Genomic DNA, 248,627 nt, shown 5'->3' on the forward strand with positions numbered 1-248,627 from the left:
GAACATCAAACATTCAAATGGAATACACCTGAATACATCCAGTGGGAAAGCTGCAGTGTGTTTCCAGTACAAGGGGGGAGCTTGACAGACAGTAGTAGCACAGGCTACTTCTTAACATGACAGAAGGAAATGAAACAAAAATGAGAACTGGTGTCAATTTTTTAAGTGGATTTAAAGGGCAAGTAAATGCACTTTGTTCCATTTAGACATATTTATTCACTCATCATTTTCAGGCAGTTTATCATAGAAGTCATATTACACATGGGTTTTCAACTCATACCTCCTGATGGTCTTCAGAAGAAACTAACTGAATTGAAGCACTAGGAGACACACAACAGGAATGACCATAATTCCCTCCTTTATACAACTACATTAAAAAAAAGGAATGGACAATTAAGACATTTTACAAATTATAACATGGTTGTGTGAAGAACCTGTTTCTCTGATCCACTGTAAAAAAAATGGACCATTTTCATAAAGAGATTGCCAGGGCTAGGTTTCACCTTTCATTGAGCTGCTAGGTTGAAATATTTATCTCTAAAGCCAGCTACAGTTTTTCTTAGACCTTGGTTGTCTTAGGTCTTGACCATAGATTATGACCTAATTTGTTGCATTTTTTTAACAAGTGGAAAGAAAATGAATTAGAAACACAAAAACCTTAGTGAAATTTGGTGTTTGAACGGGGGCTGAGAACCTGTATCCCATAAGTCTTTGTTAAAATTTACTCTTGAACAGTATTTGGGCCCAGTCACTTAATCGCTCTGTTCCTCAGCTTACTTCTGCAAATAACAGATTTTAATATTCCATTGGCTCTAATGAGCTAGTAGGGTCTGTAGATTAAAAGCACCAGGTAATGCATGTTGTTATGGTAGCAAAAATACAGTAAACCTGTTCAATTTTCTCACGAGGTAGGGTTGCTAATCTGCTAATTGATGCCTTTGGAAATACATGCCTGAGCACCATCACTGCGAAGCTCCCCTCTCTCATACATATTGACATAATCTGGACCAGTGCTAAGTACTGGAAACAGTGTGATAACCAACTTCCTCACTTTTTCAATGAGCTTGAAAAGAAAAACAGAGAGAAATCTCCATAGTTATGCTACCACTGCAACTTTGCTATTGAGCTCATTGGCTTTGCTAGAAACTGTGCTGAATGTTTTGTGGAAACAAACAGCAGGGAATCCTGAACAGCTTATAGGCAACACAAGGAGTAACCAGGGCATTTAAAACCTTGCACTGGCCAGTGTTGACTGGATGATGTGACAGCAGAAATCAATTGAAAACTCTTATAAGGGCATTAGATACAAGGGAAGGAGAGCAGGTGAAAAAGATTATAACTGACATAGCACTGCTGTCTGAATACGTGATCAGAATGTAAGAAATAACAAGTGGTTTACAACAGTGTCAGTCCATTTTGGCTTTGCCAATACTAGAGCAGTATGCCCCTATATGGGATAGCCAGCACTTCAGAGAAAATAATTGGCCAGCCAAGACAGCCACAGCCTCCTACCTGCAAGGAGCTTGGAATCCAAAAAAGCATCAAGGCTTTAACTGGAAAAGCAACTGGTTGAAGAAGGGATAATTTTTGCAAAGAGCATGGCCATCACAATTGCCAGTCAATGCTTGCAGTGACTACAGCAGAAACACTAGTGACTGGGGGCAGCTGTCTGGGTGAGGTAGTTTGCTGCACCAAGAAAGGCAGTGGCGGGAGGCTGCAGCCCTGCTGCCCTCTCTGGACCCGTGCCATGGAGATGACCAGGCTGCTGCTCCGTTTCTGACATTTTGGACACCTAAATTTTGCTTAAATTCAAAAACAACTACCCAAGATAGCTAGTACACAAAGCTGAGTCAACCCTACTTACTCAGGCTGCATTTCAATTAAAGGACTAAAAGACTTAAAGACTCTGCTAACTATAGAAACCCTTCTGTGCTATCAGCTGTAACATACTTTCTCCTGTATTTCTTTGTTATTTGTGCTACAGAACTTTCCTGGTCATACAACACTACATGACGGAATAGTCTTTAATTTCACTAAAACATATTTTAGAAAAGACACAGAAAGTAAAATGGGGAAAAACATATATAACCTGCATACAAGCTGGGGAGACCAGGTAGTTATGAGGAAGACACTTTTTCCTCTTCACTGAACTCCTCTAACCCAGGTTTCATTATTCTATTTTTTAAATTTTATTTCAAGTATCAAAATGTGAGGCAACAAAATCTGAGAAAACCACAGGTAAGGGAAATGGGGCCCATATAACATAAGGAGTCGAATATTCAGCTCTATTTATCTCACAGTAGGGAGTGTTTTACCTTAAACACTTTTTTGGGCCCTAGCTACAGAAGTCTTAAAATGAGCTAAAGGCACTTTACAAAAAGCTTTCAAAGTCTCAGAGAAAAGAAATGCTTAGTATTATTATTGTCTCTCCTAGCAAAAATATCTCCACCCAAGGCAGGAGAAACTGAGAAGCACATTTTGCCTGAGTAATATTCCTTAAAGCATGGGGCATCCCAGAAGATAAGTAATCGATTTTGGATGTAATATAGGTCTCAGTGAATAAAAGGCCAAATTTCAATGGGGTCAGGATTTCCCACAGGAGGCATTCCATCCTATCTCTGTATGGTTTATTAGTCCTGCTTTCAAAGTACCAACTTTACACTCCTTTCTCAACAGGATCTTGGTGTCTCCACGTTTGCAGGTTTAGTCCAAATATTTCATAACTGACCACATCTGGTTATCAACAGCTGATCAAACTGAAATACTTGCCTTTTCTATGCTGTCTGTCCTCATGGAAGACACAGATATATCTGGCAAACTTGTACATTCTGGGGCCTATCTTATCAATCCACCAGTATTAAACCATCAGGAAAACTCAGAATGAAAACCATGCATCAGAAAAGATTGTGTCTTGTAGTTCCTCTGAGCTGCAGGAAAAGACCCTTCTGAAGGTGATTTCTGGTTTACATGGCACAGACCTTTGAAGTACACTCAATCTGGAATCAATTCAGGAATTTACAGATATGGGTTATCAGCCCTTGTTTATTCACAATGATGAGAAGAGTTTAATTAATACCACATATATTTGTCAATTCTTTGCTTTAAACCTTACCTTCTGCCCATCAGCCAATCAATACGTATTTTAATCTTCTTCCCTTTTCAGATGTGGTTTTAACATCTCACAGAACAGAGTAGCAGACTTCACAATCATTAATTGCTATTACCAGCTCTTTCATTTTTCTGAACATCAGCAGTTTCTATAAATTCCACTTTCATCCATGTGTTATATTATCCATTCTTATTTGCCAGTTGTTTCTGAAGTGTTCTTTTTACAAACTGCAGAGGTTCTATTACCATGATTACAATTATTATTTTATAAAATTTCTTTTCTATTCTCAGAATTTCTCACTTGACATGTAATAAACAGATAAGAGTAAACTTTAGTTGTAGATATAATTTTATATGTATCTACAAAACCTAAAATATAGATGAAGGAAACACAGTAATTCTCCCTGCTACAAATACAATTAAGCTGTTTGTTGTGGGATTTAGTCTAACTTTTTAACCCAAGGAGTTCTAGGTGACAATTAAGCTCATCAAAACAAAAATGTTTGAAGGTCTGTCAGTAATAGCCTACCAAAAAGCAGACATATTTCTGCAGATCTTTGGTCACATGTAGCACATAGTAGTAGTTAGTATGGCTTCATATTTGTCTCCCTTTCTGTTAATCAAAAAAATCAAGTTACAGGAAGACATGGAAGAACTACTCTCATTGATCTCTCATTTGCATTTTATTCATGCAATTGAACTCAAACATAAAACAAAAATGGACCACAGGTGAGAGCAGAGTCAAGTCACCCAGAGTCCAGAGGATTATGGTGTTGCTGTCCCTGGGGATGGGGTTAGGAAAGCCAAGGCCCATATGGAATTGGGCCAGATTTCCTTGGAAATATTCTACAAGGACTGAACAACAAAGGGAAAATGTGAGCCCACTGCTGAATGGAGCAGGGAAACTGGTGACAACTGACATAAAGAAAGATGAGGTTCTTGATGTTTTCTTTGCCTCAGTCCTTGCCAAGTAAAATCTGCTTTCAGGAATCCTAGATCCTGGAGACCAGAGAGGTCTGGAACAAAGAAGACTGACTTAGTGAACATGGACCAGTTCAGGGAGCAAATAATCAGTGTTTATATGTAAGTGTTGAGGGAGCTGCTGATGTCACTATGACACCTCTCTCAATTGTCTTTGAATGGTCATAGAGATCATTCAAAGGAAAGGTTCCTGAAGACTGGAACAGAGAATTATCACTCCAAGAGTGGAAAAAATCAAACCAAACCAAACCAACCAACCAAAAAACCCCCACCAGTGAATGGGTTTTACCTTTACTTTGGCAAAACTTTTGACACTTTCCTGTAGCATCACCACAGAGAGGTCAACAAAATACAGGTTACAAAAATGAACAGTGAAGTGAATTAAAAAGTGGTTGAACAATCAAGCCCTTTCCTGTACAAATCTTCATTAACGGCCTTGAGGATGGGATAAAGTGCATCCTCAGCAGGTTCACAGATGATATAAAACTGGGAGGTGTGACTGATACACCAGGACATTTTGCTGCCATGCAGAGGGACTTCCACAAGATCTCAATCCTGTATAGCTGCAGGAGTCACTGAACCAGCTGTGCCAGAGCTCTCCAGTCAGCCAGACCTGTTGAGGTAGATGCAGCCCTCCAAGGTCACAGGTGCCAGGAGTGCCTGATGCCTCCTTATGAGGCTGGGGCAGATAAATAGTTATTTTGCAGAAGGTGTGCTGTGGTTGAAGAGCCGTGTTGCCAGGAGAAGGAGCTACAGGAGGAAGTGAACAGGCTTCATAGTGTTTGGGCAAACAAGCAGGAGATTGACCAGTTATTTTCAGAGATGCTACAGCCTCAAGATTCTCAGGATTCTTGAACCTCCACTGTAGTGGAGAATCAGATGGACTTAGAAGCCTACAGAGTAATTAGTCAAGGGACTGTTGGTCAAGAGTCTGTTAAAGATGAAGGATGGAAGCTGGTCACTGCACATACCAGGTGGAAGGTTCCTCCTCCTCAGAATCTGACAAATGGGACTGGTGCCTTCTAGAACAGGTATGATGCTCTGGCACAAGAAGGCCAGATAGCTGATGAGGTGGGCAAAGGTCCTTCTGGGATAAAGGGGCCTCCTTAAGCAACACCACCTGCACCCCACATCACGACCTCCTCTGTTAAGAGGAAAAGAAAGGTAGTTGTAATAGCAGACTCCCTACTAAGGGGAACAGAGGGCCTGATATGCAGATCAGACCCAACTCACAGGGAAGTCTGCTGTCTCCCAGAGGCTCAGGTAAGGGACATTACTAGAAAACTCTCTAGTCCAATAAGGCCCTGTGATTACTGTCAGCTATTAATTGTTCAAACCGGCAGTGACGAGATAACAAAGAGAAGCCCAAGGGCAATCCAAAGAGACTTCAGGGTCCTGGGACAATTGGTAGAGGGATCAAGAGCATAGGCAGTGATTTCCTAGATCCTTCCAACAACAAGGAATAATATTGATAGGAATAGGCAGATCCATCAAGTCAATGAGCAGCTATGAGGTTGGTGTACTCAGAAAAATTTTGGGTTTGTTGCCCATGGGATGATCTACTCAACACCTGGTCTACTGACACCTGACAGGATGCACCTATCTCAGAGAGGAAACAGAGTTCTAGCACAGGAGCCAGCAAGGCTTGTTGACAGAGTTTTAAACTAAATTTGGAAGGGGAAAGGGACAAAACCGGCCTTGCCAGAGATGAGCGATGGGATGCTGTGCCAAAACTTCAGAAAACCAGCACTCATGGGATCCCTCAATCTGCCTCAGGAGGTGTTGGCTACAATGTACCACACTTGAAATGTTTCTACACTAACACACACAACATAACAAACAAACAAGAGGAGCTTGAAGCTTTGGCCCAGTCCCAGGGATTTGACATCACTGGCATAAGTGAACCCTGATGGGATGAGACTTGTGACTGGAGCTGGATTGTCCTGTTAGATGGGTTTCAAGCTCTTTAGGAGGGATAGGCAGGGCAGAAGAGGTGGAAGAGGGCAGAAGCATGAGACTGTATGTATGGAGCTCACAGTTGGGAATGGCACAGTTGAGAACCTCTGGGTAAGAATCAAAGGGCAAACAAATAATGCAGATGTCACTGTTGGAATCTGCTATAGACCTCCTGGCCAGGACAATGATGCCAAAAAATTATTCTTTGAGGAACTAAGGTTCTTGTCCTTATGAGGGAGTTCAGCTTGCCAGAAATTAACTGGGAGCATCACACAGCTGGTATAACCTGCTGCTCAGGGAATTAGTAAGTAAGGTCCCTTGGGAAAATGTTTTTGCAGGTGCTGGAGTCCATCAGTGCCGGTCACTTTTTAACCATCACCTCCTAAGGGCACAGGAGCAGCAGTCAGATGTGAAGCAGGCAAGGCAGAAGGCTGGCTTGGCTAAACAGGAATCTTCTCTTGGAAGTAGGACAAAAAAGGAAGATGTATACCCAGTGAAAGTAAGGTCAAGTGACATCAAAAGAATTCAGAGATGCTGCTTGCTGCTGTAGGGAGAAAATTCACATGGCCAAATCTCAACTGGAGTTGCAGCTGGCCAGATATGTGGGGGACAATAAAAAGAGTTTTTTTCAAATATATTAATGTCAATAGGCAGCATAGAAATATCATTGGCCCATTACAGGATGAGGATGGTCATCTCACAAACAGGGACAGAGACAAGGTAGAGATGTTTAATGCTTTCTTTGCCTCTGTCTTCAATATGGATGATGGACCAAGGGGATCTCAGTGCCCTGAACTGGAGGACCATGACTGTGAGAATGATCAACTCCAGTCAACCCCGAAATTGTGTGGGATATGCCGCTCAAGCTGGATCCTTGGAAACCTCTGGGGCCTGATGGGATTCATCCCAGAATCCTCAAAGAGCTAGCTGATATCATAGCAAAACCTTTCTTGATAATTTTGAGTGGTCTTGGGAATCCAGAGAGGTCCCAGCTGACTGGAAGCTGGTAAACGTCCCAATTTTCAAAAAAGGCAAAAAGAAGGACCTCAAAAACTACAGGCCTGTCAGTCTCATTTCAGTAACTGGTAAAGTTATGGAGAAGATCATTCTAGGAGGTAATGAAAAACACCGAAAAGACAAAAAAGCCATTGGTCAGCACAGCTTCACGAGAGGAAAGTCCTGCTTATCAAACCTGATTCTCCTTTTATGATACGGTAAACCACCTAGTAGATCAAAGGAAGCCAGTTTCAATCTCTTGGGATTTCAGTAAAGTTTTCTATCTGTCACAGGATCCTTCTGGACAAAATGTCCAGCACACAGCTGGATAAAAACATCATATGGTGGGTGAGCAATTGCCTCATGGGTCGAGCACAGAGGGTAACAGTGAATGGAGTGACATCAGACTGGTGACCTGTCACTAGTGGGGTTCCGCAGGGATCTTGGGCCCTGTGCTCTTCAACATCTTCATAAATGACTTGGATGCAGGACTGGAAGGGATACTAAGCAAGTCTGCAGATGATACAAAACTGGGAGGAGCTGCTGACTCCCTCGAAGGCAGGGAGGTCCTGCAGAGAGACTTTGACAAATCAGAGAAACAGGCAATCATCAGAAGCTTCACAAAGACAAGTGCCAGATTCTGCAGCTGGGATGGGGCAATCCTGGATGTACATAAAGACTGAGGGATGCGATGATGGAAAGCAGTGCCATGGAAAGGGACCTGGGGGTCCTGGTCGATGGCAAGTTGAACATGAGTCGTTAGTGCCCTGGCAGCCAGGAGGGCCAACCATGTCCTGGGGGGCATAGGCACAGCATCGCCAGCCGGTCGAGGGAGGGGATTGTCCTGCTCTGCTCTGCACTGGGGCGGCTTCATCTTGAATATTGTGTGCAGTTTTGGGCACCACAATACAAGAAAGATATCAAGCTCTTAGAGAGTGTCCAAAGGAGGGCAATGAAGATAGTGAAGGGCCTTGAGGGAAAGCCATATGAGGAGTGGCTGGGGTCACTTGGTCTGTTCAGACAGGAGTGGAGGAGACTGAGGAGAGACCTCACTGCAGTCACAACTTCCTTGTGAGGGAAAGAGGAGGGGCAGGCACTGATCTCTCCTCTATACTGACCAGTGACAGGGCCTGAGAGAATGGCCTGAAGTTGTGTTGGGGGAGATTTAGATTGGATGTTAGAAAAAGGTTCTTCACCCAGAGGGTGCTTGGGCACTGGAACAGGCTTCCCAGGGAAGTGCTCACAGCACCAAGCCTGACAGAGTTCAAGAAGTGTTTGGACAATGCTGTCAGCTATTTCTTCCTTCATTCATTCTCACAGAGTACTCCTTAATTCAGGAAGACTTTTGATTGTGCAAATAAACATACATATACGAACACAATAGAAGGAACAAAACAGGCATGCAGGAAATGAAGAATTGGAAACTGGATCAAAAAAAAAGCTTGTGGAAGCCATGCAGAAATTTCTATCACAACACTTTCTTAGGACTACAGTCCAGACTCCAGTCTAAAGTCAACCCAAGTGGCCCTCCACACTTCATCTTCATGTCCCTAACATTTAAATCTTCCTGAGATACTCAAACTTGTCTAGAAAAATTGTAATATCTAAATTGGATGTGCATTAGACAACCAGTTTAATGGAAAAGATGGCTAGTGGCTGCTCAAAGAAATAAGTTTGCATTTGACTAGCTCACATGGCGAACTGTAAGTCCTCTATGAACTTTCTAAGAGGTTCTTCTAGACTCAGACAGAGGTAGAAATCATTTCAATTATTAAAGGAAACCAAGTCTTTTTGTGCAGCAGAAGAAAAGAGGAAACTCCTCACTTTCGAATTATAAATCTTTATAGTGCAATTCTTTATGGCTAGGAAGAGCACTTCAGACACTTTTCAAATAACCCCAACTGTTTAATCCGTACCCTTTAGAAAGTCAAGCTGTGTGTGTACGTGAGACAGACGCATTTTTGCTGAAATAGGAAGAATGATATTGTTCTGCTCAACCCACTGTAAAACTACCTGCTTCTTACAGGGGAAGGAACCTACTTTTCCTTTGCAGAAAACAGTATTATATGGCTTGTGAATCTTTGTCTTTTGTAATCTGTTCAGAATCTGTGATCACAGGGGATCATGTAGGCAAGTTTCTCTCCAAAAGAAAATGGGCACTAGATCCATTAACAAAGGTATTTAGTTCTATTTATGTTTAAAAGCAGCAGCTTGTAAGTTTAGTTTGCAGGTAAGCAAGCCTGAGTCATTCATAAAAGGTCTTATTTATCACTTCCTTTTAACTTTACTATTACTACAGAGTCAGTTCAGTCAAGTTGTTTTCTGCTAGGTTTTAAGCAATTTGTTTGAAATTCTAGTGAATCCAATATCCCGGTAGTAACGTTTATTGATTTTCCTACCTCTCCTTATGCAGTGCTCAGCCAGTCATACAGTTACAAAAGTGCAACACAATCAAGTATTCCACAAATACTTAGCGAAGACTTTTGATGTAGTTACAGTTGTAAAGGTATTTCATACTGGAAGAAATTTGCATTTTCAGTAAATTCAGATACCTTCACAGGCTGCAGGACATTAATACAGTAGAGATAACAATGTAGAGACTCTGCAGACAAAAAACATTTTTCATCTGAGAATGAAAACATTTTTTAGAAGTACTGGAGCAAAATGGGTAGAAATTCTGTCCTAATAAGAATTTACAATCAGACTCCTAGACAAAGGGATTCCATCTCAAAGGGTAAGCTGCTTTTTTTTTATTTCTTTCTTTTTTGTTTGGTTGGGGCTTGTTGTTGTTATTGTTGGAGTTTTTTGGTTTGTTTGTTTTGTTTCATTTGCTTTGGTTTGATTGGCTGGTTTTGGTTTTACACGTGGCACTTGACATGAAAGATAAAGGGCTTTTTTCTCTTTTTCTTACAGGGAACCACAGCCAGCATTTGGTGTTCCAATCCTAATTTATTGATAAAATCACACAAACCTCTTCTTTAGAAATAATGAGAGCCTTTTGTGACTGAATAAGGTTACAAGTTACCTGATGTCCTCTGAACCTATTCAGAGATTCAGGGATCTTCCTATCTTTCTGGTCTTTCACAGTTAAAGCTGCTTCTAGCCCTTCTCCTATATATTATTTTCCTAAATTAGGGTGTCCATAAAGAAAATATTTACAGAATTTTTCTAATTGGTCAGTCTTACATGCCTTTCCTCTTTATTTTTGACCAAATGACTAGCACTGCTTTGTAGTTAGCCTAAAATTGTGAGATTTGGCTCAGCCCTTTAAAAAGGGGGTTATTTACAATGCCAAACAACAAATTCTTTACACTTTACTGTTAATAATTGAGTTTCCTCTTCTATTTTGCTAAAAATTTAACACACTATGCCTTAACAGAGGCTCAAGGGTTCACCAAGCAACAGCTGGTTCTACCTGACTGTTATGAGTGCTTCTGGGAAAAATAAGGAGTTCAGTGCAGTGTGCACAATATGTGCAACAGCATATTGGCACCACAGAGTGCCAAAAAATACATTAAATAAAATAAAGCATTAACATGTACAAAAAGCCAACACTCAACTCATATGTTCATATATGAATACATTGCATGGACAATTAGACTTTGAGCTACAGCAGATTCCCACAAGTCTCCTTATGGCTTCACACCTCTGTATTGCTCAGTCCTCTTTGCAGCATAGTTGTGAATTCCTGGAAGCTGGAAAGATCTATTTTTTTGCCCCTGAGCCAGTGGTAGAGTGAATTGAGTTCCCACAGGTCAGAGCTCTATAGGTGCTGCCTGCAGAACTATCCAGCTCTCCATAGTGTAAAAGAGACTCAGTGCAGTTCTTGGAAGAAGACGGATCTGGAAACGTCACCAGTCATTTTGTACTTAGATACTAAGAGAAAGCTAAATACATTTACTTAAAGGCAGGTCCTTAAGTGGGCTTAAATGCTGCATCTGTAATCTCTGACTTACTATGACTTCCACTAAGTCGCTGTCCTAGTTAGAACAGCTGGGACCAGTTCGTCACTGGATGGGTGTAACCCAAAACTGTGTATTCTATAACCTTCCATGCCATTTCCCAGAATTGTTGTCAATAGACTATTTGCACCCTCTGCCCAGAGCAGCCTGACTCCTCAGGCTATAAACTAGGTATTAAGAGGCCTGCAAGATAGAAGGGTGTTTTTGTCCTCACGCCCATTGAGGAACTCCCCGCTCTGAGGGAGGTACTGGGCATTCCTGCCTGAACTGGAGGATATATAATCTTGGAGTCTTGGGACTTTTTTTACCACTCGTGGGATCCAGAGGAAGACTGCAGATCACTGCTCTCAACCAGACTGCAACCACCACTCTCGACTGGACTGCAACCACCACTTTTCAACCAGACTGCAACCACCACTCTCGACCGGACTGGAATCACCACTCTTGACCAGACTGCAATCACCACTCTCACCAACAGATTTTCCCCTCACTTTTTTTTTCCTTTGGACTCAGGGGGCCCAAAGAACACCACTCTGTTCATGCCCCAGGGTGCTGGGTGATATATTTGGGTTTTGTGGGTTAAAACCAATTGTTTGTCTGTATAATCGTACTGATTGTATTATTTTATTAAATTGTTATTCTGACTTATAATCTCTCTATTGAGTTGAGTTCATTTCCCCTGCTGGTTTACCTTTAAACCAGCACAGTCGCTCTTAGTGATTTGCTACTCACACAAAGTTCAAACACTTAAGAATCCTAAGCATGGTGTCCCAATGCCACCTAGTAAGATAGTATAAGGACCAGGAAGTTCACAAAATGCATCAAAAGATGCATCAAAGATCCACTTGCAGTTGCAGGCTTCATCTAGGCTGGTTGACATAAACTCAGAAAATGACACTGTCTTGAAAAAATTTTTTTAAAAGTCGTAACTCATGAGCATTTGCAAACTCATTTCCAAGACACAGAATTCTAATGACTTCCAGAAACCACCCTGCAGTCATGAGAAAAATCCTGGAAAGCTCAGAGTCCAAAAGCATAACAAAGTCCTATGGGACTAGACAAACAGCATACAGACTACTCCAGCCAAAACAAGAAAGTATAAAACAGCTGTCCATATGAGGGCAATTACTTTGGAATAGAATAACTATTTTGTATTGTGTAAAAGCACAAATAGAAAATATATGCCACCACTATGCATACAAGCTCTTGTAAGCTTACTAGAGTTTGTGGCTTCCTCCTCTTCAAAAACTTTTGTGTCCATAATTTACACTATTTTCTACTTCTCACTTGCCAAGCAAGTGCCTATTTCCTCTTGGGGGTTTTAGACTGGCATGAAGACTTAACACTGAGAAGTATTCAGAGAAATAACATGAAGTTCCCTTTTCCAAACTTAGACAAAGACAAGATGAGAAACCATCAGTGTTACCTAACAGATTACAACGGCTATCAGAAGGCACTTCTACAATACATCTGCTTTCTGGAGTTGGCTTTGTACTTTTCAAGGTACATTTACTTACTTGTGTGACACACCCAAGAAAAAAAATCTTGAGATTAATTTATCTAAAGAATCAACAATTAAATCTCACCAGTTCTCTCAAGAGGCAGCCTGAAAACACATACAACAAAACCAAGCCTAGTTCACATTTCCTGTCAGTGTATAATGAATGTTGCCACCATTTAGACAGTACAGGATTCCTACTCCAGCAGAGTACTGTTTTTTCTATAGCAGCACAATATGTCAGTGTATACTTTGCTGAATAGAACTTTCTGTCAACAATCAGGGTTTCATTGGCATTAATGTGCAGTAAAAGACAACGAAGCATGACTCAATTAAACCACCAAATACTGCATTTAAATAACATTAACCCCTGACATTTTAAAAGAACAGTGCAGGATTTTAGCTGCATGACTCTTGTTAAGGTCAGTGCTTTAATATATACAGCTTCCCACCCCAAATGTCTGACATAAATTTGTATCAGTAAGCCAATCGAGAACGAAGCCTGAAACCAGGATTTATCTACTACTGCAAACATACTGCAACTAAGATTTCTCTCATTCTATTGTTTATGGGAACAAATTTTATTAACCTTCACATGGCATATGGGCAGGAAAGGACTTAATATTTAATTTATAATTTTCTTCCCTTTTTTTATGGACTTCATGGACCTTATGGACTGAGGTTTAGAAATTTTTATTCAGCAAAAATCTCAAATCCCATATGAATGTCACAGGATAGAGTGTAGCTTTGGGTTTCTCTCCATGTGTGCTAGCAGAATCCCATGCATTAGGAGGACTTCATGTATGAAGTCATGATGACAAATCAACACAGCATGCACTGAAAATTACTGAAACTCTTGCCTGATTCCTACAAAAGTTGCCACCATTTAGAATGGGATTGCTATGCCGAGGTGCCAGATTCCTACACCTAACAGCATTTCCCCTGGAGAGCATAAAAGGTGTATGCCTTACTTAACTGTACTACTCACAAGCACAGAGTCTCTGACACTTGTTGCCAGGACTTTCAGAACCACACCACTAGTGTGAATTAAACTGTACAGGCAGTTCAGTTAGTGGGGCTGATACATGGGTTAGCTGTGAATCACACAAAAAAAATTGTAACTTTTTTAACATAATTAGCATTGCTTTAATTTTGAACAATCTCCCTGCTACTGTTATGCAGTGGGAGATAAAAAAATTTGTTCATCAAGAAAAAAGAAAGGATATTTGCACAATAATGGTCACAATATCTGTGGTTAAAGTAAATCCAATGTTCTTCATTTTTAAAATAATGACTTATGTGGAATTAGTCAAAACAAAATCCAACAATTATGAAGATTTAATCAGGCACAGTAAAGCCATGAGAAGTCAATCTAATGTCAGTAATACTTATTAGTACTATTAGCTTATAAAAGGACAAGAAGTATGGTAAAGTAGAGGTGGCAAATAAAAAACTTAAGAAAAATTATTCAGTGCATCTCCCTACCTCCTGCTGAGCATTCCTTGGAAACAATTTAGTTTTCAAACACTTCCTCATATCTTTCTTTTTCCTTGTCCAATTTTATTCATCAGTCACTGGACACCAGAAACGGCAGAAAAGATTCAGTTTCACATGCATTGCTGAATGACTGGTTTGTAAAGCACTGATCTTCATCATGACTAGGCTTCGTGAAAGAAGATTTGGGAAGGACTCTACCTCCAATTACTACAAGTGCACTGTGGCTAAAGAGGCCAATGCGAGATGGACAAATCTGGTTGCAAAAGGCACAGCAGAAGGACTCCTCAGATGGTATCGGCAAGACACGATTCTTTCTGCGTTGTCTTTTCTCCTCGAGAGTGATCCTGTGTGTGTTCTCAAAAGAAGCAGCAGCGTTATAGATGGTGTGTCTCCAGGCCTTCTGATTGGAGGCCAGAGTAGACCAGTTATGTTGATCAATATGGCCAAGGCTGAGATGTTGTTTTAGGGAGTCCTTGTATCTTCTCTTCAGGGCTCCTCTCTTGTGGCAGCCAGTGGCAAGTTCACCATAAAGCATGATCTTAGGGAGGTGGCGGTCCTTCATCCTGGAGACGTGCCCTGCCCAACGCAGCTGTGTTCTCATTAACATGGCCTCAATGCTTGTAACTGCTGCTTGTTCTAGAAAAGATGTGTTAGTCACATAGTCTGACCCGTGGATGTTTAGGATTGTACGGAGACAGTGTTGATGGAAGCGTTCTAGGAGTCACAGGTGGTGGCAGTAGATGACCCATGAATCAGATCCATATAAAAGAGTAGACAGCACAATGACTCTGTAAACACTGATCTTTGTACTTTTCTTAAGGTGTTTATTTCACCAAACACTTTTATGGAGTTTTCCAAAAGCACTATATGCCTTTGCTAACCTGTTGTCTATCTCTCCATCGATCTACCATCCAAGGAGATGAGGCTACCTAGGTAATTAAACTGCTGGACTGATTTGAGCTCTGATTGGCCAATGGTGATAAGGGGATGATGGGGGACTTCCTGAGGTGCAGGTTGATAGAGAACTTCTGTCTTCTTTAAGCTGACTTCCAGCCCAAAGATCTCAGCAGTGTCTGCAAAGCAGGATGTTAAATATTGCAGAGCTGCTTCTGTGTGGACAACAAGGGTAGCAGCATCAGCGTAAAGTAGCTCCCGGACAAGATGATTTAAGGTCTTAGTGTGGGCCTTCAGTCGCCTTAGGTTGAAAAGGCTTCCATCGGTAAGATATTGAATGTAGATACCATCTTCTTCATCGAGGTCTGCCGTGGCCCTTTGGAGCATCATGCTGAAAAAGACTGTGAATAGGGTTGGTGTGAGAACGCAGCCTTGTTTCACACCATTGGTTATTAGAAAGGGCTCAGAAAGTGCATCGCCATATCTGACTTGGCCGTGCTGATCCTCATGGAGTGAGATGTTCATTTTAAGGAACTTGGGGGGACAACCTAAACGTTCCAAAATCTGCCACAGACCTTTTCTGCTCACAGTATCAAAAGCCTTGGTGAGATCAACAAAGGTTACATAGAGACCTTTGTTCTGTTCCCTACACTTCTCTTGCAGTTGTCTGAGAACAAATACCATGTCTGTGGTACTCCTGTTGTCTCTGAAACCACACTGGCTTTCAGGTATAAGTTCTTCTGCTATAGTGGGTATTAATCTGTTCAAAAGTATTCTTGCCAGGATTTTGCCAGCAATGGAGAGCAGAGTAATACCTTGGTAATTTGAACAGTCTGATTTAACTCCTTTCTTCTTATACAAAGTGATGATGACTGTGTCACGAAGGTCTGATGGTAGTTTGCCTAGTTCCCAACAGCGTACCACAAACTCATGAAATTTAGCATGGAGTGCAAGGCCCCCAGGTTTCCAGATTTCTGGTGGAATTCCATCAACCCCAGCTGCCTTGCGGATTTTCACCTGTTGAATGGCCTTACGAGTTTCTCCCATAGTAGGGGCAATATCCAATTCATTCTTCACCGGTTGCTGTGTAATGTACTGAATTGCTGAGTCTTGCACTACATGGCTAGTACTGAAGAGAGTCTGAAAGTGTTCAGACCATCGATTAAGAATGGAGGTTTTATCTGTGTGAAGCACCAGACCACCTGCGCTGAGTAGAAGGCTTTGGATCTGCTATGTAGGCCCGTATGCTGTTTTCAAGGCCTCAGAGAATCCTCTGTGATCACCCGTATCTGCACATAATTTAATTTTTTCTGCTAGATTGATCCACCACTTGTTCTGGATGTCACGAAGTTTCTGCTGGAGCTTGCTGCATGCAAGACGAAAGGCTGCTTTTCTTACATGACAAGATGGCTGTGCAAGGTGTGCTTGGTGAGCAGTTCTCTTCTTCCTCAACAATTCCTGGATCTCTTGACTGTTTTCATCAAAGAAAACAGTCTTCTTGAAGGAGAACCCTGTATCAAAAATAGCGTGGCCAGCAGGACCAGGGAAGTGATCCTTCCCCTGTACTCTGCGTTGGTGAGGCCACACCTTGAGTACTGTGTTCAGTTCTGGGCCCCTCAGTTCAGGAAGGATATTGAGGTGCTGGAGCAGGTCCAGAGAAGAGCAACAATGCTGGTGAAGGCACTGGAGCATAAGTCCTATGGGGAGAGGCTGAGGGAGCTGGGGTTGTTTAGCCTGAAGAAGAGAGGCTCAGAGGTGACCTCATCACCGTCTATAACTACCTGAAGGGAAGTTCTAGCCAGGTGGGGGTTGGTCTCTTCTCTCAGGCACTCAGCAACAGGACAAGGGGGCACGGGCTTAAGCTCCGCCAGGGGAAATTTAAGTTGGATATCAGGAGAAAATTCTTTACAGAGAGAGTGATCAGGCATTGGAATGGGCTGCCCAGAGAGGTGGTGGATTCACCATCCCTGGAGATTTTTAAACGCAGACTGGACGTGGCACTGAGTGCCATGATCTAGTAAATGGACTGGATTTGAACCAAGGGTTGGACTCAATGATCTCGGAGGTCTTTTCCAACCCAATCGATTCTATGATTCTATGATTCTTCAGAGGACTGCTGGATGCTATTTTTAATATGTTGCCAAAGTGTTTCAGAAGAAGGATCTGTGGAATGATCTTCGAGCCTAGTTTGAAGGTTTGCCTGGAATCTGTCTCTCCCTGTGGCTGAAGATTGTTAATTTGGACTCTCCTCCTTGGCATACTGCCCCTTTTGGGTTTGAACTTAAGGTTGAAGTTAAGTTTACAGGGCATAAGTCGATGGTCTGTTTGGCACTGAGCATCACATGGGTATGATGGACATCGCAAACATCTCTCTGTCGCACCAAGACATAATCAATGAGGTGCCAATGCTTGGATCTAGGATGCATCCAGGTTATTTTCAGACTATTTTTCTGCTGCAAGATAGTGTTGGTGATGGTGACCTGCTGCTCCATACAGAATTCTAGTAGAAGGTGTTCATTATCATTGCAGTTTCCAAGACCATGCTTGCCTAATACTCCTTTCCAAGCTTCAAAGTTCTTTCCTACTCTGGCATTGAAATCACCAAGGATAATGATCTTATTGTCTGCAGGAACCTTTTGGGTAAGGCGGTGCAGGTCAGTGTAAAATTTATCTTTTTCGGCAGGGTCAGCTTGGAGAGTTGGGGCATATATACTAAAGATGACAACATGTTGCTTGTTGTGTAGTGGAAGGCGTAGGAAGATAATGCGGTCAGAGTGACCTGTCGGCAGATTTTCAAGTTCGGGGACAACAGAGTTTTTAATCGTGAAGCCAACTCCTGAAAGATGCCTTTTGGTTCTGGGTTTACCTGACCAGAAGAGTGGGTAACTGGCACTGTGTTCTCTAAGGCTACCTTCCTCGTGGAGACGAACTTCACTGAGAGCAGCAATGTCAATGTTGAGACGTGACTGTTCATGGGATATTAGGGCAGAACGGTGCTCAGGATGTCCACTATCCACATAATCAAGCATGGTTCTGATGTTCCAGCATGTGAGAGTCAATTCGGGTACACTTTTGAAGGCAGGTGTATGCCTTTGTCTCTTAATCTTTGTTTGACTTCAATTAGAAGATGCCCGTTGGCCACGGTTAACCAACTGGGTGAAGGTGGAGATGAGCATTGTTTAGGCCACCTTTTCTAGGCCCCTCTCCGAGTGGAGCAAGCAGTGCCCTCCTTGAAAAGGCTGCTTGGTCGTTCAGGGTGCTGCCCCAAGAGACTGTCATCTCCAGTCAGTCTCAAATGACCGATATCCTGAACCGCCTGCATGTGGGGTTGGGTCTGTGGCTTCCAGTGCACCTTTCACCTGCCGTTTTGACCCTCACCCATCACTACAGGGCTTTACAGATGTGGGTATACATTCGAACCTGCGCAATGGATTTTTTAAGTGAGACACAGCATGCGCAGAACTGAACCCACCCTTTAATCCTAAGGTTCATCTGCCAGGGCCGAGTGAGCTTGGACGGTGGCAGTGAGATCCTCAGGACGTAGGTTTAATTAGAGTATCCTTCCCTTAGATGGATGGCCTTACAGGGCTAAGTGAGCTCCATCTGCCCTGCTTTGGAATTAGAGTTGTCCTTCTCCTAGGATGACTGCCGGAAGGCTAACGAGCTCATCCTGCCCATGGACACATTTTATCTGACCCTTCAGTTTTGACCTGTCTCGCATGGGAGACCCTGCTGAAGGCATGTACCATCACCAGCATAGCTCACAACCTCAGAGGGGCACACACGCTTCTTCCCCACTAAAATGGTTAGGGCAAGCCTTTCACTCCCTACTTTTCTGCCAGCCACCTATACTCAAGCCCAGGGATATTCCGAGGGAATTCCCTTGCCCTGATCACACTTTCAGGATGCTATAATTCCAAAACAAACCAATACTGGGCATCTCCCATGGCCCCAGCCCAGCCTAAACCCCTCAACTCCCCAGAAGAACTCTCTATCCACCCTGACCTTACACTCCCCTCATTGTGTTACCATAGATCTTCCATCACACTACCCACCCCCAACACCCCACGCAGGACTGTCTCGCCCACCCTCCCGCCGGTCCGGGGACCCCTTGGCCTGCCTGACCTCCCTCCCCTCCCCCAAATTGGACTGGCAAACCTCTGTGTGCTCCGATGTTCCTCCTCTCCGCTCCCACGAGAGCGCAACCTCCATCACCACTGCTAGGAGTGTGGTGCGGCCTGGTCACCATCCGAGCGTGGTGCGGCCTGGCCACCGTCGCTAAGCACTGATCTACAATACATAAATTACATAAATTGCCCAAAATTCCTACATGATGCTCCCCCTGACATCAATCAGATCCACGGTAGCATGACAAAGAACATGTCACCTTCCCTCTCCCAGTCATAGCGAAGGACAATTTGCAGAGACCTAATGGAAAGTCAAGTCTACATTTGTAAAACTGAAGTCACATTAGAGACAGAGAACCTATCAAACCAGTTCAAACATTGTACGTAAAGATGTTAAATAATTTATGTAGAAATCACTGTAGATTCCACTGGTTTAGGTGAATATTCAGTAAAGAGGAAAGAAGACATTTAAACACTTTCCAAATAAATACAGAGCTATATTTTTGGGCCATATGGAGAGTATGATGCAAAATGATTGTCCAAAACCAATGAGGTTATGAACACAAAAGTTAGACAAAATCTAGTAATTTCATACTGGCAAAATGACAAGATAGGAAAGAATGTCCTAATAGATTCATATTATTAGTTTGGATTTCAAGACCAACCAATAAAAGGATGGAGAGAGAAACGCTGAGTAAGCTTAGTGTTCATCACCAGCAATGGAAGAGAGGTGTTCTTTGACATATATTTGATCCAAACTGTGAAGCTGCCAAGGTTTTTTTGGGTTTTATTCACTGGAGAATAATCAAAGAACAATAAAAAACATCAGGAGAAAAATGCTACTAAAGTAATTTTGTATTTCAGGTGGGAGTTTAAATATTTTTAGGATCTAAGTTAAACCACTGAACACGTGGATTTATCTAAAATTTAAAGTTTTGGGAAATCTTCTAAGTATAGAATGACAGTGGCATGATCAGATGCTCTTATAAGTGATCAAATGATCAAACTGACCTAAATGACAAAGAGGTTATATAAAATATTGCATTTCACTTAATCCAAGGCTTTAGTAGTGTTTGGGAACTTGAAGAGCTCTTTACACAACGAAATGGTCCACTTGCTGAGTAAGGAAACATGGACTAGATACATGGATAGTAAGTCAGTTTCAAAAATGTCTGAACTGGTTAGCTCAAAGGATTGTTAGCAGTGGCACAAAGTCCAACTGGAGGCCAGTCACTAATGGATATCCCAGGAGTCAATACATGGCCAATATGGATTAATAACATTATTAATGGCCAGGACAATGAGACCCAGTGGACAATTCACAAGTTTGCAATGATACTAAGCTGGGACAAGTGGTTGCTAGATCAGAAGGGTTTGCTGACATCCAGAGGGACTTTTGACAGACTTGAGAAGGGCTGACAGGAACTTCACAAAGTTCAAGAAAGAAAAGAAAGTCCTCTACCTGGAGTGGAATAACCTCATGCACCAGGACAGCCTGGGGACCCAAGACTATCTAGGGAGCAACTGTCTGGGGAGCAACTTGACAGAAAAATACCTGGAGGTTCTCTGTCTCCATGTTGACCATGAGGTAGAAACGTACCTTGGTAGCAAAGTAGGCTAACAGCCTCTTTGGGAAGCATCAGGAAGAGATTTGCCAACAAGTCAAGGGAGGCAATCTTTTCCCTGCACTGGTGACTATATCTGGAGTAATGGCTCCAGTCCTGAACTCCCTAGTACAAGAGAGAGAAATTCAGGAGTGAGCCCAGTGAAGGACCAAAAAGATGACTGGTAAAATGAGTGGAGTACCTGTCACATGAGAAGAGGCTAAGAGAGCTGTGATTTTTTTAGCCTGTAAAAGAGAAGGCTCAGGGAGATATCACCAACCTGTGTAAAAACCTGCAAAGTAAAGAAGATGGAGCCTCTGTGGTGCCTAGTGACAGGACAAGAGGCAATGTGCACAAACTCAAACACATGAAATTCCATTTTAATATAGGAAAAAATGCCTTTACTTTGAGGGTGACTGAACACTCAGGAGCAGGTTGTTAAAAGAGACACCACCATTGCAGATATTCAAACCCAATTGGGCATGATGTTCAGCAACTTGTGGTAGCTGACTGTGCTCTGAGCAGGGGTGTTGGACTACTTGATCTCCTGAGGTGCCAGTCCAACCTCATCTGCCTTGGATTAACTTGGTAAAGGTATTCAAGACCTTTTCCAGTAATGGTGGACACTACCATAATTGTCTATCAAACATGACAGGCAGTAAAGCTTCTGCTGAATTTGCAAATAGGTATGGGAGATAGGGGGAGCCAAAAAGCCCCTCAGTACTACTGGTATTGCTTACAGTATGTGGAGTCATAATGCAGTCAGCCCAATAACCAAAATCTTTGCTGAGAAATATGCATACATGTGGCACACAGGCACACACACAGTTTGTACTATCTGCTATAAAACCTACTGCACAGAAGAAATAATACATTTCAGTCTCTTTTCAGAGATGAGTTGCTTCGTGGGTAAATAAATTAATATGAATTTTGAGATTGACCAGAAGGCAGATCTGTTGTTGGACCATATTTAAAAAAACACAGACAGTATTCTAGACCCACCAAACATGGGCTTTTTTCTAAGGAAACTCATTGTTCTCATGGAGTAGTGGAAGCAGTCCTCTTGAAATTCCCAGCCTGAACAATGAAAAGCTTTGAAAGTAAGGATCAAAGTCTCAAGCTCTGCAATTTTCAAAGCAAGGCAGAGAGAGCAGATGATATAAAACAGTCAGGATGCTCTTTAAAACAGTAAGGGTGCTCTTTTGACAGCTACTGTTACTGAACTGTGTTGCCACATTCTACACAATTTTTATTGTGTGCCCAAAAGATAGGGAAAGCTATGCTTTGGTAAACTACCAACAGGGGATCTTCTGATCTTCTATTCATTTGGAATTTATCACACATTTCAACTTATTAGATGCCTGGAAAAGCAATTCAGGAGTATTGCACTAACAATAATCCAGTTTACTACTCTACAACTTCTTCACAACATAAGAAATGAGGAGCTTTTCTTTACAAATGGGACATCTGATAGACAAACAAAAAATATTTCGAAGTCCCTTCAAAGTGGATAGCTTTAAGAAAAACAGTCTATAACTCACAGTTGGTCAATACTTAGAGTGAATGAGGTAACCGCTCTTTCAATGAAAACTTAGAAGCTAGTTCTTGCAAGAAATGACAGCTCACTAGACTGTTCCTATTAACTACAGTCAGTTTGCCATTGCTATGGTCCTGTGAAATCACACAAACCCATGCTTGGAGCTGTAACTGGAGTAAATGGACAAGATAGTCCTATTCTCAGTAAGACAGTGATTTCAGAAAGAAAAACAGATTTCAGAAAGAAATCCTTTTTCTGTCCCTACATGCACACTGCCACATATGCTTGCAGTGATGGGTAAGGGACAAATATGCTGCAAATCTTGCGTAGTTTGAGGTTGCTTAGCAAAAAATAGGCACTTTCTTTCTCAAACTATAGATTAACATTAGAATATATGTTAAAAATTAAGTGCATGCATACTTCTATACATAGTAGACAGTAAAATGTCAAGTAAAATATATTCTTTCATTCTTTGTACAAGTATAGCAGATCTTTGACACTATATTTGGAAGAGCACAATACAGTACTTGTGGTGTCTTTAAGAAGAACAGTCACTGTCAGAAAGAGTGGAGCCCAGGCACTTGGAGGGAAACAAAAACTTTCTTCATTATTCAAGATTAAATATACTACCATAAAGAAAAGGAATGTTATGCCTCTATTAGCCAACTCTCACACTTAAGAGTTCTACAGGATTTATTATCTGGTATTGCATGGCTCTGTATTAATATACATATATACAGGCACATCATGGTTGTGAGCAACGGATTTGCACAGTAAGAGAATATCTGAAAACTCTATTCTTTGAATAAAGTTCTTCTGTTGTACATTTGAAGCCATATTAGGAGCAGTTTGGTTTGTTCAGCCTGGAGAAGAGGAAACTGAGGAGCCCTCATTGCAGTCACAACTTCCTTCTGAGGGGAAGAGGAGAGGCAGGCACTGATCTCTTTTCTGTGGTGATCAGTGATAGGACCCCAGGGAATGGCCTGAAATTGTGTCAGGGGAGGTTTAGGTTGGATATTAGGAAAAGAGAGTGGTTGGGTGCTGGAACAGGCTCCCCAGGGAAGTGGTCACAGCACCAAGCCTGACAGAGTTCAAGCATTTGGACAATAGTCTCAGGCACATGGTGTGACTCCTGGGGATGGTCCTGGGCAGGGATAGGAGTTGGACCTGATGATCCTTGTGGGTCCCTTCCAACTCAGGATATTCTATGATTCTAGGGTACTTGAAAACAAGGGTAGTTAGAAGATTTGTTCATTTTAAGTGGTATATCATTTATGCAAATATTGTTTTCCATCCAAAATGGAATTTCAGTAGTAGTCCGGAGGCTTTAAAAATCAAATCGTACATTTGACATATTAGAAGAAATTATAGGTTCCATAATGCATAATATTATTTTTCTAATGTATCACTGGCCCATAATGAGAAACAATCTATTACATAGATTTTGCATTCAATCTTTTTGTCAAAAACTACATAGCACATCAAAAGTTAATAGCACCAGGGAGTTCTGTGATTAATACGAAAACAAATGGTATATTTCAAAATTTCTTTTGTTCTTCATTCACAATGATGAAACTGCTAGGATTTAACCTTTAAGGGTTAAAGAGTTTAATCAATGTCAATGTCTGATCTTCTGAAGGCGATAAAGAACAGTCTGTCTAGTGATACTCAACAGAACATCACTTTGTCAAGCCACAAAGCACCCAAAAGCTTGTCAAGTAAGTTACCAGAAACCTCTTTGTGGTTAGAACTCAGCTCCTTCCTGCTTGACCTATTATTTGATATTTGACCACTTGGTTGCAAGACACTTGCTCTTTCCAGCTGAAATGTCACTGGGGCATCTTGTCAGCTCCCCGACATCTCGGCCTGACATACAATTTTACTTTTGTGTGCTACAAGGCAGAAAATGCAGGGCAATGGCCTTGTTTTAAATTCTGTCAGCATCAAAGATGGGCGTCACTCTTGGGTCCTACCAACAACAACAAAAAAGGAGTCTATTTGAAGGTCAAAACAGCCATTACTTTAAAGTCTTTCAGTTTAAACTAAATATATTAACTGCAACACTGTTTTGGGAACTGTCCTTATAAAGTATATAAACATATCATCAGAAATCCTCCCTCCACAATTGTTCTTCTTTCTTATGAAATGCACACTTGATGAAAGGGTGAGTTTTCAGTGCCTGCAGGGACCAGATTCAGTGGTTAACTTAACTTGTTCAAATAGGCAAGTGGTATCATGTAGCTTTACAAGGAGCAACCTGACCTTCTCACATTGACCAGCAGTGACATTATTGTGCAGGAAGAGAAGCAGTCACATCATTTCTGTTTTGCACAACCTGCTTAAAGTTTGCAACTAAATGCTTGTCTTCAGTTGAGCTGACAAGAGAAAAGAGGGGGCTCAGTGAACCATGGCAGGGCTGCCATGAAATGACAGGAATCATTGGCATACATTTCAAATAGCTCTCTCAATCCTATTAAAGTATTGCAGTCCTGCTTTAAAATAGACAAGTATGAAACAACTTTGATAGATAGAGACTAAAATGGCTTATTGATTTATTTTTTTTTTTAAGTCTGAGGAAAATTACCCAAAATGTGTCATTCTTTAACATTTAAAAATATACTACATAAAAAATGAACAACTGCAATATATAAAAGTTTAAACAATAACTGCTCCAGTATGCAAAGAATGAAAAGTACAGAAATGTGAACATACAAGTGCACATTTTCATAGAAATGTAAAATTTATATTAAAAAATACATACAGTTAATTACAATTCAAAGGTAACAACAAAATTACACTTTAATTGCATGATTTTACATTAATACAGTTTTTTCCTTCTAAAAGACTACTGATACTAAGAATCTGAAAATCCATTTTCCATTGTTCTTCTGGGATTGGATGTGATTCCAGGCTTAAGAAACAGATTTAAGACAGAGAACTGTCTCTGTTCTGTGTAACACTGTAGGTTATGTCAGGTTCAGCTTGCAATGCCAAAAAATCTGGGACAGAACTCTGATCAGACTGAATTTCTCGCTTGGACCCACATTGAGGTCTGAACTCCCTCTTGTTTCCTGGAATAAAAAATGAAGAATAAAAAACAACAACAAAAAAAGGAGAATATACATTTACTGTTAAATACCTTTCACAAAAGTATGTATATGAAGTATCTGCAAGTGTTTGCTTCTTGTTTTAAACACTTATTTAAAATACATGGTACCTGACTACCTACAGTTATCTTTAATAAAAAGAAACAAAGGACATTATCTCAAGTATTCTGCACTAGTGTTAGAAGACAATAGCCTTCTTTATTTGAAGTGCTACAAATACTTACAGAGAACTTTTATACCCCTCCATTAAAATTTCCAGGTGTTTTTTTTAATCAAATAAACAAACTTATTCTACAGTCTCCCTGTCACTGTTATTAGAAACACACCATGCTAACCATGGAAGGTATTAAGTTACTTTTAAATATACTTTACCATCAATTGAAATCAAACACTTAATACTCCTCAAATGTTAGCCTGTTAGATGATGGCCAGAGAATATGCACTGACTGTAGGTTGATGGGAACATGATTCATATTTCAATGAGTCTCAACATTCAGTCAAACAGATATAAAGGTTAGACTAGTTAAAATTCAACACTGAAGAGCTTCCAGTACCAAAATATTAGGCATCCTACTTCGAAAGATTATGGATAATATCAGTATATCAGCATTAATAATTAAGAAAAAAAATTCTAAAGGAAGGCATTCTATATTCCCTTAACCAAACTTAAGAAAACACGATGCCATATTGCTCTTCTGCCCTTCACCAATGCACTGTATAGTTGTGAAAATAACAATCATTTCATCAGGTCATAAAACGTGAAAACATTGCAAAGAGTAATGATGGCGAAAAAAGTTAACATACTGAATGACAGTTATATTTGAGGTTTAAAACAGTCAGCATTTAAGGAAGGGTATAAATGCATATATAAACACAGATGCACATACACAGAGGCAGAAACACACATATACAGACACGGATTCCAATACACAAAGATATCCAGAGAGAGGCTGAAGGGTGTGTGTATATTCATATTTCACCAAATCCAGTCTCAATCATACATTTAAAGATTCCTCTTTCCTCTGTTACTACTGCTGGAGAAAAATCAGTTGTTGCCTCTAACACCTACCTCAACAGTTCTCTCTGATATGGACTCTTTTGATTTCCTGATTCACCACTAGCTATATTGCAGCTACTGTAAACAAATGGTTATGTTAGACCTTCATTAAGAACCCATACAGTAGCAAATGTAGATGACTGTTTCGAGTAGATAGTTAAAATGAGGTAGTGCCTTGGGTTTTTCTAAATGATAGAGGTGATGAGGATGAGATAACCAGCAGGATGAGCAACTGAGATCTGTAACACTCTTTTCAGTCCTTCTGGGCTTGACTCTCTGCAGCGTGAGAACCAAAGCACAAATGAGATTTACTGCATTTGTACCCGCAGACGTGAAATGAGATCTCAGTGAAGGCTATCACACCAATTAACAGTTTGTTATTTGTGCACTTTAATCAGCTGGTCACATGAACAAATCCTCTCTAAAGTAAGAATAATTAATTTTAAAAATTATTAGAATATTGAAATATGCAAGTAACTTGTGATGTTCTAAAAACATTTCTGCATGTAACAAAAAATGAAATTAAAAAGATATAAGCTGCAAACAGGTCTCACTCTGGATAACAAATATTGAAGACAAATTTAAACGTATTGGTTTGTATTGCTTTCAACACCTCAATTAAACAGCATGCCACAAAGAGTAAAAAAATCACATGTTTTGACTACATTCTCATATTATTCTTTTTCAAGCTGTAGTAAGGGGATTTTTTAAGAATATGGTATCAAAATCCCAATACGGAGATAAGAAATCAGATTTCCTTTGAGAGTTACAAAAAAACCGTATGAAACTTACTGATTGGCAGCAAGTCAATAGAGTATGTTATAGTAAAAGCTTCACTGTTAGGGAAAAAAAAGCTCTGGTTTAGTTATCCAGATCCTCTGCTGTACTTCTTACAAAGAGCAGAATGCTAGTCATGGAGTAGAAGCAAAATCAGATCTAATAGCAATGTGATTGATGTAAAAAAAAAATCTTGGCTGCTTCTCATAAGAACTATTTTGATCCAATCTCATTATATGCCCTCATGATGAATAAGAAAATACAATTTTATAGGTTAGAAGAAAAAATACTCAGAACTGTTATAACACTCATTGTTTGAACACATACCTTCACACAGGAATTTTAAAGGCAGTTATAGTCTCCCCAACAGACCTCTTTAAACATTATTGTACTTAGGCACCTTTGTAAAAAATGTATTAAATTGACAAACTCAAATGACTATGCCAGAGCTCTGATATTAATCCATCATATAACTATGCATTTACGTAATTTTTGAAAGAGGAATTATGTATCTTAAATAAAGTGTCTGTTCAGGCAAATCTTTAGCACAGCACTTTTATTTACCAGATAAGGTGTACATGATTCAATCTGAACTGTAACACTTCACTAGGTAAACAGATATTTAGGACATATATGTCTAGCAAAAATAAGCTTTCAAAATATTTATGTTTTGAAAGTAATTAGTCATGTCCTATGTGCATTTTTCAAAAGCCTGACTTTGTAAAACACATTTTCCCAAAGACCAAAATATGAAAAGTTAGTCTATATTATGGAATAGTTACTTTCTAAACCACAGTTTATTCTGATGCTTTTTAAATATATTGGCTAAAGTCCTATACAGTAAGTCTTTGTACCAGATATTTCATTGGAATATACAAGGAAGTCCCCCATTTTCAGATCAAATTCTCTGCACTGCACTAATAATAGCAAACTATTAGACAAACAATGTAGTGCTCTTTTTTACATGGTAAAATGATCAGTTTGTTTTGATTTCAATAAGAATTTCCGAATCTTTTGTACTTTTTGCCCACGCCACCTACCACTGTCTTTCCACTTGTCTAAGAATGGAAGCAAACTTTTATTTATTTTGAACCTGAGTAGATAACCCAAATGATTATTGCTTTATTTTGTGCTGCATGCTGCAAACAACATGGAAAGGTACACTGTACACTTACTATTGTGACAGCATTCCATGTTTTGCAGCAGTGTGTAAGATTGTTGCTATCTTTAACTGATGCTTCTCTTGCTTCCAAGAAAGGCTTTCCTATTATGTGAGTTTTCCCACAGCTTTTCATTGCCTCAGATGAGCCTCTCTCTCTCTCATGTTCCCTTTCAGCTCTTAGCTTCTTTCTAGCAGGAAGGGGAGAAGAGGAGTACAACCAGAGACTAAAAAACTCATGACACCATACTAAGGCACCAGCTCATGAAGTAGTCCCCCCCATTGCCCTTTATTTTGCCAGTGCTGGTGGGAAAACAGTCCCTATCCAACCAGTTAATGTGTCAAATTCATATTCTCTTGAGAAATGTATTCAGCCATCAGCCAAATTCCTAAACAGTGTGACTATCTGACGTAAGCCTTCAAAGTTTCATCTGAGTTGCAAGTATACTGCTGCTCTAGCAGAAAAAGGAAAAAAGTATATTTACATTCATTTTGCCAAACATTAGCATCTTCTGTCCAATCATTTGAATGCAGAAGTGTTAGGAGAAAACAGCTTAGAGAACAAGGGTTGACACATACACTGTGAAATCTTAAGGTGCTTGAATGCAATGAGGGAGAAAGTGAGACAGAACCACATTTCATCTCCCCAGCTGTGCTACAGTCCACATGAACTTTGTGACAGGTCTCTGTCTCTCAGCCACACTTCACTAGCTTCTGCTGCCATTCAGCTGTCAGACAGCAACCCTTTACCATGCCCCTAACATGCTCTACAGCTTCACCCAATTAACTCGCTTTCGCTTGACATTGCAGCAAAAAGCTTCATAATAGGTGGTCAAGGTGCACGGTGTCTGCTTTGCCCTCTAACAGCTCATGCACAGCAAAATGCTAAGCTACCTTGCTTTGTGTCTGTTTGCGATGAACTGCCGCACTACAATTTAGGCATTTTGCTGTTAAGTGGGACAAGGACAGCAGATCTTTGCCAGTGGCACGTTTACATACCTTTTACCAAGACTATTTTTAATGCCGAATCCTAGTACTAATAATCGTAAACATTTTGGCAAGAAATGAAATTACACTGATTCAGTGAAATACTTCAATCACTTTACAATTAACAAAAATATACTGTATCAGCAATTTGATTCAGGGGGAATGAGGGGAAAAAGTAATTTTTTCCAATAATTTAACAACATAAAGGGGGGAAGTCTAGAAACAACACAAGTGTCTTTATGATTCAGCTTTCTTGTATTAAAAAATCTTTACACATTCAGAAGATGAATTTTTGCCATGCATTTCTGCCAAATGTGCAATTTTTGAGGAATAATATTCAGAAATATGAATCTATGTAGCTAAAAAAACAAATGAACTATTAAAAAATGGAAATCAACATTTTAAGATTCTCCTGATAGTTTATATAGAAACAAGAACATGAAACTCTCTGTTACTTTGCAGATAAGTGCCTTGAGAATACTCCAATTTGCTCACTACTTCTCTCAAGTATATTTGTATTAAATCCATAGAGTCCATCAGAAAAGACCCTTAAAAATTCAGTATGTAGGTAATAAGTACTGATGAAGCTCAAGCAATCTTTGCTAAAGAGAGTGGAACAGTCTGAATTGAACACTGGTTTCTGGACACTGAAATTAGGAGAGCCACTATAGCAAATGCCTTCTGGTGGCCTTATGGGTTTCAACTACACAATTCCAACGAAGCAGGACACAAAAGACTATCCACAAAGCTCCTTCAGATTCTGTTTTGCTGCTCAGATAGGTTACGTAATCTATTTGCTTTCGCAGCGTATTTATCTATGGGGACAAGTCCCCTTGCAGTTCTCTTCAAAAATCTTTCAAAGGGCATTTCTTTCCACAGAAGAAATCTGATTTTCACAAAGAGAAGCAGACTTTCAGGCTGTAAAAAGTGGAAGCTCAAGAGAAGCCCAAAGCATGACGAAAGGAAAACAAAAAGGAAATACACTGATTGCAATGTAAAGCAGACACCTCTCTTGCCAGGAATTTATGGCAAGGACATAGAACCAACTTATCTTTATGAAAGGTGATGAAAAGCAGCATGCCACCTTGAGAGCTTGTACACCTCTGGAAGAGGCTGCTGATTCAAAAATGGTAGTTTTGCAGCAATGAAAAAAAAAATGTAGTGAACACTTCACTCAGATTCCACGCAGAAAAATGGTATTTCTCAGAATTAAAATGAAGTGAACATTATTGCAGGTCTCCCCAAAAACTTGCAGGTGAACAAAAAGTTATTTTGGTTCATTGGGTTGAGAGAATATAATCTAGTGCTGTCCATAATCAGGAAGTGACAAGGGAAACGCTGATTTCAAGAACTGACAGCTTTTTCCAGCCCCTAACAGAGAGTAGATTAATGCTAGCTCTTCAGAGACAATGGATTTAGGAGCATAAAATGGATATAGACATAGTTTATGCAACCTATCTGCACCTATTTGAAAAACAGACTGATTGGAATCTGTTATCAAAAATATAAACACTTGCATTTTGAGTAAAAACACCTGCACTTGCATTAACCTACAGGCTAATCTAAGTCTCAGTTAATCTAAATAACTGTATTAAACCAAGTAGTAGTAGTAGTAGTAGTAAAAAGGTCCTCTAATGATAGTACAAAAAATGTCTGACCTATTCCACACGTTTAGAAGTGAACTACTACTAATGAAAATTTAATTTTCTCAAAATGAAGTTTTATTATTAAAATCATCAAGGTATTAGGAGAACTAAGGGTTCCACCCTTTTAGCACTGGCCAAGGCATATACATTTTCTGGATAGCCCAGATTTGTAGATGTGCACACTGTAGATGTGTAGGCTGCTACCTCCCAGCCAAAATCCTGATAAGGGCTCCATCCCACTCCCCTGTAAATTAGATTATGGAAAGATTCAATAGGAAGAGGTATATCTGGCTCCCTATAGTTTAGGATAGTTTTCTAACTTTTCTTTGCTTATCTAAGGCAAGGACTTTAATCCCCAGCAAAACTTAGTTGAAGTAATTTCAGGAGGGAATTATTCCCTCTCCCACAGATTACATGCAACATCTGAAGCAGTTCTGTCTTCAAGAGAGTTCTAAAGGGTAATTTTGTAACAGTAATGGTCAGGGAAAACAGTTGGCTTTCCAGCAGTAGTGCTTGTAAGTATCAGTTGATATCTGAATAGCCTAGAAAAAATATTTTAGGCTAAATTTCAGTTGATGGCTAACATACAGGTCTTTCATAAATGCAAGATCCAAATTACACTAACTGGGCAAGGAATCAAGCTTATCAGTTATAAACAACTTGAGTGTGGGTGAGCTAGGTTTACTGTCTCTATTGGGTTTGGCTGAATTTATATATACAACTATACTTCAGACTAAAAATAAATTAAAAAATATAATAATTACTTCAACAGAACTTTTTATACTTCCTAGATTCCTGAGCACAGCCTCTAAGAACTGCTGTTAGCTCAGATCTAGATCATTACTTTCTGTGAGGCTGAATTTGCAGTTTGAGTGAGTCCACTAGACAAAGGAAACTAATACTTCCTGCATACCAATCATATATCATGTGAATAAACAGTAAAAAAAAATCCTAATTGAATTTCATCCTTTCATATATATATATGCCAAATGTGTGTTCTGAAAGCAGAGTTAAAAACAATAAAAACCCCCAACTAAACAAAAAAAGACACCATTACCACCATATATAACACTACAAACAAACAAATAAAAAACTGGCTCAAAATACCAAAACCACCAACACAAACAATACTCAAAACTTTCATCAGGCATGTAAAATTTTTATCAGAAGAGTCATGAAGAACATAGGAGAAGGTTTGGAGATAGATTTTTTAAGATTTTTGGTTTGCAAAACAAGAAAGGTGTAACACAACTTAAAAAAAATTGAGTTTTCTAAAAAAAGAAAAGAAAACAGGGATGTTTCAATAATTTGGCATGCCTTGTACATTCTAGAATTATTAATTAAATTCCTTCACTCGGAGCTCCTGATTAGATTTCATTCTTTTCAAAAAATCTCTTATTTAAAGTGTAGTAAACTTCACTAAGTTATTAAATTAAACTAGAAATACCTAAAGCAATAGGATGTTTTGACATACACAAATTAAAATTAAAATGGAGGACTTCAAGTGTCAAGAAGCTTTGCAAAGTCCTGGTTAAGTTACAGTACATCCTCAGACTCCCAAAAGAGTACAATAGATTTAACAGACCATGTGAAAGGAAACTTGATGTCACACAAGTCTTGAAAGTCCCTGACCGTAAGCATACAACCACCATACAAGCTTCTGTGATCAAAGGAGGCCCTCAGTACTCAACAAAAGCTGAAAAATTAGTGAACTATTTCATTATTGGGGTTCTGGCCTTCAGAGGCTGTATGTGTCAAATCACCTGCAACACCTAGATAGGGCAAAAGGCTTTCAAAGTACTGGTGAACATACAAATTTAAGAGAGGCCAGTCTTGCAACGGTCGCTTTATGGTGACATTTACTGAGTAAACTATGGGTTTATGGGCCAATTTCAACTGAGACTCAGATCCAAAAGTGTGGTGTCTTAGAGTAACATGACTTGAAAAGCTCTATAGCTGCCTCTCTAAAAAGAGGAATTCTTTTAGGAATTGAAGAAGTTACACCATCTGAAAAGAATGAAATGGAACCATTGCATCATCATAATGTCACTGCTTTCCTAATATCATCACATGTAGCAGGGAAACACTGCTGGTGATTAACCACACTATTCTTGCCCATATTTTCAGTGAATTTTATCATACTGTGCATTGTAAAGGTACCCTTCCTTCCATTACAAATACAAAAACAAGGGTGAATTGACTGTCAACAAATAAAAGGATCCTTCGTTTCCAAAAGCTGGCATTTCTGAAAAGAGTCAACAAAACCCCCAAATTCTTGTAAAAGGGAGAAAGTTTAAGGAACACATTTCTTTCTAAATCCCTTTCTTTAGCTGAACTATTACACAAACTGAAGAAAACAAGCGTTATTCGAATAATCAAGATTATTATCATAATAACATCCTTTAGGCTGACAGTGAAGCTCTTTATCCTACTGAGTATTCATTTCACATTTTTAAAATTTGTTCAATGACTAATTTATTCAACAGGCCAAGCTGCTTTGCAGAGCCCAGTCACTGCAGAAAATAGGTCCTTACTAAGATCAACTACAAAAACTATGCCTTCACTACATAATGTTGGTTTCGCAGAATTCCACGAAAAGTTCTTATACATAGTTTAGACACAAAACCAAATAAATAAATAAACAAATGCTGGGTAAGTATCAGTCTGTCTTAAATACGTAAAACCCAATAAAAAGACACAGTAAGATGCAACTTGCTGACTGTATCATGTCAACATTACAGGAATAATATTATGAGTTAAGAAATATTATGCTTCATGCACTAACTCTGAATTTCCTGTCTTTTTATCTCCACAAGTCATACTCTCTAGCATATTTAAAAGGTTTGGGGTTTTGTCATATCTCACACTAACTTTCATACTTAAATACAAAATGCAAGAAAATGGAAGCAGGTAGACACATGTATTTCGACAAAAAATACATTACTGCAAAAATGTCACAGAAACGAATGCAAAGGTTTTTCACAGTTGAAAAACTAGGAAATATGCACAATTATATGAGAAGGCAAGGGAAGAGAGCATGAGTAAACCACCGGAAAAACAATCTGATTTCATAAGTTCTAGAAAGGCACAAAATAAAGTAGACTGCTGTGGTCTGCAGCTACCCTTCTTTAATGTTCTCACTACCTCCCTTTGACCTCAGAAGGATCCACCCTCCTCCACGTGGACTAGTGAGGTTAGTTCTGAGTAGAGTACTTCTCAGCAGAGAAGTCTGCTGTGGACTTAGGATAGAGACAATACCCAGCCTTGTGCTGCCATGACCTTACCACAGTCTGTGCCCCAGAAACAGAGACTAAGAGGAGATGGAGCATCAGAGACAGTTGTCTCCTGTGGAGGGAAGTTTGCCAGCAAGCTGGCACCAAATGTTCTCGTGCTGGGGCTATGATTGTCTTTCTGCCATCCAGAGGAAAACATTAACTTTTAAACATGAGATTTTGCTTTACAAAATTAAAGCGTGGGCTTGTTGGTTTTTTTAATGGGTGCATGTAACATTATCCATCCTACATTATAAGTGGGGGCATATGCTGCACATAGATGCAGGCTAGGTGAGAAAGGGGTAGACTCCTGCAACACTGCCCTAGATCAAACTCTTGTCTTTTGTTACCCTGTGGTCTAGGCTGTGATATAAAGTAAACAAGAAACAACACAAAAGACAACAAAAATCTTTCCATCTGTCATCCTGAATCCACAGGTTGCATCTACATATCTTGCACTGTTTTTCAAAGTTAATGCCTAAAGATCAGCACTGAATTTTCTCCTTATAAAAAATGCTTTACATACTTAGTTTGAAACAAAACCAAACAGCTGTCAAAACAAGAAAATAATTATTCACAACAGTATACCTTGTAGGATCTAAATTTAAAATGTCAAGAAAATATCAGGAAGATGACAGACTGGATTGCATGGATTCACTCACCATTTAAGTATCTGAGCTAGACTCATTCAGGCACATGCTTTAATCCCCTCCAAAAATTTCTCAGCATATTCAGAGTCACAGAACAAACAGACGTTCCCTTTATGTTTAACCCACAGTTTAGCAGGGAATAATAGAAGCTTCCCAGCTCTCTTTCTTGAAATAACTTCTTCAAAAGGGAGAAGGAAGCACCTTCTGGCCTGAGTAAAAGTCCTTGAGTCTGGAAAGAAGTGAATTTGTCTGCCTTTGTAGAGAATATTCCTTTTCTTTTATAAAGCCAGTAAAATTGTGTCCTTGGCTCTGTTCTTTTGTAAAAACTTTTTCGCAGGGTTAAATGTCCTGGTCTATAATACCCAGTTCTCAAAATAACAGCCTGTCTAGCACTCCCAAAACTTTTATTTCTACTGCAGCATTAACAATATATGTAATAATATACAAAAATTTCTTTTAATTTGATGTGCTGGAAATGTCCCTTTGGCAGGTGTGGAAAGAAGGCAAAAGAAACAGGGGTGTGTGGCAAACAAAGCAAATGTATGCAGCAGGTGAAAAAACCTCATTGCATATTGCCACTGCAAAGGTGTCTTAATAAGGAAAATGGCATCACATGGCCGTCTCCCAACTCACAGTTGCCCTCCACGGCAACTGGGGCCTTTCTGAAACATTCACTTTCAGGAAACCCTACATACCATTTTGCAAAGAAAACAGAAAACTGGCTTGTTCCCGTATTTCTCCTTCAAAAACTGAATAAAATAAAGTGTAGGCATTCAACTGCCTTGCTCTCTGCTAATCTGCTGCAGGCAGAGAATGAATGCATGATGATTTGTTACAGGACAAACTTAAACCTATACTTTAGACTTGCCTCCTTATCCAAATCTTTAGTTTCTCTAAATCCATTTCCAATTAGTTTCTCCTGGAGGTATAATTGTTGCACTGGCCTGCATTTAGGATAAGAGGTGAATACAGCTTTAGGTTCCAAATGTCTTGTTTTCAGTCCTGGGAACTGAGGACCCTTGTTTGTGAGCTGGTAGTTCCAGTACCTTACTAGAAACATATTTTTAATGCCATAGAAATGCAAACCACAAAGGGGAAAAAAAAAGGAAAGGAGATTACCTTCCTGAAAAAATGACCCCTCTTTTTTTGGACTTAGCCAATGACTTGAAAGATTTGTTTTGCGCTTAACATTGGAACAAACCTGCAGTCATTTAGGAACTTCATGGTTTCCATTAAACCACACAGCATGGACGTTTGGAATTTCATGGCAGCTGTGAAGTGAGAAAGTGGATCTTGTTTTTCCAAAGTACCGACCTCTGCCCAGAGTTAACACCCACACACATTCACTCATATTCCTTAGCCAATTCATGTCATTAAGGAGACTCGAAGAACAGACCAAACAAAGAAAAAAAACAAACCAAAATAAAACAAAATCCAACAAAAAAACAAAACAACCTCACCTAACCGTCTTTCTTAAGCACTGAAAAGTAAAATAGTACAAGTGGAAATGTAATGTTTAAATGCAGCAAACTCATTGTGTCCATTTACAGTGTTTACAGCATTAACCCTGCAATTGAAAAACTGAATTATTGGAAACCACCTAATTACCCAAACATTTACCCCTCTGCAGGTGTAAATACATGGGCCTAATAAGCCTTCCCATTGTGAAAGCAGTTACTTAAATTATATTAAAATATTAAAAACTATTTAATGAGCTTTTTTCCCCCTAAAGTAAATTGACTGTGTGCCTTAACCTGCTTCAGGCAAAGGAAGTTTCAAACATATTGGTTTTGAAACTAGCCATTATTTCCCATGTTGCAAAAATGGCAATTTTATTTCCCAACAGCAAATGAAACTGTCAGGAAAATTTAGATGCAATAAAATTGGGTGGTTAAACCAACATGCTGGATTCGGAATAAAACTGAATTAAAGGAATTAAAATTAAGCATTATGTCAGTCAAACTTTATAAAAACTATTTGAAATGGTGGGGGAGAGATGTTGGGGTGGGGGTTTTTTTGCAAAAGTTAGGTTTTGGACTTGGTGAGGTCCACTCATAACAACCAATTTTATGTGCATCAACAGTGTCACATTTGAAATTTGTGCAACGAAAAATATTTTGCATAAAACGTGTTGCTTCTGGCAACATTTCTGCCTAAATAAAAAGTTGTCAGGCAGTGTGTGACTTTAGTGGTACAGAGTTTTAAAATGGTGGCTTCAGTCCAAGGCTAGCTAATAATGGCTGACATGCACTGGAATCTTGAGGCCTAAATCAACATTGTTTTCACAGCTGTAATTAAGCCACCTAATCAGAAGCACATTTTGACGGGACAGTTTCTGGAAGCCATACATTACAATTTCTTATGCCTGGAGCGCAGTGGATCATGAGAGGTCCTCATTTAATTTCAGGTTAGAAAAAAAAAGGCTGTAAAATGAAAAGAGTATAAAAAAAAGCAGTGTATGGCTGTTGAAATGAAGCAGGCCTATGTGTTCATGCCTTGACCAACTCTGCATCCCACCCTCCTTCGGCTCTCTGCCGAGTCCCCAGCTCTCAAGTGGCAGCTGCACACAGTGAGATTAAGGGCTTCTGCCAAAGTCAACAGATGAGCTGGTCTGAACTGGCTCTCTGTGTGTTCTGATTGTAAATTGTGCTGGTGATGATTAGAGAACTCTAACACAGGATGTCGAGTCTTAAACTGTCCAGAGAAAATATTTTTTTTTTTTTTTAAGTTCAGGAAATTTTTTTAAACTTCTTTTGTGGCTTGGTACATAGTGTTTTGTCTATAACTTTCAGATGATTCAAACATGAATTCACACAAATCAAGAAACTATATTATTAAAAAAATACACCATTACTTGCTCACAGCAAGATCCCCCATATGAGAATGTTTACTTAGCAGTGCTGCTGCAGAATGCAATTCTCTGACTAGTACACTCCAGCAGTCTTGTGCTTCTTCCACCTGTCAAGTGGAAGACACCCCTAAAATTCAGACTATCAACTACTTTTGTTGTGTGACTCTCACTTTGGGATATTGTCATACCTCTTACAACAGCTAAACTGTCTTGCTCTTTTTCTGAAGCATAGCTACATTAGTAACTTCAACATAAACTTTCAACCCCAGAGGCCACTGTAAAACTATCAATATGAAGGCACCAGTCACTGGGGTCTGATTACATTTGGTTCTGCACTTTAATTACATGTGGATTCTATTAACCGAACCTTTTGCCTTATAGGCAACATTTCAATCAAATTACTGTAATTTTCAAATATGTTACAACAGTCTGACAAGTTTAAAGTTCACATACCTAGAATATTGAGTATCAAGAAATTTTTGCATAGAGAAGGAAGTATTCTTTACAAAATAGCAAATGTGATGTTGGATTACTGTAACTGGTTTTGAACACCTTGCCTTAAGTTACATAATGTGATTTATAATATCGGTTTCATATTATTATTATTTTAAACTACATGATTTATACTCTTTGGTTACAACTATTACTTGTGTAAGCAACATCACATGACCAGGTGAGCATTTGCGTTGGGGTATCTGCATTCCTTGGCTATGCAGTAAGGCTGGCAAGTGATGCCCAACTGCTTAAAATCAGGTAAGAAATGCAAATATTTCAGTAAAAACATAATTTCTGGGAGATATTACTCTTTAGTGGATTCAATCTTATAGAGACTTCAAGCTTATTAACTCCTATGAATAGTGTTTTCTATTTTTGCCCATCTGATATCTCCATACTTTCCTGTCTGTGACCATCTCAATAATTGAGAAATTTTCCTTGTGGACCTGTCAGAATTTTCTTTACTTACTATCACTTTAGGAACATTTATATGTTTCACAGCACTTAAACCACACACTGGCATTTAACAGTACTGAGCAAAAGTTACTATTATTTGAGGTCCATATTTACTGAAGTCTGTCCTAGACTATTTCCAGGAAATCACATCAAGAAAGAGGGTAACAACAAAAATAACAAGTCCAATGACTTTTGCAAGGCAAGTTAAGAATAAGCATCTCCAAATCTTTCACAAAACAAGTTTAACTGTGCATAAGGCTAGCAAGAGGTAGTGAAAAAGCCAAGGAGAGTTTTCATCAAGGACCTATCTGCTTCTTGCAACATCTGGGAAGAATTCTTCCAGCTACATAAGAGATATGGCTCTGGCCCATGAAAGACACCCTCTGATATTTAACACACCACCGATGGAGTGAGTGCCTTTCTCCTATGCAGAAAGTGGAAAAGCAAATGTTTTCTTTCTCTCCAGTTCCATCCTCATAATTCTACCTTTAGGACAATGTACCCCTGTTAGATGCAGGTCTTAGCCTTAAAATACAGATGAATTGGTGACACAGAAACAAATTGCATGGGGAAAAAACAATGCCACTGCATCCACGCCCTGCAACACTGTGCTTGCAGCAACAAAGCCTTGGACAGCATGGATTCACATGCTTGCCATATGACTAAATATGATGACACATGTTGCCCCACAGCACCCCCAAAATAATTGCTTATGACTGTACTACTGCACAATAGAGCACTTAAAAGCTCTCCGTTCAAGGTCTACTTATTATTGCACCTCTGAATGAATGTACAAGTATAGTAATAAACTAATGTATTTGAAGAAGAATTAAAATGAATAAAAGCAGCAGAATTCAGTACTGGTAAGAATTCAGAACTGTCAAGTGTTCATTTAACAGGGAACCTTGAAGCATAGTCCATTCATAGTGTTCATATTACTGGATGCTGCTGAACAAGAAGTAGGCAGGAAGACCATTACAAAATGTTAATAGTTGTATAACAGAAAAAAAAAAGACATTTTAGAAATGTAAGGAAAATTTCAGAAGAACTTGGTAAAGAAAAAAAAACAAACAGAAGTTTAAAAAAAAAATGGCAACCAGGAAACCCCCCAATCAACAAAAGAGAGATACAGGAATAGGGAACAATAGAAAAGAAAATAGAGGGGAGGGGAGGGAGGGGAAGAGAGGGGAGGGAAGGGGACTGTCTAATTTTGAAACCAAACACATACTCAAGAAGTCATCACTCCCTTTCATTTAAAGTAAGAAAAAAAAATCTGTTCTATTTTAATACAGAAATTTAGTGCAGAACTTCTTCCCCAAAATCAGAACAGAACAGTACCAACTGAAATATTAAAATGTAAGTCACTCCACAAAGCTGTGATAGTTGAAGTTATTAAAAGTGTCATGCTTAATACAACTTTTACAAATATTAGGGAAAAGCTTTACAGAAACCCCAAATATACAAAATATAGCATAATCACTTATATTTTTTTTCATAGCAACCTGAGACTCTCATTCTGAGGTTTTTTTGCCTTTATATTAAAATTTTAAAACACTTCCTACTAATGCTTATGCTTACATTCAGATTAAATGGCATCTAAAGGAAGAACTATTGTTCTCCCAGAGGGCCAATATATCCCTTCAACACATATAGTATCATCTTTACATGGACACTGCAGGCAGACACAAATTACTTAAAAAGCACTGCCTTGAATCACAGGCTTTGGAGAGCTAGGGAAGGCAAGGCGTTTGTTTTCATTGTAACATAACAAGCAGCTGGATAGTCCTTCATAGACAGGACTAACAACATCTTTGCTAAAAGCTCTCTCAATCCAAACAAAAGCAAACCTTGCTGCAAGTTCTGCAGACTTCCCAATCTTAGTACACAAGTGGTCATCTTGATTTAACAACAAAAACAATCATAATAGGCAAAGGAGAAGCCCAAAATTACACTGGCCACAAGCTCAGCAGGACACATATAAACCTAATAGAAAACATCAAAAGAGTCCAAGTTTTCATTCAATAATTATCACCTCAAGATGTTAAAACTGAAACTCAGCACTGATTAATATAGTTTCTAATCACAATAATATCCCAGCTGCTAGAAGCAGGATAAGAAATTAATATAATTCTGTAGGAGACAACCAAAGCCACCACAGCCTCTGAATATACATTTTCCAGTGTGTTTATGACATTTGCTTTAGTGACAGCTCTCTTCCTACAGATCTTCTGTTTCAAAAACAAAGACAATCCTCATTTTCTTTATGGTCCTTTGCTACACAAGACTAAAAGAAGAAAAAAGAAGGACAACAACAGTAACCAAAAAAACTCCAAAACTTTCTCCTTTGTCCTCTGTAAAAAGTAAGAAAAAAATGGAGGACAAATACATCAAGTGTATGCCAGTTCCACATCCTACACAGTCTTATTCTAGAGATACTTGGCTACATGTTTATAACAGTTTACGGGTCTGGCCTCCTGCCTCTGTGAGACAAATAAATCTGTATTCAATAATTCCCCTAGAGAGAGATCTCAGATCTGAAGAATCACCTTATTAGCCTTAAACAAATCCAAGTACCTTTGTGGGCAACAATATTTTTAGACCAGAAATTATTTCTGAAATCGGATTTTAATTTTTGTAACTTTTGTGAGAAGCATTAAAATCCAAATCTCCTAATAAACATTTTGTTTATGTGAACAGCTAATAACATTCTGTTTTAACATGCTACATCCCTAAATGGTGAAATTCTTCAGATCCAAAGTTCAACTACTTACTGTACCGCCAAAACTAAAGAAATCACAATGTATACTTTTCCAGCAACAGCAGCAATGAACAGGTCCTTTTAGAAGATACAGTAGTAAAATTAATCCCTCTGTTAACTAGTATCATCCCTTTCTCCTCGGAAAAAAAATTCAGTTGACACTAATTTTATTGTTCTAATATGTTTATAGATAAATACTATTGCATTTCCCTACAGAAACTATACAGCATGAAGAGAAATGCTGGCTAAGAAACCATATCCAAATGACAAAATTTTCTTGAAAAGCAGACTTACCATTTGTAAGGTCTCTTTCATGAAGACATGCGTTTTGGAGCCTGAACTTTAGAGCTGCAATGTGAAGCTGTAGAGATTCTGTTTCTCTCACTAATGTTTCAACTCTGGAAACTGCAAGTTGGTAGAGTTCCATGAAACTTTGAATCACGGCCTTTAGAAAGTAAAATAAATCATCAGTGCCAGGCAAGTTATACTTAAATGCCAAAAGCATACATCCAAATTCATAGAGAAGACCTAATTTTTTTTAATTGGAGAAATGAAACAAAAGTTCTGAGCCCGGCAAAACTTCAGTCTCAGGAATTAAACAAAGGTCTAACATGGTATTCCTTCTAAAATCTGAAATATTAATAGCATTGAGGAAAAGCAAATGACTGTGTATCCCAATTAGAAGGTGCTTTGATAAACTGTTTTCAGTCATGCAGTCCTGCATTGAAGAGTTGATACTATTTTCCATTTCATTTAACTACAAGACTCAGTGTGTGTTCGATTTGTTTACAAAGAATCACTACCCAATTTCAGGTAAATTTTCATGCTTTCAGAATGAGTCCTTCCACTTCATGTTAAGAAAATTAATTTGGCAGAAACTAAAGAAACATGGTAAACCTACAGACCTCTGAAGGTAAATAATCTCATTACAGTACAGCTGGGAAAATGTATTGTTTTCATGTATATAGTGGAAAAATGTCCCAATCCTGTAATATTGATCAGAATGATAATACAGTTAGCAGCACAAGAGAGTACAAATGATTTGACACTACTGGTAACTTTATATCTACCCTAAATAGTCTAACACTGTTCAGATTATTGGACTTCTTTACAACTGGTTAATCACATTTCATAAGCTCAGTTTTCCCCTTTGAAATGACCTGTAGTGAGTTCTACTGTAAGAACATATTACAGATAATATGAAATAGACTTTTGGAATATAAGACTGTGGTATAGACAAGAATAAACTTAGTACCACAAACAGGCACTCACAAAGATTTTTACTGTTTTCCTTTCTTTATTCTCAAACACAACACTGCTTTTCAGAATAAAAGTTAACATAGCTGAAATCAATAAAGATATTTTATTGTGAAGTGTAGAAAACAGCAGTGGCAAATTAACAACATCATAATTTTTCTCATCAGAAATAATATCCAAAATGTTTTAAATACTATGGTGCTAGTCCTAAAAGTGTACTCACATAGCTCTGTAAGTCTGCCACTGTCAGCTCTGATCCTACTTTTAAAATTTTTCATTCCACATTCAACATGACTAAAATGTTGCAGCTCTTCAAAAACAATACCAAGGAAGAATGTGGATATATCTCACACTCTATATAAAAATATCTGAGAGTCTTCATATGGCAACTGCCCACATGTTAAAAATTAGACGCATGTTGAAATAGGTCTACGGACTGGGCCTGTAACTCATAAACAAGGTTTATACCATTGCATCATAACAAGCTGTGTCTCAAACCTCACAGAAAAAAAATCTTAGGTGTTCCTTTGATTACTTCACACATGATACTTAAAGGTGTCACTGAACTGGAATATATAGAGATGTTTCCTCACCTTCTTCCTTTTCCCAAAGCTAGTGAAGCCACTAACCTATACAGTGTCATCCTACAGCTCCACAGCCACTCTAAGTCCATGCAGATATTTGAAATAGTGTTTTCTAATTCCTTGCTGATCTACTCAGCTCTTTAATTTGTTTTCTTGTTAAATAAGTTTGAAAATTTTCAGTCTAGGAAAAATGTATTCCTGAGCTTTTATTTTCAGACACAGCAATTCTATTTTTCTAAGAGTTCTAGATTTCTTTTTAGTCCAGAAAGAAGCGACTTAGCAGCAGCTAATGATTCATTACCAATTACCTGTGTAGCATTCATACACCCACAGGTACACACTTGTTCCAGTATATCCCAACTATCCAGCAAAGAACCAGGGTCAGTTTAGATTTCTCTTGCTCAGGACCAGGTTAGAGCAATCAACATTTTTGAGTCTTCCAGTGGGTGGCATGGAATCCATGATAATGAGTGTGCAGAACATTTATTCTAAATGACATGGAGAAAGGTAAATACATTGGGTTTTCAGATGTGCCATTGGAAGGCACGAATGATTTTACAGAACTCATGTCGGTCACAAATTGAGTGACCTATCTGCTTTACGTCATACAAAAGTTCCACTTATTAGAAAGCTTGATACACGGGGAATGGGCAGAGAACCTGGCCACTTGCAAATTACAAGAGGTCACCTAATGACTAAATGCATCTCTAAAGGAGTTCAGAACTTTAATTTAGATCCCTATTTGAATATTACAGACACAAATATACTGCACCGCTGAAAACTGTTCCATGATCAAGAAAATCAGTTGACAGAATCTCCTGGAATGCAAACCTAGTTCTGTAGAAGTTTTTTCCTTTCCCGCTATGGAATGTTTTCTTTTGGTTTTAAGTATACGTACAAATAAGATATATGTATATCTTTTGAGTATACACAACAATAAGATGCTTCAGCAACCCTCCTGGTTAATTTTTATAACATAAAATTTGACATTCATACACATCTGCAAGATCTGCATTTTAGCGAGCACTTCTGCTTTTGAATGTGTTCACAATACTATGACATGCAAACAGGGAACAGAACATAAAACAATAAAAAATAGTCTTCAGTTACAAATGAAAATATTTCAAAAATAGACACCAGAAAATTAATTCTGTTCAGAAAGGCCAGAGGTAGTGATCCCCACACATTACAGGAACCAGTACTATTGCAACTCAGACTACTTCAAAAGTTAAACATTTTCAGACAGACAAGTATTATAGGAAAGTTAGTGGGGAGAAGACTTAACCAAGGAGGCCACAAAACCAGTGGAGTTGAAGAATACTAATTTTGAACATTACTGGTTTTAAGTGCCCCTGCTTGTGCAAGGGGCTGGGACCAGATGACCTCCAGAGGTTCCTTTCAATTTCAACATAATTCAGTGATTAAAAGTCATCCTAAGGATGGAACATGATGCAAGTTAATAGCTGAAATTTACATAGGACTGTCAACTTTAAGACCACAAATTGTAAGCAATTACTCCATGTTAATCAAAGACAAAAAGAGGAAAACAATCAGATGCTAAGTGATTTTTTCCTGTAACCTCTTTCCTTTCCTTTTACTCCACACAATGTTTTATTTTATAGAGAATATCACTAGTATTTAACATTCTACATCATGTGCTACTGATATGGCAGAAGCAAATGGTAGGAGTGTCTTCAATGCCAAAAGTGTTTTTAATGTGAGAGGAGACCCATGCTCCAACACTAAGACAAGGCACAGGCAACTTCATGAAAACAGATGCGTGACTTTACACATAACTGGTTGCAACTCACAGGCTAAAAATATATTCATAACATTGACATGGAAAAAGGATGCTTTTATGATGAAGATGCTGGACTAGACACAGAATTTGCAAGAATGCCCAAGTTCCATTTTCAAATCTTACTGTTAATAGACAAATTATTTTAAGTCTAAGTACTTCTAAGGATCATCTTTCTTTACAGCTATTTAAACATTGAAAACAGTATCTTCATCTAGAAAATCCCTAAAAGCACTCTAACCATCTTTAGAGCACAAAGTAAATCAGAAAATTTTGAAAAAATCAGTTAAGCGCTATTCATATCATAAAGGAAGAAAGTATTTTAAATTTTAGATCTTTATTCAATTAGAAAAAGGGTCTCTGAATATTCTGAGTGGAAAAAGACCCTTACAACCTGTTCAAAGATGTCTCATCTGTAATATGAGGACTGCATAAAAATTTTTTGGCTTAGGCTACATGTTGGTAAAGCTGAGAAACCAAAATTGGGAGTAAAAACAAAACAAAGTGGATGCTGTTTACAAACTACAGATCAACAAAGTAGCGATATTGAAGCTATGCTTTCTTCGTCCAGATTAATCTTTAAAAGGACTGAGAACACTTAAGCTTAGGACAGTTCTCCAGGGGACATTAAAACTAATTTTTTCTAACGTTCCTTCCATGTACTTTTGAATAACCAATCACTGCCTAGTCCTATACACCATTTCTAGAACCAGTAATTTTCAGGAGCACAGTGCTGTAGATGCTGTAAAACAGCTTTCGTGTGTATTACTGGCTCTAAATTTACAAGACTGAAAGACTCCAGTCTCCACAGGTATTTTATTTAAATGGAAAAATGGCTAATACTGACAAATTACATAACAATCTTAAAGAAATTGGAAACATGAAAAGAAGATAAATCTTTTTAAAAATTAATTTATGAAATTCAAAGGTTATTCAAACATCAGCTGTTCTCAATGAAGTTATAGTAAAAACATATGACAAGAAGTACATAGATTGGCATATGCAAATTAGCAAACCTCTCATCAATGTTTTAATGTATTTATTATACATTATAAAAATGGCCTTTTAAATTCCAAATTAAAAGAATGTAGATGTTGTCCTCCGTGTCTCACTATGGAGAACACAGTTAAAAATGAAATTATTTGGATTATGAGTTATAAGTGGTAGAGAATAAAAATTTCCATTTAAAGTTTTAGACTCCTCCAAAGTTACAAATAAAATACCAAGTTATTAAGAATCAGTTTCTTTATTTTTATGTCTATAACTTCAACTCAGGATCTTCTTGGGCCTGCTGTTATCACAGAACCACAGCTTGTCTTTGGAAGGAACAAAACTAGAGGAAGGAAACCCTATGTTGAAATGATGTTTATCAAGAGGTGTCAAAAAGACTTACATCCTGACAATATAAACATTGACTTTATAGCATCCGATGCAGCAGTCAGAATAACAAGACCATCTACTTTACAAAAAAAACCCAAAAAAGTACAAAAAAGTTGAAATTCACATTTGACTGTTTGGTTCTCCCTTTAGGAAATTCTTCAACTAAAAACAGTGTTAGCAGGTAGTAAAATACCCCAGGCCTGCATATACAAAAGATAAAAAAGAACGAGAGAAGGAATAATGAACGGACTTCAGACAAATAAAAGATTAACTCTAGCACAGCAAACTGCTTACATGAGAATCTGAAAAGACTGAGAATTTCATTTATGGTACAGAATTTGGCTGGAGTTCTGCATACCTGTCATTAATGCCTTGCTTCAAACTGACATAAATAAGGTTCGTTATAAAATGAGTCCAGAAAACAAAATATACATCAATGAGTTTTTGTTTTCAGAAATAAGATTTCAGGATACTTATAGATTTAAGAGAGGTATGTTTGCAGAAGAAAGGATAAAATTAATTTCCCCCATACATTTTAGCATTTGAAAATCCATCTTGGTTGCCTTGAGCCATAGTCCAAAATGTCTAGTGGCATCAGTGGAGGATACAAATACAGCAGCTTCTCAGGCATCAGGAAAAAACCTCAAGGGAAACAGCATTCAGCAAAATTGCACTTTTGCAGCTGTTTGGCTCTTCTTTAATGATCTATTCTCCTTGTATTTCATTTCAACACTAAACATTTTGTTCAATTCCATTCAAGTGTGGCATGAACAATTTAAATGTGCCAAAAAGCAGGTCAGTTTTCTTACAACATTTTTCCCCAACAAAAGCTGACTCAGTGCCACACACAGTGCCCAATTCTATCCCCTTCACTTCAATAACAATTACTTTACCCTGTAGGTCTCAGAGGACAGCCCAAGGGAGTGAAGCTCTAAATAAAAATCTAGATTCTCTGCAAGAGGTAATGACATGACTTCCTACAAGAAAACTGAAAAGGGAGCATTGAACTTGACAGCAATGGAAGGGAAAGTGCTTCTACTGGAAACCACAGCAGATGGGCATAACAATAATTGCCATGAAAATTGTTACAAAGCGTAAGATTTTCAAAAATCATATCAATCTTTCAGAAAATGATAAATTAAGACAAATGTATTTGTAGCTATGATGAGGTAGAAAAGCATCTTTAGAATTTCATAGCAAAGGACCTACCTGCAGCCTTGACTACTCAGAAATATCTGTGGACCATGCAAGAAAATTACCATGTAACAAAATTAGGTTTTTTAGGCCAATAATGTTTACATGCAAAGACCATTCTCCCTGTCATTTGCACTAAGTCAAGCAAAGTTATATATAAAATGTAAAGGAGAATCAATCACTGCCCTGAAGAACTTCTAGTTTAAGCTACCGCTACGGAGAAAATGTTACCACTACACTGTACCTCTTCCCATCTTCTTACACAATTTTGGTAGAAAAAGAACATTTCAGTTTGTCAGGGAGGGAATTTTTCAAGCAAATGATTTTAGTGAGAAAGAAGTTTCAGGCTGGTACCCTTCCTACAACTTCTGTTGCAGTGTACATTCTAGGCAGGGATGAAACAAAGAGAGACAGATAGTCACTGAAAATACTATAAAGTCCACATTAAAGTGCCTCAACTGTGAGCATGAAAATCTGCTTAGTGTGAGCATAATATATTACCACTGATGAGAGGAACCAAACAGCAGCAGTCACTACAGAAAAGTCAGGATGTACTTTTATTATAAAATATGACAGTGCCCCATCACACGTTCAGTCTTAAGGAGAAAGAAGAGAGTAAAACTTCTCATCAAAATTCAGATGAAATGTCAAGTGAAAGTACAAGTTGTCTGAATCTTGATGATGTTGCTTTTGGCCTACTGAAGCGACATCTTGGAACCAGAAAAGATGTACAAAAGTTAAAGTACAGGATTCTGTTTTCCACAACCAAATTCATGGAAGTAAAATAAATTTTAAAAAGCATACTCTTTCCTATTTTCAGGAACTCTTACATATGAATAAGATATCCTATATAAGCAAAACAATTTTTATAAATAAATGCTACCTAAACACTAAAATCTATTGACTAGTTATAGGTGCATGTGTAGGAGAACAATATAAGGAGGGGAGAGAAGCAGGCATTAATCTATCAAGTTACTAAGTAGAAAAATCTGAAGCAACTTCACGTGGAAGGTAAATGTGAAATCTGAAAAACTCTTCTGTTCTTTGAAATGCTGTCCACAAACTACCCAACCTAAGTAACTAACTCAACTATTTGCCAACATTGTAGCTTACTCAAAATTAAAACAGTTGTTTTTCATTGGTTTTAAAGAGTGCTCTGTTAACTAAGACCACTTTCAATTACTCTTAGCAAAGAAATAGGCTTTACTCATGAAAAAATACTTCGTTTTAACCACCATAGAAAAAGTCTGTTGCTGACTCCAAGAGAACATGATCAACCCACAAAATCTGGGCTCAGTATAGACATTTCCTTGAGTATTTTGACTAGAGCTATGAAGTGATATAGATTATTCCCTTATGGCCACAAGAAACAGCTTCTCAATTGTAAATTAAAACATTTTAAAATTGAAGTAGATAAAAGGTTTTGCATATGTGGAAATGTGTCCACTTTGTATTTTCCATGCAAAAAGCTGAGTGTAGTCTTTGCTCTAGTTGCCATTTACTAGGAGAGACAAAGACCCCTTCTGGTAGACTTAGTCAATATGACAACTGTGATTATGTAGCTCATACACAAACACTCATTACTGAGTCCTAATCTTTGTATCAGATTTTGGGCGAATGCTAAACTCCAATGAGGGCTAGGAAGTCCTAGGGGCTAGGAAACGGTGCAAAGTTTTGTGAAATAGCTACTTCATTAGTTTTGTGAAATAGCTACTTCATTTCCTTTGCTTTTCTTATGAATGCCTATGGCAGCACTGCATTTTAAGTCAGCATAGATATTTCATCCTACATAAAGCAACATTTTGTAGTTTTACAAGGAAATTCTAAGCTATGGATAGCAAATTAATTTTTTCATTTTGGCTTCTCACGAAGCTCCAGTTATATACATAGATTCATGATGCCAGCACAGGAAAAAGCACTAGTCTCTATCTCTGTAGAGAACATAATGATCAAGAAAAGCTGAATTGCATCCCTCGCACCTTTAATCTAATGTCCACTGCCACATATAGGATGGACAGGTGTCCTCACTTCATTCTGACTAAACTCAGATGTTAGTGATTAACTAGTTTGCTTCATACATGCTTAAACTTAATGAAATTTTTACTAAAAAATACCCCAACAACATGCAAACAGCTAGATTTTCAATCAGACTTGCTTTCAAGACCTAATTTATTATATAAAAAATGTTTTATTAGAAATTTCAGTAACAACAGCTCATGTTCCAAAATCTGAGGAGTCAAAGAAAATTTAAAGAACATGGTACACCTACTACTGATCCTCACAATGAGCATCTCTCTTTACAAAGCAAAAGCTGGAGAATATTGGTAATGCCTTACAAAATTGGCACCATCACTGAGCTTGACAACTTGCTATCCTTAAAGCTTAGTATTACATAAATAAAATATTTTCTTCTCAAAGTTTGCTTTTAACCATCATAATCTGAGGAATAAGATCAAATAAAATAATCCTCATCATCTCTGAATATCAAGTTCTAACAGTGGATGTACATCTGAATAAAACTCTCGTTGGGAAAACATGATTCTGTTTGTCTGCCTTTTTGGCATTTGTCATATAAAATGACAGATTAGCTCAACTCAGAAAGGTGTAAATCTCAACCAACATATGCTAAAAGTTGGTGGAAAAGTGAGACTGCACTATACTGAAGTCTGGCCTCTTCAGTGCAAGAGGTCAATAAGCTAAGTGAGAATGGTGTTCACTTGGAACAGCTTTAAAGTGTTGAGGAATACACCCAGCCCAAGTAGATCAGCTTGCAAACTGTAAATGGAGAGGCAGATGGAGCCCTGGGTAGGAGCCTGAGACAATAGGCCGTGAACTGCCAAACTTTGGGATAACAAAGGGCATGAGAATTGGTGACAGCCAGTCAGGTGAATGGACACTGAGAGAGACGGCAGGAGCTGGAAATTGCCAACCTTCTGAATAACAAAAGACATGAAGACTGACGGTCAGCGAGGTGGATGCACACAGAGAGGGGGCAGGAGCCAAGGACTTGGGAGAACGAGCAGGATTTGTGTGCAGGGAGACTGTGAGTGTATAAAAGCCTAGGGGTTCCTTCACTGGGGGTCCTCCTTGGAGGTACCCAGCTTGAGTTGTTTCTGTTACAGTGCCAGGAATAAATGACTTTAGGGAATGAGACATCTGAGACGCTGCTAAGGGAAACACAGGGCCAAACCTGTAAGGAAACCTGGTCTGACTGTGTGAGTGTGGTGTGTGGGGGTAGTCAAGTGCAGCACCCCACCCGTGGGCTCACTGAGCCACCCGCTGTGAAGGGGCTTCAGTCCCAACAGCGAAAGTATCTGGCATTGGGAGTGTGACTGCCAGAGAGTCGCATGAATGGTCAGACTGAGAAGTTTCCTTAACAAAAGAAGAACTAACTTTTCTGATGGCAGACCTCTGGTTGTCCTCATTCAGACTAAGAATTCAAAGATGTGTTGCTACCAGATGAGCTTTTTACATAATATTTTTGAAGACATTGATTTTTAGCTTTGTCTTCAGACAAGAGGGCACAGTCTTAAGCTGTGCCGGGGAGGTTTAGGTTGGATGCTAGGAAGAAATTTTTTAAGGGAGTAATAAGACATTGGAATGGGCTGCCCAGGGAAGTGGTGGATTCACCATCCCTGGAGGTTTTTAAGAAGAGACTGGACGTGGCACTTAGTGCCATGGTCTAGTAACCATGGCAGTGTTGGATTAAGGGTTGGACTTGATGATCTCAGAGGTCTTTTCCAACCCGGTTGATTCTATGATTCTATGAAATGCACCGTCTTTCCGTTAAATGGAAACTTAAAATGAGATTGCAGAATATGATTCAAATTATTAGGTTGGGAGCCTGGCAAGTAAGGAACAGGCTGTTATGGTCCATTTCCTTGGCCAGAGCCAAGAGTCAACAATTAGATCCAATTCCTTAGAAGCCTAAGATACAGAGTGACTTTCTGAATTTTAATGGAACTGGATGCTTATAGCAACAGTGAAAGGAGAAAACTTAGGAGGATAGGCACGGGTGAGATGAGTTTGCCTAGAAAGTATAAAGTATTTTTCATCAGTAAGATCAGATGTAAAACATCCCATATCATAGGCTATTGTAATGAGACTGAGAAAGCCCTTCCTAGTCTTTCTATTTTTACCAAATTTGGTAATGAATGCAAGCACTGCACTAGCATGTACTTGAGTGGTGTCCTTAATGGTGGATCAACAAAAGCAACTGGTTCTTATCCAAGAATCCCAGGCTACTCTAACTTACAAACACCCAAGAGGATAGCATTTTTTAAACAATTTCTTATGTTAATTGGTTAGTACTTCCTAATCCATTTTTCAGAGCTGGACTGCTACCTGCAGTTAGGTCATTTATGAGTAATTGTGCCTATGAATGTTTCTAACAGAGAAACCACTTCCACAACTTAAGAATTCTAGAAACTATAAATGATTTCTACTATTTCCATCTTCTTGTAGTTCAGAAATGAGGAAAGCAACCTGAAAAGAAACAATTTCTGATGGAGTATCCAAGAATGTGAGGTGACAATCGATGCTAACATATGACTAGTATAAATAAGGTAAACTGGGAATATTTATTACAATTAACAATATTAGTATTAAATGAAATAGTAGAAGCCATTTTCAAAATAAACATAGAAAATAGTTTTTCAGAAAGTGTGTAGTTAAGCTGCAAAAGTCATTTCTGCAAGTCATGTGAATATTTACCTTTACATGGGTTCAAAAAGCAACGGGACAATGAACGGGTGCTGAACACAAAAACACTACTTTTGTTTCAGAAGGTCCATGAACAAAAATGGTGGAGGCTGGGAGAAATTCTGGAGACATTTTAGCCCAGTTTCTTATAATATTTTTGTTTATTATTATTTCCCCTGTCCAACCTGTTTTAAAGCAGGGGCAACCCGATTTGCTGCTATTCTTCATGCCCTATAGGCATTAAATGTTTACTCAGTCCCACAGACTATTTCCCAAAGGACTAAAATTTGAAGCAAGTCTCACGTGCAATAAATGCAGAACAAATCAAGCATCTAAGATAGTGACATTTGCTGAGGTACAGACAAACATCACATTTTGACATGTAGGAGACTCTGCTCAAAACCCAGTCCTGTCGTCTTTGCAAGCATGTGTAAAAACTTTTGAATTTAAACTTCAACTTGTAATCTTTAGCTTGCACAATATTAATCTAAAAAAAATATTCATTTAAGATTGGGAAACTGGATGGAGAGAAAGTCTGGCACTGTACACTGTGGCAATAACATGATACTTTGCTCTCTAATCTCTCCCTGTAGTATTTGTCAATTATTATACAATCAGAAAGAGGGGGACCCACCAGTTGGGGGCTGGTACTGGAAAAGAACACAAAATCTGCCTCTGAACAGAGAGAAACTAAAATATAGTCTTCAGGTATTAAATGGACATTTTAAGTTTGCCCCCTAGGGGGAATCAGTTACCGTTCCCTCCTGATCTTTTCTTTAGAACTGTACTTCTATCAAAAAAGATCATTATGTTGAAGCAATCCAAAGTAATTTAAGTTCTAACAAGGTTCCAGGAGGATAAACAATGTTGGTCCTTCCATGAATATTATTTTTTCAAAAGCCATGAAACATTCAATCTTTTGCAGGTAAACTTGCCCACATGCAGGCTGGGTATCCCTATTATTCAGGTTTACAAAACAGTTCCACATTCATGAAATTTCTATTAGTTACAGTACCTTCCAGACCCTCCATTTTCTCCTCACCCCCTAATTTCTTACCACCTTTTTGCTTCTAACAGGAAGAGACCAAAATGAGGGAAAAGACCATGATGAAGGGAGACTTTAAAACACCATAACAGAATTGGGTATGGCAATGGACAAATACTAATTTGAGTGCCCTACTTAAAGCATATTAGTCTTGGAACATCTATAGGAATAGACCATATGAAACCTAAGAATTTGTGCTTTTCACAGTCCAATATAATGTTGGTATTTGTGATCTTGGGATACTAGCAACATGTGTCACTAGACCAATCAATCAATTCAGTTATTGAAAAATCAAGACAACAGCTTCAAAACAGTTTGTTATGATTTCTGCGAAATAACAATGTAAAAAATAAAATTTGCAGGTAACAACATATATGAATTACAAGCCACAATTTACACAACTCTTCCTGCCAGCCACACTCCCTTAAAAACAAAACAAAACAAAACAAAACAAAACAAAACAAAAAACCCACACCAAAATAAATAATAAGGCCAAATTGGTAGAATTTGGTAAAAAACCAGGTTAACTTTTAATCCTTTCAAAGTTTGTCCTCTTCAAATTTCACTTCAGCAGTACACCACTTGGGATGCTATCCCTGTCTATTTCTTCAATATAGGACAATGTGGAAATAACAGAACAGCCTGGGGTTTTATGCCTAGTTTTATATTCTGAAAGATTTAGTGTTTTTCTTAATTCATTGCTATATTTTCTTCTAACTGCTGTCACTTATATTGTCTTGCAGAAGGGCAAATCAGGGTCAGTTTATGTAAGTGGCATCAATCTGAAAAATCTTCATCAGTCTTTATTTCAAGGCACTATGCAAAGAAAGCTGACATTAAGAGAGCCTTAACTGACAGTAAATGAAATCAATCAGCAAATCACTAAGCCATAATAAACTCTCTCAAGTTGTAGATAACCCTTCCTTTCTCAGGTCTTTAACTACAAGGACCACCAAATGCAATATCTGGGCAGAAATTTCTCTCAATTCCATTACAAAATTCTTGTACTAATATAGTGCAATATTTAATAATTTTTTCTTACTCTGTAAGCTACTGATAAGAATAACAAAGAGATAGACATGTTTTATCATAACGGACTACTAAGCAGTTAAGCAGAAAAAAATAAATAGAAGCTTCAGCATTTGACAGTTGGTTTTTTATTTTATGTATAATTAAGAATAGAAAATAGTCTGATTCTGTTTCTGCTACTTAAATATTTATGTAATAAAGTCTATTGCCTTCTTAATTGCTATTGCTCAGTATTTCTTCTCAGTTTCTGAAATTAAAAGAACCAGTCCAAACAAAAAAAAGGACTCCAGATAATTCCTAATCTTTCACAGTATTCACTTCATGAATTCAATTTTTAACCCACATTATTATCAACAGTTAAACACCTATGCTTCTGAATGGACTTGTCTGTGTTACAAGACAAATACAGTCTTGACACAAATATTGTCTTGACACAAAAAATACAGTCACATCAGTTATCTGGTAAAATTACTCCTTTTCTGAAGATACTGTGCACAGGTAAACCTGTGCAGTTCTGAAAGAAACGATTTCTAAAATTAGAAAATCTGTCTAACAAACAAGGTGTTGTGAAAACTATATTTTATATCTTCTGTGATTGAACGATGTTTTATTTTTGTAATTATAGCATTTAGGAGTCTGTCCTTATTCATTGAGGCAGTGTTGGGTACATATTGAGATCACCATGACTCTGGAGTAATTTTTCTCATGAAAGAATAGTGAAGAGAAAACAAGAAAGATGCTTCCTGCTATAAGATGCAACAACTTGGTAACCAGCTGGGAAAAAATTAATTCCCAGGATTACAAGCAGAAGCAAAACTAAACAAATAAACTTAGTGAATTAAGATCGTATTTTACACAGTTCTTACAGAGCTTTCCTGCATATCAGCACAGATAATTCCTAAGAGATCACAAACACACAACAGACATAAATGTATGAAAAACTCTAAATGGACAAAGGCGGATAGCAACATGATTGCTTGACAGGGTCAAGAAAGAACATTTTCCATTAAGAAAGATTACAGGAAGGTTAAATGATTATATACTAACTTTGGCATTCAAGATAATCATCAGTACATCTTAGTGAAAAGTTTTTACAAAACTAATAGTGCTTACGAAAGGGGTTGGACAAGAGTTAGTAGTGTCACAGGCACAAAGAGACAGCTTTCAGTAATTGATTAGTTGGTGATTACAGATACTGACTTTGATATTTATGGTCCCGTAATGGGACCATTATCTGTACTAATTTATTAGAATGAAGAAAGACAAGGGAAGAAACAAGAAGTGGAAAGGTGGCTGAGAAAGTGAGGAAAAGAGGTTAATAACAAGAGGGGGGAAATGAGGAAAGGAGAGAGAGCAACAAAAATCCCATAGAGAAGAGGGAGATAAAAACTGCTAACACAAATGCTCTGAAAAGGAAAGAAGTCGGGAACACAGTTAAGGCTCAGAAAGGAGAGTGGTGTGAAATTCAAATTACAGAAGGCAAATTTCCAACATCACTGGCATTTAAAAGATGTCTCATTTTTTTATGTTTTAAATAGTATTTTGCTAGTATACACTAATAGTATGTTTTAAAGTATTTATAGTTTATTTATGCTAAAATGGCTTCTAAATATTTAGCATCATGATACAGCTGCTATCTGGAGACAAAAGACATTCAAGGTGACTAAATTAGAATTCTTCATGTTATATCTGTTCAATCTGGTTATTCAGATTTTACTTAGTTGTTAATTATTGTTTCTTAAGTCCTGTACAAACTTTATTTTTGACAAAGTGAAGTCTGCAAAAGGTCAGGGTCGCAAGAGATGTCGCCTCACTTTAGTGAGTTTGAAACATCTACTTATTTATGAGTATTTCAGCTCAAAGTGGAAGTGTAAAGCAGCATTAGAGTAATAAAGAATCACTTTTCTCTTTGAACAGTATATTGAAAGGCAGGCTCGTAGTCACTTTAGAAGTAGCACATTTTGACACTAGCTAAGAAATTAGTCTTATCTAATTAGGATAGGAGAAGAAAAGAGTGTGAGGGCAGCCCAGTTGCTGTTGAAAGCTGCTGTAGCACTCCTGGAAAATGAAGACCCAGTTTTACCTGAAAAGAAACAGCAACTAATTCCAGAGGAGGCAGCATTCCGGCATCTATAACACAATGGATAGTTCCTTCTCTGGTGAAACAGTTTAAGCAAAAAGAAAACACTAGAAGCGTGTGCATGCTGCACTATCTTCAAGACTCTAAAATAGGTTTCTTCTTCTTTAGTATTAAGAGAAAAAAAAACATTTTTTTCTTTTACAGTCATGCCATTAAAAAAAGCAAATGGCTCTAAAACAGTAGTACAAGATTTAAAATACTAATAATCCAATTTTTAAGCAGTTACTCCATGATTAATTTTTCTTATTAAGTCCTCATATCAGAACTGATTTATGTTTGAAAGACATGCCCTATGCAGAGGATAAAATCTGATGACAGAATGATAATGTTACCTTTGAAATCACTTGCTTCCTCAATTTGGTAAGAACTTTTTTACTGACAAGCAAACTCAGGAATGAGAAAGTATCTATTATTTTGAAGAAAATTATCAGCAAAATTATGCATATCTTTCACCTTCTAATCAATTAAGCATAAATCTAAAATTAATAAACAAGTTAAAATAAATACAAATTAGGACGCTCCTAAAACTATATTTATGTTTGTCAAATTATTTACAAAAAGTGGACCTACAACACAATTAGTTAATGCATGACTAAATCATGCATGAATGCATAAACAGTAAGAACCTACTTCTTTGTAAATTTGTAACGATTATATGCTAACACTGAAGATATGTTAGTACTTGACTATATTACTCTATGTTATCACTACACTTTTCATTCCAAATTACCTCAAAACACCTAAGAAAAGCAAAGAAGTGCATATAAATCCCATGTGGACTTTCTAAACCTGCATGAACAGATGGATACATGCTGAAGACAGTGACAGAGGAAGCAAGATGGGGCAGGTGGGAGGGAGGGACAATGAGGACAGAAAGACTGATGTAGATCAAGCAAGACAGAGCAGGAAAGATGGGCACAGGGAGCAGAAGAGAGGGGCAGAGACTGAGAGAGACCCAGGTAGAGCAGCAGGCAGAGATTGACAGAAGGAAAGCACAAACATGTGTAGGGCAGAGACAGCAGATATGCAGGGAGAGGGAGAGCAAGAGCTTGTGCATCAATGTGAGCACAGCAACAAGCAAGTACTCAACCAGGAGAGCACGTGTCATGGAGAATCTGCAGGAAGGACATGGGGACAGGCAGCAGAGCACAACAGCATGTGGTAGAGAGAGATAAAAACAGAGGACATTGTTTCTTGAACACTTTCAGGTATGGTGACTCCACCACCTCCCTAGACTGTCCATTCCAGTGCTTAACCACCCTCTCTGATGTCCAGCCTGAAACTCCTCTAGCGTAGCTTGAAGCTTAGTCCTCTTGTGCTAGTTGCCTGGGAGAAAAGACCAAGCTCTGTCTTGCTGCAACCTCCTTTCAGGTATTTGTAGAGAGCAATAACGTGTCCCATGAGCTACCTTTTCTTCACTAAACACCCCTCAGCTTCCTCAGCTGCTTCTCATAGGACTCGTTCTCCAGACCCTTCACCAGCTCCGCTGCCCTTCTCTGGACACACTCTAGCACCTCAATGTCTTTCTTGTCATCAGGGGCCCAAAACTGAACACAGAATTTGAGGCATTGCTTCACCGGTGCCGACTACAGGGGGACAATCCCCTTCCCTAGTCCTGCTGGCCACACTGTTGCTGATATAAGCCAGGATGCCACTGGCCTTCTTGGCCACCTGGGTACACTGCTGGCTCACGTTTAGCATGAGCCTGCACCTCCAAGTCCCTTTCCAGTTTCCTTTGTGTGTTCAACTAGTAACTTGGAGTTATGTCTTCAGATATGTCGTATCATGCTCATAAATATTTAGAAGCTGTTTTAGCATAATTCAACTATAATTGCTTTAAAACATAACATTAACATATGTGTCTGAGGTATCTAAATTAGCTTCAAGAAGTTTCTTTCACAGCTGTTCTTACCCTTCTGTGTCTATATCTCCAAACAGAAGAAACCCACAGTGAGAATATACTGATGCTTAATTATTTATACATGAACGTTTAAATCTTGTATGATTTATTTCGGAGCTTTATTCATTGTTTTCAGGTAAAAACTCTTGGCATAAGTGTCAATTACATACTTGATGTAAAAGTATTTGAGATAATTCAGAATTAATCTTCTGAACCACTTTTTCTGTGAGTCAATAAACTCTTTCAGAAGGGAGAGTTAATATTAGTAAGTAACCTTATTCTCTTCCAAAGATGTAACACAATTGAATTTTCTATTTTAGAAAGAGCTGATAACCTTTATTGGTTAATTTAAATAGTCATCTGCCAAGCAAGACTACTACAATTAGCAATGCCATGTCATTTTAGTTGCTTTTTTAACCCTATATCCTGTATTCACTGAAGACTTCATATATGGTTCCACTTTTTGTCTCTTTTTGTAGGAACATTCAGGCATGGCCAGAACAATCCTGTGTTCCTGTGTTTCAGTTGCTTGAAAACAATACTATAATTTTCCACTTTCAAACTTAAATGAGCAACAAACAGTATTACTTTGTGACATAACATTTTTCACAGCAATTACATACAGGGTGACATGCTGCAAAGCTATAGCAATGAAATTTTACTCTTTGAGATATTCCACTTATCCATTTGAAGTGACATTTTCAAACTATTATAGTAATTCTCTTGCAGTGCTCAAGAATTTTAAAAATGCCTACAAATTAAGTCACACTTTCACTACTTGCATGGGGCTTTAGAAGATACTCAGTGCAAGGATATTCTTGTTGAATAACTTAATATTTCAACCTACTGCATAATTTTGCGATTCAAGAGCCATTATGAAAGGTGCAAGCTTTGGAGAAGATACATAGAACTTTGTGCATGAAACATTTCATTTCATTACCTAAAGGTCCAGAGTGTAAACTAAACTATTCAAAAGATGCACACCTTCTACATGGTTATTTCATTTGGGAATGACAGGGACTTTATTCGTGTGTTTGTTTGATCAGCCCTGTAAGTCTTCATGTTATTTGGAATGTTGGATGCATTTGCTAAAAACCAAGATATTTAATTAAGCATGCCACAAAACAACCCCAAATCTCTGATAGCTTAGTTCACAGTCAGGCAACTTAGGTTCATCATGTCAACCTTCTTTGCACTTGTCTATTATAAAGAAAGTATATTTTTCACAAGAAACATTTACACGAAGACAACAACAATTTAAAAATTCTAAGACTTCCCATATTCCCAATGACAAAGAATATAGATCTCTAATGCTGCTGAGCCCATGAGGTAAATTAAGGATAGTGGATTTAATTCAAAACGTCCTTGAGAGCCACTTGCTTTCTGAAAAATCTGGAAGAAAGATAACCTATGAGGATGCATATGAACATACAAATGTTCTAACTGTTCTAACATATAAATGTACTAACCATTCACCTCATTCAGGATTAGACGATTGTCCATAATATAGTTTTACATACAGTGACATTAAAATCAATTATCTGATTCCCAGCTACAAAAGGCAAATTTCATAATAAAATCTCTATAATGTACTTAGAAACTTATCAAACAGGCACTGTGTAATCAGAGATAGGAAAGAAAGAGGGGGAGGAGGAGCAGGAGAGGGAGAGAGACAGGAGGAGGGACAGAAGAGGAAGGAAAAGAAGGAAAAGGGAAAAGGAGAAAGGGAAGGAGAAAAGGAACTTCACAGTGATATGGACTGAACATTCGGTATTGTTTGCGTAGGCACAGAGTAACCAAGTGTAACTGAAGCTGTCAGGCAAACAAAAAGTAGGTTTACAACACTGCACCACCAACGAGCTATCCAGCACATACACTGCTATGTGTTATCTATACCACAAGCACTCTGTACAAAGCGCAACTTTTTATATTTCTGTTTCTCTTCATCTTCTTAAGAAGAAAGAATAAATAGGCTGTCTTGCAAACACTTCTGTCATCATTGCAAGGTCAAAAAAGAATAGAAGTTGGGATGGGACAAAAAAAAAAAAAGCAACAGCTATCACTGAACAGCTATCACTGAATAGAAAAGTAGCATCTAAAAGCTGATGATTTCCATGACAGCTTCTTTGAAAAGACGCCACCTGTGGAACTTTTAGCACAGTTTTAAAAGTGATCATCACTACGCTGGGGAAGCATTTGCAACATACCCTTTGTTAGAGACATACAGCTGTGCCAACTAAAGTTCATGGGAATCTGAAGGTGTTACATATTATTGCTTCATTAGAGAAACACATAATTTAAATCTTTGTCATATTAAAATGCACGTATGCAAGAGGGCAACAATGAGAAATTTCCAAGTTAGAATCTGTCTTTCTTGAATGTTTAATTTTGTAAAGCTATTCCTGTCATTACATACTACATCTAGAATACAACACCTATAATAAATTCAAAGGGTTACTACAGAAAAGTACACACACAATGTAATACTTGCATTGTCTAATGTCCTTGCATTTCTCTTGACTGCCTTTCCTCTGTTTCAGACAGAAGAGCACAATGAAACAACTAGGAACTCACTCTGCCTTTTGTTCTCTCACTAGGAAAACAAAATATTCTGCCTTTAAAAACAATGTATTCTGTACAGCTATAAAGACTAAGGTATAGTTTGTATAGAAGAAGATATAACAAACTTAAAAACAATAAGGAGGCATTGCACAGCATCAATTTTCAGAGCTGAAAATATGTACATTTTCAATTGATTTCTCTTTTTCCCCCCACTGTTTCCACTAACAAAATTAATATTTTGAAACATAAACCTATAAACCTACATGAACCAATAGTTTCCATATTAAGGTATTCTAAGTAGCAGTTTCTTTTAAATTAGAACCGCTAAAAATCACTGTTAATTCTAAAACTATAATACAAAAAAATCTGATACAGTCAGATTGCTGATACAAGTAGCAGCATAAGAATCTTGGGCTTTTTTTAATTTGCCTTGCTTAAATTAAAGGGAGGAGGGGGGCACAGAGTGATATTACATTTCAAATATAACATTTGAATTTTTCCATGGTCATATTCCTGACAGTTATTTAACACTATTACTGCAGAATTAAAAGTTCACATCATCTCTGAAATACCATATACAACAGTAAAAATGGAAATTATTCCTCTTTCAACTGTTCACTGCAATAGTTTTGAAGATTTTTGTTCTCCACACATTCAGAGAAGTCTAGCTTCTTGTTCTATCTCAGTTGCCAAAAATGAAAACAAGAATCAGGATTATCTTAGACTCTAACCTGAAATGCTGCAGCCTCTGGCCTGCCCTTCAGCCCTTCCTCTGAAAAGGTCTCTAAGTGCAGTTTGGGTAGCTCCAGGGTGAAGTCATTCGTGGCTGCCGCAGCACATGGCAGCAAGGCCTGATCTCTGACCTAAAGGGAAAAAAACAGCATCAATGGTAATTCCCCTTCAGACACATTAACTGGGATGAACTGGGTCCCCTTGAGCCCACTGAGTGGACTTGCATTGATCGCTGGACCTGAAATCCATGAATAAATTTAGGACTAATTGATTTTTCGTTGCAAATAAATCTCTAATTCCGAGTGCTGGGAGAGAATGTTAAGAAGAAAAACCATCTTCCCCTGGTCTGAAACGAGAATAAGAGACACTAAAGGCTCACTAGTCCAGCTGGCATATACATTTCACAGATCTGTCCCCTGTAAAAACCTCCTAAGAAAACAATAGTAATTGTACTTCTAACTGAAACAAACATGAGCTATGAAATTAAAAAGTTCATGCGATCACACCAGCAAGAAGCTGGCAAGTGAGTTCTGTGTACTATAGGTAGATTGTATCAGTTCTCCAGAATAAGGTTCATTTAGTAGCAATTCAGTTAAAATCCAAAATAAAATGAATAATCCACAAACAAAGCAAAGTGAACTAACCTGTAGCTTTCCAATTAACAAGGGTAAAAAAAAAAAAAAAAGGAAAAAATGCTACTAGATCTCTTATTGCAGACTCACTGTAAGAAATAACGCACTAAGTGGTATTAATCGACTTTTGTACAGTTTCTGACCGTGCCAATTTGAAGTGGGAAATGCTACAATTTGCACAAAGCCCAGACAGATTGATGTCCGGTCCTTCCGAGGGCGGTCGGACTCGCGGAGCGCGGGCGGCCCCGCGCAGCCCCCGCGCCCTTGGTGTCGCACTGCCACCTGCCGGCCGCGCGCGGCAGCGCCGCCGCCGCTTTGTCCTCGGGCACGGACAAACACCGGACTCTGCCCAAAATCCAACACTGCCCCGCGTTTCGCAACGTGTCCAGAGTCTGTCAGCGTGGACGTGAAATTATATGTATTTAACACGTAACTTCCACAGGCGCATCAGCTATGTTCGTACACCATATGATGCCACACACCCATTTTTCATTCTATTTAATACAAAAATTACCATGTCCACCTCCAGGAGACCCCAGTAGTCACATTAGATTGTAATACAGATGGATAGTCACACATACAAATATATATTAGTACAAATGAATAGATGAAATCCATTCATTAGGCATAGACTGCATGTGTTGAGTAGCAATAGCAAGTGTTGCAAACATAGTCTTTAACTAAACAATATACAGTCTGATAATAAAACATAAACTGAATATATACTAAATACCCATAACTCAATAGATAAACCATTTACTAAATACTATTTAAATATATTTCAGTTTTTCTTAAAGGCTCTCTTGCCCACAAGAACACATCGAACATGAATTAAAACCTAGGTCTATTAATTTTAAATCCCAGATTACTTTTCTGTAACTACTTACAAAATTAGATTTTTGTAAAATGTTGATTATGAGTGAACATCTTTCAAATAATAGCAGAGCCTTTGAAATCTGCTCTGATTGAAAGAAGCTGTGCAAATCTACTGACACAAAGAAGAAAAGATTTTATGTTATTCATTCCTCTGTTCTGTGGGAATAAGGAGCCCTACATTTCCCAAGTTGACCTAAAGAATTCCTGTCAATACCTGTGGCTGCCAAACATATGCACTATGATGCAATTTTTATAACAGGAAAGGTCCTCTACACATTTTTTGCACACATAGTGCACTAGGTTCAGGATATACAGTCCTATGGAACAAATATACTCTCTAGAGTGTTCTGTCAGCATGTGTAATTCTGGTCAGATGTTAACCTTGCTGAATATAACAAAATGCATTGCTTTAAATACACACACACACACACACACACACGATCTACATTTTTATAGCTTATATATACCAACTTTTCAGTGTCTTTGCTGCCAGTATGCACACAGATAAAAGAAAACATTAATGTGGATTAAGGTACTAAGAATTTATCAACATCAAACCACCAGTGTTTTGCCTTCTACCCTTCTGAACCATAGTCAATAGATCTAAATATTTTACTGCACCCTGGCCAATTCATTGTTTGATGTTTAAAAACTCAAACAGAATCAAAGAAAATTTATTAAATTTCAGCCCCCAAATGAGATACTATTAGCTTTGAAAGTCAAGTTTAACCGCGATATTGATGATTCTCTTTTTTCTGTGACAAAATTCACAAGGGAAATCCCTATGTCAAAGTACAAAAGCAGATTGCTAATACTAGGGGGAAAAAAACAATGTATAAGCAATGTAGGTATAATACATACACAGTACAGACAGTAGAAGTCCTTTTAACCCTATTAGTTTCAAACTCTCCATTTCGGTATTGGGCCCTGACATTCACTGAACAATAAAAAATAACCCCCATTTTTTAAAATGGCTGAATTTTGATAAACATATGCCATTAATACCAGTGTTTCAGAAAAGTACATATTAGCTTCTTAAAGATTATGATATTTGACAGGAAGATCACAACCAAAAAAAACCAAACACAACATTTTCTGTTTGTAAATACTTAGATTGTAAAGAGTAAATCTCATTATCAATATGCATACTGAGAAATACCAAATTAAAGCAGACTTTTCCTTTGAAAAATACTCACAAGGATTCGGGTAAAAGAACAAAACACTGGGTGTATACTGTACAAATATCATTACATTGTTTCACTAGAAATTAAAATAGTCTTCAAGTTGGCTACCTGTTAAAAGACTGGAAAACTACAACGGCCATGCCTACACAGAATCATGCTGCATAGACTATACTTGTACAAAATCTTAATTAAAAACTAATTTAATAACTTCTGTCAATTGGCTTTTTGAGATCCAGAAATATAATGACAAGAGTTGGGAAACTGAGTTTATTTCCTCATTTTCCAATGGATCAAGCACAATACTCACAGACAGACTTACATTAGAGAAATATGATGCAAAGGTCAAACTGGTAATTTTATTATTTTAAAAAAAGAGGGGGGGTTTTTTGGAAGCTTGACAGCCAGGAAAACCATCCTATGTAGTTTAGCTTTAAGATGCAACTTTCAGAGCTTTTTTTGTCTTTAACGACTTTCTTTTTTTATATATATATGAACTCTAAAGCAAGGCTATTTTGTCTGAGGCGTCTCCTTAGGCTAGAGATATAATGTTAAAATCTAAAAAACCTAATCAGCTAATCAGGCTTACTGCAATGATTAAAAATGTCTAAAACCAGTTCCACTTCCCTATACTCTAAAATTAATATAGAGAAAAATTATATAAATGTATATTTATCCAATGTTAGTGAAGATTCTGGTTATTTCTGATTTTGGTAAACATAATTTTAGCTGCAATGGTGAAAAGTTGCTAGTGTGATTTTATACTGAGCATCGTTAAGTGCTGTGACAGTGCAAAGCTGAGTATGATCCTTAGATTTTTCAGTTTAGCCATACAGAAATACTATCCAAAACCAGGCAAAATCACAAATAGATCCACACAACTCTACTACAATACTCATAACATTTTAAAACAAAGGGGCTTAGTGACTTATGATGGTGTCTAACTTTTTAATTAATTAAGACAGCAACAAAGAAGACAAGACTATAGCCACTCAAATTAAAATCAATAAAGTATTCATTAATTCAGATCAAAGCTGAAACTGAATAATAAACTGAAGTTATGTTATTGACTGAACCAAGGTGTAGAATTTGATGGGCTAATTCTGCACGTCCAAAAATTGACTTCAAAATTTTCTGCTGATTCAAGATAACAATAGCTTTGTCCACAGACCACTTCTGGGCTCACTGTGTTTTTCCTCTGCACAGTTCGAGCTGGTATGTCCAGTTATGCCAATAGAGATATGGTACTAAACGCTAGCAAGTTGCAAATGGTATTAGAATGTGCCTAGGCCTTCCTAATGTCTGTGCCCAGATACTGTCTGACTGGTACAACAAACCTGAGATTTTAGTTTCTATTTTGTGCCTAATTCAATGGGTTTTTATTATGAAAATAAGATAATTTATGGATATAAATTTCACTATGTAATCTATATAGGAGAATATTTTATACGTTCAAAGTTCACCAATTCTACTTTAAAAAAATACTACTAGAGAGTAAAAAACTTTGGGCTTATTATACTTTCATTTCCTGATACTTTTTTAATAGCATATCATCTGCAATTTAAGCAGCAGCAGAACTACAATGATGCAGTGATATGGTGACAAGTGAATGGCAAACCCTGATTTAATCTATTGATTTGAGATGACCATATTACTGATATAACAGAAGCTACAAATACACAAATCATTCTTGAAGAGTGAAAACAAAATGGTTTCTACCATACTGCTATGTGTTCTGCATATGACATATAATGGACAAAAATGGTTCTAGAACTTTTTAGAACAGAATCATAGAATACATTGGGTTGGAAAAGACCTCCAAGATCATCAAGTCCAACCCCTGATCCAACTCCAATTACTATTTGTTATTAATGTATTTATAGAAGGACTTTTTGTTATCCCTAACAGAAGTGGCTAATTTAACTTCAAATTGCGCTTTTGTATCCCTGATTTTCTTTCTGCATGATCTAGCTGTCTTCCTGAATTCTTCGTAAGTAGCCAGCCCTTTCTTCCACAGTCGGTAAACTCTCTTTTTATCCCTGATTTCCTTCAGAATCTCCCTGTTTAACCAAGCTGGTTGTCTTCCAGAAGAAAGCAGTTTGAATGCAAACCACATCTTAGTCTTAACCACAGCCTTGTAAGTATGTGACTGATTTAGCCACATGATGTCCATACCTCCAGCACAGCATGTACAATGGAGGTCATATTACAAAAGTTAAGGACACACACGTCTACTGAACATGGTCCTTTGCCTTCTTCAATGAGAAGTGTTTTAACAGAAAAAATTATACAGTAACTGAATGGAATGGGTAAGTCTTTGTTATAGTGGTACAAATTATCATGGAACTAAAGAAAAAAATTTATATACATTGGTGGACAGAATTAAACCTTCATGAACACTTCTTATTTTTTTCATGTTTAGTTACGAATTATTGATATTTTCTTACTCTATACTAGAAAATATAAGTGAATATACAGGAAGGAAGTTGCACCAACAATAGTACTGAATAGTGCTGATAACAGTAGTTCTTCAACTAAATTGCCAATACAGGTTATTTTCTTAATGTTACATCCCGATACTATGGGCTCTCTGGAAAACAGTGATCACACTTGAAGTGTTAGCCCATTAAGGGAATAGAGACCCCAAAAGATTTGATAAGGGATTTGGCACATGCAATATCCAAAGAAGTACAAATCACGGCACCCTGCTAGATCAAAGAGTCAACCCGTTATTATCAGTTGCTCATAGACACCAGTCTGAGTCTGCTCCAAAAACAAGGAAATCACTTCAGAAAGTGTATATGCATATTGCTGAATGAAGGCCTATATTTTCCATCAGGATGTTTCAGCAATCAAGGATCACTCTAGAAGCAGAAAGACTGTCCGAGACAAGTTTGCACAGGTTAAACTGAAGGCATTTTAAATCAAACACCTGAAAACTGGAAAACTATTGCCACAATTAGAGAGCAAATGAGGTGAACAATGATGTTGGGAACTAAACTAGTCAAATGAACTGCAAAAACACCCCTCAAACTTCTTTTATTTTTCTCAAGAAGGATAAAAACTAAACTACACCAAATCACAACATATTTTGCTTCGACAAAATAGTGTCTAATAGGAGGGAAAGGGAAAAAGAGTTACATGGTATAGTTGAATGGACACTTGTTATATGGCCATCACAATTAGGTTTGAGTACTCATTAAAGGCCAGCAGATTATTGTACCATCTTTCATCAAAAGAAGGAATATATTCTCAAGCCCAAGGGTCTAACTTCTGCTGACAGTGGAAGTTTTAAGTTTTTAAACATACTTTGCTGTAGGAAGCCATACAGTAATGTAATTAGGTATATCAAATATTTCACTAAATTGAAAAACTACTGAAAATTTCTGTATTAGCATACAGATTTAGAGACTACCCTTTCTGATTACTGTCATATAAATCTGCATTTAATTACAAAACAAGCCATTTCGCAGGTGGTTTCTAAAAGAGTATTAATTCCTTCATAACACCATTTGTAGAAGGAGACATATATCATATGAGATACCTCATATCTCATTATGATTATCTTGAACATCATAAAACTGATGTTTTGGGTGTGCTTGGCTTTTTTTTTCCTTTTTCCCTCTTCCAGATTAGTCAAGATTATGGAAATTAATTTTCAAAGCAGAGTACCATCCCAGACTTACTCATAAGATAATTCAAGCTTTCTCACATTACTACACACATACACTACACACTTTGTTGAATAAGATGTTAATTTGACCCAGTGGTTTTTTTTTTTTGCAAATGATGACCACTGCACCTAGGCTTCACTGTGGTTGCCAAGATGTGCACTATAATACATTCCCTATGAATGGATTTCAGTGACCTTGGACTGAAAATGAAACTATGTCTGGAGAAAAGAACATTACAACATTTAATGTATTCAGTAGTTCCACAGTTCTCCAAACAAGGATTTTTCCTTACTGAAGGCAAACTACACCAAAGTATTCAGCCTTTAAAAAAAAAAAAAAAAAAAGTGCCCAACTCAACACAAACCAACCAACCAAAAGCAAATAACAAAACAAAAAAAAAAAAACCAACAAAAGGTGAAGAAATATGCACCCTGAAATTAGTTATTTAGATACGTCTAAACTGAAAACAGTTAAGTACACGGATATGACATTCGGCAATGTCTTGTCTTTACTTTGTCAAGGTTTCTAAATCCCTCTTGAGCTGGAGTACCATTTTTAGCTTGGCTAGGTCAGAATGACACTGAACAATATGAGTGATGACACACAAGACAGCTATATGGACAGAGTTGTCATCAGCAAGCCAGCTGTGCTAACACCTGTATGTCCTGCACAACTGATCTTTAGGAACACAGATCGAGAAAGTCAGATTACTAGGGGAGGAAAAAAAGTCATTCATCAAACCCTGAAATTAAGAGGTGCTAATTTGAGATGCGGGAGGAGAAAAAGTAATATTTTTACTGCATTTTTTTCTTAGCGCAGAGAAATAATAGCTTGTTTCCTACTATAAACTTCTTACAGGAATTATTTAGAATTTAAACAGTCTAATTCGGTTTTCTTTGTGATTTTTTGCATCAGTATGCTTCTGATAGAGCCAGTTTAGAACAACCCAGGGCCACAGTGATGGATAGACCTTGAGAACACAAGCAGGCTTCACTCTTAATGTTAGTTTGTCTAAACACATAGAAAAATCGGCTCTGGGTGTTTGATTAGGCTAGGAAAAATTTTAAGTTGAGATCTCTAAAACAAGAGCTTTTAAATTACTATTGAGATAACTAAATAATAACAATAAATAATAATAATAAATAAATAATATGATGGACTATAGATCCCAGTTAACTGAGAGAAATGTGGCTGATCACTATACCTACGTATATCAGGTCATGTCTACTGGAGTCCAACTGAGGCAGCTAACTTAAGACTTACAACTGTTCTGTTCTTCCAGGGCCTGGTCAACTTGTGATCTTCTTGCTGAAACCAATAACTATTAGCACTTATACTGTTTTTACTGATGTAGTCACCTGTATATAGACTTAAACCTTTTGTAAATTAATTCCTCGCAGGTTGTAAAACAGCCATTCTAAAGAAATGCACTTGATTGCTATGGAACCCATCAGTAACAACAATCTAATGTTACAACCTTACTAATTCTCAAGTATTCAATGGCCTCACCCTGTCTCCACTGTCTCTTCGTGCTGTATTAAAAAAAATAAATCATTAAATCAGATAAAGAAAGATGTCTTTGTATTTTCTACAAGTATGTAACAGGGTAGATGATACAGTATTCCTATTTTTTTCAATTGATAGAACCGTGGGGCTCAGAAATCATATACAGACAGTTTAGGGACATTTCAGACAAGACAACAGGAGTGGCAGCGAGGCAATGAAACACAACAGTGGAAGGATTTCAAGGCATGACTGCTGACAGGTCTGCATGGAAGCTGTTCTGCCAGCTGGCATAGGAATCTTTCAATCAGCAGAAATGAAGTGCACTACAGAAGTGAATGAAGAGTAATTTTTCTGACCAAGTGCCAAAAGGAAAGGAGCAAACTGGATAGATGCTTTGATCCCTGACCTGTTCTAAAATGTCAGAATGCATAGGTTGCTAACTGCTATGAGGAAAAATGGTGAGGACATGGTATTTTACCTGCTAAAATGGCCAAATCTTAAGCAGCCATGACAGGCTGAAAACTCTGACAGACTATAAAGCTTGTCAAGATTTTAATAGTTAAGAGCACAAGGAGAAACAGAAACAATTTTCTGCCTCTGTAAAGGTTGACTCGCTGGGATAACTTCCCATAATGGTGTGTAGCAGAGGCTGAGTGTAGAGTACAGGGATATAGGCAGGCTGAAGAGGAGGCAGTTACAACACTGTACCAGGTGCAGGGGCCCTGGTGCTGGCAACAGGGGCTGGAGGGAAGCCTCTGTAAGGTGGGACAAAGCCAGTTCCAGCCACCACCAATGGACCACTGCAGGACACGGCTGAGCCCCACAGCCCTGCTGGTGGCCTCGCTGTGAAAATGAATTTCAGACTGGAAAAAGCACACCACACAGGGAGAGCAGGAGGGAAGAAAAAGATTGAACATCAAAGTCAGAGAAGAAGTGGGGAGGAAATGCTTGAGCCACTGGATCAGGTATTTCCCTGTAGCCCCTAGACAGGTCCACACCATAGTCCATGAAGGATCCCACAACAGAGCAAGTGGATAGTTCCTGAAGGAACTGAAAGTCATGCAGAGCTCATACTGGAGCAGGTATCTTGAAGGTCTGCAGCCCACACTGGTTCAAGGAAACAGTATGAGGAGGAAGAAGCAACAGGAGAGTAGTTACTATGGACTGACTGCAAGGCCCTCTATCTCAGAGCACGAGCAAAGGAGTCACGAGCAAAGTTAAGCTTAAAAGGTAGGATAATGCTTATTTTTTAACTGTTGTTTCAAACTCTCCAAACCTATTTTAATAAATAAAATAATTTCCCTAAGTCAACTATTTTACCTGTGACAGTAACTAGTATGCAATCTAGATCTCAACATATGAGCTTTCTCATGCTATCTCTTCCCCCCGTCCTGTTGAGGGGGAGTGAAAGAGCATCTGAGTGGGCCTCTGGCTGGTGCCCAAGGCTAACCCACCACAAGCACTCAAATGAAGAAGTAATATAAAGGGAAAGTTGAAGATTTTAGTAGAGATAGTGTAAAATGATTTCTTCTGCTGATGGTATTACCATAACTAGTACATCATTAACTATGCATGTTAAAGAATCTAGTTATAGAAAGTGAACAGATCTAATGTCTCTTAATCTGTTTATACAAACATGATATTAAGAAGTAAGAAGAAATTAATAAAGAGATAGTTTATCAGCAAGTATAAGAAGGGTGTATTTATAACAAAAATAATAACCTCAACTTTGTGAGAGGAAAGCATTTCAAGAAATAATTTATTTTTCATACATTAAAAAAGGACTGCAGATGGATTCTAAAAAAAGACATTCACTTAAATGTTTTTTCTTTCTATTAGAAGACTTTTTAAGAAAACTCTTTATGTTTGAACTCTTTATAATCCTCTCGGAACTCTTTCATTAAAAATTATTTTATGTCTATTATCATTTTTCTATTACCTTTTGGTCATCTTCAATATTTTGAAAATAAAACTGAACCAAACCAATATCCTCTTGAGGTCTTTGTTTGCCCTTGGTGATATTCTGTTGAGGTTTTTTAATTTGTTAAAACATTCATTTTGCATTTAGATATTTATCCATACTATTTAGATGGTATAAGACAAAGAAAGATCTCTCATTTTAATGATATCAGGAACTTTTGTGCAAATAATTCAGCTCCAGGAGTAGGATAAATATAGCTAATGTGACGAGATCCAGGATAGACAAAAAATAACCTTTCAAAGAATATCTTGTAATTTATAAAGAACATGGAACTAGATGCTAAAAATATTTTCTCTCTTAGTGTATGCAGTGCTCAAATTCTTCAACATTTATGCTCCATAAATATTTGTGATGGTTATAAAAGGTGGTTCTCAAATGGTTTTGAAAGAATCATTCTGTGCACAAGAATGGCCAAGCACTTTTTGACTTAGTCAAATGTATGATACTAGAATTTCCATCCAGGCACAGCAGGGGGCAGAAAGTGGTGTAAATGATCCCTTGTCTAGAGATGCACTAGAAGTATGCACAGAGATTGTTTCCTTCTGCTCTGATTCTTCTTGCTTTGATTGTTGAATGCTACACCCAGGTATGCCCAAAGGCAGATTTATCTAGTACCTGTATTGCTGCCTTCTGGAATTCTTATAGGAATAGAGTTAGAAAAGAATGAGGCCACTTTAATGGATCAGAGAATACTGTCTTATCCTCAGTCCAACTAAGATTACTAAGGATGTCTATAAAATCCCTTTGAGGTCTATAGGTAAAAATTTAGCATTATGCATTAATAATACAGATTCTGCAAGTGATGCAGTGGAATTTTCTGGATATTTGTTCATGAATATATCAACGTAGAAATACTACAATCTTCAATTTCAAACTCTCGTATGTATAACTGCAGCTAATAGTAATACATATTCAACTCCAAATGATTCTGAACTTTATCCATTTTCTTTTCATTTCTTTTTTGAACATAAAAGCAGCTTCCAGAATTTCTAGAGGACAAAGAGAAGTTTGGGCTTCCTTTACTAGTATTTCATCCACTTCATTATGCTCTGATTTTTCACTGTTTGAGAAACCTTTTAAGAACAACAGTGTAAACTTGATAGTTTACACATAAGCCATGTTCATTAACGCTAGGTAATTAGCTACCATTATGATGTAGGATTTACATTTCAGATATTTCCCAAACAAAGATCAATATTTTTTCCCTTTGTTCTTCTAGGAGAAATGGTATGTCAAATTATGAATTATTTACAATCAATTTTTTTAGTTCCTGCTGAAAGGAGCATCCTGTCATATCTAATTCTTATGTTTTCCTCATTCTTTAGGTTGACAAACCAGAAAGGATAAATTATTCTGCTGCTCAATAATATGCTATTTGGGCTTAACAACTGTGTACATCAAAAACTAAGAAGCAGATGTGGTAACTAAAATTTTCACAAAAAGATGGCTGTTTCTTGATCAATTTACTGCATCAGGATAATCACTCCTAGGTATGTGACCTTATCTATAACCTTTCCCCAAAACACTTCAGTCCTTATGCATATAATAGCACAGCTTTCAAAATAAAAATGTAACTTTGCAATCCAGAACAATAAATTCTCAATGCCAAGAACTGCATTTGTTACTGCAAAAACACAGCACTTTTTGCATGGCATACATTTTAGGCTTAAAAGAAGCCACTACAAAAAAGGAGGGGGCACAAAGCAAGACAGTCTCTACCAGCACAGTTTGCTGCAGCTAAAACACAGTTTTAGGCTCTGTCATTTTCCGTGAACATTAAAGCAAAGAGAAACTCAAAAAAGGTATCTGAAAATTAAATTAGCAACACTTCTGGTGAACACAGAAACTAAAATAAGGAATAGATTGCCATATTGCTGAGAATTCAAGATGTTATAAGGGAAATTAACACTCCAAGGTAATAAAAACACTTATTCTGCTCTGTGTTGCTCTAGACTAAAAACAGTTATAAAAAACCTAACCTTTACAGCTACAGTTAAAAACAGTCATATCTCCCAAATAATTAATATATACAGCTTTGTTGGACTTTCAAAAATACTAAACCAGGGCAAAATAGTGCAAGTCACTTAAGATTATTACTCAATTTAAAACTGTTTTTAAAAATTATCATTAAAGTTTTTGACTACAGGTTACCACTTACTGTATCTTCCTTATTTTTTTAATCATATATCAAAGATTAAACCAGCAGGCACAAAGGCTTTATAGCCACCATGTATGAGACTGCAGCAAATGACCACTGCCTTACACAGTAGAGACTTAACTCCACAGCAATTGCCTTGGATATTCAATAGTCTTCACTTGGTAACCAGAAATTGTGCTCCCAGTGATTAAGGTTAGGAGAGTGGATTTTGTAATACGTTTTATATTAAAAACAATACGGTTTTGTAGCACAAAAATGCATTTTATTTCACTAAATCTGAATATTTTTTTAAGATAAAAGAAGTTGAAGGTAGAAACAAACTCTAAGGAAAGGAAGTTGCTTTACAACAATTTCTACTCTCCTCCTTCCCTGAGAATAAGCCGTTGTAAAACTTTGATACGTTTGGAAACACAAACCAGATTCTTACCTTATGAAGAGTGGCTTCCACAGCTTTCATATGATTAATGATCAATTCTTTGTCTCTATTACAAGGAAAAAAAAAAAAAGTAGCTTATAGAACTGAAGCTCTACTAACTTAGAAATTCATTTTCTGCTATTTTTTAACTATCACAGCTTTTCAACTAATTGTTGATAACTCAAACTGTTTGTTTTTCTCTCTCCTTTTTACATCTCCAATGTAAATCCTAAAAAATAGTTAATCCGCCACTATTTGGCATGGTGAATGTTCTGGATTACCAATTAAACCAGCTGTAATTATAGGTATATTAACAAACAACTATCATGCTCGTGGAGAAGAAATATGCAGTTTTAGATATAAGGGGCACATTGAAAGGAGGCCGGGCTTTAGCAGGAAGAGAATACATTCTCATATATTTCTAAAAGAAGTTCAGTCAAGGATCCTATCCTTACAAAAGGGAAGTTTGGAGAATGAAACAATACTCTTACACCTTTTTGTAGAATAGGCAAGAAAGACAGTTTTCATCAGTTATTTTGCCATAAAAAACCTTGGTCTCAAATGACAATTGACAGAAGTAGACTTGAAGTTGCATAATACCATATGACTACGGAGAAAGGACAGCATGACCACCAAACACCATAGGAATTCAAAAGGGATCCATGCCAGAAAAGCTGATATACCTTAACATTCCAGGACTGCCTTTTATTTTGCCAGCTATGTGAATATTTTGTTTGAGCTCTTAAAGCACCCAAACCAGAAGTCATAGAATCAGAATCATTTAGGTTGGAAAAAACTCTGAAGGTCATTGAGTCCAACCATTAACCCTGAACTGCCAAGTCCACCACTAAACCATGTCCCCTGGGGCCACATGTTCACGTCTTTTAAATACCTCCAGGGATGGGGACTCCACCACTTCCCTTGGCAGCCTGTTCCAGTAGTTGAGAACCCTTTCAGGGAAGAAATTTTTCCTAATATCCAATCTAAACTTCTTGGCACAACCTGAGGCTGTTTCCTCTTGGCCTATCACTTGCTACTTGGGAGAAGAGACTGACTCCCACCTCACTCCAACCTCCATTCAGGTAGCTGCAGAGAGGGATCAGGTCTTCCCCCAGACTCCTTTCTTCCACCCAAACCCATGGTATTTTTCTCCATGGAATGACTGCTGCTTTCTCATTTCTTGATTCATATCTTAACAGCAAATACAGAAAGGTGGTCAGAAAAGTAGGATTGGCTTTTGCACTCCTAATAAAGCTGTCACATAGACTTTTCTCTTCTTAGGATCCTGCTTTTCTTTGGACTAGATTGGCTGGGTACTTGGCTTCTGGCTGGGGTTAAACTACGACACAGACAAATTACCAAAAGGCTACTAAATTTCTGTCATGGTCACTGTTATCAGACACATTTATTAATATTGCTTCCTACTCTGGAAGAAAGTGGAAAGAACTGCTGGCCACCACTTCAAGAAAATCAAGATAGCCATTCTCAGAATGAGCTAGCCATCTTGCTGTCCTTAAAGCTCTGCAAAACTTTAGGAAAGAAGTTGAAAGACACCCATGCATTGCTCACAACCATTCAGGTTATGGAATAGGTATTAAAATAATATTTTCCAAATAAAAGCAAACTCTTTTTCACCTACTTTGCTTATGTTCCAATGGGGAAAAAAAAATTGTTATTAAGAGTTGTAAAACAATAAATGGTATTGGAGCTTTCTTAATCAATATTTAACCACTTTATACAGAAACAAAGTCAACTTTAAAACCACTTCACATTAAAATAACCCTTTCTGAACACAAGAATGACCACAGGGAATGATCCTTACTAGAGAACATAAAATAGACTGAGGTAGGGTGAAAAAGGGTAAGCTTTTCAGAACAAATCCTTCTTCAGGTCACATCTGCTTTGATACACTCATATCAAATAATATTTGTCATTTTAATTAGGTTGCTAAACATTTCACTTATAACTAGATTAATTACATTATTTCACTGCTGCATAAAACCCTTAAAGCTTCTAAGCTATTATTCTTCAGAGGTCAAATGAACCTCAGGTATAATGAGAAATTTTAATTTTAAATTGGATTTTTTTTTAAATCTTAGCCATGGACCAACAATATTCAAAGTGCATACTACAATAAAAGTAATAGGCAACAAAGTCTGAAAGGATTTATAATTTTATCTGACTATATAACTGTAAGAGGTTAGTAACAATCTCATTCAAGTCAAAGAACACCTTTCGACTATCAATCTTTTCAAGACTGGTCCCTGAACATTTCCTTCCACTCTTCAAGTTATGGTATAAAAAAGTATGGGGTTTATGTCTAAATCCAAAACTCTCTGAATTCAGTACAAATATCTGTCCTGTTCTACAGATAAGACTAGGTCCAAAACAGGTTTCAGCCCCTTTGGCAGCTAAGACCTGTCATCTAGCTGATGTTTCTGTATTTATTATAAATAAATTGTATCTATTTAAAAAATGACATGAAAATAGAGAGAACAAACAATCATTTCTTAAATAAACAGAATATTAAGGATCTGCCAAAGGCATGTTGTCAAGTCAGTAAGATAATCAGCAAACAAAATGCTCATGGTATTTCAGGACCAAGAATCTGGAGCACTGTTATGGGATAACTACAGAAAACATAATATCTAGTACCTTGAACTAAATCTAGTACCTTGAACTAACAGTTTTCTTTTTCAAAGACTATCCCTGAATTTCAAAGACAGATAGATGTACTTTTGTTTTCTAGCAATACATTAGCCAAGGCTAAAACCCTGTGCATGAAAGTAAGAATTGATCATTTGTCTGTTTTAAGTGATCTCCCCAAGGTCCCAGTGCTCACTTCGCTGCCGTGCAGAGGGCACTCTCTGCATCACGGATGCTCTTGCTCAGCCAACGCTTGTCCTGCTCCAGCTGGGTAAGAAGTCTATTTTGCTGACGCAGAAATCGATCTCTTCTTCTCAGCTCCATTGTTGCCTCCGAGAGGCTCTGCAAGCAGACAGAAAACAGAGTTACTTGTCAGCCCAAATAATTAACTTCAGCTTATGCCATAGGCTATTAAACAAAGTGGAAAACAGACTGACTGTGAAGTAGATTTGGACCATTGCATACTAAAGTCTTCTGAATTCTCTAGGTAAAACATTACTGACCCAGCAACTCCCCAGTTTGTAGTACATGGCCTATGTACAAATATGTTCATAAAATAAAGTGATTTTTTGATCAAGCAGGGACATATACTGTGCTACAGGTACTATATTTACAAATATCAGATCTAAACACAATAGAAATAATCAAGAGTACACCATTAAAGAGCACAAAATATTCTCAATACTTAATTTAAAATAAACATTAAAGAAAAGAATTCACAAAGAAAGGGAATAAACAAAGAAGCATTTTTTTAAATATTCTACACTATTCAGAAATTTCAGGATTAAAAAAAGTATCTAATATTCTCTGTTAGTGCATCAAGTAAAATTTGGCACAATTCCTGCTAAGAATAGATCACTATTTTTGGTGCTTTCGCTACTTCAACATTAGCTTTCCAGTATAGAAAATAGTATGTATATTTTTTAACATTTCTCTCTGACTTAGAATTAACACAACATGCTTTAATCAATTCCAATAAATGAAAAATAGCACACAGGACTAATTAATAAAGAACCTGTCTAGTTACTACTCCTTTCTGCTGGGATAAATCAATATATTTACAGACTGGAGTATTAATATTTGATTTCATAATTTGCTAAATGTTACATTTTACTTAAAGCTTTTAATTGCCTTTTTAGAGAGAAATTATAATAGGTGGTTATAAACGTTCTTTTACAAAAGGTGTATTTCCTGACATATTCTAAACGGATGTAGAAGAATAGAGAAGGCTGCATAATTGCAAGACTGAGCTCTTGCACCTTGTTTTCAAAATTTATGGATATGTTTTCTGCTCAAGTTCTGAGAATGCTCTGCATAATTTGTACTCAGGAGTACTTGCCCTGGACTGTGGAACATGGAGAAGATGTACTATGATGTGGATATGTATAAAGAACAGTATATACAAAAGGCTGGTAAAAATTTGGAGGATGCTGAGAACTCAACTAATCTGAAAAAATTAGAGACCTATCTAAGAGTCAAAGGTACTTCAAAAAACAACATGCTAGAGAAAATTTCTACACAGTAATGAAGTACAGCATGAGACTGCAAAATAAACTGAAATCTGCTGATTGGTGTAAGTTTTCTTCACACATTTCTAAAGTCAAAAAAGCATCCAGTTATTTCAACGTTGTATTTTGAAGGTACAGCACTGCTACCTAAACTGTCTGTTCAGCAATTTACAAAATCTAGGCTGAAATTAATCACAGCTGTAATGAAAAAAAAAAAAGCAATCAGAAGTTTATCTAAGAAACTCTAACCCCAGAAATGCTAATATTTTTCTTGCTCTAACGACCCCAGGTTCAATTACTCTATTCAGACTCTTAGGTCATTATTTTCAATGAACACTTGATATTTTTCACCTAAAAAAAGATAAATACACAGATATCATTCATCCACTCCACAAAGATACCCAAAACTGGTAGTGTTGCTTTCAGAAATTCCACCCTAATGCCACTGGCAGCTACTAAAGCCCTGTCTGAACAGCTGAATTAGTGAATTATCAGATTTTCAGAAACGTTTTTTCCGAGGAACAAGATGTTGATTAGCATGGATAATGGGAGCCATTTTTAATTTAAAAATAAAGAACATTATATTGTTCCATTTATTGTGTTTTGTGTTAACTGTTTGCTTGCTTAAGTTAGCATTGAGGATAACCTACTTTCCCACCTGATTGAAAAACCTGTTTTTAAGATGACAAGCCTGAGCTTTGATGATTTAGAATAAATAGTCCTGCTAATATTTTGATGCAAGAAATTTTTGATGTAGAGGCTGCTAGAACAGATTTTGGTTCCAAGATCCTAGTGGTCTAAGAGTGGAGAGAGACAGGATAATAGGAACATTATGCATATTTATTTCAAGCTAGTTATGCTTCTACAGGGGTTGAAGAGCTGTCTGCTCCCACGTAAAGCTTTCATCACTGACCACTAATGGTGAAGAGATCCACTAGGTGTCAAAATCTTCTGAGAGCTGCTAACTAATCTAGGTTACCCATTGCAAGCATGGGCCTATTAACGAGGCAATAGCAGGGATGAAAGTATGAAGCCTAACTCTGTTAAGGGGCATGACCAGCAATCCACACTAACTGGTGATGAAGCAATATAGAAATGGTTAAATTAAGTATCTCACTGAACAGCAGCTTTATTATATTCAAAAAGAACACCATTATTTACATAAATCTCCAAAGGATTAGGACTATCAGCAATACTTCAATATCTAACCAAAATGGAAACTGATTTCAGCACTCCGAAAGCAGTTTCAGCAACTACTTGAAGCTTCTTGCTACTGTGGGTTAAAGTCAAGCCTTGGAAACGCTCAAATACAGTGTGGAGTATTATAAAATAATAGCTGGTAAGCCTCTTTTTTTCCCCTTCTTCAGATTGATCTAATTAAAACCCTTGATAAACTTTATGGACTCTAATATTTCCAGCTGAGTGACTGAAACCAAGAGGGTGTGCCTCAAGGCAGCAAGGCAACAATGATAAGCAGCAGGTTAGCCACTAATTTCTCAGCCAGGGTAGATTGTGAAAGTGTGATGTTCTGATATCCAAGAAAGTGTTCAGGAGAGAATAGGATAAATCAAGTTTAATAACTCTGCTCCTAATTGTTCCCTCAATGCTCCACTCTAATTACTTGGAGAACTCTCCTGACTGTCACCTGATATTAAGTTGTTGGAGGCTGAGTGTGGAGCAGTGAGATAATCAATAAACATTTAGTGGGGAGAAGAATGAAGATCCCGTTAAGCAGTGGGAACCTGCAGCACCCAAAGCCCTTCTGCTCATGAGAAAACCTATGGGAGAGCCATAGTGATTGCAAAGCAATAATCCAAAGCACTGGTTTTAGGCCTTGAGGCCTTTAGGCAACAGTACATTTGAGGAAAAAAGGTTAACACGGTCACCCTAATTACAGCCCATTTTCACATTCTTCATATATAAGCAAAGACAAGCCAATTAGGTAGAAAGGAAGATAAGGGAAGTTTTATTTGTATACTAATTAAACCCCTGATGAAATTAAAGGAAAAACATACAGCTCTGTAATTGTGTCTGAGAAAGGTCACTTCAGGTTCAGTTATCAGAAAAGCACAGCCTTGAGATATTTCACTTAATCCACAATATAGCCCTTATTTTGCCCCCCAGGTCTTAGTATTTACAAAAATAAGAAAATTTCAAAACCTGATAATGCATTTATCTTGAAATGTTTTCTGTGGACAATTACAACTGTTAGAAAGTTGAGGCTAAATATGATAAGAAGAATGAAGGTTTTAAAATCCTACTATGTCTGCACATAGTTCTGTGAAGATGCTGAGCTTTCACTTTCAAGCATAAGTGATTCTGAACCAACTTAGAAGCCAAACTCCAATTTATTAGCATTCTATAAAATGCCAGTTATCTGCTTAATTCAGATGTTTATGCATTCAGGTGCTAATTCAGACATCACTGTACTCCTTCCTTTATCATCTACCAAAATCTCATAGATCAATTCAGCTTTCATCAGAACCCTTAGAAGGAGTTTCCTTTAGAGACATGTTAGATTTAGGCTTTTTTCCCTCCAAAAATCAAGCATGAAAAAACAGTTGTTGGAAAGAACATTAAGCAACTGATAGCACTGAAGAAAAATCTCACTGGATGTCTGTTCGTTTGGTCCTTCCACAAGCTCCCTTTAACAAGTTTAGGTTTTCCAGTGAGGAATCTTTTTATTCAAAACCAGTTACAAAAGTAAATCAAAGCTTAACATTGTTATTCTTTATACATAAAAAAGCACTCTGTTTGAAAGATAACAGATGGACAAGCACTCCAGATGAATGATGACAGCCATACAGTTTAAATTCATGCAAAGCATGTGTGACATATTTATACTGAGAGCGCGTTTTCCAAGATCACCTAAAGCTAGACTAAACTTCTCAGTAAATTAGATTTAAATTACATAAACACAACACAGAAGTATAAGATACGTAAATACACTGTAGTATGTGCATTATGAAATAATTTTGAAATTAAAGATTATCTCTTCCAGATGAAGTATGTATATTTTCTATTTAGAGGCAAAATATTACTTTTAAAAAAATACATTCTGAAAGCTGTCCTACATACACAGCTAATAAAATTTCACAATGAAAAAAAGGTATAGAAAGTTTAGTCTGCATCCAGTTTAAATAGACTTCCCATTATCCTTGTTGGCAAATATAATCTTCAGGATGGTCTCTGAGTGCCCCTCAAAAGACAGTCTGCAAGTAACCTAGAGAAGTTTGCATCTTCAAATGGTTCAAATTCAAAAGGTACAACAAGCTACATTAATATTTAATGTTAACCATGACTGCAATGCAAACCAAGTACAATAGCTCAAATTATTCAGCTAAATTTCCACAGAATGTTTTCTGAAAAGAATTCTTACTTGACAAGAACAAAAAAATGAAGCTTCTTCTATTAGGAGGGAATTAAAAATTTCAGGGGAAAAGTTCCATTGTAAAGAAAAAAATTCATAACTGAAATTTCTCATCAATACTTTAAAAAAAACCCATATCCAAGGCATACACTTAGCCCTGTGTCAGGATAAAGATGGATTTACACTTCTCAAATTGAAACTAAACTGCAATATCAACCGGACTCACTGTGTGTTTCACAGTGGCTGCAGTAGTGTCTTAAAACAGTTTGAAATTAACTCCATGTGGCCGATCTGCTCATGCAAGCACAGCTAACCTGAGGCTGACCGCCCATGATATTCCTTCAACAACAAAGGCTTTCATATGCCCTTTAAACTTCTCAAGAAAAAGAAATATGAGTGCTCAAAAGGACACTTGAATGAGCCGTATCTGCTTTGCAGAAAAAAACAGTGATTTTTTTAACCTTTTTGCAACTAGACCCCCATCCTGACAGCAGCAATCTTTTCATATGCTGGCATTGAGAGAAAGTACATACTCGATGACTCTTCTCTGAAGTATGTGAAGCATGGAAGCAGTTAAAAATAGCTTACAGTTACAGTGTATCTAACAAGGTGCAAAATGGCTCTTCGTGTCTTTGAAAGTGTCTTGTGTTAGGAGGTCACACAGCACTGAGGGGACTATTAAGCAAAACAAATACCAACCAGCACAATCATTTTAATAAATAACCACCAACAAAATACTGGTGAATGAAGGGATACTTGCAGACATATTTTCACGTTTCTAATAAAATGTCAAATACAATCATTCGTGACTGTTTCATACAAGAAACCCTCATAATATGGGAGCACAAATTATGGTTTAGCCAAATCAGTATCAGAAAAATGTCAAGCAATCAACCAAGGACAATTATGACTTAAATGACAGTACAGGTAGCTTTAAAAGCAGTTGTGATATGCAGCTACTGTACAAGATCCAGAGTCCAAGTATAAAGAAACATTTCAATAAAAATTTATTTCAGAATGACTCAATGGATGGGATGGAGAAAATGCACACATTTTCATTTTGCAAGAGATTTTACTTACAAAAGGCACTTGAAATTTGAGGCACGCACATTGTGAAAGAAAATGGTATTACCTATGTATGCCTAGACAACAGTTCATTTATTGACTGAAACATAGCTCTCAGACATCCAAGTAAGTTTAGGTACCACGAGCATTTTACCTGCAGTGGTTGAGGATGGATTACAGTGCCTCCAAGACTTATAGCTAGGTTTAATATCTCTTTGCTACCATCAAACACTTCTCAAGAGAAAATCTATTCTGATCAACAAGAAAGGAATATATTTTTCAACTGTATTAGCTCAAGATGTTTAGCAAAGTATGACCGAAAGTGCTTTATGAAGTCATTGAGCTGTATATGTTTTAAAGTTATTGTGAATTAAACCAGCTTACTAATTTAACCACAGTAGTTCTTCCTGAATAATTCCACATAATAACACCTCTTCCAGAAGAGACATCCTGTGTTCACTCAGCTTCAAAGTACAACTAAACAAAACTTTAAAAGTTTTTATGGGAAGTAATCACAAAATATAAACCACCCACACATAGGTTAGACCCTCATGGACTGTTGAGACACACCCTTTTGAATACCAAGATGCACTGGGCCCTTCAGACATACAGTAATCTAAACAGAGATAATAAATAAGATCTACTTTTAAACTACATTTTGGAAAATGTTGAAGTACATGATAAAACTTATGCACATGATAATTTAGAAATTTTTATCAGCTTCTAAGCTAAGTAAATTACATTAGAATGATGCCTTTGATCTTTCTAGATTTTTTGCTTTTTGTAGATTTTAGAAGTAACTGTGTAGTAAATGTAAATTTTAATGTAGCTGTATAGTCTGTCATACTTTAGAACACTTCAGGACAGTAGGTTACATTCACTAAACCCTTTTTCCCCATTTCATGTCAAATTCTCTAAATTCTTAAGGCACGTTTAGACTTCTTTTCAAGGTTGATTTGTAGAAAAAATCTCTGTTTAAGATAGGCCTGAACAACAAGATACCATGGTAGTCAAAGCAACCTTCAAGCCCAGAACCTTGGAGAGGCTCCAAAGGACAATACATGCTGTGAAGAAGAGGAAAATGATGCCGAAAGGGATCTTAGGACTCCCAATTCAAATTCCAAAGAGGCATGCCAGGGGAGGAACTAGGGGCGGATAGTTCTGGGATTGGATAGACAATACTATAAAATTGTAGAACCACTGCCTGGGGCGCACATGTCTTGTCTGTACTCTGCAGGCCAGGAGGCCGTCATTAAAGACCTGCTCTCTTCATCTTATCTCTATACTAAATTTGCTTGGAGTATTTTTTGGTTTCTGATCTTAAAGTAACAGTATCACTGGAAAGCTGCAGAGAGGGATTATACCACCTTAATAGAACAAAAACAATTCTAGAAAAACTCAGGTTTTATCACTGTGAGTTTTAAGAATAACCCTTGAAGTTAAATGGAATAAAATTTTGGAATCACATGCATGTTGGCATGAGTACATGATCATTCACTACTCGTTCAATTTCTGACACACTACCTCAGGACTGATGTTTCTTTTTTCTCCCTAGAAATGTAAATTCCTCCCCCTTCGCACTACTTAACTCTCTACAACCACAGGCTAGAAAAGACCCAGCCCTGCAGAAGCAGCATATTTTCTGTGCTTTGGCAGTATCACGCCTTTAAATCAGATACTTAAGTGCCATGGAAAAGGATAATCTTACTTTTTTTTCATTGTTACACTTCTTTTTTTACACCCTGGTGGACAATCAGCCTTACAGTTGTTACAATTCCAAGATTTCAAAAAGATGGTTTACACCTGCTACTGCAAAAGATGACTTTTCATAACAATCATGTACCTGTGAGGCACTAACTTTACAAGCAAACTCTGATGCTGCTTTGTAACGCTGCTCTCTGCAATACTGTTGCTTAATATTGCTATACATTATCAAATTGTGCACATTAGCACACAGTATACAAGACAAAAACACAAACAGCACTTAAGATTTTATCTTCACTTTACAACTGCTGCTATATCACATGTACATACACAAAAGTATTTAGCTGGATTTCTATGAGGATACCATATATTGCACCAATTTCTTGCATTTCATTATAGCGTCTGTCGTCTGTCACAGCCTCAAACCATCTGTCTCCCATCATGTCCTACTGGTCTTAATGATCTTGCATTACCAGGGACATTTCTAAGCCCTGGAAGAGACTTTTTAAGCTCTCCAGAAATACCCTTGCATTAGATCTGTATCGCTCAATTTCTTTGGAACATTTCTAAACATTAACAGTCAGTTAAAATAATTCAGGAAGAAGAAGAAACAACAGAAAAAGAATATTAACAATGACAACAAAATGGTACCTACAAACTAAATAATCACAATTTCATTCCCACTGTTTATTTTTAAAGGCATACAATCTGAAGTTAGGGAGCATCTGGACACAGAGAAAAAGTCATCAGGGTCAGGCTGACTGACACACAGCTTCAGAAGCATATTTAAGAAACAAATATTACAGTACCCTAGCTATATGTCTTCTCTTCAGAACAGTTTCAAGAAATTTTCTAAATAGAACTTAAGGTTCAGTTAGTTCTGAGTAAGAAAATATACTGCCTGTGACCTCAATACACTGGTGGTCCCAGTTAAGCTTTTCTTACTGTTGTAGGTTATTCTGTAGCCATTTCTTGGAAGAGGTTGCTGCACAATTCCACCAGACATTAGTGCAATAATGTGAGCCATCACATTAAGGAGTTAGGGACAATGCCAAGAATGTCAGTTTGTGCCACAAAAAGTTTTAATCTTGCTTCATCAAGATTTTTTATCTTCTTTCATTGATTAATTAGACAAATCTTTTTTTAACATGGCATTAACATTAACGTGAGCTTCACAAGATTTAACACTTTACACAGTTTACACTCAAATACTGCATTCCCCTTCAGAAAAGTTCTGACCACACTGTACATTCAGGTATGTGTTTCCATGTTTTGTTTTAATATCAGGCCAGCCACATCCTGCTGCATGAATTATCTGCAGGGAGAAAACAAACATACTTGATTCTCCTTATCTCTTTTATATTTTAAACCTCAATAAAATAAGAAAGAATTGGTAAATAAGTAATTTTATACCAAAAGATTTACTCTTTTATACCGGTCACTCTCTTCTTTCATCCATTAAAAGCTGGAGAGTAGTCTTCTTAGCAGAAAGAACAGATAAAGTAAAACAAAATTTAACTTATAAAAAAGACAATTTCTAAATCATTCTATTGAAAAAACATGGAAGATATATTATATCCCAATATTCAGCAAGGAGATCAAAGTGCTATAAAGACGTATTGATTGGATACCACACTTCCCTCTGGGTATGCTTTGAGTCATACCAAGTGCCAACTGAGAACACAAAGCTTAAACAAGGAATAAGTTTCCCTGAGCTTGGCACACACAGATCCTGAAGGAGGCATGTTAAACAGTGACAGTGATAAATCACTGCAACTCTTAAATTGAATTATTATTTATATTTTTCTCTTTTGGTATGTTCCCTAACTGTAAAATAAAATGGCACCATGATGGTACAAAACTTGGAAAGTTGTCTGCTTCACTCACCTACAGAAGCAAGAGTAATAAACATGCAGTATCATCAAACACATTGGGTGATACCACACAACCATTTATTTTAGTAAATTATTGTTAACTTTTTTTAAGAACACTTATTTCTTCATTCTCTCATCTCAGAAATTTTCTTGTAGGACAATGAAGTACTATCTATAAGTAAAATCTTGGGACTGCTACTTAAAATTTAGAATCCTAAATTCATAATTTTAAAATCACTTAATTACATATTGCAAAGTCCACAGACAAAAAATACAAACAAACCAAAAAACAAACAAAGGAAAGCCCCCCAAACCAACAATTAAGGTGGGTTTACTTAAACTAGAAAGATTTTAAAACATTTTTAGAAGTCTTTTTAACTGAGACAGTAAAAAGATGTAGCAACAAGAACCTCACTGGATTTTTCATAAATACATACTGTAAAATTCAACATAAAAAATTAGGCAACATAAAAGAGTAATTTCTGTTTTGAGTTTGTTGCCCTGCTACTATCTCAAAGAGCTTCCATGCTCTTCTTAATTCAAAGCAGATAGCACAGTTACAGATTTTAGAAGATGAAAACGGTATAAATTTTGAAAAATCTTCCCCTTGAAAATCAGTGAATAACTAATGGAGTGTCAAATTAAATTAAAAGATCAAATTACATGAAAGATAGGCATGGCTGCTGTCATTTTATGTAGCCAAACAGACCAAAGTGCAAAAGAGTGCGTCTCTTGTTTCAGCCTTATGTCAGTCAGATACATACTTAATTATATTCCAATAGTTTAATTATATTCCAATAGGTATTTGAAAGATTGTTACTTACAGTTTCATAAGAAGATATAAAGATCTTTCCAAGTTAACTTCACACAAACAGAAAGGGAGATCATGGGAAAACTTGACTAAGGTGAAAAAATGATGAAGCCCTGGAGAGATCCTTGATAAACAACAGCAAGAAGCAAATCTATGTATAAAGGACTTGTATATCAAGTACATGTACAGTAGAAAGTCCTACACATTGTTATCTATACTACTAGGAAAAATAGGGTTTAGAACGTTTCCTTTAAAAAATCACATGCTGTTTTAAAGATCTATTGATCCCCTCCGCACATCTCAAGGTAACAAAGTTACTTTGTAGTTGACCCAATAATATAACAAAGATCTCTCAGGCACTGGATTTACCAAGAAGCCTGTCAGTATTTCTGAGTGAAAATTGAAACATTGTTGAAGGTCTTGAAATAACAGGGATAAATGTTAGGTAAATACATACGCTTAATAACCACACACTGTAATTACACAATAATCTCATTTTTCTTCCAAATTACTTGTCAATAAATCTTTCTCACTGCACTATAAATTCCAAGGTCATGGACAGAGGTATTTATTAGTATAATTACAGTGCAGCAATAAAACCATTAAGCTTTTACATCCCAATATTGTTCCATTTATTCTCCCCTTCCCCCAAGGGAGGAAAATAGTTCCTACAAATGGAATACCCAGAAAATCTTGAAAGTTACTTTTAAAAGACTATTAAAATGCTCTGCTTCATGCAATTACTTTATATAAGTTTCCTTTTTCTCCATTAATAGAATGTCAGATTTAACTTTTTTTTTTTAATAGCACAGTGCAGCAAACAGACTCAGGATAAAAAGTATTCTCTGAAATAGGCAATGTTACTATACTGTAAAGTCTAAAGTGTTCTAGATTTCACTGCGTGCCAGTCAGTAATATAGGGGACCCAAAAACCCTAGGTCTTAACCATCTGTGGAGAAGTAACTTGTAGACCAAACTATTAACACTTGTTTCCACATAGTTTCATTATTCCCAGGCACAGTTCTGCCTGTCTTGGCTACTTGCCATCTTCCACGAAACAACTGAAGTGCATGACTCTAAAACGACTATCAAAATCAGACTAGCACGTCTACTGAATCAGACTACTGATCAGCATGATGAAGCTTATCAAACTTATCCCACAATCTCCTACAGAAGGGTAAACCTATCCTTACTTGGAAACTAACTCCTGGTCATTACTAGTTTTCAAAGATTAACCAAAGTGATGTTATGAAATCACGACTTGTTCCAGGGTTCTATCTCAGTGTCTAAATTACACCAAAATTGCTTTAATGGTGAGAGCACTTTCCTCAGTTATCTTAAACTCTTCAGCATGTTCAAAATAAAATCACAGAATCTTCTAAGTTGGAAGGGACCCATAAGGATCATCGAGTTCAGCCCTTAGCTGTGCGAAGGACCATCTCCAAGAGTCACACCATGCACCTGAAAATATCATCCAAACATTTCCTGAACTCTGTCAGGCTTGGTGCTGTGACTACGTCCCTGGGGAACCTGTTTGTTGCCCTCCTTTGGACGTGCTCTAACAGCTTAATGTCTTTCCTGTATTGTGGTGCCCAGAACTGCACACAATGTTCAAGGTGAGGCCGCACCAGAGCAGAGCAGAGCGGGACAATCACCTCCCTTGGCCATTTGGATGATACTCTCAGGCACATGGTGTGACTCTTGGGGATGGTCTTGCGCAGGGCTAAGGGTTGGATCCCTTCCAACTCGGCATTCTGTGATATTTACATCTGAACTAGATTCCACATAAATGCAATAAACTCCCAATTCCTTTCATTCTTCTTCCAATGTAAAGTAGAAGCTATTTGGATACTATTTTATTATTTTCTTGCTATAAAAAGATAACAAATAATTTGCCTGAATAATATTCCTTCTAACAGCCAATAAAATATTGTATAGTAGTATAATTTTTAAAAAAACAATGGTATGAATACATGTTCTAATTCCAAGGTAAAACCTTAACATTGCTCAAATTAAAATGAACTATTACCAATATTCAACTTGCAAAACTGGACAAAAGAAGAAACGTAGAGGAATGAAACAATAACACAACAGTAATGTCAATACCCTTTCAAAATAAGAGCTTCCCATAGATTATGTTTGTGTGCCATATACTACAACATTTTGAACTGTTGTATTGACCTTCATGTTAATGCAAACTCATAAAGAGCTCATAACCACAATTTTAACTTTATTCTTTCTCCCATTCTGCTTATTACTATGGCACAAATACAATTCTAAAGGCCATGTACTGACTTCACACACTCCAGACTACTCATGCTCATACTGATGAATGTTCTAGATACAGAACAAAGAAAATACACAGACCTAAAACCTGCCTAGAAATAAGTTAGTTCAGGGAGGAAATACAGGGATCAATATTGCTAATGAGGTGATCTCTAAAGCAGAAAAAGAATAAGGCAATCCCTGGACCCTGAATCTTAGAAGCTAACTAGAGAAGCAAAACTAGTAGAGCTGTGCATAACATAAAGATCTGCTTTCAAAGTGCTAAACAGAAAAGAGTACAAATATTTATTTCCAAGAGAAGATTTAATGCAGTAAGATAATAACACAGACAGTAAGACAATAAATCAAACTAACCAATGGTGAAGGGCCTTGAGGGGAAGCCATATGAGGAGTAGTTGAGGTCACTTAGGCTATTCAGCCTGGAGAAGAGGAAACTGAGGGGAGACCTCATTGCAGTCACAACTTCCTTGTGAGGGGAAGAGGAGGGGTAGACAATGATCTCTTCTCTATGGTGACCAGTGACAGGGCCCAAGGGAATGGCCTGAAGTTGTGTCAGGGGAGGTTTAGGTTGGATATTAGAAAAGGTTCTTCACCCAGAGGGGTGGTTGGGTGCTGGAACAGGCTCCCTAGGGAAGTGGTCACAGCACCAAGCCTGCCAGAGTTCAAGGACCATTTGGAGAACACTCTCAGGCACATGGTATAACTCTTGGGATTGTCCTGTGCAGTGTTAGGAGCTGGACTTGATGATCCTAGTGGGTACCTTCCAACTCAGGATATTCTAACTCCACGGACAAACCATAGAAGAGCAAAATTTAACATGAAGTTTAAGTTTAGACATCTGAAATACAGATTAAGTAATACAAAGCAGACTTTACCACAATTGTCTTCTTTTTCCCTTTGTGAAGAAAAGTTCTCAGGTCCAGTCCACAATGTATGCTATCTCACTAGCCGCTCCTTCTAGCAGCTGCTAGAAGGAAGCCTAGGAAGCTCAACTCTTGGAAGACTAGGAAGTTAGTAGTAGTGAAAGTAATGTAACAGAGAAGGAGAACGAACAGGCCTACTTACTTTACAAATAGCATTAATGCAAACTGAAATACCTGACAATCCTCTTTAAACTGTAATTTATTGTAATAAGAAAACACATTACCTCTTTTGACTAAGAATAGGGCAGATGACAATACTTATCCATTCTTACCTACTTTATAAATTATTTAGGTGTTTAGAACATAGAAATACAGAAACTAAAAATAAAATAAAAAAAAAAAAAAGAAAACAAACAAACAAAAAAAACCAAACCAGAACTATAAAAAAAAAACCCTCCCACATTTCATTAATTAATTACAAATTTTAGTTTCTAACCTATTCAGAGGGGAGCTTGCTTCTCTTTAACATGCTAAACTTCATTAATAAAATTTCTCTCTTAAATTAGATGTAATGGTAATCAGCTATACAGCTTTCTTTAAAGAACAGCCTTATACTTAACCAGGCAATGCACAGAAATGCAGTTTCTTGGCAAAGTGATAAGTTTTCAGAATCAACAGTATCCCTCAGTGCATCCAAGTCCTAACAATCTTTCCAACCGAGGATATCAGATTTAAAAAAGAAAAAATCTTCTTTCTGTTTTTAGTTTTTCCTACAGTCTTAGAGTGTTCTTGCAGTCTTTGCTCTTCTACTTGAGAAACATGAAAATCACTCAGTCTTCCTCATATAAGTGAAGGCTTTTAGCCTTTCCATAGGTTAGAATTTTCAGAAATAGTTAACTATAAAACTAACTTACAAAGTGTGTGTGTGTAATGGTATTAATAAAGGAAATTGTATATATACTTGAAATGGTTTTTCAGGAAAAATATGTGGCCATAAATGTATGAAGAGGAAAAGTAATGAAAAGCAGAAAATTGTGTACCACCTTCACCTGAAATCCACCCAAGAACTGAGAGCCTGCTCAGGGAAAACATCCACTTCTGACAAATGTAGAAATCCCAATCGTGATCTGAATCTAATGAATTCAGATATGCCTGTTTAGTGAAGCATACTACATTTTCTGAAGAGAGAGTACGTATATAATGATTTGAACGACATAGCTATTGAAAATAAACACTCCAAATCTTCCCATCAGAAAACATTTTTCTATAACTGTTATCGAAGGACTTGGTTGAGATTTTTTTCTCACTTTTGCTGTCATAAATAAATGGCAGCTTCACTAAACTCAGCAAATTAAACAAACCCAATATTTAGGGCACCGTTTTCTAAAACATGTATTGAAGACTATTTTGAAGCATATCAGTAGCAAGTTACATGATTTAACATATATTGCACTTGAGCGATTACCAATTTGTAGGACTTGATCCATAAATAGAACCTTAAAAATATATTATTTTTATTACAGGTACTAACATACCTAAAAGGAAGCAAATATAGACACAGCGTCTGTCAAAAGGAAATAAAAAATAACTCTACCGGATTAAGACCAGTTTGTATGAGGAATAAAAATTATGTCTGTTACTGATACCCGTTTAGCATTCATGTAAAAGTTTCTCTTCAAAGACTGAGGAATCAGAACTACTGATTCACCTCATCTAAAAAAAAAAAAAGTGGTATAAAAGAGTTGCTAGTTCCAACTGACCTTGAATGTAATTGGCTCCTTTGGATGTCTCTGTGGTATATGCCATTAAGAAGATAAAAATATACAGGATTAAAATCTGAACTGATAAAGCTAAGAAATTAAGTATTACTCCTTTAATAAGCCTATTTTATGAAAGTACATGAATACCAAAATATCTCCTTACTGATTGCTGTTAAGTGTGAACAAGTTTAAAAATAAGCTATCAAAACTTAAAGTATCTAATATTTTAATTTTCCCTTTCTTACCTGTTAAGAATTATGAATAAAGAATTCAAAGCAAATTATTCTTACTCTACTCCACCTGACCTCACTTGTATACCACCACATTCACCAAATTTTTATATACACTTAGTCTAGACTGATAGATTATTTTGCATTTTAAGACAAAGATGGAGGCATATTTTTTCTATTTTACTTTTTTTCAGTGCAACAGTTCTTTTTTTTCATACTTCTGTATTATTTAAGAGCTTGAAAACCTCTACAATTGTAAGAGCACTGTCTTACAAGGTCAAGGTTGATTATTACAAAGATGTGATTGTTTCACTGTACTGCAGCTAAAAACGCTCACACAAAAAAACCAAACATCTTAAGTCACAAAACCCAAGTAGCTAGGAGAAAAGGGTGTGTCAGTTAAAATGCCAAGGCAAAGATAGAGACCATTACTGCCTGTCATGAATAAGGACATGATTAAAGTTGGATTGTGGTATACTGTGAGAGAGAAAATAAAGACTTTTTTTTTTTTAAATTTTAAAAACCTTAACTTATAGAGCTCAAAATAAAAAAATAGTTCTTTTACCCCTTGGTATCAAAGTAGTTTATGTTAGACTGCTATTTGAATTTCAAAAGTACTTATTCAGCACAGATTTGAAACTGTAAAAAGCAACGATAAAAAATGAAGGTGAGATCACGATTTAGGATGTATACATTACAAAATCATATACACACGATTAAAAAAAAAATCAAGAACCACTAGATTATGAACCTCTGTTGCCACGCTACCACGAGTGATATTGTCTCCCTTCTTGTTACAGTCACAGATACAGGCTGCTACAACCACAATGCAATTTTGTGCTAACTATTGAAGTAAACCTCATGAAGAAATTAAGAGCTCTCTTAACCGAGGGACAGCACTCAAGTTTACAACCCGAATTTGGTTTAGAATTCCTCCATGGAAAGGATGAAGAATTATAAAGTAATGAACCAAATCGGTGTACTTGTAAGTTGTAAATTTCAAATTTAAGGTTTATTTTGTCAAGTGTCTTAGCCTCCATCCTATCACAACAGCTATTTTATTCCATTGCATTGTATCTTTAAAGTTCCAGAAATAATCAAGCATTTTATACTAAACCAAGTTATTCCAGCAGCAAACAACTGCTAAAGGATTGCAGAATTAGGATGCATTTTAGGATCACGATTGTTTCAAAAAAGTTTATAACTAGCCTTTAATTAATAAGAAACAGAATCTGCAAAATCTAATTCAATATCCAATAATCTATATAACATAGTTGTTTAAAACTTCATATTATATTTTAATTGCCTATAATTGACTTCTTTTTCATTTACTCTGAACAAATGAAAATATGTGTTTTACATGAAGTAAAACATGGTGAAATACCACGTATTAATGTATAAAGTAGACTGCAATAAAGATTTCAAATAGTATCTGTCTTCTATTCCTTCCTTTCTGTACAATACTAGTATCTACTTAAAAAATCTTACATCAGTGTTTGATTTCTTTGAGAAATACAAGACTAATGGCTTATATATACTGCAGCTATATCAGAAACAAATAGCAACAGTATCAAAAAGCAACCTGAAGTAAAACATTAAACAACTTTATTCTTCCATTGAAATGAAACACCTAAAGTAAGACAATTATAAGAGAGAAAAAAGCCACAAAACCCAACTGGTAAATAGGAAATGTCACTGTCTTTCATGAGGTAAGGCATTTTTAATAAATAATACCACTAATGAAAACCCTCCTTAATAAATTTAACATCCTTCAGCATCTTCCACTGTGTATTATTTCAAATCTCAACTCTGCTGCAAGTCACCCTCCTTTACACCCATTTTCATTGCTATATTCTCAACAATGGTTTATGAGATTTCTGCTAGTGTCATAGCTTGAATTTTTTTTTTCTCCTGCTTCTTGACATTTCTTATTACTTCCTCCCTAAATCTTCCTCAGAATCACAAGTTCTTCTATTTCTCAAAATATGGATGAAGAAGTGTTATTTGCTCAGTTGTCAAGTCACAGAAGAACACTGGGGAATGGAAAGACAGTAGTAAGGATGAAGAGCAGATGCAAGCAGCAAAGTTTACTTTAAATAAAAAATAAATAAAGCTGCAGAGTTTAGGTCACCAGATATTGACTTGATATCACAAAGTTTCTTCTCTTCCTGTGTTACATCTCCAGCTGGTTTCAAACATCTAATACTCTCTCTGTTCCTTCATTTGCTATCAGAGATTCTGATAACAACATCTTTTCCCTCATTACTCATTATGTCTGCAGAAAATTCTAAATCCTGATGAAAAATGATTTCTCTTTATTGTCACCTAGCATATTCCAAACTGACAAATGCGAAAATTGGCGATTTTAGGTTTTAGTTCGATTAGCGGTGTTATTCCTAGAACATGACATGTTATGTCCTTGTGTGGGAATGTGCCTAGATCTGTTGATGACAAGTTTTGGGTTGTATGGGAGATAGTATGAAATATTTGGATGGACTTGCAATAATAGTATGTCAGATTTTCCTACATGCATGTTATGTCTAATGTGGTGGAGGATGAGGTGAGGTTGAGTTTGTCTCCAAGGTCGCCCCAACCAAAAAATGCACACCAGCAAAATCCCGGGGAGTGGGCCCTGTGGGTGAGTATTGTTAATGGGAGTGGTAGCAGATTTTAAAGTTCCACAGGGTCTTCTTGTCTTATGGGGATATTCCTGCTTTTGCACAGGGAGATCAATTTCACTGATTATCTGCAGGAGACAGCTAAGACCTCGCTAAGCCATTCATACAAGTCCCGATTTATGGGACAATTGATTGCGCTACCTTTGCACGGTTAGGATACCGCGGCCGTTGAACGTATTGTCACTGGGCAGGCTTCACCTTTAATACTTGGTTTGCTAAAGGCTATGTTTTTGGTAAACAGTCGGGCCTTGGATTTGCCTAGTTCCTTTTACAGATTTTAATCGTCTTTGGGGGTGCTCCATGGGTGGGTTAACAGAGTTTTGGGTATAAGGTCTTGTTAAGGTTAAAAAATATCCTGAGGAAACAGCTAATTCAGGTTTTAAAATACTATTATGATCTCTATCAAAAATCAAGGTAACCCTGTATTTCTTCATTAATTTTTCCTATGAACTGCAAACACCTCATGATGGCTAGAACTGCTGTCTCTTATGTCTCCTGTAAATTTCAGACACTTCAGAGACTAGATATATTGGTGTACACCACCCAGTCCCAAAAGCAGAAAAGTGATATTATACCTTTAAATATCATTTTGAAAGTATTTTCTGAGTACCCTGGAATTCCAATGGACTAAGTAGTATGTGTGCATTTACTCCTTTAATTTTATTTCCACAAGAATTGCAGCATTTGGCTTATTTACCAAAAGGTAAATTTCAGGTGTCTAATTCAGATGAATATTCATCTTACCTTTACAGATTCACTTAATACTTGGGTTTTGTCTGCTTCTTCACTGGAGTGCAATTCTAGTTTACTATTTAACTCCTGTAGCTGTTGTGCCTGTTCATTCAAAAGCAATTGCGCCTGATGCTCCCGATGCAATGCATTATTTAATTCTTCACATACACTTTCAAACTTCTCATGGGTGATCAATTTCTGTTAAGAGAAATAAATTGTGTTTGATTGTGTAACTATGTTCACTTGTTTACACACTTGACTTTCCAAGTTCCACTTGTAAACATATCAAATTCTAAAACAAAAGCATGCTAAAGATTATTATTATTTAGGTTAGGTTTTTTAACTCAAAGACAGACCATGGGGCAATAAGAGGGCAGACAACTATATTCGCTGTATTTTTTCAAAATAGCATTCAGGCTACTGTAAACAGTATGCATTCATGATTCCATTCAAATTAGCACTGTAGAAACAATATTTCAAAGGAAATATGCAGATCAACATCCCACATTTTAGTGCATATTTTGTTAACCCTTGCAAATATCTTCCTGGACTCTTTCTTCCCTTCCAGAAATGTTCCAGAAAGATGAAATAATTCTCTAAAGAAAATTGTTGTCCACACTTAAATGAAAACCTAAACTGTGACAATTTTCTCTAACTGTGCCAGAACCGTAAGAAATAAAACCCATTACGAGTAAAACTGAAGATGACTGGATATAATCTTGTTTGTTTGAAAAAAAACCAACAACACTTTTCCAGCTAGGAGCAGGAAAGAGAATGGATGTGACATGAATTGTTAAATATTCTCTGCTTGGAAGTGTTTGATTAGGATACACTGACAGTTCTACCAACTAGACTTCAGTATCAATGTTGGGCACAGCTACAGAAAATGCTGACTATTCTGGGATACAACTCTTTCAGTTATACTGTGCACCTGTAGAGCATGTATAAGAATCCTTATCCATTCACCTTCTCAAATAGCTCCAACGGGAGTTCAGTTTTGAACACAATCTACAGGAAATACACTTAGTAGGAAAGGTGCTTCATGAACCTCCAGCATGCTAAAGCAAGACAAGTTTCTTTCTCTCCATGGATTGAAGGTACAGTTCCAAAAGTATGACAGGGATCAAACTGACAACCCAATGGCATCAGTCCCTCCACCAAATGGCATCAGTCCCTCAATCACCACATCCATTTCTCACTACACTGTGATTTCAAGCAGTTAAGGAACCTTTTTGTTGTGTCTTCTCACTCCTGTCATCAGTGCTATTTAGAGGTTAGTGAATCCATAAGTAAAGTCATTAGTGATAGCAAAGAGTCAGAGGAATTCGGCACACTAAAATTTGTATTGACTAGCTTAGGATATAAACCAGAGTCAAAGATACAGCAAAATGTCTATCATAACATTCAGCAATATCCATGCAAAGTTTATAAACTGCTCATGAACGTACTTATTGAATACCCTCATTCCAGCTGACTTTACTCTGTTGAAGTGAAATCTAAAAATCTTTTTCAGGTATATAAATCACATCAACATTTCAAACATACGGAAGAAAACCTGGGTTGCTGAAAACCAAACATGCAATTTACACAGAATAATTCATTGTACAAATCAAAAAGAAAATCTTGTGGAGGGCAGATATTTCTGAATACATCTGACTTCTAGTTCAGTGACATTTATTAGGAAAGTTTTCTGGAAAATTCTTTTATTAGGAGAATGATTTTATATTTGTTTTTCAAAAGAACACATACTCCCCCCCAAAAAGTGTAAAAAGAAGGATTTCTTACAAGCAGTCTCCTCTAAATCAAATATACCTACTTGTTTAAGCATATTTAATTGCTCTTGCAGGCCCTGGGCTTTGTCAGCTTCTTTCTTCATCTCACTGAAATCCCATTTGAATTCTGCAAGTTGTAGACGCAGTGAGCGGCGTTCCACCTCTGCTGTATGAAGCCTTTGAGTAAATTCAAATATTTGCTCCTGCAGGGATTCTATGTTTTTCTGTGAGTAGTCAGAAGTAAATTAATGTACCATGTACCATGTATTTTAGGAATAAGATAAATCACATATAATACCCAAGCAAAGTAGACAAAGCTCTCATCTTGTCCTCCATCTCTAAAAGACACACCTGAGTGTAAAAATGTGAATCTGTATCACCTACTCTTGGGGGTTACTGAAAATTCTGTTTTCAAGGAAGTATCATTTTCATAAACAGCCCACAATAAAAGACTGATTATTTGAGAAAGTTTATCCTTTCATTTTGGTTAAAAGGAAGAAGGTTATCTTTACTGAAAGATAGAACACCAAGCAGTAGAAAACAGAACAGACAAAAAAAAAGAACCTTAACATTCACTGAAAGCCACAAGCAAGTTTGTTCTTATAAAGCAAATATAGTTTTGATAGAATTTTAAAAAAAAATTTCTTGTATACATCAAATCTTTTTTTTAAATTCTTTGACAATGAAATAAAAGAACTATCCATGCCCTAATGCTTCTAGCTGTTACGAATCAGCTTCTAATGTCTACATAGTTGACTTCAGTGTAACAGACTCATAAACAATCTGAAACAAAATTAATGGTACTATCAAGGGAGCTTCATCATAAGACTTTTTATGAATCTACTGCTTACATGAAGTAGCACAATAAATATGCATACCATACTGGATAATCTGTCCCACAGTCCAGCTTCCAGGGCCCGAGTATTTATTTTGTGAAGTCCACGAGCCAGACTGTGTACCAAAGAGTCTTTCTCCAGATAAATAATGCACTTGCTGTGGTCTAATGGAACCGTCTCCATTATTACATTCAGCCTGCCCATAAGTTTTGAAAAGGAGTTCCTGGCTGCACTTACAAGTAACTTTCCAGAAAGCCAGGACTTTGTATCTTAAAAAAAAAAAAAAAAAAAAAAATCAAGTAGGTTATTAATTTCAGTTTCTTTCAGCGAAAAAAAAAAGCAACAACAAATAGCATCTTTAAAATATTCAGTAGGAAATTTCTATTAAAGATTGGAAGACTGAGTTCACAGGAATACCTCAGAGAGACACAGGACAAATTGTGTATTTAGCAATGAAAATTCTACTCTTATCACTTTTTGAATGGAAGGGTAGGATAGGATTCTAAAGAATAGGATTCATTTGCCAAAGACTATTTTTCCAGTTGTTACCATGTTCTTCCCCAATACTATACTTTCTTAAGACTTTCTTTGGTGTTCTAATTTTGTAATTCAGAAAACATGCAAGATGAATGCATGCAAATGCAAGTCAGGTGAAGTAAGTCAGATGTGATAGCACATGGTAAATCACTTTATCGCAATATTTACAATGCAAATTTCTGAGGGTTTCCGGGCTCCTCTTCCCTCCCCTCTACAGATGTCTAAGTCATTTGCTGTTCAAAATTAGTGAGGCTTGGTACCTTAACATAGTACTATTTATATTCTGAGACAAGAGAATATAATTTACCTTATTCCAAGGCAATTAAAATTTTACAGCTACAATTACTTATTTTCCCATAGGATTTTGGTAATCATCCTTCTCATATAATGGACTTAAGGCCCCAGCACACCCAACATGTCCTGCTTACTGCTAGATTCGTCAGGTCTGTAATTAATAATTGTGTTTAATGTTGATAAATAAAATTGTCAGTGCTCCTTCCACTAATTGGTATTCCAGATAACAGTTAATAGGTTTATTTATGCCTTAATAAAAGTCTTGTAATTTAGTTTTCCCTCAGCTAGGCAGGTCTTAATCTGTCATTACTTGTCTTATGATACTATCAGTGTAAGATGACAAGCATGGAAGAGCTTATTTACATTCAGTAGTACAGCAGATCTCCTGTTGCTGCAGTGAACTAAAGTATTTACTTAAGACTATAAGCAGAAAAAAATAACCACAGCTTAAGTTAAAAAAGTCTTTTTTAAAGATTGTGAAGAAAAAAAGCCAAAGGTTAAAAGCACAAAAACATGCTTATTAATATTTTTATATTACAATTTTCACCATAAAGATCATTTACACAAGGTGAAATTTATCTATAAGCAAATAACAAAAAGAAAAGTACTTGATAAAGTCAAATATTCCATTTTTAGAGTTATTCTCCTGCTTGGTTTTGAAATACCACCATTCCAATGATTCCAGTGCTCAAATGGAGTATCATTTTTGAATACACATTTTCTATAATCCCAGTTACTAGTAGATCTGTCTTTTCTTCATGACTATGATAGCATTCTTTCTATTCATCTTTAAAGTTAAAAATCTTATGAGGCATTTTTATCTTGCACTTCAACTAACAATACATCCTTTGAAATAAAAAAAAAAAACCACATTTTTTTCATACCCAGAAAAAAACCTCCTATTGTAATGCTCTGTCTACCTTGGCCAGGAGTCCTCTCTTTTCCTTATGCTGGTTCTCTATTACTGATCACAAAAAAAGAAAAAGCTACCTTCCTCAATTCACCTCTTATCACAGATTATCCTGTAAGAGTTGTCAGTCACCTTCAAAGACCCTCTCGTTACTCCAGTCATGATACATTCATCAGTTTGAATGTTTAATGAAACTAACCTAAAATTAAAACTGGAACATTTATATGGCTTTCCATGTAAAAAACTCTGCCATGATTTCTGATAAATATCAAAACAAGGACACCACCAGTGAGCTACTGTTCCATCATTTTTCCTAGTATTTCCACTTGCTATTCCCAGTTTATAAGATTGTCTGCCTGTCAGAAAACACAGTATTTCTCCATATGTGCAGCACCTAGCATGGCAGCCCCTTTCCCTATGTCTAGAATCTCACCTTTAACTTAAATTTAAAATAACAGTTCATACAGATGTGTAGTAGCAATTTGAAATTATTTTCTACTTCACAATCAGGACTCCCACTATTCAGTATAGTTCAGCATCCACAACTTAAGGCACTTTCTTGGGATAGGGACTAATAGTTATCTCCTCTATTTTTTTAATGAAGAATAGCTTGGAGTAAATACACAGAAATATGCTGAAGTAAGTTACTGACTGCTTTGAAAGACAAAATGAGAATTTAATACAATTCCACAAGGAACTGTATCCATAATAATTGGGAAGAGAATACACTGTTTAAATATATACATTTTACATACTTGTCATGAAGGAAAAAGGAATTACAATAAAACCATTAAATTATTTACATTATGATGAGTATCAGAATTAATTAACACAAATAAATGTATATCACAAAAAGCAATTAAGTCACATAAAATAAATGAAGAAAAAGACAATGAAAAGTGTCAAATCTTACTTCACTGACATAAAAAAACAATTCTTGTTTACTCTGTTTTGGTGAAATTGAACAGTCAGCAGGATTAACTTAGTACTACGAAAGACTAGAATGTTCATGTCAAGCTTCAAAAGTTTTGCATATGTAACAGTTGATGATACATATTGAAAATCTTGGCCTTTACTTTCTCTGGTTTATCACAGTACAGATGCTGTTCTAACAAACCTAGAAAATTAACCTTACAAAAAACCAAAGAAAAACCAAAAAACTCCAACACTGTAATGAAGTTGTATCGAAACTGAAGCTATGAGATCATTCCAAGACCTGTTAGAATGAGAACCAAACTAACAAACACTATGCAGGGAAGTGAACATCAATATCAAACCAAAACCACATATTTAAAAGTTAAAAGATCAAGAAATGTGACTCGAATCACCAGGGCACACAAGCCTAAATGTTCCAGTATTATCTGAGTGATCTGGATTTGGTTTCTTTCAACTGCCTCAAATGTCTCTTCAAAATCTAGGCATTTTTAAACATAATTTTTAAGACACTGAACCATTCCATCTTGTTGATATAGATAGCACCTTCTTGTACCTACTTTCTCCTGTGATGTGCAGTCTAATCTGGAACTGTCATTATTTAAAGATCTGAAGAGACCAGATGCCTCTCCGATTGCCTATTTACAGTTTTAAAAAATTCCAAATTCTTTTATGTCAGTTTGAAGGTTTAAGTCCTACTTAAAATATTAGTTACAGAACATAAAATAATTTTCTAAGTGTGGAAGCTTTCGTTCTAATATATTCCTTCAGAGCCTAATTACTCCAATACTTCTGGAAATTTCATGTCAAACTTTAAATTATTTATTACTATTTTTTGAACCAAAGATTCCTAGGAGACTTTTGATCTCATGAGGAACAGAATTCCAAGTAACATACAGACAGTTAGACCTTGAGGTTCTGTGCAAATAACTTTAAATAGAGATAAGATATGAAAGAATCACCAAACTGACTGTGGCCATAACATTCTGAGCTTGGCTTTTCCTAATTCTCAAAAATCAAGCCTCTGTTGAATGCAGAGATATCTAATAAATTGAGCCCACCAGAATTCTCATATACTTCCAATTGGCAAAATATCATGATGTTTACAGTATTCTAACTAGTCACTTCAGCACATCTGTGCTGCTGATGAGTTTGTCTTCATTCTTTTTCAATTTGCTGTTCCTGCACAACACTATATACACAGGCACACTTGCATGATAAACCCTGTAAATATTCTGAAACAGGGTTCAAATTTTGCTTTGTAAGGATGTAAATTTAAGTTACTGAGAACAGGATGATCTAAGAGAGTACCTGAAATTGAACCAAAACACTTTTGATTCAATGGCAGTCTTCTAGTAACAGTTTACTGTCTAGGCTTCTGGGAAATGAATCACCTTCCCTCTGTTCTACTGTTTCCCTTTATTCATATAAATTACCCCTCCTTTAATATCCTTTATTCTGTGACAGTAATGTTGGTACTTTAAAACTACAAGTTACCAGAGAACTAAGTATGGCAGCAATGCAGATGAACCAAGTAAAACCTTACATCAGTTCTCACTGCAAATAAATTAAGAAAAATAGTCAACAGATGGGAATAACGAGGTGACATTTCCAGAAACTGACACTACAATTTTCCATAGGCAGAGCAGAATTCTATACAAAGACAGACTGAGAAAATTAGGGAATATAGACATAAATCTAATTAAAAATAAACTTAGAGAGGGAACACAATAGAGACATAAAATAAGGACTGTTATCAACTGTGTCAATTGAGACTGTTTACATACTTCTAAAAGCACTCTTCAACCTTCTGTTCCCATGACTCTATATACCAAAAGGATAAAGTATGATATCACCAATTAAAGAAAATTAATTTGTTCCAACACTATAAGTCTCAGGAGATTTGATCCAGAATAGTTTAGGTAAAATCCTAAAGATGCAAACGATGTTTTTTAATCTTCTACTACAAGAATATACTTTTAAAATTACCTGGTTTGTTAATAACATCCTGCAACTCAGTGACGGAACCAATTATCGCAGCAAGGAGGTTAGAACTAGTAAACCAGCTGAGTTCTTCAACACAGTTAAGCTCTTCCTCTTCACAACCTATGAAACAGAATTGTACCTAGCAACATTATAACTGAATAACTTAGATAAGGCACTACTATCCCCAGCTTTTTCAGACATTGACTAAGTACATAAAGGAAAGACTAATTCTTCTTTCGGAACAATTTAGACTGTATTAAATATGCTTCCAGAACTACTAGAACAGAAAAGTAGATCAATCTTCTAGTTTGGAAAACATTTTTTATGCCATTTTTCCTTGTAGGGGGAAACATGAGCTTGTTTGGCAACAGAAAGTGACAAAAAGACTACATAATCTCTAAAGAAAATTTAGAAATCCTACACTAGTACTTTACCTGAATCAGTAAGCAATTTTTTTGTATTTTTCAGTAAGAAATAAACATTACAAGTTATTAATAAGAGGATATACCTTTTCAAAAAATATGCTGATGATTAATAATGTAGGAACATTTCAAGATATTTACCACATAGAGGAGATGTACCTAGTTCTGAAATCCATAACACAAATATCAAGGATATCAAACAGTGTGACTTCACATCTGTAGTTGCAACTTTATTTGCAATGTTTAACAGCCTAAGCATTTCCTTTTAGGGGAAATTACATTTGTCAAGTACTCTAAAAATCACAAATCCAGAAATAACATTTGTCAAAATGTCATTAAATTTGTCTTTACACTCCATTAATAGTAATATTATTATATGTTATTCTCTAACCATGAATACTTGATAGATTATGCTTGCCTTTAGATTCTCCTACATAAACTCGAATTCCAATGCCTTCTTTTAAGCCATTTGTCCAGGTGAAGAGGGAACTAGAAGGTTGGGCTAAAACTTTAAGTCTCTTAGCTGCCAAAACTGCAATTACAGCTCTTCGGAATACATAAATCAGGCCTTGAAATTTTCTTTTCTTTATTTTTACTTCATTTTGACTGTTTTCTTCACCATCAGATAGAGCATGAACTAGGGTCCTAATCTTCTGGTTCACTAATTCATAAATGTTGACCTGATCCTGGAGAAGGTCTCTTTGGGAAGACATAGCACACAATTGGCCATAGAGAGGATACAGGGCACCTGCCAATAGCGCACAGGCTGCCAAGAGAGATGAATGCTCCTTCTGAAACTGTGTTAACGTATTTTTCACAGAAACACTTTCGAGGGCCAATTTCTCCTGACTTTTTTCAAGGACACGCACTTTTTCCTTATTTTTCTCTGCTGTTCCGTGGAATTCCTGGGATAAAACGGAAAAAACAAACAAACAAAGCCAGAAAAAATATTAACAATAAGATTTTTTTTTTAAGCAACAAAATCATTTTTACTAACACAAAAGCTAAAAAAGAAGAAAATTAATTTTTTCACATTCAAATAACACACATTAAAGGACAAAAATTATTACTAATGATGATGACAGTATCTCTTCTAGTAAACAGTTAGAGATGAAAACAAATCAATAGTACAAGGAAAGTTTTCACAATCTTCAGCTACAAACAGATTCCTGGTTTCTGATGATAATCCACTTCTACTGCAGTACACAAGGTCCAAAAGCACCTGGTTGTCCACAATACAGTTTTATGAGTTGACTTAACAGTTAGCAATTATGCCCTCCAATTTCAGAAAGAACATTGCTCAACAAAGGAGAAAGAAAGTTAGCGTAAGGGAAAGAAAAAAAAATAAGGAAGACTCTGGAACATAAACCTTGACAGATTGGCAGCAGCTGGAAAAGGGGAAGTAAAGGTGATCTCTTAATTACTTTGTAATCAACCCCCTACTTATATATTCACAGATTAATTACATCTCATAAAGAACTGGGTTTTCAAAGGAACAATGTAATACAGATATTTTTATTTTGACTAGTGCCATTACAGTTTTTCCAAGTTACAGAACATTTTTTATTTTCCTCTATATGCACTGAAACAGGGAAAGAGGGAGACTTATAATATCAAACTGGTGTAGCAAAATGAAGATGCTAACAAGTCATGGAATGCCAGGACTAAGGTTAGATTATGCAGACTGCAGTTCCTGTAAAGGAATCAAGACACTATGCTGAGAGCTCTAAGTCACCTCAGAGACTTGACACATGAGAGCCCTTTGTGACTGGGGAGATGACTACAGTTAAACAGGATCCACTGGTACTAGGAGGTAATAAACTTTAGGCATTGTTCACAAAGAACTCACAAGATCAAGTTTAATGCATATGCTCCATTTACAGTCCATGGTCACAAAAAGGAAAACACGGATGGAATGACAAGCCCATATGATGAAGAAAATTGAGGATTATGCTAAGTTTCAGATATCTCTCTTAGAGCTACAGATATTTTTGTTAAAATGGTGTGATATTATTCCTTCTAGCAGTGGTCAAAAGAGAAGTAAAACGATATCATCCAGCCACATTCTCATGTGTTTTACTTGGTACATGTTCCAAGCAAGTGATGAGGGCAGTACCCTAGTTTTTTTCCCTCCTCCATTCTGCAAGCACAACAGAATTAAAAAAATATACAGTTATCTCTAGAATGCAAATGGAAGCCTCTACACTATATCTTAGTCAAAATGTCAGTTCAAAATGTCTTTGACCAAATAAATATTTTAGCAGTTTTTTAGGAGTGAAACGATTTGTAATTCTATTAAAATACTTAAAGTGATACAAAAATAGAGTAGGCCACTAAAAGATCTACTAATTTCAAAATGCAATTTACAGGCCACATATGTCACTTAATGCTAAAATTAAGTATGAACATGTACAATACTTTCAGTGCTACTGCATTATTTACAGTGTTTGATTTTTATAGATAAAAACCCTGATAGCATGACTGGAAGGAACAGAAGAAGCAAGCCGAATTTAGAAAATATCTTAGGTTTCTGGCCATCACAGGTGAAAAGCCAATATCCAAGTAAACAAACTGTGATCCCTGCAAGGCTCTTCGGCAGCAATACCAACATTCAGTGCTCTGGCTAATTAACGCTTGTTTTTGTGCTTACGGTCATATGGTAACATGCAAAAGTAAATAAGACAATCTCTGACTTCAGAAATGTAAAAGTTTTGTAAGAAAAGATACCTTCTTGCTTTTATTGGCTAATAATTTCTTTTGTCTTACAACACACTGTTTCTAGTGTTTTCTTTAAAGCTTAAAAGCACAGTTTTTGAAAAGGACACATACTTCTCTTCCTAAACATTGGCAAGCTGTTTTCCTTTGGTGTTTGAGCTTTGACAGGCACCTCACTGGGTTGCAGAGCTTCACTGACTCCAAGAAATCTTAACAAAAATCAGGTGCCACTAGCAAAACTACTTTATCTTACTTTGTATTGTGCCCTTACTCTTTATTCTGGCATGGAAACAGAACTGGAAACTAGAAATGTGATGACACAGAGACATAAAAAGGTTATCCTTTTGCAGCTCTGACTCAGCATGGGTGGCAGCACAAAGACAGTGCCTACCCCACATGTACTAAAGCTGTCCCCCAGGGAGGCCAAGCAACCAGAAGAACGATGAACAGAGCAGGCAAACAGGGCATGGGATATCAGCCAGGGCACCATGATGCCATTTGCACAGGCAGGGCAAGCAGGAAGGGCACTGAGGTGCTGCCAACTCAAGCACTTAGCTCAGTTGGTGATCATCACTCTCCCTGAGAGAGCTCAGGTGCACTGTCCACTTGGACAAAAGTTGCTTCCTGTGCACACCACAAAGGACAGTGTGACCCAGACAGAGCACTCACGAAACCATGCAGGGGCCCAGGTCAGAGGCTGCAGAAGTGCCACAGCCTGGTGCTGCTCTCAGAGGACAGCAGAGAGAACAGTTATGTGAAATGCGATCAGGTCAATGATCCGCTTGGCCTAATGGCAGAGCTGAAAGATGGAGTAGAAAGAATAAGAAGTATTAGGGACTCTGTGGAAGAGATGGAGTGGTGGAGCCACACTCTACCATGCCTTAGACAAATGCACCAACTGTCCACTTCAAATGAAGCAATGGATCCCCACCCTCTCAACACCAGGTAGAAGGAGGGGACCTTAGAGACCGAGGTGAGTGGAAACAGGTTTCTGCTTGGGGTGGCAGGTGAATCCCCTCCCAAACTACCTCACCTTCCCAGGTGCCCTTACACAATAGGCATGAGACTCTGGAATCTCAGAACCAGGGAAATGAGAACGTGAATGAGAGTCCATCTGGACTGGACAGATCATCTAGGGCAGGGCAGCCTACCTCCCCCATCATGACCTCCTGAATTAGAAAAAAAGAAAGGTAGTAGCAATTGTTTTGAGAGGAATGGAGGGTCCAGTATGCCAGCCAGACCCAACCCACTGGGAGGTGTGTTCCCTCCCTGTGGCCTGGGTAAGAGACATCACAACAAACTTCCCAGCCTGGTACAGCCCACTCATTATTACCAATTACTGGTTTTCCAAGTGGGTAGCAACAAAGTCCCAATAAAAAGGCTGCAGATGATCAAGAGGGATCTCAGGGCCTTGGGACAACTGGTCAATGGATCTGGACCACATGTTGTGTTCTCTTCTGTCACACCAGTTTCAGGGAATGATGGGGCAAGAAATAGGAAAATCACACAGAATTCACAGGTGTGATTCAAGACTGGAGTTACCAGCAGAAGTTGGGGGTTTTTTGGACATGGGTCAGTTTATATGACACCGAGTCTGCTGACAACAAAGGAGATCCTCCTGTCTCAAAGCGGAAAAAGGATCTTAGCCGGCAGGGTTCTTTGAGAGAACTTTAAACGAGGTTTGAAGAGGGATGGAGATAGAGCCAGGCTCAACAGACATAAGATGTGGGAAGATAAAAACTACAGTGACCACCCAAGAAGCAAAAGGAGGCTTAAGAGGGGATACCTCCAGTGAGTACAAGCACCCAAAGATGTAACCACAAGACAGGACTTAGGGGTGTCCCTCTGCACACCCACTGGGATATCGACACAATCAAATACTTCTATAAAGTGCTTATACACCAATGCACACAGTATGGGGATCAAACAGGAGGAACAAGAGATCTTTGTGCAGCCACAGGGCTTTGAGTCTCATTGCAATTACAGAGATGTGCTGGTGCGCATGAGGAAGAGTGTGACCAGCAGGCTGAGGGAAGTGATCCTCCTCCTCTACTCAGCCCTGGAGTGCTGTGTCCAGTTCTGGGGTCCTCAGTACAAGAGAGACGTGGGGCTACTGGAGAGGGTTCAGCAGAGGGTCACAACAATGATCAGGGGTCTGGAGCATCTCTCTTACGAGGAGAGACTGCAGGAGCTGGGCCTGTTTAGAGAAAAGAAGGCTGAGAGGGGATCTCATTAATGCAGATAAATATCTCAAAGGTGGATGTTAAGACAATGGAGCCAGACTCTTCTCAGTGGTGCCCCACAACAGGATGAGGAGCAATGGCCATAAACTAAAACACAAGAAGCTCCACTGGAACGTGAGGAGGAACTTCTTTACGTTGAGGGTGGCAGAGCACTGGAACAGGCTGCCCATGAAGGTAGAGTGTCCCTCTCTGGAGACGTTCAAAACCCACCTGGGCTTCCTGGGTAACTTGCTGTAGGTGATCCTGCCTTGGCAGGAAGGTTGGACTAGATGAGGTCCAGAGGTCCCTTCTAACCCTGAGTGTTCTGAGATCCTGTGTCCTCATCAGTGTCTATAAGTATCTGAAGAGAAGGTGTCAAGGGCGTGGAGCCAGACTCTTCCCAGTGGTGCCAATCAACAGAACAAGAGACAATGGGCAGAAACTGATGCACGTGACACCTACCCAAACATGAGGAAGAAATTCTTTACTGTGAGGGTGACCATATACTGGAACAGATTGTCCAGAGAGGTTGTGGAGTCTCCCTCACTGAAGATATTTAAGAACCATGTGGTCACAGTCCTGTGTGATGTGCTCTGGGATGACCCTGCTTGAGCAGGGAGGTCAGATCAGATGACCCACTGTGGTCCCTTCCAACCTGACCCATTCTGACATTCTATGAGTTTCTGATTCCTGTATTTCAGCTCTTGTATTTTTCCAAATATAGACACCTATACATATAAATAAACAACATCAAGGGCCCTGTCCTCCCTTTGCTGTGGTTTAAGTACAAGGGTCAGACATGTCTACCAAAGACACCTAGTGGGTCAGGACCTGTATAGTTACACATACTCCTCCTCCTCCTTTTGCACTGACTTTTGACACAACTGCAATATATTATATCCTTTATCTAATTTACCTGCCTTGCTGTAAAAGCAAGGCCTCCAAACAAAGCAAAAAAAAAAAATAAACCCTTTTTTTTCTCTCTAGGGGACTTTTTCTCTTTCTTATTCAGCAAACCTTTTATTTTTCTGTCGGAATTAACATTTTTAAAGTAGTTACAGAATTTTTCTCTCACAACATGTTTTTGCATATCAGAACAAAACCCTTCTATTTTAAGTGGTTGCCACAAAAAATTGGGGACAGATTAATAAATATCTAAACAATAAGCAAATAACAACTGGTAGTTAAAATTCAGAGGATATTTCCTATGAGACTGTGAACAGCCTGAATAAATAATTTGTGTGAGTATAAGGAACAGGCACAGTAACATTTTCAAAATGGAACACTATCAAATCAAGAGGACTGGACTCCTGCTACAAAAGGCAAGGAAAAAGGATGTGCACTTTAAGCTCCATTGACTCTCCAAACATGGAGACCACTGACAGAGAGTGATATCTATAGAGTGCCTTGGTTATTGCTGATCTGTGATAAGGCTATACTCTGGGAATTTCTGCCCTACAGAAAAACAGTGAAATTGCCTTGAGATTATAATCCATTTGATCTACAGTACCAGCTGTGAAGTAGTACCTATTAACATTCATAGATCCTACCTTGGAACCAGGGACCCTGAACAGTACTGGCTGGGTACTGTTTAGTAGCAGGTGTCACTGCTACTAAAACCTCCAGATTTTGGAGTGTTACATTTTAATTATAAGATAATTCTGAAAAGGCCTAACTCTCTACTGGAGTTTTAATAAACCAAAACAATAATTTTCAAGATACATTACTGATACTGTTGCACAGTTAGAGCTCTGTGTTAACTCTTGAGAGTATGAATTAACACACTTCAGTTTGCTTTCACACATGTAGCAACGATTCAAAAAACTAACAAAGTCTTGACACAGGATTTCTGAGGAGAAAATACCTAGAAGTAGTCATGGAACACTGGTTGAAGACAAAGCAACAATATCATTAGCTTGGTGCAGGACAGCAAAAATCACTCATCTTTCCTTTTTAGAAAGGAATTAAACCCTACAAGGTTTACACTCAGATCTTTGGATGGAAAATGCAGCAAACTGGTACAGTTTCCTTGTAGTGCTAGAATAAGTGTCCTAGAGTGAGGAGAGCCCCAGTTGCACAATGAAATACTGACAAATTATATTCCACTTGCACAGATTATAAAATTTAATTAATAAAGTCTGTTAAAATCATTAAATTTAAATATTGCATTCTGTACCTTTATGTAAACACTGGCAAGTCAGCAAATCTAAAAGATCTTTTGAAAACATTCTGTAACTTGTGGCACATTTTTCCTTGTTTCCTTTGGTAATAAGGCTATGACAGTCTGTCTGCACATCTCTGATCAAACAGAGCAGAGACCTTGCAGACAAATATGGCTAGCAGGTTCAAAATACAACAGCTCAAATACAGTTTGGAAAAACAGGCAATCAGGATTAGGGCAGCTCTAATAACAGACGTCCATGGATCCCTGGGAGGGAAAGTCTTAAGTCAGTATTTGCAAATCCAAAGTCAGTCATAAATTAGAATTCCAGAAGAAATTAGACTGTCTTCTTGATAGTTTAACACTGAATGGTAAAGAAGACAAACTGGAACATTGGATGGAAAAGAGATTGTTGAATCACCTAAGTGTATACAGACATTGCACTACCTAGATTACACACTACCAGTTTGCACTACTCCAGCTGTGTTAGAAAACATGCCCAGACTTTCCAAGGGAAAACAATTCCCTTTTAGAAACTCAGTAGTCCTGTACAGTAAGTTGATAGGTAAAGGTTTTTTCCAAAAGACATGCCTAATTTGTGCTCCACAAAAGAGAGACACATTTTCAGTACATGCTCTCCATGCTCCTAGACAATTCAGCTGGGAAGACTGGCAGGTTCAGCACCATGCCAAGGAATGGCACACTAAACTGCACTGATTTTTCACAAAACACTAGAGTTCTGAAAGAGATGACTCAGACCCTATCTTTATTGCGTAAATCCACTTTTTCTTTAGGAAGGAAATCTCATTTTTAAAATTAAAATTAAGCTTCCTTCATTCACTATTCTTTTTTTTGGTAATAATTTCATAAAAGGAAACTACAGGTGAAGTTTAATATAAATCTGGATGCCACTTATTCTACTCACAGGGACATTTTTACAATTGCAATCTCTGATGTAACATGTAAATATCAAGCAAATAGTATCTACAAGATTAAAACTCATTCCTAATAAATTACCATTGAAAGACTTCCAAGCCTAAAATCTGAGTCAAATAAAGTATTATTCTGATGAAGTAAGTTTCAGATGGCAGTCACAAATAACAAGGCATATCTTATTTCTTCTATTTCACAACACTTTTAATTGAAACACAGGTAAAAGAATGTGATTGAAAATATAGTGATCAGTGGTTGTAGAATAACAGCGAACATTCTAGAGTGCAATTAACCTTTCTAACAATCAGTGGCAACAGTTTTACACTTTTTACACTTTTTCACCTTTTTTTTCCTTTTGTAACAGAGTCCTTCAACAGCATTGAAATCTACCACTGTAACTGCTAATTGCTTCTTAGGGTCAGAATGTATATACCTAAATTTATCCCCCAATGATACGACATTACTGTTACTCTACACAGTCTTTGCAAAGCATGACATTGAAAAAATAACTGTTGCCCTATATAATTCTTAAAGTTCAATCTTGCAGCCTTAATATCCTCAAAAGAAAAAGAGTCCCTAGCAACTGTAGGTCAAATTAAGCAGTTCACCTCTGGAATGTTTTAACAAAGTTATTTATTTCTTATTATAAATTCAGTTAATACACAGGGGTTTGGGTTTTGTTTGGTTGGGTTTTTTTAATTTTAAACAACCTTAAACTGCTGAAATAATCCACTAAATATTTACAAGAAAAAAAAATCAGAAGATCACAGCACCATACCTGTGCCCTTGCATGAACTCCCCCAAGGAGACCTGAGCACTGCTGTTCCAGATACCTTTTTTCTTTCTGCCAGCAGCTTGCCTGTGTTTTCATCTGTTCAGCCATTTCGTTAAAAGCATCTTCCTGGCTCTGCCAAAGATCCTTCAAAGTATTGGACTTGTTCTTACAAATATATTCTAGGTGAGATATCTGTATGACAAGCATTTAAAAAGAAATTCTCTTACCTCTCTAAACACCTTTTTACTTTATTGTACATATTAATTTAACCACAGACTATTCCAGCAGAAAACATAATCTGTAATTTCTTCAACATATTCATTAAATGACAGATTATTTATCTGAATTGTGCAACAAATGAACAAAAATTTGGTTTCAGTTTTGCCATCCTTATACAACGTTGCAGATATTTGGTGCTTTTTTTGTTGAAAACTTGAACCGGACACTTCCTGTATTTTTTTTAAATAAGTGCATTAAATCTTGTGCTGCTAAAGTAGTAATCTGAGTATACCAGTCCTTTAGCAGTTTGCAAGAATTGCAAATAATAAGTAAAAAACCAGCCCTTAATTTAATTTTTGTTTTAGTGGAAAGCTAAAACAAGATGCTATTAAGTATTGAAAGAATTTCAGGAAATTTTAGTGTACAGAATGTTTTTCTCACAAATAGCTCCCTAGTTTATGATGTGTTTTCAACAAGTGTGAAGGGATTCACTCTGTGGATAACTTTGCAGTTCCCATGCAAACTAAATGGAGAAATTAATCAAGTTAACAATGATCTTTAAATACACACATCTACACACTTTTACTACTAGGGAATGTCAGAAAGATACCTTGAAAATAGGTCACACAGAAATGCAAGAGAAAAATTTTGTTCTCAAGAAAGCAGGTACAACACAGGTAACAATACTGTTCAAAATCCCTGAAAAGCTAGTAAGTACATGAAAAGAGCCCTAGAGACCTCACAGTCAATATCAATAACCATACTAAATTAAAAAGCAAGAAACAATACGACACAACACCCCCAAACACTCTCAACAATGTTTACTCCCTTCTCCTCTATTCCCTTTCCTCTTTTACTTCAAAAGGAAAATAGAAATGCGCATCAAATCTGAATAATCCAGATTTTATCCTATCCCTCTTTAGTAATTTCAATTGACTGCTGGGGTATTTATTAAATGATGGGCAGAGTTAAAACAATTCACCGTAACCATCCCTACACTTTACTTGAGCCAAAAGAGTGGTAACAATTCCAGAAGATGATAGTTGTTCAAAAGAGCTTTTCCCTTTCTATGACTCAAAACCAAAATGTCAAGGCAGCCAAGTTCTGGAGTCACTCTACTACATTTAGGACTGGCCTGATCAATGGAGCCAGAAAACAAACTGAAATTCTGAAGGCTGGCATATGTTAGCCTGTGAAGTCAGTTTAACTTATTTAAAAACTTATTTTCTTTCCTAAAAATGCAGGGATTTCTGTGGAGAAAGGCCATGAAAACTTGCTTACATCAAAATAATTCAGAAAAGTACAGCTTCTCCCTATAACAAATATTGACATGTTTTATAAAAATAGGTATTTTCTATTTGTGTTTCTGAATACAAATTTTATAACACATAAATTACAATTAAATGAAAAAAATACATTGGCACAGCACCTCTGAATCACAGACATATAATTTAAAGATGATATTCCTAGAGTAAGTGCATTTTGTTTCTGTTTTACGGTAAAATAAAGACTTGTTTTATTAGCGTAAATGACTAAGTTCTTTGAATTGCTTCATCAGTAAGATTAATTTATTTTCTTTTAATTAGGTCCCTGTGGCTAATATTGGCTAGTACTATTAGCATGTCCTGCACTGAAAGTGGAGCTTAGAGACTTCATACCGACTTCAGTCACATTTACATGCCCACAGCAATGGCATCAAACTGAGTTGTAGACAAGCCATAATTAATGGTATTGAATTATTAACGTCCAAATCTTTTTTGAAACAAGATGAATGTCAGTCCTTTTTAATGATACTGTGATGAGGACAAATGTCACTGAATTTAATAGAGGTAGATGGTGCCTAAGGACACTTACCTTCTCATTAGCCCTGCTGAGGTCTAAGATCAGGGCATCAACATTTTCCTGCAAGACTACACAAAGCTCAGACCAAGAGAATCTATCTAGGATGCCTTCTGGTTGTTTTATAAGTACACGGCCTGCTACCAAACACTGGTATAAGCTATGGAGGAAGATTAGTTTTTCCTGAAACAAAAAGAAAAATTTACTGTTGTACCCAAACAGTGTTAGAATCTAAATATATGCATCATATGGAAAGTAAGACAAGCAGGTGAAAAAAATCCCACAAAGCTCATTCTCAAACCTTTTATAAAATTCCTCAATTGCTAATATTTGCAGTCATACATATCAAAACAAGTGTAAGAAAACAGTTTTTACAAAATTTGTCTAATTATTTTTTATACTTTATGTCTAATTAGACATAGAGTATATAAAGAAAGACCAGTCCTGCAGTGGCCACAACCAGGAGCTGACACAGATAAAAAATTCCATGCTATTAGTACAAGCAATTTATTTATTCATGTTAACACTTCCAGTTACATTCAAACTGTACCCACTTCTAACATTTGCACAGCATGCAGAAAATTGTCTGATTGGCTTGGCAGCACAACACACCGTTTATACAGCTATCACTCTAAAGTCTTTTTAAAACTGTTTTTGTATGGATCATGAATGAGACTAAATGGCCAGATAAAACAGGCTTATAGCTTCATCAGTTACATTCCACAAGCCATGTCTAATTTAGTTACACTGATTTTAGCCAGTAGTATAATAAATTGATGCAAGTTATAAATAAACTTTAGCAACAATAGCATGCAACAGAAATTAAAGCCTTCATGCTTTTAGTACATATATGCAACTTAACAACTTTGATTAAGACAACAATAGACAACAACCTCAACAGTCAAATTATTGTAAATGTTCCCATTGTTTTTCAGGGGCCTTGGATGAGGTTTTACACTAAGAAATTGTGGATAATGGAGATGGGGAACTAGGGTTTTTCTGAGCCCTTTCCATCACACCTAGGTGCAGTTGCTCACAATTATTTCATGGCATTTTATGCAATTAAAAAGAAATTGTAATTAAACCTTTTTTCTAACAGATCTGCAAATTCCCCAAGGAAAATCCAGTGTGCCACCTTCATTACATTTTTGCTTGGCTGTGATAAACCAAGGATGATAATTATCCATTTGGGGTAAAAAAGGGGATTCCAAGACCCTAAATCAATTCACACATGTTGAATGCAACCACAGTGTTGTAGACATGCAGACTTTACAACAGTGCCAGACTTCTAGTTTCCTTCACTTTAATCATTATCTGATGTGTGTAACAATTTCAGCTGTTTCATGTGGACCCTATTTAAATACCAGACTGTAAGAGTGATGGAAAGAATGTTTCCTTTTTACTCAGTTGGCATCCATATCCAAATCTGTGGAAGTAATGAGCTCAATATGCACGACTAAAAGTACATCATTGCCAATGCTAGTACAGAACCACTTTACTGAGGGGAAAAAGCAACAAAATTAAGACCTCTTAATATATATAAGGAGAGAGATAATAGTTCTGAAATAAGATGTTGTGAACTCGTTCCTTCATATAGCACACCACAATGACCTAATAGATAACAAATAAGAATTTCTAGGTTTTGTGGCCTGCATGTAAAACTACCTCAACGATATGTGAATCAGTAATAATGATAATGACACTACTCTATGTTCCAATTGTAAAACATTTTTGTTAACTTTTAGTTTGAAAGAAAGAAAGAATTGTTCGTCAGGTGTAGCTCTTAAATATACTCAGTTGTTCAAAAATTCAAAATGCTGGAATGATTAAGCTACTAGTTCAGATACAGAAGAAAGGAGAACTGATATGTCCTGAGATCTCATAGATATTAAATACATATTTCAAAATATGTATCTTAAAATCATATTTTAGAGATAAATCTGTTAAGACTAAGAATAACCATCTGATGTATGTAAATGTATAAAGCTGAGATTAAATAAAGACTCTTTGACAGTCATCTTGTCTCTAGTAATACCTCCATATCCTTCTGGTAAGCCCTGGTAAGCTTCTGGATTTCATTTTCTGATTCTGTGGCACGTACTTTCTCCTTCTCCCAGCATTGTTGTACATCCTGTAGTTTCGTTCTTAAAGTTTCTATTAAAGTCTCTCTGTCTGCACACTTAGTGTGCAGATGATTTAACTCTTTACTGGCATCAGCCAGGGTATCCTGAGCTTCCTGTAAGACAGAAGCATGGAACAGAAAGGCTGGTAAGAATTTTAGTCTGTGAAATGTTACCTTAGTCTAGCAGTCATCATCTGAGGAAGTAAAGCCATATAGCCACATGTATTCATAAGATTCCAGGCTAATTCAATATCTGAATTTCAAAATTGACAACAGGCCTCTTCTACAGCTTGTAACTAGACAACATGGGCATCCCCGACTGGTAAAAGCTCCACGATGCAGTGACCTTCAGAATACCCTCTACCCCCACAAATGAGACACAGAATGCAGGGACACAACTTATCCTCTGCAGAGTGCAAAGCTCTCAGAGCTAGTGAAAACATACATTATTTTCTTAAGTAAATCTCTGATCTGTTGCAGCTGAGTCTGTAAGCAACACAGCTCTTGTTCCTCACTGTATTTTTATTGCCATGAAAAAAAAATGGGAGGACCCTCTTTGGAGGTTTGACCATGGGAAGTAACTGAATAATCAGAAATGGTCATAAATACAATCATTATGTTGCCAGCACCAAATTTCACCAGGTAAACAAAGAAATTAATAAACTACCCCTTTACAGTCAAAATATTTGTGAGACAGAGTGGACAGATACACATGCTTTGCTCTCCTATAAGCACTGGATTTCCAGCACTGCTAAAGTTTGCAAAAGGTCAAACTGAAAGCATTGTTCATTTTTCACAAAATCGTAGCTTCTTATATGGAAAATATAATAGAAAAGATACTCCCAATTCTTTAGACAATGACTTTTATTCTTCTTCATGAAAACATTAAAATATTAAAACAATGTTAAATTTCAAACGCAAATGTTTTCAGACTGGATCTAGCTTTTGCTTATCTCTACAGTTTTATTACTAAAAATTTAAAGAGATTTGAAACTGGCATACTGCATAAAAACCAGCACTCTCTGTGTGTAGCAAACTCATTTTTTTCAGGAAGAATACAAATATCACTTGCAATGGGTTGCAAAAATCTTAGGTGTCTTACAAAGGTGCTGGAACAGAAGCAGAAGTCTTAAGTCTTCCAAACATAAATTAGTAAAGAAAGTTCAGATCAGATGACAAGACATCATCTGCAAGTAGCCCTTAATATGAAGATTCAATGAATGTTGCAGAAAAACACTGTATAAAAACATAATGCAGCATATTCTCAGCAAAAGAGACTGAAAAACACCAGGTTTAGAGACACACTATTTTGGCAATAATACAATACACTGCCAGTCAGGAGATTAAGTTTAACCATGACCTCAGGACTTCCTCACTCCCTTGGCCGTTGATGTAACCAGACAGGACATCACAGAAGTGCTGTCAGCCAAAAACAGAGGCGAAAAAAAATTCTTGTTCAGAAAGTAAAGAAAAGAATTCTCAAGTGTTTTTATCAGTTCTCAGGTAGATTTTACTCCAAGAAATTTTAGGCTGCATATTGTATAGGTGTTAAAGACAACCTTATGGATTACATGCATTAACCTGATAAACACAAACAAAAAAAAATTAATAAAGGAATGGATATGTTTAAGAAAACATACCTTCATATGAACAGAGGTAATTAAATTCCCCTTTTCTTGAGAAAAATATTAAAAGAAAAAAATACTGATGCCAATTTCAATACAAAACAGTATTTTGCAAATTGATAAATGTATTTCAAGTTATTTCAGAAGTACAATCATTGAAATGACCAGTTGTGTAGTCTACAGTGGTAACCAGAATAAAGCAGCATGGTTTAACAAGCTTGCAAGGTAAACTAGTCTGTTCAACAGAACAGAATGATATGGAGACTTATTCTCATAAGAAAGATACCTTAAATCCAGAAAGATAATTTTTTGAGAACTTTAAAATTCTATGCTAAATTCATTAAACATACCTTAAGGTCTTGTCTTAAAGTACACACTTTCTCCTTGGATATCTCAAGGTCTTTTGTCATCTTTTTACACAGAGCCTTCATTTTCTCAAACTGTAAAATATATGGAGGTCAAACTGGCTTTTACAGAAAGGTTGCATGACCCCTTCAATATAAAGGAAGAACTTTGTATATAAAAGTAAAACAACAAAATTGATTTCAATTCCTTTGACAGTTTTTGTACTCCATACAATCTAATTAATGTGCCATTACAAAAGCACTAAATAACTCTTTTATAACGATTTAAGATACAGAGTAGTGGCAGAATCCCAAACTCAGTCCACTATTAACTATCTTATTAACTCTCAAAATATCTGACAAGAACATAGAAATGCACTGAAATGCACTTGAAAGTGTAATAAATTTAGATTATGATCTGAGGAGTGGTTTAAGAAAACAAGTTTTCCATTCGGTGGCCATTCGCAGAAATTGTCCAGCTATAAGCATGGGTCTTTACTGAACACTCACATACTGTAAAAGCAGCAAAGCAGCAATGTTCCTGAGAGGCACAGTGACTACTGAGTCTTCATAGGATTACAAGCAACTATCTTAGAGGTAGCTCATGACCATAATGTGTACTTTGCACTTTCAGAAAAGATAACATATCAAAATAATATGTCTTTGTTTACGGGATTATGAGGCTAGCAATACAAATGCCTGAAAGAAAGCATGGATTAGAAATGTATTCTAGTACAGGTTACTGAAAGCACCTGAGATTTAATGAACAACTCAGAAGCAAAATACTCCATTGATAAAATTTACAAATTACTTTGGAAATTATATTCTTGTTTATTTTTATATTTTGATGTCAGTAGACCTGGCAGAACCCTTAGAAATAATTACAGTAAATTACAGAATGCTACTGGAATATTTCCAGTCTTTTTGTTGGTTTACTATTCTTTTTGCTCTCCCTAAACATTCTAGTGGTCTGCACTATACAAAAAGTTAGAAGCTAGTTGTCTGCAAAAACCAAAACATTTATACACCTTTCAGTCACACGAATGAACTAGATCATTTAATCTAATGTTTAGTACAGCAAGTTAGAGATGACACATGACAAGTTTACCAGCATATTTCAAGTATACATCCAAGTGTACACATATATTAACAAATTCATCAATATGTGGAGTCTTGTTGAAAATCTCTCTATAAAGAGAACATCTAATAATTGCTCAAAACTACACCCTTACTGTTGTGTATTAAAATATCCTGGTTTTATTGCACAGTGCCCTTCATAGTCCCCTTGTGCATTATTGTATTATTAAAAAGTTTTATTATTAAACATATCTAACATAAAAACCCAAAAGCAGCATTCTCTGTGGGGGCGAGGGTAATCAAGAAGGACAGAGCATTGCCCTTTCTATGCACCATAAAGGTGCTCAGTGATCTCTGGCTCCATATGACAACTTCAGGGTCAGTCACACGCAGTCCTACTGGGAAGTCTTGTGGCAGGTTATCTGTCGGTCCTGCTCTGCTTGCGATTTATTTTCCTTGACAGTTCATTCTTCTTTCTGTCAGAACACTGTCTTTGCTTTCTTAGAAGCCACCCCCTTGGTCTCCCCACTGCTGTCTCTGGCACAGTTTCACAACAAAGCACATCACTAAGCCAAAGCCTGCTGAGTCGACTTTTCAACTGTGCTGCCTATCACGTGACATTCCTCCTCCCAAATAACAATTCGCTGTGGGTAATATGTTCCTAGTTACTCTTCAGCTTCCAGACTTGGGTCTCAGAAGAGTTTCATAATGACTATACACATCAGTTTTCTTATCTCACCGGGAGAGACTTAACAGAGCTTGCTGTTTAAAAAGTATAATTGTTTCCATGGTCACTTATTTTTGTGTCCATTAAACACATTCAAAGGTCTTGTGGGAGACTGTTCTTTTCACAATAAAAGGGGCAAAGCTGATATACTTCTCCTTTTTTTTTCTTTTCTTTTTTTTTTCTTTTTAAATGTTGTGAGTGACTACCTAGACTATGCATTTGTCAAAACAAAAGACAAAACCTAGAAATGAAATATAGTACTGACATTTTTACAATCTTATCACACCTTGCCTTTCTGTATTTGCCAATTTTATTCAAACATAAGCTAATTACAAGTTTGTACAAAAAGTTTTAATGGTGTAGTTAACTTCTCTCTACAGCCTTTAAAGCCACAAGTTTATAAAATATTTACACACAAGAGGAGTAATTTAGTCACCTTACCTATACAAATAACAAAATAAATGCAAGACAGACTTCTCAGCCAGTGAAATAAAAGGACAGTAGGACTCAAGGAAAACATCTGGTTTTTTTCAACCGTAAGAATCCCAAAATTGAAATATTTCCATTATCCTCTCAGACAACTTAAATAAAGTATTGTAGTGGTCCTATTTTAAGTGAAAGGACAGCAAAATACCTCCAGAAGAGATTCCAGGGAAAACACACTCTTTTCAAAAAATTACACTGGTTTTTAAAAGTACAGAGGGCATGATCATTTGTATAACTGATAGCAATGACTACTGAGGCTCACGCGCTGTGTATTTAGGAATATTGCGGTATATGCTGCCACACTCTTAAATCATCATCTTTTAGCTAAAATCTTAGATATGAATAGTTTCTTATCCTAAATATTTATTGAAAAATAATCCCAAAAAGGTTTAACAAGAAAACAAAACTAAATTAAACTAGAAAGACAAAAAACTCTACTCCCTGTCTCCACAAATATAAGTAAAACTTCACTGTAGGGCAAGCTTAGAGAAATAGCAGTGACAGAGATTATTTCTTTAGGTATACTTGAAGCTGTCAACTCAACATTCCCACTCTTCTGCCCTTTTTTACAAGCAAAGCATATGTACTGCTGCAGGCCAAATGCGATACATATAGAGCCAAACATTGCAAGTGTTACCTCATTAGAGGTATCTTCCAGCTTGTTCTGGTAAGCTGTCAAGATACACCTCAAAGTCTCAAGGACAGAGCAACTTGGCGGTTTATCTTTGTCGTTGCAAGTGCCTGAAGGAAAACACAGAATGAAAATTAAGCCTTAAAGCCACAGAGAGAAAATTACTCACCCTGGATGAGAAGTATTAAAACTAGTCAGGGCTTCAGTGACAACACAAAATGCTGAACAGCAGCCTTGTTTGCCACAAGAGACACAGCTGAATAGCCACACTCTCACAGCAAATGTAGCTGAAAGACTATAAAAGCCTTAATTCAAGATATAGACCTGTAAATTCTGGATTACATTAACACTTTATGTATTTGGTATGCAGTCTCACATATAATTCCTACCATGGTCAAGTCTGTGTTGTTCAGTCAGACAAGCCAACTTCAAAACCACATAATTAAACATTTTGAAAAGCATGTAGTCTGAAAGTCAAGTATGTTATACTTTTTCTGACATTATTTTGCTGTTGTGACTAAGCATGCCAATGCAGTACTTCATTCACTTAAAGCTTTACTGAGCCAAAGATCAAATCATTATGTTATGCTTGGAGAAACATAACTTAAAAACATTTTAAATTATCTTGAATTTCATTCCAAAGGAAATAATTTTTTAAAACTATTATCTGCCTACACAGTTCTACATAACTTTTCAATTATAAATCTGATATATCCATTATATACACACTACATTTATTTATTAAACATTTATACAGAGACTTCTGATCTCGTTGCCTTAATTAAGGACATATGAACAAGTCTGAGCATTCCACAGACCGTACCACAATGCACTAAGAGAGCAAAACAACACTATATTGATCAAGAGGTCACAACATGTCAGCTAATATTCAGTTTCCAAGAACAAACTTTTCTTTTTTTTCTGGTGTTACATATCAATACCAGATTATTGACAGATCATTGTTAGCATTGTTTATACTACTATGCAGCATCCATAAACTTATTTTTACAGAGTCAGGGAAAAGCAAAATTTAATAAGGGGACACCAGAGCCCTCTGAATCCTAAAGATGTCCCAAATAGCAATGTTACACTTAGAATCAATGTAAGAATTCATAAAATCGGACCTTTTATGAGAAGTTTAGATTTCACCTTGAAGAAAGTGACAAGGGACACGTTACTATAATTTTTATCACTTAACCACAGCTACAGCTATGCACAGGGTTCTAGTCCAGTCTCCTCAGTTACAAGACCACCTTCTCAATGTTACCCATTGTAAGAACATTTTGCAGTGATCCTGTTGCACAGAAAAGATTAACTACTATTCTTCCATACTTGTAGCTCTGGAGAAGCAGTAACTCACAATTCTCATTCAGTTTCAAATAATACCTATTAAGTCAATAAAAGCGTTTTCTTCCATCCACTAGTTTTTATCAAGGTGTCTAAATAATGGGTCTTCATTTCTTATGAAGTCCCAACCTGCAATGCTGTCAAAGAAACATTAATTTACTTCATGTTTGCCAAAACTAGACTTTTGCCAGTAAATTCTCCATGCTGTCATTTCTTGCCTTTGCTGCAAGATATACTTCCAGATAGCTCAGTCTGCCAACAGAAATACTAGATTCAACCTTTCTGCACTAGCTGAAAACAAGTCTATGGTTAAATGTTGTCCATCTTCATACAACTATTCAGGAGACATGCAACATAATCCAAATGGCACTCTGCTGCTGCAGAGGCACTCTGTTAGCAATATAAAAAAAAAAAAAATCTGGAAGCATATGCCCAGTATTGTCTAAGAGTTTGAGGGTAGAATTTTGAGAAAATGCCAAGTTCAATAGAAGACTATTAGGAAGTATACAAGTGAGTAAACTCTTAACCCTGCTGCTCTGTAGTACTGGGCCTGGCTAGGATAGAGTTAATTTCCTTCACAGAGGCTCATATGGTGCTGCGTTTTACATTTTTGGCTAAAACAGTACTGGTGGCCTGCAGTAAATGCTGAGGCTAACTCAAAGCAGCTAACACTCTTAGAACTTTATACCCATTTCACTTTTTTTTAATATTACTACAACCACAATTACTTTTTTCCTGAAATGGAGACAAATTTACCTGAGAACAAATTCTGTTGCTGAATAACTGCAAAATATGATAAACTGAACAGATACAAAAGGAAAGCATGCAAATGGTCCAATAACAATGCTGTGGAAAATTTATAAAGGTCATTGAAAAAGGAGAAAACATGGATTTATGCTTGTTATTTTGGTATGTATAAAGAAAAATAGCTTTCTAAAATTCTTTAATCTCAAAAATATAAAGTCTCATCTTCTCTTTCCTGTATAGCCCAGTAATCACAGTCCAATCAGCACTTAAGGGGCTGGATCTTTAGTATTGACAGATTTTTAAGTAGATCTCTCAACCCCTTGAGTTCAAAGTTGAAAACGAGAACAAGAAAGACTGCCAGGTCAGGTGTGGCTCATGTAGCCCCTCACCTGCTAATCAGATTACAAAGATTTATTTAAGATTTTTACTTTTACTGGCACCTGGACATTCTCATTTCAAATATAATTACAATAAATATTTTTTTAAAATTTGAAGAAATATTGCTACATAATACATTCATAAGTACCCCAGAGTAATAATATAATAATGAAAAAGCATTAAAAACTAGATTTCACACTTAGAAGCATAGTAAATATGTAGAACAAATGTCTTAGTCAATATCTATTTTAATATTAGCTGTAAAGACTCAATCCACAGCACAGCTAAATTTTACTATCTGCCTCAACAAAGCCTCTGCAGAGATGCTAAAGCTTAAAAAAAAGATCTCTTTAAATAAGATTTTTCAAAGTTTACCTCAAACAAAGCAAATTAATACTGAAGTTACTGTTACAGAAACAGGTCAAAGCTGTTCTCTGCAAAGTTTACCACCAGGGAGAAAGAAAACCTACCTGAAAGACAATTACTGCTTTGGAAACTGCACTCTGGCAGCAGCATCCAGCTCCCACCAGAATTGCTTAAGTCCCTCTGAGCATGTGGAACTTGGCAAGAATGTGGAAAACATACAGTCTTAAAGAGCTTTTCAGACTGATGTATCTACGGTAAATCTATAGGTATTGCCCACAGGAATTACATGTATAATTACAGAATAAAACTGATACCAGTTCCCAAACAAAAAAAATCATATAGCCCATCTGAGGAAACAAATGCATCACAGATTCAAAGACTTTTAAGGACAACAGAAATCTCAGGAAGTTGTTCCTTTACTGAAATTTAACAGTACCAGGTTGTAAAAAAAAAAAAATCATTCTGTGAAGACAGAAAAAAAATGCATCTTCATTTAATGATGTTATACAATCTATTTATGTCTACTGCTCCTAAAAAGTGCAAAAACAAATCATCATGATTTATATAAAAGAAACCTGTTTGCTCTTTAAGCCACATTCTGCCTGTTTTCTTCCAATTTACTTTCACTCTAAGTTGGAAGCATTTCATGTCTAGTATGTGTTATTCTAATAGGAATTACATAGAAATATCTTTTATACATTGTTTTAAATGAAGATTTTAAAAAGTGTACAACTTTTACCTGTAAAAAACTACTAGTTTGATGTTAAAGTTCAGTTTGGTTTTGTTAGCCACTAATTCAAATGTCTAACCAGGCAGAAGTTTGTTAAGTTTGATACATTACATATAAAGCCAAGGAGCAGTGACAACCACTGACCTACAATTAATTTTAATGAAAACAGAGAAATATTTGTTCTGTACTAGATCAAATGAAAGCAATACAGTACTGGTCCACAATCAACTGTAAAAGTATTGTGTTATATCAAGTGTCCTACACAACCTTTTTGAATTTATGACCTTTAAGTTGCTGAAGGTTGCCTGAGAATTTGGCTCAGTTCAAGCAAAACATCTGTTCCCTTTGCAGGTATACTGTAAGGACTTTTTTCTCAGTTGGATTTAGAGCACAGCAAGTAAGCCCTTTTCTGACCGGCATATACACTCCAGCATTTGTATATCGAGTTCTGGGCTGACAACAGCAGGTCCACATTCCGTCACCCTCTCTCAGCTAGCAAGGCCATTTGACTGCTGTGAGAACTGCTCTTATCATGTCATCAAATCAAAGCATGGTGAGAAGAGGGAATGCAAGAGGCATCTGCAGAATTCCCACAATGTAGTGACTTTGGAACATTGACAGATGCATCTGTCATTTTATACCTTCAACTAACCTGCTGTCCGCTGGCCTGACATAGCAAAGCTGTCCAAGAGTAACTCCAGCTCTCTCATGTTGTTTTCATACGTCTCTGTTAGAAAGACCTGGTGTTTCTTGGCCTTTATTTGACAGGAGATACAGACAAGACAAGGGGGGGCAGGGAATGAAACACATTAAAACAGTAAACAGAAAAAATACATCTCACAATGGTATATTTGTTCCCCTTTAAATCTAAATTCCTGCTATACTTATAACACCTCTTCTTGACCAAGATACTTAATATGACATAACAAATAAGTAACAAAGAACCCTGAAATACACTTAAAATAAAACTAAAGACTTTAGATACCCAAAAGAAAAACAAAAGATGTTTGCAGAAAAACTTAGTCTTGATCACCTTCTGCTTCAAAAATATCTTAATGAATATTAAATTGTCCCCATCTATGCAAGCAATGAAATCTATTGTTACACCCTACAAGGACATCCAGAAAGACACCAAACTACTGGCAGACAGGCTAGAAATCCATGATTTGGCACTCAGTCAAATCCCACACCTACCCTCACTGCAAACCTGCCTACTTCAATTGTTAATATCTTCCATGCTAGACAGTGGTTTCTTCAATACCAAAAACTCACCCTTATGCACGGAATATAAAGCAGCAGAGTTCTTCAACACCTACTACTGTATTTTCTGAAAGAAAGCAGTCCACTAAGTGCAGCCTAATGTTCAAATCAAGACACTGACTTTATTCTGAGGGCAGAAAGGTACTACAGCAAATTTTTTAATTGCTACAATAGAAAGACTGTATCAAATCATTCCTTCAACCTATAACCAAGACTATAACTTGCAGTTTTCAAAGACATGCATCCGTCATTCCAGACAAGACCAAGGTCCTTTTGGGTATATGCAGTTTTAACTTCTCAAAGAAATGTACAACTTTAGCTGTTAACTGACAAAAAGTAATACATTTCAATAATTTAAAAAACAACCCCAAAAAACAGCAACAACAAATGAAAACCAACCACCTCTCCCCCCAATTCCAGAGGAAATCAGATTTAAATAATTTCACTATTTTCTTATGACAAAGGTTATGCTCAAAGATGTCTCATAACTTTTAACTGCTCAATTTATTTACATTCTAAATTCTAAAACCTATTTGAGTAATTTCTACTTGGTAATGGAAGACTAATCTTTTTTTATTGAGAAAAATCCTACTGTTTCCTAGTATATCTATAAACTATTGCTTTAGTTATGCTTCACTGCATGTCAAAGGATGCAGGCATTTTCTCATGTGTGGGAAACATCCTCCCCATGAAAATTGTTACATACTGCTAGCATATAACTGTCGGGATAAAAACCCAAGAAATGCATTTAATTCTCTGCAGTGTTCTTCACTATTGAGCTAAATATTTTATAAATTTGCCTTACTCTTTCAATTTTAATTATATGTACTGTATATCAACTAATATATTATTCATATGTGTATTTCAGTGTTAGGTCCCCTGTAGCATTTACATGCCTTTCCTTGTGTGAGAGTCTGTACTACAGTTCATAAAGATTTTCCAAACCATTTCTATATATTGAAAAATAACTAGGTTTAATTCTTACTCCATAAAATTACTTATATGAATAGAGCTTGTAAATGCTAAGATCCAGTAAAAATATTTTATGGGATGCAAGTACATTAAAGTAATTTGCTCTCATATACTGATATCATCCTAAAGACCTCACACACTAAACCCAATAAAATATAACAATATATAACATCACGATAAAAGAAATACTTTTTACGTAAACCACGTCAGCACAGAGGTTAGAGTAAATCTTCCCAGAAAACATCTTCCCATGGAAAAGTCAAATGTGAGAATTTCTTTCAATCTCCACATCCAATTTTTCTTTTTGTTTAGTTAATTTACCATAATTCGGTCAGTGTATTCCAGTCTTTTCAGCCTTCACCACTTCTCCGTGCTTTATCTGCTAACTGCTCCTACACTTCCTAAGCCAATTTCAGTCTCTTTCTCAACAGCAATAAAGATCAAAAGGAAACTCCTTATACTAGCCAGTTTCTCTTCATTTTAGCTGCAAAATATTTGGCATCTTTCCATTTTGACTTCCATTTTCAATCACCGTCCCCATTATCAGAAATTGAAGAAAAAACACTGTAAACTACAGTGCTGAAAATCCAGGCACAGGTTAAGAGTCCAAAGGGTCTAATATTGATCTGATTTCTTATGTCTCATTGATAGGTATCTAATAAGAATGTACAGAGTCATAAAATCATGGAACAATTTAAGCTGACAGGATCTACGGAGATCATCTGGTCCTGCTCCCCACTCAGAGCAGGGTGTTCTCCAAGTCAGCTTAGGTTGCTCTGAGCCTCGTCCAGTCAAGTTTTGAGTATCCTCAAAGATGGGCCTCCAGGAAACCTGCTCCAATATCTCACAGTCCTCATTGTAAAGTTTTTTTCCCCTCTTACAGGCAATTAGAATTTCCCTGTTTTCTCTCATACTTCCACTGCATACATCTAAGGAGAGTTCAGCTCCACCTTCTCCATAAGAACCCACTTGACAGTTCATAGCAGTAGCTGTTATCCCTTAGTCTTCTTCAGTCTGAACAAACACAGGGAGTATGCATAATGCTTCACGCTGAAAAGGAAAATTGAGTCCACAACTGTTGAGTCAAACATAATCTATGTCCAGATTCAACTATTCCAGGAGATGCAGTTACATCCTTCTCAACAACTTCATCCATCAACATGTTTGTGGGGATGCTATTCCTATAGAATTACTGGAAAAGTAGTGTGTTTCCTAGATTACTCCAAAAGGGAAATCACGTAACAAAATTGCTAAAGCTTTTACTTAAAGAGAGTTTGCTTCACAGACCACATTAATAGAAAGAGATGAAAGAATATTTGTGAAGTAAGGCTTCTGCTGACTTTGCTCGACTTCCTGCAGAATGGACCATTCTTGACCTTGGAAGCGATCCCCGAAAATGACCTTGGAAATCAAAGGCAAGAGGTCTGTACGGATACACAGGGAGCTCCTGACTAAATTAAAATATTAATAGGAAGCATAAAGAGGGCTGATCAGACATAGTGACCTGGGAAAAATACCTAGAGGGATAGCCTAGGGATATGCTTAGGAATGCCAAAATCCACCTAAAGTTGAATCTGGCATGGGATGTGAAGAGTAAGAGGAAAAGCTTCCTGAAGTGTATCACTAGCAAAAGCAAGCCTAGGCAAAATGTGGGCCCACTGCTAATGAGGCAGCAATCTGATGACTACGATGCAGAAAAATCCTTTTCAATGTCTTTTTCATCTCAGCCTTTACTGGTAGAACCTGCCTTTAGGAATCCCAGGTCCCTGAGACCAGCGGTAAATTATTCTTGTGAAGTTTACATGGACACTTGAGAATTTAAAATTCTCAAAATATACTAGGAGTGTTTCCTATACTCCCCAAAGACAATTCCCTCCTTCACAAAATATTCCACACTGGAGGACAGAAACCAAACATCATGTGAGCAAAATCATACTTTCTGAACGCAGAATATATGCTGAATTTTAGTATATATAATGCTTCCCTTCATATCCTTAAGACGGCTCCTATTATGACAAAACAGCATGGAGGATAAAATACTTCTGGTAGAAAATGTACTTGGTAACATATTTATTTAACCATCAATTTCAAAACATAACTGCACTTCTAAAGAAATTAAATAGAAGCCAAGCATTTTTCATGAAATGTACTGTATGCCCCCATCAGGAGAAAATCTTTTTTCCAAATACTTTGTATCCTTATCTATAAGGATAACCAGAAAATTATTCCACTCACTGCCAGAATTGAGTTAGTCTTCCACAAGAAGGGTATTTATATTTATCTGGGCAATTTCGTACTACCTTGGTTGTAGACATATTTTCCTTAACAACCAGTATTTGACTTTGGTATCTTTCTATAACCTATTCCAATACAGAAATGATGTTCCATTGTTTTTTTCAGTATTTTACAAAAGCCACGGTAGACTAAAATAAATGCAAACTCTATGCATACTTCTAGGACAGGCCACAGAACATGATGCTGCAAATGTGCGTATGTGCGTCAAGTTAACAATTTTTAAAAATAAACATGTGGGCAAGATTTTGAGGTCTTACCTTAATAAAACTCCAGCAGTAGTACACAGGGAATTAGGGTCCAGTCCTACAATGAACCGCCATTACTCCTGAGGAACTTTCTCTCCTTTGTTTACAGGTACAAGGTGCTCTAAGGGGCTCTCTTGCACATGGATTAATACACCCACTCACTTTGCAGTATAAATCCCATGTGGTGATGGCAGAGTAAATGCCAAAGCCAGAACTATCCACACAGCCACCAAGGAACAGTATGTTCAGATACCTCTTGAAAAGCACTTACGTCAATTCTTTACAAAAGTATCAGAATGTTTACCAGGTCTAACCTTAGGGGCAGCAAATCAAAGCATTTACAGAAATAGGTTCCAAATGACTGTTCCACAGTTCACAAAAAACAGGTTTTACTCAAGTGATGTTCAGTATAACAGAATAGTGGCACAAATTTTAAAGAACCAGGCATAAATTGTAGTATAAAAACCAAAACAAAACAAAAGAAAACCCTTACTGACCATCTCCCTCCTTCAGCTACTGTTTATTTTTGCTCAAGTTATCTAACTACTGAATCCTTAATAGAGTTTAATTTTTTATATTAGCTAGAATATTCAAAATTCTATAGAGGAGTCTATCCATGTGTAGACTAAATACAATCTCTCAAAAAATTAAACATCTCTGAAATAAAATTAATCAAAATGCCCAAGTTTTATTAGAACTATTCTTGTCTCCTAAATAGAGATTTGCAACAACCTTTGGTGGAAGAGAATGTTATGAAGTATCTCTCCAGGGTTTTGGGTTTGTTTTTTTTCCAAGGCAGAAAAAATTTTTTGAAAACTGCAACTTTAAAAGCATTTTTAGATGTCTGTCGTACAACACTGGGACATCACAACTTGAATGACCTCTTCCAGAATAAACTACAAAATTACTTTCTTTGTAGATCATTTATGCTTCAGATTGACTAGTCTTCTTAAATTAGGACAATAACAGAAATAGCATCTAGGAATACTCTACCTCTGCACTAAGGCAAGAAAAACAGGAATCAAGGTAACACAACATTTAATGGTCATTAGTGAAAAATTAATGAGGATTGTGTACTGGGGGGATTTTTTTTAGTTTGGAAAAAAAATGCTCTGTCCACAATAAATTGTCCTTTATATAATTATTTACAATAATTGACATTTACATCTTTGCCATCGTGTACCAGTTTCTACTCCACAGAATTTGCAGAAAAGAATCACAATCTTCAGGGTGATTCATTGTCTCTTCAATCAAGACTTAAGACACTTCTGTTAAAGAACATTGGTTAATGTGCATGTCCAGGAAACAGATTTTCAAACTTCTGTTCTGACATTCAGTTTATGATAACCTACAAGGCTTTTACAGACAGCTCAGACATAAACAGTGTATGACTGCAGGCATGGCTGTAAGAGAAAGATTTATATGCCACAGGGAAAAAGACAGGCCGTGTGTAATCTATTATATCACTTTGTAATCTATTATACCACTTATACACAAATCATGCTGGTTCTGATAGAATCTATGCAAAAGGGAGGAAATGAATATACACTTCTTCCAAGTTAAAGGAACTTATACTAAACTACAATATTTTAATTCTTTCACTTTCCTAATATGTATTCTGGTGTACTTGCAAGTTCTCCAAATTTCAATATGTGTTTCTCTTAAAATAAAGGTTTCACATCTCCTGCTTGGCCGCTACTAAGAGCATTCGCTATTAGGTTCTAGAAATGTAAATATCCAGAGTAATTTAAAACTACTAAAGACACCTTTTATTCTTTTCTACGGGACAGGAATACAGCTGAGGCTGTTTCAGTTTAAAGCAAGTCCTGAATCACAATGGTTACCCTTCTAAATTCCTATTCTTAAAGCTAAAAATTTCTAAAAACCCTAGCTAGAAATGATTACAAGCTTGAGACCAATTCCCTCAGAAAAACATAATGGAAATCTTGAGAGCCTGTTCATGCTGAACATTCATAAGTGATTTTGTTTGATAGCAACAGATCCTATAACATTTGATCCATGCAAATTTCTGGCAAACTTCTGTTGCATGCTGATATTTAAAATTACAAGCATCATAACTACTTTACTATACATTCAACTGATCCATTAAGGAAAAGAAAAGTACTTTTTCATATAAAGCTTCAAAAGAATTTTTTTGGTATATCTTCAAATTATTTTACAAACAAAAACACTAACTTGTGTGGTAACAGTACTGTGAGAAACCAATTTAAGATTATCAGCCTGAAGTGGAAAGGACATATTCAGGATGTCTAATAACAGTACAAAATATAAAAAAGTAATTAAGAGATGAAGAAACCAGGAGGGGGGAATTAAGGCAAGAGAACACACTGACATTTTCACACAATTTTAATGTGGGTATAGGGAAGCCTAATAACAGTATACTGAATTAATTTTTGCTATAGCCTTCTGCTTTTCGATTTTGGGAAGCAAAACAACAAAAAAGCTGTCCAGACTGAGTAAACAGGACCACACACAGGCACTCCTGCTTCCCAAATAAATACAAAAGTCTTCAGGAAATATATAAAGCTGCCCAAGGTGATAAAAATCTAATCCCACATGGACCACTAATAGAACTCCTCAGAAAATAAGTATTTTTATTACCTGTTCAAGACAGTCTTGTGGTTTAAAATCATTCCAGTAAAACAATTAAAACAACAGGCTCTATGAACATGGCATTTCTTTCAAGTGGGACAATCTGTTTTGCTTTTACCTTTCAATAACATAATGTCCATTTTGAATATACCACTTAATACTGTTGCCATTACCAGAAACCTTGAACATGAACAGAATTCTGTCCTGAATTCTTGTCAGGTTTAACATACTTTACTAAGAAATTCTTCTTTTTATTCCTTTTTTGCCTGATAAAATGATTTTTCCCAGTTGACTTAGGGTAGCAAATGTCTTTAACACTTTAATGCTTGCACTGAAGAAGCTTTGTTCTCCCAAAAGAAAAAGGGTTCTTACATTTTATTTTTCTTCAATTTATTTATTACCAATCTACCTGGAAAGTGGCAAACACTAAGACAATGTATGGAATAAGTCCATCAACTGAAGAGAAGACACCAACAAATCTGAAGACTCTCTGTGAGACGCTGGTTTACTATATTAATTATTGGCTCAAACCAACTCAACTGTGTGTGGGGGGAAGAAGGGGTAAGACTGAATTTCATGAAGGTGAGGTGATGCCCTGTCCCACACCCCAGCCCCTTGAAGCCTCCTTGGGCAGCCCCAGAGCAGCTGTCAGTCACTGGACACCAGGAGCACTTCCCACATCACACTCCAGAGCCTTTGACCCAGCTCCACATGGGCTGGAACAGCAGGAGTCCCACTTGGCGGGGGAAGTGGCCACGGGGACCAAAGGAAATACAGGCAGCAACGTGCACTGGCCATATTTGTTCAGACCCTGCCACCTGGACACATGGGAGCTGAACTTTCACAGGACCCTGGTGGTAGCTATAAATTTTCCTCTTTTTCTCTCTCTTTCTTTACTACTACTTCTCTTAATCTCCTTTCTTGATATTTTAGGTAACTTGAGAGCAAATGGGTTGGATTTGGCTAAGTTATATGTATTAGCATGTGCTAAGTCAATGCTTTGTGGAATGCTTTAATTTGGTTGTATGTTACCCTCTAAACTTTTGCCAAGATCTCTTATTTCCTAAAGTTTACCAGCAAAGTACCTCCTGAGAAAACGTGTGGCTTTTCTCCTTTGCACTCTCTCTTAAAGTGTTAAAAGAACCAAGGGTTCTTCCAATATTCCAGAGGGTGGATATTGTTGGAGCATTGCATATTTTTAAAGTAAAACCCCTTGGTGAGCTCACAGCTCGGGGCCTGGAGTCTTACACTCTCTGATGCAGGTCTCTGCTTCTACTCACTGATTAGCACAATGCCTGTCAGTAGCAGGGAACAGACCATGATTACCTTCTATACTCACAGCTCCAAGGGAAAGGAAGAGGAGAAATTTGCAAGTTTACATTGGCTATGTATAGAAATACTGCAAATGATACTACACAATGAAAAGAGAAAAGGTTTCCTAGCTCATACAATCATAGAATCATAGAATGGCCTGAGTTGGAAGGAACCTTAAAGATCATCTAGTTCTAATATCCCTGCTGTGAACAGCAACACCTTCCACTAAACTCAGAGCCCCATCCAACTTGGCCTTGAACACTTTCAGGAATGGGACATCCACAACTTCTCTGTTGTGAAAACAACCTGCTCCAGTGCCTCACCACGCTCACAGTAAAGAATGTTTTCCTAATATCTCATCTAAACCTTCTTTCAGTTTGGAATAATTCCCCCATGTCCTATCACTACATGACTTGTAAAAAGTCTCTTTCCATCTTCTCTTCTTCCTTTCAGGTACTGGAAGGCTGCAATTAGGTCACCCTGAAGCCTTCTCCAGGCTAAATAATCCCAATTCTCTCAGCCTTTCCTCATAGCAGAAGTGCTCCATCTCTCTAATCATCTTAGTGGCCTCCTCTGGACTTGCTCCAACAGATCAGTGTCCTTCCTGTGCTGAGGACCCCAGAGCTGGATGCAGCACTCCAGGCAGGGTCTCACCAGACCAGAGCAGAGGGACAGAATCACCTCCCTCGACTTGCTGGCCATGCTACTTTTGATGCAGCCCAGGATACAACTGGCTTTCTAGGCTGGGAGCTCACATTGCTGGCTCATGTTCAGCCTCTCATCCAACAGCACCCCCAAAGCCTTCTCGGTAGGGCTGTCCTCAATCAGTCCATCCCCCAACCTGTATATACTGGGGGTTGCCCTGACCCAGGTGCAGCACCTCGCACTTGATCTTGTTGAACCTCATGAGATTCCCATGGGCCCACTTCTTGAGCTTGTCCAGGTACCTCTGGATGGTATCCCGTCCTTCAGGTGTGTCAACTGCACCTTTCAGCTTGGTGTCATCTGCAAATTTGCTGAAGGTGCACTCAGTCCCTTCATTTACATCATTAATGAAGATATCGTAAAATTTTTCCTTTTATCCTACTGCTATAAAACAGGATGGTAAAACTTGTAATACAAAGTTGAGGTGGATAGAGACCATGGAAAGGACCCAGCTGGTCATATAAAAGGAAGAAGATTTCAGAAAATAAACCTGTAAGATACATCCAAAATGCCAAATGCACACCAAACCAAACCAAAAAAGAGCTAAACAAAAAAATCCCTCTGTTTTGTCACCTTCAAACAAGCCGTTTTCAAACAATTTTTGCAGTCAAATGCTTGCACTAAAACTGTGTGAAATAAAAGTAAACAAGTCTACAATGGTAGCTAATCAAGCTTCAGAGAAAAAAGCCTGCGTAGAAAGATGGAATATTCTTTGCACGAAATCATAATCCATACCTACAAACTGCCTTCTTCATTAGGTATGCAAACACAAGTTACACTCATAGCCATACTTTCATAATAATTGTTTTCCGCAAATAACTGTTCAGTTAAGTACACAGTGTATCACTTAACGTGCATTTTTGAGTTGGCTTCTCCAGTGTATTAGCTATATTTACTCATGTTTTACAAAACAAAGTAACATAAATGAAATCAGAGTAACACAAAGGCAGATTTATTCCACAGCTCAGCACAGCAAATGCAGATTATGTTCACAGTATGTTTAAAAAAACCCAAACAAGGAGTGCCACAGGCCTTTTGTCTTACCGTTGCAAGCTCCTCCTCTAACTCTCTGCAGGTTTTTTCAGTATTCCCTAGTCTCTCAGAGAGGTCCTTAATTACCACCTTCTTTTCCTCAATGATTTCTTTCATTTCATTGTTTGAGGCGAAACACTCTCTTTCTAATCTGAAAAGTTTGAACATTAGAACATTTTTATCAAAAATATTTTTGTCAAGTATACTGTATACTTTTAAAAGGTAATCTACGAGTATCACACTTATCAGGTTATCACCTGATTTATGCATCATATGGCTTCTGAAGCTGTTTGCCTTATTTTTTCTTTAACTGAAGAAACTTACATATTCCTTCTAAGAAAGACTTTTCGGTTATGGTTACATTCTTTTCCAGTATCAAGGCTTGTGTTAGACTTCCAGTCATTAATTAATTTGATCATTTGGATATAGCTTCCAAATTACACATAATAAACAGAAGTCATCATATTTCAATTAACGCTCTAGTTCTCTTCAGAAAGACCATATCACATCTTGCATCTTCAACCCTGATTTCAAGTACAAAGCTTGCTTCTAAAGTTCCCATGTACTTCACTATATTCTTGCCCTGGTTCTGGCCACAACAGGGTTAATTTTTGCAGTAGCCAGGAGGGGGCATGGCTAGGACCTGAAGGCTATCCTATATCACCTTACCTCATCTTCCAGAAACAGGGAAGGGCTCCCTTCCCTGGCAGAGCGAATGGTAAGGTATGGTCATGGGCTTCCACAGTGAGCAATTCCATATGAATCATTCACTTTTTTTTTTTCCTGTACACTCTGTCATTAGTACTTGCTGCTGTTACAGTTTGTTGTCTTATTTCATTGCTGTTTCCAGTAAATTGTTCTTATCTCAACCTGTGATCTTTATGTTTTGTGCCTCCAATTCTTCTCTTCAGCCCGCTGGGGGTGGGCAGGGGGGGAAGATCAAGTGGCATGTGGTTTGGAGTGTTTCAGTGGGAACACTAAATTGGGAAATACCATTCCTAAACCGTGACAATTCCACTCAGAATGGCATGACTTCAAAAGCAGCGTATCCAAATTTTCGAACAGCTCTTGTTTGTATCAGTCCTCCTGGTACTCAGGAAAACAAATAATACAGAAAGCCTGGCATGGATAAAAAAGGCAACTCATGAGAAAAATACAAGGCCATACAACATTGTATAGAGCACACAGCCAGGGACAGGAATCAAAGGAAAAATTTAGAAGGACTGCCTGAGTATGTAGGGCTGGTATCAGCCTTAATTTTTGCAAAAGATGACAAAGACAACTAGAAGAGATTTTACCACTCTGTTAAGGTAGGAAAGAAAACATGGACAGGCTTCTAGGCAAACAGCTAATTAATCAACAGCAGAGAGAGAAGGTTACTACACTCAATGCCTTTCTTGCCTCAGTCTTCCCTGACAAGGTCTCCTCCCAAGCCTCTACAATCAGTAAAAGGGCTCAAAAAGGATAATAATTGCTAGCAGTAGGTGAGGATTGAGTTTGGGATAACTTGTGAGAACCCAACCCATAGAAATTGAAAAGGCCAGTTCACCTACACTCAAAGGTTCTGACAAAGGTGGCCAATGTCACAATGAGATTGCTCAGTATCGCTGTGAAAGGTCAAAAATTGGGGGAGGTCCATGGCAAATGGAGAAAGGCAAATGTCACACAGACATTCGGCAAAGGGCAAAAGAAGAAGCCAAGGAACTATAAACCAGTCTGCTTCATTTCAGTCCCTGGAAGGTTATGAAGCAAGTCCTTTTGTAACAATTCTCTGGGCTCATGAAAGAAACAAAGATGACTGGGAACACAAGGAGGATTTACAAAGGTTTAATCATGTCTGGCCAACCCAGTTATATTCCATGATAAAATGACCAGATCTGTAGACAAAAGGAGAGCAAGCAGATTCCTATAGCAAGGATTTTAGCACTTTCTCACAGAGTATTTTTATAGCGAAGTTAGAACTTCAGTGTAGATATGTGAACTACAACACTGATAAAAAAAGATTTGATGATAAAGCTCAGATGGTAGTAGCTGGTAAGAGGTGCCATACTGTAGGAGTCTGTATTACAATCTGTTTAACAGCTTCATTCATCACCTGAATTAGGCCTAGAGGGCAATCTCACAGAGCCTGCGGGTAACAGTGAACTGGGTGTGAGTAGATCATGACACAATACAATTGATACACTCAACAGAAGAGCTGCTGTTCTCTAGACACTGAGAAAGAACAGTACAGCATGAACCTTCTGAGATTCAGCAATGACAAGTGCAAAGACCTGAATTTAGGAAGCAAGAGCCCCCTAAAGTGATGTGGTTGGTAACTGGCTGGGGAGCAGCTATGCTCAAAAAGGGCATGGTAACCATGGTACACAGCCACAAATCAGCAGCATGGCGTACAAGTAGAGAGAGTAACAGCAACCTAGGCTGTATTAATAGTAGCGTAGCCAGATCAAGGGAAGTGAGTAATCACCTTTTATTTGGCACTCATTATAACATGTCTAGGCCAATGACCAGTTTTAACTACACATATACCCCCTAACACAGGAGAAAAGCTGGAGCGGGCTAAGGAGATGTCCATCACCATACTCGGGCGCTGAAATACATGTAAGAACTGAGGGAACTTGGTATGTTCGACCCAGAGAGGAGATAACTTTGGGGTTTGTAACAGGCCCCCCAATATCTAAAAGGAGATTATCAAGAGGATGCAGCCAGTCACTTCACAGCAATGTTTGGCTACAGAACAAGAACAGAATCCAAAGTGGTTCGGCCAAGGAGAAACATTTTCCAACATAATGACAATTAAACAGTGGAACAGGTTCCCAGAGAGGTTGTGTCACCTCCATTCTCCAGGTTTTCAAGACCTAACTGGATGAAACCCTGAGCAGTCTGATCTCATAACTAATCCTAGTTTGAGCAGCAAGTTGGACTACAGATCTTCTACAATTCCTTTCAACCTCAACTAATCCTTGATGTAACTCTCAGCAGTAGAAACATCCAGGTCTCACTCATTCCTTTTCTCTTTTCCTATCACTCCTGTCTCACTAGAACTGAAAGTAACACAACAGGCTCAAGGTTCTTCCAACTTAAAAGCTTTTGAATCAGTATTGTCACTTTCTGACTCTGATTTATTCCTTATAGATCAATGTGTCTTTTTAGCTGAAGGACTGTTTCATATAGTCCTCCAAATACCTATGTGTTTCTGCATCAGCCTGGTTGATTTTTGGAATTAGCTGTAGATGGTTACTTCTTGTTCTTCTAGAACTTGCCTGTTTCAGCCTCCCAAAATAGCTTCTACTCTCACAGCTTTTGGAAAAACAGCAAAAGCAGTTCCAAATTATTCTATGTCATGCTCTCACTTTTCTTGAAAAGTTAATTCACACAGCAACCCAAATCCCATGTTGTTTCCAATTTAAATAGTGCTACTGGGTTCAGAGCTAATTAATAAATTATGCAACCCAGAAAAGCCTGTTAGTCTGGTTTTAGTTACTACGATTATCTTTTTTTGTGAGAAAAGAAAAAATTATGCAACCCAGAAAAGCCCGTTTGCTTGGTTTCAGTTATCACAACTAACTTTTTTTCTGAGAAAATAAATTCTCATAGCATTACAAAGCTTCCAACTTTGGTATTATTTACGTACATCAAGTCCAGCTAAAGAGATACACAAGTGTTCTAGACAACAAAGTTTATAATACTTTTATTTGGCTAAGGCTTAAAGACAAATTCATGCAACTCCTCTAGAAAAAGAGAAAATATGTTTGGATGCCAAACTATGGCTTAAAAGAAAAAGCCAAGATCCTGACATTGTCTGAAGTCCAAGGACCAGAGCCTTCAAAGGTAAGTAGATCAAAGGCTCTTGTATTCTCTCTGAAGGTGTCTGGTGAAAGCAATCACTGATATTCACCAGCGTTACTGAGACTTGTATGCTTCAAAGAATAATAAGGGCACAGGAAACTGATGAGTCAGTACATGCCCACCCCACATAATTACCTCAAGAGAACTGAGTAGATTAATGTCCACCTCAGAGAAAGCTTGACCTTCACTACCTATCTTTAAAGAGGTCTGGAAATCTAGGTGCCTGGACTAACAAAATTTTAAGGATAGACTGTTCATGCTTCTTCAAGTTCTGTTAACAAAACCACTAACTGTTTTAATTGTGTTTTAGTTGTGTTTGCATTCTCTGAAATTACAAAGGACGATTTGCTCTCAAAAACTCAGCTGGCAAAAGTCACTGGGAATAATTGCCTGAATCAACACATGATTGCAAGTAGTGAAAAGTACTGTTTGGATATTAGGCAACATTTGTTCTCATATCCAGTGAACACAGAACAGTTGCTCCAAGCAGGCATAAATTCTGTTTTATACCAAAAACCCCCCTAAGATAGGGCAAAGAAACATTGAACATAATCGTCCTTTTTAGAGGAAGAAGGCAAGGTTTTTTAAGGTTCATGCTGTATTTTAGAAACACAAGTACTTACTTCTCTGTAAGCAGTAATATTGACACTTCTATGGCAAATGCTATCATAATTGTAAAAACTGTATTTCATAGTCTTAGCCACAAACACATATTCAAGTATTTTGTGCAGGAATTCCAAACAATGAAATACAGTGCTGTGGTAGTTTGGTCTAGGCCTTCCTTGGTGACCAGTTTGTAACCAAGGAAGGGTCCAGATTTACTCAGTATTCCCTACGATTTTTACGTAAGCCAGGCTATAAGAAGAAAGGAGGAGAGGCCTTCACTCTCTTTCCTTCCGGTGGCTTGGAGGTGCAGGTTCCCTGCTGTTGAGTCTGTCATGTTGGGGAGCGAGGCCTGATTAGGCCTTGTCGACCTTGGGAGACGGAGGTTGCCGGCGATCGTTCCAGAGTGACTCTCCGTTGTCCCAAGGAGAGTAGTGAGATATTTCTCTGCTAATTCTTCTAGTTGCTAGATATTGGGCTACTAATCAGGAGATATATATATATATATATATATATTATTTTGGTTCTGTTCCTTTTTCCTTCCCCCTTCCCTTTCCCTTGTGAAATTGTATATATATTTCAATTGTATATAACTGTAACATAAGTGTAAATATATTTTTATATATATATATATATATATATATGTTGTTTTAGCTCTCTCTCTCGTTTCGGTTTTTCTTGGCTGTTCTCCCTCTTCTCCCTGAGGTTTGGGCGGGGGGGGGACTTCTTGTGGTAAGGTTTGGAGACTTGGCAGGGAGCCAGCTTCAAACCATATCAAGTGCCTAAAAAAACCCTCTTTTTTTCTTTTTTGAGGGTAAGGTTTTTGTTTAAGATTTCTTCGCATTTTTCAAAAGTATAACTTCTGTGCATCAAAAATATCCTAGAAATAAATCCCTTCAGTTCTCAAAGAAATAGCTTTATACATGTAGATAAAATATTCTCACAAGGAACAAAACATTATTGAATGCACAATGCAATTCAATATCTAACCATTATCCTTACATCGGTCTGAATAATCTAATACAGAAAAATATCTTTAAGAGTTTCTCAAAGACTTAATTGGAAACTTACTACTTATGGATGTTCACAGTTTTTAACTAAAAAAGTTAAAAAACAGATTTTAAAATTTAAAAAACACATCTTGTTTTTGGAAATGGTTTGGAAAATTCCTCAACAGATGTTAAAGTTACCATTAAAAATGCTGCTAATTAGCTTATACTTTATCTCTGTAATCATCTCTTGATTTTCAGAACATATTCACACTAACAGCTTCCTGATTCACTACAGAAAGTGATGCTATGGCAGCCATGTTGAAAAGACGACAATTTTTTTTCTAGACTGAAAACTACTCCAGTTTAACAAGCATTAGACAAAAAAAAACCTAAAGAAGCTCCATGTTTTACTTGAGGATGATGAAGTTGGCTAATCTAACCTCAAATACATAGATGAACCTTGGAACATTAGACCTTGGGAGAAGTGAAGAAGTGGTTCAAGAACAAACACAGGAAGAATGTAGTCCAAGAAAACTTTTGTAACATCAATTTTTTCATATTTTCTGTACCATGTAAATATGGAAACCTACCAGAAAAAGAAAAAACCCACAAGACCAGACTAAAAACTAAAAAAAAACTATAACAAAAAGAAAAAAAGAACAATAGTCCATATTCTTTGAAAGAATAGGAAGTTAGCTACCAGAAAAACTCAGACAGTGGAAAGCAGCCTGTAAAAGTAGCCAGTAAAACTAGTGATGCAACAGCCATTCCTCTGAAAATGGCTGTTTTGAACACAAAGGAGCTTTTTTAAAACCAAGCAACCAAAAAGGAATAAAATGTCAAGTCAATGGTATAGGCCTTCTCCAGTTCAAGAAACAGCAAAGAATTTGGTATCAGTTTAGTGTCATATATTTGCTGACAGAGAACTCATGCTCAAAGCAAAAACAACCAGGCAGGATAAGATTACAGTTTAATTAACTGCCATTATTTCAGGACAATAGAGAATCTTGAAATACGCATACTCAGTTTCCCACCTGTGAAGACTGCAGTCTTCCTGAAGCATCACTTTAGATTACTATCATAATGCATTTCATACATTTTCCCAAATTTTTATCATAAAAACTATTTCTTTTTCTTTGAGAAAAAAGTTTTCACTTTCACTCTGGTTTACCTAAATGCTCAATCTTACATTCAGACCTCTTTTGATCTTATTTTAATGAAGAGCTTTAAGGTGTTTATAATACAGCACGTTTCAACTATGTAACTAAAAACATCTCTGTAAGCATGAGTATAGAAAGACTCTCTCAGGCCACAAACTTCCTTTTTTGTAGGGAAACCAGTTTCTTTTTTCTCCACTACTGTTCTTATGAATAAGTCACCATAAATACCATTGTGTACAGACCTGCATAATCCTAGATTGAAAGAGATGCCAACTCTGTCATTTCCAACCCATTCTACTAGCTTCAGTCTCTTCCCACACCCCTACTGTATTCCACCCACTTTATGTCTTCTTAAACTCCCTCTTTCCCTAAATTTAACCAATTGCTATCCTTTATTTCACCAACTCCTCAGTTCTGCGTCTTCCAGCACCATTCTTCTTCCTGTCATTTTCTCACCCCAATATAAACTTGGTTCAGCCAAGGAACAAGACTCAGTACAGTGCATCCTATATCTGCCAGGGGAATATAGCAAAGCTGTTCTTCTAGAAACCATCTACTACCACAGACACAGCAGATTGTGCTGAGTAGAAAAGGAATCCCATGTAATTTCATCTGCTCTCATACACTTAATTCCTTTTTCTAGTTTTGTTACCTAGTTAAAACTTCCCATCATCATTCAAAAGCTGAAGATGAAGATAATCCACTATAAATTACACACAACTTCCAGGCAGGACTCTGAAAGATTCATCTAGCTCACTGAAAAATAGTATTTTCACAATAATGTAAGTTTATACAGAAGAAAAAAGATCTGTTCCAACCCTGTCGAGTGTGCTTTCCCACACTCCTACCAAACATACAGGAGACAGGACCCTATTATAACTATCATTTTCAACATTTTTGCTTTGGCAAATAATCAGTAACAGATCAGTTACTTTATTTACCAATCTATACCATGTATGCTTACTGATATGGACCTATTCTTATTGGAACATCAGGTTCTGAACCTTGGTTTGGTTTGGGAAATTACATCAGATTCTGTTGTTTTATACTGACTGAACACTACACAAAATGTAAACTATAATTGGTAATCAAGCTGCCTACTGCTATTTTACAAAGAATTTAAAAGGAAACTTACTCATTGAGTTTTTCCAAGTTCTCCTGGGCATTGTGTTTTTCTCTCTCATATGCATTTTCTAACTCTTTGAATTCTTTCCTGATCATTTCTAAATCTGAAAGAGCTTCAGCTCGTCTGTATTTTTCCACATGCACAGCTTCTTCAAGTTCTTGAATTCTTAACTACCAAGTGATAAGAAAGCAATTAAAGCAAGTTAGGAAAGATTCCGATCTTTAATGCTGGACTGTTTTGCTTTACAGAAGACTATATTCTATTAATTCTACATAGAAGCCTATACACACATAAAAACTTTGAACATGTGTAAAAATGTAGGAATACATAAAGTTCAAAACCGAGACAAATAGATATGCTGACCAAAAGTACCTTCTGTTCTCATTTGGAGGTGTCTGGCTTTTCCCATTTTCCTGAATTTTTCCAGTAGAATTCTGTTTTTTAAATAGACATGAAAGTGTGGGACTAACAGTAAGGGCTACACTTCCTCTCAGAATAAAGCACACTTTGAGCTTGTTCATGTATACAAACAAGGAAGAAAAATTCATCAGTTATTCACCCATAAATGACAGGTCTCTCATTTTAAGAATGTTATCCTCCCAGTTCCTTTATATGTTGCAAAAATGGAGAGGAAATTAAAGAAACTAAATCTTTTCTACTAGTTGAATCATCACTTTTAAAATTTAAGTGCCTATAAATACAGAAGATCATGAAAATGAGAAAATAACTGACAGAATAATGGCAATACCTATTTTTGTTACTCAGAAAATAGGAAGAAAAATATACCAAAATTCCTTTTTTTTTTTGCTTAATTTTTCAAAAGTCTAGTGTGAAGGGCTTGTTAGTACTAAGCAATCACCATTTATCTTTCTCAAAAATTTTTTTTAAATAAACCATAATTGCTTTATTGGGTTAGACACTGTGTGATACAGTTTAATACAAGAACTTAATATGTAGTATATATACTACATTTATTCATTTAATCCATCTTTACTGGTAAGTCTAGATATCATAACTTTGAGGCTCAAATGTACTCTGAGTAATTATATAACTCACACTCCTAAAGAAGCTGGATGTACACACTGTATGTCCAAATTGCTCTAAGTGCCCATTCAAACGATACGGGGCAGGATATTTAAACAGTAGTATAGTGCTTAACTATTGTGAAACATTGCCTTCTCCCTCACTGTTTAAATGCTAGTAGGAATTCTCAAACTTACAAATCTGACGTATTTTATTATTTATTCTAATAACTTTAAAGTTCCCTGAAAAGCAGATATTCTTCTATTCTCTCCTTTTATATATTAGCTTTTACAATTCTGACAGTTATTGCAAAAAATCTATTCAGTGTTTTCACTGGAGTAAGTAAATGGTCTTAACATTTTTGGAGCACTGTACCTTCAGAACTTCAACTGTTTTACTGTAAACTTGTACAAAATATTTACCAAAAAGTTTACCTGGATGATCTTTGAAGTGAAATTGGATTCTAAATGTGCTGCTCTCTCTGCTTCAATGCTTTCTTCCAGTTCCTTTGTTCTCACTGCAGCTGCCTAAAAGTACCATTTTGAGGATATTTAAGTCCAGAGAGATGATAACATGACAAAGTCTGCTCAATTCTGCTCATTCATACAGCAACCTGATACATTTGAACTGCTTGCACTTTGGCACTGTGAAAACCCATACCAAAAATACATATATAAATAATTTTTACATATATAGAATATTAAAGTAATATTTTCTATTTAGGTAAATAAATTGATGTAGCATTATGTTATTGCTGTATTTTTTATACTCAAGAAAACTGCAGCCAGGGTCAGAAAGTGGAAAGATCAAGTTAAATATTCTACCTATTCCCTTACTATTTGCTCACCTCAAGCAACATAACCACACTTTGTATGTTCCAAAATACAATGATGCATCAATCAAGCATTTAAAATTTCATAAATGAGATATGAAGCACAGAGAAGATTCTTCAAAAATATGTTGGATCTGGCACCTGATTTCCAATTAAGGTGCCCAGAACAGAGTGCTTTGCAGCTCTAGACTAGTCACAGTTTCCCTACAACAAAAATTTCTGAACTCTGTAATGTTTTAAAGCACTAAGTCATTGATTTTGGAAAAGTAAAACAAATTAGTAAGTATGTGAGACTTGAACATTTAAAAGAAGAGAAACATTAGCAGATCTTAAAATAAAAGCTCCTGGCAATAAATTAAACTTTATATAATCACATACACAAAAAAAGGAAATACTTTTGAAACTGATATCCATGGAAGACCTATTAAAGAGAAGATCAGCAACAGCGTAAGAGCTTACCAAACCTACTCCATAGTAAGGTCTGTCAAAAGGCTTAAACTTTGTCTCCTGCCATGAATTTTACCTGCTTAACACAATAAAAAAATGCACAAATCCTGCACAAATACTCCCATTGTACTTTCATAACGCTAAGATTATTCTCATAAATAAGAATGTCACCCCAGTCTTCAAAAAGAGGAAGAAGGAGGGCCCAGGGAACTACCTGTCAGTCAGCCTCACCTCAATCCCTGGAATGATGATTGAGTGCTTCATTCTAGAGGCCATGTCTGTCCACACGGAGGACAAGAAAGTGACCGGAGTAGTCAGCATGGATTTATGAAAGGGAAATCATGCTTAAGCAACCTGAATGCCTTCTACAATGGTGCAACTGGCTGGATGGATGAGGGAAAAGCACTGAATGCCATTCACCTGGACTTCAGCAAGGCTTCTGACAGTCTCCCATGACATCATCATAATGCAAACTCTGGAAGAGTGGGCTGGATGACTGGACAGTGAGGTGGACTAAGAACCATCAGAATGGCAGATCCCAGAGGGTTTTGACCAGAGGCTCAAGGCCTGTAACCAACACTGTCCCTCATGGTTCAATGCTGGGCCCATTATTGTTTAACTTCTCCATCAGTGTCTTGGACGAAGGGGCAGATGCCTCCTCAGCAAGTTCACTGATGACACAAAGCCCAGAGGGCTGTGATGCCCTTCAGAAGGACCTCAACAGGTTGGAGAGACGGGTAGAGAACTGCCTGAAAATCAACAAGGGCAAGTGCAGGGTCCGGCACCTGGGACAGAATAACCTCAGGCACCAACACAGTCTGGGGGCTGACCTGCTGGGGAACAGCTCTGCAGAGAAGGACCTGGGGGTCCTGGTGGACAACAATCTGTCCATGAGCCAGCAGTGTGCCCTGGTGGCTAAGACCAACGGGATCCTTAGGAAGAGCACTGCCAGCAGGTCACCAGAGGTGATCCTGCCCCTCTACTCAGCCCTGGTGAGGCCACATCTGCAGTGCTGTGTCCAGTTCTGGGCTCCTCGGTACAAGAGACATGGAGCTCCTGGAGCAGGTCCAGCAGAGGGCCACAAAGATGTTTAAGAGATTGAAGCATCTCTCTTATGAGGAAAGGCTGAGGGAGCTGGGCCTGTTCAGCCTTGAGAAGAGACGACTGAGAGAGGACCTCATCAATGTGTACAAGTATCTGAATGGAGGGTGTCAAGAGGATGGAGCCAGGCTCTTCTCAGCAGTGCTGAGCAACAGGACAAGAAGTAATGGGCAAAAACTGATGCACAGGAAGTTCCACCTGAACACAAGGAAGAAGTTCTTTCCTGTGAGGGTGACCATGCACTGGAACAGATTGCCCAGAGAGGCTGTGGTGTCTCCCTCACTGGAGATATTCAAGAACTGTCTGATCCCTTCCAACCTTACTCATTCTGTGACTCTTTCAAAAATAAATTGCTTAAGACTCTCAATATTGTCTAGGCTCTATTCCTTCTAAACATCCTAATCTGCTTTGACCCTAGTGAAGAATCAGCAAACTACCTCCTGCTTTAGTTTAGAAAGACTCCTTAGCATCCTCCAACAGGTGAACATCTGCCAACAGGATGTTTTTACTCAAAAATAATGCCAGCCTATTAAAAGTGGTCAGTCAACAATAAATATATGTGGATTTCATTTCTTTTTTAAAACATTTAACAACTCCATCTAAAAGTAATTCTATCTAAAGCTTGATGAGAAGATAAAGGAAACAGTGAGGAAGGTACCTATCACAACATTTAGAGTGGGAAATATAATTTTTTAAAAAATTAAACTAAGAAATGGAAACTTCACTGAAAATATTTCACTGCATACTCTAAAGAGCAAAAACATTTTTTTGTCTTTGTCTGGTTTGTTCAAGTGTCTGTTCTTAAAGCAAACACTGAAATGAAAAAAAGTGATTCTACATGTAAAGTTTTCAGGAACAACATACTAATTCAGAAGCTTTGTACCGAATTTGACTTCTAAATATTATTTTATTTCCTGAGCACCTCTCCAAAGTACAACTGTGCCTTCATCTCAGCCTCTCTTCAGCTGAAACCAGAGCTGGAAAACACCATCAAAATGGTTTACTGTCCCCTCAAATGGAACGCCCTAGACTTGTCAGATTTTATCAGTCCAAAGATGAAAAATAAAAAAAGAAATAAGAAATAATAGCTTGAATGAGGGCATATGCAAGAATTAGAAACTGGAGTAATCAGATTCTCTCTAACAGAATGTGTTGGTTTAAAGGTAAACCAGCAGGGGAAATGAACTCAACTCAAAAGAGAGATTATAAGTCAGAATAACAATTTAATAAAATAATACAATAAGTACAATTATACAGACAAACAATTAGTTTTAACCCACAAAGCTCAAATGTATAACCCAGCACCCTGGGGCATGAACAGAGTGGTGTTCTTTGGCCCTCCCCTGAGTCCAAAGTAAAAGGAGAGGGAAAAACCTGTTGGTGAGAGTGCTGTTGCAGTCTGGTTGAAAAGCGGTGGTTGCAGTCTGGTTGAAAAGTGGTGACTGCAGTCCAGTCGAGAGCGGTGATCTGCAGTCTGGTTGAGAGTGGTGATCTGCAGTCTTCCTCTGGATCCCACGAGTGGTTAAAAAGGTCCCAAGACTCCAAGATTATATATTCTCCAGTTCAGGTAGGAATGCTCAGTACTTCCGGGGGGGGGGGGGGGGGCGTTCCTCAAAGGGCGTGAGGACAAAAACACCCTTCTATCTCGCAGGCCTCTTAGCACCTAGTTTGTAGCCTGATGAGTCAGGCTGCTCTGGGCAGAGGGTGCGAATAGTCTATTGACAACAGTTTCTGGGAAATGGCATGGAAGGCTATAGAATACACAGTTTGGCTTACACCCACCCAGTGATGAACTGGGCCCAGCTGTTCTAACTAGGACACAGAACACATAAGGATCAGTTCTTGGTATAGCTTTTTAAAAGTAGTATCTATCTCTTTGAGCTGACATGATGGACACTGAATGCAAGAACAAGCAATGTGGTCCAAAGGAAACACAAACTCTCAAAAATACAGAAACCTCAGTCCTAAGAAAATCCTGAGACAATAAAGGAAGAGAAGCAGGATCAGGCAGACACCTGTAAGAAGTGCCAACACATCACTCCTTTGCTGACTGAAGTATGCAGATCTTTGGTTTGCTTGAGTTGTCACAAGTCACTGAAGAATTAACTTGTAGAATTAGCAGGCGTACAAAAAGAGAAGCACTGGGAAAATTAATGTTTCAGCTACAGACATTCCTGATGATCCCTGGAATAGGAGAAACAGCTCCTATTTGCCAGCAGGACAGTGTGTCTAGCCTACTGTCAAAGAGTTATGACATTAGACACCAACCAAAGAAGAGCCAGGTGCACTTGATAGGTGTCCAATGGAAAGTATTCAAATAGATTCAAGACAATATACACAGAAAAATTATACTAGAAACCAGAAATCAAACTATCTGTTTGACAGGTAAGTATCATTTTACAGATCACACCCCCATACAAAGGCATGAGAAAACTGACTTTTTCAAAACTGAAGTTTCTTCACAAAGCTAGGAATATCAATGCCCAATTCTTGATTTTGAAGTTCCTCTTCTTCTGGAAATTGATTCTTTAAAGTTTTGCCTCACTTTGTTACAATTTTGATTTTTAAAATCTTGTTTAAGTTAGTTCACTGGATCTTCAAAAAACAAAGACCCAGGGAAAGAAATAAAATGTCTTTTCATTCAAGACAAGTCACTGTCAAGGCTCTGACAGAATCTGCCACTAGTTTCTTATATTGTTAGAAGCCAAAGATGAAGAGTAAACTGTATTCTTCCCAAAAGTCTCAGAAGATTACTCATGCAAACCTTAGTTTTATCTTACCAGTATATATACTATACCCCAAAGACTCACATGCTTAAAAGAACTTGCAGAAAAATTACATATGTGAATTAAGGAAGTCATGTAAATGCTGTGTCTGGTGAAGCAATGAATACTCTTTTTCATCTGCTCTATGATTTTTTGCTGAAGCTTATGGTTCACCATACATCTAGCAAATACAAAAACCAAATCAGATATCAGCAAATCAGTGAGAAATTAGTCAGAAAACAAAAACTTCATGAGAGATATTGAACTAGCCATTAGCACATAAGCATTTCTAAGCAATACAGAGTTATTAAATATAAAGAAATTCAGATTTGCTTAGGTTGTTCTAAGGAAAAGATTCTTGGCATTTCTATCCATCAAAGTGCACATCAGCCATAGAACTTAAAACCTGGATTCCAAGCTGTCTGAAGATTCAGCTGGGAAGAACACAGCTGCAACAAAATACTATACAGAAAATCCATTCTACTTTGCTAGTAAGGGTTCAAAAAGGCTCTATTTACATGCACTTCCCTTCACAGTGAGAAGCTACATGCTCCACCAGTGAGAACAATCTATTACACATTCTGTGAGTGAAAGAAAAGTGTCAGGGATGAGACTAGCCTGTAAAGCCATGCTAAAAAATCCAAAAAGAGAAATAGGCAGGAGAGGAGTTCTGTGTTCCTGTCTGACAAACAGAAAGACGGTGGTACCAGAGTCAAACCTCTTTGAATCAAATGAAAGGTAAGAATCAGTATCCTTACTGAATCATGTGTATGAAAAGTTTACACAATGCCTGTCTACAAAAAAGAAGCTGTGAAAAAATAGAGAGCAAGCTTGCAGGTCACAGATATCCAGACCATAAGGTCTCATCTGGGAGTCAAATGAGAATACATTCTGCTTCAATACTGAGAGCTCCCTGTCAGGTCCAAATCCATCTCAATGATGGACCAGAAAGTGAGTTCTCCAATGATTACAAAGCGCTTCCTTATCCAACATCAAAAACATTGGTTATTCAACAAGATTCAGTCATTTGTTACCTTCATGTTCACCTAACAGGATATATGAAAGCAGACATCCTACTTTAGATGTCAGATGCAAACTCATGGAATTTCTAAAGTTTCCTTAGATATTCAAGCTGAGTTGATTTCAGTCTTTATTTTAAGAACAAAGATATCTGGGATCAGTTTCCATAACAGCAGAGACAGAATTGTGACTTTTGAGAAACTGTAAATATATGTGACTAAGAAAAATTCAACGCCAGCCTTAAAACTTGTGGGCAACCATGCTATATGTTTAATCTAATCTCTTAGCTTCAGTTGCTTTTTCCAGTGTCCTGTTGTATATCAATGCTAATGTGGTTTCTAGGAGACATTTTCTGCATGTTAACAGTTTGCAAACTATCCTTTGTGGCTTCCACTTTTCTCAGCCCCTAGCACTTGCTCCAAGTATGCAATATTTGTGAATACTGGTGTACTCCATACTGAAAGTGTAATTCAGTATCCTATATTTGTGCAATACCACATTTGCTCTTTGATGTTTGCATTTACATAAAAATATGCTTTATCAGATAAGCAACAAAGAAAACAATGGGGAGGAAAAGTACATTTACAGCATGTTTGGATACAATAATCAAAGTAATTTTTCTCTTCTCTGCTTCTATTTAGACCACTTCTGCAAGATGTTTCAGTTTCATTTCACTAAAAAGTTATCAGGATACTTACACTTTCCCAAAGCTGAGGTCCAACATCTATGCGAAATACTCAGCCAAGATAAAGTTTTAAGTTAAGAAGACACACATGTACTTATATCTGGATCATCATCCACCCACTCTATGCTTCCATATTCAGAATAAGATATTCCTACTTAAGAGCATTTCACTATACTCATAACTCAAACCAGGGGGTCTAAACACATCTCTGGGAGATGTGCCAACCACTTCTACCTAGTGTTAGAAATGCTGATGCCTCTTGATTGTGGTAAGGTGGAGCCATCTCCTGTTTGGAAAATAAACAACCTTAACTATAAGTTACTTGAATGCAAACAATTCTTAACTACTGAAGTAAATGTTCTTTCAGCCTGACCTAGTGTGGCTAACCCTCACTATACACATTTCCTGTACCTGAAGTCTAGAGAAACATGTCTCAGTGACAGAGTAGCCATGCTTGACCTGCACAACACTGGATAAATAAGTATGCTGGTCTGGAAGCTTCAAGTTAAGCCATATGCCTGACTTTAGGTTAAGGAGTAAAACCAATTAGGACTGCTAAATTGATACAGTTCGGTTGCCTTTGGATAAAATACAAGTTCATTCCAATCTGCTACTGAGCTGCAGTTGGAGAAGCCATCTGAACTGCTCTCCCTTTCTACAGTACAGTACCTTTCTACAGCCCAGGATGTTGGGTCTCTGGGCTGCAAGTGCACATTGCTGGGTCATGCTGAGCTTCCCCCTGAGTCTTTCTCCACAAGGCAGTTCTCGGTGCATTCTCTTCCCAGCCTGTATTTGTACTCAGGGTTTCCCTGACCTAGGTGCAGGACCTTGCACTTGGCCTTGTTGAACTTCGTGAGTTTTACACAGGCCCGCTTCTCAGGCCTGTCAAGGTCTCTCTGGATGGCATCCCTTCCCTCACGTGTGTTGACCTCACCACAGAGCTTGGTCTCATTGGCAAACTTGCTGAGGGTGCACTCAATCTCACTGTCCATGTCGCCAGCAAAGAAGTTAAACAGCACTAGTCCCAACCCCTGGTCAACAATTGGTCTCCACTTGGACATTAAGCTGTTGACCATAACCCTTTGAGGGCAACCATCCAGCCAATTCCTTATCTACCAAGTGTTCCATCAAAGCGATATTTCTCCATTTTAGACACAAGGATGTTGTGTGGGACAGTGTCAAATGCTTTGCACAAGTCATTATGTCAGTGAGCTTGTTGCTGGAGAAATACAAACTTTGGAGCCACCACAGAGATACCACTACGAAAGCTGCAGTGCTTAGAATCCTCCAAGTATGCAGTATTATATATTTATAAATATATATAGAAAGAGAGAGAGTATAGTTTTATATATATATGTATTATAAGTAAACTACATACTAAGTGTGTAGTAACTAATATAGTCATACTATATACAGTCACAGTAGCTAGAATTTCTAGATGCCAGTTGTGCATTGAGGAGACACTAGAATGCAGAAGATTAAGGATAGGGGTAAGCCACCAAGAAGTGTGTAGAAGACAACAAACGCTAGTTTAAAGTTTAACCAGCAGTACTGTCAACTGACTAAGGAATGTGTCCTCTCTTGCACTGCTTAGAGCTTTTGCAAGTTGTTCTGATGAAAACCATAACATACTTGAGCGTGCAGTTCATGGTGGAATTATAGCAACAAGGAGAAAAAAGAAAAAGCAGGTCTGCAGGTTTTGGGGGTTTTAGTTTTGTTTTCAGCTGAGACCTAAATTTCTTGTTTCATTGACTTAGATACAGTAAGAAATAAACCCACAGCCTCAAAGTATTGCTTGTACATACACCTCATGCAAATATGGACCATCACCCAAGTCTTTGTTGCAGTCATCTCTCCATCATACCAGCATTACCAAGATAATACAAGAACACATATTTCAGCAGGACATGAAAAGCTCAATATATAACAGAAGGTGGGGGGGGAGCAGAAAAGGAATGTGAAAGCTAAGGGAATGGTCTTTAACTGGTAACTAAGAGTCACAGAAATATGACAATGTACTCAGTCTCAGATATTAAATGGACCAAGTTATGGGACATTTTTCAGGCTTCATGAGAAAGACTTAAAAACTTTGGGACCTTGAGTTCAGCTTACTGCGAGTTGGTAGCCTCAAACACATAAAACAAACAATAGGAAGTCATTACATTTTTCTGAACAAGGCAAAGAGTTTGAAATTTATTAACTAATAATTCTGTTTCTCATGGTAAAATCCACATTCTCATTGCAAAACTACTTTCCCACCCAGCTTTTTGTCTGGACACATCACAAGAAAAACTATTTTTATATAAAAATTACTCTATATTTCCCAAGAATCATCATTAGGTATGGAGCTAAAGGCTAAAATAAAAGACACTGGTGCTGGGAAATTGATTATAATAGATAGTAGTATCTTGATGAGTTCAATAGAATTAGATCAATAATTTCTCTGGCTACTGAATCTTAGCCTAAAGAGGCAGAATGATATTAAGGTTCACATTCTCAATTTTTCTAGCACAGTATGTTTTCTATTTCAGAAGGACTCCATGTCCATGCAATGGCATGGCATGTTGGTATCACAAACTGGCAAACTGGAAAGCTAGCAGGTTAGGCAACAGGTGCATCAACAGCTGTCTTTCAACTGAAGAGTCCACTAAAACTTTCTATTACTCTTTCTCTTCATTTCTGACTTCAGAAACTAGACATTTCCTCTTTTAGATCACAATCAGAATAATGCTTGAAGGGTAAAATCAGAACAATATTTTGAAAGAAGAAAAAAATAAACAAGAAAAAACCCAACAGGGCGCAGGCAGATTTTTTTCACATTCCCATCTTTATAATAGCCTATTGGATATAACTCTTCACAAGAGTGCCATCGTACAAAAGGAAAGAGTTTTAAATTTAACATTTCCTTTAATTACCGAAAAAGAAGTATTCTCCCCTTGATTTCTCCCTTATATCCAGCAGAGGGTAGTAAAAGAACAGTTTTGTGAACTCCAAAGAGTTCATTACTTATCAAGTAGCATATAACAAAAGATTTTAAGATTGGCTTTTAAGTAGAATTACACCGCTCATCACACAATCACTTTGAGACGTTTGCTGCTATCATCAAGAAATTAAGCACAAATTTGCTAACCAAATCACCATTAACACAAGGTACTCTGCGTGGAAATTGAAGATGTCTCCTATATCTATCAATTTCAATCCACAAGCTAAAAATTCTATGAAGAGAGAGAAAGAAATACAGGGCTACTTCATGAAAAAACTTATACCATTCTGTCCGGGGTGTACTACTTCAAGGCTTCTGTATCTGAATGGAAATCCAGCTCAGATACAGATATCATGACCCGCTTAATGGATGAAGGCAAGGTCATGGATGTTATCTATTAAAACTTCAGCAAAGCCTTTGACCTCATTTTCCAAGCATTCTGCTGGAGAAACTTGCTGCTTGTGGTGTAGACAGGTGCAGTCTTCACTGGGTAAAGAACTAGCTGGATGGTTGGGCCCAGAGGGTGGTGGAGGATTGAGTTATATCCAGTTGACATCCAGTCACCAGTGTGACTGGTCCCCAGAGCTCAGTACTGGGGCCAGTTCTGTTTAGTGTCTTATCGATGTTCTGAATGAGGGGATTGAGTGCACCCTAATTCAGTGTGCAGATGAAAACAAGTTCAGCAGGCGTGTTGATCTGCTGGAGAGTAGGAAGACTCTGCAGAGGGGTCTGGACAGGCTGGATTGATAGACTGAGGCCAGTGGTATGAGGTTTAACAAGGTAAAGTGCTGGGTCCTGCTCCTGGGTCACAAGAACCCCATGCAGTGCTACAGGTTGGGGAAGAGTGCTGGAAAAAAAGCCTGGCAAAAAAGGACTTATGGTGCTGGTCAACTGCAACTGAACATGAGTGTCCAGGTGGCCAAAAAGGCCAGTGGTATCATGGCTTTTAGAAAAAACAGTGTGGTCAGAAGGACTAAGGGAGTGATCATCCCCCCGCAGTCAGCACTGGTGAGGCTGCACCTTGAATCCTGTGTTCAGTTTTGGACCCCTCACTACAAGAAGGACACTGAGGTGCTGGAATGAGTCCAGAGAAGGGCAATAAAGCTGGCGAAGGGTCTGGAGCACAAGTCCTATTAGGAGCAGCTGAGGAAGCTGGGAGATCCTCTCATGCTTCCATGTGAATGGAAGCTGGAGAAAAGAAGGTCCAAAGAAGACCTTATCGCTCTCTACAACTACTTGAAATGTGGGTGTAGTGAGGTGGGGGTCGGTCTCTTCTCCCAGGTAATAATTGACAGGATGAGATGACATGGTTTCAAGTTGTTCCAGGGGAGGTTTAGATTAGATATTAGGAAAAAATTCTTCACAGACGGGGTTGTAAAGCATTAGAACAGGTTGCCCAGCGAAGTGGTAGAGTCACCATCTACAAAGTTATTATTGTAGGCCCTTTCAGACAGTTACACACATGCAATTTCCTTTTGAGATGGTAAAGTGAGATGCAATCTGACAAAAGCATATGTATTGAAGTCTCACATAGTCTTCTTTATTTGATTCAGAAATTTGTGATAATTTGCTAAAACTTTCAAATGCAAGACGCTTCTTCACATACTTTTCCTTAATCACTGCTTAAATAGCTATACTTACAGTAAGTACCACAAGACTCATTTTTCTGTAGACTGAATATGTTATTTTCTCATGGCATTATTAAGAGATTCAGAAAGTTAAAATAATTTAACAAAAATAAAGAAGCAAAGAAAATATTTTATCAGATTATGGGTTAATAGGTAACATTCCCTGATATGACCATCTCTGGGGTATAGCAGTTGTACATTTTCAAAAAACTGAGTGCTGTCTTTTCAAATTTACAGATGGTGGGTACATTCAATCAAAATATTTAGAAAGATAAATAATTTGCTGCCTTGCTCCTCCTCCTTTCAGCTTATGATTCCTATGTTAGTATACTAAAAGCCACGAAGTCACAAGAAGAGCCCTTATTCGAGTATTTGGAAGTAAAACTCTTTGTTTTTTAAAAGGGTCATTGGAACCCGCCAGCACGCAGCACTTTCCAGCTGAAGGCAATTCCACCTAGGCCAATATGTATAGATCACAATATATGACAGTAGATTTCCAGTAGAACTCTTTGAGGGCACAAAGGTCTACCTTAATGGTCAATAAGTCAGTGGTTTTAGCTGATGAGCTTTGATCTTCCCTGTAGGAATTTTCTTTTGTACTTCAGCTTCAAAGCAGGACTCTACCTACCTAGAAATCAATGCTTTAAACACTTCTTTTGCCTTTAAGAGAAAAACAACAGAAAACAAACACTGCTGAAAACTATGTCACTTGTTACTTTAAGGGTTCCTAAAATTCTGCAAGTGATAGTTCCTTAAAATTCATTGCAGAAAATATTTAAATATGTCTTAGTAGAAAACATACATAAGGATAAAGAATCATCCAGTCACTATACTTTTCTGCAATGACAAATGTTCTACCAAGAAAGTCTTGATCCAGACTGTACATACAGATAACATAGACATTACAAAGCCTCTAAGTGGACAAACAAAATGTTGAAACCTAGGAGAAAACTAGCAGTTTATTATAAGGAGCACGCTTACAAGATATTATTCTCAAAGACTTGAGACTTCTCAGCAATAGATGTCACTCAACAGACAGGAAAACTAAAACTACCTGTAGCAGTTAACTCTAGATAAGAAGAGGCTAATGTAACACCACTGTGATCTTCCAGTATGCTATTCCCTCACCTAGCACATCATCTAGTAATTTTCTCAGCTTCAGCAGATTCTCCACTGCAAATCCAATAAACCAAAAAGACAAGATAGACAAATTAAGAGGTCAGGGGAAATGTACAGACTTCCTGAAGTAAAGTTAGCCTTGTTTTCATGTTTACATAAAACTTTTCCCATCTGCTGTTCAAACACCAGTCTCAAGTCAGGTTCACAGTATAAGTGGCATTCACCTCTTCAGCCTTTTCTGCAAAACCAATGTTCAACATTTTCTTCATCAAGTAGACAGAATTCATAGCCTAACTGGAAGGTTCCATCCCTCAAAAATCAAATTGTTCAGTGTCAATGCCTGTTGAGCCTAATAGCAATAGTGAAAAAGCCTTACTTCGAGTTCCTTTTTAAGTTGCTTCTCTCGTTCAGTGCTGCATTTAAGTTCACGGGCCTGGCATCTCAGCACCTCCCTACAGCCACTGTGTTCCACCTCCACATCTCTCAATTTCTTGCGTATATTTTGCAGTTCATTATTCAGCTCCTAGGAAAAAAATAAAGCATTCTGAGATACCTTTTCCAACATAAAGTATTATAGCAGAAGGGTCAAAAGAGGAAAGCCAACTGCCTCAGAACAAGTTATTAAAATAATACACCAGCACAAGCCAGCAGAACCACTTGCCCAACAGCAGATGTGCTCACAGGTAATGTGTTGGCTCAAAACTCACTATGAACATGACCTTCTGCGGTAATACTAAAATCAGAGCCAATTCTCCATAGGAAATTTTTCTCTAACAGAGTACAAGGCTGCTGTTCCAATCTCTTCTCTCTCCCAGTTCAATAGTAATGATGGAGAGGGAAACAGTTAAGTGCATTTGATGACATGAAACTTAGGGACAGAAGCTCTATTTTGTTCTTATTTTAACTGTTAGAACTTCAAATCAAATCATTTATTGAAAGTTACTTCCATAAACAAATTTCTGCTATTCTGTGAAGGACTTTTCTGCCTACAAACTGAATTACTTAAAAAATGACATACATGAACTACAAAGTTCTCAAAAGAATAAAATAACTAAGCTGTTCCCCACCACAATTTCTGCTTTTGGAAGCTGAACCAAGCTACAAGTTGGTGTAAGTACCAACACTATTGCACTCAGTAGCACTGCTACAAAATCCTCATTCACACCACAACACATGCGGAGGAAAGTAGCCAAATAGTGAACCTCAGTAGTCTGGTATATATTTCAGTTGGAGGTCCCAGAAGTCTCAAAAAGAATAGCTTTGTTCTAGTGGACAGGAGTAAGTTTTTCCATAACTAGCATTAGAAACAAGCTATAAATCTAATGACTCAGCTGAAGGACCTCTGGAGAGCCAATTTGTTAAAATTACTTTCTGCGCAAAACACAGGAAGATTACCATAAGTCCTCCTGTTCATTTACTCCTACCATTTATCATGGCAAGAGAAATTTTGTGAAAATAAACCAGTTGGTCTGTAAATTCTGCTATTACTCTTACATCACATAATTTTGTCCCTGGAAATTACTAATCATAAGGTATCTGCAGAGTGGGGAGGAGAAAGAGAAGAAAATGAATTATTCATAAAGAATGATTCTTTGGAAGATTGAAGTTTGACAGAACCATGTTTATATATGAAGATCAAAGAAATATAAGTCTTTTCCAAAGTTTGGAAAACGAATTTTGGAAGTTCTTTCCGACTGAAGGTAGAATGTTTTGGCCACTCAAACACGACAAAAAGAGAATCATAACTCCCTTATTAACACAGTGCTAAGTGTTACTAACTACTAAGTGAAGAAAATAAGTTTGTGAGGGTTTTTTTCATGTGCAGGTACTATGTCACAATTTTTCTGGCATTCTCTGGAAAGGTAACAAGGAGCATGCATGTGGATTAAAAAATGTAAACCTCGGTAAATCAAAATATTGCAAAAATAGTCTATCTGCATATGGATTAAATTTAAGCTAATCCTCTAACTTTGCCTGTAATATCAAGAAATGAAGAGGCTTCTTCCCAGCAGCATGCTAAAAAAATTACTTTCACTGAAATATACAACTACTCCCACTTTTACCACATTGGAAAGATACAGAAATAGTAATCTCTTTAGATTTATCTTCCACATACTAAAAAAAGTGAGCTGAGAAAAGTGCACATGAAATAAGTAATACATAGCTTGCTGGAAAATACTACATCAAGACTTTAAAACATTTTATACTGGAAATGTATTTAACACTAGCAGCCTAAAACTGACAAAAATACTGCACCAAGTTTTTTGAACAAGTCAACATGACTTGTAGAATTTCAGAATTGTAAAGTCTATGAACTTTCCAGATGTGGTATGACTGTGTCAGACTATTCCAGCAGTCACCTGCACTTAGGAAGTTCAAAGAGAAACATACTTCACCATGTAAAAAAAACCCCGTTATACATACATGTATATCTGCACGTCACATACTTTCTAGACACATCTGCTTATGAAAAACATGCCTTTTTGTTTGCTTTTTTTTAAAGTGTGTATGAACAACACAACCGCACAAATAGGCTAAGGAAAAACTGAGCGCTTCTGGGAAGGAGTATTATATCCTGATTAACCACAAGATGATGCTATTGCACTTACTATTGAACCCCAACACTTTTTATCATGTACTGGACAGCACGTTAAGCACGCTCAACAGAGCACAATACAAACCTGCCGGAGAGCAGAGACGATTACTTTTCCTCCATATCATAGAGACAAATTTTAGTAGGTTAAGCTGACTTCATTTCCACGCCTACCTGAGCATTTTCATAGCCAAGTTCAGATTCACAGTTCATAAAGTGCATCTTTGCCAACCAGGATTTGTCATACATACTTAGAATCTCACTTCTAAGTACATAGTAAGACCACAATTAAATCTACTTTTATCTAGCTTTCATTTCTTAACTCAAAATAACTATAAATGATTTTAAACAGGACTGTAAATACACAACACATTTGAAGTCATAATTTATAAACCCCTCCTTTCAGATCTTGCCTTAAAACAGTTGAGGAATCAGCACACAGTACTTTTGAAATACACATAATTAAGGGATTCTCTCTGCCCTGTCTGTCGTAAGAGCTGCTTCTACAGGTGCCAGATAGAATCTGACCAACAGCACCATAACATAATACAACAGGTAAGTCTGATGTCAGAAACTGGCTATCAAGCTGCCAGGTAAGGGTGGTTTAGTGTCATTTGGGAAGACTATTTGGTACTATCCCCAGCTTGGAGCTGACTGGGCAGGAAGAAAGCAATCAGAAAATTTTCTACTGCTTGACCAGTGCCCAGACCAACTGGCACAAGTTTGTCACATTTTAAAAGGTGCTGTAAAAGAAAAGAATTTATAAAATTGATCTTTTAGAAGCAATCTGTTCTCTGCATCCATTATGTAATATAAATGTCTGTCAGCCTTAACAGAGCCTTTGCACTAAACTTCTTTTTATGAAGGATACCTACAGCTGAATACATTCTAGCTTTCCCTCAGAGGGTATTATTACATAGCTAATATACCATGTATTTCACTTGTCATTTAAACAGACAAAAATTATTAAAGTACATTGGTATCATTGTTTGTGTCCCTGTGGAGGAGGTAAAAGTTAGGTATGTTAAGTCAGCACTTCCATACTACAATACTACTTGATTTCTTGGAAACATATTTCAGTTTCGAATAGCTTGACTGTATTAAAAAAAAAGTTTATACCTTTATTACTTTTTACACATTTAACATCTGATTTATACATATCAGTGCAATACAATTTTGAAAATTACTTTTTTCAGGAAATACGATGAAATTAACTATGTGAAGAACAAAAACCGACAGTCTAAAATAGATCTCTTAGTATTAGGTAATTTTTATCTAACCAAATGGCAGGGTTTCCAACAATGGTTATTTTTCATACGTGGTATGGAGCGAATAATGTACAATGCTCAGCTGGAAATCCTGTCACCATTGTTCAGGTTCTCTGAAAGTATGTAGTCTTCGTATTATACAAATGATTTTCATATTCATAGGCTATTGGATATCAGACTCGGGGAAGTAACAGGGAAATTGAGTCAGTGGGTGTTGGGTGTCCCTGATGTTACTAACTCAGCATTACATGACAGTGCAAATGGACCCTGCACTGGTACCTTCGTTTAGGGGTTTACCATCAAAATCAGCCACAACACTTTTCATCAAAGCAAGAAAGACTGTGACACACTAAGTATAACTTTCTAAGGCTACATACTTCAGAAATATTCTGCAGTATTTAGCTATTTGGGGGATTTTTTCCTAAATCAGAAAGACCTCAACCCACTACAAACCTCACATCAACAAAGTTCCAGCCATCATCTCATGCAACTTTCCAACAATTAATATCATACCAGCAAAATCCTTTCTACTTCATTTCTTTCCTTAAGAAGGAATATGTATTCATTGTTGTAAATTCTGCTGATATCATCCTTTGCCCTTGAAAGTCTTTGTTGTTCTTCTTCCCACTTCTGCTGAGCATTATGAAATATTTTCTCAGTCTCCATCGCTTTCTGCTGAAGGTTTTCATTGAGTACTATTGTTTACAGAAAAAGAGAAACAAAAAGTACAAGTAGCTCTGCAAAGCATGTCCAGAAAAAAAAGTATGATGATCATCAGTTCTTCAGTGTACTGTGATATCCTGTGATATACTGGAATATTAACACTTCCAGCACTGGAGAGCACCACCTTCATTACAAACAAACTATCAAATTTTGTGTTCCTATAGCATCTTTCACACAAGGAGATAGGAATATTTTAGAGATTTTTACAAATTAAAACTCTTCTCCTCTTGGAAAGGAATAAAAACTTGAGATAACTCTTTCAAGTGACCTCTCTATAGCATGGAGGATTTATTTTCAGATGTCTACATTTGGCCAGCTTATTTCCAAATGTAATGTTTGATGCAGATGTTAGTCTGTATCAGTTAAATTTGAGCTCAATTTAAGTGACAGTAAAGACAGGCACCTGCTCCATGCAAGGGAGGTAAACCCAAGACATGTTGGGCTAGCAAGCAAAGGTTTAGCTTTTCCAGTGAAACTTATAGCTGTGCAAGAGATCTGAATCTTCAGCCCAGCTTCTGTGAAAGCTCAAATGCCAGGGGAAGCTTCATTACCTGCAGGAAGTTTTATAGGAGCTTTGCTTAATTTTACTAACTGGCTTTCAGATGAAAATACTTTGTATTGGCCTTTCATTTTACTGAACACAACTAACTACACTGGCAATTAAGTGATCACCACTTTCTAACAGATTTTTATCTCAAATTCATCCCAGCTTTCTGAAATTTCTTCCTAGTCAGAGAAGAATGAAAAGAACAGAAGAGGTACGTTAAGACAACACAGAGAGTCAGTGGACACAACAATAGGAAAAGACTGTCGTATTCAATGAGAATGGCAGAAAAACAATTTGGAGAAATACTGAAGAGGACAAGGCATAAATGAGGCATTCTGTCTAAGAAGCTTTGTTGGGGTCACATCAAAGCACCACATGAGGTGAGAAAGGTTCCAAGTGACCAAGGAAAAGAAACTAAAGGATTAAGCACAATGATGATTTGAGGTTTTTTGCACTTGTCACAGAAACAAAAAGTTTGAGAAATTTTGACCAATGGAATTTACTGTCAGTTGACAGATTATAATTCTTGGCTATGGTACTGAAAGAAACTAACACACTGTAGTGGTTTGGATCTTGTTTTCCCCCAGAGGCTAAGAAAAGTGGTAGACCCCAAGGGGTGGAAACCCCTGGAAGTTTTGAAGTTCGGTCCAATGGGTGCTCCTGCAAAAAATGTAAACATATCACAAGCACGGGAAGAGATGAGTTGTAGTTTGGTTGTTGAGGAATGGTAGTCATGTTGTAGAGCCACGAGGAAGGGGCTCTGAGCCCCTTGGGGCCTCTGGGGCCCCCCAGCTCCGGTTGGGGGCTACAGGGACATGGAACAGTGTTAGTAGCTATGAACTGGGGGATGGTTCTTCACTGTGAGCAGAGCAGCAGCAGCGGCAGCAGAAGCAACACTGGCCAGAGAAGGTGGCAGAGAGCCAGGAGAGATAAGATGTGGCAGAGGCATTACAGCCAAGCAGGAGACACACAGTGTTGTTCCAAGAAAGAGAGCTAGCAGCAGAGAGACAGAGTTTGGGGTAAGAACTGTACCACACCCCCCAAAACTCCTTTGAGACCTCCTGGAAGGAAGAAGATGATGGACTCTTGCTTGAAAGAGCCTCGAAGTGCGACACGCACTGCAGAAAGGAGCTAGAGAGCTCCGAGAGGAATGCAGAGGGGGTGACCTTGGCTCCCCCCTCGCACTGCTGCCAAGGTGGCAGCCTGGAGGCAGGGCACAGAAGCCCTGCAAGGAGCTTGAATCTCCTGGAGATACCAGACCGTCACGAAGCCCCCTGTGCTCGTGATATGACCGTGGTGGAACGACCTTGTCTGGGGTTACGTAGCCCACGGAAGACCCCTTTGCCTGCGTCAAGGGGCCGAGGGAGCTTGGATACCTCCCTCGTGAGTGCTGGCAGAAATCCAGCTGTCAGCTGCTGCATGTGGAGACGACAGACAGAGCGCTGCCTTAGAAGATTCTCCTGCTTTTGAGACTGGAAGGGATCTGTCCTTCTTTCCCTCCTGGACTTTTATTTGGAGGGGAGAAGAGATCTGATCCATTGTAAATACTATATGTCATGGTAGAGATAGTTGTTGATCGTGTGTATAATGTGTTATAATATTTATTTGTACAGTCATTGTAATATATTCCCTTTCCCCCATTCTGAGTCAGGCATGTTTTGTCTGGAAAAAAACATCTCACATTAGGTTAAGATGTGGAAGGGGGCTAGGACTAGGGGATTGGATTTTGGGGCTATCTCAAACCATGACACACACACACATATACACACATCCATTCAAGAAAACATCCCTTGTCTCTGCAAAACCCCTCCTACACCCTTTTTGTTCACCAGTCCCCTCACCACATGTTAGCCCAGTCCCTTCATGAAGGTGACAGGCAACATAGCAGACTGGGGTCACTGTGCTGTGGTTCCTCCATCAGCATCAGTCCCTTTTGAGTCCTGCCTCTTGGTGCTGGCATGGCACTACTCACTTCTAAATTGGTAAGGAAATTATCAGTAGAGTGAGCATGCACAGAAAGAAAGAGCTTTTCTCTAGGTGAGAAACTAGCAGTTCAAGTCTTCAGCTTGCAATCACAGAGAAATTTCCAAAGGAAAAAAAATTCTTCCAGTTTGCAATCCATTAGATTTGTATATATCATGTGTTTCTCCAAAGGAGTGAAAGTTCAGCCTTCCAATTATTTTAAAAACAATTGGTACTTTTACTACTTGTAAGATTCAGAATCTGCTTCCATTCTTGGAAGGTTAAAATCTTCAAGAGTAGCGCTCCAAACTCCTCATTGAATATCAAAGGTTCATCAAACTCACAAATTCACCTCTTGTACTAGATTAAAAAGATACTATACCAGTTTAGGTAACTAAAAATGCACCTCACTTACTTGTAAGAATGAGAAATCTCTCTCTGTTTGAGGAGTATGAAGGAAATCTGAGTTTCTGAATATGAAAGTGCTAGGAAAAAAAAAGCCTAGATAAAATCATTCCTTTCCACATACTACTGTCACCACATGTATTACCTTTAAAAAGAGAAACAAAGATGACAAGAAGAAAATAAACCAGATAAGAACAATGAAAAGCGTGAAACATTTGAAAAGATGAAAGAAAATAGCAGTATGAGGAGAACTTCTGGAAGTAAAGCTGCTGCAAATATGCAAACAAATTAAGAGGAATGGATTTTTTTCTTTCTTTCTTTCTTTTTTTTCCCCTGAAATGGAAAAGGAAGGACTACTGGGCATGGAGATAACCATGATGTGGAGATAGTCAAATCAATCATGATTAAAGCTCTGCATATAGACACACAGGAAGGAATAACAGAAGGTAAGGAGCAAGAGGTAAAAAAAGGTCTGGCACGTTAGTTTTAATCCACATATGAGACAGGAATTTTGTAAACTCTTATGAGTTTTCAAAAGCAGATGGATAAAAGATAGGAAGGGTAAGAGAGATCCAAGAAAAAGAGCAGTAACTAGAAAATTTAATTAAGTCCCTGATTCTCACTTATCTTACTGACTTGGAACTGATTTAGCCTTTATCCCATCTTTGCTTCTTTGAAACTTACCTTGCAGTTCCACAAGTTTGTTTTTCGCATCACTTAACTCTTCTTCTGCAGTACACATTTTCAGATGGGCATCTTTTCTTGCAACTGCCAATTCATACTCCAGACTTTGTCGAATGGCCTCTCCTCTCTCAAATTCCGACCGTAATTTGATTATCTGGCTTTCATACTTGGACACCTAGAAAATAAATTTCTTTCAGAAAACTGGCAAAAATGTTCCTGTGAAAAACTGCGAAATGTTACAGAAATACACCTACAGAATATTTTTAAAAGATATTTTGAATCCCATTCACAACTGCCATCTATTTCCACTTGAATTTGAAATATACTCATGCAACTGCATATTTATGCCCATTTTGATACTTCTATTGGTTTCATGCAAACTGATCCTATTCCTGGATGAATTTCATGTATATTCAGCATACTCCTGTTTTTCAAAAAACACACTGCCTTAAGAAAATTAACATTCTAATACTGTCATCTTCCTGCAACTCAGAGGAAAAAATGCAACAACAGAAACACTATATTTCACAGACAATTTTCTGTGAAACTTTCCTTAACACTCACAAAAACAGTTACATTGGGACAGTAGACCGTCAGACATCTAATAGCTCACAAGTATATGCACAAGCATAACATTCAGTCCAGTAATGTCCAGAAATCAAACCAGAATGCTATTAATGTTAACAGAACAAACTAAGAATGAAAAATATTTTAAAAAGGGATATTATACAGACTAAGAAACATAGTGTAATCTTTGCTGCCAAAAACTGGATCCAGAAAATCAAATTTCAACACAAGAAGGTGGAAAGTAAATTACGTATTTCTTCAGAACATGTACAAAGTAGCATGTTCAAATGAAGTAAAAGAAAATACTTACTTAATCTTTTCTTTAGTTCGAATGTCAGCTTTCTCATTAGCAAACACACGAAAAGGTGGCCACTGAGTGTGGCACTGCTGTAACCGGTTTCAATTTATTGCTACGAGGTACACCTCCCACTCTTGCTAATGCCAATCTCGCAGCTGATAACCTGGTTTAAACTGTGCTGCTGAAGAAGGACTATTACTACTACAGGCAACAAATCTACTCTTAGCTGTCTGCTAGGTGCAGTTGATGTGGGTGTTCATTCATCTGTTTTTGGCGAAATCCAGCCAATAAACCAAGTTTGCTGTTTCATATCCATTTATTATCCGAGTATGTACCCAAACTAAGAGACGCCTGCTTCTCCCACAATGATTTGCTCTTGTGCTTCAGTTAAGTCATTATTTTCCCACTGCCCCATCAACTGTGGGGTGATTCTATAAAATGGATCCCTGGAATTATCTTGATTAAAAGTAACAAACAAACAAACAACCTCTTACATTGAGCTCGGGGTGCACAAAATTCTTCTGCAACACTTTGCTGTTCTGAAGTGCTCAGGTTACCTACATCCACCTTTAACTAACTATGACAGTAGAGGTGCTAGCAGTTCCTATGAGCAGGTATGAGGTCTCTACAGTGACACCTTCCTTGTTATTTTTCAGTTAGTGACTGTGCTTTTGATCCGCCACATGAGAGTATTATTTTAATGAAAAAAGAAAACATTTATTCAAGAGTAGTAAAGTGAATAAAAGTCTTTACCTCTTGATTGTGTTGAATAGTTAAGTCTAAATTTTCTGCTTTAGCTTGAAGAAGTTTCCATTTCAGATCTAAAACAGCATCCAAATCTGATTCACTGCTATTCTGGAGTAACTCACACTCCACATTATGTAAGCTGCAAAATAAGAATGTTATAAAAAAAACTGAGTATTCCTTTCAAGTTTAAATGCTCCATTATTTTAATTATTAGATTTTGAGTCCTAAGTTCTAAACATTCATCTAAGTAAAATTATGTCACGCAGTTGGAATCATACTATTCCTCTTTTGAAAAAAGGGTTATATATATTGCTTATTATGCAAGATATGACAGATGTAGCAGCAGGAGCTTAAAACAGATATGCACTTTGTATTTCCCAAAGTTGATTTCAGTATTTTTTTTATTATTTTTCATTATTTTCCTTATTGATTCAATAAACTTCCAGAATGCTTAAAAAACACCACTCCAATCACATACATTAAAATGACCAGCAAGGTTTTGGTTGCCTCCACAGTAAAGTTCATTTTTTAACATGGTTTACCATCTCAAAAACATCTCTGTCATAAAACAAATGCATATATGGGGTGCAAACCTCACTCTTCCAGATTTTTTTTTCAAAGATACATACATTTAAACTACAGAGAAGCAACTGATCACAAACAAAATACAAATTAAAGGTCTAGTTCTCTAAAAAAATCTCTATCTTCATTTCCACTGTTATTTCAGTTAAAAAAAAAACAACTATTTGGCAGGTAGCTGGACCCACGTTTGAGCACCGCAAGCTGCACCTGAGTCAGGACAATGTCTGGTATGAATACAGGCTGAGGGACAAACATATCGAGAGTAGTCCTGCCACAAAGGACTTGGGGGTGCTGATGGATGAGAGGTTAGACATGAGCCAGCAGTGTGCACCTGCAGCCCAGAAAGCCAATTGTATCCTGGGCTGCATCCAAAGCAGCGAGGCCAGCAGGTCGAGGGAGGGGGCTCTATCCCTCTACTCTGTTCTGGTGAGACCCCACCTGGAGTGCTGCATCCAGCTCTGGGGTCCCCAACAAAAGAAGCACATGGACCTGTTGGAGCAAGTCCTCACGAGGCCACCAAGTTGATTAGAGGGATGGAGCATCCCTCCTACAAGGAAAGGTTGGAAGAATTGAGCTTGCTCAGCTTAGAAAAGAGAAGGTTTCAGGGCGACCTAATTGCGGCCTTCCAATATCTGAAGGGAGCCTATAAAAAAGACGGAAAGAGACTTTCTACAAGAGTATGTAGTGACAGGATGAGGAGGAATGGCTTCAAACTGAAAGAGAGTAGATTCAGACTAGATATTAGAAGAAATTCTTTACTGTGAGGGTGGTGAGGCACTGAACAGGTTGCCCAGAGAAGTTGTGGATGTCCTATCCTTGGCAGTGTTCAAGGCCAGGTTGGATGGGGCTCTGAGTAACCTGGTCTCATGGAAGGTGTCCAATCCCCCCACAGCAGGAGGATTGGAACTAGATTATCTTTGAGGTTCGTTCCAACTGAGGTCATTCTACGATTCTGTGATTTAATGACTGTATTGACACTGCATAGCTTGCATGTACCACACCATCTTCTTCAGTCTGAATTATGTACTTTCAGGGATCTAGAAAATAAACCACAAAAACAATAACTGTACTACTAGACTTAAAAATACAGAAGTGGAGCTCACCTTTTAGTTTCTGTGACAGAGCAGTTGACTTGAGAGGATGAACTCATGATGCCCAGTAGGCAGCTTTTAAGTCTATAAACTCTGGAAAATTAAACCTTGACTTTTACTTCATAAGTTTCAAAGATTATTCTTCCATATCATAAAAGCATTAAAACCTGTAACAGAGACATGCTTTAGTTTATTTGGCAACATAATAAAAGAATCTTTGGTTAACACTCATGATCAGTTATGAAACAGTGTTACTACGTCATGTGAATAATTACCACCAACTGTAATTTTACATCAGTTTTAGTCAACAATGAGAACTGTACTTCTAAGCTTAAATATTGTAGGTTAATATATATATAGTAATAGAGTAGAATATCCACTGTCAAGGTTTTCAGAATGTTGATAAAAATTATGTTTGCTTACATTGATCCTCTGAGTTCTCTATTCTCCTAAGAAGATTACAAACTCCATTTCTCTTCAAAATAAATCTATGGGAGACAAATGCATACACCATGATTGCATGATGTCTGACATCAGCTTTTAATATAGCAAGTCTTCCAAATGTTTCATAAAAAATTTTTGACTTGGACATATCTTTACTCTATATATATCAGCAATATTTAGGAGTATAAAGAAGAAATACTAAATTGAACATAACTCCATTCTAACCCAGTTAGAAAAAAATCACTAATTTAGTGTTACTAATAAAAAAGCAAACAATACAGATAACATATTTATAACATAGACTTTAAAAAATTCCATTATTTATTTCAAGTTGAACAGCAAACTCATAAATGAGCTCTTTCCATTAATTAAAGCAAGGTAACATGAAGAACAAGTTGTATTCAACACTTGAGATTGACAAGACATTAAGGTTTGTTTTTGGATGCTGCCGCACATGGACATCCATATTACAGTCCAAACAAGAAACTAGCCGGTACTCCATCTCTGGCTGAGTTGGAAGGGACCCATCGGATCAGGCCATCCTGGCCCTGCACAGGACCATCCCTAAGAGTCACACCATGTGCCCAGGAGTATTGTCCAAATGCTTTTTGAACTCTGTCAGGCTTGGTGCTGTGATCACTTCCTTGGTGCTGTGACCACTTCCAAAACCTTTTCCTGATGTCCAGCCTAAACTTACCCTGACTCAGCTTCACGCCATTTCCCCAAGTTCTGTCACTGGTTGGGAGAATGAAGAGATCTGTACCTGTCCCACCTCTTCCCCTCACGAGGAAGCTGTAGACTGCAATATGGTCTCCCTTCAGTCTCCTCGAGGCTGAACAGATCAAGTGACCTCAGCCGCTCCTCATACAGCTTCCCCTCCAGACCCTTCACCATCCTTGTGGCCCTTCGTTGGATGCTAAGAGCTTAATGTCTTTCTTATACTCTCCAACAGCAGCACTTGCTATAATATATTAACTATAAACTGATTTTATTCATTCCCGTTGCTAATAACCTGCACTAGAAATATGAAGAGGAAAAAACACATTTCAGCTTCAATGTATAATTTTAACAGAAAATGCTGCAAAACCAGACTTATTATTTCTAAAAATCCTGAGTTTATGGGTTTGGGTTTTGTTTTGCTCTGTTCTTACAGAAAAGCAGTATATTTATAAAGAATAGCTAGATATATTTGTGATTTTTATATATATAAATATAAACATAAATTCTATATAAATTTGTGATTTTTAACATCCACCCATCAGAATTCACCTTGGTACATGTGTTCATAAAACCCCAAACACTTAATTACCATACAACAGTCATTCACACTCCTAGAGAAAATGACGCAGCTTTCTTTTCATCTCAACTGAGAAAACAGTTAAGTCTTCATTTTTAAAGTACAGGTTGTGGTATAATTGTCTAAGTACCTCTTAAGGCCCACTGAATTACTGGTGACTTACACACTAAAAACTGTAACTTTATATAAGAGAAGAACGTCTTGACAGAGTATTTTGAGTATTCTACTCAACAAAAATCAATTGCTTGGATATAAAAAAAATGTGGTATCATGGTATGGGAAACTATACCTCTATTAAATGTGTCAAATTTTCACATTAAGATGTAGCTCTGAACACCATGAAACTAGTTTTTCATACCATACTTTGTTCATGCTTTATTGAAACTTATAGCAAAATCTGATAATGAACAGTAGAAAAATTAAAAAAAATTGGTACAACTAAAATTTTCTCAGAAATCTGTTTTTTCACCTCCAAAATAAAATTCGCTATCTCTATCCAACAAACAATAGCTGCAGCAAAAATAAAATCTGTCTCAAAACATAATCCAAATGTCCTCTGTCAACCCACATAATTCTAAATTATATGATTTATAATACTAATTCATAATTTCTGAAATTACTCTGAAGTCACCTGGGGGCAGGGGAAAATATCTAACTACTGTTTTCTGGGAATGCTAATGATTTTGAAAATGCAACATTCCTTTGTTAAGATACATATCCAAAGTTTATTAGGACACAAATGGATACACTCTGAAAACATGCTAATTCATTACAAAAAAAATATCCAAGTGGCATGGAGTGGCTCGTAAGACCTAAACAAAACAGTATAAGAAGTTTTTGCTTGAGGAGATAATACGTTCGAGGGGTGTTACCTACAAAACTTGCGTCATATTCTCCTCACAAACTTCTGCGTACACTTAACTAACTTTATCAACGTCATTATTTAGACCGGATATGAGGAAGAGAGTCTTTACTGTGAGGATGGTGAGGCCCTGGAACGGGTTGCCCAGAGAAGTTGTGGATGCCCCATCCCTGTACGTGTTCGAGACCAGGCTGGATGGAACTCTGAGCAACGTGGTCTAGTGGAAGGTGTCCCTGCCCAGCAGGGAGGGGTATGGAACTGAATAATCTCTCAGGTCGCCTCCAACCCAAACCATTCCGTGATTGAGATCACTCAAATTAAATCTAACCAGATTTATTTAATTTAAAACAGGCGTAACTAGCACACCTGAGCTGCAAAGTATAAAAACTTAACAGCACTTATTTCGGCTGAACGAACCACTAGGTTTTCATTAAAGCGAACCAAAAAAATTAAAGCAAGCTAAAAACCAGAGCAGCAGCATCCCCTCGCTCCGCTAGCCCCCGAGCGGCGCTGGCTGAAGCGGTGCCGGGGCAGAGCGCCGTGCTGGCAGCTCTGGAGCTTTACCTGGCACGAAGGGTTGCGGGAACAGCGGCAGGACAGAGCTCCAGCAGCAGCGCCCCGGGGCCGCTCCGGGAAACGCCGCGCAAACTGCTGGTCCCGCCGGGAAGGACGCGGCGCCTTCCCAACGGCAACTTCCGGCTGCGGCGGAACGTCATCATGGGGCCGTCATTGCCGGCGTCCCCGGCGGCAGCGGGGCTGCACCCTCATTGCCGGCATCCCCGGCGGCAGCGGGGCTGCACCCGCCTTCCCAAAGCTGCCGCCGTCCGAGCGTGTTTACAGCGGGGTAAGCAATCACAAACACGTTTTAGGGATTCTGAATTCAAAAAATATAATCTGCGTAAAGGAAATTAAAATGACGTGACTAACGTGAGAGCCAGATTGAGGTGTGGATGTCCTCCAATTCGGGACAGCGCATTTTTCACCCAAATTATTGAGAGAAACAAACAGGTGAATTATTTGGAAAGACCATGGGACAAAAACCACAGCAGGGTGGATGAGGGAGATGGATAATGAGGTTACCACTCCCCTTCTTACACTGATTCACAAAAATTACTTTAGACATAAAAGTATTGCTGCGTGCATATAGCTAAACAAACACCTTTCCTTATTTCCACACAGAAAAATACAACTGATATAGAGAACCATAGAATTATTTAGGTCGGAAAAGATCTCTGAGGTCAAGTCCAACCGTTAGCACAGCACTACCAAGTACACCACTGCACCATGTCCCTGAGTGTCACATCTACACAACTTTTAAATACTTTCAGGGATGGGAACTCAACCACTTCCCTGGGCACCCTGTTCCAGAGTTGGTAACTCTTTCAGTGAAGAAATTTCTCCTCATGTCCGACCGAAACCTCACTGGAGCAACTTGAAATTGTGTCCTCTTTTTACCTCTGAGAAGAGACCAACAACCCCCACAACCCCCTCGCTATAACTTCCTGTCAAGTAGTTGTAGAGAGCAATAAGGTCTCCCCTCAGCTCCCTTTTCTCAAGGTGGAAACAAATCAGAGTGATATGATACATGGAATTCAACAGTAACTTATTTTTCAGAAAGAGCTGTTGATGATGTGTTTAGAAAGAGTGCTTGATGTTCAGGGAAAAAAAGAGAGGAGAACATGGTGCTTAAGTGTGGGTCTGGCCTTGGTAGAGAAAGAAGCAACTGCTTCACTTGCAGACACGACACCAACAGTTGGAATGACTGTTTCAAAGTGAGAAGCTCCAGATGTACAACTCCTCACAGGAAGAACTGTTTTTCACCTCTGAAGCTCATTCCTGGCTTGTAACAACTTAATGTGTATCAGGCTACTGACCTCTTACTCAAGCACCAGGTGGCAGGTCTGGCTGAAGCCTTAGAGATTCTGTCATTCAAAATAAAACCATTTGCTAAAAAATGCTGATGTGGTCCTTGAAGTTTGTAAGAGCATCGGTGTGACATCTTACTCTCTTGCATGTACAAGGTCTGGATTACAAAATACACTTTTCCTTCTGTGCTTCAGTATTTTGTCTTCAGTCTTACAGTTACTTAACATGCACAAATGCACCCAATTACATACAAAACATAACTTGTTTGAACAATTTTTTTCCTCTCTTTAAAAAAACCAAATTATACTTTGGTTTCTTTACCTTTAAAAATGCTTTAGTCACATTATTGTCTTTTGAATAACACCCTACCCTACTTTTTCATGTCATCAAGTCACCTTGAGTTGCTTCCTTAATTAAGAAAAAAAGAAATATTTTCAGCTGCTCTTCACAGATTTTAATACGAGGTGCAAAGCTTCTGATTCCTGAAAAATGTCAGACTCAAAGGAGTGTTCCAAAGGCTGAGGAAATTATAATATCCTCGAGAGATTCCAAAAGCATTGTTTTAAAACTAAGTTGTGAAGTTATTTAATCTGATGCTCAAGAGAAATCTAACTGTATGATTAAACAGAGTAGTGACTTAACTAAGGGAATTCCTGCAGATTGTCAATTCCTGTGTAGCAAAATATTAATATACACCGTTTTTGCAGTACTCAACACTTTCTCATTTAGGAAAAAGTATAAAACTTTATGTATTGCTGAAATAAGAATGATTCAGTACAGCAAAGTAAAGACGTACATATCTGCAAGTGTCTGCAAATGCAGATATGCGCCACTGTCAAACTTTTATCTTCCTCTAAACAATTCTAGATGTACAGTCCACCTTAGTCTTATTTTTTAACTAACTTTTGTCACAAGAGGTCATTCTTTTGTGCATAGGAAGAAAGGTTTTCATATGTCTAATATATTGATGATTTTCTATTTTTTTGTGAGATCTTGTCTAACTCTCTAGGAAACTGATGTCAGGAATATAAGCTTTCCCACCTCAAAGAAAGTCATACAGATGGTGTGGAGTTTTGCAGTTAACATATATAAGTGAACATTTTGCATTTAAGGACAAGAGAGCCTAGAAAAAGCACAACTTGCTCTGTGGCAACTGCAGTGGGTGTTTTGGACCTAACTTGATTTTCAGTATCAAAGCTGAAAGTGGTAAGATGATTCTTCTCACAAGGTCTTATCTTTGTGTGTAAGTAGCACAGAGAGCAGCTGGCAGAAAATTGGCCTCTGAAAGTTGTGCATCAGGCCACACACTGAGGATGAGAACTCAAGCACAAAATGGGTAGGTCTGCCCCTGTGAAACAGTATAAGGGGTAATCTTTTGTGCTACAACTCTTACAGCTTTTGACAGGTTTTGGCACCTAGTATATGGCACAAACATACAGTACAATGACTTGCAGGGGGCACTGTGTGGCACCATCGCTTTGAGTTAAAGCCACAAAGAGCTGAAAGGCTGGCTAATTTTTGATGCAGAAGAACTAGAACTAGACATAACAGAACAGGCAGGCTGTGTGAAAGAAGCGATTGAATCTAAATTTGGATCTGAGGTCTTCTGTTTGAAGAAAGGAGCAAAAGTGTCAGTGGAGCAAAGCATCAGATGTTGGAGGTGGCTGATGTGCTCAGCAAGGAACCATCTGACAGAAACGGGAGAGGAGTGTGCAGTGGCTGAAATGCTGGGTGAGAAGGGAGCTTAATATGGATGGGTAAGCTAGCGAGGAGAGAGTAGGTAGGGAGAGGACAAGGGGAGTAACAAAAAGTCTGAATTTATAGCAAGCTAGTTAAACAAAACCAAACCAAAACATAAAACTCAACATTGAACTCACTCTAGCCACTTTTATTGGGGATAACAAGAAGTGCCTCTACAAATACATCAATAGTAAAAGGAGGGGCAAGGAAAACCTCCATTCTTTGTTGGACATGGGGAGGAACATAGTCACCAAAGATGAGGAAAAGGCTGAGGTACTTAACACCTTCTTTGCCTCAGTTTTCAACAGTAAGACAGGTTGTCCTCAGGACAACTGGACTCTGGAGCTGGTAGACAGAGACAGGAAGCCAAATTCCCCCTATAATCGATAAGAAAACAGTTAGCAACCTCCTAAGCTACTTGGATCCTCGCAAGTCTATGGGACCAGATGAGATCCATCCTAGGGTGATGAGGGAGCTGGTGGAAGAGCTCGCCAAGCCACTCTCCATCATTTACCAGCAGTCCTGGCTCACTGGGGAGGTCCCAGATGATTGGAAGTTGGCGAATGTCACACCGATCCACAAAAAGGGTCGGAAGGAGGACCCAGGAAACTACAGGCCTGTCAGCCTGACCTCAGTGCCTGGCAAGGTTATGTAGCAGATCATCCTAAGTGCAATCAGACAGCACCAGCCAGCACAGGCTTAGGAAGGGCAGGTCCTGTCTGACCAACCTGATCTCCTTTTATGACCAGGTGACCCACCTGGTGGATGGGGGGAAGGCTGTGGATGTGGTCTATCTGGACTTCAGCAAAGCCTTTGACACCATCTCCCATAGCACACTCCTGGAAAAGCTGGCAGCCCACGGCTTGGACAGGGACACTCTGTGCTGGGTTAGGAAGGGCTGGAGGGCCGGGCCCAGAGAGTGGTGGTGAATGGGGCTGCATCCAGTCAGTGGCTGATCACTAGTGGTGTCCCCCAGGGATCAGCGATGGGCCCAGTCCTGTTTAATATCTTCATTGATGATCTGGATGAGGGGATCGAGTGTACCATTACCAGATTTGCAGATGACACCAAGCTGGGGGGAGTGTTGATCTGCTGGAAGGCAGGAGGGCTCTGCAGAGGGACCTGGAGAGATGGTCCAATTCCAATCGGATGAGGTTCACCAAGGCCAAATGCTGGGTCCTGCACTTTGGCCACAACAACCCCCTGCAGCGCTACAGGCTGGGCACAGAGTGGCTGGAGAGGAGCCAGGCAGAAAGGGACCTGGGAGTTTGGATGGACAAGAAGCTGAACATGAGCCAGCAGTGTGCCCAGGGGGGCAAGAAGGCCAATGGCATCCTGGCTTGGATCAGGAACAGTGTGGCCAGCAGAATCAGGGAAGTGATTCTTCCCCTGTACTCAGTGCTGGTGAGGCCACACCTGGAGTATTGTGTCCAGTTCTGAGCCCCTCAGTTCAGGAAGGACATTGAGGTGCTGGAGCAGGTCCAGAGAAGAGCAATGAGGCTGGTGAAGGGACTCAAGCACAAGTCATTTGAGAGGCTGAGGGAGCTGGAGTTGTTCAGCCTGGAGAAGAGGAGGCTCAGGGGAGATCTCATCACTCTCTACAACTCCCTGAAAGGAGGTTGTAGCCAGGTGGGTGTTGGTCTCTGGCATGTTGGTCTCTTCTCCCAGGCAGATGAGACTGGATGTGGCACTTAGTGCCATGGTCTAGTAATCATGGCAGTGTTGGATCAAGGGTTGGACTTGATGATCTCAGAGGTCTTTTCCAACCCAGCTGATTTATGATTCTATAAAAAACCAAACCAATCAACCAACCAAAGAAACAAAAAAAGCAACGAAAAAACCCCGCCAGACCCAGGAGCTAGTGCTGACTGAGTAGCAGGTGAGAACTCGGTAGACTTAAGAAACTGAGACCACGGCTTGTTGAATGCTAGGGAAGTCAAGGCATAAAGAGAAGTAGCTTCGGGGCTGGCAGCAACATGGGATGAGAAGCCCAGGAACGGGAGGGCTCAGTAAAAGAGCTCGTGCAGAGGGAGACAGGCCAAGGAACCCGCGGGGACAGTGGCACCCGCCCCCTTTGCAGATAAGCGTGACAATCCTCAGCCACTCCAGTCTGTGAGCGGCTGGGCAGATCCCGCTCGCCCGTGCCCGTGGTCCCGCTGGATGCCTGCCCGGACAGCCCTCCCCCTCCGCCGCGGCCCAAGGCAGCCGCGCGACTGCGCCACACGGCTCCTCCTGCTCCTCTTCCTCGCCCCCTGCCCCGCCCCCCTGGGGTGGAACGAACCACTTCTATGGCTGAAGGGAGATGGAGTCTCGCTCCATTCCTTCCCCCAGCCCTGCCTCGAAGCCGGCGGACGGCTGCCCTTCCTGGCTGCCTGCGTTTTTCTCAGGCGCGGAGGTGGGAGCTGAGCCGTCTGTTTTGCGGCGGGGCCCGCGCCGGGTTCCTCCCGCCGTCGCGGAGCTCCCCCGCCGCCGCGTTGCAGTGTGCCGGGCGGTGCCGCCCTCAGGCGGGAGGAGGGGCGTGACCGTGTTTCCCGCGGCGGGCGGCGGGCGGCGGGCCGGGAGCCAGGGCGGTGGATAGCGGGAGCGACCTGGTGAGGCGGCGGGAGAGAGGGAAGGAAGAAAGGAAGGTTGGAGGGAGAGATGGATGGCTTGATGGAGAGAGGGAGGGAGGGCAGGCGGACGGTCAGAGTTCCTCATACGCCCCCCGCGCTTCGCTCCCGCGCCATCGTGCCCGTGGGGGCGGGTGGCCGGTCGGGCCTGGGGGGGGATGCGGAGGGCGGGCGCTGCGGGCGGCTGGGCCTTGCCCGCGTGGCGCCTCGGGGGTCTCCCGGCGGGGGCGAGGGGCGGGCTCGGCGCGGTAGCTCCGGCCGGGGCCGCTCGGCCTTGCAGACGTGCCCTCGCGTGTTGCCCTTGTGCCCGCCCCACCGCTCCTGTGTGTTTATCCCGGCAGCGAGGGGCACCTCGGGCGGCCGGCAGAGCCTCGACGGGTGCTCTAGGCGCAGAGCTCTTCCTTGGCCCGCTCGCCTGGCGGTGACAGGGCGGCACGTCGGTGAGAAAACATGAGTCGAGATTTCAAACCTGGAGACCTGATCTTTGCCAAGATGAAAGGTTATCCGCATTGGCCGGCCCGGGTAAGACTCCCCCTCGTCACCCTCCTCTGTTCTGTGCGGGATGCGCTCACACACCTGTGCGGGACAGGGCCTCCGGCCTCCAGCCTCCCTCCTCTGAGTGAGGGCACGGCCGTACTCCCGAGAGTGGAAGCGGCTTCTCAGTCACACTGCAGGCCCCTAACAAGTACTACTGCGAACAAGTAGCCCTGTTCAGTAGTGATTAGTTGTCCTAATTTGTGTAACTCGGCTTTCAGGAATGAAGACCTCTCTATGGTAGTGTGATGCTGGAGCCGTGCAGGCCCCTAACTGTGCAAAAATACTGTTCCCAGATAACTACTCTTCTTTGGCTAAAGGAAAATACGAAGTTCTGACAGTGTTACTCCTAAGTCAGCTATTTTTACCATGCTTCCTGTTAAATAGGCTAAGTTTATGTAGTAGCTTGTCCAGTCCTTTAATAGGCTCTCCTTGCACCCATGGAAGAGGCATGCCAGGTTCTGGGACTGCTGTGGGTCATTTGATGGCTGTGGAAATGTAGCTAAAACAGTATTTAGCTAAGATGCTGACTTAGGAGTTGTTTGGGGGTTTTTTAAAGTTTATTACGCTTTTGGTAGTACTTGAACTTCAGCAAGTTATCAAGTCAGCATAAGGGTGGGAAGTCTTTCTGTTGCTTTTGCTTAAGGAAGGGAGGTACATGTATGGAATTGAGTTGTGCTTTTTACCTGTAGCACATCATATCTCTCCCTTCAAAAGAAGTAGTCATATGAAGAGTGTTGCTGTAAATTAGAAGTGTTGTCATTTTCAATTGTTGCTAATACTGTTTTTGATTCTACTGTATTTTTTAACATACATCTAAAAAGAGCTCTCAAGACCTACTTTACTTCTCTGTAAAGAAGCTTTTTTATTCCTGTTTAATGCTTAATGCTTTTACTTATTTCCCCCAGACAGTTCTTAACTGTTATTTGACTTGAATTATGGTCTGTGTTTTCCTTAGGTGGATGAAGTTCCTGATGGAGCAGTAAAACCTCCTATGAATAAAATGCCTATTTTCTTTTTTGGCACCCATGAGACGTAAGTCCTTTATATTTAGGGGCATATTTTTTTCATTCTAAAATGTAGTGACAAGAAGTTATCATCTTCTCTGAATGTAATGTATTTTTAACTGTTGTATTAATTAACAGACCAGCTCTTCCTAAATTAATCTCTTTTGTCAAGACATGCTTCTCTAACATTTACTTAAACTGTTCAAGTGAACAGTAGACCATAAGCATACCGTGTACACTTTGTTAATCAGAAGGAAAAAAATCATACGCACAGTAGTATGACTGATGGGTTTTTTCCTTTTTCAGTAATGAGTTTTAATTATAGTCCTATATATCCTCAAAATGCTCAATAATATATTCTCAAAGAAAGTGAAATAAGGCTGAGAACGGCGAAGTAGTCAAAATTTGAGAAACACACAGATGATCATATATTGGGGTTGGTTTTGTTGTGTTTTTTTTTTTCTAGAGAGGTTTTGGATTGTGGGTGTTGTTATTTTTTATGAGATCTATAGAGAAAAATGAGGAAGTGCAGTTAGCTTTACACCTGTCAGCCAGCAAAATACTGATCTCTGGGGACTCTCAGCATTTGCTTTGAGGGACTGTATGTCTTCCACTGCTGAATTTGATTGTTAATATGCTGGGATTTATGCAGTTCTGTCTTTTTGAAAGGTATTGTGTTACTTTGTAGCATGACTGGTTGTGTTAGTGTAGATCTATAACGTCAGGTTCAGTGCTCCATTTGTTGAGTTATTTTAAAAAAATCCTAAACTAAAACCTGTACTGGTGTGCTTTTAATTCTTCTGTTTTTCTTAATAAAATGGCAGGTCAGAGATAAAAGTTGTGTATACAAGTATTCCCATTTCTTCCGTTTTGTGGCAAGACCTTGCTTTTTTCTCTTCATTTTATTAAATTTATTGAAATTGCCTTAATCTAGTAGTTTGCATCTATCTTTTAGTAAGTCACGCTTAGACAAGAAGTTGAATTAAAGAATAATCATCCCTTACTCTCTTGACATCACTTATTACTTTGTTCTTTTTTTTTAAGAAGTGATTTTTCTGATGAAAAATATTTCTATATGCTTGGCCCGTATGGTTTTGTTTTTTAAGTGGTCTCATCTTTCAGTAGATCTTTTGATGACTTTAATGTTTTTAGTTTGGTTGTGGTTTGTGTGTATGTGTGGTTTTGTGAGTAAAGAGGGGTTCCTGGAATTTGATTCAACGTAGCGAGGTTTGTCTTGTCCATTTTTTTAATTACCATTTTAAACAATGTGGCAGGTTACCTTTTTTTCTTAGGTTTTTTTTTTTTGCCACTGAAACGTGATACTGCTTTGATTCTGTTCCTGATAATATGTGTGTCATTCTGTATTGCACTGAGGCTTTGTGCAGTTGTAAGTTTAGGAATACAGGTTGAATATAAGGGAGACAGAACTCCTTATCTAAAGCTTTAAAAATATCTTTGCAAATTTTGTGAGGCATCATGGCCAACTTCAGATTTAGCTTAGGCTCCTGAGAGATGTGCGGGTTTGGAAGGTTTGGTGACTGGGGTTTTTTTTGTACTTTACGTGAGTAAATTTGAAATGTCTAGTCCTCACTCATTGATATGGTTACAAAATAAAGTTTTACTGCGATTGTTTTTTGTTAGGCTGTGGGTTCCAGTTTGCTGCATTTCAGAGATCCTTAGAATAAAGAGAAACTTCTTGCCTTCATTTCATACATATAGTAATGTACAGGGTGTTCCATGACCCAGCTGTCTCCTGATGTTTGTTAAGCATGTTTGTTTACCTAGTGCTCTGTAAAGTGGTAGCAGGTGAAGCTCTTATACTTCTTTTTTTCACTTACTGCTTACAGCAGGTACCTGTAAGTAACAATAGGAAGGAACAGATCAGGTAAAATTGGAGAATGATATTCCATGTTTTGTTTAGGTTTGTAGTTGTAAATAGTGACTTAGTGATCCATCAGGAATTACATCGAGTTAACAATTTTCTGTACTTTTTCTGAGAAATAAAGTAAATTTGGTAAACTTGTTCTCTGCTGTGCTTCTCACAGTTAATTCGTACACACCTGTGCAAAGTTAGACACTCTGTACCTCCAGCATGTTAGTAGGCTGTACATATACAGTTCGGCTTACTGTAAGTAGTGGCAACTCTGAAAATCCACAAAATTAGTTTGATTATGCTAAAAAGTGAATAGCTACAACACAAAAACGGAACTGTGGGGAAAAAGGAAAACAAGACTGGTTTGGGGGTAATTCTTACTTGACTTTTAGGAATAATATTAATTCAGTTTTGCAGATTACTGCAAACAAGTATAATCTTGTACTTTTTTCTTTGTTTTCTCATAATTTTTTCAAAAAAACCCAACTGTTGTGCTGCTTTGGGAGAGTAATAAAATAAACAGTATTTTAATAAAAGCTTCATTTGAATATGTTGTGCCAGGAAACACATCAGTGCAAATTTTATTTGGTCACAGAGAGAAGGTCACACTGAACTCTAGTTTCTGGAGCCTGTGTATTAGGATAATCTCTCTTCATTCAATTTTCTTGTTTCTTTTTCTTTTTTGGTATATGGGGATTTAACTACAGCAACCCAGTCAGCACCATGACATTTTCACAGCAGCTGGTTTCAGATGTTTTTCAATGTCTGATCAATATGGGTAGAGGCTTACAGACTTTGGAAAAAGGACAGGGAAGAAGGGAGGCAGTGTTTTTCCAGTTTTTTGCCCTTCCGGTTTCTCTTTGTCTTCCTCCCCATCTTTTTTGGTCTGGGTAAATAGGCTTTGCAGGTGCACATTTCCCACACTGGCTGAATTGTCTCTGTCTCTTACCAAGAGGTAGGTGATTTGCAGTCTGTTCTGACAGTGGCTTACTTAATATCTTGTGCACATAGGTGAGTGTTTACTGTCGGAGTGAAAATGTTTAAGCTTTCTATGAGATGTTCTTTTTTTTTCTCCTTTGTTTAGTAGGGTGTAAGTCTCAAGTAGCTCTTTTTTTTAAGGATGATGAAGGAAATAGTGGAGTGGAGCTTAAAAGTACTTAATTAACTCTTCCAATACTTTAGAAAGCAAATACCTGCAACTTTTCAAATAGTTGGATCTCATATATTTGCAATCGGACAAAGCTATATCTAGGCAAAGAGTGAAATTCAGAAGGTACCACCAAAGGGTGGTCTTTTTCTGGTAGCAGCATATGGATTGCTATGGTGAAATCCTTACTTCGAAAGGTCGTGAAGGGAGAGCAGGAATTAAATAGTCTTTGTTCTTCAGCTTGAACCAGAAAATTGGTTCTCAGTAACATGGTACCTTGTTTTCTGAAGTCTGACTCTGGGAAGCTAGTAGTGGATACTGTGACTTTATCATATGAGAAAAGCTAATAGGTAAAATCATTCGTTAGCTTACAATAGGGATAGCGCTGTGCAGGAGTCTGTCTTTGTCTGAAAGATACCCAGGGAGCATCAAGACCTCTACTACAAGAGTATATTACGTAAAATCGTTTTCATGTTTACTTCATGAAGAAAATGGCGTGTGGAGAAGCTTAAAATAAGAAACACCTTAAAGTTTTTATTATTTAACTTTCATGAATCAAGTTATGAGGTCCTGTTACCCTCTAGAAAACTACTGAATTAATGCTGAATTGCATAGCATTCTTGAAAAGATGTGGGCAGTCAGTGTATTCAGGTGGTGTTTTTTCACGCCCCAAACCATATTCTTAAGCTTTAAATTTTAACTTATTTTTAATTTAATAATTTTGAAATGTTGAAACCATTTCATCTCCTTTAGCTTGTGCTCTTGCTTTTTGTTGTCCAGATTCAAGGATTCTTTATTCCTCACACTTAAGCCTGATTTTTTTTTTCTCCTAAGGAAGCAATTGCTCTTTCTGTTTGTTTGTAAGCTAGATGGTTTTTAGTTGATCTGGTTCACAGTAGGTGGTTGACCTGTCAGCTGCAATCTTAAGATGCAGCATTGACCACTTCTCGCTTAGACGCTCAACACTCTGGGAAGGAGGGAAGTCTATATATGTGTGGTGGCAGTAAGGGAAACCTTGGGCTGTTGAAAGTGAAAGTTTAAAAAACTGAGGATGTTTATGTAGCAGAATAGTTGTTACAGTAGTGATGAATTTAATATCTTAATAACACTTGGTCGATACTTCTTTGAAAAGACTAACCATTGAAAATGTGAATTTTGTTCTTTCTCTCCTTAAGGGCATTTTTGGGACCAAAGGACATATTCCCTTACTCAGAAAATAAAGATAAATATGGCAAACCAAATAAAAGAAAGGGTTTTAATGAAGGGTTGTGGGAAATTGACAATAATCCCAAAGTGAAATTCTCTCATCAGCAGGTAAGTTATGCAGAGGCTGCAAATCTTTGTTGCTTTTGTGGGAAGGGAGAAAGGCAATAAGTGCTTTCCTGCTGTAGGGTTATAAATTATTGCTCTTACTTAACTGCAAGTTAGACTAATTTTCGTATATTTTAAAATTTTTAATTTTTTTTAATTGGTGTCTAGTATTGATAGCATAAAGAGATGGGGTTTGTTCAGATGGAGTGTGGTGGTTTGGGCTATCCGCTTAGCATAGTAAGCTCATGAGAGATCATGTTGACAGTTTTGGAGCACAAGGCTAAAAGTTTAACACTTTTTACAGTGCACCTCAGGTTTTACTTTTAACTATGTACATAAACATACTTACAACTATATGTATTCCTGAGATACTTATTTTTGGAACTGTGCTTGAAAAGCGGTGTTTTTTTGAAATCTTGGTCACTTTATTTGTCTCTGTATTCTAAAACCAAGTACCTTTCTCCACAAGTATCCTTGTAAGATTTCAGTACATCCTTTCCTAGTGTGCAGTATTTTCATTCTAGCAGTTGGAAGCAATGTGATGTCTGCTTTTTACCCCCTGTCGCATGACTTTATTCAATTTTTGTCCGTCAGTAGTTCCTCATTTCTTACCTCTTGGTAAGTCTTCCAAGCTTAGACTGAGTTGTGCAATGCTACCCATAAAAAGACCCAAATTTGATCTGAAGACAAAGAAATTGCCTTGCTAGTTTTGTCTTTGCCTACCTTCTCTGAACATTCTGTGAGCTCTTAGTTTTGTTATGCACACTGGATGTACACTGACCCTGATCACATACTGGGTCTTCTAGGCAATACTGCAGTAATAAGAAAAAGAATTATCTTTTATTTGCTGCACTTACACATGCCAGGTTGCCATTTCAGCAGCAGTTAATTGCTGCTTCATAAGATATCCCAAGTTACTGTGTTTCTAGTTTGAAAGAGAACATGGATAAAGATTAAGGAGTTTCTGAAGTGTTGTTGAGAGCTGATGTATTCCAGATGTACAGTTTTTTGGTTCAGGATATGGGGAGATGCTAATCCCCTCATGACAGTGAGAAGGACTGTAATCATAAGGGACAGATTTTTTTCTGCTACCTGTAGCAGTTTGAGCCACATTAGAAATCTAAAATCCAGTTTTCAGGCTCCCCCACCCTTTCCCACAATTTATACTAACACCGGAGAGAAACTTTCAAGCCTCACAAACACTCACTTCAATGCTGCCTCCAACTCTGGCCTAGGCAGAGCTGGTGGGGCCGCAGGGCTCCCCTCTGCCCCCCCAGAGGGGGGAAGGAAGGAGCCCAGCCGCACCCTCGCCTTCTGCACCTACACGCAGCAGACACCAACAGCACAACACTGCCAACTGCTTCTGGTGCTGTGTATATATGGTTTTGAGCAGAAGCTCAAAAGGGACGGTGATTGGCTCTCCAGGGAACGCTGCCCTGGCACCAAATCACCTCTGAGCCCCCCCCAAACTCTCGGAGCGGGGGACAATTTCAAACTATGACTCTGCCATAAGATACAAGTTGTATCTTCTCTCTGTCCTCATTGTGACAATTAAGAAATGCTCGTGGGTGGCTGAGGCAGTTGTGAACTGTAACTTGTATGTTACCAGTCATTCTAACTAAATGAATATCTGGGTATAAGTATTCAACAGTAACAGGTTTGTCTAATGTTTTGTTCACTACAGGAATCAGTCACTTCCATAAAGCAGTGCTTCCAGTAGCGTCTCAGACATTCCTAAATACGTGTCCAAATAGAAATAACGTAACATGCTGCCAAGAGATATGTGCAGACTGTTTTCTTAGTGTAGCAGCTTTTCCATGGGGTGGTCCTTTTACCTTTTGAGTTCCATTCAGATTCTTCAGCTTCAGCAGTAGCACTTTTCACAGCGTCTTTCTTTGTCAGATTCTATCTAGAGCCATTGGGTTATTCTTTGCAATTTTTACTTAAAAGGAAAAAAAAAAGCTTTTTGTTCCACAGGTTTTATTTAAAATCTCCTATAAGTGAGCCTTAAAATTACTGGAAAAAGAAATTTTTCTAAGTAGGGATGGAGTCCTGTATCCAGTTGTGGGCTACTCAGTACAAGAGGAACATAGACATACTGGACAGAGAAACCCATGAAGATGATGGACTGAAGCATCTCTGCTGTGAGGCTCAGAGGGCTGGGACTGTTCAGCCCTGATGAACTTAAGGGGGAATGCATGTTTAAGTGAGCTTGATTGTAATGGCCTGGTTTCGCCTGGAATAGAATTAGATTTCTTCTTAGTAGCTGGTGCAGTGCTGTATTTTGCATTTAGTGTAAGAATCCTCTTGATAACACTAATGATTTAGTTTTTTCCGCCCTGGCACTCACACCACCTGAGCAGCAGAAAGCTCCAGTGATCCGACAGGTGCTCTGTCAACTCCCTGCACACCCCACGCTCACACAGTCAGACAGGTTTTCTTTTTGTCTCAACCCTTGATTTCCTTTAGCAGAGTCTCAGACGTCTGGATCCTTAAAATAATTTAATCATGGTGCAACCACAGAAAAATAGAGTTGGGTGCTTCCTGGGAGGGACCCCAAACAAATGAAGCCCTGGATATTTATACCCTTACAGGCTAAGCCTGGAAGTGCGGAGTCTTCTAGCTGAGTCCTTGTCTCCTGTTGTATCTCTGAGTGTCTGGTCACCTGGCTGGTGCCACAGGTCCCTGTGCACTTCATTATGTAAGGGGTCGGAGCCAGTTCAAGGTCTCTTGCCTCGTGCTCCTGCCACCCACAGTTCAATCTGCAGTGGCATAAGCTATCTGCACTACTTGTACTCCTCAACTTCAGGCAGCCCCTCTGGGCTGGAGCTTGGCTTGAGCAATGCCTTGTGTGCCTTCACTTACCACCATCATGATGTAGCATCTCTTTTTCCCTGGAGTCCCTCGTGCCCTGTGCATGCATATTGTTCTGTGCATGAGCATCCCTCTGTCTCATCCATCTTCTTCTCATTTGCCACTTGGGTGGAGTTACCATGTGCTCCCAGGTGAGGTGGGGGGTTGGGTGGGTCAGTTCACCCCTTGCCAGCCAGTTACCCAGGCCAGCTCAGACTGTGTTCCACCCATGTCACCAGCACCTGCCCGCTGTTGCAGAGCATGAGCAATCAGTGTAGGCAGCGAGGGATCTCAAAAGTGAAGACAAGTAGTTGCTTATGAAAACTGAGAGGAAAGGTAATGTAGACACTGATGAGTAAATACACTGTTTTCCCAGTAGCATTTTAAAGTAGAATAGTGCACTATGGCCTGCTAATGTGTTCTGGTATTCAGTGCATAGGTGAATGGACAACTTTTTAGGTGAGGTCTTGGAGATTAATGTATCTTAAGACATTCCTCGATCTCTTTGTTTTATCTGCATCCAATTCTTTGATTTTAAGAAATATTCTTAGAGCTAAGTGAAACACAGTTACTGGACAGTAGCAGGAAACACAGTAGGTGTCAGAGCTTAAAAATTCAGAATGAGTAGATAATTTTGTGTTTAGACAAGTAGTGGGTATGGTCAGAGGGGAATGAAGATGTTGGCAGAAACGAGTTTTTGTTCTGGATGCAAGATAATAAAAGGAGGGGGATTCCCTTGCAATTCTGTTCATAGTTTTTCTGTCCTTTTACGGGGCATAGTTTTAGTATGGCCTTCTGAGAGCCCCATATTTTCTGTTTGATTCCCAGAACTGGAATGTTCTGAGAGCAGTATTTATACTTTGCAGATGTTTCTTGTAACTGCTAGTAAGGGAGTTGGAAAAAGGAGCCTGTGGCTTCTGCTTAAACCCAAACCCACATCCTCAATGGGGGAAAAATTAAAAATGCCTGCTTTGTTTGAAGCAGCTAATATGTAAGAGGGAGAAAGCCATAAACAATGTAATTGAATAAAAAGGAGTATTTTAGGCCTTATCTCCTCTGTTTCTGTGGTTTTAACTTTAATTCTGTAATTACCTTGCTGTAATATTTTCTGCTTACGTTTTAGGAATGGGTAGTTGGCTTACTTAGAATCAGTAGATTATTAAAAAATGTACTTCTTTACAGTTGCATCAGAAGCTGTATTCGATCAAAACAAACTTTTAAAATTTTTTACCTTTCAGGTATATTACACATAAGAAAAACCCTCTATTGCAGTATTAGTAATGTGGAAATAAGTTGTTACAGCATTAGAGCTTGAAAGTTTAATAAGGAAGTTGCAATTTAAATTAAACATCATTTTTGATGTTTTTGTTATATTGAAGCCCCATCCAACCATTAACACTCCTATCAATGAAACTGTTGAAGAAAGCAGTCAGGAGTCTGCTGAAGGGAGTGAAGAAAAAGCAGGAACCAAAAAAAAAAAGTGTTCTGTCCCAAAAGTAAGTGACTGAATTTCTGCTTTATTCTGCCAGAAACATTTTTATTGCCAAGTTTTTACCTAAATATTTTAAACTAATAGTGGCTTACTGTTGTAACTGTCTTGCATTTATTTCTTTTCAGATATACTTACAGTAATATTTTTGTCTTTCTGTATTCCTTTTATGGTACTATATGTGTTTTTGAAAATTAATTTTCTTACCAGCCTATATTTCTAAATAATAATGAATTAAATTCATATGGTACTTCCTGGGCAGGAGAAGTTGGAACTGATCACCAAGAATTAGCTTAAAGTTTCTGGTTTTGAGTTTTTGAAGAATTTTTAGTACCGTAGACAGGTATGACTGTCACTTAAAATTATGATGGCTTTTGTTGAAAAGCCAAACAGATCATTAGGGTCTGTCATGGCTGAAAGGGTACTTCAGTGTGTTTGCCAGAACAGATTATAAGAATCAGTTTGAATTTGGCCATACTCTTAATCAAATAATCAAAATATAGATGATTTCATAGCTGTATCAGTTCAACTCTTGAGTCATAAAAGTATCTGTGAGTCATCAGTATACAGTAGTTTATACAGAGTTCAACTTCTTCACTTTGTAAATGTCTGCATACCTTAGAATCCTTCCAAAACAAGATTTAATTCTTTTAAAATATATTGTATTCATACTAAAAAGAAAAATGTTTTTCTGCCTGAAACATCATTGTTTCAGCTTACTGATGCTATATGTAGTTTGTACTGTAGGAGGTGAAGCCTCCTTGCATACTGTACAATTAATAATACTAGTGTAGTACACTACTTTGAACTTTCTCTATTCTTGAGTGTTTTGTTACGTCCATATGGGAGAATTTTTCATATGGCATGGAAGAGATGTTGAGTTTTGTCAACTCTTCTCAGTGTTTTTAAGAAGAATAGAATCCTAAAGTGAGAAAAATTGTGATGCAGGTGGGACTAGTACATTTATCGTATCTCATTTATTTCTAACTAATTTTTGGAAATTACTACTCTACACGATAAGTGGTGCCATTAACTTAAATAACAGTCTGTTTTGAATAGACTTGCCTTTATTCTACCTGTTTTCATTTTGATTATTTACACAGATTTTAATGTAGTTTTTCTGTAAGTGTTGTTGGCCATCCTTTAATATTGATTCATAGCAGCAACTGAGCAATTTACAGTGTGTCAAACACATAGCAGGTGTTCCTTCTCTGGGGTTAGTGTCCAGTAGCTGTAATGGCTTGTTTATTCAAGAATAAAAAAGTCCTCTGATTGGAGGAAAAAAGTTAGTCTACTGGTAGTATACTGATAAGATAATGTTGAGAGTTGTTTTGATGAGTTGGAGACTACAGGGTTATTGATGGATTATTTCTCCCAACTTGTTACTGTCTAGAGTTCCTTATTTACTACTTCCACATGCAGAAGTTAAGGGTGATTTGGGTTCTATCTACTATACCTTAGGAGCACTCTTCAACACATAATTTGCTGACAGTGTTAGTAAACCAATGCTGTTCTTGCCCATGCACGCTGCTGATAAAAGCATTTGTTCTTAGTATTTGCTACTGCAAGGGGGAAACTTTTTTTAAACTGGGCTGATTAATCAGTTTGCTTCACTGTGAATTTATGCCTCAAGCAATATGTGCTAGTGGGGATGCCAATGACTTAAGCTTCATGTTTCTCATGAAAAGTGCTTTTAGGCTGTTTAGTGCTGGTAGTGTGGAAGAGAAACAGGAAGATGTAAGAGCAATTTAAACATGAAGATGGAGTGGAAGATCCTGAACGGGTCCTTTTACCTAGATTTCTGTAATTAGTCCCAATCAGCTTAAGGCAAAATATGGAGCAAATTTCTTCTCTTTTTATAGTAATAAAGCTATAAAATTCTGTTAACCAGTCCTTGTGCTCTAGTTTCCTCTGGTTTTAGAGAGCCAATAATTCTTCTGTCTTAAAATTGTATTCTGTAAAAAGATTCAGTGATATTACATGTGTTCAGGTAATTAGGAATATTGTGTGATAGTTGCTTTGTTTAATGTTGAGATCTTAAAAACTAGCTACTTTAAAAAGGAATTGCAAAAGAAGGGCTTGCAAGTGGGATAAGGCACTAGTATTCAAGTTGAAAGAACTGAAAATCTTAAAAACACACAGATACATAGGTAGCAAGGAAATGTTGATTATTTTCAAGTAAATTATTATGAACACTTGATTTTTTCAAGACTTAACTGCTTACCTGAAACAAAACCTAGTATTTTTAAGGTTTAAAAACCCCAACAAAACAGGAAAAAAGGCAGAAATTACAATCTATAAATGCTGAAACAACCTGTTTGTGGTCTGTTTACTACTTGTCCTGGTTTTGGCTGGGATGGAGTTAGTTTTCTTCTTAGTAGCTGGGGCAATACTGTATTTTTGATTTAGTATGACAATAATAACACACTGTTATTATAATATATTATTATTATGATATATTATATTATTATATAACAACAATAACACGCTGTTTTAGTTTTTGCCAAGCAGGTTCACAAGAACACGTGGGAGGTATGGCCACAACAGGTGGGCTGAACTAGACAAAGGGTTATTCAACACAGAATGACAGAATGTGTCAGGTTGGAAGGAACCACAGTGGGTCATCTGGTCCCACCCTCTGCTTAAGCAGGGTCATCCTACAGCATTTGGAACAGAATTACATTTAGATGGTTCTTAATTATCTCCAGTGAGGGAGACTTCACAACCTCCCTAAGCTATCTGGTCCAGTGCATGGTCACCCTCACAGTAAAGTTCTTCCTCATGTACAGATGGAACTTCCTGTGCATCAGTTTCTGCCCATTGCCTCTTATCCTATTGCTTGGCACCACCTGGAAGAGCATGGCTCCATCCTCTTGACACCCTCTTTTCAGATACTTAGAGACATTGATGAGGTCCCCTCTCAGTTGTCTCTTGTCAAGGCTGAACAGGCCCAGCTCCCTCAGCCTTTCCTTGTAAGAGAGATGCTGCAGGAGGAAGTGTTCCAGTACACTACCTTCTTAAACTATTTAAAGTGAAGAACATCCTGATAGTAATTTGCATGTTCTCTTTTCACTGTAAAATACTCCTAATGCATTTTTTCTTACCCCGTGTTGACTCCCTTTGCAGTTATCCCCTAAGGGGGATAATAACTTACCTACGGAAGCTGAAACAGAAGAAAAGGAGATGGATACTTCAAAGGAAGATGATCCGCCTTCAGACAAAAACATTAAAGAAGTATGTTAGAGCTTTTTCTGTGTACCAGTAAAGATCTTAATATGTTGATTGGTGTAAATCTATTACTGAGTATTCAGACACTATAGTTATTACTACTGTGACAGTCTCAGGAGTTGTTTAATTATATAAAACTTTCTGTGTGTTCACTCATGTTTAGACCTCTCATTGAAGCTCCCAGGAACTGTAGTTTTCTTCAGAGGGGAAACTTAGTCTGACTTTTCTATGAGTTGAATTAAAACTGGTGGAACACCGTGGGTTTTATCACTTACTCTGTATTGCAAATGTACTTTTTTTGAGGACTAAATAAAGACTTCAGACAGACTGAAACATCACTACATACCTTTATTTAGAACAGAATATTATTTAGTACTTAGTTTATTTTTTTATCTTTCAGGAAAAAGTCCTGAGTACCAGATAATCATAGAATGGTTTGAGTTGGAAGGGACCTTAAAGATCATCTGGTTCCGATCGCACTGCCATGGGCAGGCACATCTTCCACTAGAACAGGTTGTTCAAAGCCCTGTCCAACCTGGCCTTGAGCACTTCCAGGGATGGTGCATCCATAGCTTCTTTGGGCAACCTGTTCCAGTGCTTCACCACCCTTACAGTAAAGAATTTCTATCTAATATCTAATCTAAACCTACCCTTATTCAGTTTAAAACCATAATCATGATTTTAATAATTTAAAAGCAGGAAGTGTCTTCATATACGTTACAGGATTCTTGTTTAAACTATGTACTAGAGGTTTCAGTTGTGAAAAATACTTAGAATAATCTCAATATATATCTTTGTTTTGTTAAGACTCTTTGGACTGTTTTTAATCTTCACAGGATGTGGTGAAAACAAATGATGCTTCTATTACTAAAGTTGCTAGAAGAGGAAGAAAAAGAAAGGTAACAACACATTTAATTAGTTCCCTTACCGGAATTTTTCAGCTGTGATAATACTGAATGTTATTTTCTTTAATGACAGATTATGCATAAGTTGAAGTGCTTGACACCCTTCTCCCCTTTTTTAAATGTCAGAAAGATTTGTGGAAATGAAAGTTTTCCCAGAGTGTGTTTTACAAGTCTTAATTCTGTTTGAACTTGATGTGGAATATGGAGTTCCCATCTTTCCCAAAAAAACTATTACAAGTAAGAAAAAAATAAGATATAAACTGTTGCTAGACTGCTAATAAAACAGTCTATGTTTTAACATCTTTATCACACTGAACCAATATCTGAAATGCTCCTCTTTTTCACAAATTTGTGATTTTGTGATGTCTTTAATTTGGGAAAATCTGTGACTAGTATGTTTGTCTCAGGTAAATTGCATGCTGTACCTATACTCTTCGTTGTCCTGCATACAAGATGCTAAATTCTTGACTGTTTTTTCCAGTTGAGATCTTTCATCTGTATGTATGGATAGGGAGTGTTTCTGCAGGGAGATAGGTATCTTTTCATCGAGATCTTTTGTTATAAGTTCTATCCATCTTTCCAACCCAACCCCCTGAAATGACTGTGTAGATATAGGTCATTATGTCCCATTGCTGCAGGCCAACATACAATTTTTCATGGTGAATAACATTGGTCTGTAGAGCTGGAAGCAGGTATTTTTCTGGATAGCTCCACCTGTTGCCTTGATACTTTGATGCAGCTTGGGTGATGATGGGATACTGTAAAAGAAGAGTATTTGGGAGGTGGAAATATGAACTTGCCTGCTTAAAACTGGGTTTTGGTGTGCTGTTATGGTGATCTTAAGGAGATTACTTGTAAGTATTTTTGCTTTATTGTACCAAGATAAGTTTGTTCTGAAGATGAATGGGCTGGTTGAATTTATATGAAACATTTCTTATCAGGTAGTGATGGTATGGAGAGGGTCAAATTAGTAATACTTAAATATAATCTGTTACTGAATTTGGAAACTTTTTCATGTGTACAACCAATAGCATAATAATTTATTTCTAGAAGTTTAAAACTTTTGTTTGAGAAAGTAATTGAGATACTGGGGTCATGTATTTTTTTTCACTTGTGAAATTCATTCTTTAAATTAGTCTGAAAAACGAGCTGAAGCTGAGGAAGCAGCAGTGGGAGCAGCAGCAGCTCCTATGCCAGTGTCTCCAAAAGTAAGCCCCAAAAGAGGAAGACCAGCAGGTAACTTCAGAAGAATTATCTAATTTTTTTCACCACAGAAATATCTGTGTAGAATTAGTCAGGGAGTTGTCTCCTTCCCCTAAAGTACTACAGAGTATTTTTTCATGCTAAAGGTGGGCTTTGCTAATAGATTATAATGAGAACCTCATCTCAAACTGATGAATTTAGGACATAAATGGATTTAAATTGTTAGCATTAATGCTCAGTCTTTGAAATTAAAGACTGGTTTTGGACACAATTATTACCTTTAGAAAAGCCTTCTTCATAAAATACTGCTAAAGTATAAATATGTGATAAGAGCTCTCTCTGCATTTTTGCTCCATAAAGGTTTATATACATTAAAGGTCTACAAACTACTTTGATTGTGTTAGAATATCCATAAAACACAAGAGAACTGGGGGAACAACAAACCTGTAGGTGGAGCTCTGAGGACAAGGAAAAAAAGCTAAGAGCTGGAGAGACTTGTTTGAAAAGATGTTTAAGGCAGTCTGTAGGTTGATAGACAAATTAAAAAACAATACAACTTGCTTTTTTAAAATGTATAATTAGAATCATTTGGTGGCACTATAGTGACTGTTTCTTTCCAAGTAGCAGTGATCTATTTTAAGTTTTATGGTAAGCTTGCAGATTATCTTGATCGTTAACTAATACAAGAGAAAACAGTTCTTGCAGCAGTTAAGTACGTTGTATGAGCATCTAACCAGGGAAACAAATAATTTAGTCTTCTGTATCTGCTGACAATGTAAAAACAGTGCAAACACAGTTAAATAGACTTATTTACTTTTGCCTTGGGAGTTGTTAGGAAATTTAAATATTAATTCATGCCCCTCTGTCATTTCATTACATGTACCAAATGTACATCTTTAATATTTGTGGTTTTATCTTTACCATTTTTTGCTGTTTTTTACTAACTGCTATCTGTAAGAGCAGGAAAGGATTTATAAGAGATGCTTTTGCCTCCAGAATAAAATACCTTTTTGGAAAGTGTACTATAAAGCCTTTTCTGGTGTTGATACGATGCCCTCATCTCTTGTTAAGCAGTGCTCCGTGCTAAGACCAACAAGACTTTAAATAGTGAGTGTTAGGTTTCCTGACCACATGTTCACTGTGGTACTGGAAAAGCATTTGAAGTATATAAGTGCCAAGATGACAGGCATGCTGTTTGTCTTACTCCTAAGAATGTGCTGAGTCTGAGGAAATGCAGGGTTTTGATCTGCACTATAGTGTGGTGGTAGAACTTCCTGACAGTGGGTTGTTACCATGAAGAGTGATAGAAGTCCCATGATACATCTAAAAATATGGATAACAAACTGTATTAATGTGGGCACTAAGTGAATTCTTTCTCTAATTTCAGACTTTCTCATTGTCTAATTTAAGACTTGTTTGTATTAGTTATGCAATGTGTGAAACAAATCTAACTGTATGGTTTGTAAAAAGCACAAGAATTGGTAGTTGGAACCTGTGGCTGAAAAACACCAAAGTTTTTAATTTACCAGTCAGCTGAAAAACTACCAACACTTTAACTTATTTGATTTAAGGGTAGCTTATGTCTGTTGAGTAAGAATCTTTCCACATAGACAAGGAGTAGGTGGTGGCTGTGGACTAACCTGTTATTTCTGTATAACTACTAGCTTCTGAAGTAAAAGTTCCAAAACCAAGAGGGAGACCCAAGCTGGTGAAACCATCATGTCTTTCTGAGGGTGACCTGTGAGTTACGGTTTTTTCCTTAATTCTAAAATTAAAGTTTCTTCATTGTAAACAGTGTTGTTCCTTATGTTAAGACTTCATAGTTAGCAGTGAGTTCCTGGTTTTGCCCCATTAGTGCTCAGTATGAGTTACTTTTTCTGTTGATGTAGTTATAATACAGAGTAAGTTATAATACAGAGTAACTCAAGGTACTACATTTCTGGAACAAGCGACAGAAAATCTTGACTTTCCTAACTTGTAAATTCTGCGCAAAATTCCTGCTGAGTGAAGAGGAAAGATATTTACTAAGAGAAAATACAAGATCACACAAAATCGAAATAGCGATTTTTTTTTTCTTGCATTTTTTGTTTCAGAAGTCTCTTCTGATGGAATTCCAACCCTATTAGTTACCTAAATTTTGGTTTTGCCATCTTCAGTTCTTATGTCAAGTCCTTAGTGCTTCTGCAAACTCGAGGAAAAGTTGGGCATTGGTTTACTTTTCTATAAATTAGCAAATGCACAGTTTTGGTATATGTACACCTTAAATAAGGGTACTTTATAAACCTAGTTTACAGTATATGCACTCTTGGTCCTGCAGACCCATATGTATGTGGAGAATCTGCTGAGCACGAACTTCTTGGGTTTGGATCTATGCACTTATATTAAAGTTAGTTTCATTGGAGCCTCCATGCAATTATTTATTTGTATGGGGTTTTTTCCCCACAGTTACTAGGCTTTAATTTTAGAAGGAGACAAAGTATTTTTTCAAAAGGCATTAAATTAACCGAAAGTGAATTTATTTCATAGTTTTTAGTATTCTGTGGTTAAAAAAATCAGCTTACTGAGTTAAAGTGTCATTTTTAAAGTCGCTGTAGGTAGTGGACATGGTGCCTAAATACTGTCTGTGTTTTAGTGTTAATGAGGAGGAGAAGTCAAAGAAAAAAGGACCAGAAGAAAAGCCCAAAAAGCAAGGGAAAAAAGATGAGGAGAGTCAGAAGGAAGAGGAGAAATCAAAGAAGGAATTTGATAAAAAGGAAGGAAAGAAAGAGGCTGAACCAAAAAGGAAAAATGTTGCAAAAGTGGGTTCTACATCAGCTTCTGATTCTGAAGATGAAGAAGAACAAGAAGGGGACAAGGTATAATTTTGCTTTCCTGACAAACTTATTATAAAGGAAAGTAGTATCACTGAAGATCTTTCTTCAAGTTAAAGCTAGATCTTAGTGAAGTTTGGAGTCCTGTGACTTGGCTTACAGATGTATAGAACAGAAGTTTCAAAACTTAATTTCCTCAAATAATTCTTGGAGGAACTTGCAGTATTTTCTAAGAAAAGCATCTTTTCTTAGATGCTTTAAGAATTTATATGTAGCCTTTATTTTGTCAGAAGGCTTTTTTTTTTTTATCTATGTTCCTTGAAACACAGATGTTGTTTTCCTTGGGTGCATCTGGAGAACATTTGGCTTGAAATCACATTTTTGAAAGGTACAAAGCTGTCCCTAGCCAACAATTTGTAATGTCTTCATTTTTCTAGTCCTTAGCATTGCCTTCCAATGAAAAGAAAAAAGGAAGAAAAGACTAATGAAATTATATTTAGTTTCAGGCAAAGCCACCTTTCCACAAAGTCAGGTTGCTCCATGGAGCAGAGAAGGATACTCAGTGTAGGTAGGTTTATCTGTTTACGGAAACAATAATTTAATAATCTCGCTTTTCTCTTTCCAACCATTAAATACCAAATAAAAACAGAAGAAAAAAGGAGGAAGAAGCTTTCAGGCAGCGCACAGAAGGGGCATTGTAAGAGGCCAACATGAGAGAGAAGTAACAGAAAGAAAGCGTAAACAGGAGGAACAGGCAGAATCTGAATCGTGAGTGTATTTTAACGTGTGATGCCCACAAGTTGTAGGAATACTTTGAACCTAATGGGAGGGGACAATATTTGAAAAACTTCCGAACTTGTTTGCACTGTGTTCTGTTTTTCTCCCCTTGCCTTTTTGTTTCTCTATTTTTTCTTTTTAAGGGGAGAGTAAAAAGTTCCTCTAAACCATATGTTCTTTTGTGGGAGGATGGGAAGAAATGAACATACAAATTAAGTGATGTCAATCTTTCAGTGACTTGGAATCCCTAGCAGAGGACAACTGGTGGTTCTTTTTAGAACTAACCTAAGAATAACCATGTATAAAGGGGTCAGTGTGAAAAACTGTTCAGGACAGCCATGTATTTTTCTTACAATTTTTAGATACATTAGATTGACGACTGGTAGGACCTCTTAAGTCATGGTTATGGATTTTTGATCAGATGTGGAATGCATAGGGTTATCTGGACAACATTTCCTTCTCTGTCTGGCAGCTGGAGTACACGCTGTTGGACAGAAGAAGTTAAAAAATTAAGCATTATTCTACTCTAGCACTGCAAAGCCAGTTGAGTGATACTAAGAGCAGTCTGCATTTGGAAAATAATTTAGCATAAATGAATCAAGCATAAGAATGGAGAGAAGATCCTGCCAGAAACTGGGGGGGAAGGAGGAGGGGAACAATAGGAAGAAATCTGACTCATTTTCAAGAGCTTTTCTGCAAATGAATGAAGAAGCTGCCACCACAAAGGCATGATGTTCCCATCCCCACAGTTGGTGGGAGGGCAGAAGAATGGGAGAACAAGGTAAAAATTTGGAGAAAAAGGAAGAGAATAACGGTCCCCTTTACCTGTAACAACAAAATCCTACCTTTTTCATGTTCATTAACAAGAATCTATTTTTGTGGGGGTCTTTTTTTTTTTTTTTTTAATCCTCCAGCCCCTTTTTTTTCTCCCCTTCCTGTCACTCCTCTGGAAACCTAACATAGTTATTCTACTTGCCTGTAGCAACTTCAGAGATATTAAATTGTCCTTAGAAGCTTAGCAGCTCTTAATATATCAGTATTTAACTCTGACACATGCTGATTGATTTCTGCAATCGAACTAAATCGAGTCATATATTGATTTAGTTATAATAATCAAATTTCTACTTTTAAATAGGTGTCATATTTTATGCATTGGAGGGTAGATAGATTTTTGTTTCAGTAAGATAAATGAGAAGTAGATTCTGAATGCATAATGAATTTAATTATAGCTGATGACTAATATTACAAAACTCAATATTGACTAAAAATAGTATAGACTGATATGTGTTTTGATTACTTTGCTTGTCAGCATAGTATCCATTTTCTGGTCTTTGTAGCTACTTCATTAGGTTTTATTTAATTAAAGTGCTTTACACCATAGTTTGTCTCTGCTGTTAAGATTGTGCTGCCAGTTGAAGCAAACTAGTTTTATGTACTTTGAAAGTGTTGATTCTATAACTGGATAGATTATGAAAGAAACATGGAAGATGAGACATGCAGGCCTACATATTACTGTGACAGGAAGTAAATTAGTCACAGGACATTTAGTTATGACATGCTGAAACATGCAAATTCTAAAATGAGGCCTTTAAACCCCTCAGTAAGACAAGACTGAGGAATTGCTAAACAGGAGTTCATGATCTTCTCTGAGTAAGGAGTTTAAAAGTGTGTTTGAAAGATTTCTGCCTGTGTTCATCCTGTAACTGAGATGGAGACAAATTTTGTTTTGCTTTTCATGATCCCCAGCGTTATTTTCAGTGATACAATTGGAGAAAGATCCAGGAGATTTCAATGCATTTGCAGTAAATCTTTTTTCCTTATTACTACTTCCTTCAAGAATATTTAAATTATTACTGATATCTTTATGGTCACTTGTAAGATATGTTTACTGTTACATTTAATTATTTGAGAAAATCAGTCATATAGGAACTGATTATGATTAATTGATCTTTCCATAATTCCCCATGGAAATGTCAAATAGTTTTACTCTTTTTGTTATCCTCATAAAAATATTTTCCTTCTCCAAAAGTTAGTTCTGTACAATGCCATTTTACCAGTTTATACATGCAACCCCCCAAAAAATACGGTTTGGAAATGTGACTTGTTTTTAAAATCCTGTAATTTTCTGCTTCTAGGGAAAAGCAGCTGTGAGTAGGACGATTTATCAGCAGTATCTTATTAGCAGTATCTTATAGCAGTAGCTAATTAATTTGGTTACTTTGTTTCAGCCTTTGAAAACCCAGGTTTGTCTCTTTGTGTTCTTGCATGTCAATGTTTTACTGAGATAATGCTTCAAAATTTTGCATCTCATCCAAAAATTAGAAAAAAAAGTATGAAAAGCAGGGTGTACGACATTGGAAAAACACTTTAACATTTTTCATAGGCAGAGTAAAGAAGAAGGCAAGAAAGCAGAAGTTAAGAAGATTGAGAAGAAGAGAGGTTAGTTTAAAGAAGCTAAATAGTACTTCTTGGTCATGTTATATTTTAGGCAAAATTTACTGCTGAGGGTGGCTGTGTGGGCTGGGATGTCTGATCCATTCAGGTCTGTGAAACAGTGCATTTCTTGCCTGTGTTCTTTCTTTCTGAAGTGCATTAGAACAGGTCTTGGCTATCCTGACTTTACTGTCATTTGAGTTTTTGAGCCTTGGTCTCTTCTGTTTGTGAGCAAGAAACAAAAGCTTTTACTCTTTGAACTGAATCACTTCAGTTATTCCCATCATTTTTTCCTTTCTATCTTCTCATAACACTGTACTCTGAGAGACCTCTTGAAAGTGTTTAGATACTACCTCTTACTAAGCCGGAGGCTTAGATTCAGGTTGCCGTGGTCTTCTCTACTGACCCATACTCGCAGACTGACCTTCACAGGGATAAGTAACTCCTTTTTCAGTACTCCCATCTTTGAGGGCAATCCAAACCACTGGCTGTAATTTGTAGTATAGTACAAATCCAGTGTCATAGACTCCAGCCAACATAGTGTCACAGCAGGGGGAAAACAAAAACTCATCCAAGGTGGATTGGCCTTGAAGGAAACTCTGTTTGCGTGAAGTATTGTTCAGAGTACGTATCAAATCCAAACAGGCATTCGGCGTGTGAATTAGAGTAGACCACGTTTGTTAATCTTTCGCACCTGCTGAAGCATGTGTACTGGGAACATTTATTTGGGTGGATTTGGACTTGAATCATGACCAGTTTACTGAAAACAAATCATTGATATCCAAGTGTCCTGTCTTAAGTCTTCCAGCTTTGTAACTCTTAGTATTTATTAAAACTTCTTGTTAAACTAGCCCACAATTAGAGTGTGAAAGCTGTGTATTGGAATGGAAAATTCTTTTCAGTTTTAAGTCCCAAGGAGAAAACTAAGTGGGTTGCTAATAATGTTCAGTTTTAAAAAAACTGTGTACTTTATTTCTGATAGTAAGCCCTATGGTGTATTTATTGTGCACCTGCATGTAGGATACCTGCCCGTATTCTTCTGCTTTCTGTGTGAAGCTTATATTTGTAGAATCGTTTCTGCAAAAACAAACCTGATATTATTATCAAATATTCATTCATACTATTTTAATCTTCAGAAACATCAATGGATTCTAGGCTTCAAAGGATACATGCAGAAATAAAGAATTCCCTGAAAATTGATAATCTGGTAAGTATATTTTTTTAAAAACTGATTTATATGTCAAATTCCAGTAGGAAGTGATTGTGTGCTTGTTTTTAAATAATATTCTGAAAATGAGAGGAATTCTTTAAATTTGAAAGATAACTGCTCTTTAAATGTGGTTACTGTGGGCAGTGAAAGATGAGTGACAGCAAATTAAATTGGTTTTGTTTGAAAATACTTGATAATAAATTATTTACTGTAAACATTCAGATGGAATGATGTAAAATGAAGCATCTGGTGCCAGATCAGCATGCTTAGCTATGTGGAAACATCGGAGAGACATTGAGTGTAGTAGTGGCAGACTTCCTGATGCAAGGGGTTGGGGGCACCAGTCTGCTGACTCCACTCACTGTCAAGTGAGTGAAATCTGTTGCTTGTTGGAGTTTCAGATTTGGAATATTACTGGCAGATGTTTAAAGCTTTCTGACCATAAGACTATTTGCTACTGCTGATTTTGTGTTGGCTACCAATGGTGTAGTCAGGGGATGCTTGGAAATTATGAAGCATGACTGCATGACTCTGAGAGTGATGGTCAAGGTATAGGGACCCAGGTGGTTGCCTCCTTTCTTGAGAAAAGAACTTGTGAAGGAATGGATAAGTGTGCTAGGAGGTAGCAGGATCCACCCAAAAGTCGTGCTGCCAAGAGGCAACCTGGCCAGCCTGGTTGAAGACCATCAAACTAGGAATGGTAGCAGAGGAGGAAGTGGTGTGGAGCAGGATGGCAGTCAGATATAAACAGATGTCAGCAGAGTAATGTAAACAGGACTGACTTTGTAACCAACAGCATTCGTCTGCCAAACAGGACTGAATTGTCATGACCACCTCAGCACAGAAATGAGGAAGTGCTGGCAGCACAGCATTATGAGGAAAGCTTTCAACTTTTCTGGAATGTCAGCACAACTGTTTTTCTCTTAGGGGTGGCTTTACACTAATGCATTACAGCAGGGGGAACAACCCAGGGGAACTGTATATCTGCAGTTGCAGGGCTGTGGTTTCACTGATATCAGAGATTCAGTGAGAAGTTCTTCAGGAAAGATGGGTGCTGGGAAGACAAGATGAAAGAACTCTGTGAAACATCAGTGAAAACATGTAGCTCTGCACTGGGGCAGTTAATAAGCCAACTGAGAGCTTATGTGTCAGGATTATTGAGCAGACCAATATGAGTAATATCCTGAGGATGTCAACCGCAGATCACCTAATCAGGGAGAAGTAGAGAATGAAGTCATCTTTAAACAATTGGGATACACCTCTGGTTCTAATTGGAGGCTTGAAACATCCTGGTATCTGCTGAAGGGGCATGAGACTTACACACCAATGCAGGAAGCTTCTGGAGTGTGGTAATTTCCTAACATAGGTGATGAAGAAGGTAACAAGGCAAGACACCTTGCTGGACCTGGTTTTTCTAGACAGCAAAGAGCTGTCAGGCATTTGCAGGTCAGGGGCAACCTTGGCTGCAGTGACTGCAATGGTGGAGTTCAGGTTACTGGTAGAAGGGAGCAGGGCAAAAAGGATTGCATCCCTGGACTCCAGAGAGCAAACTTTGACCTCTACGGAGATCTGCTTGGAAGAATCTCTTGAGAGACTGTGATGGAGAGAAGATGGGACCAGGAGATCTGGCTCACTTTTAGCAATTCTCAAGGTTGATTCATCTTCACAAGCGGAAGGAATAACCAAATGTGGCAGGAAGGCTGCACAGATGAACAAAGAGCTCCTGACTATAGTAAGGACACAAAAAAGGAAGCATACAAGAAGTGGAAGCAGTGATAAGTGAACAGGGAGGAATATACAAGCACTGTCCAAGCATGGAGGGATGTGCTTAGGAAAATGAAAACCCACCTCGAGTTAAATCTCGGGAGAGAAATGGGGGACAACAAAGCTTCAAGCACCTCACCAGTAAAAGGAAGACTAGGAAAATGTGAGCCTGCTGCTGAATGGGGTTGGGATCCTAGTAAAAAAGAAGGCTAAGGTAATCAGTGTCTTCACCTCAGTTTGCTAGTACAATTCCATTCAGGAATCCTAGGTCCCTGAGACCAGTGGAAAGATCAAGAATGGGAAAGCCTTGATGCTCAGAGAACAAGGATCAAATTAAAGAACACTTAAACAAAGTGAGACCTGATGCAGAATAAACTGAAGAGTGCAGAGAGAGCTTAATAGTGTCATTGTGCATCCACACCACTTTATTTTTGAAAAATCATGGTGATGAGTGGGAGGTTCCTGAGGACTGAAGAAGGCAAATGTCACCCTCACATTGCAGGAGTGTCTAGGAAACTGCAGGCCAGTCAGTCCTATGCTGATCCCCTGAAAGGTGATGGAACAAATCCTCCTGGAAACTGTTTCCAATAATATAAAGTACAGTAAGGTCTCTGGGAGTTGCCAGCATGGGTTAATGAATATGAAATCATACTTAACCAAACTGATATCCTTCTGTGGGATGACTGGCTTGGTGAATGAAGGAGAGCAGGGGACACAGTTTATGTCAAGTTTAAAAAGGCTTTTGACACAGTCTCTCATAACAGCCTCAAGGACAGACTCATGAAGTCTGGACTAAGAAAAGTGGATAGGAAGGTGGACTGAAAACTGGCTGAACAGCAGTGCACAGAAGACTGATTGGTAGCAGGGAGTCCAGCTACAGACCAGTCACCAGTAGTCAGTACTATTAAAATATCTCATTAATGACTGGGATGATGGGACAGACCACACCTATAGCAAATTTGAAAATTATATGGAACTGAAGTCAAGGATTGGATGGGAGTGCTGCCATCCAGAGAGGTTTGGACAGGCTGGAGAAATAGGCCTTCAGGAACTTCATGAACTTAATTTCCAGTTCTGCACCTTTGGACAACAACCCCATGTACCAGCACAGGCTGGACACTGAGTGGCTGGAAAGCAGTTTGTGGGAAAATGACCTGAGGTGTTAGTGGACACCAAGCTTAGCATGAGCCACCAATCTGCTTCTGTGGCTAAAGTGGCAACCAGCATGCTAGGCTGCATTAGAGTTGCCAGAACATGGAAGGAGGTGGTGGGTGCCCTCTTCTTGGCACTGATGAGACACTGGATCGTGTTTTGGGCTCCCAGGAACAATAGAGATATGGACCTACTGTAGGGCACCCACTTAAGGGTCACAAAGATGGATTAAGGGCTTGGAGCACGTGTCATAGAAGGGGAGGCAAAGAGAGCTGGGAGTGTTCAGTCTGGAGAAAATGTGAAGATAAGAAAGTGTGAGTGTGAGTGAAGAAGTATGGCAGCATGAGGAACAGCAAGCTGCTACAACTTGGGAATACAGAGTTGTTTTGGGTTTTGGAAGCAAGGTTCTGGTAGTGAGGGCAGGGGGCTGTCTTGTGCTGGATAGCTCCAGCCTGCTCCAGTGGATGAACCCTGCAGGGTATGGCTGAGCCCCTCAGCCAGGATGGAGATGTATCTATGGAAACTTACTTGAACAGAGAGCAAAACACATTGGGCAGAGAAGAGGAGGAGGAGGTGGGGAGGAAGAAGTGAGAAACAGCAGAGGAAGCACCAAGGTCAAAAAATAAGGGAGGAGGTGCTCTGTGTTGTTGGAGTAGGTATTCTCCTTGCAACCTGTGGAAGAGACCACACTGTGACCTGTTGAGAACCCATGCTGGAGATTGGTCTGAAGTACTGGAGATCATGGGGAGAGCCCAACCTGAAGCAGAGGAGACTGTGTGAGGGAAGGAGTTGCAGAGAGGATCTGTGATGTACTGACCCTCTGCCACTGTGCACTGCTTGGGCTGGGGAGGGGAGTCTGGAGTGAGGTTGAGCATGGGAGAGGGAGGGAAAGAAAAGTGTTGGTTTACTGTTTGTCTTGGTTTCTCACAACCCACATCTATTTTAGTTGATGATAAATTAATTTTCCTAAGTAGAGTCTGTTTTGCCCATTACAGTAACTGGTAAGCAATATCCCTGTCTTTATCTTGACCATGAGCTTTCTCATCCTGTTTGCAGTGGCTGTTGTGGACATCTGGCTGCTAGCCAAGGCTAACACCACAGTGTTAGTATGAAACATTAGTTTCCAGTGTTGCCTGTTCTTAAATTATTTTATTAAGTCTATGCCAATACTTTGTCTCAAAAAGCAGTTCACCTAAATAAAATTCAGGAAGCTCTCACTTCAGCATTTTTTCATGATTTGGCCTAAATCATTCTGTCATGAGCCAAATAGTCAATTTTTTTAATATTGATTTCCTTTGAGAACAGGAGCTACAACTTTATACAAGATACAGAAGATTATTGTGACTTGTACCAGCAATGACTCTTTTGAGTTCTAAGTAGTAATTAAAATAAAGACTAGCAGAAGATATGGAAAATGACAACTAAGTATTATAGAAAGAAGACTTTAGTACACTAGTTCTTAGAAATGCATCAGAAGCTCACATAATTCCTTCTGTATGTCCTACACAGTGTGTCATTCATCAAACTTTTAACTGAAAAATCTGCAAAGACACAGTTCTCTATATTAACTGCAGTCCACTTAATATGCTTTACTACCTTCCCAGTGGCAAATCACTTGTGAAAAATTGTGCATGGTAAAGTCTGACTAGACAGAACAGCTTCAAGCATAGAAGTACTAGAATTATGAAACTAGCATAAAACTTGAGTATGTATTTTGAAAGGATAAAATTCTTTCTAAATGTTACAGGTTACTCAGATACCATCTGCCTAGCTGAGAGGCACCTGGTGTTAAATTTTTGTTTGCAAGTTTGACTACATAAAGTATTCTACAATTAAGTACATAGTCAAATTAAGGATGTTATAGGAAGGTGTCAGTGAGCATGGAAATTAATTTAGTATGGCTACTTAAAGATTACTAACATGTCAGTTAAGTCTTCAAACTAATTTCTTGTTTATATACAGGATGTGAACAGGTGTATTGAGGCTCTTGATGAGCTTGCATCCCTTCAAGTCACAATGCAACAAGCTCAGAAACATACAGAGATGATTCTAACTCTTAAGAAGGTGAGATTTGCAATGTTAATTAAAGTAACCTATATGTTTTTTTAAATCGATATCAGCTTTTTTTCATTACTGGGATACTATGTCTAGTTTGGGTCCCTACAGTTCAAGGATGATGCAGACAGGCTGGAGAGGACCTAAAGGAAGGCCATCAAGATGATGAAAGGGCTGGAGAACCTCCCTTTTAAGGAAAGACTGAAGGGTTTAGTTCTTTCCTTCCTGAAGGGAGGACCTCATCATAGTATTCCAGCACCTTAAAAGGCAGCTGCAAAGAGAGTGTCAAAGCTCTCTCTTCATAAGGAGACATATGAGGAAGATGAGGTGTAATGGGTACAAGTTGCACTGGGAAAGGTTTTACCTTGATATTAAAAAATGAATTTTTTTACAGTGAGAACAACTGTTCACAGGAACAGCCTCCCCAGGGATGTGGAGGAGTCCCCATCGCTGGAAGTTTTCAAGATGCAGTTGGACAGGGGGTTCGATTAACCTGATCCTGGTTCTATTTTCCATGAAGGGTTGGACAAGGAGATCCCTCAAGGTCCCTCCCCACCTGGGAGTTCTTAGTTTCTGTGATACATCAGAGAATGGGAAAGTCTGTCATTTCGGGTCAAATGAAGAATTTCATCTAGCATGTAATGAAATTACATAGGCATTTAAATACCTAAGTGGAGCTCATTGTTTTATTACTTTGATTTCAGATACGGAAATTCAAAGTTAGCCAAGTTATCATGGAGAAATCTACAATGCTATATAACAAGTTCAAGACCATGTTTCTGGTTGGGGAAGGAGATTCTGTTCTTTCCCAAGTACTAAATAAATCACTTGCTGAGCAGAAGCAGCATGAAGAAGCTAACAAAACCAAAGAACAGTGGAAGAAAGGAGCAAACAAAAAGGTGGAAAAGGAAAAGGACCAAACAGGTAAGTCATGTGGTTTTAGTTTTTTGTCATATAAAAGACTTAGTCTCTATTAATTTCTGAGACAGCTTCAAAACATCTGCGATGTAGGAATTCTGCCCATCTATGAAAACCTTTACATAACTGAAATAGTCAAGGATAAAACTGCTATAACTAACTTTCAAATTCAAGAGTGTAATGTTTTCCATGGCCATGTTATTTCTTATTACCTGAAGGAAAAGGCTTTTGTAAAAATTGAGTTTAGCATTTTTACTTCTTTAAATTTTCTAACTTGATTACATTACAGGATAAAAAAAAAAATTAGACATGAGGTAGAATTACATACTACCATTGTTGCAGTTTAACCCCAGCCAGAAACCAAGCCCCACCCAGCCACTTGCTCAGTTACCCACCAGTGGATTGGGGAGAGAATCAGAAGGGTGATAGAAAACTCACAGGTTGAAATAAAGACATTTTAATAGGAAAAGCAAAAGCCACACAGACAAGCAAAGCAAAACAAGGAATTCATCCATCCCATGGGCAGGCAGGTGCTCAGCCATCCCCAGGAGAGCAGGACCCCATCACACATAACAGTGACTTGGGAAGAGAAACACCATCACTCCAAACATCCCTCCTCTTCCCCCTTCTTCCCCTCAATTTATATACTGAGCATGATGTCATATGGTATGGAATATCCCCTTGATCAGTTTGGGTCACCTGTCCCAGCTGTGTCCCCTCCCAGCTGCCCATGCACCCTGAGGCTCCTTGCCAGCATTGGCATTATGAAAAGCAGAAAATTCCTTGGCTCTGTGTAAGCCCTGCTCAGCAATGACAAAAACATCTCTGCGTTATGAACCTTGTTACCCTATTACCAACCCAAAACAAATCCAAAACACAGCCCATACTAGACACTGTGAAGAAAACTAACTCTACCCCAGCCAAAACCTTCCATTCCTCCCATACCTAGACTTCCACCTGTCAATGGAGCTTGCAGCTGCTTCATTCCCTTCATTAGCCTCTTCCTGTATCATGCACGCTCTACCTTGTGTAGCAGCAACTTTTAAGTACTTCTGTACTACTCCTGTGATGCAACTTCAGTAGTTCAGTCTAACAGAACTACTATTATGGGAGAATAAATGTCAATGCTCTTAACAGTACTATCACAGATAAATCAGTAATGTACAAGTACAGCATAATATTGAAAGCTTTCCATAGTAAGCATGCTCAGTAATACATCAGTAGTAAAATAGATACCTTGCCTTTTCAAATATGTTCAAATGTATTTAAATCCTTGAAAATGTAGGAATTCTAACCATCTATTTAAATTATTTAGATCCTTAATTTCCACAAGCACCTCTCAGAAATTATATTTACTTTGAACTTGAACTGTGGGAGCAAAACTGTTTTAGGAAATCATTTGAAAATTACACACCTGGATCTGGAATAAACAAATTACTGTAATTGAGGTGATAAAGGATGCCAAGGATTCAGAAAAACTGTAGTTGATATGCTACTTTATTTGTAATTGCTATGGAAGCAAGGATGATGATAAAATCCAAACATTTTATGGTGAGAGAATGTGTGATGTAGTAGATGTTCCATACAGATCTTTCCCCAAACCAGTGATCAGCACAACGAATACGTTAACAAAGGGCTAAACTGAAAGACTTCCTACACATTGTCTGGCTGGTGAAGCCACTCCAGATAAGGTTAACACAACTTCAGCAAGACACAGTAAAATACCATATTGTTACCCAGTCACAGAGAATGGAAAGAACTTCTGTCAGAGTAGGGGGATATTTTAGGGAAGTAGTTTTTTCTTTATTTGCTATAAGGAGAAATTCTAATCCTTGTGTGCACTCTTCTGCCCAAACTGAATTGCTGAACTATGACTATCTTTACAAAATACAATAATGTAATTGATTGTACTTGATGTACAGCATCAGATTCCCTTTAGTAACAAGAGATTATAGCATTTACTGTTTTATTAAATGCCTCCCATGGCGTTCAAGTTCAGAATTGATTCTGAGCAAGTGTAAATAGATACACTACTAGAATGTCATCTTTAAATGATCTTGTCTGCTTTTTAGCATGTCTTAGCTTGTAAGAATTCAGATGAGAAACATCGTGAATTTTTTTCTTGCTGTAGTACAGTAGTTTAATAGAGGGGTTTTTTTTATAAACCTGGAACTTGAAGTATAGGATTCAGTTCTGACTTAGTCATTTGTTCCTCAGCAGTTCACTCAAAATTCACTGGCTTGTAATATCAGAGCAAAGCATGTAGTCATGACCGAAATTAAGTTAGGTATTCCTGCTTGGACTTCACCAGAGCTTCTACTCCATATTTTGTTTTCCTGCTTGAAAATTGCATGCTATAACTAACCACTTTTACTTTTTATATACACTCTCATATTTTGATTACACACATTTATTTGTTAGAGTTGAGAGTAAATGATATGTGGTGGACTACTAACTTGTACAGTTAAAAGTATCAAGAATCCCCATAAATGGTCTGACCAGGTTAGAATAGTAAACAGAATTCACTGCTGAAGTATATTCTTTGACTGGTCAGAATACAAACAAGCAGTAGTCCTATATCTGTAGTATAGCAAGTACAAGAAGAACTTGAAATTGCATGAAAGATGTACGCTGTTCAGTTCCCATTACTAGAATTATGGGATGAGGCACTTTGCATGGAATTTTCAGGAGTTGAAACCATATCAGTTACTGTCTTTTGTATTGTTTCAGGTGTGTGGGTATCAAGGTGAGGAGAAAACACTTATAATGCTTGATTTGATAAAGAAATTATCTGGGGCTTTTGAGTACAGTTTTGCTGTCTGCAGTACTGCTTTCCTGCACTTTCATTTTAAAGGTTCAAAGGTTCTGAATGGAGGGTCTGAAGCCCAGGACACCAACCAGTTACAACACAATGGAGAAAGCGCTGAGGAAAAGAAAGATAGGCATGAAGTTGGCAGTAAGAAAAAGTGAGTTAATAACCTTGCTGAGCTAAGGTTTTGTTCTGCTCTAGCTTAATGATGTAAAATAGAACAGCAGTAGATTGAGGTGACTTAACCATGTTGGCATACTGTTTTCTTCACTGAATTTTGTCTCAACTTCAGAGAATGATAATAGCAAGTAAATCTTCTGTTTAAGTTTCGAATTTACATTTTAAAAGTTATCTCACTCACTGCTGTAGTGGAGACTTAACAAAATTGCAGGATGTCCTGTTGTAGGAGAGAATCAGCATGTGGTGGGACAGGGCAAAGTAAAAGCTTTTTCCTTTATTTTAGAATACTCAATGCTATTAAGTTGGAAGCAAAGGAAGCCTGAACCCAATCTTATAGAAACTAATGGGATTTATTAATTTTTTTGTGAATTCATGTATTCTCATCAATAGCCAAGCTGCTTTGATTAGTATTCTACAGTGTAGCTATAGAATTGCTCAAATGCAGATAAACTGCAGGCTAGAACATAGACCTGAGAAATTCCAGAACTTCGAATGCTTATTGATGCACTTACCATTTCCAGACAAGAAGTCCTAAGAGTGCTTGAATTTGTCAAGAGGTTAAGTATTTAAACCTTGGTCTTACTAAAAAATGCTGTTTTATAAACAGAACAGGCAGTTAATCTCTTACAGCATATGGAGAAATACACAACAGAATGTAGCTTCATGCAGGTAAACTTAAACACAACAAAACAAAAAAACGCCTTAAGATGAAAATTAATTTGGTATTTGATATGAGGTGTCCTCAGAAGTACTGACTTCTGATTACACAGCTTTCAGAAGTTTGGGAGTTTTTGACCAATGATGCCAAATATTCATTTGGTCTGAGCAAGCAGCATGCTACAGGAACACAGTGGAGTTGCAAGTGTAGTTTCCTCATACAGGTTAGACATTGTAACCTGCTGCTTAAATAAGTGATTTGGCCAAATCACACAGTGTGGTACTAACAAGGTGCAACACTCAAACTACTTGGCATTAACATCAAGGCAGTTCAGTAGTTCAGTTCTATTCCTCTAATAGAATATACTTGGTCAAGTATTTAAAAAAAAACAACTACTAAACTTGCTTGTCCAGGGTAGACTATTTTCATGGCCTGCTTCTTTCCTCATTCTTCTTCTAGAACCTGACAACACTTGGATTTTTGAGTGGTAGGAAGACAATCTCAGTCAGATTGCCCTTTGTATTTGTGATTAAAAGAATTAAGAATATTTGGGTGCATGTTTGACACCTCAATGGACATTGGTCAAAAGAAATGTAAGACCAGTACTCCAGACAGTTACACAACATGCCTGGAAAAGGCTGTTGCATATAGTGTTTCAAAAAAGTAACTTCGAGGCAAGACAATTTCTACCTTTAATACTTCAGTAATTGTGATTGTGTCTGTAGAACTTGCTAATATATTTTCCATGCATGAGCTAGTGAGGGTATCATGTTCTGCTAATAAACATTTATATCGTTAAGTGTATGTGATGTTTGCTGTGGCTTTGAATTCTGTACTCTTGACACAGTCAAAGTCTTTCATAAACACAGAAAGAAACCCACTTTACAAAAAAAACTTTATGTCTATTTCGGTACAGTCTCTTGGAACTTACTGTTGGCTAACAGCTGTAAACCAGATTTTCTAACACCTCATGCAAATACTTGCATATTGAGAAATACATCCACATACCTGCTCTGAATTCAAGCACGCTCCAGACTCTCCATCATACAAACTTCCTTTCAGTGTTTTTCATACATTTTTATTTACAGTATTCAGTTGCTTAGAAGTGAGACACAAGTAAGCAAAATAAGTATTATCAATGTTAAAAACACCTGTGTGGTTCCCACTGCTGACTCTAAGCATATAGTTTGTAAACCTCTTCAATCACAGGGCTGTCTATTCAGTTCTGAACTTTTCTCCTGATAGAGGGGAGATATGTCTGTACCTTTCTGAAGAGGTACGTCAAAAATTTTGGAAGACTGAAGTTGTGTAATATTTCTGAACTGATTGGTACTTAAGAATATCTTTCAGTTCTTGTTTGTTAAAAATACATACTGCTGCCTGAAGTTACCTGTGTTTCGGAGACAGTGGATTGATTATTTCTGGCTACGCAGGGACATGTGGTATGTTAAGCCAGAGCACTTTTCCACCTAAACTGAGATACCTTTGGCAGCAGACTGAGGAGAATTGCTTTAATGGAATACAAATCGAGTTTTGAATGACTGCTATTCACAGCCCATCACATACATCAATAGTGATGCCAGTCACTACCATCTTAGCTTCAGATATGAGGGCCTAGCGTTTTCGGTATGATACTACCGCTGGTATCACTACCAACCTCCTTGTCCAAACTTCATCTACTGTGATAAATGTGCATCAGCATTGCTTGCTCTAGACTACAATCACATGGAGTAAGTCTTGCTTGCTGCATTTTTTATGGTCAATGATGTTGCATTATTTTGTTTCTAGGACATGTGAAGAGAGAGAGCTTGAAAAGACAGCAGATGATTCTGCCTTTGAAAACAAATGACATCACAGGAGCATTTTTTTTTTTGAATTACAAATTAAAGAGGATTGTTAAGTTTTGCATTTGAAATCTATAGACTGCTGAAATTCTAAATAATTTTATAAGCATAGTATTTTAAAGTTAAATTTTGTGGAATAAAAGCCCCTTTAGTCTTGATTTTAAAGTATGTAAACAATTTTGCCAATAGTTTTATCCAGTATTAACAGGTAACACATTTCAAAAGTCAGAAATCCCAGTTAGAAGGCAAATGCTTACAAGTTAAAGGACTTAGAGCTGTAGTATATTTTTTAACTTACTATTGTATGTTTGTCTAGCTAATAGCAGGAAAAAGTGTAAATACTTCTAATTTTCCAATTGCTTCATTTGTATAAAACCTCCTCTCTTCCTATGATACTGACCTCTGTTTGTCCATAGGTTTTCAACTCTTGCTGGGGATGTCTTTTCACTGTTTTGTAGGAGTTGAAAGCAGCGTTTTTGTAGCTGTTACAATGTTAATGTACGAGTATACCTGTTTTTTTTTAAATAAGTCTAGTTCTGTTTTTGCAAAATGCATTGTGCCAATTTACTGTAATGTGGCTGTATGGTATGCTTTTGGTATAGTAAGTATACTGGAAAGAGGTGTGGTATTCTCACAGAACCTGTTGATGCACAATGGTTGGAAAACGGTGTCTTGAATGACTTACGGAATTAAAGAATTTAATAAAGAGAGAGTTGTATAGACAAAACCATTCATAGGAGCAATGAGAGTCTGATTTTAGTACTATTTTGATTTTATTGCTTTGGCATTAACTTGGGAACACCTAACTTGAATTTTAACAGAAACACTGGTAAATTATTTTAAGAAAAGTTCCTGAAGGCATGAAAGGGAACCACAACAGGTACAAGTTTCTCTGGAAGCTGCTTCTGAAACACACACTTTGCCTGATATCAGAACTAGGAGCAACTTGTGTGTGGTATTTGATAGCAGCCAGCCAGGTTAAAAATTAAGAGTTTAATAGTTCTAAGAATCTTCAGAGAATCACAGAATATCTTCAGTTGGAAGGGACCCACAAGGATCATCAAAGTCCAGCTCCTGGCCCTGCATGGGTCACCCCAAGTCACAGCAAGTGCCTTAGAGTATCACCCAAATGCTTCTTGAACTCTGTCAGGCTTGGTGCTGTGACTACTACCCTGGGGAACCTGTTCCAGTGCCCAAGCACCCTCTGGGTGAAGAACCTTTTTCTAATATCCAACCTAAACCTCTCCTGACAAAACTTCAGGCCATTCCCTCAGTCCTGTCACCAGTTACCACAGAGAAGATATCAGTGTCTGCCCCTCCTCTTCCCCTCACAAGGAAGTTGTGACTGCAGTGAGGTCTCCCCTCAGTCTCCTACAGGCTGAACACACCAAGTGACCTCAGCTGCTCCTCATACAGCTTCCCCTCAAGGCCCTTCACCATCTTTGTTGCCCTCCTTTGGACACTCTCTAACAGCTCAACATCTTTCTTATATTGGGGTGCCCAAAACTGCACACAGTATTCAAGGTGAGGCCACCCCAGTGCAGAACAGAGCAGGACAATCCCCTCCCTCGACGGTCTGGCGATGCTGTGCCTGATGCCCCCCAGGACATGGTTGGCCCTCCTGGCTGCCAGGGCACTGCTGACTCATATTCAACTTGCCATCGACCAGGACCCCCAGGTCCCTTTCTGTGGCACTGCTTTCCAGCATCTCATTCCCCAGTCTTTATTTACATCCAGGGTTGCCCCATCCCAGGTACAGAATCTGTCACTTTCTAGTGTTGAACTTCATATGGTTGGTGATTGCCCAGTGCTCTTGTCAAGGTCTCTCTGCAAGGCCTCCCTGCCTTCAAGGGAGTCAACAGCTGCTCCCAATTTAGTGTCACTGGCAAACTTAATTAGTATTACTTCAAGTCCTGCAGCCAAGTTGTTAATGAATATAGTGAAGAGAACTGGGTCTAAGATGGAGCCCTGTAGAACCCCACGAGTGACAGGTCACCAGTCTGATGTCACCCCATTCACTATGACCCTCTGTTCCACCCATGATCCAATTGCTCACATACCACATCCTGTCCTTGTCCAGCTGTGTGCTGGACATTTTGTCCAGAAGGATCCTATGAGAGACAGTATCAAAAGCTTTACTGAAATCCAAAAAGATTACATCAACTGGCTTCTCTTGATCAGCTGTGTGGGTTACCTTGTCATAGAAGGAAATCAGGTTGGATAAGCAGGACTCTCCTCTCCTGAAGCTGTGCTAGCTCTGACCAATGCCTGCATTGTCCTTTAGGTATTTTTCAGTAAATTCCAGAATAAAATTTCTCTGTTACTTTACCAGGCACTGAAGTGAGACTGACAGGCTTGTAGTTTCCAAGGTCATCCTCCTTGCCTGTCTTGACATTAGCCAGATTTCAGTTGATAGGAACTCTCTGAATTCCCAAGACCATTCAAAAATCTTAGGAACCTTGCAATGGTATCAGCCTTCTCTTATGAGTACTCTTGGATGAATCCCATCAGGTCCCATAGATTTCTAGGGATCCAGCTGAAGCAGTGGATCCCACACAATTTCAAAGTCGACTGGGAGCTGATCATTCTCGCATTCATGGTCCTCCAGTTCAGGGCACTGAGACCCCCGTGGGCCGTCATAAGTGTTGAAGACAGAGGCAAAGAAAGCCTCTGCCTTGTCTCTGTCCCTGTTTGTGAGGTGACCATCCTCATCCTGTAACAGGCTGATGTTTTTCTGCACTGCCTTTTGCCACTGACATATTAAAGAAAAACCCTCTTTTTATCACTCCCACATTTCTGGCCAGCTTCAACTGCAGTTGAACTTTGGCTGTATGAATTTTTTCCCTACAGTGCAAAGCAGCATGTCTTTATTTCTGCCATGTTGCCTTGTCCATGCTTCCACTGGGCATACACATTCTTGGTCTGCCTTGGCTCCCAAGAAAATTCCTGCTCAACCAAGCTGGCCTCCTGCCTCACCTGGCTGGCTTACTTGAAATTGACTGCTCCTGTGCTCTAAGGAGGTAGTATTTACAAAGTGACCAGCAGTGATGGACCCAAATCTTGTTATGGGGTTATCGGGGAAGGCAACAGTGTTCCAGCTGTGTGTATCACTTTGTGTCACCTTCGAGGCAGGAACAGTAAAGCACGATTACAGCCTGATGGAGACCACTAGTTCAGACCCCCTAACTGGCACCATTCAACAAGAGTTTCCAGTATTGAGACATGACCAAAACAGCATAGTATCCACTACTGAGAAGTCACATTATTTCTTGTTTACATGCCTTGCAAATTGCTGCCATGGCCTCTTCAGTCAGCCCACCTGGATTTTTTATGGTTCTTTTGTTCTTACCCATGGTATGGAGAAAGGGGATTTCTCATAAATAAAACAAGGTATACAGACTTTCCCCATTTCAAGTTCAGCGGCTTGGTACAGTCTTCACTTTTGTTTGCAGTTCTGCTCTTACAGAAGTGCCAAGCAGCTTGATACTCAGTAATAGGAAAAAGCAATTCCAGCACTCCATACATCACAACCAGGGGAAGGTCAGTAGCTTCAGCACTGCTTTCAAACTTCCATGTTTTCCAGAATCTGGAAGTGACAGATTTATCTTGAAAATAATGGGGTTTTTCACTGAAATTATACCCTTCTATGAAGTAACTTCTTATTCTCTTACCTTCTAATTTGGAGAGATGAAACTACTTTTTCTTTTGCCTCTTCCCCCCTCCTTTTTTTAACAAACTAGAATAGTAAACTGCATAACAGTTTTAGGATCCTAGCCTGAACCTTCACTTCACTTCCATGGTTTACAAAACAAAAAAATCCCCACTAGTGACTAGAGGCACAGAAAAAGGCGTGAAAAGCCTGAAATCAGAACTTATTACCTGACCCTCACTGCACAAACAGTATTATGTTTATTGGGTTCAAAAATGCTTTTTAGATATCTTTGCAACTTTGCACTTTTTTTTTTAACATGTAACAGTGGATGGGTTTTTTTTCCCATGCTAAATATGGCACTCCAGAGATCAGTGGTGTCTCCCCACACATAAGCTGCTGCTGGTGTCTATTTGGAGTAGTTTCACTGAAGTTTTACACAGCGTTACAGGTAGATTAACTGCTTCTATAAGCTGTCCCTAAGCACAACACATTGTGTTTATTTTTGTTCTTAATACTCTGTACACTGGCTGTAATGTTAAGATGAGGCAGGATTGTGGGTTTGGTAATGTGGGAGAGCCAACAGAAGAATATTTATTTCAACATTCAAACAACACTGTTCACCAGCAGCTGGATTTACGGAGCCATTTGCTACATTTGTACTGCAGACTTCTTAATATTAGAACATGCTGCATGCTTTCTAAAGGTTTCCTCACTGTATTGAGGACTACAAATTGCATACATTTTTTCATCATTCCTTAACTACTCTGTTGTCATCTCTGTCAAGATAGAGAAGCATATGGACATTCGGGCATCTGTACCAGTCTTAACAAAAACAGTCCATATTTACAAACCGGTACTATTTCCACTCTACCTGTGTGAAGTTGCAAGCCATCTAAAACTCTCTTTTCACTGCTCTGTCAATCAAAGGGGGAAGAGATGCTAGATGTGCCTGGGGAAAGCCTCACAGTCATGAATGACTGCACAAAACACAGTGGCAGTCAGTTACAGTAGCACTTTGTAGGAACACCTTGGCTGCCTTGGAAATTAAAGTCCCAAGCTGCAGGCACTTACAAAGGTTAATGATTAAATACTGAAGCCTCTTTACAAAGCAGAACCCACTGACATGATTACTGGAAGTTAAAACACGTCTTGGAAAGACCTTTCAGTTCAAAGCAGTATAATTAAGATTTTGAATACAGCAGTTTCCCACACAAAGTAAAAAACATGCAAATAGTTACTAAATGCTAAAATCACTTGCAAAGCTTTTCATGTGCAAAATGAGTATGTGCTTGTGTAATGAAATGGAAGGTGTTTATATACCCCAAATGAATAGCCTTCAGGTCTTGAAGAGGGTACCTCAAGTCAAACCTGCAAGTTCAGTCACCATGGCAGCTCCCCAGTATGAAACTGTCTTTGGCAGATGGGCACAATGATTTGCCTCCATAGATTTTGAGTTTTGGCAATCTCCAGCACTTCACAACAAACTGCTCTTAAGGGGAACTACTGACATGGCTGTACAGCTGACCATGAGACAAGCAGCATTCTCATTCAGTTTCCAAATACAGATAATTACTATACAGTGGATTTTTCACGTTTCCACATTAGTCACGAGGTGTATTTTATTGAAACCTTAAGAAACTAAAACAACTTTCACTGTAACCCTTGAAGCTGTTTTTGTAAAAATATTAATGGAAATCCTCACATAAGCACTTTTCAATTTTGACCATCCCTTTGTATCAAGCCCCTTATACCAAAAAAAAAGAGGTACTGTGTTATTGACAAGGATGCCAAATCCACCTAATTTTCACACAAGTGTTTTAGAGCTAACACATCTGTCACATCTGTTTCAGAGATAATGGGTCCCCATGCTGCTGCTTCAGTTGAGATGGATGCAGAGATGGAGCTCCTGATTGTGTCATACTCTGTCCATGCAGCTGCTTGGGCTTTTACTGCCTGAATTTACTGCCTGTTTACAAACCAGAACTAACCTAAATTCACAAAATCTGACTGACTCTGACTGACTGACTTGGAAGGTCAAATCACCTTCCAAGATGTCTGAGTGTCCTTGAACTGTGTCTCTTGAAAGATACAAATATAATTTATGAGAGTTGAGACCGACTAGGCAGTCAAACTTAAGTTTCACAATTAATAAGGCTGATTATTTCTGAAGAAAGAAATCACAGCTATGCACAAAATTTAAAGCAAAGTTAGCTGTGACAGCAGCATCCCTACTTAAAGAATCAAGTTCACTACAGCTTAAAATACTGTGCAACCCTATTGAGTTGCTCATCATTCAAGTACATGGGGCTTTTGGGGTAACATTATAAGTGCCAGATTACCACTGGGAAGTGACACTGTATATATGAGTCACATTTTGTTTTGGAACTTCACGGCAGCAGTAAATCAGAGGGACATCTCCTCTTCCTCAATACAAGAAACAGAGTTTTGTATCACCATCTTGTCAGCAAGGCAAAAACTTTGATGAGGGAAAGAATCTCCAAGACCTCTGGGAAGTTTGAAATAACTTGAAGAGGTTCATGCTGCCTAATCACCAAATGTTTAAAAAAGATCAAAGCAAAAAGCCAACCACAAGTTCAGGTTAATGCTTTTTAGATTAAACTACTAAACACACAGAGAAGGGATTATAAAAAAAAAACTTTCTCATTTTACATCATGAACTAATAAAGCTGCTTTGAAGTTCTGATCACCAAAAAACTCACAGCATTTGCTAAAACACAAATACCCAGCTGGTGTCATAAAAATTTAGTTACAGACACTGAGTGCTATGCTGGATTTCACTTAGAGGACTAAATCAGACGGACATGTCAAATCAAGACCAGACCCCGTTGTCCTGTGACAGCTTCTGGGAAGTATCTTTAAAAACTATGACTTCATGTAACCTTTTTATTTCCTTTTTTATTTAAATTAAATCATTAAATATGAAGTAGGACCAGGTCACGCAAACAGCAAGCTCCTAATAAGAGTTCTCTGTTTTGTAGTTAAGCACTGAATGCTCCTAACTCCCACACCCAGAGTGTGGCCAGCTTCTCTCTGCCTGACTGGAAGTATGGCACTGGCCCTCTAAAATTTCTTAATTTGCAGGGACACCAATTTTGAAATAGATTTGACAGCAACTTTTTAATGGAAAGAAGGTAAGTGGGTTGGGTGAGAGAGCATACTTGAGGCAAATTATTTTAATGAAAGAATAAACTCACATTTTGGCCACTCCCTTTTGCCTACAGCTAAAGGAGGAAACCCCCAGACAAAAACCTGACTGCATAGAACTTATGCTGAACTCAGCATAAGAAGCCATCAAACAAGCAAACAATATATTTAGAAATTATGCCAGCTGTCTTTATGATCCGAGATCCAATACTCAGGAGGACTGGAAAGTCCATATATTTCTGGGAGACAGCTGAAAGAGGAGGAGGTGGGGGAGAGATGAAGAGTAGCAGCTTATGAGGCAAATACTGCAGCTGCAGTTGCAACCAGAGCTGTGTTGCAGGGGCTTTTTAAACATCAGCACCACAAAGCAGTCTAGCCCCAGCAGCTGGACTTGCAACAGTTGTGGTGGGCAAGGCACTCCATTTTTTGCAGATTCCTGTAGGATAAAAGAACTATCACCATCTGCTGTTATCAGTGCTTGATTTACTAAAATACAACAGCTGGCTGGCTTACAAGCAGAAAAAAAAAACACTAACCTTTTTATATTCATGTGACCTAATACACCACCAGAAAGTAGACAGGTATATGAGTGATCACTGGAGTCCTGCAAATGCTCAAGATACCTTTGTTTCAGGACATCTAAGATAATCAAGTAAGCTCTGGAAGAATCTGCAGCTACAGGACCTGAACAGAATTCAGTTTGTCACTTTGCTGTATGCAGATTGTCAGAGTAGGCTGTCTTTACACTAATGAGAATTAGCTGAGGTTTTCAAAAGAAAAGCAGATAGCACTACAAACTTTCCTAAACTGCAAAGAACTCCAGTAATAATCCTCTTAACTCCAGAAGACTTTAAAAAAAAGTACATTCTGTCTTGACAGAGCTTCAGTTTAACATCAGACTACAGGAAGTACAAATTGATCACATTTTAATAAAAAACATCATTACTCACAGTAACAGAATACTTAAAAAAAAGTGCACAGTGAACACTGTGCACTGTAAACAGTTTACAAAATTATTTGAAAGGCAGGCTACAGTTCATTAATCAGTGAAATGTAGTTTACTCTTCACAGAATGAGTCCTCAGAGTCACACACCATGGACAGCAGTAGCTTACAGATTGCAAGCACCCCCATTTGCAGGCAAGATCCAAGAATTTAACTGTAATTCTGAGCTGCTTTCTCAGAAAGCATTCTCCTCCCTACAAATTCAGTGCCCTGCACCCCTATTCATAGATGATGAGTTTTCAAGGTAGGATGTCCATGTTCTCATCCTGGGAGGTTTACAGATCCTTGGATGCACAGAACTCCTCAAAATCATGGCTCTTTTGCCAGGCGTTCTCTTCTTAAACATCTGTGTTTTTAGTCCATAGTCTCCAAACCGCTGTAATGTTGTAAAAGTGTATTATATTTTTCCATGCTAACTTAGCTTTTACAATCATACTTAGAAAGCATAACAGAAAGACTTCAAGTGCAAAGGGCTCCTTCCACCTCAGGGCAGAGGGTTACAAACCTAACCCAAAACCCAGCAGTATGCTCAAAACTCAAGCTCTCCAGTGGTTTTAACAGCCAGAGCAACAGATTCAACAGTGTAGTTTCACTGAATTCACTCTGGCACATGGCAGTTTCAGTTGAAAATCCCAGGATCAACATAAGGATATGCAAGAAACTCCCCCAGTTTATTGCCTTCTGCATCATAATGGAGCATCCGAAAACAAACATCACAGAAGAAACAAGGATCCTCTGGTGCCAGACTGTCTCTGTTGGTTACCCACCTGCAGTTACAAAACACAAGTGTTTTTCATGAGTCCAACACATTTGTGACAAACATCTCAACATTTTACTTACAGTTGGGGATGGCAGCACCAAACATCAGTAATATTATACAGAGCAGGTACTACCAATATTGCATATTTCCCACCCCAGGCACACAGCTTATTTCCAAACTCCACACCCATTCACTGTCAATCCCAGCTGCTACAGCAGCACTTCTGAGGAATTCCTCAAACCTGCATAGCTGGTAGAGTGCCTCAGAATAAAAAATTAAAAGGAATCTTCTGTCCACCTGTGGCCATTTAAGTCACCCTGTTTTCCATTAATGTAAGAAACTGTGATACAGAGCAGACGTGACTGACCTAAACTACTTTGAGAAGTAACCAAATCCATTTATGAGTCTAAAAGTAGGACCTGGATGATGCAGACAAGAAAGAAGGAGAGGACTGCTGCACACTCCACAAGCACTGAAGTTACCATGAACACAAGTTAACATGTAAAAGGAGGGTGTGCCATGTCACTAATTTATGCTCTGACTCTAAAGGTCATAACAGCTGTAGTGATTACAGATGCTATCTGTAAAGATTAGAACACACGGGACAGCCAGCCAAAGCAGCTGTGCTGTCCATGGTTTATCATGTCCTCACTTATGCTTAGTGCATAATTCTGGTTTTAATTTCATGAATTTACACCACCTCTGATAATGCCCTCCCCACCCCATCTTTCCACCATATTGACCTTTGGCTCCACCTCCCCTTATGGCCAAATGCCTCCCAGATTACAGCCACTTGTAATGGCATCCTAGGGGCTCTGCTAGGAACACTAGGATGGGCTCCCACCACAAAGGGATTGGCTCTTTGCCTGATTCCAGGGAAGTCTAAGGCCAAACGAGCAAGATAGCAAAGATACAGCTGCTGTGTCAAACTAAGGCTGAGAGCATAAGCTACCCTGGGGGGAAAAAAAAGGGTAAAAGGTGATTTTGCAAATAAATCTTTCAGACCTATAAAATCAGGGAGCCCAGCCTAGTCTATGAAACTCCTTTAGAGGAATTTCCACTGTGTATTAAAGTCTTTTTCATATCTAAATTAAAGAGCATAAAGAACACCATATTCACGTTCTCCTCTCTTAACTGCAGAAAATCTGCATCACAAGAAGTTCCTTCAAGTACTACAGAGCACACAGTTTTCAGGTAGAGGTTAGGAGTTTCCTGTGGAAAAAGTTGCATGCCTTTTAAAAATCTCTAGATCTTACTATATTAGACAGATCTATGCTTGCTTAGATGCTAGATTAAACAAAAGCTCTTTATGACTTCTGGTAAATGCATTTGCAACACGTCTTGCAAAGGGGGAAAATGCAGCATTATTTTCAAAAGTAACTGATTGAGAGCTGAGCTCTATGTATGCAACAGAATATGAGCCAAATAATTAGTCTTGTCATCATTTTAGTTCTTTTGAACCTCCTGAATCATCAGCCCCAAATGAACGCTACCTGCAGGAGGCCTTTTCCTAGTTAGAGAGAGAACTGCTCAGAGTGAAGATTATTATTATCATTATTATGAAATACATACAGAGCTTTGATTTCTACTTTATCAGCACCTAGAGAGACTTATTTAAGAAGATAATAGAATCGAGAATGTAGCATACCTTGCTGTGTACATTTTGCACACAAAGCATTTTCTGGTACATAGCCAGTGTTTCTTGATTAGCAAGGGATATAGGTTCCTGTCCAGACAGTCATCGTGATGAATGAGCCTTGAGGGAAATACATAATATACAATAAAGACTCTGCCACACTGGAATTTATCTGATGATAAGCACAGACATTGAATATGGTATGATTTAAATTCCTGTGTAAACTCTAGATTTAGACTAGATTTCTGCTTAACATTCCTTGACACAGAAGAAAATTTGGAGATAGACTGCTAGTTGCACCACCTGTGGATTTTATGGTCACAAGTAAACTCAGTTTGCACAGTAACTCAGAAGTCTTCAGATCATCTGCTGTATATGGTCTTTTCAAAGCTTTTATCTCCTACACAGGCTAACAGACTATTACCAGGTGAATCCCTAGAGGTTCATAATCCTGAGATCATCTACTTGCAACACCTATACCAGTCTTTGGGTTGTATTCCTCTTGGGAGGCACCATATATTATCAATGCTTTGGTACATCAGGCTCCTGGGAACTGAAAATGACCTGTCACGTGCTACAGACAATCCAAAGAGTGCTCTCTGCCTGTAATGCACTGAGCAGAGTATACACCATTGTTCTACTGTTGATGTGGTGCCACCTCACAGTCATTACCAACACCTCCTTCTCCTTCCTGCCTATCTACTTCAGCCCACTATTCAACTCCTCTGTTCCCTTTTCAGTTCCTGCCCCTTAGCTTTAAGCTCACACTAACTAGTCCATTTGAGTCCAGCCAGAGCCTACACCATTCCACTCCCTGCCATTCCAGAGTCAGCATGTACATGCATGTACATCTGCCACACTCTGGCTCTGCATAAAAAGAGCTTTCCCCTGTGAGTGCCATTCCTGTCATATAGCAGTCATACCATGCTAATTAGGAAGCAGTCTTTTTATGCAGATGAAAACAAAAAGCAAGGAAGATTACTCTATTTCAGAGATACTCACATGTATATGGAATAAAAATTTTAATAAGCCCTGAAGAAGGTAGCAGAATAATCTTAAAGTTAATAAGTTGGTCAAACAAATATTTGGCATTTCATGTCTGAAGTCTGCCCACAGAAGGCTTGCTTTCATTTGCATAAGGACTCCCAAAGAACAGTAACTTACCTTATATCTGTGATTATAATGATGTGCTCACAGTTCCCTTGGTGGCAGAAAAGGTATGGAAAGCCAATTTTAAGGGACACATCATTAAATACATAGTCCTCCATTTTAACAGACTGAAGATTTCCATAGCCTCTGTCATGAGATTCTGACCACTCTATAACTGTTCTGAAAACAGAAGGGCAATCAGCATAGGAATGCTATGAACTGTGAATGCACAGAAAAAGATGCCTTGAGGGACATGCAAGACTCTTCACTGAGACCAGTTAAATGACATAAATCAAAACAACTGACAACATTTTTTAATAATTGAAGGTGATTTCACAGCAATACCACAACCCCACAGCACTGTGCACTGCTCTTGTGGAACATCTGCCTTTAAATCCCCACCAGAGAGTTTCCTGAGGAGTTCTAGTCAGCGTATGCTCCTGATGGCACCCGCTCAGGTCAGACTGTTTGCAGCACAACACTTCTCAAGCAGTCCAATAATTCCACTTACTAGCAAGTTATTTGGTTCCTTTGGTCAATAACTTTGTTTTAAAGTATTAAAAAACTTTTTGGTTTGTTTTTGTCAAGGAGAAACATAAAGCTGACAACTGCGCAGTTACATTTTCAAAATTTAGCACTGGAAGGGCACTGGCCACTCTTTATTTTTTGGCTTTTCAGTACACTCCTACATACAAGGCACTTCAGTTCTACAAGCTGTGTTTGTTATCACAAGCCTTTCTGCAAAGATCATTGTTGCTCATAGACAGAAAGAGAAGTAAAATAACTAATTTCTCTGAAGTCACACAACAAGTCTGGCAAAACAACAGGGTCCAAACTCAGCTCTTCCATACCAGCCATTTTAAACATTTTGATCTCCTAAATCTCAGAAGTGTAAGCAAGTCCATACTTCCTTAAAATCTCAGATTTCTTTTCTGAACAGTCACACAGTCCCAATGTTGACTTTATCATGAAGGCATTCAGCATATTTTCAAGACTGAGCAGAACAAGCAATTTTCACGCAGCTGAGCCTGTTCTCTCTCTGATCCATCTTCTACCTCACAGTCTTTTGATGGTCATCATAACTAGGGAGGGCACTTAAAAAGTCAGTACAAACTGGTATCTGCCACCTTCCACAGCAATCCCATCCCAACAGAGCAAAACAGGATATGCAGTAAAAAAATGGATTTGTACTCTTCAAAAAGGAAGTGAATGGAAGGAATAAGTAGAGCAAGTAAAGTTAAACATCCATGTAAAAATCAATTCAACCTGAAGAGACAGTTATGAAAAATCCATTCCCACTCTACACTCTAAATATTCCAGTATTTAAAACACAAGAACTAAATAAATTTTCTTTCCCTTAAGGTTTTTCTTAGTCAACGTCTACAAATGCTGTACCTACCTGCTCAGATCTCTGCACTCTGGGTATCTTCTATCATTATAGAAGATGCCTTCGAAATAGAAGAAAGCAGATTTGTAGAGATCCTGAGAGACAGAGAGAACTGTTATATATAACACTAGTGTCTCATAACATTAGTGTTATAAGAGACTAAACACCTTAAACAAGAACATGTCAAAAATCCAAGTATTTTAGGTATCTAAATTATATTAAGAAACCTCATTCTACAGGTTTCTAATAAAAGCTTTGGACTGACTTTAAATGCTGATGTGACAACTAGACTTATATGATTGCCATCTATGCAGCTACTCTGCTGATACTGTTCTCCAGCCACAGGTTACTTTACTGCTTTTCTCTGATTTCTCTCCCCATCATAGCATTTACAGATTTCTACAAAAACATAAAACAAGAACATAAGCATCACTGCACAAATTAGGTAATTGCATGGCACTGACTTTAGAAAAGATTAATAATATTTTTTAAAAAATTAGCAAGATGTTGACCTTGGCTGGCTACCCAGTTGCTTTCTCACTCCTCTTCCCCAACAGGACTGGAGAAAGAAAATAAAACAGGCAAGCTTGTGGGTTGAGATAAAGGCAGTTTAATGAGAAAAAGCAAAGGTTGCATACAGAAGAAAAGCATAAAAAGGAGATTTATTCTCTATTTCCCACCAGTAGACAATGATCAGGCATTGGAATAAGCTGCTCAGGAAGTGGTGGAATAGCCAGCCCTGGGAATGTTGAAAAGGTGTGTGCATGTGGCACTTGGGGATATGGGTTAGTGGAGAACATGGTGACAGTAGGTTAATGGTTAGCTCAGCTTCTGGAGTTGATTTGGAATCTGGTGACTCTTGCACTGCTGGTACAAGTGCCGTGAACTGTTAATTACTTTTGACAGAGGAGAATGGCACAAATGGACTGTCTGCATGTGACAAGCTACATAATTAAGGAAGAATTTTCAAGGGTGTTAGATTTTCTCCTGAGACCCTAGAAGTGACTGGACATTCCAAAATTGCATGTCTGTCTTGTTTTTATAGATGTGACCAGGTAGTGCTCCCATGTCATGGTTGTGCGTTTGTGTGTGTGCATGCAGGGCACAGGACTTCAATAATTCTCTGTCATTTCAGCAAAAAGTACTTTGTATCCTGATCAGGTGCACTGGGTCTGGCTGGGATGGAGTCAGCTTCCCTCACAGCAGTCCATGTAGTGCGTGCTGTGCATTTTTGGCTAGGTAGAGTTGAGAATACACTGCTGAGCAGTGCTTGCACAGCTTCAAGGCTGTCTCTCCAGGCCTCCCAAGGCCAGTGGGCTGGAGCTGTGCAAGAGGCTGAGAGGGAATATATTTGGGAGAGCTGATCCAAACTGACCCAAAGGCTATCCCATGTTACATGATGCTGTGATAAGCAGAGAACCGGAGGGAAAGAGGCAGGGGCCATTCATGGTAAAAGAATTTGTCTTCCAAAGCAACCACTATGCATGGTGAGACCCTGCTTCCTAGGAATTGGTTGGACATAGAATAAAGGTTGTAAATGACCTCTAAGATCATAAGTCCAATCATTAACCCAGCCTATGTTCATGCACCTGTTCAGCACTAAACTATGTCCCCAAGTGCCATATCCACACATTTTTTGAATGCTTCCAGGGATAGTGACTCCACCACTTCCCTGGGCAGCCTCTTCCAATGTCTGACAGTGGGGAGGAAGGAGCTGAAAACATAAGATTGGCAAGGTGAAAAGGTATCAAATAACGATGTTTTTCTTGATATTGCACAAAACAAGTCATCTTGGTAATGCTACAGGATGGACAAGGGATCAGGCCCAGCCAGCACGAGCTTAGGAGGGGCAGGTCCTGTCTGACCAACCTGATCTCCTTTTATGACCAGGTGACCCACCTGGTGGATGAGGGGAAGGCTGTGGATGTGGTCTATCTGGACTTCAGCAAAGCCTTTGACACCATCTCCCATAGCACACTCCTGGAAAAGCTGGCAGCCCATGGCTTGGACAGGGGCACTCTGTGCTGGGTTAGGAACTGGCTGGAGGGCCGGGCCCAGAGAGTGGTGGTGAATGGGGCTGCATCCAGTTGGCAGCTGGTCACCAGTGGTGTCCCCCAGGGATCAGTGTTGGGCCCAGTTCTGTTTAATATCTTCACTGATGATTTAGATGAGGGGACTGAGTCCACCATTAGCAAATTTGCAGATGACACCAAGCTGGGGGGAAGCATTGATCAGCTGGAAGGCAGGAGAGCTCTGCAGAGGGACCTGGACAGGCTGGAGAGTTGGGCTGATTCCAATAGGATGAGGTTCAACAAGGCCAAGTGCCGGGTCCTGCACTTTGGCCACAACAACCCCCTGCAGTGCTACAGGCTGGGCACAGAGTGGCTGGAGAGCAGCCAGGCAAAAAGGGACCTGGGAGTTTGGATTGACAGGAAGCTGAACATGAGCCAGCAGTGTGCCCAGGGGGCCAAGAAGGCCAATGGCATCCTGGCTTGGATCAGGAACAGTGTGGCCAACAGGACCAGGGAAGTGATTCTTCCCCTGTACTCAGTGCTGGTGAGGCCACACCTGGAGTGCTGTGTCCAGTTCTGGGCCCCTCAGTTCAGGAAGGATCTTGAGGTGCTGGAGCAGATCCAGAGAAAAGCAATGAGGCTGGTGAAGGGACTCAAGCACAAGTCCTGTGAGGAGAGGCTGAGGGAGCTGGGGTTGTTTAGCCTGGAGAAGAGGAGGCTCAGGGGAGACCTCATCACCCTCTACAACTCCCTGAAAGGAGGTTGTAGCCAGGTGGGGGTTGGTCTCTTTTCCCAGGCAACCAGCAGTAGGACAAGAGGGCACAGTCTTAAGCTGTGCCAGGGGAGGTTCAGGTTAGATATTAGGAGGAAATTCTTTACAGAGGGGGTAATCAGACACTGGACTGGGCTGCCCAGGGAAGTGGTGGATTCACCATCCCTGGAGGTTTTTAAGATGAGACTGGATGTGGCACTTAGTGCCATGGTCTAGTAACCACGGCGGTGTTGGATCAAGGGTTGGACTTGATGATCTCAGAGGTCCTTTCCAACCCGGCTAATCCTATGATTCTATTTACTTGCAGTGCAACCAACAGGCAATGCAGGTGAATATAGTGCTGAATAAAAAACAACAAAACAAAACTCTTATCTCCCTCTCTCCTGTATGTTTTCAAAACTCCTTTACAGGTAGAGGTTTCCACATAGAAAGTTTTACCTTGCTGATGTGTTCTGGTGCTTGGTCTGGCTGACTGCTGAACTCACCACCTATCTGGAGGTCACTGACACAAGAAATCGAGTCTCTCAGCTCAGTGAGGTTCTGGCTGCCCAGTACAAGGACTGTTTGATAGGGTTTGTGATCTTTATGCTACAAAGGAAACAGCATACAAGATTCAGATAAATTATTACTTGTCAGCATCAGCACTGCTCTTCAGTTGACAGCTTAAGGTCATTACTGGCAGCATATGGTGCATCACTTCTCTGTATGAGATTTTAAACAGCATCTAGCCTCAGCTTCCCCTAAGACTGACATTTGTTAGTTATATTCAGAAACTCAGAAGTCACATTCTCCACTGCAAAGTGCAGGAAAGATAGAAGGTCTGAGCTCATTTAACAAATCCAGAAAGACTACTTTAGTTTTCATGGATTTCATTTCAGATTTTGAGCTTTCTGTGAAATGAATTAACTACTGAGTAATTACTGTAAAAATTTTGTTCTGTAAACCACTAACAGAATGAAAGCCAGATTCTGAAAAGCCTTAAGAAATTACCACAGCTGATGGGTTTACTACACATCTTCAGTGGACTTAGGAAAGCAAGATATTACTTGAGTAGGGAACAGACATCAAAATACAACCTACGGAATTTAGTACCAACCTTCTGAAATATAACAGGATAGAAGATGTTCAGAGTTAAAAGTAGTTCTCCTTCCTCGACTATATCTGTTGGATTGTCTGGTCTCTTTCCAACTGCATGTGACTCCTGGAAAAATATATACATACACATACATATACTATATTGTCAGCCACAAAAAGATCATAGCTTCTGGATAAAAGTCTGAGAAATGCTGTTCTAACCAACTCAGTTTTGACTATGTAGCCTTCTGAATTGAAAACAGTCCACTTCCTCCAAGATGGCAAAGTGAGAAACTGCTCTAATTACCAGTTTCAAGCATGTTCCTTCATTTCTCAGCTTTGCTACAAGGTAGCTGGCTACTCCTTGGCTATGGAGAGGACCTGCATGAAGTAATTAGAGCCTGCTGTCAATCTCCCCTCATGGAACCCATCTGCTACCAACTTCCACTACTTAATGCTTTGAAATGCTCTTTGAATACTTTCATATGTAAAGGGAGACTGCAACCCTCAAAATGAGAAACACCAACCTAGAAACTAGCCACAGGAACAAGTACATGAAAATTAAAATTAGTGCAACACTTCCTCTTACTGGGGAAGCTAGACATAGCTGGAGGCCACAATTTCTCCAAAATCCAAAACCCAGAACTGCCCTTGCCACACTACTATGTTTTAGAAAAGAAGTAAAAGCATCTCTACATTTCCATGCTACTTTGTGTTAAGACATAGCCCAGCTGTAAGAGAGGGGGCACTTTTATGTGGCAGTTTCCTCCTTTTCCAACAAATCAAGAGAAAATACTGACAGCACAAGCACTTCCTACTAGCCTGGACTGTTCCTCAAATTTAGTAAGAGGAACATGTACTCCTATGAGACTTCAGAGATACTTGGGCTCTAATGCTTCCACCTCCCTTCTTCATGCAAGACGTTCCAAACTTGTGTTTCTTACTGTTCTCATCCTGTATGAGGACACCAACTAGCTCTGACACACAAACCAGTTACCACTGCTTGCTTAAAGAATGCAATAACTGACCATGTGCTCATTCTTCAGAAGTAGTAGTAAGACACCGCTCACTGAAAGCCTTTATGAAGGTTTCTGTTGCAAATATTTTGTCACATATTCCTCAGGCTAAGAGAACAGCACAGCTGTTGCATCATGCTGTTTACATAATGTGCCTGGGTCTCTGAACAGCTGACACATGAAAACTCATGACAGACAGGAAACGTCAAGGGGAAAAAATGTTTAGGAGTCACATGAGGCTCCTTCCTCACTATACCCCTGTCCCTAATTTTTTCAGTAATTCATGGCTTGCTTGTTCCAGTCATGGACTTCAGCACTTCGTTGTCCCTGGAAGAGTTTAAAGAATGTTTAGATGTGGTGCTTAGGAACATGATTTAGTGGCGGACCTGTCAGTGTTAAGGGAATGGTTGGGCTTGATGATCTTAGATGACTTTTCCAACCTTAATGATTCTATGAATCTACGAAAATTTATGAAATTAAGTTTTCCTGTTTATGACTTCAATGGTTGTGAGGAAATCATTTAAAAAAAGGTACAAAACACAATTAAAGAAATTCCAATATGCCTTTTGAGGGGTTGATTACTACACTCCTGTTTCTTGACAGTTCAAAATGGCTGAAAAACTTGCGTTACAAAGCTCAGAATTAGAAATTTACTGCCACCATGCTGGCACTGTCTTCCTCTTTCAGCCCTACAGAAACTAGCTCACAAACACATTAAAGCTTTGTTTCCAACACAGGTCTCCAGGAGCAAAAACACTATGTATTTTATCTAGCTCTATGATAAGTTCACATGATACCCAGCACACTTGATCCTGTACAAAAGGCTTCAGTATTAACCAAATAAAAGTAGTCATACAGTGATAATGAGCTGGAATTCCTTCTTAACTAGGTTCTAATCACCTCTAAGGAGCAGACTTCCTATCTTATCTTTCTATAAAATGTCTTTAACCTTAATCATTACCTGCAAACTTGTATCTGCAAACCAACCTTTTCAGTGTACATTTCATAGTGACAGAAAAAAAAAAGCAACCAGTAGTTGGATTTTGGCTGTCTTGAGAGCCTGTGAGGTGACAGGGAACTTACCATCTCATAGGCAAGAGTTTCTTGTCTGCAAGCTCGATCCACAATAATTGTTTCTTCTCTCCTCTCTAAGGCCTTCTTTCTGATTCTGAGGGGCAGAAACACAAGACAAAATTTCATTCAACAACTTTCATGCAGAATCTCTAGGTATATTTTTAAATGACACAAGCTACCACAGAGCAGCTGTCGAAGAGCAAGATCCCTGTCTGTCTTAGTATGACAGAATAACTTAAAATACTAGTCTCCCGATTCTCATAAAACCTGATAGTGCACAGGCTAGCTTGTGGACTTCAGCTTGTGTTTCTCCTTCCCCTTATGTGCAAGTTACAGGTTGTTTGTGGGCAGTTTTACATTTACAAGAAATAAAAGCAAAATGTTGTTTGAAGAGGTCTTAGAAAAGAACACTTCGCTACCTTTGAGGAAGCTGTTTCAACTATCCCTTCCACACTTCAAAAAACCCTGGATTCATGTTCAAGCAAAACACAAGCTAAAAAAACCCCACAAATATTCTCAGGCCCATGGCATAGACTTTAAAAAAAAAACCAAAAAAAACTTCAGTATCATTTGTACAAGAAAGAGTATCATACACAGAATACTTACTAAAATACATATATTTAACCACTGCATGAACAAATCCTTAACTTCCAGGACAAGTCTACTTACCCTCTAAACCTTCCTAATGATTTTCAGTAACAATTAGACTTAACAGTGATCACAATCTTAACATATTTCTTTACATCAGTACTATGTAAAGTACAGCAAATCCCTGAACTGGCCAAGTAGGAGTTCAAAGTTCTCTAACTGATGGAAACTTAATATATATTGCTTACCCTCTGAAATACACTAGTAGTATCAATGAATTCTATACAGAGTAGGTTCAGATAAAGAGGTTATCTGGTTACTGCATCAGTACTTAACACTCTGGTTGTTTCAATGTGACTTTGTGTTAATAAAGGCAAAATCTACAGATTTTTTTCATAAGGCTTTGGAGGAACCTCACACACATGATAATGAGAAGTCCTCTGCATGCTCCAAACTTAGTTGTTATTTCAGAATTATTTAGGTCCAGAAATCCTAAGCTTTTCCATTATGTTCCAAAGATGGAACATTCTATATATCTTAATAAAAAATTCCTAGGCAACATTCAAGCAGAAGGCTCATACCAATTATCCTATCACAATCTGGTGTTTCTGGCCTTAGAGTTTTTCTGCACACTTTCTCAGAAAACACACCATTGTATGGAAAGAGAACAAGCAGCCAGCCATACTTCTGTGCTTGTTTTCAACTCCACCCCAAATAAGGGTAGTGTGAGTGTACCATAACAACATACCGAAGAGTTAGCAGACTGCTATCTTCAGAAATAACATCTGGGTCCTCTTCTTTATCAGAAGACATTAACATATCAATGCTAGAACAAAAAAGAAAATAATTAATATACATTTTTTCTCACCTCATTATGAAAATCAGTTAATCTATCCTTAAAAGGAAAAAAGAGAGCAAAATGTGAATAAACAAGATATAGCTTTTATAGCCTAAATCAGGGCAAAAGGGCAGTATGGTTATTAAGATAAAGAACCAGAAGACAAAGAGTCATGGCCTTTATATCTGGTTTTCACAGAGATTGGGTAAATCCTATCTCTATTTTGCATTCTGTCTTAATGGAGCACAGCTGTCTCCACAGGTTTAACAAGCCCTCTAAATTCAAAATGTCTGTCCAATACCTTGTATGAAGTAAAAATGCCACTTTTTAAAATCTCGTGCACCTACTCTGATGTTCTGATGATATATGGCACAAGAGATTCAACCGAAACAAATTAAGAACCTCAATGTGTATGGCAAAGCTAACACCCCTGCTCAAGTACAAACATGGGCAAGCCACCATTTTTACATGAGCTGTTGTAGCTCTATTAAGGCACTAATTATGCCCCATTTCTTCCAGTAGGAGTAAGACAATACTTCTGCCAGAAGCGACAGGTCCACTCTACCTTGTATCCTCTTTTCCATCCTCAGCCCCTTTTCATCCTCACTTTTCTTGTGTTTGCAAAGGTCCACAAACAGATTAAGTGATGCAGGTTTCAGATGAGCCATATTAATAATATCAATTTCCTTTTTAGAAACATACAGAGTAATTCTGACTCAAAGACAGTATTAGTTTCATAGAATCACCGAATCATGGAATGGTTTGGGTTGGAAGAGATCTTAAAGATCATATAGCTCTAACCTCCACACCAACGGCAGGGCCACCTTCTACTAGACCAGGTTGCTCAGGGCCCCATTCAACCTCGCCTCGAACACTTCTAGGGATGGGGCATTCCACAGCTTTTCTGGGCAACCTGTTCCAGTGCCTCACCACCCTCAAAGTAAAGAACTTCTTCCTAATAACCAATTTAAATCTAGAGTTATCCTCTTTGATTTCTCATGGTCTGTGGAATGGTAGAAGTATGAGAAGCAGGAACCTGAAGGTGGCTTCACCACTGGGTGCCATTTATGGGTTCCCATTTCAGGTTGTACAGTGTTGCACACCAGATTCAGGGGAATCATATATGCAATCCCTCCCTCTGCGGTCCTTCCCAGCAGCATTTTCTATTAATCACAAAAGAATTTTATCTCAAGCTTAAAAATAGTCTGAGAAAAAAATATTTAAAACAGAGAAGTTCCACCTGCTTTGAATCAGACTTGATTGCTTTTGTATCTCCATTTTTGCACACTATATAAGGGCAGGGCTTATACCACTGCCTAAATCGATCTGCAGTTTGAATCCCAGCAAACTCTTGTGCAAACCCATTTCTTTATGGGACAAATATATGACTAGTGAAGTCCAGGAAAAACGTTTGGACTGTACCATTTATTCTCAATACAATTTATTATTTCATTATATTTGTCTTCATTATAATCTTATAATGTTCCCCATGTCAACAATGCTATGGATGAAGTAATGAATAACCCTTTAGAGTCAAAATGCACAGGAATATGCTGTGACTGAGAAACAGAAGTCTGGAATCAACTGTTATCAGCTGACAATAAGTAAAAGTCAGATAAAATTTTGGTTGTGGGTAGATGGCCTCGTTCTAAGGAGCCAATAGAGTCACTCTGTATTCACAATAATTTGAATTTATTATTGTTTAGTTAGTCTCTTACCATCCAACAGTACACGAAGTTTTAACCTTTCTGTTTTACAGATTTCATCCCAAACAGAAAATAATTTTTTTAAGTTACTGAGAAAAGGCGATTCATTCAGAAGCACCATTTTAAAAGGAACTATGCAGCAATTAGCTACAACCTCCTGGAAATAGAATCAACTTAGATTCTCACTTGAGGAAGTGGAGGCAGAGACAACTGAGTCGTGTATCAAGTGCAGAATGTACCACGGCTGAGAAACAGTAATTTAACTAACATAAAGAAGGAGAACAGCACTTTGGAGAACACTAGCCTTTCAAATGGCGCTATTCTCCATGCAGCATAGAGTCACGTTATGAAAAGCTCACTTAATGAAGGAAGGCACATCCCCCAACGCACAAAGCGACTCACAACTCACCCTTTCTGTAGAATTGACAGCATGTCTAGATTATTTAAGTCTTCCTGCATGTGGATCAGTGATCCCATTCACCAAAGAGCCCTTGTCACTTGAAGACCTAACATTTTGAAGAAATGACTATGTATTCAGTTCTTTAAACATCACATATGTTACTTGTATTGAAAATGTCTGTTACCTATCATTGTGAAGTTTCACTTGCAAGAAAGGTGACAGTTTCCCATTTCCCTTCTGTGCATACAATGTCAGAACTAACCATCAGTACTTGTGCTTTCCTTCCTTCCACTGCCAGAGCCAGGGATTTCTGGCTGTGGCATCCACATGGTGCTCACTAATTGCCTGCCTCAGGAAAGTAACTAACATTCCCCAGAAAGCAGGGAATTACAACAGACACTGTGTAAAGTAGTTGGCATGTAAGCTGCTTCTTCTCTATCCTTGTAAGGACAGAAAGGTAGCTAGTGCAAAGAGGAACTGCCGCTGAACCTCTGACAAGTTCCGTGGACCCTTCTAAGCCCTGATACCACAATTTCTCACTCCTGAAAAGTCAGAAACCCTCAATTTCTAAAGGAAAAGCCATCATTAAAGTTCAGTCTAATAATTCATTACATATGAATTGTAATCATGTGCACTGAAGCCTTGAAAGGCTATGCTACAGTATGGCCTTACACACAGGCCACACTGGAGCTCCTCCTGAGTAACTCCACTGCTGCCAATGGAACCACATAGCCAATATGTGGTCCACGGTCCTGAGGAAACCGGGCTTTACAAATGGAAATTATATGCTGAACCCTCCAGAAATTACGGCTAAGTAATCAGTGCCGTATACCTGAGACAGAAGTGCAGGCAACACAAGGTTTGCACTGGTCACACCTCACTCCTGACTGCCACAAGCAAGGCACAGTACAGTGTCCCTACAGTGTCCCCTATTCTCTATGCAAGACAATACACTCAGAGCACTCCACTACCACAGTGGTGGAAGCATTTGCCAAACTGTTTAATGGAACTCAAGGTGAAGTGTAGTACAGTGATGAGGAACAATCCCTGAAGATCTCACTTCAAAAAAACGTGCAAAGTGTTACATGAATTTGTGTCTCCTTGAAAGATACTTTAAGGTGGCTAGAAATAAAAAGCCCAGAAGCAACTCTGTGGAAATGTGGACAAGGAAACAGACTACCAATGAAGCCTTTAATCACTGTGACTTTAGTTTTCTCAGAATATTCTAACAGCACAATGAGTTTTCTCAGTTTTAGAAATTCAAAGGTATTTTAGTATTTGGTCTGGTACTTTTGTAATAAGAAGATACAGTGTTCATATTACTCTTTATATTGCACATATTTTAAAGGGAGTACTTTCATCACCTTTGAGACACTAATACCACAAGATATTAAATACTAATACGTTAAGAGGTTAATGCTAGCTTAATGCAGCTTTATAACACATCCCTAGAGATATTTACAACTACCCTTTCTAATAAAACAAGAAGGTCCATTCGGATTGAAGGGAAATAAGGTACCTGCAAGCCTCGACTCACCTCACCTAAAATCCACACTGATTTGAGGCTTAGCCTGCCCCATACATGCACACAACAAATCACACAGAAAACAAAACAGAGTAACATAACTCAGCATCTCCAACATTTGAGGACTTCAATCAGTCAAATACCAATAATGAATCCCAAGGCAAACTTCACTCACAGACCACTGAGACATTTGAACAAAACCTAGAACTCTACTCTCCTGACACTTTGGTTATTTAAGAGAATTACTGATGGAATTTCCTAGCTAAGGACACCATTTTCACCAAAATCTGGTGAAAATGCAACCAATCTCCATAATGATTATTTGCATACAACCTGAGCAATATGGAAGGCATTCTTACTGAGTCAAATGCAAATGAGTGAAGAAGGAAATTTCTTCCTGTATTCTGTTTGCAGGAATGTATTACAGGAAAAAATAGAAGAAAATAAAATAAATAAATTAAAAAAACCCAACAACAACCACAACACACTGAGATGCCCAAAGAGTTAAACAGCATTTAAACATTACACCATTGCTCCTCACCAGAAGACTCTGAATTGTCAAGAATACTTAAGTGTACGCTATGTCACTATATTCTAAATAATATTTAACTATGGATATTGAAAAACTTCATTCTGAGTCCATGAAAGATTCTCTTAATCTAACACTTTTAAAAATAGATATAGGAGTATCCACATCTTCTCTCTTTTCTACCCAGAGAAAACCTCCTTAATTTGTCAGAAGTTCCCTTAGAAATAATTCATAGTCAGAAAAATCTGTGTTTATATCCAGCATGTGTTCATTTCAGCACCTATAAAGTTATATTTATGCCAATAATGTGATTCCAGGATAGAATAGAATAGATCTTGGTGTAGCCCAGTGTTCTCATCTCTCCTCAGGGGAGGAATATGAGCAGCTCAGAGCAGGCGAGTGAAAGGATCAGAGGTAGTGATTTGAGTTTGGCCAATGCTAAGGAGAGACTCAAGAGGCTAGGGCTATTTAATTTAAAAGCAAAAGTACATGAAGATTAGGGATTGGGATTTCCAGCCTGCGCAGGGGAAAAGTCACACCAGGATGTGCAGGTTTATCTTCATTCTCCTGCAAAGCCAACAAACAGCTGTCAGAATATCAGTTCTCTCCACCTCATAGACTGCCAGTCCTTTTTCCCAAATGACCACTCTTTATTGTACACACAGCATCAGACAGCACTGCTCTGTAACACCAGCAAATGCAGACAGCAGGTGAAATGCAGCAGTTGTAAACCGAAGAAAGCAGAACGGAAGAAAAAAGCAAAATGAATGCAGGGAAAAATAGAGAAAGCATGGAAGACCAGCTTGGAATTCAAATGAAAACATCAACAGACAGGATCACTGCAGAGAATAAGCTGCAGCACAGGAGCAATCAAGAGATTATCCCATCTACACTGGGAGAGCTTAGAGAACAATTCCCAAAGTTCCTGCACAGCAGAATACACTCCTTTAAAACTAATATCAGCCTCTCCTTCTACTAAGCCTAAATGGTAAAAAATTATGCTAGTCACCAGAATTCTGACAGCCAAAGCACAAAGCTATACAGATAGGAACAGAACTCTGGCATATCTTCCTTACTGATGAGCTGCAGATAAATCACAACATGTGATGCTTTCTACAGGAATTACTTCCTGAAATCAGGCCTTTTCTACAGGTGAGAGACGAGTCTCACTATCCATGTGACCTGAAAGCCTTCCAGCTATAGCATGTTACACGCTGCTGCTTCAACCCACATAAAGCATTTGCGTAGCTCTTGACTTCACCACCAGCCCTGAATAAAACACGTCAGTGGGAACCAAGGACCCAGAGAAGGTCAACAGGTACTGTATGCTGCCAGCTATCTGAACTCATCTAAATGATGTTTCCAAGAAATTCAAACTGAAAGAGTAGGTTTAGTAGATTAGATATTAGGAAGAAATTCTTTACTATGAGGGTGGTGAGGTGCTGGAGCAGGTTGTCCAGAGACGATGTGGATGCCCCATCCCTGGAAGTGTTCAAGGACGGGCTAAACAGAGCTCTGAGTAACCTGCTCTAGTGGTAGGCACCCCTTCCCACGGCAGGGAAGTTGGAATGAGATGATCTTTAAGGTCCCTTCCAACCCAAGCCATTCTGTGATTTTATGATTCCATGTTAATACAAACTTATTTCTTCATATAAGGTATATGCTTCATTTCGCAACTGGGGCTTCCTAAAACCACGTAGATGTTCAGATACTTTAAGTTTTACCCAAGCAGTACTATGCTGCTAAGTATCTACCTATGTAACTTCTTAAGCGCTGAACTGTTCGGTCACAAATTCAAGACCGTAACATAAAATATCCACCAGTTGAGCACTATCCTCCAAAGAAAATGTTTTCCTTCTTCTCTGCACATCTGGTCCACAGGGACGTCAGCAAAATACCCTTTGTCAGGAATTGTAGTGACAGGACAAGGAATAATGGGTACAAATTGAAAGAGGGTGAATTTATATTAAACATTAGGCATAAATTCTTTACTGTGAGAGTGGTCAGACACTGGAACAGCTTGTCCAGGGAGGCTGTGGATGTCGGAACTCTGGCAGTGTTCAAGGACAAGTTCGATGGGGCTCTGAGCAACCTGGTCTGATGGAAGGTGTCCCTGCACATAGCATGGGGGTTAGTACTTATATGGTCCGTAAGGTCCACTGACTCCTTAACATTCTATGATTTACCTGGGCGTTAAACACACGGCACAGGCCCGGAAAAGGCTGCTCTGAACCGTGTTTACTCGTGCACCTCCCACCTCTCCCGAGGAACCGCTGCGGCATCTGAGGGATAGCACCGACCACCTCCCGCCACAGGCGTCCCGCTCGCACCGGCGCCGTAAATCCCCGCCTGGAGACAGCCGGGACTTTCCCACCTGCAGACGGCACGCAGCTCGGCCGCCGTGTCCGCCGCACAGCCCAGCTCCGCCGCCACGGCCGCGTCCGTCTCCTCCTCCTCCTCCTGCGCCGCCGCCAGCGAGAGGTCGGGCGGGCCGAGCTGCCGCCGCCACCCGCGGCCTAGCGCGCCCACGCGGAACGCGCGCGTGCACAGCTCCGCCGACTCGTACTCGGGCGCCACCTCCGCCATGGCCGCCATGGCCGCCGGGACCGCGGGCCACACCGCCACCGCCGCACCGCCACCGCCCGCGTCACAGGCTGCGGGCGGGGCCGCCGGGCGGGATAAGGGCGAGCACCGCCCCAAGGGCGGTGAGTGGTCAGGGTGCTGCGGCTCTGAGGTGCTGACGCGGTGCTGCGAGGCGGAAAAGCGCTCGGCAGCGTTCACTAGGAAAAAAAAAAAGAAAAAAAAAACAAAACCAAACAAAACACCAAAACAGCCACGGAAGAAAAAAGTTCTTAAGTCATTAAACCCGCGCCGTGTGCGTGGTTTTACAGGGTACAAACACTTTCACACGTTATCACAGAATCACATAGGTTGGAAAAGACCTCTCAGATCGTAGACCTGTGATCTAACACCACCACTTCAGCTAGACCATGGCACTAAGTGCCACATCCAGTCTTTCCTTAAACACCTCCAGGGCCGGTGAATCCACCACTTCCCTGGGCAGCCCATTCCAATATCTCATCACCCCTTTTTGAAGAAATTCTTCCTGATGTCCAACCTAAACCTTTCCTAGTGCAGCTTAATACTATGACCTCTCATCGTATTGCTGGCTACCTGGGAGAAGAGACTGACTCCCGCCCTGCTGTGACCTATTTTCATTCTACTTTATTGAGAAATCACATTTTTTCCTCCCAAAGTGAAAATGCCTTGGAAACCTTTCCTTTTAAAGCGTTTAAGGTGTTTTATAATATGATGAACAAGGTTGATGAAACATATAACCTTTTACTTTACTAGCACTGCTAGTATTAAAGCATGTGCCAACTACCTGGAATGTCCATTGGAATAGCGTGATGAAGCTACCATGAGCACAACCTGTTAAGAAAGAGGCAGAAGTAATCTGGATTGAGCTAACCTGATATACCTGTTGCATGTACCAGTTGAACCACAGCCTTCGCACTTGCTTCAGGCCAAAATATTCATGGAATCGCAGACTCACAGAATGGTTTGGGTTGGAAGAGACCTTAAAGATCATCTGGTTACAACTCCTCTTGCCATTGTTAGGGACATCTTCCATTAGACTAAGTTGCTCAAAGCCCTATCCAGACCAGTCTTGAACACCTGCAGGGATGGGGCACCCATAGCTCCAGCACCTCACCACCCTCATAGTACAGAATTTCTTCCTAACATCTAATATAAACTTGCCCTGTTTCATTTTAAGACCATTGCCTCTTGTCTTGTCACTATCTGCCTATAAAAACTCCTTCTCTTTCCTTTTTTTAAGTCCCATTCACGTTCTGGAAGGTTCCCTAGGCCTTCTCTTCTCCATGCTGAACAACCCCAGCTCTTACTTCTCTATATATGAAAATAAAACTCAAAGAGAAGGCATGTTAGCAGGTGGGTTGTTGCAGCCAGGGGTGAAGATAAGACCAGAAAAATTTAATTAAAGGAAACTGGGTCTTTGCAAGCTGTGTGGAAAGGATAGGATGCCAAGAGAGAAGAAGGTCATGACATTTGCCTGCAGTTTCACAAAGGAAAGTAATAAAGGGAGAGGTAAGAATGTAATAGCCCAGCCAGATGATATAAAAGCGTATTCTGCATGTTTTAGCAATAACAGTATGGTGTAAAGCCCTTCCAACTTCCCCACTTTACACTTGTACTGCAAGTATGTTTATACTTGCACTGCATTTCAATGCTGAATTCTTTTATTAGCTCTCCCTCACCTCTGCCTCTTAAATGCAGTTATTATTCCTCATTATGAAAATTCTGCTAAGCTTCAGCTCATTTTTCCTGTAAGTATTGACAGTCTCAGTTCCCTTCTTCAGCTACACCCTCTGCTTTCTTCATCCATCACCTCTGTGGATCTTGACACTCCTCAGCTCTGGAAGAAGCTCTTGATTAAGGGTTGCCCTCACTTCCTGTTGTATCCTCCCTGAAACCTATTAGTTGTTCCATGAGGAATTCTCATTCCAATTTTCAAGACCATGCCTGCCTTTTGTATGTTTGTTTTTATCTCCTATGCTTTGTTTACATTCTGAACATACCTTTCCCCTTAGTGTACTTGCAACGTTGCCTGAAATTGGAAAACACTCTGTCACTTATCTGATGTAGCCACATCTAGGGTGGAAGTGACAGGGCTATATTGTTCTAAGTACACTGTTTATATCAACATGTAGGAGCAATTTCAGCCAAGAGCAGCAGGATTAAACCCTACTCTTCCAGAAGAGTATCAGGAATTTTTAGTGTTCATAGAAAGGAAATAAGATACTTGTTTCAAAAATCTTCTTTGGAAAACCAAACACATGAAACTGTGGAAATCAGTGGCCTGAATTTTTTTGTACGACCACATCAAAGTGACATCACAGAATTCCCCAGCACGAGAGTGGTCACTGCCAACCATGGTACTGTCACAGAGGCAAGTGTGCTTTGGAAGAGGCTGCTGTGCTGCAATTGTTCATGCTTTTTGGAATAAATCCTCTTGGCTTTTCAGTTAGATTTATGAACTTCCTTCACTGCCTCTCTTCCTTCTTGCCATGGCAGGCTTGAATTTGGAGTTCTTCTGTATTAGTTAAAAAGAAAAAAACCTGTTAAGTGCATAAACCTCAAGCAGGAAGACTGGATAAGTAGAAGCTCAAGGAGCAGCTAAGTTGAAAATAATAAAGCTGATTATTTTTAACTGTGAATGGATGTTTTCTGTTTCATTTCCAATCTTCAATACTAAGAAATCATATACTTACAAAGCCACTCCACTCAATCCAAATCCTCTTAAGAACAAAGAGATCTATTTATTTTTATAGCTTGGAATTAATCTGCCCTTTATTATATACTAGGCATAAGGCACATGGGCATTTCAAGGTTTCCAAGAGGTACTTACTTTTCTCTGCTGGACAGACTTTAATAATTCAACAGTAAAGCAATGAAGGGTGTGTGAAGAACTCAAGCAGTGTAAACCTGGCAGGTATTAAGCTGAGTTCTTTAAGAAGTGCTGAAATCACAAAAGCGTTGAAAGAACAGTGGATTAGAGGAGTAGTGGAGATAATACAAAAGACAGCTGGAAGACAAACTAATAAGAACACTGTACATGCAAGAGTAGTCAAAAAAATTGTAACTAATGTGCTACTGGAGTAGTGAGGTACCCTGTATTCTGCAGTACAGTGGTATCCTGCGAGCTTAAGAGGCTGATTTCAGAGCTTTCATGTGCACAGCTATGGCTACAGTCAGTAAATGCTGTGGATATATAACCATTCTGAAAACTCAGTCCTAAATGGTCAAAGGAAAGACTAAACCCCTTAGTCTTTTATCATAAGGAACACCCTTCATTCCTTTCTCAATTCACACAGTCCCAGAAATACATAGATATTGGTGAAGCTAACCACATTCCATGGCAGTATTGGATAGTACTTGTTCTAATAGACACAATCTTAATATAATTATATGGTAATGCTTATTATAGGGTAATTTTGTGCCTCAATCATAAATCAGATTTTATGCTATTCTCAGTCCTTGCCCACATTATGGAAATTACAAAAGTCATTTAAAGTACCCTGGGCTTCCACTCCAATGCAGAAAAATCACCATGATCATCACTTAAGCTTCAATAAAAGTTTCATGACTAACAAACTTAATGTTTGCAAGTAGTTAAAAAAAACCTTTGGGAAACTGTTGTTAAACATTATTATTATTCAATATTTTAGAATTATCTCTCTCCTTCTTCATTACTCACACATTCATTCCTCACACCACGTGCTATGGTGTGAGCTCTATGGTATCTTTGTACCTTAGCAGATAAGGAACACTGTCACTGTCTTTTAAGCCTGACTGCCTCAGCACAGCAATTACAGAGATATGGGAAGGTTCCAGGGCTGTAATTTTAGGAGATAAGGATTCAACGGCTGTCAGTTTTTTCTTTGTCATACCCTCTTCTTCTGGGCTTTGTTCTGAGGATGCAGCTGACTTCTGGACAGCAGCACCCAAAGCACTGATCAAACCCAATTGAAAGCACTTCCCCAGCCCTTCTGGATGAAAATTTTTTAATTTGGCCTAAGATAAGCCATAGTGTTTATAATATGATCTGGTAGAGGGTTACATCAGCCAGCCTGGTGTTCACCAGGACTGGGAACAAAAGGGAAGGCCTAGCAAAGTCTGGCTTGTCACTGCTTCCAAACACGGCAGTGAACAATGATCTGGGGATGTAACAATATCTGCATCAAAGACTCTAAAAGTTAGCCACTAGCATCTTTTACTATGACACCTGAGCAGGAATGATCCATTCCTAAAATGTAGTTATTGTTGGAACAAACATAACTTATGTTACTTTTACAATAAATAAAATAAAATATTAATACACAACAAACTGTCATAAAGGCTCTGTAGAGATCTTTATTTAAACAGAGTACATGAAAAACTGCAGGCAATTTAAAAGCTGTGTAACTAAAATAGAATTCTGTCCAAAGACAAGATACACTCAAGGTACAAAGAAACAATTAAAAAAAAAGGGAAGGAAACATCTGTTATTGGTAATTTCTGAACTACTCCATGTCTGAATATTGCTTTTACATAACCCAGTTGAGAATCAAATTAATACAGGATGCTTTCCTCTCATGAATGTTTAGCAGTTAGAATTATTTCCCTGAAGGGTTTTCATCTATCTCTAATGCTTGTTCCTGCCTGCCATTAAAACTGATGAAAGTTAAAGAAGACAAGCGTAAGAGAAAGGGATGTATACAATCCAAACCACATCAAACAGAGGTCTAGTCTTTAGGCCTTAAATGTTGCTGAACTACATTCTTCTGACAGCTGAATTTGGGTATATAATTGTAATAAGGAACAAAGTCAGACATAAAGCAGCAGTAATATCACAGAGCAGGAACCACCTACAGTTGTAGAGTATATTGTATGTTATTTTCAACCATGAGATAGCACAGCCATAAAGAAAATTTTGGCCAAGAACTCAATCTGCTATAGTGGTACCAAACTTATACTCCAGCAGTAATTTCCCAGCACTCTCATTTCAAAGCTGGTTTGTGCAGTGAAACACTTTTGCATATTAACTACACACCAGAGAACCTCTGTTTTTATTCCCTAGTGCCTGAGAGTCAAATCCTCTTCAGATACACTGTTCATTTTGTGGAAAGTGAGTCTTTGTGAAACTGAGTTTTCAGATTTAGTTGTAGAGGAATGTTGTCATGGGCAATACCTGAAAAGAATTTTAGACAACAGAATAGGATGTTACATGAATTGCTTCTTGCATCAGGGGAATAACACAGCCTTGGGGACATTTAAAATTTAAGAATTGTGAGAAAGATATAAGATATATTAAGTAATTGATCCACTATGATGGAATCTCTTTTCAAGGTTCACAGTAGTCTTTATCATATACATTCTTCTTCCAGGAAATTTTTGCCAAAATTTTTCAATTATCAAAACTTTAAGTCTTCTTTCCAGAAAATTTGATCTGCATCTCAGTGACAGTCAACAAAACTTCACTTCCTGCAGCCAAACTACAGACTTCTTATGACATAGGAACCTTTTGCAAGTCTAGCTGTTTCACACATCTAACAAAAGACTAAGAAAGTGTTTGCTGGTACAGTTTAACATATCAGTTTACCTTAGAAGGTGAAATATTACAGAAAAGGTGCAGATTTGCAGGGCTAGCTTGCACTACAACAGAATTACTTAGCCCTTTGCCAGTGTAAACTGCCAGTGTATTTGTACTAAGAGCTAAGGAACTATAAACTTCTTCCAGGCACTTTTTTCCTTCTAGAAGAAGTATTTCCTAGTTAAAGCATGCAAAGATTTTATGAGACACCAAGCAGGACTAAAGCTGAGCTTCTGCAAGATGTCTTATCTGATCCATCATCTCCCTTTACCTGAAGACTCAGTAACCAATCTTTCATTTGCACGATGCATAACTGTTCCCTCCAGTTTTAAACTTTCCTTTACAGAGTATGAAGGGAACCTTGTCACACAACTCTATACTTCATTGTTTTCTGTTTTATAGGTTTGGAGGGCAGATCACAGAAATACCCTCTACTTCTCTGGGAAAAAGAAGTTGTCCTGGTTTATTTATTGAATATCTTTCAAAGAAAAGTAAGATGCATTTTATATCAGTGTAAATGTCATTGGCTTGGATATACACAAGACTATATCTATCTAAAAGTAATCCTGTTTTGAATTGTTATAGTTTAGTTGTGAAACCTAAACGAAGGACCTAGTTCAACTAATTTGCCTTGACATTTGAGAAGTAAATAACATCCTTCTATCTTTAACTTGAGAAAGTTATGTCAATGTGCCAGTTAGGTAATTCCTGTACTTATTTTGTGCTATCATCACCAGATATTTATCTGTACACTTTGGTATAATTAAAAAAAAAAAAAAAAACACAGAAAAGGAAAGAAATTATTCTGAACAGAGACTGACTTGAAAACAGACATGGCTGTTTGTTGCCTTTTTAAGTGAGAAGAGGATGAACTGAAGGGCATATTCTCACCACTCCAGAAGGGTTGTAACACCATAAATTTTGTTATTCTTTTGTGGTCAAGGTGCCCTCTCAAAGAGATGGATGTAGCCTGTAGACTATATTGCATTTATTGTTTTTCTGGCATTCAAATCTACATATAGAAGTTCCTGTTGATCTTTAAAGCATGTTCTTCATCTGTCAGATAACAAACTATTATTTATTCCTTTTTGTAATTATTTCTTCTCCCCCAAGTGTCATAGTTGTGAACAAGGACCCCTTTTTGTCCTGCAAGTAGAAGAAAGAGGACAGAATTATTGTGGATGCAGTTATTTTATTGAGTAGACAGCTGTGGCACAATGTTCTGCCCAGGGTGCCAGCAGTCAGGTCCTATGGAGGAGTTCCTCCCTATTCCAGCCCTACTTAAGCCTGGTGATTATTGTTCTTGACAGCACCTGCGGGTCTTGCCCCCATCTTAGCCTTTGACCATCTCCACAAATTACCCCTAGCAACAATTTTTGTGCAACTTAAAGGGCTTCCTGTTACACCAATTGATGATACAACCTCTGTTGAAAGCAGGCTGTTGCCTTTTTTGGGGAAAATAAGTAATGTATATTCAATTTGCCAGAATGAGTGCCAGAGATTGTCCATCTACATTCATTCTCCTCCTACCAACAGTCAGTGAACAGAGTACCTTCTGGACAGCCTTTTGGTCATAAGTGTCTGCACCTGGCATAAAAGCTGAGTGTGAAAATTTTTCAGTTTGCTTTGCAAGCTTTCTTTGCGCCTGTTGGTCTCTTACAGCAGATTAGTTTCTGAAGTGGATGAATGCTGTGTTTTCTTCTTTTATGTGCCATTCATTGAGGTATCCTGAGTGAGGAGATTATGAATAACATAGCCTTGTTTAGATGACAAAACTGACTGGGAAAATTCTGCTTCAGGCAGGTTCAGATAAGATAAGAGCACCTGTTGTATATTAGTTAGACTTTTAATTAGGAAACTACACTGAGGCTGTCAGGCTCTCCCATTATGTCAGTGACAGGCTTCCTAACTATCAACATGAGGGCAAGCCAGTCTGCCTGTACATGATCGTATTGCCTTGAGTACTAAAGGGACATCCCGAAAAAGGTGTTTCAGGCCTCTTAGGCTGTTTTCTGTGCTGCACTGCTCATGGTATTTGTCCCTTATATCCAGACCGGTAAGTCTGGTTTGTCTTGAGTAGCTGAATAAGTAGTTTGTGAGAGCTGAATCTGAAGGGCTAAAGCACGTGTGCTGCTTTGGAAGAACCTTCTTCAGTTATGCTGCACAAAATGTTGTGAATGCTGAAGGATTACACTGATTAAAGAGAAGTCCAGACAAATTGATGGGAAAGTGATCTGCTCAAGAAATTCTGGTATTGAGTTTATGTGACAAAGTTTTGGTAGTGGGGGGGCTACTGTGGTGATTTCTCTGTAACTGGGGAAAGGGTTATACATACTAGCCCTCTTCTTATGTTCTTTGCGAGCCTGTGGTTTTTGACAGTATCCTGGCAGAGCCAGGATACAAGGCCATATGGATACTGTGGGCATTTTTGTGTTCTTACGGCACTTGCACTCATCTCACCCTCTTCTCCCAGGCGACTAGCAACTGGATGAGCGAAAATGGCCTCAAGCTGGGCTAGGGGAGGTCCAGGATGGACATTAGAAAGAATTTCTTCACGGAAAGGGTTGTTATACATTGGGACAGACTGACCCAGGGACGTGGTGGAGTTACCATCCCTGGAGGTGTTCAAGTAACTGCTCATGTCAATCAGTGCCATGGTCTAGTTGACAAGGTGGTGACTGGTCAAAGGTTTGACTTGTTAATCTCAGATGTCTTTTCCAATGTAACTAGTTCTCTGATTCTGTGAGAATTTATACCTTAATCGGTGTGATGGAGTCTTCCATCTTATATAGCATCCAAAACTCTAGCATAGAGACAAGTTACCTTTAAGCAGTGCTGTCCACAAGTCAGCTCTTTCTATCTCACTAGTAAACAGTGCATAAAATCAGAGTGCTTGGGAAAAAATAATTTTTCTTATGAATAGGCAGGGTTAACATGGATTGTAATGCTAGCAGTAGGCAAACAACATTCTACAGTACACTGTCACTTCATTTGGCACCAGGAGTAATCCTAGTATTTTGAGGTTTTTGTAAAAACCTTTTTGTTAAAGCTGACTGCTGCAAAGAGTAAAAAATGATGTTGATGGGGCAAGATGCATACAAATCTCCTGTTCTTCTGAGAGTTCTGACCTCTGACCCTGAGTATCGGTAAATACCCTCTCAGTGGGCCTTTTCAATATTTGTAGTATCCAGAGAATCACAGACAGAAAAAACTCAGCTGTGGGTGGTGATTCCAAATGGATTCGTATTCCTGTAAATTTCAGTGTTCATTGCATGGAACCAAGAGCATGTGTTTTTCCACGCTGATTATTCTGTTTGTTTGGGAGTTTTTTACACAAATTGGTTAAAAAAAACCACTGAGTGGTTTTTTACACTTTGTGGTTGAAGAATGTGTTGGTTTTGGCTAGGGTAGAGCTGATTTTCTTCACAGAATCACCGAATCAACTAGGTTGGAAAAGACCTCTGAGATCATCAAGTCCGACCTTTGACCCAACACCACCTTGCCTACTAAACCATGGCACTAAATGCCACATCCAGTCTCATCTTAAATACCTCCAGGGACAGTGAATCCACCACCTCCCTGGGCAGCCCATTCCAATGTCTGATCACTCTCTGTAAGGAACTTCTTCCTAATGTCCAACCGAAACCTCCTCTGGTGCAGCTTAAGACTGTGCCCTCTTGTCCTATTGCTGGTTGCCTGGGAAAAGAGACCAACCCCCACCTGGCTACAACCTCCTTTCAGGGAGTTGTAGAGAGTGATGAGGTCTCCCCTGAGCCTCCTCTTCTCCAGGCTGAACAACTCCAGCTCCCTCAGCCTCTCCCCAGAAGACTTGTGCTCAAATCCCTTCACCAGCCTCATGGTTCTTCTCTGGACCTGCTCCAACGCCTCAATATCCTTCCTGAACTGAAAGGCCCAGAGCTGGACACAGCACTTGAGGTGTGGCCTCACCAGTGCCAAGTACAGAGGCAGAATCACCTCTCTGATTCTGCTGGCCACACTGTTCCTGATCCGGGCAAGGATGCCATTGGCCTTCTTGGCCACACATTCCAAGTGGGTGGCCCTAGCAGCCCAGTGGAGCCATCTGGGTGCTCAAAAGAACCGGAGCCACTGATCACACGGGGCCCTCTCTTCCCTCTAAGGTCCCCACCAAACACACTCTGCACCCACTCACTCCTACAAGCCTTGTGAGCATTGATTGCTACTGTACTTTACAGTGACTAGTATTGGGTTGTGTTTTGGATTTGTGCTGGAAACAGTGTTGAGATGTTTCTGTTAACACTGAGCAGTGTTTACCCAGACACAAGGTCTTTTCCTCTTTTCATACTCCTACAATGGTGATAAGACTGGGGGTACCTGGAAAGATGCGAGGAGACATATTTGGCACAGCTGACTCCAACTGCCCAAAGAGATACCCCTGACCATTTTGTATCATGCTCAGTATATAAAGTGCGGGGAAGAAGCAGAAAGCAGGGGGACACTTTTGGAGTGATGGTGTCTGTCTTCCCGAGTAACTGATATGCACAATGTAGCCCTGCTTTCTTGGGGGTGGCTGAACAAGTGGTGAATGAATTTGTTGTTTTGCTTCATTTTCATGCACACCTTTTGCTTTCTCCATTAAACTGTTTCTATCCCAACTCATGAGTTTTCTAGCTTTTACCATTTTCATTCTCCTCCCAGTCCTGCTGATGGGGGAGAGAGCAAGCAGCTGTGTGGTGCTCTGTTGCCAACTGGAGTTAAACCACAACAAAAACCAGAAGCATAAAAAGTTTTGAAAAGCTCTTCGATTTTGTTCTACCTGCAGTGTGTTTTGCTTCATCTGTGGCTTTGTCTAGAATTCTATGTTAAACCCATCATTCCAATCATCATCTTTCATATCTCACTGTAGTCCAAGTTACTAGAGAGATTACCTCACTTCATCTCCTTATGGTATGGTGTGAAAGCTACATCCCACTTCGTTAGTAAAAATACGTATCAGCTGTAGGAGGCAGATAGACTGTTCATGCTGCCAGTCAAATTAATTTGCCTCTCTAGAGTAGTATAAAAGCAAACCTTGATGTCTTCTGTACAAAATATGTGGTAACCTCCTTCAGCATAGGCTTCCCACTCCATCACCAACAAAGTAATTTCCCATCTACTAAATAAAGCCCAGCTGCTAATGACATGACTGACAATAATCACACACATTTCTTA

General features: G+C 38.3%; 4 protein-coding genes and 1 long non-coding RNA gene across 9 annotated transcripts; 3 read left to right on the forward strand and 2 right to left on the reverse strand.

The window, feature by feature from the left end:
- Positions 1-24,537: 24,537 nt before the first annotated feature.
- CCDC171 (coiled-coil domain containing 171) lies at positions 24,538-171,301 on the reverse strand. Of its 2 annotated transcripts, XM_051772314.1 has the most exons (26): positions 171,185-171,301; positions 168,441-168,505; positions 168,030-168,184; positions 166,351-166,483; positions 164,733-164,907; positions 160,925-161,106; positions 156,927-157,073; positions 144,405-144,497; positions 142,957-143,117; positions 135,230-135,368; positions 125,434-125,536; positions 121,220-121,323; positions 118,299-118,388; positions 116,237-116,437; positions 114,217-114,384; positions 112,147-112,335; positions 103,756-104,242; positions 102,919-103,035; positions 98,298-98,524; positions 97,464-97,643; positions 95,660-95,845; positions 76,963-77,108; positions 74,133-74,187; positions 61,697-61,828; positions 41,670-41,820; positions 24,539-25,231 (listed from the first exon to the last, which is right to left on the reverse strand). In XM_051772314.1, the coding sequence occupies exons 3-26, from the start codon at positions 168,074-168,076 to the stop codon at positions 25,086-25,088; spliced, it is 3,759 nt and encodes a 1,252-aa protein (XP_051628274.1). In that variant the 5' UTR covers positions 168,077-168,184; positions 168,441-168,505; positions 171,185-171,301; the 3' UTR covers positions 24,539-25,085. The 2 variants fall into 2 exon arrangements, with proteins under 2 accessions (XP_051628275.1, XP_051628274.1); XM_051772315.1 differs by lacking the exons at positions 168,030-168,184; positions 168,441-168,505; positions 171,185-171,301 and adding an exon at positions 167,134-167,299 and having other exon boundaries at positions 24,538-25,231.
- On the forward strand, positions 168,845-172,577 carry LOC127463191 (uncharacterized). Its single transcript, XM_051772304.1, has 3 exons — positions 168,845-168,891; positions 171,076-171,464; positions 171,949-172,577. The coding sequence occupies exons 1-3, from the start codon at positions 168,845-168,847 to the stop codon at positions 172,116-172,118; spliced, it is 606 nt and encodes a 201-aa protein (XP_051628264.1). The 3' UTR covers positions 172,119-172,577.
- A 3,931-nt stretch (positions 172,578-176,508) lies between these two features.
- Positions 176,509-211,727, forward strand: PSIP1 (PC4 and SRSF1 interacting protein 1). 3 transcript variants are annotated; one of them, XM_051772316.1, is made up of 18 exons: positions 176,509-176,621; positions 177,177-177,357; positions 178,328-178,404; positions 182,572-182,710; positions 186,940-187,056; positions 190,176-190,283; positions 191,114-191,176; positions 192,319-192,418; positions 194,050-194,125; positions 195,018-195,240; positions 195,845-195,963; positions 196,682-196,753; positions 198,356-198,411; positions 199,542-199,612; positions 204,494-204,595; positions 205,291-205,510; positions 208,359-208,470; positions 210,940-211,727. In XM_051772316.1, exons 2-18 carry the CDS (start codon positions 177,286-177,288, stop codon positions 210,998-211,000), a joined length of 1,788 nt encoding a protein of 595 aa, XP_051628276.1. In that variant the 5' UTR covers positions 176,509-176,621; positions 177,177-177,285; the 3' UTR covers positions 211,001-211,727. The 3 variants fall into 3 exon arrangements, with proteins under 3 accessions (XP_051628276.1, XP_051628278.1, XP_051628277.1); XM_051772317.1 differs by lacking the exon at positions 176,509-176,621 and adding an exon at positions 176,726-176,817; XM_051772318.1 differs by lacking the exon at positions 196,682-196,753 and having other exon boundaries at positions 176,512-176,621.
- A 2,637-nt stretch (positions 211,728-214,364) lies between these two features.
- Positions 214,365-216,600, forward strand: LOC127463204 (uncharacterized). Its single transcript, XR_007900697.1, has 3 exons — positions 214,365-214,535; positions 215,013-215,095; positions 216,498-216,600. It is a non-coding gene; the product is annotated as an uncharacterized LOC127463204 (long non-coding RNA).
- Positions 216,601-217,666: 1,066 nt separating this feature from the next.
- Positions 217,667-237,921, reverse strand: SNAPC3 (small nuclear RNA activating complex polypeptide 3). Of its 2 annotated transcripts, none has more exons than XM_051772333.1 (9): positions 237,657-237,921; positions 231,033-231,110; positions 229,706-229,790; positions 227,629-227,733; positions 226,971-227,120; positions 223,761-223,843; positions 222,377-222,541; positions 221,225-221,332; positions 217,667-219,583 (listed from the first exon to the last, which is right to left on the reverse strand). In XM_051772333.1, exons 1-9 carry the CDS (start codon positions 237,875-237,877, stop codon positions 219,436-219,438), a joined length of 1,143 nt encoding a protein of 380 aa, XP_051628293.1. In that variant the 5' UTR covers positions 237,878-237,921; the 3' UTR covers positions 217,667-219,435. The 2 variants fall into 2 exon arrangements, with proteins under 2 accessions (XP_051628293.1, XP_051628294.1); XM_051772334.1 differs by lacking the exon at positions 237,657-237,921 and adding an exon at positions 237,469-237,636.
- Between the last annotated feature and the right edge of the window lie 10,706 nt (positions 237,922-248,627).

This window comes from Manacus candei, unplaced genomic scaffold, assembly GCF_025592945.1.
Source record: "Manacus candei isolate 608988 ecotype Guabito, Panama unplaced genomic scaffold, ASM2559294v1 h1tg000152l, whole genome shotgun sequence".
Taxonomy (NCBI): Eukaryota; Metazoa; Chordata; class Aves; order Passeriformes; family Pipridae; genus Manacus; species Manacus candei.

What these genes read in the sequence shown, in the direction of transcription:
- CCDC171 (XM_051772314.1), bottom strand. Translation starts at nt 168,076, where the DNA reads ATGAGTTCATCCTCTCAAGTCAACTGCTCTGTCACAGAAACTAAAAG. An exon ending in AAGTAGAAAGGATTTTGCTG is followed by an intron (nt 157,074 to 160,924) that starts GTATGATATTAA and finishes TTTTTTTCCTAG; the next exon opens with GAGCTGAATAATGAACTGCA. An exon ending in CTTTAAGACAAGACCTTAAG is followed by an intron (nt 116,438 to 118,298) that starts GTATGTTTAATG and finishes TCTGTCTTACAG; the next exon opens with GAAGCTCAGGATACCCTGGC.
- LOC127463191 (XM_051772304.1), top strand. Translation starts at nt 168,845, where the DNA reads ATGAAGAACAAGTTGTATTCAACACTTGAGATTGACAAGACATTAAG. An exon ending in GAGATTGACAAGACATTAAG is followed by an intron (nt 168,892 to 171,075) that starts GTTTGTTTTTGG and finishes AAAAAATTAAAG; the next exon opens with CAAGCTAAAAACCAGAGCAG. An exon ending in CCGAGCGTGTTTACAGCGGG is followed by an intron (nt 171,465 to 171,948) that starts GTAAGCAATCAC and finishes AAATACTTTCAG; the next exon opens with GGATGGGAACTCAACCACTT.
- PSIP1 (XM_051772316.1), top strand. Translation starts at nt 177,286, where the DNA reads ATGAGTCGAGATTTCAAACCTGGAGACCTGATCTTTGCCAAGATGAAA. An exon ending in CCCTGAAAATTGATAATCTG is followed by an intron (nt 199,613 to 204,493) that starts GTAAGTATATTT and finishes GTTTATATACAG; the next exon opens with GATGTGAACAGGTGTATTGA. An exon ending in GAAGTTGGCAGTAAGAAAAA is followed by an intron (nt 208,471 to 210,939) that starts GTGAGTTAATAA and finishes TTTTGTTTCTAG; the next exon opens with GACATGTGAAGAGAGAGAGC.
- SNAPC3 (XM_051772333.1), bottom strand. Translation starts at nt 237,877, where the DNA reads ATGGCGGCCATGGCGGAGGTGGCGCCCGAGTACGAGTCGGCGGAGCTG. An exon ending in GAGCTGCGTGCCGTCTGCAG is followed by an intron (nt 231,111 to 237,656) that starts GTGGGAAAGTCC and finishes TTTTTGTTCTAG; the next exon opens with CATTGATATGTTAATGTCTT. An exon ending in TGCAAAATGTACACAGCAAG is followed by an intron (nt 219,584 to 221,224) that starts GTATGCTACATT and finishes TTGTAACTGCAG; the next exon opens with GTGGGTAACCAACAGAGACA.